Raw genomic sequence first — 267,716 nt, forward strand, 5'->3', positions numbered from 1 at the left:
AAGCCCATGATTGTGTACAAGGGAGGAACGTCCAGAGAAGGAGGTCAGTCCGCTCCAGCTGAGACTCGACTCTTCCAGGTGCGCGCCAACTCTGCAGGACACACACGAGCTGTAGAGGTAAGAGGAAACGTCTCATTCATTACCTGAATTTAATCATTCCTCGATTATTTTATTTTTTTCTTCTCTCTTTTGCAAAGCAGTTTCTAACAGATTTCTGAATTATTTGTGTTCTAGTCTAATAAATGTGTTAAGCGCTGTCCATTAACAATGAACTAACAATTAGAGGTTTTAAAGGAAAGCAGAAGCACATGATACTTGAAGTTTTTTTTAAGTATTCAGTAAACGGTTTAAGGGTATTTAAGAGGAAAAGGAAAAAAAATTGCATAGTAAGAATGGAAAACACCGATGTCCTTTCCTTTAAAATATCCTCTCGAGTTGTTGTTAGAGGGCATAAAATGTCAAATAAAGCATTATGCTAGCATGAATATTGGTAAAAATGAAAAACCACCAACACTTAAAAAGGTCACCGTACAACAGCTCCTCATGATAACTTGCAATATCTCTGTTTCTATGCAGCTTGACGCACAGGCATCCAACCTAAACTCCAATGATGCTTTTATTCTGGTGACCCCCGGCGGCTCCTTCCTGTGGGTGGGAGTGGGTGCCAGCGACACAGAGAAGCAGGGAGCTCAGCAGCTGTGTGACATCCTGGGTGTGTCTGTCTCAGAGCTGTCCGAGGGAGGAGAGAGCGGTGAGGAAACAGGATAAACACAGCTACCTCCACTATCATTTTCTCTCCTTTATTTTATTTTTTTGCTGCATTTAAGTCAAGCTGAAACCCAACAGCTGTTAACAAACTCAGAGCTGTGTCTGTGTCAGCTACAACGTGTGGTCTGGCTGTTAAAATAGCGCTTTAATGCGAGGCTAAATAGCTCCCTTTTTGTATTTTGGCTAAGCGCTTATGTTCATCCATATTGAAACAAAGCAGACTTGATTGCATCACCCCTTCTGATGTTGTCAGAAGTCTTGTTATTTGCTTTCCAAGCTCAAGAAGAAGAAACTCCCTGCTAACAGTTTCACATATAAAAACACCTCAGGCTACAACATAACAGATTCAATTTTTCATAAACACCCTACTTTTGAGGACTGGCCTCGGCTGGGGCCTCGCAAAAGACAAACGAGAAATTCACCATTTTATTTCTGATGGTGGAAAAGATTTTCTATTCAAAATTGATGCTGTACTGTGCAGGTATCTGCTGTTTCACAGACGCTGGTTGCAAATTTACATTTACACTTTGTTTTATTTTGCTTTATTTTACCCTTAAAGGTGCTCTAACAATAATTTTGTATATTAAAAATTGATTAAATAGCTGTATAGCTGGAAGGGCAACAATAATTGTAACAAAAACTACACAATATTGCAAACACCTCAGCAGGTCCATTAAGCTTTTAGCTCCTGGTTTGTTTCATTCTTTATATATGTTTACAGGTATTATATATTTTTTTTCTCTATGGCAGGTGATGCAACAGCACTGACATTTTCAGTGCTCTTATCTTTCCTTTAAACCACTGCTCACTTCACGAAAACCACTAGTTTCCACATGGGCAAAATAAAATGAATAAATAGCAAAATAAGGTTGCCCAAGTAAAGTCTATGTGTGGGGAAACACTGCAAGTGCACTCACCAGACACTTTATTAGGTACACCTATTCAACTGGTTGTTAATGCAGATATTTAATCAACCAATCACCCGACAGCAACTCAGTGCATAAAGGCATGAAAGCATGGTCAAGATGACGTGTTGGAATTTGAAGCGAGCGCCAGGATTGGGGAGAAATGGGATTTAAGTGCCAGACTGGCTGATCTGAAATTTTCAGAACACATGCACATTTTCCCACATGCACATCTCTACAGTCAACAAATAGAGAATAGGGGGAAAAAAATTCCATTGAGGAGCAGTTCTCAAATGCCTCGCTGTTGTCAGAAGAGAATAACCAGGCTGATTTGAGCTGATAGGAAGGCAACAGTAACTGACATAACCACTCGTCAAAATCAAGTTATGCAGAATCCCAATACAGATGTGGAGTTGACAGTTGTTTTAGTGTAGAAATATTACTTTAGGCTAATTTTATGCCAAACTGACAACATTTTCTAACGGAAGGTTTATGCAGCAAGAAATCAAGCTTCTTTTACATTTGTTATGCCCCCTAGTTCAATTCATGGGTTGTTATATATTTCATCAGAATGTGTGTCTTGTTTCTGTTGTCAAGTGTGTGGCCCTTCATTTAATGAATCTAAGTCAGTCTGGCCCTTTGCAGTTCTTAATAAACATACAGACAAGAATTTAGCAGTAGAATGACACATATTTTTCTCAGGATTTTGTACAAACCAAAAGGGAAAACGGAAAGGGTCTTTCATCAAACTGAAGCATAAATATAATGTATCTTTTCTCTTGGATACATGTAGGCAGCTGCTGTAACGACTTTATTATAGTGGGTGCGTTTTGCTTATCCCGCTACCTCTCAGTGCAAATAGAGGAATTAGTCCGGCTTCAGTGTGATGACAGTGAAATCACTGGAACATCTGTCTACTAACAGATACTTCTAGCAGTGACCTCAGTTAAAAATAGTGATAACCTGATAATGTAAACCAAGCATTTTGTTTTCTTCCCCATTAGACAGAACCAGGCTTACTTCCAGGTTTTATGCTAAACTAAAAACCTGATCTGGCTTTATACCAACAAAAAAGGAACAGATTTACCCAACTGTCAAACTATTGTTTTGCCCTCTTACAAATTCTGATGGTTGTGATAGCTTGAAGTGTTTCTGTCGTTTTACAGATCAGTTCTGGGAGGCTCTGGGTGGAAAGACCGAGTATCGTACCTCCACTAGACTCAAGGACAAGATGGATGCTCATCCACCCCGTCTCTTTGCTTGCTCCAATAAGACTGGAAACTTTATAGTACGTTTTCCTCTCCTGCTGAATTTGTTTTGTCCTGTTCTGACACGAGTTTTCAAGTCTTGGTATTGCATAAGCATGTGCAGGATGTCAAGAATATTTCAAAGTACCTGCTGAAAACAGTGCACTGTCTTTATTTATTTGTCTTTACGTGTACATGAAAATAAAGCCCCGTTAAATCTGTCTTCTCCTTCTCAGATTGAGGAGGTACCAGGTGAGATCACCCAAGATGACCTTGCCACTGATGATGTCATGATCTTGGACACCTGGGAGCAGGTAAAAAACAAGCTGACTGCCTTTGCTGTACTATTTGCATTCAGAGGAGAATCAGTGCCCACAAAAAGAGCAAACTCAACAATAAACCTTTATTTATTTACTTATTTATTTATTTTTAGGTGTTTGTCTGGATTGGAAATGAGGCCCAAGAAGAGGAGAAGACTGAAGCTATGGCATCTGGTGAGCAAATATGAGGAGAAAGAACAATGCCATGTGGAATAGGAGACAAGAAATACCGCTGGGACAATCGCAAATTAACTAACACAACATCAATCATTAGATCAAAAAATTAAAACTTAATCAAAAAACAGAATGTATTTATTTAAAAGACATCATAATTACTGATACATACATTAACAGCAAAGTGCTCCATAACTAGAGCAGCAGTGTCACCAAGAGTCAAAGCACAAAGCATTTTCTGCGACCCTTTTAATCCTTGTACTAATTCAAACTCGTCTTCCTCAGCGGTCCGTTACATCGAGACAGATCCGGCCAAGAGAGACCCGAGGACGCCCATCGTCAAAATCAAGCAGAGTTTCGAGCCGCCCACTTTCACTGGCTGGTTCCTGGGCTGGGACTACGACTACTGGACCACTGACCCTCTGGAGCGTGCTATGGCTGAACTGAGCATCTGAGCACTCCCTTATTCCCCACCTCTCTGCCTTGGCCTGTCACCATGCAGCAAGATTTTTTTTTTTAGCTACCCATGTGCCCTTTTCTTCTTTTTTAACGAATCACTGTTTTCTTTCACTTTGTCTCAAATGCTACTGTTGTGCCTTGAAACCAGTGAAATCAACCAGTACAAACAGAGCTTCAACAGATACACAGGCTTTCCTTTAGGATTTGCACTACATATAGCCTCAAACTACGACTCTCATTCAAGGCGATTTTCTCATGTTTGACAATAAAAACTTGTTTACTAGCAAAATATAACACACATAAAAGAAGACAGTTTAAAGTTTGGTTTTCCAGCAATATTACAAAAGCCACTGCCAAGAAAACAGCTTATAAAAAGCAATACAACCAATGCCTTAGAATGATTTCCTTGAGCTTACAGTAAGCTTGTTTTTTAAAGGGTACTGTCTTTATTGATGTTTTTGTACCTTTAGATGTTATATTTATTTTTTAAAATAAGGCCACAGATTCTCACCCAGGAAGCTTGTGTTCTGCTGCAGTGTCTTTTAGTGGAAAACTACTGCTTTGCTTCTTTATTAGCTTGCCTTTCTGTAGCAATTTCTAAGGTTTCCTGTAATCAATTCAATAAACCAAATTAAAATATACCAGCTGTTTCCTGCCTCTGCTTTTACAAACACTTCTCATGCGACCTAAAAGAAATGAAATCAACACAAACATGCTTTCAGATTTATTTCTAGTCATATACACTTAACTCAAAATAAAATCATATCAAATCATACAGCACAAAAGAACGTGCGCTACAAACAACAACAAAGCAAACGCAGTCATTAATCCTGAACAAAACTTCAAAAAGTTATTCATGTGTCTGAGGTTTTCTTACAGAAACATAAATTCATTTAAATTACAATGAAAACTGGTACACTGGACAACAATCAAACAGTCTTTAGAGAACACAGCAGCACAGTGTTGTCTACTGGCTGTGTTACCATATGTATCAATATTCCCTAAATGTCACTATTGTTACCGCAACAGAAACCAAAACTACACGACTTACTAAAGTAAAATCGAACAACCTTTCCCTTTCCTAACAAAGAAATCCTCTGTGTGGCAACAGCAGAACAATAAACTTCACATGGCTGTAGGCATAAATCACTTGTTGGTCAAATAGACCAAACATTTATGTTAAAAGTAGGAAAGCAGAACAACAGATTAAAACAGAACTAAAACGTGTCATTTTCACAATATATAAATTCAAACATGTTTAAATATTTACACCCTGACAGAAAGAATATGCTAAATTATAACAGGGACGTGCATAGAATGTGACGTTAGACTGTAAGATGAATAGACAGCGCTAAGTTAAGACTTTCTAAAGCACACACCCCAGCCAGACCAAACCAAACCACCCCAACCAAAATAAAAGACCAGATACCACACAGCCAGCGGGCACTTTGCTTTAAAATGTTTGTAAAACTCATGTTTAAGCTTCCTGATACTTGGACACTTTCTGAAGCTTTAAATGAACAAACTTGCAAATAAATAATAAATGAACAAATTAATTAATGAATTGGAACAACTTAAAACTAAAACTAAAGAAAACTCAATTAAATAAATAAAACTTCAAGTTAAAGGTTATGCTAAGACTAAAAACTCAAACTATATATTATTATTTATATATATATATTATATAACACATTGAATCAGTGGTCATTTATTGGCAGACACACCAAGATGACTGCGGGGCATTGCCACTGCTGGCTCAAGCTACCCGCTCAGCTGACCGAGCACCTGAGGCAAAGCAAATATTCAACTCCAGCTCAGATGAACACAGAATATGCCAAATTTCAAAGGTTTGTAATAAAGGGTAAATTCTCAAAGAAGGCCTGTGGGCTAGAAGATGGTACCCTAGATTGTGTCACTTTTTTCTTTGATTATAAAGTTGGAAAAAAAGAATAAGAAGTTATAAATTAAACCTATATGAAAATTAGCTGGCTGCTGTCAGATGTAATGACAGTGAGGCAATTAAGTTTATTACACATGTATATGTGCTCAGTGATGCATGCTGGGAGTATGTGCATATGTTTTGGGGTTTCTTTTAGATGCTTTCTCATGTATTGACGAATTTCAGCAAAATCTCCAGTGGAAGCGCGAAAATGATGGTAGAGTTCTTCTCTTCAGCGATGGTGTTCAGGGTCTGAAGGTAGCGCAGCTGCAGGGCTGACGGAGACTCTGCAATCACCAGGGACGCTTCCTTCAACGCCCGCGATGCGCTCATCTCCCCCTCTGCTGCGATCACCTTAAGAGGAGAAACAGGAGGGAAGAGAATGAAAAGAGCTCCTTGATCTCACAGCCCAGTGGAAGAAGCCTCTACACCCACAGTTACAACTATTCTTATTACAAAATCTTGCAGAATTCCTTTTTTCTGGGTTGCGATAGATTTCTTGTTTTATTTGTAAATCTCCTTTAAACCAATTTTTAAAATCTCCAATAACCTATTGTTTAAAAGGATTAGACCAGTATGTAACCTTACAAACTACATAAATCTCCCAATGTTACTTTTTTCTCCTTTTTATGAAACTGTGTAGAAGTGTAGAAAAATAACATCAATCAATAAATGCAAAAGAAGGAAACAGAAAACTAGAAGGCAAAAAGCTGAACGCTATTTGAATCCTTTCAAAATAGGTCAGTGTTTCCCACACATTAGTAAATGAATGGCCAGACAATCCCCTTGATCTTATTTTGAAAGTTCAGATGTTGCTAATTTGCAGCCTCTCGTCTCTCAGATGGTCCTCGAATACATTTCCCTTAAAAGACTTGTGTTTAGACAGCGAATTGGGGGTGTAGAACTGCCTTACCTTGGCTCGGGCCTCGCAGGTGGCCTCAGCCTCAGATGCCATGGCTCTCAGTAGCTGAGGGGGCAGTTTCACATCTTTGATCTCCACCCGCTCCACCTCGATTCCCCAGTCATCTGTGGCATTGTCCAGAGTGACCTGAGGAGACACCCATGCAATGTACCGTTTGTACTACCACATCTGTAAAAATAGAAATAATGTTTAAAAAAACCCAACAACAATAGATTTTATCACAAAGTTTTTAAATGAATGAGAAGGATGTCCCTCATCTTTCAAAGTTTTGCATTTTCCAAAACTGTCCAGCAGATGGAGCTGACAGTGGTGACACGTTTCTCTCACAAAGCAGAGATACAGACGCACATTTTATATTTACACACTGTCACACACTGCATGTCTATTTTTACATTTTATGAGCAAAGTGATTTATGAAAAAGTGTCTTCAGATCAACATTTATATGTTAGGAGACACAACCTGGATAAATATCATTAACACAGTGGTTTTGTTACAGAGAGGAGAGCTATTCTTGTTCTTAATCACGTAAACCCAGAGAATAGGAAAAAATGAAACTTGTACAGCTGTGTTCTGGATACACCACTGTGTTCATATGTACCAATGAAAATTTAATAGCGACAAAAAACTACTGAAATTGCTCAGTGTGTGCTGATATGAAAAGCATTTCATATTTCACTTGGAGAGATGCTCGGTATTTAGTGTTTTTCAATTTGGGCAGTACATTGTGCGTTACAGAGGGTGGATAGCATTGCCTAGTTGGATGGACATTAACCTCCCCTGCATCTAGTGCTATTGGTCATCGTTGATCATACTATGATTATACAACTCTTCTGGGAGTGGAAGCTGTTACAGCTACAATGATTTACCAGTGGGAATTTTTGCCCATTCATCCAGAAGAGCATTTGTAAGGTCAGACACCGATGTTGGACAAGGGGGCATGGCTCACAAACTCCATTCTAGTTCATCCCAGTGGTGTTCAGTGGACTTTCGGTCAGCTTCTTCAACACAAAACTCATCCAACCATTCCTTTGTGCACCTTGCTTTGTATACTAGGGCACAGTATGTAACAAAAAAAGGTCTTTCCCCAGGCTATTCCTACAAAGTTGGAAGCATAGAATTGTCCAAAATGTCTTGTTAAGCTGAAGCAGTAAGATTTCCCGCAAGTGGAAGTAAGAGGCCCAGGCCAAACCCAGCTAAACAATCCAACGGCATTGCTGAATTCAGCGAGTAAGAGGTGTGGTCACAGACATTTGTCCACTTCCTGAAGTACCTCCTGATCACTGTCTCTGTGACTCTGAATTAGAAATAAATATTTAATCATTTACAGCAGCTCAGCACAAACTGGAAGTAAAAGTTTAATGGAAAATATAAATAATTAAATTCTAAAGCAAACTAAAAGCTGGACTCGTCATAGAAACATGGGATTAGCTAAGCTTCTCTCAGTTTACAGCAGTTTGTTAGTTTAACAGTAACACACAGTTCGGGTGACAGCTGCATTATGCACCTGGTAAACAAGGCTCAGAGCAAGATGGCATCTCAAAATGCCTTAACAATGAGCCAATAGAGACAGAAGGACAGAGATGAGGGAATACCTTTTGGATATACCGCATATAACAAATGTGTAAGGTCACACCCTTGGACACACCCTTAGATTGACAGCTCAAAGGCTTATTGGACAATGTTAACGATGTACAAAAAAAAAGTAAATTTTGGAAATATATAAGTATAATTATTTCTTGCATGTTTTTGGGTCACAGTTACAGCTAAGAGAAGAGCTGAAGGAGTTTACCTGCATAAAATGTGCAATGTCTTCACGGTCAGACAGAATCTCTGCCAGGTTCTTGCTACTCAGGACATTCCTCATGGTGGTTTGGGCCAATAGCTGCGTAGCAGCATCGGCGTTACTGACGTTAGCCACGGCCAGAGTAGGATTCTGGACCCGGTAGTAGACCACGCCATCAACACACACTGCCACAGAGTCTCTGGTCAAAACCTGAGAGCAGAACAGTGTTTACACAATACTGTGTAATAAGCTAAAAAACTAAAAATAAAATTACTACGCACAGTTATTATTACATGAGCTGAATTCCTGTGAAAGTGATCTGCTTAATGTAACTGGAAGGGTGCATCTCATACCTTTTGTGGTGGGATGTTAAAGGTGACGGTGCGCATGTCCACATTAATAAAATTGTCAGTGCACGGCAAGACGAAGAACAAGCCTGTGGAATCACAAGAATGCAAATAGTTTCAACAAAGACTAACGCTACGGTAAACACAATAATGAGGAAGCTTCCTCACAAATGTTTGAAAAGACCAGGATGAATGAGATCCTGGCAGGAGGCCAAGTCAAGCTCTCGCTTTATGAGACTGCAGCTGTGCTGACAGCAAGGCAAAGCCGTGGATATTTGCAGCTTTCATTAGCCTGTTTCAAGTCACTATGATTGAATTAGTGCATCAAACAATACTAGTGAAATAGACATGTGCTAGGTGTGCAATCATTTAGCAAACATTAACACCACACCAGATAGAGAGTGGTTGGATGCCATTCCTGTCAGGATATTGTAAATTTAAATGGTGAGATCACAGACATCTGTTCAGGAGGGGCAATGATGATAACAACAGTCTCCCCGTGCCACTTCCACCATGAAATCTGAAGTACTCTCAGTCAGACAAGTAAAAAGGTCCCAGTTGGTCTAATACAGTCTGAAAAACACCTTTGTGATGCACATAAGCATGTTTATCGATAAGCATCTCAGTTTCAGGCAGAATGAAAGATTTTACAGTAAAACTTTCTTTGTGAGCCCGTAGATAGAGAAGCCAAGAGTTGCAGGTTGCAGGTGCTATTATTAATCCCATGCTGTCATAAACTGAAGCCCAGGGCTCTCTGAGGAGCCACGTTTCAGCATTTTGAAAGGACACTGCTTGGTTTTTAGATCTAGTATAACAAGAAATCAAAGATAAAGAGACAGTGAGTTGTGAGGTGTATGCAAATTGTACCTCGTGGGAGTCTGTATTTTTTACTTCTATCCTTCTAACAAATCCGCTGCCATTCAAAACACAAGTTACATAACTGATTGTATGGATAAGGCATTCAGAAAAATATGCTGTAGCACTTGAACAGCTCTGTGGGTGCAGGTTCACTCAGGCCTCACACAGGGGCCTGAGTGAACCTGCACCCATGCCCACTTTGCACAGGAATGTCTTTAGTCTTGTTGCTATAAAGCCTACCAAAAAATCACATTTTAATTTGTAGCAATGACATGCCTTGTGTCATTGTGCCCAACAGCAGGAGGAAAATGCTCTTGTAAAAACAACACAACAGGACCCACTGCCCCCATGCTTCTCTTTGATTCTTCCTATGGTTTTTTTCATGGTTTTAACAACACAAATATTGGACTGTCAATCAGTGTCTCAAAAACTACACTATGGACTGTCACAAAATAGTAAGTAACACACATTTACGCCCCCCAATGAGAAATCCTCAGGATTTACTGGAAGAATTGGCACTACATTTGGTTACCAGATGATGCATGGTAATGTTTCTGTGATCCCCCAAAATGAAGTTGGCTTTTGCGACTTTGAGTCGAGTTGTTTAAAAAAACATTAAGTGGATTTCCATGAAATTTGGTACACGCATTAATATGCCCCGAGAATCAACAGCAATTGCTTCTGTGATTTCATGACTCTTTTTGTCATCTGGTGCCATGATCAGGGTGCGTAATTTGCCCAATACTTTGCTATATGAACAAAATGGATCATACCCCTAATCAGTACTTTCTCCACGCCAGCATTTTAACAACCACACTGTAATGACACTTGGATATACATTATGTAACTTTTGCGCTCCCTTGCAGACTGGTAGAATTAGAGGTTTTTGTAGTAAAGTAACCCCGACCAAACAACTGGCGTGCTCTACAAAACAAAGGGTGAAAAAAAATGTAACTCAACAATACACATCATATATGAAAAATTTATGTTTATGTCAATCAGTCCGATGACTGTGGTCTGCTGTGTGACGATGGGTAAGTTTCCTACACTGTTTGTCCAAATTTAATGCAAGAAAAAAACCCCCCTCCAATTTAAAGCTCAGCTGATAAAGGGTTAATTGAAAACTATCTACTGGAATGCAGGGGCAAAAAATCTAAACTAAATATGCCACTTTCCTAGCCCTGTATACTTTATCACAGTGAATTTCCTCCTTGAGTTTCTGGGTTGCCATAGCAACTGATGTCATTAAGTCTGCCGATAAAAGCAGTAATCAATATTAAATTTATTGACTGCATCAAAAATAACGGACAAGCTAAATCGCTGGTAACAGGACACTGACCAGTGCTTGCTCTCCTCCCGCCCCTTTGAAGCAGCTCTGTATTAACTACAAGTGAGCCACTGAAACACTTAAACAAATGTCCAACAACTGACATTTGCAAAGAAATGTCAGGACATTTGAATGATGATCCATGCAGCCACAGCTGAGCATGAAAAATATATTATCTATGAGTTAAAGACTACTAACATTTCAATAAGGGAACTGTATATTTAGATGACTATTTAAAAAAAAAAAACCACATGATGGTGTAATAAAAAGAGAAAAAGAAATAAAACATGACTTCTTACCTGGTCCTTTGGCTCCTCCTGACAAAAGGCGCCCCAGGCGAAAAATAATAGCTCGCTGGTACTCCTTCACAACCTGTACACAGAGAAAAACAACCCTACTGTCATATATAAGAGTAATTTCTTTTTCTTGCAGGTAGTTATGGAGGAATTCTTATGCATGCTACTTTTAAAAAGCAATGAGTTTTCCTGTAAAGTAAAGATGCATTTTATCTGGGTGAATGGTAAACAACCATGCGTCACCAGCTTTAAAAGCTGTTTCTAAAATAAAACAGATAGCACTGCAATTTAAGTAGCTGACCACAATACACATCCATATGGAGATGGGCAGAGTAATCAGCAGGAGAATGAGGGAGAGCCCAACCAGAATCCTGCCACAAAAGCCAATGTCAGTGTTTGGGTTCTCCAAAGCTGGGGAAAGAAGACAGACAGCATGATTTCAACTGGTTTGTACCAACTATGAGAATATATTAATGCATACTGAATCTTGTATATTTGGACATATCTGCATGTATGTTCTTCTAGATGCTAAGAAATTATATTTTATTTTTTATTTTTTAATTAAGATTAAAATGGAAGGGAAAAATCACAATCTATTTGGCCCTATGTGAAAAAGTAATTGCCCCCTCTCAGCTGAGTTCAAATAGTTGAATCAAGAAATCCCTTAAATAGAACCTGTCTGACAAAGTAGGTAAGCTAAAAGATCTCAAAAAACAATGCAACATGCCAGACTCTAAAGAAAGAAAGTGACTGACATCTATCACTCTGGAAAGTGCTCCAAAGCCATTTCTAAAGCTTTGGTACTCCAGCAAACCATTGTGAAAGACGTTATCCACAAATGGAGAGAACTTAATAAACCTTCCCAGGAAGAGGCTGCTAACCAAATTTACTGAAAGAGCACATCGACGATTCACAAAAGAATATAAAACAACATCTAATGAACAGTGTTCATGAGTCAACAATAAGAAGGAGATAAGCAAAACTAGGATATATGAAAGAGTGCCAAGAAAAAAAACACAATGCTGACATCACAATGTGTGAAACACATGCTGCCAGTCATCCAAACACTTGACTGCAGTACTTGATTCTAAGAGTGGCACAATCAGTTACTAGGTTTAGGTGGCAATTCCCTTTTCACATAGGACAAGTAGGGTTTGGATAGCTTTTCCCCCTTAATACATAAATGGAAACTGCATTTTTCGTTTGCTGTGGTTTTCTTTATCTAATATGAAAATTTGTTGATGACCTGAAACATGTAAGTGTGATATGCAAAACGCAAACAAATTAAGAAATCAGCTCTCTACTTCTGTCAACATCCATTCAACAGACAAAATTAGAAGTCAGAATGCCATGAACGACTTATACTTAACTTACAATACAATGCTTCAGCACCCCCAAAATGAATCAAAGCACCCCCAAAGATTTCTTACTTTTTTGACAATATTTGCTGTTTGTGTGACACACTACTAAAAATATAAAAAGCATACAGTACTTATTTGAGACATAACATTTTAACAACAAAAGTATAGATACCCCCCATCCTCCCAAAATGGTTTGTTCCAGCTCGCCTCTCCCCTACTCTGGCTCTAGCGCCCTTTCTGCCAGAGTGATGGTGGCTGAGACGCAGCGGAGTGGAGGTGTAAGTGCCTGGTTTAAAACAGGACATATTAGCTGCATTTAACCTTCAGTTACTCTTTATATAGTTAGGTAGGAGTCAGGCCATGTTTCTTTTTAGCTGAAATGCATTAAACTCAGGTAACCTGCAGTGTTGAAAACGTGTTTTCCGACTATGTTTGCTACCCTACCTACAATCCGTCCTCGTGTAGTAAAATCAACGACATTTGACCGTCCTGTTACTCCCATTGAAATTTATACAGCCTATTTAAAATCTAAAACTTAAAATTGTCCGTAGCCTACTGTTGTTACCACTGTCCTGTTTGAAATGGAATGAGAGAAGCTGGTTATTTTGTCATATGTATATGTGCCGATATTAAACCCAGGCGCAACATTCAGGTAAAAGTGTAAGAACAAATCAATAAAGGATAATGTTGGATCAGTGTTTCAATATTTATATCTTTTATTAGATGTACATGTGGTTTTGTTATTTGCCTTTTGTTTGAAAGTACACTGAGAGAGGACAGTTTTTATTAGTGATCTTAATAGTATTTTTTCATATTAATGTAATTTTTTAATCTAATTGAATACAATCTATTTGTGTATGATTGTCAGTCCGAAGAGGGAGAGAGGAAAGAGGGGAACGTGAGGAGAAAGTACAACATCAGGAAGAACCAGGTAAGGAAACAGGCAAAACAGAAACTGTTAAACTGCTTGAGAGAGTTCACCAACAATAGTGATTTGCCAACCTCAAGGTGAGGCGACATAGGTTAAAATAAAGGAAAAATTCTGCAGAGCCATAGTAGTATCTGCAGTAAAGATCTTTTCATACATTGTAGACATTGTACCATAGGCAAAGTTGCCTCCAGTTTTATATTTTTTTTTTAATCAATATTTTGTACATTTGTACATTTAAAGGACTCTTCTATTTTTGGAGTGTATTTTTATGTATCTGTATTATATTATACATGCACATTAAAAGTTAATCTCTGTCCAAAAAATGCACTCAGTTTACTTCTTACTCACTATGATCATCATTCATTATTCTCCCGCAGTAATTAAGGTTAGGATATGTATTTTCTTTTTTTTATTCCAATCCATTCTTCTTTTGCAGCATCTAAATAACCTTTATCAGATTTGATGGCTTTGTTACAGATTTTTAAAAACTGTTTTGATTTTCTTTCACAAATGTGGGGATTGTGTTAAAATGTACAAAACAATGATTTCATGTTTTGTGACGAGGACCCAGGCAGAGAGACTTGATGAATTTAAGAATCTTATGATTTAATGATTTAAGAAATTTGCAGACTTGCACTGAGATGGTAAAATTATGATGACTGATAACGGAGATGAAGACAACAGACGATGAGGACAGGGAGGAACAGGGGTTTAAATGCACCAAGGAGACAGTCAGAGGGAGACATTTAAGGATGCCTGGACTGTCAGAGACAGGGAAGAAGTCTCATTGTGACGAGTAAAGTTTATCTTGCCTGGCTGGGCAGCTCTCTGGGTGCTCAGCACCCCCAAAGCTCTGATCCTAGAATCACCCCTGGTGTGAGTGGAACTTAATGGTTTATTATCGGTCAGCTAGCTCGTTTTTTAAGTAACTATCAATAAAAAAAATATGTACTTTTACCAACATTTAATTAGAAATTTCACGCTAATCTAAAAGTAAAACTTTCAGCTAAGTGCTGACTTAAAGAAAAAGCCAAATAACTCGACTGGGCCAATGCTCACTGACTTTGTGAAGCCATCTCTGTCCAGCTATCAGTAAGGTGTAGAAAATTAAGCAGCCGTTACCTAACTGCCGTTCGCGACTTCGAGCTCGTTTCATTTCAGCATCTTCTTTGTCGTCAGCCATAGTACCGGTCAAATAATAAATAACTAACAGTGACAGTAGGAAATGATAGCGATATATTTATCAGATGTCTGTTATTCACTATGAGCGACAGCCAGTTAGTGCGAGGTGACGTTTACCCAAGTTTTTACTTGCAGTTAATCTGACGCAAGGGGGCGTAGCTGAGACCAGCTACCTTCCACGTCCTGGGATATATGAAAGAGTGCCAAGAAAAAAACACAATGCTGAGGCCCGTAACTGTAGAAAACATCGAAAAGACCACCCGGAGAAGAAGAGGACGAGGAAGTGTCATATTCAGTTCACTATTGTTCGTGCTATACAAAAGTCTGGAGTCACTTCACATTTCTTAATGTTTTGCTAATAAATTTTTAAATATATGCGGCAAAACAAACAGCATATAAGTGAACACAGTTTGTACTAATTACTTTGAAAGTCAATATTTGGTGTGACCACAGGCATTCTTCACAGTCTGAACTTTCTTAGGAAAGCTTTCCAGTAATTTCCCTAAGTGGTCTTCAGGAATAGTTTTCCAGGTTTCTTGGACATTCAGAGCTGTCCTTTGGATGTTGACTTCCTTTTTTTAATTTCTCTGTCAAGATGATTCCAGTAATGTTGAGTTCCGGGGAGGCCAATCCATCATCGACTTCCATTGTGAGTTTCTTCTATCCATGTATGTTTTCACTGCACTGGCAATGTGTTTGGGATCACTGTCACACTGAAAAATGAAGGCATTGCATAGTAGATCAAAACCTAAGAGTACTTTTCTGCATTTAATACTATCAATTTTAACAAGATCTCCAAATGCCATAGGCTGAAATGAATTACATCACAGGACCTCTTGTGTTTTACAGATTGATGTAGACGCTCACTATTGCACCTCTTTCCTGACCTCTTTTGTACATGTCAACAGTGATCTGAACCAAAAATTTGAAGTTTGGATTCATCACTCAATAAGACCTGCTAATATTTAGTAGAGTTCTTGTGCAATTTGGCATACCGATGCAATCTTTTCCCTATTGCCCTTCCTTAAGACCTTCAGATTCTGTTTATCTGCTGTAGATAGTATTTTATGCCTGACACTTCTTCTTTTGTCCTCTACTGGTTTAATTTCAAAAGAAAAATTTTAGAGAGTCTGAAAAAACATTGCTTAAAAATTAATAGGAATAAATAAGAAAAAACTACAACAAATTATGGGTCCTTGGAAGCAAAATATAAAGATGTGAGGAGTGGCTCAAGACAAAACTAATTTGATTGATCTGTCCTGACTTTGTCATTCTTATCCCTACTGAAGGCTCATTAAAAGAAACAAAACATGTCAAGTCAAAATGAATGTGTTCAGTTCGATGGGGAGATATTTATACTAGATGTATAAGCATCACCTCTGCTTTGAAACAAAAGAATTCCTCATATTCTAGACTTTCACACAGATCAAAGGAACCCTTGACCACCAAAATCTAATACTTAACTTTTGAATCCAAAGCATATTTGACCCAATATTTATACTGTATTTCCAATATTATACTGTTTGCTTACATTTTGAAGCCTAATATATAGCATTAATGACATCACAATTATGTGCTTGACTTAAAAATGTGCATGTAGGTGTTGGCATCTACATATTTAAAAAAATATTTTGAATATTTAAAAAAAAATGTCAGAACCTTCAAGTGAGACATTGAGCTCAGTGCTTGGAGCTCACATTTTTTATTTAAGATGGTCTGGTACACCAATAGACCTTGACAGACAATTCAACTGCAAATCAGCTTAAAAACATTATGTTGCACCTATGTATGCACCTCCTCATGAGGTTAAAGAAAGATCAGCAAGGTTGACTTTTTATGGCTTCCTCACATACAAAAAATGCAGAGGAAGTAACAGTCTACTCAGTGTGGCAGCTGGAAGCTATTTAAATTAACCTGCTATTTACAGGCTACTGTCGAGGGTTATGCTAACAACTGAAAGAAGCTTCTATTAATAACCCACGCAATGAAATATTTTCAGTGAATTTATGCGACAGCAGTCAGAGATTTCAGTCCACGTTGACATGATAGCATCACACAGTTGCGGCAGACTTGTTGGCTGTGCACGTGAATCTCCTGTTCCATAAAATCCCAGAGATGCTCTATTGTGTTATCCTTCTGAGAACAACCATCAGAAAATGTGTACACTGTGGTTTGAAAGGAACTGACATGGTCAACACCAATACCTAGGCAGGCTGTGGTATCTAAATAATGCTCAATTGATAAAAAGTGGCCCAAAGTCTGCCACACCATTTAAACCACCAGCAGCCTGAATTGTTGATACAAGGCGGGATGGATCCATACTTGTATGCTGTTTACTCCAAGTTCTGATCCAATCCCCCAATTGTTGCAGTAGAAATCGACAGTCATCAAACCAGGCAGCGTTTTCTCAATCTTCTATTTTTTGGACCATTCTCTGTAGCAGTTATCAAGCAGCTAAACAGGTGTACCTGATAAAGGTACACCTGTTTAGCTATTTATAGAGTCCTCCACCTGACATGGTTTAAGTGTTCCAGTGTTTTGGCATTGTTCTTTCATCAATGGAGAACATTTCTGCCAAAGGCACATCTATAAATACCTGATTAGAGCTTCTCCAGTAAGCCTCCTCTCTGCTTGTTACTGTTTCCTCCAAAGGCATTTTAGAAAGTAAGACATGCTTAAAAATGGCACGAGATTGATTTCCAGGTCAAACAAATCAATCATAAAAACCCGTTGAATACTAACCATCAGAGTTGGTCAGTCTCAGTAGGCTGTAGACTTCCTATGTACCAAAAGCCTGTTGCAGGGGCCCAGGTTTGAGTCCTTTCCTGTAAGCTCTGTTGTTCTGTTATAATAATATTAAAAGGCAAAAATAAATCCTAAAAAAACCAAAAACAAAACACAAACAAATAAAAAAAGTCTAGACTGCACAAGCCACCTACAAGCCAAATAATTGGGCAAGATTTTATCCTGATATAATCTGTGGCTGAAAGAATCATTATCTTTATGCAGTTAATCCTGAATTTGGCACTCAAGTTTGCTTACTTTATTTTATTATCTTAATATTCATTTTAACACTGATACACCTACGAGTTCAATAATGAAATGTTGAAGGATGTGAATACATCGAAACTGAGATTTTTTTTCTTTTCTTTTGCTCTAAATCAGAATTAATAATTATCAAAGAAAACGGTATTTTGAGGAAAAATTAATAGGCCACGGTATTTTAAATCCCTTTACAGATCCCTACAGAACATGCACAAATGAAGATAAAGCCATCAGGATTAAATTTTACAGTCAGTAATGAAATACAAAATTGGAGCAGATTTAGAGAGTATAGACCATATGTAGACACCAGTTGACGAAGTGCTAGTGTATTTTTTTTCTTTTGGATCAATCCGTATTTGTAAGCTCCTTCAGTATTAACACCAATCATTTTAGTGACGGAGCTGGTTGTTGAGTTCAGGTGGTGGCATGCACAGAAAACCCAGGCAAAGTACAATTATCCTGGGGAAAACTAAGGGATGGTGGCTGTGCGTGTTGCAGTGGTCTAGAGCTCCACCTCACCTAATCCTCTTTTAATTAGGGTGAGAGAAAATGTGGAACCCCTCCTGGATTAGTCACAGCACATTGACAAAGCACCAAGCTGGGACCAGTGTACAAGACTGGTGGCCAATGTGGCCAGTTAGGTACAGCTAAGACCCTCTCATGTGTGAAAAAATACCCCTCCATCTCCCTGAGGCTACCTGGGCTTTGGGCTTCTTGCAGCTGAAACCAAAGCGCCTTTGGTCTCTGGTGAACTGGGAGGATAAGTTACAGCATATGATTCACTCATTTCCGATCCTTCCCCCATTTTCACTCTCACTTGATAGGCTATTCTATCTGCAGCCAGACTTGCTCCCTATTATCCACCCTTTTTGCTAATCCTACAGGGTACTTTGTCCTCCTCGTTATCTTTCCTCATCCCTAACTATCTCTCTTCATGCTCTATCTGCCCATTTCTCAGTCTCTCCTTTTCTTAGCCAATAATGGAGGTTCAGCCTCATGCTGATGGGGATTAAGGTGAACAAAAGAATCAATTAGGATCCAAATAGTCCACACAAGTACTTGAAGTGTCTAGATAGGGCTGACACTAGCTAGTTTGATGTATCACAGTACAAAGTAATGCGATCAATTATAGATTACAGAGAGCCACACCAGCATCCTGCAGACTTTATCCAAAATGAAAAGTAGCAGGTGTAAATACATGTTTTTTAAAACTTGTCTGGAAATGTTACTTTTGATCGTAGTAGCACTTCTGTTTTCTTCAAATAAAAATAAACAAAAGTATAAGACAAAAGTATAAGACTAGAGACGTTTGGTAAGTGATTTAATAATTGACCACTAGGGGTCATTGAGGTGGTTCCTCATCCACTGTGTCACTATTAGCAGGCAGCCACACAGAGCAGTGAGTGAACTGTTGTGAGAAAAAATGTGCTGGATGTAGATGTGAATGGGCAGATATATGACTACAAAAAACAGCTGGCAACTTGTTACAATAAAAACTGAGGCGTCAAACATAGGCTGGTGCAGCACAAACAGAAACAAACTGAAAGCAGAGCATAGTTTTTCTGAGGCACTGCACAAGAGAATTGCTACAGACCTCATTGTACAGAGGATCCTCTTATTGATATATGGATATTTATGTAGTTTATGCCAATATGTCTCAGGAATAACACTGATAAGCAAATGAAAATGGCTTTGGATTAATAACATGACAAGACAGCAGTCAATATTTTTTCCATAAAGAATAATTTCACTGTCTGATCCAGTCAGAATTAAGTATTTCAACTTGTTTCCAGCCTTTTATATACCCATTGGGGCATCAGTTGTTTTAATGTTTGAATGCAACAGTGATAGACAGTTTCAACATCAACTCAGAATTGCCAGAAACTTCATGACTGAACATAAATGCGTAAATAACAACTTTAATCAGTTGGGATGAAATGAGGACCAGGCATTGAGCTGATAATTCACTCATAGAAAAATCCAGAAAATAAAATCTGATCAACAACCTCTGCAATATTGTGCAAACTGAAATTTAAATATCTTATCCTGTGATGGACTAACCTGCCTCAAGCCCTGTGTCAGCAGGGTAGACTCGAGTTATATGTAGGAGAAGCCAAAAAAAATAATAATAATAAAAATGTGTTTCAAAAATAATTACTATTCTTCATTTTTCTAACCTACTTGTGTACTGTACTCCTCTCATATCACTATAATCCATACATCCACATATATTTTAGTTTTCCAACAAAAACAATCAGCACCTAATAACAATCAAAATGCCAAAGAATATTGGATGGAGGTAATTAAATGCTTCAGCAACTGCTAAGCCACATTTTTCCTTATACTGTCTAAACCAGGGGTGGGCAATCTCAGTCCATGAGGGCCGGTGTCCCTGCAGGTTTTAGATGTGTCCTCGAACCAACACAGCTGATTTAAATGGCTAAATTAGCTCCTCAACATGTCCCGAAGTTCTCCAGAGGCCTGGTAACGAACTAATCATGTGATTCAGGTGTGGTGACCCAAGGTGAGATCTAAAACCTGCAGGGACACCGGCCCTCGTGGACTGAGATTGCCCACCCCTGGTCTAAACTCATGACTGCTTCCTAAAGGTCACCTTGTTTCTTTTATCCAAAAGAAAGCAAAGACTGATGAAATGATGTGAAGCAACCTTGCAACATTCCCATTATAAGATTAAACCATGATGGAGTCATATATTCTTGTCATGACTTGGCAGGCCGCTTCATGTGTGATGTAAATTTTTGACAATGAGTTTATACATCCGTTAAGAAAACTAACAAAGTATGATGTTTAATTTAGAAGCTTTTTTTTAATGCACTCTACATAAGCATCACACAGTCAATGTTGGTGGGCTAAATGGGAACATAAAAGCAGAGATGGCTCAGGCCGAAGCAACGAGGAGCACACTGGACAAACTTCAGTGGACTTCAGCTCTTCCTGCCTTAGACCCGATAACACTGGGTGGCAGTGTGTACCTCTAAACAGGAAAGATTTCACCTCCTGCCTCCAGCAGAGGAGCTCAGTCTGTGAGAGGCACTGAGGTTTGACCACTCTGAAGCTTAACCGAGGCAAAAATATTCCACAAAAGACCTTACCACAGGGTCCGAGTCTCTATGAATTAGTTTTCCTCCCCTTCAAAATACTGGTAAAAAAATTAGAGAGAGATTTTTGTGACATATTATAATTGATATGCTGTACTCAGGGCTGGGCAACACATAATCGATATACAAATATACTCCACTGTACTGTTTAATCAATCTTTTAATCTAAATAATATTAGAAATCTCTAAACTTCTGCATTTCAGACTTATTTACATACAATGTTTGTCTCATTTTATTTTTTCTTTTGTTTACTGGGAGCAGATTGGCATTAGCGGCAAACAAAAATGTTAACATTTTGTACAGACAGCACAGAAACTAATTTCCAATGCAGCTTAATCTCTCAAAGACTTGTAGTGAGCTCTTCCATATAAGCAGTGCATTATTCTCTGAGCCGGAGGGGATTTATCAACTCTGCATGGAAGAGCAAGTAGGGTCAATTATAAAATCACACTATATGTTTTTTCCTCTTCTTTTTTGGGGGGACGGGGGGAAGGGGTCTGTATATAGTTCCAAAGAATCAAATGCAATATGATAAAAAAGGAAAATCTATTTACTTTTGTATATGTAATACCAGATTATCCTGGAAAAGTCTGCAAATAAGCCTCGAACACACGAGTTTACTCCAAAAGTTGACAGCGAAGATGGAGGTCACAGAGGTCACGGTGAAGATAAGCTGAGAACTTGTAAATCTTGTCAATCTGTTTTCAAATTACTGCAGTAACAGCATGCGAGGTGTTGTTTCCGTGTATTATGGTAATGTAATAGTTGAGGCAGGCCTTGGTCTGCAGCTCCTGTTTGTTCGCAGGTACTGCGCTTGCTGCGTTTGGCATTCTGCTCCACTTCTCCCACTGAAATGAGTTCTCTCTCTCTCCCTCTAAACTTACAGAGGATGCGGCGCCCACACAGCTGTTCTCCCCTGAGCTGGCGTACATAAAACATAAAAGGCGAGCCTATATGAAAAATGCACAGAGCGCTGGAATATAATGTGCTTGATACCCTGCTGCTGTCGGGCAGGAGAGAGATAAAGAGAGAGGCCTGCCCTGGATAGATTCCTTTTCTGCAGAATTCGTTTGACTGCAGGCTTGGATGGATGCCTGTGCAAACATTTACTCACCACGCTCAATCCATGGATCACATTACAAAGATTGATTGTTCACTTGCCTCTCACCCTCCACTGTTTCATTGGACAATGTGAAATCAAATGGGATTTTTTATTATTTTTTTTGAAAGAGGAGTATCTGAGGGGTAGAGTTGTTATGCACAGAATAAGTGCTTCTCGGGGAGATGTGAAACGGGTGCGTGTGTTTTCGAGCAAATTCCTCCCATTGTTCTTGTGTATTCCAGATGAATTGAAATACTGAGTGCCAGACAGTGAAAACAAATCAAAATGATTGTTCGAGTTGAAAGAGTGGCACATGGCACCTTGTTTCTCTTCCTCATGTCACCATGTAAATTAGCTGAGCTGCCGTGTGAACCTGTAAGGCAATTAATTTGTGACACGCAGGTGATTCGCTACCTACCGCTGCGTGATTGCAAAGTTCACAAAAAGTGAAATTATAGACGGGGAGCACTGGAATTGCACGCGCACTCTTTGGAGAATTTGTAGTCCAATTAAAGCTCAGCGCACAGACACTGCATCGGTGTGGTCGTGCCAAACCATAATCATCATTTCAAGCTATTGCCAAATATTGACTCAGTTGTTTTTAGGGGCCTCTGGGTACTGTATCAAAAAGCCTAACTAAGAAAACAATTGTCCAGGAGGCAGGGAGCAAGGAGTGGAAACTCATAACGACATAATCTGAAAATGACTCTGGTCCCTCGGTGCGCTACAGAGAACCAGATCGAAACAGACATTACTCTCAGTTCAAGGTGACCCGCAGCTTTTACCCCAGTGTTTTCCAACCAACTACACCAGCCAAAGCGAATCAGACAGATATAAGATGTGATTCAGTGCGGCACGCACACGTGCTCCCCCGGTGTTTTAATCAATAGAAAAGTGAAAGCAGGTAAAAATGAGCACAGACACGGCGGGAGATTCTTAGTGTTGCTGTGTCAAACCTGCTCGAGTGAAAGGAAACAGCCGAGAACAGGTGGTTTGACCCCAGAGATGAAAGGTCAGGACACAGGACACTGGTCTCTCTCCTCAGCTAACCTGCTTTCAAAATAACCAAACTGATCCCGGAGACCCAGTGCTACAGCAGATTAGCCCCCCTCTGCTGCGTCTTGTCCTCTCCTGCCAACACGTCCACACTCTCGTTTCCATTTCCCTTCGGTGTCTTCCTCCTATCATCATTTCCCTACCCTCCCTCCCTCCTCTCTCTCGCCCCCTCACATCGTTAGCATTTAGATAGTTGAGAGCAGAGGAGCTTGGGTAATAGGCTTTTCCCTTCCCTCCATCCCTCTTTCTCCTCTTGCTCAAATCAGCTGAAGTAAGAGGGATTAAATCAAAAGAACAACAATGATGATGAGAGCAACTGCGAGGGAGAGAAAGGGAGAATCAGGGGATGGTGGGGGCGGTGGTGCATAACGCTTGATCGGGTGTGAGCTCATTAACCCGGGCCTTGACAGAACTGATGTTAGAGGTGATTGGAGATTATCACATTTAGGAGATACTTCATCCCCTTATCTCTCTCTGCTCCGCCCCGCTCTACTCCCCCCCCCACCCTCCTGCTCCTCCTCGCCCTTCTTTTTCCTTCCACCGTGGCTCTCTTTCTCTCAATTTCATCCAGGTCAGTTGTCCGTGGCTCGATTCTCCTGGGTGCAGGGAAGGCAGGTGGGGCTCGCAGATACCATCGACACCGGTTCCTGTGTCTGCTTGATCTCCTAATTCTGCTTCATTTAAACTTCATCAACTGTTCCACTGGACCGGAAGCGGAGAAGAATGAAAACAGGTTGTGTGGAAACAGCTTTCTCTCCCTAGCTCCTCTTTTGTTGTTCGATCTGATATGATATCCCCAAAGCTGCTGCAGCAGCCCCTACCAACACCCCCACCCCTACACACAAAAACACACACTCACACACTTCACCTCCCCTCCTGAAAGGCACGCTTTCCACTGCAAAAAATGTCCGGGCTTGTTACATGCATACTTACTGTCAGTGAGTCTTAAAAGTTAAAAAGATACTTGATTTTCATTATTTCAGATTTGTATTATGCCTCATGAAGGCTCTTTCTAGCCTTAGATGTATTCTATTGCTTTGGAATTAAAGACTAGATACTTAAAAATCTACCATATGGGGGTCTTTATGTTTAACAGAGTGACATTTTTCAAAGACAAGATGCCATTAGTTCTATTATCTCATTCGCATGAAGTTATCTGGTGAATTGAATTTGACCACAGGTGCAGATGATTTTTCCCTCTGGGTTAGGACTGTCAGCTGGGGTAAGCTCTAAACCCAAATCCACACAACCATAGTTGGAAACTGATTGATGGATTGATAATTAATGGTGTATGCAACTTTATCTGAGACGGCATCATATTAGGTGCTCAAAGTTAAGACAATGCACCTGTTTAGATGTTTAATTCTGAACTGATTAAATGACCCTTTAATTGGGGGGAAAAAAGAAGCAAATTTTCTTACAGTGTAAATTAAATATTTTTGGACTTTTACATTTTAGTCAGGGATCTAATCATAAATCTTTGTACTTTATTAAACCAGGAATTAATTAATTAAAACAAATTGCTAGTTTAGTTATTTTTTTAAATTCTTGAAACAAAAACATGTTTTAAAAGATAATTTGGACAAACTGAATCTCATTCTCATTAGTTTGTCCACCACTAATAGAAGAAAATCCAACTTCATGTGTTTCTTGACCTATGTAACATCTTTTTTGATGATGTCATTCAATACAGTCTCATTTTTGTGACGTCAAATAGTGCAATTTTTTTCAGTCAACTCACTGGCATCACACAGAACTTGGATCCATTGGCATTACTGGACAGTCTTTATTAATGGTATACTGGGTCTTCGTGCAGTCTTTAAGTTCATCTGTTGGGAACTGGGGAACTCTTATTCTTATTTTTTATACTTCCACTTATACTTTTTTTTATACTTATACATTTTTATACCAAATTCTGTGTTTTGCTTGCCCCTTGCAAAGAGATGGGTGGGTCTTCTGTGTTCATTAGAGATGTCCACTCTCTTTGACATCACAGCGAGCCCAGATTAAAGAAAACTGTTAAAACAGAGTATTTCGAGTAGTCTGAAGCCTGACTTTTTGACTCAACCACAAAACGGTGGTCTAAGGTCATATACAGGAGATCCAGAGTTTAAGGGTTAGAAAACACTGTGTTTTTTTGTTTTCTTGCAGTGTGTTTCTACTGCAAGCTCATAAACTCAGACACACACACACACACACACACAAATTGGGAAAAGTCACTAATCCTGCTGGCCCTGAACGCTGTGCATTCCCCTCCCTCCTCCTTTCACACTGGGAAATTTAGCATGCCCTCTCGGCTGAGGCAGAAAATGAGATTACTGTATTTAAATGACTATGGTAATGGTGAGCATGCTGCCGGGCCCCTGTAGGATAAGGGATTTCTACTACGCTCATTGTTAGCAGTTTTGCAAAGTGCCATCGTCCTGCTCCAGCTCACAATGGGAATGTCATTTAAAAGACATTTCTCTTTCTTTCTCGCACCGCCCCACCCCTCCCCACACACACACCTTTGCTTCTTTTCATGCCCCGCTGTTCCACCATCAGCCCCATGTAGCAGTCCCCAGGAAGGCCGGTCTCTGAGCATGTGTGTGCGTGTCAGCGTTCCCGATCCACCAGTCCAGACACAAGGTGAATATTCTTCATTCAAAGACGCACTAGAGTGATTGGACACGGTCAGTCTGTTTTGGAAGACATAATCCAATCCATGTTTGTAATGAAGTGTGCTCTCTAAGGACCAACGCCATGCGTGTGCTGTGGACGCAGAGACCAGGTGGCCAGTAGGTCAAGTGTTTCATGTACCTGCATGACTTTTAAAAGTGAGGATTTCTTCTGCTTCCTGAGGATGAAGGAGTTTGGTGTACACAAAAAACAGTAATGGATGTAAACCACAAAACTTTGTAACTAGATAAACGGACAGTAAACAATAAATTTGATGTATTTTACTTTTTACTTGGGATAATCAAAAACTCATAAAACTCACTGATCAAGAAAAATAATGATTATAGTCATATATTTAACTTTTATACCAGCTGTAATCACTGAAAAAATGAGCTTTTGTTAATGCTCTCGCTTTAGTTTGATAAAATATTTTTGGATTTTTGATCAAATAAAATTGAAACAATTTAAGAGTCTGTGATGAGCACTACTTTACATAAATTTTACACCAAGGATGTCAAACATACAACCATACATTTTCACATTTTTCATCAGTTATAATATTTTTTTCACTTTGGTGAAACGAGGAGGATTTACAGCTAATAAAAATGTGATCAAATATCACAAAGATTGTGCATCCATCCATTCTCTTCCACTTGGACCATTTCCACGCTGCTATCTAAATTATAAATAAATATTCTAGACGCATTTTATCTAGAACATTCTAGATAAAATTTATTTCTGTTACTACACAAGTAAAATGACATATGGCCGACCGAAAACAAGTGCATGACAGGATTAGGAAAGGATGAACACATTAGCGGGTTTGATAGGCATCTTGTAGATCTTTGGTGAGCTTGTGTCATGTTCAGCGGCCACACACCACAATTGTGTGGTTTCATGTTAAACGGCTGCCATTGTGAACACTGAGGTCATGTCTTTTCTGAGAACTTCAGGGGTTTTCTTTGGTTATTTCACAGGCGGGCTGGGCTCGGGGAGAACATTTGCACTACAGTCTTGGCCATGGCCCTGTTCCATATCAGTGATCACTGAGCACAGGCCGCTGATCCAAGCTAATTGTGGAAATTATCCATGTGCTCCTTATGGAGTAACAGCGAGGGCTCTAACAAGGAAGGGGGGCTATCCATAAAGAAAAAAGATGAGAATAACACCGACACAGAGGGGGACACTGGAGAGAGGGCTGCACAGAGATGGAGTGAAGGAAAGAAAGAGAAATGTGCTCATAGGAACCAATGGACACCGACTGTGAGCTGTGATGTTCCTCTGCGTCACAGAGCACTTCATCTTAGGTGGGTTTTTCTCCAGGTCCCCTCCACTTCCATCCGGCCCCCCTGCCACCAACCATCCCCATCCCTTGTCCCTCTCTGCCTCCAGGGCTCCCTGCTGCAAGCCTGATCTATTGGTTCTCAGCAGCGTGCCGAGCGATAAATCATGGGAATGGGGGACGGCGATGATTAGGTTGTGGAGTGCAGAGATGGAGGGAGAAGCGAAAAGAGAGGACGGATGGACTGGAGGAGGAGGAGGAAGAGGGGTGTAGGTGGGCCCAGCAGCCTTGTGTACAGCAGACAGGTTACTGATGGTGTTTGTTTCTCACAGGCCTGTACCTGTGCAGGGGGCAGATTCTCCTGGGTGTTACATAAAGGAGCTATGGGTCTGCCGGGGCTCCGTCGCAGCTTCAAGAACACATAAACTGAGCTGGAATTACCCAGGCGATGAGATATATATGGGCACAGTAGCATTGCTTATTCTGGCCAAGCCCATTATATCAGCCCTGCTGCTGAGACGAAGAGGAGGTGGAGGAGGTAGAAGCGGCAAGGGATTGAGATGAGCCCTTGGGAGCAGAAAATGTAGATTAATACTGTTGCATATTTTAGCACAATTAAAACTTCATTTGTCTAAATGTGTGGACTTTAGCCTCATTTAAGCCTTGGTGGCTTAGTAGTTTTTTAAAGGGAGAAATTAAGACATTGACCAGGAGGCATTTGCAGCTCATCAGAAATAAAAACAACACTTTCTTTTTTTTTGTTCTGTGACATTTTAAAAATGGATGGTTACACCTTATTTTGCCCAACTGCAGGAAACTGAGCTCCCTGTCAATTATTGATACCCCCCGCCTGCAAATCTGATTATATAAACACTGAGAGGAATGTCGATGAGATTTGTCTGGAACTTGAGCAAAACTTGAGTTTATTGCCTCATTGACAGAGATTTGCCAGTCAAGCACCCTTTAGCCTGTCACCTTTTCCCAGGTATCAAATCCCCCTCATGCCGCCATGTCTCAGGCAGAAGAGGAGTTGGAAAACACAAACACGAGCAGGGATAATAATGAACAAGATTGTGTGTGCATGTGTGTGCGAGTGACTGGGAGCGGGATGTGCCACAACAAGCCCCCCTCAAATTGTACAACCCGATTTTACTGCTCGCCCATTTAATGGCTGTTCTCTGTTACTGTATGTTTCATCAGCGGCGCAGGGTGGCAGGTGGGAGGGATCCTGCCTTTGGAGGAGCGGAGAGGGGCTTTGTTTGCTTTAGTTTACACGCTCGCTCGTTGTTTGTTGCATGTTGGTGCGCCAGCTCTGTGCCGTCAGCCTCGCTATCATCACGTCTGACAGCTTCGCGGCCATGTTTTGAAGGGAGAGGAGGAATTAGAAAATAGGGATGTGTGGGAAAAAAGGAAGAAAGGATCCAGGTGTTGTGGTTTAACCTCACCTGCCAAGATCTTACAAACTGTTTTTTCTTTTTGGATCGCTGGTTTGAGGTTCAGAATGAGGGTACAGAAGGCACTTTCAGAGCTAATGTGGGTGATTCTCTTCTTTTTCCTGGGTGCATGAGGAGAGGAGGAGGAGTGGGGGGGTGGCCAGGATTACAGAGATGATCCTGCCATTCATCCTAGCTCTAAACAGAGCCCCGTCTTCCCTCCCCAAACCCTGCTAATTCCCTTTTGATGAGGCGTGCTAAATAAATCCTATTTCCACGCCTTTATTCCCCACCGACTCCTGGAGCGTAGATCAGGGACGCAGATTTTAGGGGCTTCTGCCGCCGTTTGGGACCCACAATGGAGCCCGTCTGCATGGCAGCCCACTTCGTCCAGTCAGCCTCATTATGATTTCACCCCAACACATGCCCAGTGGCCCACAAACATACACAAACACAGACACAAGCAGACTGACACATTTACACATATAGCTCCACAGAAATACGTCATGATGGCTTTGTGCAATTGCTAGGACAAATGCCGGACATCATGTCATGTACTTCAAATTTGTTGTTGGAGTGTAAAAAGATACTCCAGGTGACTCTGTGTGTGTGTGTGTGTGTGTTTGTGTGTATATGTGTGTACTGTACATCTCCCTCCTGTCCTGTCGGCCCTTCCACTCTCACATGCTGAGCCTCTGCGCTCGGTTATGACGCTAACAAGCTCCTCCGTCTCTCCGGCTCTGTCTACACCGGGGCCCTGTTATTAATGGGGACCAGCTGGGAGTGGTGAAGGTACATGCACAGCCAGACAAAGCCCCATATATAATCATAAAGTCATAACAAACGACCTGATGTAAATGAGGATGGGGGTGTTCCGAGGGAGGCTCGGTTTGGAGAGAATAGGGCCACGGAAGCTGGGGTGCAGCAAATGAAGAGTGGAGGGTGTCATCTGACATCAAATTGGCCAGTGCCCTCTCGGCTGGCTGGCAAAGACTGACCTACCTGACCTTTGACCTCACCCTGGACGTGGCAGACTGTGGGTCAAGCCTTAAGAGAGGCGTTGAGTACCTCTCCGACGGCTCATTTCTCTGTTGATGGGGCAGTTACCCTGAGAAGAACACTGCCTCCGTTCGTGTCCAGGCAAACAAAAGACAGCTTCCTGGACTCTCCACCGATAGCTTGGCCTCCTTGACATATGGCACTGCTAAGTGTGCACTTCACTGGCTTGTAGAGTCATGGACAATTTCTTTATTTTGAGGTGTAGCGATCATTACTATGTTATGTTACAGGCGATGAGAAGATGAGCCTGCTCATCTGCAGTGTGCCTCTGCACTGGTGAGGCTTACGCAGACACATGCTTCCAATTAGCTGGGCTTCTTCATGTAAATGCTTCATAAATTATCCTCCCTGCCCCGGGATTAGGTACTCATAAAGAGAGTTAGCATCTCAATAAACAGCAAAGATTGTGTATAGAGAGCAAATTAGTGGGACGGAGGGAGGGTAAAGAAAGACATATGAACTGGCACCAGGTGGGGTTAAACTATGATCTACTGAACTGTACCAAATTGCATGTGACTGTGGTCTATCAAGGCAATTTAAAGGGCGACATGGTAACTCCTACCTTGCAACCCCTTTATTCTGTCTTTTAGGGGTTGCACAGTGACCTGCTGGTCAAAGATACTGACTTAGAAAAATGACAGACTCCAGTATAGTCTATATGCATTCCTAGCGTGGATCAAGAAATCTGTTTTATTGATGTTACATTATAGGAGTACATCTGTCCCCAAATATGCACACCATGCAGCACTAAATGTGTGTATCTATGGTGATAATACACCTAAAGATAAATGACATAATTCTTAATGTTTACATTTTGACAAGTTCATGTTTAATGACAGAAATTATTAAAATAATACTTATATATTAGTGAAGTCAATGAAGGCTTAAAGCTGCAATCTTTCTAATAAACAGCAGGGGGCGACTCCTCTGGTTTTTAAAAGAAGTCCAAATCTTACTATAATGCATAAAACCTGTCTGTATGTCCACAAACTCCTCCTACGCAATCAGGAGTTGAGCAACTAAACTCGGCACACAGGTATATCTTTGCCAGCACATGCTACGACATCATCATCTTGCCTAGCAACCACCTACCAACAGGTTAAAACGACTCATTTGTAATGTTTATACACCTGTTACACTTTATAAAACGATCATTTCATGTTAACGACAGCCGCATGCAATTTATGTCCAAAAAATTTTAATATTATGTTGTTATCTTTATTTCATATTATGATCTCATCCTATTGATTAGCAACCACCTACCAACAGAGTAAAGTGATATTCATATAGCAGAGCAGGGCATGAGTATGGGCCTGTACTACTATATTAAATTTCTTGGAGAAAATGATCCAAGACTGGACTTCAGTCAGTGGGTGTCATTGCCGTGGCTATGTCTCTCTTTTATGCAGATTCTATGTATATTAGTCAGAACGCAAAAAACAGATGTGATTTTGCTTTCTGCCAGAAATCTGCCAGAGCTTGCAACTTTTGGGGGGAGTGTATTTTGTATAGATGATGAAAGCCAAGTGGTTAGGGTGCATACCAACTGGTTCCACATTCAGTTCCCAGGACCTTTACTTAATTTAAACATCATGGTCTCTCCATTCAGATATTGTTTGTCTGATAGAGGACGAGGGCAATAAACAAATATAAGAAAAGCAGTTGTAAGGGGAACCGCCGGCTGCAAGAGTGAGTTATGCAATCATTTAATCATTGCCACTGGATACTGGTAAGAACATGTAGCGAAGAGCTAATTCCTAAAAGAATAATTTATTTTTCTTATGTATTGTGAAATATTAAATGGACTGTACCCAATTTATTCAGTGTGATTCAATTCAATTTTATTTATATAGCGCCTAATCAGAAGAACCCCAACAATCAGATGACTCCCTATGATCAAGCACTTGGAGACAGAGAGAAGGAAAACCTCTCTTATAACAGGAAATAACCTCGGGCAGAAAACGTGATGTAGCCGTTAAATTAATGTACTTTTCAAATAAAATAATATGAGCACAAAATCAAGTCTACATTTCTAGACTGCAAATACTCCATACAGTGTGAGAAAATTACATAAAATGCTGATTTTATTTTGCCAACTGTTTTTAAATTTACAGTGATGTCACACCGGGAGAAGCAAAAGCCACTTCTCACAGGCAGAAATGAGTGAGTGTTTGGCATTTTTTTCAAATAATAATAAAAAATGACTGCTCTCAGGTGAGTAACACAGTGAGACTCCACTTTTAGGACTTTCCCTCACTTAAACTGCAAAACCAGAACTTCTCCTAAATGGCACCGGCTGGCTTGGACGTACGTGATAGGATGATCTGATAAAGCAACGTGCCTCTGCTCAGGCTAACAGATAATAGCAGGGGTATTATGGGAATTAGATCGTTTGGTTTGTGCAAAGGTGCGGGGTGTGCGAGGGGCTTTTGAATTCTGCCGGGCACATAAAGCGTCTGTAAACACAAAGCACAAAGACGCCTTAACGTGCTAAACCTCAGGCCACACTGGCCATACAATGGACTGTCATATTGAATTGGCCCAGAGCTGTGGGAGAGAGGCTGGTTAAGAAGACGCAGGGTGGGAGTTAAGCTGAGAAAGAGAGCCCAGTGTGACAGACACTTGTCCATGTAACAGCACTGCAGAAACTCACACCGGGCTCTCAACAACACTCTGCTTTACTGTCGATCACCAAGACACTCAGCAACACCGCCTGTCACCTATGCATGTAATATAAATGCAACCTCACTTTTTCTCTGTGATATATATCAACCAGCTCAGAGGAGCAGACAGAGACTGGCACACATGCGCACACACTCTCACACACGCTCACTTTTGAATACAGCACCACACAGACAGTCAATAACAGAATGGGGTGTGAGATTAAGCCTAAGCCCACCTTCTTTTCATGTGGCAGAGCAGCCGCTGCCCCGAGATCTGGCACCAGATGGCGCTGTGCCGGTTGGTGCCAGGAGATAATCGGGACAGATCGGGCTGCATTACTACCCATTATCTTCTAATTATTCTTGTGTGGAGCGCTGATCCTGCCGTTTGTGTAAGTGGATGGCACAGAGAGCCTGTCGCCCCCGGCAGCACGAAAATCCTCCCTACTTCCCTCACTCCCTCTGGGGAGGGAAGGCAAGATCAGCCAGGGGATGGGAAGGAAGAAGGAGCTGCTGGGTAAGGAAGCCAACCTGAGATAGGAGAGATGCGCCTTTGTGAGATCAAACATAGGCACCGGTTTTCATAAGGTCACACCAGTGATGTCAGAGTGAGGAGATCCTAGTGACCTTTGACCTTTGTGCCGGTCTCACATAAAGCATCATTGTATTCCTAGATGAGCATCTTTCTTCTGTGATGACTCTATAAAAGCACGATAAGGATACAGTTCATGTCTCCCATGCGCCGTTTGTACTGCGCCTTTGTGGAAACAGGCCCCAACCCCCTCTACCCCAAAGGATAGCGCTAACTGCGCAGAGGCATATGGCTTACCATGTGCTGGGTCCCACATGCACACTCTTAAGCGCGATTCTACCCAGAACATCTTCGCTTAATTATCAGCATTTTGTTCAGCATCCTCCTATTTTGCATATTAATATCCGTCAGCTCAGTATGCAATATGAGGAGATGAAGGCTTAGGCTACGCTAAAGTACAGCCGTAAACACAGGCTTCACCGAGCAAGAATATACATGTTCAGTTGCATCAACTCCTACAGGGTCCAAGATGATGTGTTTGTTTTCAATACCTTTTAACCAGGTCTCGAGTGTGCCGTGTGTGCGTATGTATACGTTTGTCACAATCTTGAAGCGACATACGAGCTCTGTGCGTGGTTTTATTTGCAACCATCATGACCGACACAACATGCTTACCCACCAAGATGCACGTTTGCTTGCTCTCACGCGGCGTATGGTACCCATCTTTCCGACTGACGTGTAATAAAACACGGCGTGGCATTGTTGATCAATCTCGCCAGCCCACGGGCCGCACAGCGAGGGCATGTACATGCAAATGAGAATAGCTAAATGCCACTGAGGGGGTGGAAGAGGGAGGCAATCACTTCAGCTGACAAACAGCACAGGAAGGGGGAGATGCTAGTGAGACGGGGAGGAGGAGGGGACGGGGGGGGGGGGACTTGATATCCAGGGGGAAATTTTTAATGCAAGGTGATCCAAGAGAAATAAAGACAGCGAGCTTAATTACAGGAGGCACTGCGAGAGATTAGTTCATCATCACCACAGTTTAAAAGTACAGGTTAAAGAGAAGGAGCACAGCAACTACCACGCTGATAATTTAACTGAGTAAAAAAAAAAAAAAAGTTCTCTATGTTTCTGCGTGTGTGGCAGTGGAAAAACCAGAGGGCTCTGATTAAAATGTAAGAGAGGCTTCGGCTAAGACCTGAACCATTCTCCGCCAAGCAGGGGTCAGGTCAACTGATCTGGGGGCCACTTGGGCAAATCCCAAACACAAACACAGCAGAAGAAAAGCACAGAAAGCACGCAGAGGCTAGCGGTAAAAAGAATGATAGAACTCGTCCATGGGAAGATGAACAGCCAGGGAGATCATGAAGGGGGGAGCTGATTAACCAGCTTTTAGATCTCTGGGAAATATCCGAAGGATTGTGCCTCCAGCTCCACAAATCCTGACCCTTAACGTTGAATCTATCAACCCTGGGAGCCCCTGTGCAACAATGAGAAGTCTATAAGCTGGTCCAAGCTGCTCCATTGACGGTTCATTAAGTGACAATGAGGACAGATAACTACTTCATTGCTGCATTGATTCTCTTTACTCTTAGTGAGAGCTTTTATCTTACGTCAGCCCAGCTTTGAAGGAGAGGGCATTCCTCCTTAACGCTAAGCCTCATTCGAAAAAGCAAGCAGCAGAGACTGAAGCAGATGTTATTCTCCTCACACATGTGGACGCTTTAGCTGTCAAACATGCATGAGCAATCTGTCTTTCATCTACCTATGACGATGAAATGACTGGGACTATACAAAGAGGAGAGAAATGGAGGGAAGTTCAATATTAAACCTCGAGCCCAGGGCATCATCCCACTTCAGAAGGCCTGTCCCTGATCAAAGATGGAGCAGTAGGTCAAAGATCAGAGAGCAGCTGGGTGGAAGAGAAATAGACAGTCCTGTAAATGAAGCCTGCAGGTTTGATCCCCCTAGTAGCCAGCATGCCAGCACCTGTTAACGAATGCTTTTTGAGTGTCTCTGACATGCTGAGCCAACAGTCGCTTGCCTACTGTTGTCGAGCATCTGTAGTTTTTGTGGCTGACTCTGGTCATCAGCCTCACTGACTGATTACCATTTGTAGCTAAACTGCACAACAGTAAATATATATTTAGAGATCACTGAATATGAGAGTTATACTTATTTCAGCCTACCATTAAAGAAGAAGTGTAATTGGCTAATTTCTGAACCACAAAAAAAGAAGAGAAAAGCACAAGGTAGTTATATTTTTTATAGCTCTAACAACAGTAAAATCCTCTGACTTTCTCATGGTGAAAATTACTCTCACTTCCAGTGGGTGGCTAGTGATGACAAGTGATTTGTCTTGAAATACTGCAGCACAGGATGCCAGTGTCTAGACATTCAGTGCAAGAGTGTTCGGATTAGCGGTTCAGCTTATCAATTAAGCGATTTCCTCCTTGCAGTTCAGTTTTTCCCCTTTTCTGCCTCTGCTGAAAACCAGTTTTCCATCACCAAGTAAAGTTGAGAAAACCTGTGCCAGTGGCAACTTTTTTTTCCAAATGCAGATGTTCTGCAATTTGTAATTCAAATTTATGACAAGATTTTTTAATCAGAGAAAAGCTCAGTGTTTTTTCCCTTCTCTTTCCACTCTTTAGACTTTTGGTGTATCCAGCAGCTTTAAGTGCAGAAGAGAAGAGCAAATTCATCAATTTGTCTTTTTAGGGAATAGCTGCTTAAGGGTATATCCACACTAACATGTTTTCATGCTTGGGCCAACCATGAGGTCGAATTATTACTGAAACTAACTGACCAGTGCACATAGTCATGGCAGTGAAAATCATGTGAGTCATTGCAAAGCAAATATAGCAACATATTACAGCAGAAACAGAAGCATTATCCATCACCAGAGGAAGCTGTGGTAATTAGAAGAGTACTGATGCAAAAGGTGTGTAAGTCTACCTGAAATGTTTCAACTGAACTTTTGTATATCAGTGATTCTGCATCACTGTTTCCAGCAGATTGCATTTTTAGCCGTCCAGACTCAAACAAACCTGCAGTTTTTTTAAACAAAATGTGGTCAATAACATTTCCAACAATCACAATTTCTGGGCTTCTAAAGTGGCAGAGTAGTGAGGTGTAAAAATAGTAAAAGTTATGTGTTTAAAAACCAAATGTGTCAGTTTGGCTGTACCCCAAGGACAACTTGGTTTTCAGTGGCTTAAGTACTGCCCAAAAATATCTCCTACCTATTCAATAACCTGGTCTGGGTAACTTTTTTTTATTGGTTTTTAAAAGATCATTTATCAGAACCAACACATGAATACTCATGAATAGCTGCTTCTCCTGTTCCCTCTACCTATAATTGTTATTTAATCATGTTTGAGTCAGTGGTGCCTGCTAGTGAGCTGGTAATGAACCAAATGTGTTGCAGCACCCAGTAAATGTACCAATAAAATATGCATATTAGTCTTCGAACTAAGTGATTATTATAGTTGTTCATTACCATCTAAAAAGATAGCTTTCCTAAAATTGCACAGAAGGGTTTCCATGAAAAATCCATGTTGTGGTGGTGGCAGTGGTGAGATTGGAGTTTAGGTCTTAAAAGTTTATTTTACTCAGTGTTTACTGTTGTTTTCACTCATAGTTTGGTTAGGTAGCAAAGCTACTTGGATAGAATTTGAGAAAGATGATGGTTTAGATTAAAATACATCAATTTAGTGCGTAACCGGTACCGGCAGACATTACTGTAGCAAGAGGTGCAGATCGGGCGGCTCCGTGGAAACTTCTTTCCAATCTCCATCGGACTGTTGAACAGCACAGAAACAGATCCTATTCTGTAGGTTATTACACATCACTAATCAGTCAACAAAAATTTCAGTGCAATCAACATTTCTTTTGTGCAATAGTTAAGTCTTTTTTTATTTGTGTTTTAAATTTGTACCATTGCTTCTGTATTTATTTATTTATTTATTCATTCCACATGTCTCTTTTTAATCTTTGTACTGACGTTTCTTTTATATGTTTTTATGCTCATGCTCGTGCAACATCATTTCATTCTGCATTGCATCCTTGAGGTAGTGCTGAATGACAGTGACAATAAAATTAATCTTGAATCTTAACCACATGTTCATTTTCTAGGTCACTTCAAGATTCAAATGCTTTTTTGAATATTCTTCTTCTTGGAGCCATTATCACATTGTTCTCAACCCCAGCTCGGCACCACACAAGGGTGTATTTGCTTTTAGTGGAGGTGGAAACTTCCTGCAAGGTTTTGTGTTCTCTCTCAAGATTGGGGTTCAAGAGAACAGCAGGGTCATTTTCACAACAAGAAGTCTCCCTTTTTTCTTTTCTTCTTCTATTGTTATTTTCCTTTCTAGGCTGTGAGTGTCACTCAGCAGTGAGTTATGACCCGTGTGACGGTAATCAAAGTGAATGGAAGAGTGAGCCAGGTGGTAATTGTGTATTATTCAACTTACCAGGAGAGCACGCCACGCCGCTTTAGCCTGTTGATCGCTTATGTATAATTTAACGCAATCTGTGCATGCATTATGAATGAACGGGGTTTGCGAAGTGGCAATTAATGCCTCGGAGCTCGTAGCGTGCACATTGACTGTCTTTAGCCTATTTTCACTTTGCTCATTTCACTTCTGTTGTTGCTTTTAACCCCACTCCTTCTCTTTCACTTCCTTCTCTCTTCCTCTTCTGTTCCCCAACCTCGGCTGTCTCCCTCTTTCTCTGGGAGTCAACTTTATAAAGGAGTGTGACTGAGAGTGAGTGAGTGAGCACTCTGGAGGCAGTCAATACCTTATCAACTCCTGCCGAACGCTGACACCTTGACGTCCTTGACAGCAAATTATTACTTTTTCATGACGCAACCAGGTGCAATTACAGCAACATCTTTGCGCTGTATCCTGCTGCTCCTGCAACTGTCAAAAGGCGTTCCTGGTGGGATCCTGGAGGAGCTGAGACATCAGTCTCTCAGTCCCTCCCAGATCTTGCAAAGACAGACTGACAGACAGCAATTGGGGGGACCAAGTGCAAAGTGAAAAGAGAGGGAGCCATTCAAGCATGCCCAAAGATTCAGTAAATAGTTGCATTCTACTCGAATTCCTTTTCTGGGAACACTCAGCGGTTTGTTTAGAGGGATGTTGACTGACAGTGAGAGTGTGGCAGAGTTTTGTTGTTGTTGTAGGTGCAGGTGAGCGAGCTAGCTGCTGCAGCTGCTAGCAGCCCAGTAAACAACCGTGTTTGTAATGTCATCACACGCTCCTCGCTTTCAGCACTTCACACCGTAAACCCTGTAGGCTTGATTATAAAGTTTAACCACACTTTAACGCACAACAACACTGAGGAAAAAAACAGCAGGTAAACCTCAATTAAGACTTCAGAGTGTCACTTTCTCCCCGTAGCGCTGCAGCAGAAGAAGAGAACACAAAGAGCCCACAAGCCTGTGATGCCACCCCTGTGAATATGGGGATGCTGGGTGGTGGGGGAGAAACTTTGCCATCCTGGAGGTAGATGTTGCCTCATGTCTCTTTGTGTGTTTGGTGTGTCCCCCCGGTTGGGAGCATAGTGGGTAGACATGAGGGCTGCGGTGGCAAGACTGTGAATGTGTGTGTTTGTCTACCTGTCTGTGTGAGCATGTGTGTGTGTGTGTGTGGTTTTTTTAAAAGAAGGACAAGTAAGAGGAAGAGAAGAAACCATGAAGGCGCTACAGAGACACCTGAGTGGCTCGTCTTTCATCCCAGACTCATCATCTACTGATCCTCACCCCTTTCTCCTTCCTTCCTCCCCCACTCAGCCAATTTCTTCAGTTTCCCTTTAACAGGCCATGAGCCTCACAGACATTTTTTTTCTTCATTTTTTTTTAAAAGCACACATACAGACCTGACTTATGTAGGTAATGACACCTCAGTGAGCTATTGGTTTTTCCTCGGCCTTCTGTGTGTTTTTTCTTTCCTCCTGTCACCCTCCCTCTCCCCACCTTTCTTCAAGCATTGCCTTCCCTCGCTTTCTCTCCTTTACTCCCGCAAGGCCTCTTGCGCCCCCCCACCAATCCCCTCCTCCCTCTTTCTCTCTCTCTCTTTTTTCCTGTAGTGTCAGACACAGATTTATTCTGCTTGTGATGCGTGTAGAGTAGAGGAGTGTGAGTGAGCAGGGAAGGGGTGGAGTAGGGTCAGCAGAGGGGGAGGTGTGTGTGTACAATAAGAGATAAGATCATGGCTCCCCAGGGGCTTGTTTGGCCCTGTACCCGATCCATCAAACACTCGCTCCAAGTGCCAAGGTCAACTCTAATGAGCATTTTCTGGGGTCTTATTCTCAGCACCGAGCGGCCCCCAACTCACGCACGCACACACATTCGCGCGACCCGCGTGTGCGCACATGCTTTCTAAGCACACCTTGGACATACCTGCTTAGCTGTAGGATGGATGTTTGTGACAGGAAATATAGCATGCTTGCATGCATCCCAACAGGTATTTTACACAGAAATCAGGCATCCCTGCAGGAGAGCAGGTGCACAAGGGAGCGGGGAAGGGATGAGGAATCCATGTCTGGTGTGAACTGTGGCAGGTGCATCCAACTTCAGTATTTTTTCCCAATACGTCTGTAGCATCAGGCATCAAAACTGTCAAGTATAGGAAGAGGACACTGGATGATTGTTCGCATTCTTGTTTACTTCTTTTACTTGTTTTACTCACGTAAAGGTCTTCAATGGATGCCTGCGCAAAGACATCATCCACCTTCCTTAACATTGTTTTTTTAAATTTTATTAGTAACTCTAAGATTATAAACAAAACATCTGATTCCACACTGACTTTCATTTGTTTGGTCAAATAGATGCTATATGATGACACAGAATTAAATATTCAAATTAAAAAAAAATGTTCTCAATCTATGGCACTGAAACTTAGTCATTATATTGGCACCAGTACTGAAAAAACTTAAAATAAAGCCCATACCTCTAGTCCAATCATCTCATCTGCTATGACTTTTCAGATGTGGTGCCTAGAAATAGCCTCACACTCATTTGCTCAACTGTTTCCCTTACTTTCTGCATCCCCAGGTTGTCTGCGCACTTGGAAAAAATAAAAAATGGTCCACTGCGCCAGGCAGGTGGGCTTTTAGTAGAAAGAGTCCCTCATCATCCCCTCATCACGTGCTGATGTGCCAAAAGTTGTTAGGGTTTGAAGGCTCGTGGAGTGTGGGTGTGCGGCGGAGCATGTGGAGCATACTAATGAAGCAATAAAAGTCACGGTGGGAGGGGTGAGGGTGGGGGTTGGAGGCATGTTGGAGGGGAAGGTAGTGGCGAGTGGAGAATTGGGAGTCGCTGACAGGAGGTGTGATAATTGAGATGTTGCGACCCCACATATTACCTGCATATTGGCCAAATTAGGAAGCAGGGAGTTTAAGGACGGGACAGAGAGCTGGAGACCCCCCACAGTGATCCACCTTGTGTGTGTGTGTGTGTGTGTGTGTGTGTGCGTATGTGCAAAAGTAGAAGAGTGTCTGACATTTTTTTTAGTAACTTCTGGTTAGTTAGTATGAAAAAAGTATTTGAGTTTGAGTTTGTAGTCATGGAATTAAAATGTAAGCTAGGCTAATTAGATGTGCTGTCATGGTATAAGAGCACTGATGACAACTGTGATATTTTAAAAATGAAATATTGACATAATGTTAATATTCCAGTGGGAACAGCTATCGGGTTGAATTTGCACAGTTAGAGATGTGCACAAATTTTGTGAGTGTAATTAATTTGCCAGCAAAGGTAAAAGCGAATTTTTCATAATTTTTCATAAAAGTGATTTGAAGTTGGAAAAAATAATTCAGAAAAACTGAGAAGTTTTTCTGTACTTTTGAGGGTTTTTCTCTTGGAAAATCTTCTAAAATACATATATGTTTCCTCATTAACTATTAAATAATGTTTATTTAACATACTGGAAACAGCTTGTTGATTAAAGACAGCAATAAAAGATAACACAGTTTCTTTTGAGTATACAATTCGTCTTCCAATTTAAAGCTATATGACCACATCAAAGTGCTCCTCAGACCATCTAAGAGGCATGTTAATTAACTTCAAGATGTCCTAAAACTACTAATAAATATATTACAATGTAAGGCCAAAAACAACAACATCTAATAAAACAGAATAAGAATACTTTTTGGTGGTTAGGACCATTGTTGGGACAAAATGATTACGTAGGTCTCTGGAAAGCCATAATAGGAATGTTCGAACTTCTCTGACATTACAAGATAATGATGAAATAACTAAAATAGTTTGCAGGAGCCAACGTAATCCGTCTCCTGGTGAAGCACACCATTTCAGGTACTTTAACAGGTTTCTGCAGCATCTTGTCAAGCACTGGGTTTTAATTACTTGTGCATATGCTCATTTGTGTGTGTCTCTCTGTGGAGGGGGTTGTCCTGAGTGACAATCATGATGTGATTCATGGAAGAAGCACGGCCTCTTCAGCAACCCCATTTCCCCACACGGAGGGAGAAGGCCAAGGGCCCGACCCGCCTGTGTGTTCCCTGGCGGGACAGGGGGTAGGGGTGTGAACCTGGACCTTCTGCCTCTCCTGAAGGTGCAGGAGCTGGAGGCGAATGTCTCCACCGGCTCTCCACCAGCTTGTGTGTGTCTCCCTGTGGCAGCTGCAGGAGACCCCCTGCCCAATGCGAACCCACCAATATACCATCACTCAGGAGGAGACTACATGACAGATTAACATTGAACTATGACACAAATACATGTGGAAAACCAGCCTCTCTGACTACTACTGGCACATGTTTGGCTGCTGGAATGCACTAATCCCTGGTTCCACTTGCACAGAAGTGAAACTTTTCTGCTTTTCTCTGCGTTAGATCAATGTAAATGTGCACTTTTTGAACAAAACAAGCTATTTGAAGACATCGCCTCAGGCTCCGGCAAATTTACATGAGCATTTTTTAAACTTTGTATGGAACTTCTTGGGCTTTGCACTTAATGGGCAAAAAATAGGGGGGATAATTATTATTGCACTAGTTTGGGAAGTGTTACAGGTGACTCAGTCAAAATAGAAAAGAAAGGTGTTTAAATAATATTTGTCATTACTTAGTAAAAACCTATTTTCAATTAATTGTTTTAGGATGTACATTAAATAATACATTAGATTTGTTACTTATCTCTACTTTGAGTGACATGATTGCATTTTTTTCTGCCTAGCGCATGTAGGAACAAAACATGTAGACTGGCTGTGTCTATAGTTAGAAGGCATTTGCTGTTTAAAAACACCTATGGAGGCTTACAAATCAAATGTAGGCAGAACTGGCTGCATGTCAGCTAATATGGAACAACATGAAATAGAGATAACATTAGATCTAAAGTTTGTGTATAAATGAGCACCATGAAGTCAATTACAAGAAATGACCATTTTAAGCAAGAAGGTGTAGTGCTAACGCAGATGTTAGCAAGTTTGGTTAGCAAGGGGCAGACGGTTTGGGTAAGGAACATAGAAATTTTTTTTCAAATAAGAGAGAGCAAGAGAGACTCTAATGACCAAAACTGGAGCACAGATTCCTTAAAAAGGTTTATTTTTATTTTTTGCAATTTACTAACAACACAAAGTTGAAAATTCCAGTTTGGTGCCTGGAATTTGCATAACATTTTCACCCTCACTAACCCCTGAGTATTGCATAGCATTAAGCCTTAATATAGCTTCAAAGTTAGTAGGAATACAAAGACGTTTTTTAAAAAAAATATCAGGCTGTAAACATGCTTATTTCTGCTATAAAGTTAGGCATTTTTTCTTATTTTGGACATGCCCCAAATTGTACAACTATTGGCTGGACATCTCTAAACGTTTTTCTGATATATACAATTGCACATTAGAGCCGGACCCAATAACTGCATTGTTTGGATCGTCCTCTTCCCTTTTACACCTCAGCCCTGCTGCACAAACTACAGTTTTATTCGGAATGGTAATTGCTAAGAAAATTATCTTGACTCTTTGGAAGTCTGACACTGTATCTCAATTCAAAATGTGGCTAACAGAACTGACTGCTCTACTGCACATGGAGAGGATTAGGTATACACTAGAGGACAAACTTAGTAAGTTCTTTGATGTGTGGCAACCTTTTTTAGATCATGTATTAAAACAAAGTTCTCTTTGATCGATCGCAAACTCAGTCTACCACCCTAGCGTTTTACTTCTGTTTATTGCCAGTGTTGAAGTAGTATTTTTGTTGCTGCAGTGTAATCTTTTGCCTTATTTGTGTGTTTTTGCCCTTGCTGTTGTGTTGTCTGATTATTTTTTTCCCTTATATCAAAAATCTTAATAAACATACTTAAAAAAAAAAAAAGTTAGGCATTTTAACATGCTATTGGAGCCAGCCCCAAGTGGCCATTTGAGGAACGACAATTTTTGACACATCAGTGTTGGGTGTATTTTTCAGCCCATGCTCATTAAGTTGATTATCTTTGTTTCTTTTTCTCTGACATATTGGACTAAAAAGATTTGTTTTGACAAGATTTTACATCCAATAAGGTTGCTTAATGCAAAGTCATTGCCTGCACTGTATTTGGTTTGCTACTGTCGTGTTGTGTATCCTCAAAAAGACAACTCCTACACATTCTCATCATTTACGCCACAAATTATTGAAAGGAAGTAATCAGATTACTGCTTTTGCACAAAAAATACCTAGTCTGGCTTAGGGGAAAATCTTTTTTTTATGAGTTACAGTTATCACTTACAAGATGGCAGGATTGTGGTTTAAAGAAATTTAGAGAATCTGAAACTTACTGCTAAAAGATAATGTGAAACAAACTGTGTTCAGATACACTTTGATGACCCAACCATCTGCCTGCATCTCCTCCTCCCAGTAAAATTTTATGGTTCTGTAACAACATCCTCATAATTCTGCATTTGCTATTGTTGACGCTCAGAAATATGTCTGCCCTGTTATTTATGACTCATCACTATAACACACAAACACCTGGGAGGATTAACAACCAACTAAAGTGGTGATTAAAACAAAATATCAACAAAAGCACTAACAGACAGAGCTCCTTAAACTTATGCGTCATGGTTTAGGTCCACTCTCTGGGTTAAAGGCTGGGGAAAGTTGGCCCTTGCCTGAAAGAGCTGGCATTGCTCATGAGGGACAGCTATGATGAATGGTCGTAGGCCCTCGTCCTCCACCTCCCCAAACCCCTCTTCATTGGCTCCTCACTCACCTCTCTGCCTCTTGGCAACATCCCTCCATCGCCTCTTATCCTCTGACCAGATGTGTTCATTGAACTCTGTCAAGAATAATAAAACACTGGCTTCAAGAGGCATGCACACCGAGCCAGCGGAGCAGGACGGGAGGGTAAGCTGCATAGTCAGATGCATGTGTGGACATGCAATGATGAAAGCTAATAGATCCAAATGAGGCATCCTAATTATTATAACAATCAATAGTGCAATGGTGTGATGCTAATGAGAAACACAACATACTGAAATTGTATTAAATGGTCATGTAATCACATTTGGATGTAATTTAACTTAAACATACCACGAAGACAACATTTCCTCTTCTTACCACATTTCTCTGTTAAACAAACTTCTCCACTCAAAACTGCCAAGAAAGGAGTGCTTCACTTAGCCACTTTGATAATAAATTAGCAAAATTTGATGATTACCAACAGATTAAGGTCATTACTTTGCTAGAAGAAAAAAAGAAAAATGGCTAAAATTGTGCAAACAAGTGAACGCGTGACCTGGTGTTTGCTGAACATGTCAGCATCGTGGACATTAAGCTGTCGCTGATGTCTGTGACATTTGATTTCACAGGAGAAGGAAAGTTTATGATGGTTTCCTCTAGTTGTGTGAGTCTCATTCGACAGAGTGTAGCAGAAAAAATGTCAAACACTGCTCATCCTGTACTGAACTCAAGTCCATTGATGGACGAATAAGATGAAGAGAAACTGGGAAGGATGAAGGAGGAGGAGAAACTGTTTTTTTTTTTTTTGTGGCTCTGATGTTGCTGCTCAGGAAGCCCTCCTGGGACAGAATCAAAACCCTGCCTCTCCTGATACCCTCTCACCACAGGCGCCCGGTGACCACTCGCCCCCAGAGAGTGAGTTGGGATGAGAGAGAGGACGAGCAGAGGTGGCAAAGATGGAGGAAGGGCGAGCAGCACATTGATGGCTAGAGTGATGATTTCCTTCACACACAAATGCTCCCACTCATCCTCGCAACTCCACCCACCTCCCCATGGCCCTGGCCCTGCAGGCAACACATACACACATGCACTATACCTCACACACACACACACACACACACACATACACACACACACACACACACACACACACCATGGTTAGGCCTCCAATTAAATCAAAAGTGGTTTGTTTTTATTGGTCTTTTGCGCTGACAAGTGGGCTATCATTCTGACGGCTCTACCTGTCAGTGAGCAGCTGAAAATCCTCCGTTGACAATGCCCAATGCTTCCAATTAGGGGAGAATCAGACTCCTGGCGCGCTAGCCATCTTTCCTCCCACCCCCCCTACCCACCCCAGGCCCACCTTCCCTCCCTCTTTTCTTCTCCACTCGATCCCCTACCATTCCCCTCTTTCCTTCTCACTCTCCTTCGTAATATCTCCCTCCTCCTACTTTCCTCTTTCTCTCCAGGAGAAGGGGGTCTGTCTCCGCTGCAAATTACAGACACAAAACGAAGGTGGTGGCGGTGCAGGCGCTGGGAGCTGCCGGTCCAGGGCCCTGTCAGCATTAATGAGACGATGAAGGTTTATTTCGCCCGCATGCATGTGCTAAATTCTTTCTTGTGTGACAGCTGACTGGGAAATGTGAGTGTTAACCTTATAAAAGATTCAGCGGGTTCTCATTATTTTCTGTCAACTCCAGTACCTGATGGCGTTAAGGTGCATCATTTGCATCCCTGACTGGTCCGAGGTGCAGCACCAGCACCAGAGCAAGCTTTTTTTTGTTTCCTCCCCCCCCGCCCACCCTCCCCTTTTTTAAACACTGTTTGTTTGTTTAAAGGAGTCATCTTTTTACATACATCCTCCTCGAAAGTTGCGCTTTACTCGATGTTCCGAAACGATAGAGATGCCAAAGTTTATTCAAAGGCGACACACGTTTTTACAAAACATATTTAGATACATATTTAACATGTCTGCTCAATTGAGTGAGTAAATAAAATGTACCACAATGTTTCCTCTTTTTCCTCCTCCTTGCAAAACGATGGAAAGCTGAGAAGGCCCAGCAGGCATTATTAGTAGTAAAGCTTATGGACAGGAATCCAGTAATGCACAGTGGGGGTGGGGGTTAAAATAAAGCACATATCTGCAGATAGATTATTAACACTGACAAGTCAGTATGGACTATTATGATGAAACTGCACTTGGTGTCAGTTTATCATGTCTCAGGCTCTGTGTAAACCCACTGAAGCTTCTGCACAAAAGACTGATCAGTATAAAATATTTACATCCATACTGGCCTTGAATAATCTGAATTAAATTGAACTGTACAGCTGTCACTCCAGCCAGAGAAAAAACAGTCTACACTTCACTAAAATAGCCCAAGGGTGCCAATTTTGTTTTCTAAGTGGAAGGCTGTTTAATGTGGGTCAATTATAAAGTATTATTTAACCAGGTGAGTACTGCGGAGACAGGCAGCAACTGACCATTCAGTGTCCATTTCCTGAAAACATCCCTGTTTCCTTCCTTTAACATGGATCAATAACATCCTCCTACAAAGTCAGTGTGTGTGTGTGTGTGTGGCAGAAAAAGATAGCGAAAAAGGGAACGTGTGTGTTTGTTTGTGTATCAACACCAGGTTAACAGTTGCACTGGCCCTCAAATTCTGACCACTTCCTGAAGGGAAAAAAAACTCTACTTGACCACAGGGACACTTGTTCAAAACCAGCAGAAGCATGAGCCAAATCATTTCACTACACTACACACACAAGCACACACACACTTACAGTTACAGTCTATCTCCACTGTCTTCTGCCAAAAAACACATACTCCAGGATTTAGAAACTTAACCAAAAGCCTAAAATGTTAAATTTAAACTCAAAAACATATTTTATTTTAAAACCAAGATGCTCATGTAGTCGATATTGGTGGTTTATTTGATCCAAAAATGATTTAATGAGGGAAAAAAGAGACATAAAATACCTCCTGTTTCCAGTGTTTTTCCAGTTTTATACTGATCTAAATGAATTAAGACACTTAAACATAAAATGTCGGCAAACTTGTAATTTTTTAATGATTATTTTTAAAGTCATATTTAAAATAATTAAGAATTACAATAGAGTTATACATAACCAGTTTGTAATTCTTAAATAATATATATATATATATATATATATATATATATATATATATGTATATATATTGATATAAGTATTGGCAATAAAGACACTTTATATAGTGTATATGATGTAAAATATTATTTTTTGCACATATGGACTGATTTTTTACCCCCAGTTTTTATTATTATCATTATTATTTTAACTAATTAATGAAATTGTTGATTTATTTGTTACCTACAAATTTGTTGTTGTTTTTTTAAAGGAGCTTTGGTTCCATGTGTAAATATTAATTTTAAATGTAATTATTATGTTTTTCCCTACATTATGGGTCAAAAAACAAAAACACAATAATGAGCAACTCAAATTAAATTAAACATAAGAGGACTTTGGGGGTGTTTAAAGAAACAAACAGGAATAATTAAAGCTTCTCCAAGTTTTAAAGGCCATATGATGATCCCAAGCAGGAAGAAGTCGATTTAATCACCTTATTATTAATTCACAACAACATCGGTGGAGCCTGTGGATGCATAGCACGGTAAGAATAAAGAGGGGAAGTTTAAAAAAAAATGCGAGAAAGCACCAAACCACTGCTCCTTTCATGCACAAGCAGAGGAGAAAGAAACAGCTAAGTCAGGGTGGGTGTGTTGCCTTATATCTGTGTTGTCCCCGCCTCATATGTGACAGCTTGCAGCCGTGATGGGACCCCATGGGAGCGGGGAGCGGATTCACTAACCTGCCGGTGTCTGAGACCGACGCGCGCCTCCAATCTGGTGGTCACATGGGGTGGAGGATGAGGGGGAGGAGAAGGGGGTGTGGGTGTCGGTGATGATGGGAGGGGGGTTAGTTAGATTATTAGGGGCTGTCGAGGCCGTCGCGCGGGGCAAACTGTTGTGCAGGATGGAGCTCAAGGCGCGCACACAATGGCATTTCACGCGTGTTAGGGTGAAAAGTGCGCACAATGGCACTTGACGCGACTTGAAGTTTTGGCGTCACGCTGCTCGGACTATTGTGCATAATTACCAGCGACAATGAGATCGTTGTCATGCTCTAAATGATAACTGTTCACCCGCGAGACCAAGAAAAGAAAAGCAACTTTTAGTATGTTTTTCTATTTTTAGCCTTTATAATATATATATATATATATATACATACATACATACATACATATATATATAAATGATGGACTGATGATTGTAAAGTTGCAACTTAAGGTAAATGGAAAAAAAAAAAACAAAAAATAAAAAAAAATAAAATCATTTTTTAAAAAACACAAAAAGGCCCACTTGAATTGAATTGAATTGAATAAATAAATAAATAGGACTGTGTTTATAAAAATGCAAACAATAATTTTAATAACTTTAATAATGACTTATTATTATTATTAATAATAATAATAATGATAATAATAACAATAATGTTGGCATTGCTCTAGACTAATAGTGCAATCTCAAAACCCGCCAAACGCTGTAATCGATGTTAAACCTGATAATCCTACAAATAAATAAAACTAACTAAAAGTAAAATTAGTGAGAGTAACAAAAAACCTCTAAATCGTTGAAGGGAAGAAAACTGTATAAATGGAATCTGTGGAGGTGGGAAACAAATCCAGTCAAAGAAAAGGAGTCGAGAAGAAAAACAGCGAGCCGCCCCACATAATAACCCCATTATAAGCCTCATCAATGATGTAATGAAAGCAAACAGTGTGAAAATTGCCTGTAAACAGTTGGATCTGAGTCTCCTGATGAATTCAGTGTCTCTTTTATCAAAGTGAGGATGAGCCAGGATGGGGGAGTCAGGGTGGGCGGCAGAGAGAGAGAGGGAGAGGGAGCGAGAGCGAGAGAGAGTGGGCGTGTGGGGAGGTCCACTTCTAGCTCCCCTCAACCAATGAAGGCTTGTCACAGGGGACTCACGTGGACGAGGCGCTCTTAAAACCTAGCTCCTGACTTTTCCTCAAGTTCAATTTTTTGGGATTCCCTCCCACCCCGACCACATCTCGTCCCTTTACTTGCCAGATGTGACTGTTTAACCCAGTTTATCGCAGCTTTTTTTTATTTTTGCTTTTGCGTTGCGCATCCCATCGTCCCGCGTCCTCCGCTTCTTCCTCTTTTGCTGCTCTCCTTTCCTGCAGCAGCTCTCGGACGCTTCTCTCTCACACTCTACTGGGTTTCTTTTTTAAAAGATTTATTTATTTTTTTAAGGTTTGTCCGACCCCCTTGAAGGAATGCGAGCAGTTTGCCTCTGTCGCCCGCAAAGCCACATGACCAGCTGCCCTGAAAACTGTCCCCTGGTCCCGTCTCAGGGTTGACGCGCCTGTCCCTGTCCATGGTGCTGAAAGGCTTTTTCCCGAAGACGCCGTTGAGCTGCGGCTGCTGCTCCACAAATCCTCCGTATTTCTGGGTATTTTCGGGTTCTGCAGGTGAGATGTCAGCAGTGATCGCTTCATCTACCCGGAGAGGCTTCTGAACTCAAAACAGAAGGAGCTGATCCTGAAGGAAGCCAAACGAATCGATTGTGACTCCTACGGTTGATTTCAGAGAGACTCCCCCCTCTCTCGCGCGCTCTCTTTCTCTTTTATTTTTTTTTTTAGACTTTTCCGAAAGACGAACATTGGAATCATGGACCATTCGTGTAACTCATCTTAGCGTGGAAATATCTGGCCTAAAAATAACGACCAGACGGCTGGGGGGGTTGGGGGACTGGAAGTAGCGGGTGAATTATCTTCATTTGTAGCATATCCAAAATATTTGTGTTGATGCCGGAAAGAGGTCACTTCTATTCTGGACCAGCTGAGACTAAAACAACCCCTTCTGCCCTAAAATAAAAACTTGTCCTGAATACCAAATGTCAGTTTGAGGAGGCCTCATCAAGACAATGGAGGCGTCCGCCAATGGGTCCAGTTTTGGCATCGACTCTCTGCTGTCCCACAGGCCTGGGAGTCCGGTGTCCAAAGGGGACAGTCTGGTGGGAGAGTGCCGCTCCCCTCTGGAGTTCAGCCCCAGATCAGACGTGGAGAGCGGCTGTTCGTCGCCTCCGTCGCCGAGAAGGGAGTGCGTGGACGAGGTAGCCCAGAGGCAAGGTCACGGCGTCGGCCTACCACCGCACCTGCAGCACGCGCAGATATCTGCTGGGTCGCAGCAGAGGACCGTGACCTCGTCGTTTCTCATCAGAGATATTCTCGCGGACTGTAAGCCTCTGGCTGCCTGCGCTCCTTACTCCAGCAATGGACAGCCGACTCAGGAGGCGGGGAGGCTGGCCTCGAAGATCGCGGACGACTTTATGGAGAAAATCCACAGCAACTCATCGTCAGACAGTGAATATAAAGGTAAGGGTGACACACTGCCTGCCTACTCTACAGAGGAGAATGGAGGCAAGCCTGATGTACGTCATAATACATATTTGACTCATGCAAAACAAACAAACAAACAAACAAACAAAACAACATCACAAAAAACTTTTGGTAGTTAAAAATTCCACTGAATGAGTTTCATTTTAAATTTTGCATACGATAGTCATAAATAAAATAAAAGGGTCATGTAAAGGTCTGGCACAAAATGTGTAGGCTAGTGCAATGTGGAAGAAAATAGAGCATAAAGTTGGAACAACAACAGATCAGCTTTTCAAAATAAAGGCTAATTTGGATATTTTGGAGTGTTGACTGGTGATTAAAAATAATATAAATGTTCCGTTTTTAACGTCTTAAATTATTTCCTGATAATTCAATCTTTTTACTATAAAAACAAAAATTTAGGCATCTATTTTCTAATAAAATATGCAGACACGGGTGATCAATGCAAACATACTGCTCTTATGTGATTAGTAGCAGGTCACCGGAAGCCAACGATAAGCAAAATATCGACGTGAAATTCTCTGGTGCTGAGTCGCGCTTGGTTACCTCTGGATGGTGACAGACCAGAGCCTTTTATCAAGTTATTATAAATAAAAAACAAAACAAAAACGGCTGCCTGCCTGTACACGCAAACACGCGTGGTCCGCTTCAAGCTCTGCGTTAAGCAAAATATCCGGAAAGCATCTGTTGATGTCAGTGAGGCACGAATGGTAGAGATGACAGGGTCGCCTCCAGATAAATGCCATCAAGGGCCTCTCTGTTTCCAATCATGTCAGCCATAACAGACGTGCCACCTCCACTGACAGTTTAATGAAGCAGTGCCTGGAAAGAACTCCACCGCTGTGGGCTACAACAGGAAATACACGACAAAATCACACTTAATACACCTACAAATTATTATTATTATCATTATTATTATTATTATTATTATTATTAGTAGTAGTAGTAGTAGTAGTATGTTTTCTCGCAAGCTATTCATTTAAATGTAAAGTCACCGATTTCTTCAACATTTTCCGCCCGTGCGCTCACGTGCATCACAGAGTAGATGGAGACACTTCACCGACGCGCTGATTGATTGAGGAAGCCGCGGGTCCCACGCGCGGCTCCCGCCACGGTAACTTTGATTTCCACGAATCCGCCTCCTGTAATATATCAGGGATTTGATGCAATTTGTCCCCGGCGCTAATCAGATTTGTTACCGCGCCCGGCCGCCCAGCTCTTGATTTCCACTCATTTCCACGGTCCTGTGAAGTTTCTCCGGTCGCGGTTGAAAGGCTCGTCCTTTCCCTTGTGGCTCAATTAGGCGGATTATTGTGTTTCTTGAGACGACTCAACTATTCAAGTACCAAGATCTCTCGCCTCACTCGCTTCTATTGTTTTCTTCTTCTTTTTCTATTTTATTTTATTTAATTTTTTTTTTTTTTACTATCAGAGAATTAACTATAAGGACTGCATATCAATGCTCGTCCTGACACGACATCACGCGTACAAAGAACAAAGGCTGTGGGTCTGCTGACAGGAAAATATCAGATTGGAAGTGTGAATATTGGAATAGCTTTTCATAACAATTTAAGGCCAAATCAAACAGCTCCATAAGCCTTTAGGCGCAGTTTCCAGTGGCGTGATTTCACTCGAAAATGACAGCTCTATTAAAACGCAGATAAAACTCATCGCTGGTTAAAAAATAAATTAAAAAATATTTTAACATTAGAATTTTTTTTTAAATTGATTTCTTTATATCTGCAGATTAAACGGTGTACTTTGGTGCCCGCAGAAAGTGATTTTGTGTTCATTTAAAAATGAAACTTTAACTTTTAAATGAAACTATATATATATATATATATATATATCATTTTATTTCCAATTAAAATTTCCAAAATAAGTTTTGTTTTTGGGTTTTTTTTTTACACAAAAAAAGAAAAATGTTGACAAATCCTTAAAGTCAAATTTAATTTTGTATTTTTGTGGTTTTCGTCTTCAAATCCTACATCAAGTAAGCGCAACGTAACAGGTCAAACCATTTATTCTGTTTGTGTTTACTGATAGTTGTTTGCCCTGTAGGACAGTCATGCGCAGATTTATTAGCCTCCTCTTCTTGTGCAGTCTGCACGCAAAAAAAGATCTACTGTGTGCTGTGGGAGAGGCCTTAACTTGACTGGTTTCACTCTATTTCTGTCCACCAGTGAAAGAGGAGGGGGACAGAGAGATCTCAAGCAGCAGAGACAGCCCTCAGGTCCGGCTGAAGAAGCCCAGGAAGGCCCGGACAGCCTTCACAGACCACCAGCTGGCCCAACTGGAGCGCAGCTTCGAGCGGCAGAAGTACCTGAGCGTCCAGGACCGCATGGAACTGGCGGCCTCCCTCAACCTCACCGACACGCAGGTCAAGACCTGGTACCAGAACCGGAGGTAAAGACGCTGCTGCTGTTTTCTAAAAGGGAGGGGGTGGGGGTTAATCTCGTTTCTCACGGCCGGCTCATGACCCGGGGACGCCATGTTTTCCAACTGAAGGTGGCAAGATTTCACCTCATATCTGAGTGACTGCGGGACGGCAACGAACCATTAACTTCGATTATTGATCAGCCTGCCTTTTTCTATTAATTGAGTTATTGTGTGGTCCATAAAATGTTAGAATAACTTTAAATATATCTGACATCTGATCCCAAATCATAAAAACAGCATTCACGTTTAAAGTAGAGGAACAAATTGCTTTTTTCTTTTTCTTTTTCTTTTTTTTGGTTGTTCTTATTATTATTATTAGATAATAATTTCAGCTCTAACTTTTACATCTACGGAAGCACTTACTGACTGGCAACACTTCTGTGGATTATTATTTATCTGTGGATAAATCTGTGGATTTAGTATTTTATATGCTCTTAAGAAAAAAATTAAAAGGGCATCACATAATGGAGACATGTCACGTGACCTCAAAAATATATTTTTTATATCAGCTTTTCAAATAAATTATCAACGCTGCACAAGCTGCACAGGAAACAAATGTGAAATAAATAAAAATAGTTTTAGGTTCAGATAACTTTATTTATCTGCAGTCTGTCTCTGAGGCAGCTAAATGACATAAATAAATATAAAAACAACACTTTGGACTATGAATAATGTATCATTGCATGTGTGCATATTAATAATTCAAACAAACTACTATATCTACTCAATTATCTTTAGTATGAATTATTCACCTGCATGGAGTGCACACTGGCAACCTAACAGACACCGCTGGGTGTGAATACATGGCAGGTTGGAGATTTTAGTGATTTTAGAAAGAAAAAAAAACTCACTTGAATGTTAATTGGATTTCAGGTAAACAGATGGGAGATATTTTGGTGTGTCAAACACAAGACACGTATTTAGATATACATATGCTCCACACAAAAAAAGAAGCTAAAACCTAAAAACATATTTTATCTCTTCCAGGACAAAGTGGAAGAGGCAGACGGCGGTAGGACTCGAGCTTCTGGCCGAAGCTGGAAACTACTCCGCCCTGCAAAGAATGTTCCCGTCCCCGTACTTCTACCCGCAGAGCCTGGTGTCCAACCTGGACCCCGGAGCTGCCCTCTATCTGTACAGAGGCCCATCGGCGCCCCCGCCGGCCCTGCAGAGACCCCTGGTTCCTCGGATCCTGCTCCACGGCCTGCAGGGGGCCAGCGAGCCGCCACCTCCTCCGCCTCCCCTGCCTCCTATGAGCGGCGTGCTTCCCCGGCCAGCTCAGCAGCGGTGAGCGGGCCCCTGCAGATATTATTCTTCCTTTTTTAGTTGTTTTTGTTTTTGTTTTTCCTTCGCCGATCCTGGCAGCTTGGGACTCGTTAGAATAAACGACACAAAGACAGAAAGAGTTAAAAAAAAAAAAAAAAAAAACCCGAAGAAAACTAAGACTAAAACAAACTGTTCGGCCTTTAAATGGTGAAAACTGATCCACGATGAACCCAGACGGACGGACCTTTGTGACTGAGACCCCCCGCTGCCTGTATGGAAGTTTTTTTCCTTTTCTTTCTGTCTTTGGGGGCAGGAACTTTATTTATAACTTATTTATTTTTCAATATGAATCAAAGCATCTAAGTTATGTATTTATTTGAACCCAGTTACAGTATTCAGTGTTTTTCCCAAAAAACAGACAAACTGCAATTGTCGGTGGCACTTTGACCTTCAGTTCAATGCTAATTAGACGTTTATTATTATTATTATTATTGTTATAAAAGCGCAAACGAACAACCACCCCTGTAATTTGAATAATAGGTTATTTGAAGATCTAACGGAACAATGAAGGGATTTTCTTTCCATTTTCTTTGATTTTCTAGGTTGTCATTGATTTTTCTTTACACGTGAAGCCGTCATGAACCTGTAAATAAGAATATTTTGCATTTTAACCGAAAAGACTGATTTTAAAAGAAAACTTCTCTTTTTTCCCGTTTGTTTGATCTGTTAGTGCGTCTCTTTCAGACCACGGTGATCCAGTATAACATAATAGGCTAGATTAGCCATCAGAAATTATACAGAAAAAAAAATTAAAAAAAAAAAATTAAAACATATTGTCTGAGAAAGGATGGACTACCTGCCCGGACCCACGTGTAGGCACATATACAGGAGAGATATGGAAAGAAATAAATCTATAAAAGTCTTTTTCTTGTTCTTAGTTGAAGTTTTTAGCTGAGTACAATTGTCAAGTAATTTATTTAAAAGCTGTTTGATCCCCGCAGAGGGGAAGGCAATCACCTCAGTGATTATTCATTTTGTATTCTTTTCGATAAATGATTGGACTCGGGTCCGCATACAGGTGTAACCGCCTGTTGATTTGCTATAGATGTATTTGAACATTGTGGATTACTTATGTTACTTCATATGAAACCCGTGATAACCCTTAATTGTTAATACTCTCCTTTGGTGAAAAAAAATGTATATTGCAGATATCAAACTTGTGGAGTGGTTCTCGTATATCTCCTGGATCGTTTTTAATTATATATTTTTTAATTATTATTATTATTATTATTATTAAAATTTTCGTTCCTCTAGCTTTCCCCCAAATTATCTCCCCAATTTCGTGAAGTTCTTTTTTTCTTTTTCTTCTTCTTTTTTCTGGTGAAATTCACAGCAAAAGTTGGACAGAAAAAAAGGGGGGATTTGATGTAAAAGAGAATTACTTTTATAAATGTGGAAATAAAAGTCTTTCATTTAATCAAGTGGCTGCTTGAGTGTGTGACGGGAGGGCTTTTCAGGTGGAATCAACACGTGGACGCGGGGCATCACGCAGAAGAAGCTACACGAGGTGGACAAAAACAGGAGCAACACTTGGTGCAGTCTGATGCAACCGACAGGAAACCAACGATAGCTCGAAGCTCTGATTTTTTGGGGGATCGTGTTGTGCTGAATTAGCTACTTTGGGGGGGGGGGGTTAAAAAAAAACATTATTATCCGCTTACATAGCAAAAAGTATATTTAGACAAATACAGCTTATTTAAAAAGCAAAAAAATCATTTTGAGTATTTTGATTTTTTTTAATTTGGCTTTTTTTTTTTTTTTTTTTTAAACGAAAATAGAAATCTGGATATTAGCAAATTAATCATAGCAGAAGAAGAATTTTGTGTGAGCAGTATGAAAGTATGAGCAGAATCCTGTTTGATGTTTAGTGAAACGTCAGTGGGATTTATTAAAAAGACATTTTAAGAAATGTCAGTGTTATTGAGCAAAAGTTGAGGAGATGCATCCTGCTGCTTTAAATCACTTTACAGGAAGAAGTTATAGGAAATAATAAGATTTTTATTTTATTTTATTTTTTTGCCGGTTTCCTAAAACTGTCTCCCTCCTCTGTTTGGTTTGGTGGTGTTGATTTTAATTAATGGAAAGGTGGGCAGTTGTCACTTTTTCTAATCTTTGCAAAAAGAACAGACGTCTCTGGAAATGTTAGTGCAGTTTTTTCCACTTAATATTATTAGAAGTTGCGCTCATCGGGTGTTGTTTCGTTTCCTTTTTTGACAGCAAAGGGCTTTACAGATAATTAAACAAAAGGAGCAAGAGCGCATGCGGAAAGTGCACACACACACACACACACACACACACACACACGCACGCACACACACACACACGCACACACGCACACACACACACACACGCACACACACATTCAAAAGTGCAATCAAAGATCAATTCCAGCTAATGTCTTTAAAGGAGGGCCAACAAAGCAGAAGGGTGTTCTGTCCAAAATGGAGCCCCTGTCTCCTGCCATCCTCCCTCCCTTCCTCCCTGTCTTTCTCTCTCTCATTCCCACTTTTCTAAATTAACAGCAGCTACTCCAATTCGTTTTCCATAAACAATGCAGGAGATGAAATATTAATGTCATGTGCGCAATTGTTTAAGTGCCTTAAATGATCCCCATTTGGAAATTGATTGTTTCCATCCTTCTTTTTTCCTTGAGGGTGCTGGATGCGCGCTCCTCTGCCAAACGGCTCCAACAGCTGGTGACCGGGCTGGAGCTGACTGCAGACCGGGGATCAGCGTGGGGACAGCTGGTCAGCGGCTCCACCACAACTACCACCACAACCCCTCCCTTCATCCTTACAAATTTCACCCAGCCACCCATGCACCAACCCCACTCTCATCCTCCCAGTCTGTGTGGACCCAAGTTATTCGGCCATGGCGCTTTGGGGGTTAAAGGAGTTCAGGCTGACGGACAAGACTTGGCATGTAGGATGTTAACGATTAGACAAAAGACTTTAATAGGTTTTAATTGAAAGTCGATAATGGGTTTGATAGCCAGCTCCCCCTGCTGTCCTCCACGCAAGGCACCTGTTATCTGGGGGCTCCACTTAGTGGCTGACCATGCCGTGAAATATCAGACTGACGGCCCGATAACTTGCGCTTTCATGATGCGTAAAATTGCATTAAAAATACAGTTAGCCGGCCCGGCGGGTTTTGACGATTGGGAAGGTGAAGAGAAGGAGAAAAAAAAATCACCTCCCAACTTGCCAAAAGATCATTATAGTCCCATCACAAGGATCCGTGACCGATTCAGTTAACAACGAGCCATTTTTTGAAAAAAAAAAGAAGAAAAAAAAAGGGGGGGGGGGGGGGGGTATACTTGCAAAGTGCACAGCTGATTATATAAGCAAAAGCCCCCGTGTGTCTCGTTGGATGACTCGGAGATTTTTTGTTCTATTCTTTGCATGTGAAAGGCTGGTGGTAAATCCCCCGGCTCTTACCGTGGATTGTCCCGGGCTCAGGGTTAATGAAGTGCGGATGGAGTCTCGTTGAGCTCCCGATTGACAAAAAAAAAGAAAAAGAAAAAAAAAAGGTTTAAACCCAAAGGATCAGTGACTCTGCTTAATCCCACGGACTCCACTAATAATATTAATTCAAAAGAAAAAAAAATAAACAAAAGAAACCATCAACCTTTTGATGAAATTAAGAGACAATCAAAGCGTAATTTGCATTATGCTCGGGGTGTGAAAGCTTTTATATTTCCTTTTATTTCTTTCAGTGGACCAATGAGGCACATGTGCAGCTTGCAGTAAGACTGTTGCGATGCACTGCCAGCGATTTGTTTTTTTTTTAAAGAAAAAAAAATCCGCGAGGGAAGATGAAAAATAGATCAATTAAAATGTTCAAGAAACGCATGGCCTAATTTGCCGTGTTTCCCCCCCTCGAACAATAGCCATAAAAGAAAATCTCTAATTTTACACTTTCGTGCGCACAAGCGAAATGTGCTTTCATTTGGGCCATTATATCTGCGCTTAGTCAGATAAGAATATATATCAATTTATTCCCACATCCCTAAAGCCTCCATCCCACATGCTATGTGCATTTAGGTCATTTTGGAATAACGTTTGAAGCCATCATAGCACACAAGTGTTTCAAAACAAAGCAAAATCGCTTTATTACACACAGATCCTCATGTGTGTAATAATCCAAACACAGTGTTTGACTTTGGTTGTTAAAAACAAAGAAAGTTAAAGATTTTTCTGCCAGTTTTTCCACAAAGGGTGGTGTTTTAAACCTGTTCTTTGTAACATAAAAGAGAAATTAGAAATCTAAAAATATATATTTGTATCTCTCCAAAAACATTGCAAACTAGTTTATTATATAAAAATATAAAAGACTCGTAATGCTTTAGTCTTCACGGCAAAAATATAAATGAACCAAAGCTGGATGCAGGGATCTTTTATGTGTGTTGCTTGAGTATAAAAAGCAAGCAAAAAGAGGCACACTTTAGCCTGAGCTAGTCCTCGCTTCCATACAGAGTCACTCACGACTTCATTCACTCCACTAAAATTTCCTTTGGCCCAATAGCTGAAGAGAAAAGAAAGGTTATCTTTAAAATGAATCTGACTCAGCAATGAACAGAGAAGCTTAAAAAGGTGAAGAACATGATGAAGTATCAGCAAGTGTAAAGACGGCGTGAGAACGAGTCAAAGGAGAGCAGCAGCCTCCCAGTTAGAGATCCGCTCCTTGCCTGGAGGTACAGAGGGCCGTGAGGAGGAATGAAAGCCTCGTGGAGTGGAGGGGAGATAACCCCACTAATCATTTCCCCAATATGACGGCGGAGAACTACAAACTTGGGTCAGGGGCGCGGGGATTGACATCCCAATCTCAGCAAATAATGAAAGCTTTCCTCTCGGATCACAAGGAGGGTTAGGGAGGAAGACAGGAGAGAAGAGGAGAGGAGAACTGGGGGATCGACTCAGTGAAGACGCACACACAGTCTACAGTTGAAACATCTAATTTCTGTATTTTTTCCACTGGACTGCAGAGGAGAAAGAATATCTCACACATGCCAATATGTTGACTGAAACTGGCATATGTTGTAGTTTTAGGACGATACATTCTGGCATCGTTAAAACCACCAAGAACTTCAGTACTACTGATTAAAAACTGACTAAAAGTGTATTTAAAAAACCTTCCTTCTCTATTTTTTTTCACTAAAATTGGACGAAGCTTAGAAAATAAGTTAAAGATACAGAAATTTATTAATCCAGCAATAGGCTAATATCAGCCAGTTAGCATACAGGATGATGTTTAATGTTGCGAAGCATCAATTTCGCAATCATTATACACCAGGAACTCCAAATCTCGTCTTCCAAATATAGTATGAAAAAAGGGTGAGAGGCTATTCAGATGTCCTTGCTTCCTTGTTAAAAAAAAGAGAGATAAATAACAACAAAGCTGTATCTACATTAGGTATCAGCTAAATTGTCATTTTAAACATTGTCATTGGTATCAGCCCAAAATTTCAGTCGTTAAAGCAACAGTAATGCAAACATTTTGGATCGTGTTATTTGAGTTAGGTCAGCAAAAGTTTCTTATTAATTAGTCTGGTGAAGGCTACCTAGCTTTCTAGCTAGCTATTAGTCCTAAAGTATGGTAATCAAAACGCAGGCTAATGTTTTACTAAAGTACTGTTGGTAAGAGATCAATAAATGGCCTTGTTTCCACCATTATTATTATAGCCAAATTACCATTATTTGATAGTGTTACATATCCTTCACTGGTTAGTCAGCAAAACAAACAAAAAACAAAACAAAAAGGTCGCTAACACGCAAAAAACGGTTTCAGTGTGATGTACGAAAAAAAATTACAATCCTGATATTTTTAACTAAGCTTAGAACTAAAGAGCCTTTTACGAAAAAGCACCAAAAAAATGTTGTTTGGCCTTTTCAATGTTTAATCTTTTATCTCCTTTGAACAGGACAACTTCCCACAACCTCTGGATGTTCTTGGGTTAAACATCCTGATCCTTAAGACCGATTAACAATGGCATGATGGCAGTTTCATGGATGCTGTAGTTTTTTTCTGTGTTCACAAAGTAATTTTAGCTAAAGTTTATGTAACTCATAAAAGCTTTCAAATAGTTTTTGAAAAGTCATCTTTTCTTTTTTAGATTATGGAAACACCGACAATAATGCGACTCGTTTCATTCACAAAGACCAATGAAAGAAGCGCTAAATCAGAGCTCACTGGGTAACAAAGGCTAGTGGAACAAAGGCAAGCCTGGGCATGGAGTCAACTCTTTCTAGCAGCTTTTAAATAAGCAGGATTAAATGAATTAACGGTAATGTTGGGTTCTATTTATTTCCTCTTGTCAGTGTCTGCCAATTGAAAATATTACAGGAAATTTCTCCCATATCTTCAACTCTGAACAGTTTTCACCACACAGAGCTTTGTCTGAGTCGACACCTGAATCTGAATCTTTGGTTTTTAATTGTACACAAATAATCAATGGAAACTAGTTTCAAAATATGTTAAGCCTGTTGTCCTCTTAAAAGACAGATTCATTAGTTCATGACACACCCCAGTAATAATAATAGCTAGCATTAACTTTATAGAGCTAGCTATTATTATTATTATTATTATTGTTGTTATTGTTATTATTATTATTAATATTATTTTCTGATAAATGAAAATGTTTGTAAACTCCTGATGCCAATTATGTTTCAGTTTATATTCCCAAAAAATATGACGTAGATAACAAAAAAACAAAACAAAAGCAGCTTTTTTAAAAACAATTTGTTCTATCAGTGTGAGACATTTCTTAAATGACAGTTTTTTTGTTTTATTTTATTTTTTAATGTTTAACAAACTGTCCTGAAACCAGGGCAACTCAAGTTTTAGAATATATTTCTCCTTGAAGGGACTTCCACTTTTCCCATACAGTGTTTAAAGCTGTGTTGTTCTCAGCAGGGGTTGGTGTAAGCCGCACTACTATCAGATGACGCCGATTATCCAATCAATACCTTGTTATGTCAGGCTTTGTCACCTGCCACACTGCCCTCTCTGCAACCAGTCCAGTCAAACAACATGGCAAAAGGAAAAAAAAAAAAAACAGCCCGAGGCCCTGACCCCCAACGGTCAGCCAGCGCTACAAATGCCTCTGGGACCAACAGTGAGTAAATCTTACACTGTTCAGTCTAGACAAAGACATTTGAGAAAATGGGAAATAAATACATAAATAAAAAAATAAATCGGCACAAATTATTGGTGGTCTTTTTATTTTTCAGCCTTGACATGTTACACATCTGCAGGAAAACACAAAATTCAAGAAAAACGGATGCAGACAAATAAGAAATGCACTTGCCAGACAAGAGGAGACATTTGCCATTTTCATATTTGTAAACTGGGAAGTTTCACGGTTCTGATTAGGTGGCAAAAATGTAATCACAACAGGTCAGACCTTTAAAAATGTATTTTTTCCTCTATCTAACAACCAAGGTCAGCAATCTCATAATAAAGCCGGTCCTTCACATTCTGGAAAAGCAGCCTTTCTTTTCCCTCTTCAGCACAGCATAAATGTACTTATACATGTGGAAGAATGTGCACACTGTGGTTTGATTTGAAAGAGGGCTCAATCAGAGGGAACAGGCAGTTTCTTGCACACCCCAGTGGATCCTCGGGGTCACTGTCCGGGGCCACAGGGAGGCCTCTCACCTCATAAACATAAAGGGAGGAGAGGCCATCAATAAGAGATGAGGAGTGGTATACATGTATTTTTCAGTGCTGCTTCTGTGTGATGTCTGGCAGCTCTCTCACACTCTGTCTCCTGGTGGAGGGCAGAGAGCAGAGCAAGACCACGCATTTTTTTTTTTTTTTTTTTTGAATTAGGCCTTCCTCACTCCCTGTCTGCGTGTCGAGGTGAGGACAAAGAAGTGGGCAAGCGAAGGGTGGAGGCAAAAAAAAGCCCCCCAAAAAAGTAGTATGTCGCTGGATAACAGGTTGCCACCTTTGCCAGCGGGCTGATTGCTGTTTGTCGGTGTGCATTAGTGAAACGAGGGAGTGTTCTGTGGGGAGTTTGGAAACAGGGTTAATAGGAAAAATTCAGTCATCATGATCAAGTGTCTCACCTACAGGGCTTCTGTCACTAAGTCTTTAAAGATGCATTATAAAAATCACTGATCTGATACTGTTCGACCATCCAAATATATATAATGATGATGTGTGCCTAAAGCTAAAGCTCTTCACACAAGTAAAGTTAAAATTTTCATTTTTCTTACAGATTGGCAAAAAATATCTGTCACGATATTCAGTATATTCAAATTGCTGCAAAGATAATCAGTTGATCTCATAATAAAACAGAGAAAAGCAACAAAATTAAATCTACATCTAAGAGAACTAAATATGGCAAGCATGACCGTTTACAAGCTGGTATAGATCAGCTGATTTTTCTTCATAGACTTTAGTCAGATTGACTCAAGTCTTGGCTGTGGATAAATTATGGGAAAGTTGCAGATGCGTCAAGGGAGCAACGGCGTGGTTTCAGTCAGGAATGGAAGTGATTGATGTTGCTTGCAGCCTACAGGGGAGTGAGCGAGCGAGCGAGCACACGACAATCGATTCGATCAGCGATGGCGGGCAGGAATACCAGCACAGCCTCGGTTTGATTTGCATGTGAAAAGATCTCACACATTTATTGTCATTATCAAAAGGCAGGCAGCTGTTAGGCTACTAATACAAGACTACCAGCACCGTCGCATTAGTGTTCAGCTCTGTTCAACTGAGAGTAAACAAATTAACATCCATTTTATATCAGAGTTCACTAAACTTGAAAATACCCGGATGCTGTTTAAAAAAACACTGAACAAAAGAACACAGAAAACATACCAAATGTATCATTTTAAGAAAAATAATATTGAATTTGATGGCACTAACTCTTCTCAAAAAAGCTGGGACCAAACATGTTTAACATTGTATATGTGGTAATAGATGCAGTCTAGCATTGTCTTGCTGAAATATGCAAATCCTTTCCTGTAAAAGACTCCAGCTGGATAAGAAAGCCTCTATGTACCTTTCAGCAATGTTTGTGCCTTTCCAGATGTGCAAGGTGCCAGTTTCGTAGGCACTAATGTACCCCCCATGCCATCAAAGATGCACCTGGATTGTCTCTCTCCTTTTTTAGTCCACAGAAGCCAGTGTCCATGTTTTCCAAAAATGAAATTCAAAGTTCAATTTCTCTGACCACAGAACAGTTTTCTTCATTGTCCATTTTAAATGAGCTTTGGCACAGAGAACACAGCAGCCTTTCTTGATCATATTCACATATGTCTTCGTCTTTGTACGATCGAGCTTCAACCTGCATTTGTGGATGTCACAGGAACAATGCAGTGCTGACTAAAGGCCCTTGGATCACAGGGATCCTTGTTCTTTGCGCACAGAGATTTCTTCAGATTCTTGGAATCTTTTGATGCTATTATGTAGATTATGAGATATTAAAGTTTTCACAATTTTAAGCTGTACCACAAACGCCTAAAATGCTCTTTTTATAGCCAATCATGTTATTGATCTGTTGTCAATGAACTTAATTAGTTGCTAAATCTTTCTCTAATTGTTTCATTGTAGTATTTACTTTTCCAGCCTTTTGTTCCTCCCGTCCCAGCAGCGTGCTTCCGCCATCAAATTTAATACAAGCTAATATTATCCAAGAAATATTAACATGTGTCAGTTTAAACATTTGATGTGTTTTCTGTCTTCTATTTTGAAAAATTATGGGCTTATGAGATTTGCAAATCACTGCATTCTGTTTTTACGCAGCAAAAGATTCTTTTCCAATCATATAAAATGACTTTCTAAGTAGTTGGAATCAGTGAGGATTTGAAACCCACATGTTATTTTTCTTGGGTTAATTTAGTAGTATTTATGTATGCATGATGTCAGCTGTCCATAAACAACATATTCGTGTATATATGTACCCACACACACATAAAAACAAGAGGTCAATATTTTACTGTGTTTGTTTCCACTTGTCTGCACACACACAGAATTTATGTGTATCTCACGCGCTCATGGAGGGTGTCAGGTGTGTCCGTCTTGGGGTCACTGATGTTGGAGAATCAGTCAAGAGTGGACGGGTCGGGGACTTAAAGGGGAGCCAAAAAGCCCCTAATTGGACAAGTGAGACCGGTGGCGCCGATGTTGATGACGGGGAAGACAATCTACCTCAGTGACCACTCCTTGACATGCCATTTGCCTCTGAGGACCCCCAGGGCTGGCCAAGCACCTGCCCGACAGAGCCATAACTCCAGGCCACAGCGAGGACCTCGGGCTAACAAGCCAATAAGGCAAGAGTGGTGGAGTGAGAGATAGAGAGTCAAGAAAGACAGCCAAGAGGAGTAAAGCAAAAGTAGGGATAGGCCGAGAAGTCAAGAGGAGACACTTTTCTGCTGTAGAAACTTTATTCTCTGAATCACGCAGAAGCCGGAGATCTCACACTGCCGAGAGAATGGCTTTAATCGCAAAAGAAGCGCCGTGGTTTCCCTGCCTTGCTCTCGATCGTAATGTGCATTTCATCATCAGACAAACTGACACCGATATATTTACATGGAGAAGGAACAGCAGAGGAATTTGGAGGCATCTTGCCTGGGAGATCAGAGGCCCGGTTTATAGCACGGAGGCAGCACAAACAAACAACAGCAAAGGCCCCTAGCTCTGCACACACACTCATAAACACAGACACCCACAGACACCCACACCTGTATACACCTGAGTGGGGGGAAAACACACTCTCCTATTTTGAAGTTTGTCTGGAGTGGCAAGCTGAATAAAGCATGTGAAGCGCGATGCCAGGTAGGAGAGAAAACTAGCTTCAAACGGTTATCAATACAATTGGCTGTGCCAGGCGCAGCAGTTTAACCTCTTTAGCAAGCTGGGTGTCTGCTAACTGGATGTGACGCTTTCACTGGAAGGCGCCTTCTGTGGTGTCGTCTTCACAAAGACTCACAGGGGCCTGATGGGTACTGAGAGTCCCAGTTTAACTGCGCAGCGCCGTGTCCCTTTGACAGTCCCCGAACTCAACCATAATAACATCCCAAGAAAACACAACAAATTCTCCCACTTGGCTGAGAATAAACAATATAAAAAACACCCCAACAAGTTATGATGTGCAGCGGAAATTTGCAAAACAGTAAATAGTGATTCAAGTGCTTCTCACAACAGATGTCTCAAGTTAGCCTGTTTATGGGAATCAACTTTTCCTGACAGCTCTCATAACACTTTTTTTTTTTTACCTAAGAATATCAGCATCCGCAGTAAAGGACAAATACTGTGAGCCATACAAAATAATTCCAACATATTTGTAAACACTGACATGAGTACAAAGATAAACAGGCTCCCCATAAAAATCCATCACATCAAACATTTTTCTCCACAGCTGTGCAGCATAATTTATACCCTGGCTCCATCGCGCTTGTTGGAGATTTTTTAAATAGATGATGCGACTATTTACAGTGAAACTACTCACAAATATGTGATTTAAGCATATTTAAAGGTTGAGCAATTATCAGCTGCCCGCTGATCAAACCCCCTCATATAATAGTCTCAACGTATGTCGCCTATCCTGAGGTGTGAAGACGAGGAAGCAGGAATAAAATAAATTCACAAGAAGCTCGGAGGTTGCCAGAGCGGGGAGGAAAAAGGGCAGGGGAGCAGCCTGCCAAGGATGTGGCGGAGGCGTTGGGGATTGCAGCTGGCGTGCAGTCAGGCTGGCTGGGTGCGGCAGCAGCCCCTGCACCCCTTGATCCTGCGCAGAGGCAGGTTTCAGCAGACCCGAGGGTGCCAAGACGCCGCCATCCAAACCTGGAGCCATCATTCTCCACATGGACTCACAAAAAAAGAAAAAACAGGAAAAAATGCACAGAGAGCACACATGTCTGCAATATGTGTATGCATGCCACCACACACGCACACACACCTCTGACAGGCCGTACACAGATGTTCCAGTGATAACTATGACAATGTCAACACATACTGCTGCCTAACTCACATCCTGAGTCATAATGAACTAGGGGCATCGAGCCTCCATTTCTTCTTCTGGGCTTCTCTGACAATTTGTAGACTGCTTCTGGCTCCAGGTTGCTTCCTGACCCCCAGGAGCAGAAAGAGGAGACAAGGCAGAAATGGGGAAGAGGCTCAGACAATAATAGCAACAGAGCGTATATATACACACATATATATATATAGGAGAACCTGATCGGGATGAAGAGATGTGTCACTCTGTAACCGGGCTCACCGTTTTAACGCCACATTGGCGTGTGACCTCAAAGAGCTGCTGTCCCCTTCAGTTAGGACGGGGAGAGGATTAGCAGCCGGGGAGGCAAGGAGTGGGGAGATGGCTCACGCAGATAGAGTAATTGGCATGGCTAACGGAGTATTAAAGAAAGGGGAGGTTGAGTTATAAGATGCGGCGAAGGAAAGGCGAGGAGTCAGCAGGGGGTGGGAAAGATAGACCCGCTGATATGAGGACCCAGGCAAAGCCAGCACAGTGTGGCGAGGAGGCCGATATACAAACACCACAGAGGAGTAACTATAGCTTACCTGCACCAACCTGCTGAGGATCCTACGAGAAAGTGAGATGCACGTTAGATGCACCAGAATTTTCTTAAGAAGTGACATTGTGAAAAAGAGTGATTCTGGCACTTTTAAGCTCTTTGGTTAACAAAAACTATCAAAGAAAACTGGACAGAAATCTGATCTGCATTTGCAATCCAGGCCTTCCATCTTTCCAGATGCACAGTATCCAAGGATACAGAAAGCTTGTTGTTGCTGCTTGATGTTGGAAAAGATTTGTTTATTAATGGTCTTGATTTCAGCTCTGAATCTGCAGTTTTGAATTTTTATCCCTTTGAAAAATATATATGTATATGAGAGAATTTGAGCCCTTTAAAGCCTGAACCATGAAGTAATCGCCAGAAAATTCTAATTAAAAAAATAAATAAATTGAGTGTTTAGTGAGTCTTCTGATAAAGTTAAAAACAAATCAGTTAAATTGTAATATGCACATGTGAGTTTTGATTTGCATCATATTTGCTGGAGCAGGCAAATATGATTCCCTAGTTTTGAAGATATGTCATTTCTCTTGAATGTAATGATACCAAACTACTTGGTTCTCAATGGTTCTCAATACACTTAATAAACATAAGGTCAAGATTTCTGGATGGGGTGAATTTTTCCAACAGATTTTTTGGCATTTTGATTGCTTATTGTGAACTCAAAACTGGGCAACTCAAACTAAAGCCAATGTGTGTTTTTGACATTGGTGTCAACTGTCCCTTTGAACATTTACAGCGAAAACCAGTGCTGGAGGCTATTGAAGCATGACCCGAGATGAAAGACAAAGAACTGAACTCTGATGTTACTTTAGATCTGGAGCTACGGGGTGAAATGCTGTGAAATGGCGTCTTAAAAACCAATCTAAACAACAAAACTGTGTGTCGCTTTGCTGCTGCTCATCTCCATTACAGCGGGCCTCAACCACAATTACCAACAGGGGAGCGCTGCGAGCCCTCGACGCTGAGAAAAGCCGGTTTGACAGCTCTACTAAATGAGATGGAAGGGATGACGAGAAGAGGGAAAGCCATGAACTGTGCGGGTCCTAGTGTCTGCGTACACACAGTTAAATCAACTGCTGGCTTTTATTTTGGATGCTTTTATCACTTTGGATTGCTCACCTGAGCTCCCCTCAAAGCTATTAATTCTAAGCCACAAAGTTTACTGCCAGTGCCTGGCCTCACATTTCTGCCTCTGCTAAAAGAGGAGAGGGTAGAGGAGAGGAAAAAAGAAAAGGCAAAGAGTAACTTATTGTTTTTATATGAGATCTATTCCCCTGGTGTTCTGGTCAATAATGACTTGATATATCAGTGACTACCTTGCTATTTGCACTGTTTTCGGTGTGTTTTCCCTGCCTGTGATTGAGCGAAGCTATTTTCACGCGTGGAGAGAGGTGGTTGAGGACCAGGGAGGCTAACGTCTGTTTGATCAAAGTTTATGTGAAATTTCCCGGGGCCGCCGGGGAGCCGCTGTTTATGAACTGTAATAAAAAGAGTCATTTTGACGGCGTGACCCCGGTGCACAGGCGAATGGGGGAGGAGGTGGGGCGGTGGGGGTGCTGGCGGGATGGGTGGAGAGAAGAATTTGGTTATGTCTCTGTTTGCAAGGAGGAGGTGCTCTCACAGGTCTTGATGAAACAGAGGAAAAGGAGGTAGGGGAAATGGAAAGAGGAGCACACGGTGAGGAAGGAAAGTACAAGAGGGTTGCGGCGTTTTTTACGAAGCGAGGGTTGAAATGACAAAATGAGCTCCTGCAGAGGACGTGAGAGAGAGTGATGAAAAAGGACGGAGAGCGGGCAGAAAAGGTGGAAACAGAAAGAAGGATGGAGGGAAGGAAGGATGTGCCCTCCCATGTTGTCCTAGCAGCCAGCCAGCAGCTCTTAATGAAACACTTTGGTTCAGTTCCTGATTCATCTCGCGCAGCACGATCAGCTTTGTCCTCACCAATCCTCCCCCCATCTGAATTTAATGCATCGTAAATGAGAAATTAGGATGCACACACTTTTGCTGACGACTCTCAAACAAGAGGACAAAAGAGAGGGAAACGAATTATGCGTGACGTTCTCACGTAGCGCTCAAACATGTTACAGGAAGATGGCAGTCGATAAATGGGTATAAATAGTAACCTTTGAGAAAATCAAATAGCGTTGACCTTTTGCTAAATCGATAGAGTAATCCTCTGTGCTTTCTGTGCTGCCTGCGGAGATGCTTGAACAGTATCACACTTTTTAATGAAGAGATGATCAGCCTCCGGGTTGAAAAGCTTACAGCTGGACTTGGACAGATGCTCTCCAAAAGCATACTAAATGATAGGTTAACGTCACATCAGCTATTCCTCACGCAGGATGAAAGCAAATCTTAATTTATCCCCCTCCCGTGTGACTGCTCATAAAAATCAGAGCAACTGCACGGCTGCCATTTACCTTAACTGTTGCAAAACACGCATGAAAATTCAGCGAAAGAAATGAGATCACTCGATACCCCCTACCATCTTACCATTTATGTTCAGCGGATTTAAAATATTTAGCAGCGGATTCAATAAAACACTAACAGACAGCACCTTACAGTGCCACTCTGCACCGATTCTCTAAATAAACCTTCCCGGGTCAGTGGAACTGCAGGAGAAATCACTGGATGATCCAGGGAAGCTTTGCTGTGACAACACTCCTGTCTAGTTCCTGTCTGAGATTTATCAGAGGTTTCACAAAATCAATGCAGCGCACTGTAAGAAAGATCACAGCAAACACTAGAGACCCATCAGCGGTAATAGCCATCTCAACACGTAAGGGGGGGAGAAAAAATACATCTGTCAGAAGCGGTGAATTGCAGAAAACACACGAGACAATGAGTTGAAATGTACAACATGTCATATTACAAGGCTTCTCTCCATTATTAAGGTCTTAAATGTGTGTGTGTGTGTCTGTTTCTGAGTGTGTGTGTGTGTGGGGGGGGGGGGATCCTGGATGTAAGTCCTTGTATAAGATTGTGTATTTTCATCTATATGTTGCGAATCCATGATTCAAATTTGTGTCTTGGACTTCCTGCCAGCCCAAACACAAGCACAAACATCCATCACGCAGCACACCTATGGGTCTGTGGCTGCATGCCACACTCACCCACACCCACTCCCACACACACACGCATGCACACACACATGCACAGACAGGCAGAGGATTATTGAGGTAGTATCAAACAGGAATAATAAAGCAGGTTCTTAAGATTTTAATAAGAATAAAATGAAACAGTAACCACCAAGGGGGCAGCAGGGTTAATCCCTTCTATATTACTGAAAATTAAAAAAGGATAAAAACAGACAGGAGGGCAGAGCTGGTGCCGGAGGAGAGAGAGAGAAGAGCGAGAGAGGCAGTGAGCGACGAAGAAGAAGTAGAGGAGGAAGAGATGATATGAATAGTGGTCGTCTGCTATCCAAAGTAGAGCCCGTTAAAAGGGATTGAAATTAACAAGAGGGTCTAAAATAGCACAAGTGGGCTTATAATTTCTCTATTATTCTCTGACACACACACACACACACACACACACACACACACACACACACACGCACACACACACAAAGATGACACTGTTTGACTGTGTTTAGACTTGATGAAAGCTCGGTTCATTCCCTATGCGTTGTAACATCCGTGTCAGTTCAGCAGCATATTTCCAATGTCAAAGCACGTGCGCCGGCAGCAGATGGCATGAAACAGTTGGCAAGAGTGAGCGAGCGTGAATATCTGTTTACTAATAACCCTTTAATTACTTCAGATGGGCAATGGGATCAAACATCCAGACCCACACAGGAATTAGCCTTAAATGAGACTGGACTGGAAATCTAGGCTAACCCCTTATGTTGCCATAAAGACCTTTGCTGTGAAAACCGGCGCTTAGAAAAACCTTTATTGACGGAAAGTAGATGAAGATTGAAAATTCTCTTTTCCACTTACTGGGCTTTATTTATAATCAAACATAGCAGATGCTGCAATATAAATTTAAGTGGCGGGTAGAGTAGAAACTGATAAATCATTTAATTTATAAAATGTCAGAAAATGGTGAAAATTTGCCATCACAACTTTTCAGAACCCCAGGTGGTGTCATTCTTTCTTTTCCCTTCCTTTCAGCTAAACTAACAATGAAAAATCCAAATAAAATTCATCTGTTGATTATTTTTCTAATTAACCGAGTAAATGTTTGTAAAACTGCTAAAAATGTGTAGCAAACTTTCCTGAAGGCCAAGCTGGCATCTTAAAAACTCTGACAAACTGACAAGTTTGACCAAGTAAACTTAAATTTTCTCTTTACAGGGACATAACCATGTTTTCATTTGTCAGTGAAAGGTATGTTCATTATATTTCTGTCACAAATTTGAGAGCTATTGCTTTGTCTCACTCGCTGGTTATGGCTATCTGTTTGGCTTTAGAATAAAATTGTGGTTTGTGCTAAAATCCACTTCTTTACAAAGTTAACCCTGCATTCTATAAAAATTACACTTATCTCTGAGCTTAAGTGAGCTTCCAAGATGTCCTTTAAGCCTCCATATGTGCTGAGTAGGGAGTGGGACACCAAAGGACAACTTTTGCGAATCTGTGAGACGACAGCAGCTTTGACAAAACGGCAGTATTCGACACCCTGGGAACTGAAACAGGCTGGTACATCAGCTGTTTATTGTTAAATATAAACAATGATAAAGAATCCTTATTGTGCACTGGAGCGATGGAAAGCATCCTAACTGGAAACATCACAAACACCAAAACAGCTCTGCAGCGGGTAATCAAAGCTTCCTAGGACAGCTTTGTTCCTCAGGCTATGAGACTAACAAATTTATTCCATAACATTCACTGCTAATAGTTTTCTATGACTAAATTATTGAATCATTTTATTTATGTCTATATTTTGGTTAATAGCATAGAAGATGAACAAATCTGCATTGGCAACTACATCTGCCTCATGTTGCATAATTAAAATGAATCCTAAATATCTACTTATTGTGATATATGTAATGAATAGTGCAGGAAAATAAGTTGTGTAGCTAGCCAACATTACCAGCTCAGCCCAGGAACGAGGCCATTAATGTTTACATCCTGTTATGCTTTCATGAGCACAAGCCTCAAAGAAAGTGTGCAGCTGCTTTCTTTTGCACAGCTATTTAGCACAAGTAAAACAGTTCATATTACTAGAGGTTTGTGGATATTTTGGGTCCAAATGCATGAAAAGCTTTTTTTAAACATATTTTTGGGGGGGACATTGTAAACAAACGAAGCAAAAGAGCATTTGGTTTTATGCAAAAGAAGCAGATATCTCTAGTTATTATCTCCAGAACTGACAGGTGATTTAGACTTCTATGTTAAATCTACTCCTCTAAAACCCTACACCACAATCCAACATGCACCTGTCTGGAAATGTAACTGCACATGGCATCAGCACTGCTTATTGGCTCATTTAGTACTACTGATTCCTCTTATGCATTTCCAGTAACTCTATCGCCAACGTTTTTGAACATATCAGAGGGAGAATAACAATCATTGCCTCAAAATAAAGAATAATAATCATAGCCTCCACATGAGGAGTCACATAGAAATTGTTGAAGGTACCAGAATCGATGTGAGTGAATGCATGTCATGGAAGAAGTTGAAGGACAAATACATTTACCTCTGAAAAAAAAGCAAACAATCAAAGCATGTGAATCTAGGAAGGGAAAATCGCCCTAGAATTGTATTAGTTTCTGTCTTTACTGGCTTTACTGGCACCCCAAATAACATTCAGACATGACTCCAAGGTAATTAAAACCATGCTCAAGCATGATTGTTTGCAACATCATCAGCCACTGATGTAGAAAATATCCATGTGGGTATTTTCGTGTATATTTTCTGCACTTATCAGCTGAAAAATAAACCTGTTCCTACTCTTTGGGAGTCACGCGTTGTAATGGCACCACCGTTTCCAAACTACAAAGTTGCAAATTTGCCGGACCAAATTTCTCTAACCTCGGCAGAGAGGTGGTGCATGGAAAAAGGCAGAAATTATTAAATTTTGGTGCACATCTGAATCTCTTTCATTATGTTGCAAAATAGAGCACTGGCCTTGGCTGGGGTGTGCTATCCGGGCGCCTTTACTGATTGCCAACATGTACGCAAGTCTGAATATGTTAACTATTTCCTACAAACATCTCTTCACTATAATTGGCACAAAGTAGCACATTAAAAAGTGTTTATCGTTTCGTCTGAGAACGGGCTCCGTCTGGAACACGGAGGCCCTTTTAATATTTTGTACACTTAATGCATATGCCACAGCTCATATGCTGCGTACAGAGTGTTATGAGGGTGCACCCACGGAGAAAATCCCTGCTATGTGTAAATGTCATGAAAAATTCCTTCATCTGCCAGAATAACCTTCATCATTTTGTTCCACTGAACCCACCTCACAGGCAAATGTGTTACAAAGATGCGAGGCGTCTCCGTTGCCTGCAACTCGTTCTTCCGTTACGCCTTTCATTATGTGAACTGGGAGGTGAATACTGTTCACCGGCTGCCCTTTTCTGGTGCCAGCGCACTGAGAAAGCATACATTTTAATGACGGGACCTTTACTTTTAAATAACAGTGAAGAGAATAAATTGCTGTTCAAAAGGAGATAAAACTCTTGGCATTGTGGGATTGCAGAGGAATGGGCAGCTGTGTGGCAGGGACCCCTATGCTGAGACCATCCTGTATAAATTAGGATATAAATAGCCTCATCTAGTGCAGTATTACCATGGGTGTGCTTGAGTGTTCAAGCACATGCTTAATATATGCGTGTAGGTGTGTGTTTGTGTGCGTGTGCACCATCATGAGGAAAGCAAAGAGAAAAAGAGCATGCATATGTCCATAGAGCAATCTGGTTGCATGACGATTGAGTGTTCGGGCGCGTGTGCTCGCACACACTCTCGGCAGTGTGCTGGGGAAGCCTAAATCCTGCTCAAGTGAAAGGCAAACAGTGGTGGCAGTGCGTGGTTATTGTATTTTCTTTGCTTGGATCCCAGTAAAGACCCCCAGGCCTGCGCTGCCTGCCTGTCACTGCGGCCATCCTGCCATCGGCGGCCAGCTTCGCTCTGCAGCCAGAGCCCTGGCGCAGGCCCCACAAGGAAATTAAAAGGGGATTAGGGCTGGCTGACACTTTGTGGCCGATTACTCATTTATTTTTTGTGTGTGAGAAGCGCGGGTTGGCGGGGTGGGGTTGAGTCTTGACTTGGCTGGGAAGAGCTGGGTGGGGCCTGGGGATGGGATACTCAAAGGTAACGCTGCTAGCCAAGTGTTATAATTTACAAATGCACTAACTTCAGCATCCATCAGGATAGAGCGGTTGGGCATTTTCAGATTTTCTACACTATTCCCAAAAATATCCCCGGGTTTTGGAATCAAATTTTCACTGCCTAATAAAACAAAACAATAAGCATCAATTACAGAAGAAAAACGATGAAAAGGCTGATGTCATGTCTTCAAAGAATAAGTGAAAAATGTTTTTTAAAAATCTAAATAGAATTGATAATAGATTGAGTCTTAAGGGAAATGCATTTCTGTTACTATGACTCCAATCATCAGCTAAGTGAAAGTAGCTCCAGCAAAGCACTGTTAATAAAAATGTTACTTGAGTTAAACAATTAACAGCAAAAGAGTTATTGATCATCTTTGGGAGCATCTTTTTATTTCAGAATCCTCCCAGACATCATCAAAACTGTCCCGGGATTTAAATATAACAAATATGTTATAGAAAGCAGCTAAAGCCTAACTACTGGCATGGGAAATTAAGTAAGCTATAAAAAAAAATCTTACCCCTATTTATTAATAATCAAATAAAAAGGGCACTTTGAACAGTGAGGTAACAGTATTACAGAGAGAAACCAAACAGAAAACATAGTGTGGGAAAATTGCATTCAGACGTTCACTCTATTTAAATATTTTGTTACCTCGCAACTATGAACTTAGCTGATCTTACAAGTCATGAATCATCTCACTGTTATGAAATTTGGCTTTGTCCTTTATTTGACCACTCTGGTGCCTGATCCTGGCATTAAGTATGCTTAGCAGCAAGTCCCCCTTTGATTCTGATGTGCATCCGGCAGCTCAGGTTTACTGCCTCTTTGTGTTAGAACTCAATATCACCGCTGCAGGGAAAAACAAACTGTACAGATGCCAGTGTTTGGTCTGCTAATTAGCAGTTTGTATTAGTAATTAATAGGCATTACCAGTCAACCGGGCTCCTGCTCGGCAGCCTGTGAAGAAGATCCAGGCAGCGCAATCCCCCTGCAGCGCCACGGCTTCATGGCCCAAGGAGAAATTTCAACAATGTAGTCGCTCTTAAGTCTGACTGCAGACGGAAGAATGTAGCACGAAGCCTAAACAGCCTTCAAGCTGAAGCCGGGTTTTTAACCTCAGTGCTTGCTGTGGTCTGTTTACTATAGCACCAGTTATTGAAAACTGTAATAGTTGAATAGCAATATTTTCTTTGATCAGGAAATCAAACTGTTGCTTCTCTTGTGTTGATGTCACTGTGTTCTTTTGTTAAAAAGAAAAGGCATATTTAAAAAAAAGCAAAAACATTCAGATTATTAAGCTAAGGTTTAAAAAGTCAGCACAGAATTTGTGTTTTTGCTCTATATTGCTATTTCTAATTATACTCAGTCCCAAACGAAGCTTGGAAATCAGGCTGCACTGCAGACACATTTTTCAGTTTACGACCATGCTTTTGTAATATAAGTGCGTGTCTTTATCAGAACAGAAGAAGCTTTTAAGCTATATAGTAATCTGTCCACCAGTGATTTGGATCATTGACGACCTGCGAGGTGAAGCAAGGTGTGGAGGGGTGGCAGAGTTATCAATTATCCAGAGCGCAGTGGCACTCTGGCTTCCTCCAGATCTGGTGTTAAATTAAGTTGTCAGCGCTGTCTCTCTGATTTCCCCCATCACATAAGCAGACGGTGATAGCGCGTGACGGCCGCTTGCCGGAGCTCCTCTCCGGCTGCCGCTCCGCATCTCGCCTGCAATTCATCAGTTTCTGAGCACACTGGCCCAGCCCGAAGCCTCCACGCCAGCACACGCCGCGTTGCATCAGAGCCAGCCAGCCCACTAAGCACCATGGCAGAGGAAAAAAAGGATCGGATCACCTTCCAAAAACCCACCGTAGAGGACGGGGTGCAGTGGACTTTTGCCCCCGTGTCTGAAGCTGGAGTGGACTTGGTGCAGTGTTTGAACTTGAGATGTGTTTGTGTGGGTGTGCTGTTGTGTTTGTGCAGCAACACAAGAAAAAGAGCATGGAGGAGAAAAGTGCTGTAAACAGTCGAAGGGCATCATCTTGGGAACTGCAGCACACAATACAGCCTCTGGCCCTGCTGTCCTGTAGGGGCAAGGCCTCAGGTGAGGGCAGAGAGTATGGGACACCAAGCAGGGAGGCTTGGCACATGGGCACTAGCCACCAGCTCCCTCCCAGCACACTACAGAGTTGAAGGGCACCAGAACATCCAGTCACAAAAGGGAATGAGAGGCAAAGAGAGGAGGAGACAGAAGAAGGACAACCAGGTGACAGAAATAATGGATAACTGTAAAGCAGCGGGGTGCTAAGCTCTCACTGCTTAAGTATTTATTTCCGATGAATAGTAATGACGGCACACTTACAAAGCACTTGTTTAGTATGGAGAGGGCCCGAGAGGGGCGACGATAGCTCCTGCGCTTCTTTTACAGGGCCGGCATGCTCTGAGGCGAGCGCAGAGAGTTGCCAAACCCTGCCCAGCCTTCCACCTCCCATCTGCATTCAAAAACACTTGCCGTCCCTTTACACTGTCTCTGCCTCAGCGCTGAATAAAACATTAAACACCATTCTGAGATATTAACCTACTTATTTAAAAAAAAGTCAGTGATTTATGTCGATTTGGTTGGCTTTCAATGCTGCCCAGCTGTCACCGCCGAGCCTGTAACCTAAATTATACAGCGATGCTCTTTCACTCCAGTTAAGGGAATAAGCAGTCCTTTAACACTTCAAAAGGCCTGACTGTGCTAACTCTGAGTTGTTGTTTTATTTTTTTCTGCACTTCTCAAGTTCAGTAATTATTCAATCTGGGTGATAATGAGCGCCTATTTGACCTTGTGGATAAAGAATATCTTCTTTTATCTCTATGCTTCATGTTTTCCAGGCTAATTTAAGAAAACAGTGCTTAATCTTTCACCAAAAGCAGCAAAACACTGGGCTTCAGCACCGCAGCGGGAGGACCCCTCCGGTTAATAAGCAGCATCCAGGCCCCGGTGTATAACTGGCAACGGGTTCGGCGGCCATGGATCAAACAGTCATAACCTCCTGTTCCAAAGATAAGCTGCAATCAGATCTGTGGGGGATCTTTAACCAGAGAGGAGAGTGTGTTTGTGTGAAAAAGAGGCAGAACAGACGGGGGAAGTGAGCATGAAAAAGAACGAGAGGGTGGGAGGAGTGTGTTTATATGCGAGTGTGTGTGGGGTTCACAGGGAATATGGCAGCGTGCTCATCGGTGACGTGCCTGAACGGAACCCGGAGGGGGGCGCGGACTGAGCCCCTGCGCTTAATTGGGCACTCAAATGTTACCAGGTCCCTTCCCAAACGACTTGGAGGTGACACATGGCCAAGAGTAGGAGTGGAGCGGAGCTTGTGGAGAGAGGAAATGGAGCAGAGGGTTTAGCACCTCCCGCCGCCAAGTATTTTTTCTCTCCCTTTGGGTTTTTTGCTCAGGATGGCGGACTGCGGGACTGATAGTGCATTTGGCCTCTCGCTGTGCCAAAGATGACAGAGCAAAATTAACCCCTCAGTGGTGGGGACAGGATAGAAATTCGGAGAGTTTTACGTTCAGTTTTGCAGTCGTCTTAAAGTGAATGTGTTGCAGGGATGCGTGCATTTGATCTTATGATTGCTTCTGCAAACAACCAATGGCCACCCTAAAACAGAAATAGCCTCTTTGAGAATGGTTTATTTTATCACGTGCAAAAGCGAAACGCACGCTAAAGCGTTCATCTAAAAAAAAAAAGAAGACTTCAAACACGTACTACAGCAATATGGAAGCAAATTCATCCTTTTTTTCAGTTCATCAAAGCCTCTACCAGCTAATCCCTTTCTTATATAAATAGCTCTTTTGGTGGAGAGGGTAGCTGCCGCATAGAGCTCTAACCCTTCTGTCCCTGAAGCTACAGCCAGGATAAGCTGTGTGTTGGATTGGCACATCGGGCTGCCTGGGGCCTGCTGCTGCGCTGGCCGCCAGTACAGATGGAGGGCAGGGCTGGGCAATGCCAGCTTGTCAGTCGGATTAAAACGACTCATTTATTCACTGAAGTATCGTGCAAAGCGACCGGGCCAAAGCAGGGTGAGGCAAAAGGGGGAGAGGAGGGTCGAACAGTGGCAAGATGAGGGCAGCTTGAATATGAGGAAGGGTCCTCCGCTCTCCTGCCCTCAGTCCTCCCGCCCCGCCTCACCCCTATCTCCTGCCATTTTGCCGGTTACTTATCTTTCTGGGGCTGCCAGAAGCCATTACCGCAGTGTACGGAAGGTGGACGGCAGGGTGGCATCTCCTAGTGCCCGGGTGACAGATTGCCGCTCGGCATCGGTGGCGAAAAAGGAGTGGGGTGGAAAGTGATTGGCTCTGATGGTCAGGAAGTGGGCACTGAGGACTGGAGAAGGAGGTGTAGAAGGAGTGCAGAGCGTTAAGGAAGAGGATGACAAGACCTGGCTGCGCGACCTTTCGTATCGCACGAGTTATCTAAAGGGGCAGAGGCCCTGCTTTTAAGAGCATGCTTGGCAGTGGTGGCCGCCGTGGTGGTTGCGGGCCGAACACGGATGCCAGGGCAAGAAGAGGTGGCCCTGATGCTGACTTCTCTGGTTGTGCCCAAGACCCTGCTGTCCCTGAAAAACCTCCGCGAGGATAAGTAGAGGACGAATGGCAATGCCTGCAGATCCATCCAAGATAGTTCACTGTTGACGGGCTCACCTCTGCAACTTCAGGGTTGCTGCCAACATCGATCTTAGAGTCCTCAAAGTCACGAAGTATTCTGGGGGAAGGATGTCAGACTTTGACCCAAAAGAGAGATAACACCCTTAAACCAGGAAAGAGTGGTGAAGAATTTAGGGCCATAATAACATTTTAAAATAATAATAGTTATGATAAAACTTTACAAGTCACAAAAGAAAAAAAATAACACAGTAGTTAAGACCTGCACCTTTCAGATGACACGCTTAGGTCACTGACAGGCCAGTGCTCTGTGTGTGTGTGTGTGTGTGTGTGTGTGTGTGTGTGTGGGTGTGTGTGTGTCAAGGGGGGGGCGAGGCTTGGAAGGGTTTTATCGGGTCTAATTACTCCCGATAGCTGTAATTTACAGGTTGACAGCAGGGAGAAATCGCCAAGATTCACACTTCTGTGGGTCAGCATCTGTCGCCATTACTGCGTGGTGCACGCAGCCGGCCAGTCGGTGAGCAGGAAGAAACAGTAAACAACAAACGCCGTGTGACAGATTAGCAGCGCGGGCTAAAGGACCTTCCACTGACACATCATTTCTCTCGCTCCGAGAGTCTGTTTCGCAGCAGCTGTCACCAATAAAATGGAAAAGCAGGAGATGGGGAGGGGAGGGGAGGCGGCGGCAGCGGAGGTGGCTTTTGTTCCAGATCCAGAGAGGTGGGAGGTGGAAGGAGAAGAAGGAGGATGAAGAAGGGGTGTAGGAGGGGAGAGGTGGAAGAAAATGGAGGTGGGAGGGAGTGTTAGCAAAAGTGACCCGTTTTAAAAGTCAGGCCTCACTTTTTAATGGAGTATTAGCAGGAAAACCAGGCCAGGGCAACGTCAAGCTGCATTTTTCCGCTGACTGTAATTACCCCAGCTATTTCTCTCTTTTTAGGTCTGCAGTACAAATTGCCAGTGTCACCCTGAAGAGGTAATTTTAGTTCAGTTTGCATCAGTTTGTGAGGTACAGTCAGCAAGGAGCACAAAGTTGTTCCAGAGGGTAAGCATTATCTCAGAACATCTTGTATGTGAACACTTTTGTAGAAACTGCAGCACTGCAGTCCGGTCCGACTCACTTTCCTCCAACCTCCCATCCCACGTGGCTCTCCTACCCCTGGTCCCATGCAGTTCAGAGAGGAGCCAGGTCAGTCCAGTGCCAGAGAGGGCTGGTGGACTACATTGCTCTCCCCCTGTCTACCTCATTGCCTAAACACAGCCCTATCTGGCCAGCTCCTGATCGCAGAGCTAGCACTGTGTATATCCTGGCAAACCAGTTTTTCCTTGACCTCCAACTAGAGGACATTCTGCAAGTTGCTGGCTTGTTAACTGGAAAGGTTTTGTTGATCATCTCTTCAGCAAAATCATGAGGACTTCTCAAAGTAGTTAGAAAGCAGGAAGTCTGGCTGAAAGCTGTATAAATATAAAGCTGTGCCCACATATATGTGCTCATATGTGCTTCTCTTGCATGTATTCTGTTTTTCAAATTAATGCCTGAGGATTTACAGTATGCTTCTGCCTCTGAAGCAGTTGTGACTCCATCCCCATCAGCTAACACATCCATAATCCTTGATGGTTGTGCACTGATCACACAGGTCTGGCCCTGTCCTGTTTAATATCTAACGGCAGACTGCCTGGTGACTACGCGTGCCAACCTCCAGAGCCCCCAGTTCTTCTCACAAGTGCCATATGGGCAGCCCAGCCTTGTTCCATTAGCGGGGCCCAAGCAGAGGCAAGAGCAGGCCTGGACCCCAGCCTTACTGGCCTTCCCCTGGCACTGCCACAGGGCATGTCATCCCACTGCCAGCTGCCCGCACTAGGTCAGAGGATGCAACAGCCACTGCCTACCTGAGTCTGGCAGAAGCCAGCTGCTGGCCGAGTCACACAATGCATCAATGTGGAGCAAAGGTCATCAAAGCCTTTCCTCCACACTGTGGGACATGGGGATAAATAACAAAAACAAAATAAATTTAGAATCAGCTAATGGTCAAATTGCAATTCCAAAAACTGGTGTCACATTGGCTGAGAAATTCACAATCGGTGTATTTTACTTCATCTGCACAAGTTACAAATTTGAAATCTAATGAATTGTAATGAAAGCAATGAAAATGGTTACTTGACCCTCTCTGTGTTTTTACATGATTACCAGGCACTTTCACCTCATGTATTTGTGAAATGGGTTAAAATGTTGGGTGCACAGACATGAGAGGCATGAGAGGTTCTTCTGTGAAGACGTGCGAAGGAAAGCAGGAAGGAGGGAGGCAGAGGCAGATGGAGGGTGCGACATCCAGTGCATCACATGGGAATGTCAGTGTGTGCCTCAGCAGCCTGTACCTGCCACAGGACCCGGGGCCTTTTTTTAATTAATCATCATACAGGATGAATAATTTAGCCATTATCACTGGGAATAAATAGTAAGGCTGCTTTTCCTCTTAAACTCCATCCATTTGGTTATCGTCTTTTCCTTAATAACCTATAGTTAGGGCCTGGCCCCAGGTTAATACACCCTATAACTAATAGAGACTGAAATAAGTTGTGAAATAGACACAGACATTGCAGTCTTGTCGATAAAAGCTAATTTACTTCTACACTGCAATGCAAATAATGTGAAACTGGTCAGTGGGAACACACTTTGATAGGATTTTAGTTTTAAGTGCTATATTAAGTCCCGCCAACAAAAGAAAGCATGCGATGTCCTACTAGCTCTAGGTCTCATCCTATGAAAAGATGCACACGATCAGCTAACATTAAAACCATCTAAACAGCTCAGGCCTCTCCAGAGGTTGCCCCATCTTGGATTGAGCGTGTTCTTTTACAATACTTGCCCTACTTGACTGGATTGAGATCTGTGAATTTTCGAGGTCCTATCCAATGCCTTAGGCTTATTATCGTGATCCTCACATTGTTCTGAACAGTTTTTGTTGTGGTGGTGTACACTTTCACTGCTGGCACAGCAGGGTGCTTTGCCCTGGGGGGGGGGGGGGTGTACAAGGCCTACAGTGGCTTTTAGGTGGGTGGTGTGTGTCAGCAAACTGGAGGGCACAGTGGTTCCCACAAGAACATTGCATTGGAAAGGAATCAATGTATCCTGTTGATGCAACATGGGAAATGAAGTTCATTGTCCATGTGCGGTGGTGTTAAAATATAAAGGCTGTATTTTTCTGCAATTACTGAAAATACAATCATAGCGGGCTTCCAAAACTAACAACACTGAAAGTCAAGCATTATTTTCTTCTTCCTTCTTTAGCTGCTCCCTTTAGGGGTTGCCACAGGGGATCATCTGCCTCCATCTCACCGCTAGCTTCCTCTTTTGTCACATGAAGCCTCTGCATGTCCTCCTTCACTACATCCATGCACCTCCTCTGAGGTCTTCTTCTTTTCCTCTTGTTTGGCAGCTCCATCTTCTGTCCACTATCGCTCCTCTGAACATGCCAAAACCATCTCAGCCTAGCAGCTGTCTCTTTTTTACAAACTTGAGCTGTCAGTATGATACACTCATTTCTAATCTTGTCAGTTCTGGTCACAATGAAAAACTTAGCATCTTCAGCTCTGCATCCTATCTTTTTGTTAGTGCCACCATCTCCAAACTATATATCAAAGCAGGTCTCACTACCATCTTATAGACCTTCCCTTTCACTCTTGCTGCTATCCTTCTCTTGCAAACCACCCCTGAAAATCATCTCCACCCACTCCACCCTGTCTGCACTCTCTTCTTCATATCCCTTGTGCACTGTCTGTTGCTTTGGATGGTTAACCCTATTTTAAACTTATCCACCACCTCTGCTCCTTGCAGCTTCACTCTCACTCACACACACGTAGTCTGTCTTTCTTCTGCTGACTTTCATTCCTCTTCTCTCCATAGCATACCTCCACCTCTTCAGGGTGTCTTCCACTCTACCTAGTCTCACTACAGATCACAATGCCATCTGCAAACATCACAGTCCACAGAGACTGTTTTACAGCCACAGGACCTGGGCACTTTGAGTCAAACATGAACTCCTCTGTGTACCAAGTCATTTGAAAGTCGAATGTGAGCCTGTCTGTCTGCATCAAATCTACATCAGACTGACTAAAAAAACTAAAAGAATTTAGGTGTTGCAATGGCTCAGTCTGGCAAGTCCAGAAATCGTGTGTTGGGACCTTAAATGAGCTGTGCATAAATGAATACCCACAGATCTCAAAGAAATGATGCAATGTTGTAAAGTAGAGTGGGCTAAAATTCCACTGTGATGATGTGAGAGAAGTCATAAAGAAAACAATCGGTGCATGTTATTTCTGTTAAAGTTGGTTCTACAAGCTGTTGAATCATGGGCTGTGTTTAGATTGTTTTTACAGGACTGTTTCGATGTTTTTCACATTACTGTAAGTGATCATTTCTAAATTACTCCTTGCTTTCCTCCTCTGCACAAAGTCAAAACATGCCAATAAAGATACATCTGTGGACAATATAAGGCCAATAAAACATTGTTTGGGTTTAATAGAAAACACAGAAGGCATTGTTCTGCATGTGTTCAATAGAGTCTTCACAGTATAATAAGATGAAGGCCTAAGGCCAAAGCCTCAGAATTAAATCAACTATCATTGAGTTTGTAATATTGACACTTGTAATTTTTCTACAGAAAAAAATGTTCAAGAAAAACCAAAGAAAAAGCAAGTCTGATCAAAAGCTTAGCATAGGCAGCAATTAAGCTAGCTAGGTAGCTACTTACCCACCGAGTTGAGCCATAGCCTTTAGCTTTACCCCTTCTTCTTCAAACTTTTGGCTAGAAGACATCATGTAGAATACCTAGTTAATAAAATCCTACATACGCATTTTTTTTTCTAAATGCTTTCAGCCAGTCAAAAAAGTGCATCGTCTACTGACTGTCGAAAGTATTTTACTTATTGCGGGGATGCTACATAATAAGAAAATAAGTACATTTCAATCCAATCCAATCAAGTATGAAGTCAGAGAAAAGAAAAACTTTATAACCAAATAAATATTAAAAGGTGGTTCAGACCAAACCTCCCCTAATATAACCTAATAATTCTTATATGAGGATTTCTCAAGGAGGTTGTTTCAGAACAAATGGCTTAGCAATGTCAGAGGCTATCACAAGACATTAACAGATTATTCTCAAATCTAACCTGCAAATTTGGCCCACATTTCATTTCTTCTCATTGAAATTATGGCAACTCCTGCTAGGTAATGCTTTAAGGTAGTGCTTGGATCAATAAGTCCTCTCATAATTTAGTCAGGAAAGTCTGAGCCATGCATCATTTACACAGCGTGCAGCAATGCATAGAAGGCATACTACAAAACCTGCAGTACTTTATATACATATGTGTGCAGCATTTTATATGTTCACCAGCAAATGAAAGGTTAGTTCAAAGTATAACTGCAACATTTTTTCTTTTAAATAGCTTGGGTTTCTCTCTAATATCAGTTAATAGATTGGAAACTAGAGAAAACTACAATTCAGAATTACTCAAAATTAGACAACAACTTACATTATCCTGAATTTGATCTTAATTTGATGTTAGGATAATTTAAAATTATCCTAACATCAACTGGGGGGTGAAGCTGAGGGGAATATCAAAATTGCAAATATTGCACATCACGATTATTTTTTTTAAACCCTCAAATTAGAAGCTTTTAAAGCCACCTAGCATCCAGTGTCATGCATGCAGCAGCCTTGTGTTAATTTGATTTTTATTATATTATATATGTTAAGGAAATTGGAGAAAAGTGTGTCCAAAGTGTGACAAGTCCATTTGGAGGAGGCAGAGTCATGGTTTGGGGTATGTTTTCTGCATCAGCAGTTAGGGCTTCTTCTACAGTTACACTGCAAGCTAAACAGTGATACTTATCATAAGCTCCTTTACATATCTCTGCTTTGAAACTGATAATCTTAAAAATAATGAAAACACTAATGCAGTGTCCGGATCTAACCTTAACTGTAAGATCGCATAGTCATCTCAAAAAATGTTCTCTAAACTAACAGTACACTTCTCATTTAAGTTAATTATTTTGTGATAAAGAATATTTCTAAGTTAAAAACACACACACTTGAATTACACCCCTATAGGCATCATTTTAAACTGGACTAAGTAAGAGATTCAAAAGACACCAAATTCTTATTTCATGCATTCACAACCTTTATATGTTTGGTTTGCCAGAAACCTAAGTATAGTTTCTTTACTTTAAAGAACAAAGAATTTGGACATCTAGTATCATTTTAACCATCATCACTGTTTTGTTCGGGGTTGGTTAAAACAGTTCACAGCATGTACCATTGTTCGTGCACTGAAACCTCTGATGCTGAAATCCTATCGCCTTGACCTTTAACAAAAGACTGAGCATCCCTGAGGGGAGCTAAATAAAAGGGCACCACTGTGTTTTCTACTGATGCCACTGATATGATATCAATGGTTTTTCGGTAAGGGGGGGATTTGCTGTTGCTTTTTTTTGGTATATGAAGGCCCACATTGCTAAATAGAGGCTGTCAGGGTGCATAAAGTGTCGAAAAGAGACTTCCTCATCCCTTCTTGCCCCAAGGACAGTAAGGAGGGCAGCAGAGGAGCACTGATTGGGAACAACACCTGTCAGGTGAGGCTTTCGCAGTTGACGGCGCAGAAAGAGTGCCAGGTCGACCGCTATGACTGCTAATCTGTGACGTGGCAACCTGCCGGGCTCTGCCAGTCTCCAGAGAGAGAGCTAGAGAGCGCCAGGAGCCCCAGCGTTGAGGCTTTTCTGGGGCTACAATCCTGCTAATGTCTCCCCGAACAGAATGAACCACGCTGACATGCTCTAAATACATTTCATTATCATCATCATGATTATATCACTAATTGTGTGTGCTTGGTAATGTGCTGCAGCAGCCTCCTCCAGGGAGGTGTGTGAAAGACTGAATGATTAAAACATGTATGATGAACCATGCATCAAAACGTCCCTGCGGGCCTCTTCGCAAGATACATGTAAGCAGCTCCACTGACACTCTGAGCCAGCAAACAGCAGAGGATGTGATCTACTGAGGGTTGAAAGGCCGGGGAGAAACCTGCAGGCAATAACAAGACAGCAGGTGGATATTAGAGATGCAGAGGATTGACCTGAGCTGACCCATCCACATCCTTAAACCCACACTACCTAACCTATATACCTTAAGACATGGGTCCAGAGCAGCCTAAATAATTCCACCACCACACAACGAGTGAAGCAGAGGCTTAGGTTCAAATCATGGCTGGGCTTCTTTGGCCTGTGCTTGGCAATGTTTCCATCCTTATATGTGGTTGACAGGAGTGGATAAAGTTTTTGTGACAGCATTTGATGAATGTTTAATCCAACATTCATACATCGAGGGCTGGGACTGGGTCCCCAGTCAAAACCCACCAAAGACACACAGCAGGTGTGTAAAATATTCATTCACTACACGCTTCATTAAGAATGAAACATATCATGGTCCCCGTTCATTTATTCATTTCGATTATCGAAACAAAAGACAGAAAAATGAGAGATTAAAACATGGTGGGCGCGCTATTCTGTATTTGTCTCACAGATTTGTAACGATTTGTTTTGTGACAAATAACTCTGTCTGTTGAAATCCTGCTGTCATCTTGCTGAGAGTCAGGCAGCTACTGCGAGAGAAGCTTTCATGTGAGGGGCTGTAACAAATCACTGTCTGTCTGGGACTATCCAGCTCTGCATCCGATTGCAGCAGCTTGACCTTTGACCGGTCCAGGAGTGGCCAGTGACTCATCACACACGGCGTGCTGATACATACCTGAGCCATCAACCAAGAAAGGGACAGTTGTCATATTTTTATTAATTAATGGCAATTAATGATCTCTCCTGGTGACAAATCACCGCACGCAGACAAATGAAGTGACTAATGCCGTGCCTGTCAGTGCTCGGACTAGCTGAATGAATATGTCACTGTGGAGTGCCAGCGCTATTTCAACATATCCTTTTTAGAATGAATGTGTCACACACATGACAAAATTTCCCCATGGAGATCATTAAAGTTTCATCTAATCTAATCTAATTAGTTCAAGTCCTGACAAACTGCCCAAGGCTGCAAGTCAACAGCGAGCCTACACAGAACAGACAAAAATATATATATCCAAATTAGAAATTTAAATATTCCTTATAAAGCGCTGTTACAGTGGTACTGAAGATGTGGTGACAGCATGCCAGCCATCACTACACTGCTATTATTTATTTATTTAGTTTTGACGAGGTTAAAAATCAAAATTTGCAATCTTTTACATATAGTTGTGCTGCGGTTTCACATCTATTTTAGATGAAGCTGTGTCTGCTCTGAGGCAACATTTTCATTTTTTTTTCTTGCTTGATACTGTAATGAGAAGCTCAGCCTGTTTAGCATACATTATCTTAATGTAAGTCTGTGTATCGTCTAAATATGACTGAAGATATTTAGATGGGTTTTGAAGTGACTTACTGTTTCCTGTCAGCTCAAAGTTGTCTGTCCATTCTGACCTCTGACATCAATAATACATTTTCACCCAGAGAACTTCAGCTCACTGGATAGTTTCGCTTTTTATTTTGAGCATTCTCCAAAATCCCTGAAAATGTTTGTATAGAAAAATCCCAACAGATCAGCAGTTTCTGAAATACTCAGACCAGCTTTTCAGGCACCAACATCCATGCCTCTCTCAAAGTAATTGAACTTTTTTAAAATTTTGATGTCAGCTTGAACTTCCAGGTCATCTTGAGTGTGTCTACATGCTTAAATGTACTGGTTTTTGTGTTTGTAAGCAGTTGAACAGATATACCTAAGAAAGTGGCCAATGAATGTGTATTGGACAAGTAAGAGACAATTTTGCAATTCTTGAGCCCTCTTAATGCCTTCAAGTCAAAGATTCTTACAGTCTTTGCAGAGATTAAGTGTATCATGGTCAAAGAAAGCTCCCTGTGTAAGTTTAATAACATGTATTGATCTGGTATAACATGACAGGTCACAGCTTGCACCCAATAACATGTCTTTACTTTGCAACAAGAGTCCCTTTAACTCCCTTTTTAAGCAATTACAGTTTCACTTAAGCTTGAAAAAAATTATTATTAACTGTACAAGCCAGACAGTTGACTTTTATTTATAATTAAGGACAATGTGGCAAAATATGAAAGGGATTAATGGACATTTTCTTGTTAACTGCAAATAATAAAAAGAATGCATATAAAAGTCATATAAAGTTTTTAAAATTTTCGATGCTTTAATTTATTAGAAGTGTTCTAAAGTATTATGGAAAGGTATGTTTCTTAAAAAATTCATACATTTTCTATACAGTGAAATGGTGTGTTTCTGCAATTTTGTCATGTGAAATTGTTTTTTTTGTTAATGTTGCCGAGTTTTTTTATTATTTATTTCTTTTCATCATTATTATTATTGTTATTATTATTATTATTATTATTATGTTGAATGTGTGCTAAATGGCTTGATTAAAGTCAATTTTATTGTCGTCGGAGGAAGCTCCTCGTTTTTCTCCTCCCGCGCTTGTGTGACGTCACTTCCGCCGCCCAGAAAACATGGCGGCTGCCAGTCCCTGTGATTCGGCGCACACCCTGCCCAAAAATGTAGTCATCAAGACTGAGCCAGAAACGGAGGATGTATCTGTCAAGCGGGACCCCGTCATTCCTCTCATTGCCCCGGTCAGCGGACTCCAGCCTCTCTCGTGGTCGCAGGACCATCGCCTGGCTGTGTGCACATCCAGCTCCCTGGCGGTGATGGAGCTGGTGTGCGACGTCCACAGCAACAAACAGGACCTAACGCTGCACAGGACTTCAATCCCCGTCCCAGCCGAGGAATACAAACTGCGGGTAAGCGACCGCATACAGTCACCTGTTACCTGCTAACACCAACACTTTATAAGAGGGAAATATCAGAACCCATGCAGCTCTGTAGCTTTAGCTTACTGAGCTGCTGTGGTGTTTACAAGTCACGTGCTCCACTGTTTTGATTGGGAAACAATAACTTATTCTGCGGAAAGCTCGCCTTTTATTTATTTATTTATTTTTTTACATTTCAGTTTAGTTCGGGCTAGTTTAGTTTTTGTTTGGTAACAGAAAATATAGGAGTACAGAGTGGGGAACTGTGGTGCTGCATGAGGAAGTCAGGAGTAGCAGAGAAGTATGTGGGGGTGGTGCAGGACATGCACGAGGGATCTGCTCTGAGCCCCTTCTTGTTTACAGTGGTGATGGACAGGTTGATTGATGATGTCGGTCAGGAGTCTCTGTGGACTGTGATGTTTGCGATGACACTGTGAGTAAAGAGCAAGTGGAAGAGAGCCTGGAGAGGTGGAGGTATGCTGTGGAGCAAAGAGGAAGAAAGACATAATTCATGTGTGAGTGAGAGAGAGACGGGTGTAACTGTGAAGCTGCAAGGAGCAGAGATAGTGAAGGTCAAGATGTTTACATAAATAGGGTCACCATCCAAAGGAGAGTGCACAGAGGGGTGAGTGGAGTGTTAGGCGGCATATGCAATAGAAGGGTAGCAACAAAAATGAAAGGGAAGTTTTAACAGATGTTAGTGAGACCTGCTATGATGTATCGTTTGGAGATGGCACTGACAAAACTACATGATGCAGAGCTGGAGGTGGAGTAACCAGAAGTCAACATAAGAAATAAATACATCAGGGGGACAGCGACAAGGTTGAGGTTTGGTCATGTGCAGGGGAGAGATATATATATGGATATAAAAGATGATGCAGAAGGAAAACAGGAAGAGTTAACTGTAACTGCCTCAAACCATGTTAACCAAGGTTAATAGCTACTCTTATAGCTATACTAAATACACTGCAAGACAGTCATTCATTAACCAAGGAACAAGAGAAAGAGTATAACTGCTAAACAGTTGACCTTAAGAGCAACTAGCCTTGAAACTCTTCAGGAGCTTCACAATATTGTCACATTATAAAACAGAAAAATATTTTCTTGCTGGGATGTTTTATCTTAGGTTGAATTTTTTAACCAGCTGCTTTAAGCCCTGCTTTTCCACCGTGTAACTACTCCTCCTGTCATGTAGGGTACAGCTAGCAAGCTCACATCTGTACACTTATGTCTACTAATCAAGGCAGACTAAATGAGTTGTTTAATTGCTGTTTCTAAACGAGTTTTTCAAACATTGCTTCATATTCACACAGGAAGTGGGTAATAAATAAACTCCTAGGTTCTTCCCTCAGTCTCCCTCGTGTCTCCTCTTGCGATCAGAGCTTTACATACAGTTGGGCCCTTAGGTTTTTGTGGTTTGCACCCTGTATTAAACCCTTTGTGTTTGCATTCATGAATGCGTCTCTTGAGTTTAGACTTTCACAATGGCAAGCGAATGTTCTTGACTCGGCTAAATGCTGGTTTTTCTAGACCTTGGAAATAATTTTGTCGTCTTGAACTTCATGGTGTCATCTTTGGTCTTTTTGTGTTTCTGAGTTGGGCAGTGCATTCTTTCTTTTTAAGAATATACCAAGTTTTTGATTTAGATTTGGCCACTACTGAAGTTTTTTTTGTATCTCTGCTAGGTTTGTTTTGTTTTTCAACCTAGTAATACTTTAACTTGCATGGGCACCTCTGAACAGCAGAACTCCATATCCTTGATTTGCTTAATTTGTTATGAAATAACAAAGGAACAGGTCTCCCCTGGCCATGAAACTGCTTGCCAATGACATGAAACTGTGATTTGGGCGACAGTGCTTAAAAATGGCTGTACTCTAAACAGTTAATGCAGCATTTTTGTGAAACCCCTTTAAATGAAGGTGTATGAAGTATGCACTTTGGTCACATTACAGGCCTGAAGCACAAAAATGGCTTGTAACACATTCCCAAATGTTTCAGTCTGCAGAAGCAAAACAAAGTAAAACCCTGACTCAGTTACAGATTGCATTGTGTGTTCAACTTATTGACCCCATTAGCTTTGTGCAAGACCTTTCAGAGCATGTGATTCATCACTGCTCATAAATTATTAAAGTCATTGCCTCAGTTAATAAATAACATATAAATAGGTGATCACAAACTGATATGTGTTACTCTTGTAACAGTGTTGATGTTTGTTTTCTCATTAAACAAATTGTGTACACATGTCTCAGAAAGTGAGCCAAGCTAATATTCACTTGTGTGCTATTAGTTTGGCAGTGGTGAATGTTTCTGTATTTTCATTATTTACTAAAGCGAAGGGAAGATAATCAAAGTGATAGAATACAAATGCTGATTTTAAACAAACAAAAAAACGAGAGAAACAATTTTGTTGCGGTAAATTTGTCTCTTCGCAGCTGCTCTTGTGTATAAACATGAGTGCTTTTAGGTTTCGTCTCCAAAAATCCACTTGGCAGATACATTGTTGGACCTAGCTGAATTTTATAATCCTCTAGGCACGGTGGCAGACAGGCAAAGTTGGTTTCCAGCTGTCAGTGGCTGATATGAATAACTGCTTTTTAATAGGAGGTACTGAGCTGGGAGCTGTAGACTGTGGCTCACAAAGCATGGCTTGTTTTTTTTAGAGGCCATGATACTGTCTGTATAATAGTACAGCCACCCAGGAGGCTGTTTTCTGTGGTGAAGCTGAGCCATGATGTTCACCATTTACCTAAAATTAACCCGGAATAAAAAAAAGAGATAACAAAATGTAGATATCTCTAATTTATTCATTGCAGTCTGTTTGGTTATACTGTGCCTATCCTGTTTGTCCGGTTTGTTGACATAAAACTTTTTCTAGGTTTTACTCGCTGTAGAGCAGCAATAATTAGGTGGTTATTTCATTAGATGAAGAACAGAAAATGGATCATCAATGCTTTGGTAACAGTTTTAGTCTTTTCTGTGGAAATAAGTGGAAATACCACTTATTAAACTAAAACCTGATGATGATTTTGTTGCTTAACAGAAGAAATAAAGGATAGCTAAAAAGAGATAATTACAGCTAATTAGATGTAGTGCTTCTAATGCTTTTTTAACATCTAGCAGTGCATACTGACATTTAGATGTGCTCATAGAAACATCATATATATAAGTGCATTTATATGTGAGATAAATGCACACTTTAAATTGTTTTCAAAAATACTGTTTATATGGTGCTTCTCTGTAAATCTTTGCAACATTGCAACATTTCTAAGGACTTGGTAGGTCTTGAGTTGAAGCTACTGACGTTACTTCTGTTCTGCTCTCACTTTGCATATTTTTCTTGCATATATTGCAAAGTATTCTGCTTTTTTGGATGTTGTTGAAGTTGCTCCTTTTTTCTGTACTTAATCATCATCAGAGGCTGACACGTGGCTCTTGTGCTGTTGTTGTAGGTGCATAGGAATGTAAACATGTGCCATCACTATGTCACTGACACCAAGATATGATACTTTTATATCACGGGAAAATTTTATATCTGCATTATAGCAGATGCTATGATGTGGCACGTTCCTTGTAGCCTTAGCACGTCTGGCATAAAGAACCAGTTTTCTGCCTGTAGCAGGGTGTTGTTGCAGTGGCCCTCCAAGCTGAGACAGCCTGTAAGAAAACAAAAGAGGAAGGGCTGGGGCATGTTGGCTTGATGATATAAAATATCATAGTAAAGTCAATACAAAAGTGCTTTTAACTGGCATTATTTTCAGTGGTCAGCAGGGGTCAACCCCTCTGTATAATGTTTGTATAGGAGTCTATGGGAAAATCAGCTCTCTTGTTCCTTACTTTTCTGACCTAAGTTAATACTTTGCTGTTTGATTTTATGGGTCAAGTCATGGGGATTAAAAGATCAAATTAATTTAGGCAATTATGGTCATTGTTGGAGTCAGCGGGATTATCCAGGGTATGCTCATTGGATGTCCACTCTGCTGGTCCACCCTCAGTCCTCACATTGGGTCAAAGCACCAAAAATGGCAGTAGTGTAAACACACAGCTTTTCAAATCGATACAGGTGTATCCGTTTGAAGTGTTGGTGGTTTATCAAATAAAATATTTCTGCACATGAAATTAAGAACAAACTTGACTTTTTAATCCTTAAAATATATATTTTTTTGTGTCTTTTAAGGTGGGGCCATCAGTAGAGCTGTCTGAAGCAATGGTAAAGTTCGCTACACATCCAGATCCTACAGTAAGGCAAGCATTTTTGGCCGACAGGGTGATCAACCCATCAGTAGGCGTGCACAAAGGAATAAAGTACGCCAGCTGGTCTCCGTTGGGTTGTGACTCGAGTGGACGCTGCTTGCTCGCTTGCCTAACACTTGACCACAGACTTACCATTCATAACAGCCACAAGCGTCTTGAGTGGAACATGCTAGTTGATCTTACTAAAAAGTACAGCGAGAGGCTAAAAGAGCGGAATTATGCCAGAAAGGATGACAAGCTGCCGCAGACTAACCTGCAGGACTTTGATGAGCTGCAGCGGCGTTTCCGTATGCAGACGCCTCTGAGAATGGAGTGGTCGAGTATTTACACAATTAAACAGGTTCAGCCGGACAACACGGGCGTAGACTTAGAGATGGTCCTCCTCGCTGTCTTGATGGAAAACGGCGACCTCGTCTTGTGGAAGTTTGTGTTGCCTTTTACGGAAGGGGCAGATGTCACGTTTTATGACATCATCGAATCAGGCGTGACCAGACCAAGTGACTTAGCGTGGTGGGAGTATGAAAACGCAGATCGTCGCATGAGCGGCCTGATCGTCGGCAGTGAGGTGGGACCCGTCAAGATCATGCCGGTCAGCCTGTCGGGAGTGAAGGGGTACTTCACCCTCCGACACCCCGTCATCCTGTGGAAGGAGTGCGATGAGATCGCTGTTGAAAACATCAAATGTGTCCCGATGATCCACCCGATCCATAAATCCAGCTGCAGCCTCATCGTTGCATCACGTGGCTGCTACGTCTTTTGGTGTTTACTTGTGATTTCCCCAGCTGGACTAAATGTACACAACTCTCACGTGGCTGGGCTGCACTCCCTTCCTGTAGTCTCCCTAGCGGTCAGTCAACAAGGTGTCGCGGTGTACACTTGTTCCACAGACGGGTGGATTAAAAAGCTGACGCCAACTTTTACAGAGAGCACTTTAATATTTAAGCAGGAGGAAATGATGCGACCAGAGAACCTCACGGGGAGGAGGATACACGGGATTGCAGTGAGCCGCAACGGAGCATATATTGCACTTGTCAGCACGCAAGGTATGGTCGATGGCTATCATCCAGTTAACAGGACTTACCAGGTTCACTTTGTGACCTTAAAAACTCCAGAAGCCGCAGGAGCGTTGTTGCTCAGGTCCCCTACGCAGAACTTGTATAAAATGGCCGACCTGCTCGACCTGGTGAGGTGGCAGATTTTGAAAAACAAGGCCATCCCTGCATCACTGCAGGACGAGCTCGATCAGAAGATCCGGGAAGCGGACTCGCCTTACTTGTGGCGGTTCAAGCTCTTTTTGGTGCGAATACTTCACCAGTCACTGCAGTCACCTAACACAGAAAACAACTGGAAACCTGCAAAAGAGGGAAGCAAGGTGTTCATAAGAGATGAGGAAGAGGAGGAGGATGGAGAAGACAAAGAAGATGCTGTGAAAGAGGAAGGCGAGCCCGGAGGAGAAAAACTGGAGAAGGAGGAGAATCAGGAGGAGCAAAGGGCAGAGGTACAGGCTTGGATGAACACCGTAGAGACTCACTTGATGAGAGAAAACATGAAGAAGGTGTTGGGGGTGGTGTACCTCAATACCTGGCTAGCAGAGAACATTAGCATACCCACCTGTGGCCTGGTGGAGTATCTCTCTAAAGACACCAACGACAGAGCATCAGAGGTAATTACTCACGTGTTATTTTTTCTACTTAAGAAACCACTGCACTTTTGGTTAGGTTTTCCTGAATACAGCGCTGTGAAAAGTATTTGAAACGCTTAAATGTTTCAGATCATTTAAAAAATGCTAGTAGTAGTCAAAGGACAGAGTTTTTACATGATAATTTAAATAGAACCTGTAGTTTATAGAAACAAATTCAATGACATCTGTCACTCTGGACAGTGTTACAAAACCATTTCTAAGGCTTTGGGGACTCCAGTGAACCACGGTGAGAACAATTGTCCACAAATGAGGAAAATTTGGAACAGTAGTAAACCTTCCCAGGAGTGGCCGGCCTACTAAAACATTTCATCAAAGACTCATCCAGGAAGTCACAAAAGAACCTAGAACAGCATCTAAAGAACTGCAGACCCCAATTGCTTCAGTTGTTGCTTCATGACCTAGAAAATCCAATCCAAGCCCCTAAATCCAATTGAGGTGCTTTGGCATGCCCATAAACAGGTCACCCTAGCTTGAAAACCCTTCAGTGCGGGTCGATTACAAAGAATAGTTGGCTAAGAATTCACAAAACTCATTACCAGTTTTCGTCTTGATGCATGCTCAATCATCCAGGTAAGTAAATTTCCAAAAGTTGATTCTGTTCATCTGGACGTAGCGTTTTCATTGGGAGAAACATTTCGTCACTCATCCAAGTGACTTCTTCAGTCTCAGGCTACGTCCACACTAACGCGGTTTTGTTTGAAGACTCAGTGTTTTCTCTACCTTTTGGCCTCCCGTCCACTCTGAGACGGCGTTTTCCCCGAAAACGCAGCGTTTTTATGCGTCGCAGTGTCGACAGCGAAAACGGAGACTTTGGAAAACGATGACGCATGTTAGTCATATGATGCAGTCATGTGACCAATTAAACAAAGATGGAGGAGGGCATTATACAGCAGTTGTTTTGTTTGCTCTCAATTTTGACAGCCCTATTAAAGATTAATATCAGTCTGTACATGCTTCAGATAGCTTTTCTTCGAATTCTTTAATTCTCACTCGCTTTTGCAACTTTGTACTATTGTGTTACTCGCAGCAACAACTCCACCTCATTGTTAGTCCATTTAAAAAACTCGGTGCTTTTCCTCGACATTTTGCCGCAACGTTTCAAAGAGCCGGAAAGTAAATAAACGGCAGACAGAAATGAGGCAGGCCGAATCGTCTTGCGTTTCACGCATGCGCAGTACTGGAACGTAAGCGTTTTTGGCCATTTCAATGTGGACGCACAACTCTGTGAAAACGACTGAAAATGATAGTGTGGACGCGGAGCGTTTGCAGACGAAAACGCCATTTTGAAATCTATCCGGGCTAGTGTGGACGTAGCCTCAGTTGACTGCAGGTTTCCTCAATTTTATAAACAGTACATTTGCATAATGACTGAAACCAGCCCATTACCAGTTATTGCAAATGTTTGATTGGAGTTGCAATGGTTGCCAAGGGTGGCGCAACCAGGTAAGTTTAGGGGGCTACTTTTTCCATACAGGACCAAGAGGGTTTGGAAACTTTCTAACTTTTACTTGTTAGATGTAAGGCTGCAGTGGAAGAAACTGTTCTTGTGCTGCCTTCTTTGCCTCCGCTATACAAGTTGGGAATGAATGCATGGGTTGCTTTCATTTAGACCCTTTGGTCCTGCATGCTTTGTCCTTCAGGTCCTGATTGGCCACATCAAGAATAAGATGAACAAGCAGACGTTCTCGGAGCGCTGCAGCCTGTGTCAGGATGTGCTGCCCTTCACAGACCACAAACAAACTATGTGTAAAAATGGACACATGTGGCTCAGGTATGCAGAAAATTCTTGAACAACTTTAAAAACTTAAAACGTCTAAGGATGGTTGTTTTTCTTAGCTTTAGCCTGACAGGATGAGTAGGTGCACCGTTGGTTCAGACGCCACAGCTGAGCCTGAGCGTCGGGACATGAATTGAATCTTAATGCCGAACGCCTTCTTTGACGGTTTATTTATCTTCTCGGAGCAGTAATCAAGGCTCCTTCCTTCTGATATTTTACCCATGCAGCACTCTCATCGTCTCATAAATATCGTCTGTCAAACATTTCTCCTGCCTGCTCTCTAGCTTGAACGTGGTGCCTCTGGTGGGGCACCGAGGGGAAATCTGTGCCCGTCAGCTGCACCTCAGCACTGTTTCTGCTCTACTTTTATAATGTGTATATGTGTGTGTGTGACTGTCCCTGGCAGCCAGCTCTCTAATGTATTTCTTTCGGTCTCCTCCAGGTGTGCGTTGTCATACCAGGCCTGCCAGACGCTGACGTTCAGACGGTGCCTCCTGCTGGATAGCATCGCCAGACTGCCAGAGCCTGAGGGTAAGCGCCACTTTCCATCTCCCTCCACCTCCATTTCACAGTCGCGCTCTCGATCAGCCGTCTCCTCCTGTCACCTTCAACATCAGCCTCTGCCGCTCAGATCAATGCTCGACATGTTGGATGACTGAACCACACAAACATAATACTTATTAACTGTGACTGATTGCAGAAATTAGCACAGCGTCTTTTCTTTCTTTTTAGCCACTGTGCTTTTGTATTTTCTTATAAGGCAAGAGTTGAGTTACTGGTCACAAAGCTCAGTCTTGTCACTTTCTTGGCTAGGACTTGAAATGTGTAGCTGGGGAATTCTGAATGCTGGAGCGGGAGTAAGCGATCTGTGCATGACTTCATTAAGGTCGGTCAGCGCAGTGGGAGGGTAGAAATGTGCACTGACATGCAGTGCAACAATGCAATTAACAGAATGGGTGACTACTTTTTTTTCTTTTTGCTTGTGAATTACTGAAAGGGTTAATGCTTTGATACTCAGGGGAGAAAAAAGCAGAACTATCCGAGGTTCCAGTGAGGAAGAGAGACGTTGGTCCTGATTTCTTAAGTAAACAATAACCTGGATTAGAAAAACCTGTGTTTTTTTTTTTTTTCCGCGCTAGTTGAAAGCTGATTTCCACTGCCATGTGTACAGTTAGATGGATTTCTAATCAGCCTGTTCGCAACAGACTGTAAACAGAAACACAGGTGTGACAGCAGAGCTGCGGGATGAAAGAGGAGATGAATGCGTTACATACATCATTACTATATAATGCATGTAAACATGTTTTCTGATTGCCTTTATATCTGAAATAATGATTGCATTCTGTTTCCTCATAAAAGTCTTAAAGGAAAGAATTAAGTTTACAAAAGCCTTAAGTATTGTCTCGAGCCCGCATTCGACTGTGCAGGCAAGCCAGCAAAGGTTTTTGTATCAGTCTGGGGGTGTCCCAGTGACATTGCTGACTGCTGCTCACTCATTAGGTACGAGCTCTACATCGATCCTCATAAGGAGTCATTACAGTACACAATTGTAACATTAGAATTTAGGATTTAAATATACTGCTCAAACATAGGGGAATTGTACTGTATGCTAACAAATAATTGTTTTCTTTATAATTTTTTTCCTCATACCATACGTTCCTCATACCTTCTTTATATTTTGACAATTACAGTAATAATTTGCATTCTTTTAACGGTCTTAAAAAGCCTGAAACGCAGAAAGCCTCGGTGAGTCTGTGTAACGTTTATTGCATCTAAGTAATCTGATTATCAGACGTTTACTATTTACTCAAACTGATTAAGAAGATTTCTGTCTGTGGTCATTTTGTCCAGTATTTCAGTTTCTTTAATTGGATTTGGGGAAAGTATGATTTGCTTCACATTAAATGTAGGAAACCCTCTTACATATTTATGTTTAGATATATTTGTAAGTTAGAGATCTTTGCTCTGCATTAGTTTTACAGTACATGTCTCTATGACATGTAATGTACATATCATCATAATAGCATATAAATGGGTGGAGGTAAGCTCGATAATGATACAAATGAGAAAAAAATATATTATTCTACATAAACACAGAAGTGGGAAAAGAGCAGGCTCTGTGGGTCCTGCAGGGGGAAAAAATGATCTCAGGTCTTTATCAAACCTGCCTGAGGGGCAGCTCTGCTGGTCATCCCAGCCTATCTGAGCTAATGAATGACAGGTCTGTGCAGTTGTGGCATCTGTCAAAATCAGCATCACCCCCCACTTGTCTAAAGATATCTTCAAGATGTTTGCCTTCTTTATAGTTCCTATTTTACTACTGTTATTATTATTATTATCACAGCAGCTTCCATTTGTAATGAAACCCCTTTTATACATGAAATTCTTAAAAACAATTTAGCAGCGCTATGTCTGACAGCAAAAGACAAAAAACCTACATTAATATTAAATATATAGCGATAGCATTAAATAATTAGAGATAAACAAATCAGCCATGTTGCCATCTTGAATATGCCCGAGACACTGCAGGGATTCAAACCCAGGATCTCATGTGTAGCAGACAGGAGGCCGTTTCTCCAGCTGAGCCACAGCACATCATGTCTGTGAGATTTAACTTTAGTCGTGGCTGTTTCCGGATCACAAAGAAGAATTTTCTCTTCCCCTAAGTCCCGCCTCACTGATGGAGTTCAAAACCTCACATATGTGAGATAATGCACTTTCACAGTAAACTTCCTAATTTAGTCATTCCTTATCTCTCACATACTTCATTAGAAAGCCCTGTTCTGTACTTCTACGTCAATAGCACCCAAAGAATAAAATAAGAAAGAGCTAAGTTGAGACTTTTATTTATTTCCTTCTTTACTTTTATTTCATGTAACTCAAGGATTCAAACATGAGGTTAAAATGTAGTTTTTTCAGTATTGTCCAGTGGGATAAATACAATTTTTAACCCGTTTTATTCATTGTGGGTTAATTTACTCAAGCATAGATGTTTTTGTTTAACCAGTGGTCAGAAACTCTGACAAATGTTATAGATGTTTTAGAAAAGTAAGCCGTTTCCTTCGCATTACTTCTGAAAAAAGTTGGAAGACAATGCAGACTGACCATTGCTTACACTTGTAGCAAGAAGCAGGAGAGAAGCATGCTCTCATTACAGGAAGTGCTTAGTTTGTCAGACCAGTGTGTGCAAGGGGCGGCTCACTTAATTGTGGTGTGTCGTGAAAACTTTAGGGCTGAGCTTGTTAATATTTCATCAATATTTTTCCCACCTGAATTTTTCTTTTTGGTACTTTGGTATTAGACTATGCATGCACGCTAACAATGAATTGTAATGTATTTTAATTAATGTAAATGACACTGAATAACAACTGTAAATGTGCAGGATAAAGCTTTAGCTTAATGTATGTGTACTTTTATATGACATATTAGAATAGGCCGGCCTTCCAGTACCACTAATGAAGACTCAACAAAACACAAATAAAAATGTACAGTTCACAAACAATAGTGATCATACCCCAGTTTTGAATGCTCAGCATATAAAAATGGTTATTACATAATTATTAAATATGTTTGCGTTCCATTGCAATCCATTTTTACTGTATCTCATCACCTACTTCTCCCCATCTTTTGATATCAAACCTTTTCTTTCTTTGTCTGAACTACAGTCCGTGTCTCGAGGGCACGACACGTTACCTTGGCTGTTCCAGCTCAAACCGCGCTTGTATACTTACTTACTAAAAATGTTTATTATTTAGCCACATCCTTTTCTTAGGAATGGTGTGCACTATTGATTGTCCCACTTTTATTGCTTTAGTGGACAAGAACATTATCGATTTTTGTGTTTTCTTATATAGAGAAAAGGGGTGTGGCACTATGGAGATTGCAAATAACGAGAGTACGACTGTGTTTGTAGAACGATCCTGTAACATATGCATGGCAGTGAGAACAAATTGGCCAGTGTGCACATTTAATGAATCCAGTGGTAAGTTTGCACATGCCCTTATTTTGTGCACAAATGTATACTCGTAGTGCTAAATGAGGCCATATTTTTTTTGGGGGGGGGGCTTAAATTGTACTCCTGTCACCCTTCAAAGTCTCTGATATTAACATATACATAACCACATTAAATGATTTTGTTGTTAGTAATCTTGAGTACAAACAGAAGTTGTTTTGTTTCCCCGCAGATCCAGAGTGGATAAAGAAGATACTGCAGGCACCCTGCACGCTCTGCGACTCGCCGATGATCTAGAGCTAAACGATCATTAAAACCTCAGGGCTTCCCTGCGACCTTCAGAGCTCGCCGCTCTGACGCCGGGTCCAATCTTGTCAGACATCACTGCTATTTTTTTTCTTAATTTGATATATTTTGTCCATGTTTTTATTACTTTATATTGGTATGTTAAAAGAGCAAATAAAAAGCTTTGAATATTTGTTGAAACTCTTATTTCACTCCAGTTACAAAGTGTGCAGTGTGTGCTTCCTGCCTCTAAAGTTTTTAAATTAATATTTTACCGAGGTAAAACATTTTGGAGTCAAACTTTACACATTTTCTGTATTTTTCACCCCTCATCTAAAGCGAATTCCCACTCAGAGCAGTGTTTGGACAGAGATGCTCAGAAACAAAGTTTAAAATGTGGTTATATGTGGAGGTTTTTATTATTCAGTAGGACTTCAGGGCGCCATAAATAAGCTCCCTCATTTTCCTCATGTTGACTCTATTTCCAAACCTTTGGTGTAGTTTTTATTGCAAGTAAGTGGAACTTACTCTGCGAGTCCTATTTTAGTGAGGTTTTTTCTTCTTCTCCTCTTTTTTTTTTTTTTTTTTTTTTTTTGAGTGCAACAAATAATACACTCTGAATAATACATACTCTGGAAGAAACTCAACATACCTACTTTAATTGGCACTGTAAAACAATTTCCAAGCTCTGGGAGGAGGAGGAGGAGATGGAGGGTGGTGGTGCTCAGTCATTCTCTCAGATGAGGACTTCCGCTAATGTAAACGTAGAAGAGAAGAAGCGCCGAGGCAGATGAGATGAGCAAGAGGCAGGAAGAAAGCAAAAAGTGCTTAAAAACCCAGCGCGTCCCTCCCACGGGAGCCCGTTCTAATGAGATTCAGCAGTAATGAGGGACAGAACATGGCGCCAGATGTGATTCTAATTCTAATCAAGGAGGTAGGGTGGAGGTGATGGAGACGGGGGGGTGTTGGGATAGAGAGCATATTGTTAAATACAATTAACCCTTTTTTTCATATTTGGAGAGAACAAGGGCTGTAGGGTGGGGTTACAGGCTCAGCAGCGTGTTATCTGGCCCTCCTCCTTGTTGTGGAGACATGGAGGTCGGCTGCTGGTGATCAAAGAGGAAGCTGGACCTGAGAGACTGGGCCGGCAGCAGAGCCTCTTCTCCACTGCGGCCTTACATCTCCAGGTCCGACAGGGGTGGGGTTGGAGCTGCCCTTCCTCTGGTGTCACCAGAGATGATAGCCTGCCCCTGGGCGAGGAGAGAGGAGGCAGCTCTGCTCCAAACTCTCAGGAGCTCATGAAAGGAAAGCTTTTTACTTTATTTTTCTAAGCCCATATTTCTCAGTTCAGTGGTGGCATTTATTGGCCCAAGACTCAGAAGATTCAGCACATCGGTAGAAAAAAGGAGTGTCTCCTGTTTTGCTTGAAATTGAATTGCTTATCACATTATCCTGTGCAGTGCTGCAGGAGATGCCCTGGACCATTGTATGATTAGTTTGCTTTTAAGCTGCATAAGGCAGTCCTTTTTTAAATGAACAGTGCCAAGGCTAATGAAGAACACAACTAGAACTCTCTTTAACTTCTGATGTGGCTTCTACAGTACTCCTCTTGAGGTCCACAAAGGTGTAAATGTTATTCCCGTGCTTTTACCCACAGATTTCCTTCCCTCGCCTCTGCTCTGTCCCAAAAAAGTATAAGAACAGTCTTAAAAGTTTCTAAATTGATTAAACGAACGTGTCTGTAGACTACACGGCCGTCAGAGTGCAAAAATGACTACTGAGAAAATATATAAATGTAATGATATTTTACTGTGAAGTTTTCTTCTGAAATTTGAAAGAAATCCTGCAGACCATGTGGATGCAGCTTATTTTTTATTTATTTTATAACCAAAAATTACAAAGCTCTCAATAAGGATTGCTCAGTTTTGACTGGTTTTAAACAAGTCCATTTATTAGTCTTTTTCTGGCCCTTTTATCTACATCTTGTCTTCTTCATCAGTTTGTTTCAAACCATTGTTTATTTCCCTGTGATGTCCTTTGTGATTTGTTTGTTTTTTAAATGTCAGACAAACATAAAAGACACACTGTGTGTTTTTACACTTTTTTGATGTAAGGTATGATGCGAGTTGCACCACTCAGCGTGATACGGCATTCCCCGGTGGAACTGATAAGCGCACTTTCCAACTTTTAAGCAACATGTAAAAAAACACGTGAAAGAAAAAGTTATATTATTCATTCCAAGTGGAGCTTTGTGCTTTTCCACATTTTTTGTTATATTAAACATTTTCTGAAGAGTCAAGGAATTATGAGCCAAAAGCCCAGACTTCAGACTGCTCTATATGCTCAATTTCAAGCTGTTTTTTCTCCTCTTGCCCCACTATGATGTCAGTCAGAGGGAATATTCTCACTATGGACATTTCAGATACAACACTTAAGCCCCACCCACCTCTTAGGATTATGGTTATCCAGGGTGCGATCACAGACTAATGACCCTTTAATTAAGTTAGCCAATGAGCTTGCAACATGCTTGGATTCACAGTATGGTTTGAAATAGCAAAGGTGGTGGCCGTGAGAACATTCAGCTCAAGGTTTCAGGAGACTTCATTTACCATTAGGTGGCGTCACAGTGACTAGTTTTATAGTCTTCTATATAAGCTGTAGTTTTCATAGTTGATCAACTGAGGGGCTGTGCCAAGGCTCAGTGGAAGGTGTATTCAAAGGTAATTTTGAATTTTGTATAATCCAAATCTGGCCTAAGTAGTCCAAAAATAAGAATTTGGAGCAGAGGACAAAAATTTGCTCCTATATTTGCACAGCTGCTGTCCTTTTTAGTGTCTCTTTTCACACTGCAGTAAGAATAGGATGGCAACCTCCAACTGACCAGGAAAAGCAGTGGTTGGAGAGTGATTGCATTACTTTTTTTTTTTTTGCTGTCTCCATCAATTAAAGAAAAAGAGAAATATGAGTTGTTAAGGTTTATGTTAATAGCTATTAGGTTTATCAAAAACAGTTAGCAGACTGACTCTGTCTTATTGCTATATTGACGCACTAAGTTGGTTTAAAGACCACAATTGACTGCAAGAGGTTGCAGACATGGTTCCTGTCGTTAAAATGATCATTTTAGAGGTAAGAATTTGCAAGCTGATTGCAAAGTTGCAATGATTTTGGTTGTACTGCAGTCTGTAGTGTTTTCCCCTAGTGTGACTGTAGCCTAAGTTAAAGTAACTCAAAGCCTCGTATTTAGCTTTTCATTAGATCCAACTGTGGTAGGTTTGCAGTATGCGGTGCCTTCTTGGCAGTCAGGTTTCTTTTTATCAGCCTGGGGATTTGTTGCTTGTTGTCGTGTTTGTCAAGTGCAAGTGGCTCCTCAGGTTGTAATGTTCCTGTCACTGATAGGTGGAGACCAGCGCTGTTAGAGGTTAGCTGTGTTTGGTTGATCCTCCTCCTGCTTTAATATAATAATCCGTCAAAGAGCATCTCCACTAGTAATTACCTGCTTCCCCTCCCTTTCTCTCCCAGTGTCTTTGCTCTCAAGACTTCAAACAGGGGATTTTTCTCTTTGCATACAATATTTATATCCTTTATGTCAGTGGCTGGAAGGCATAAAACATTCATGGCACCTTTTCACACCTTAATTTCATGTGATATTCCTTTTGTTTTGTTTAGAATAGATTTCCAACATGAGTCACAGTGTATTCTCGAGAGAGTATCGATTTGTTTTGTTGCTTCAGAATACTCCAATTTAAACCGCAGAACATGGCAGCTACTTTACTGCCTTAGACATGTGACTGCATCGCCTATTGGGATCACAACACTGTGTCTGTTGATGATTTTTTTAACATTTTTTTCAGGAGGAGTTGATGATAGGGTTGGGCAGTATTAAAGTGTCGATTTTTCTGTAGTATTAATCCAAGACTGCATTATTGTAATGCAAGGAAGCACCTTGATGTCCATCAGAATAGTACAAGAAAAAAAAAACATTTTTCTTCATTTGCTGTACATTGCAAGTACATTGTAACATTGATTTTGTTTATTTTGGTTTAGTCCGCATCAGCATGCTTTGGTGGTTCTTCGGTGATATGTAGAGCTTTGTTGTAGCTGTGTACTGCACTGGGGCCAGGGCCAAAAATGTGGAACAAGTTATAATGTTGGTTACTCTTATTGTTTTATTTATTTTGGCCTGTTAGCTTATGCTTACCTCAAATGTCGGACCAGTAAGTGATGTCCCACTTGACTTGACCGCATTCCATTAGTACAAGTAACAAAAACACGTTTTGTTTTTTCCCTGACTAAGAAGGTAGAGCTATTTAAAACACCTCTGCACCACATTCACTGATGGAGCCTGGTGAGTGTTCACAGACACTGTAGTAAGACTTGGAAGTTTTACTACAATTTATGCTCACTGCTGCCATGTTGGATTAAGAAGTCAGGGATGGTGGTTGGTGTGACTTTCTGAATGGAAAGAACAACTCGGGAGGAAAGTATTTCATCTGAAAATTCCATCTTAGAACTTGGGATTTCCAACTTCCCACTTCAAATGGAAGACAGAAAACTTATTTCCTGTGAAGAAAAAACAAGTGTTAAAAACAATGAAAACTGTTCCCTGTAGCCACATTGGCTACATTGTAGTTCTTGTTCTTCATTCCGTATTAACAGCATCAGGCAGTGTACTGTTGGCTCTTTGGTTGGTGAGCTCCCTAGTAGGGTTGTACTAATCGAGATCGATGATGATCAGAGTGACTGGGGACAACTTCCCGGGCAAAATTTTCCCAGTAATGCATTAATGCAGTGATATAACAATTGTAGCCCATGACCTGTAGTTTGCCTGTAGTTTGCATGGAAGACACCGACTTGTCTACAAACACTTTCTAAGTACTGGCAGTGTCACTGACTGATCTTTAGGCCTGTGTGACTGGGGGCTTTTCCCACAGACTGACATCAACCTCCATCAACCATTAGCCAACCATTTGTGGACTACAATTTTTTCTTTATTGACTGATGGAAGCCAGATAGTCATGGACCGATTTCTATGCCTCTGTGACTATTCACTTAACCCTGAATTGTCAAACAAGTTAATATTAGTGGTAACATGACTGCAAAACCTCTAAAATATATTTTTGAGGGAGCCAAATGTCCAAATGCCACAGGCCTAGCAACATTTTTTTTTCCAGTTGACTAAGTCTCTTTATGTTCTTTTGAACATAAAGAGACTTATTTGTTACATTTTTTTTTTTTTTGGTATAGTTTTTCTCTGTGTGTGTTTTTGTTTTCCATTCAAATCCAGCGTGAGCTGCTGTGTTTGCCTGGTAATCACTGTAAACCAAATGTACTTCCTCTACCACTTCTCCAGCCAGCTTATAGAAGGGCACTATGAAGAGTGAAGTAAAGACAAGTAAGCCACTTTATACATAAAACAAACTGAACAACAAGCAAAACTATAAAGCTAAAAAAAAAGGAAGGCAAGTGTGACTTAATACTGTTTTATCTGTTCAGCTGATATCTACCCACTTACATTCATTAATTATGGTAGGCTAAATTATGCATCATTGTAGGTGAACAAAGCTTTCCTGCAGGTGTGTTCTTTCTCTTGGTGTCCATTTGTCTGCTCCACTGTCACCAGCTCTAGTGAGAAAGCTGTTTTGAGCCACACGTTGTGCATTATGTCGCATGGATAACGCTACCTTAATGGATGCATTTTAATTACTCCCCCAACCCCATCCCAGTGCTGATTTTATTGGTGATCACAGAGGGAGACAACAGGACAACTGGACTATGGAACAGATTACCCAACACTACTGCATGCCAAGTATGCCTAGGGTTTGTGTAGGTCCTATTCTCATAATCCCTCTTTCTCCATGTGTGACAGTGAATCAAACTTCAAATATTCATAATTAAATTCACTCCTTTGATTGGCCAGCCCCATCTGACAAATCTTCCTTCCCTTTTCTTCTATATTTACTTTATTTACATTCAGACAGGAAGCAGATAGTCCCTGAGCTGTGAAATAAACATGGCTGTCTATAGAGTTTGGGCCCAGAAATACATCACAATAAACACTTTGGCACAGCAACAATCCAGAGCTGCATCTGACTCCCTTACACCCCCATGAGGCTCTCCTCTCTTCTGTTTCTAAAGTCTTATAAACTGAGCCGCATCCCCCCCAAACTTGTCAGTGCTAATGAAGTCAGTATGCAAGGTTGTCTTCTGCTTTCTCCGAGCTGATGGAGTGAACACGGCTGTCTAACTGGTTGTCTAACTACCCCCCACGCACTCCCTGGGGAAGCTGGAGGGGGGAAGAACGCAAGCAGGGAGGGCAGTGACCCGAGACCAGCCGTGAGGCTGTGTGAGGAGGATAGAGGGGGGAGGTTGCATGTCCATCATTAGAGTCACTATTTGTTCGAGGCTTTGAGAGCACCGAAGTGGAACTAATACTGAACAGCAGAACGGACACGGAGAGGGAGGGACACTTTTTACTGCTACATTAATTAAGCTCATTCTCAACATGTTCCCCATCTCCTCTTGTTCTGCAGTAATTAAGTGGAGGGGCTGCATTGAGTGTGTGGTTGGTTTAACCTTTTCTGACGGTTAGCGCAACATCTCCCGCTTTCAGAGGTCAGAAGTGACTGGAACATTACATTTGATCTAAAGAGCTGTGCTTTTTTTTTTTTACCTTGACTATTTCATGTTCAGAACTCAGTGATATATTAATGTAGCGTATGCAAAACCCAGAGTTGTCTGTGAATTGACACTCCCTAAATTATTACTGAGTGAAGCCGAACCAAGGTTTGGATTACAAACTGCACGGGCAAAGCAGAATACCTGGGCCATACAAAGACTTCAGTTTTACTGTGCAGCAATCAGTTTTTAGGGATATCATCTTGTAGCTGGGATCTAAATTTAAGTCTAAATTTTAGGAGAACAGTATTTCATCATCTGGTACAATTTACAACCTAAGCTAAGAAACTTTACTTTATTTTGTCCATCCATTAACAATATTTGGGAAATGGCTTCCCGACCCAAAGTTCAATTTCATTACGACATAGTCATTTAATGTTTATAGTAATTATGATGGGTGGATGGGTGGGTAAGCAAAATACTGGACTATTTTGCTTACATGGGAATATTAAGAAATTCGAGGTTTTTATACCAGTCAAAGATTAGCAAAATAAATACAAAATTGCACTTTAAATGATAATTTCATTTATTAAGGGAAAACAGCTAGCCAAACCTAACTGGTCCTATGTATGTTTCACTAGCCCCACCCAGGCCTGATTACTGCCAGACCTGCTGAATCAAGAAATCACTTAAAGAGAATCTGTCTGAAAAAGTAAAGTAGGCACAAAAAAAGCAATGTGTTAAGTCACAATCTGAAGAAACTCAAGAACAACTGAGAAACAAAGTCATTGACATGTATCACTCTGGAAAGGGTTACAAAGCCATTTCTAAGAGTTACTCCAGTGAAAGTCATTTTCCACAAATAGAGAAGACTTGGTAAACCTTCCCAGGAGTGCCCAGTCTACCATGAAAGACAAAGACTCATCCAGGAGGTCACAAAAACCCCAGATCAAACCCGAACCGCAGGCCTCTCTTGCCTCGGCTAAAGTCAGTGTTCATGATTTAACAATAAGGAAGAGACTGGGCAAAAATGGCATCCATGGGAGAGTTCATAGGTGAAAACCACTGCAGACTAAAAATATTAAAAGGCTCCTCTCATGTTTGCCAAGAAACGTCTTCATGATTCCTAAAAGTTTAGGGAAAATATTCTGCGGACCTACGAGAGCAAAGCTGAACTTTTTGGAAGGATTGAGACCTCATATATCTGGTGTTAAAAAACTAACAGCATTTCATAAAGAGCAGTCAAACATGGTGGTGGTAGTGTGATGGTCTGGGGCTGCTCTGTTGCTTCAGGGCCTGGAGGACCTGCCATAATTGATGGAGCCTTGAATTCTGCTCTCTACCAGAAAATCTAAAGGGTTCAAACTTGCTTGATGATCTGAAACATGTAAGTGTGACAAATGTGCACAAATAAGAAATCACAGCACTGTCAAGGTTCAGATCACGGGATATTCAATTTCACAGCAGTATCTTTTTGTTACACTCCTTTCCTAATAAATACTATCTCTTAAGATCGTGTTAAGCGTTTGATGAATTACATAATTAGTTATTGTTCAGACTCGTCAAAACCCCTCGGAGTGTGACTGTTCTCCTATCTATGCTAAGCAAGCAAAACTCGATTTACAAAACCAAGTCATGGGCAAATTCAGAGACAATATGACAATATTAATAAGCTACACAAAGCTGAGGACATAAAAGATTTCAGCTATTATGTCTAATATTATGTATACTAATACAAGTTGGTGATGCCAGTTAATGCTGGTTTTGCTGTTATATAAAAATACAGTTCATTAATTAATTTATTTTGCCTTTTCAGTGTTTTGTTTTGGGGTTTGTTTGTTTGGTTTTTTTTAGCTTTTTGTGCTTCTTGTGAATGTATGAATAATTAACCTCTTTAAAATTTGCTAAAATAAAAGGAAAGAAAAGATTTTAATATATCACAACCAGTAGGCACATGCAGCCAGTCGTGAGGGGCCAGAAGACACCGTTTCTTTAAGGGGCTACAAGCTGAAAAGATTAGGAATTACTGGTTTCTTTGTTTTATAGATTTTGACTATGGATGTCTTATCATCTACCAGTAATTTGCAGCGCTGAAGAATGGGTTCCTTTGATACTTGAATGGATTTTTCTGCTATAAATTATACATGCTATACAATTCTAATTCAGAACTGATTGCTATATTTACACAAAGGATCTGAGTACATTCCAGTTTAATGAGATCCATGTGATATGGCTTTGGGTGTGATTGATGGGTAGTTGTTTCTTTTTCTTTCTTTCTTTTTTGCCTTAAAATGCTGTATTTTCTTACTTAGTTTCAGATCACAGCGATAAGTGAACAAAAAGCTCTCCTGGCTCCGCACGAGCGTGTTTCTGCAGATCATAAGTGAAACATCCTGTTCAGCAGGCCTGCAAGACATCACGTAGTGTTCGTCACTGCAGCGGATGACGGATGTCTGTCTCCATCAGCGCTGGCACCGTGAAGTGACAGCTCTCTGTAACGGTGACAAGTCAGGTTCCAGCGGAGACAGATTGCCTTCAGGTGGCTTCATTTTCAAAATCTCACCAAGAATGTGAAGCACTTAACTTTCCTTTTGATGGCTGAAGGGCTCTCGGCGCCTTTTCTTTTTCAGATTTAAGCGGGAAAAGAACGTGTGGGGGGGTGAATGGCTCATTTGAGAGTTTGCTTTAATATCTGTCTTTCAGAGATCAGAGGGTGTCATATTCGCACACCTCATATTTCCTAGCATCTATCACAGGCTATGTAAAATTCCCTTAAAAGTGCATTATGCAATATAATAGCAGGTTTGGGTGACATTTAGCTGCCAAGGGGAGGAAGGCTAGTTACAGACCTATTGCCTTTTACAAAAAGAATTTCATCACACAGCCAATCTTTTGGGAATTTCTCTGGTTTGTCTTGCGATTGCAGCTGATGACAAAAATTAGACATGAACTTTATGCCTTTCCCAAAGACAAATATGTGTCTTCAACAAGCTTTTGGGAAGGATTTTCGTAATAGCTCCAGTGACTTGCAGTTGAAATACTATTTGACTAGTTGATCTTGATAATTTCTGTGTGCCTGCATGGGAGTGGGAAATGATTTCAGGGCCTGGTTATACTGAATTTTAAATAAGTATTTTTGTTTTTTGTGTGTTTTTTTAAAAAAAAAAAAAGAAAATACCGGTAATAACTATGTGCAAAACCATTAGAATGAATATTTATGCAGCTTGTTATGAAATATTCATTAAGTTGATACAAAAAAAGAACAGCAAGTGAGAATGGGGAGGGAGATTGTGTTTACTTGTGTGTATTTGTGTGTAAAATGAGGGCAGCAGGGCCCTCATCACCTATTGCACAGGAGTACTGACAAAACCCCCGGATTGAATATCCGACATCTCTTAACACAAGCGGCAGCAGCATCTTCCCTCTTGTTTTTTCTTCTTTTTTTCCCCCTCGTCTATCTCTCCCTCTTTCTCCTTCCCTCTACCTGAGGTGATACGAGTCCCTCCGTTCATCCGATCCCCGCAGCTCCCTCTCTTTCTCCACCTTTCATTCCCTCACTTCCCCTTCGTTCCATCTACCCAAATTAAGAAATTAATGAGGGATAGGTTCTTTACCAACTGCCCCCGCAATGTTTACCACTGATGAAATTATAATGTAGGCCCTGCTGTATTATTTATAAGCCAATTAGGGGAAGTGTTACTTGATTTGATGGGGAGCCGACACACAGAGTACATTTAACTAATGGAGACCAAGAGAGTAAAGGGAAGGAGGGGAGGGAGGACAGCTGAGGCGGACTATTCCGTACGATGCTCTAGGATTACGTGGCTAATTGCCCTGCTTTATCTGTCTGTCACGGATAGCCATGCATATTTTAGCGTTCCCAAAGACTTTGATTGTTTGCACTCGTGTTGGGGCTGTAACAAGTAGAGCAGAGGCCAGAGTGGAGTGTAGTTAAAAACTGGCAGCAGGGGAGGCAGAGACAGGGGGGCGATGGAATAGAAGGGGGGGGACCGTGCACAAAACTCACACACTGTGACAGGTGGAGGAAGAGTTTTGACAAGAAGCAAAGGGCTGTTGAGGTGGGAAAATCTAACGGGGGGGGGAGTCTAAACCGTTTGTTGAGAGGCTGCAATTAGACGGCAGCACAAACAGTAAGTAATTTCACTTATTGTAGCCTGAAGGCAAGCGCGACTTGTTGACTTTCTCTGCATGTTATTAAAAAATTATTTCAAATTGTGCTTCCGGATTTGTGGCTCATTTGCACAGTTTGTCAAAGCAGTGACATCTAAAGAGAGAACATGGGACCAAAAAACCCCCCAAAACATCGGATTGCACCAGCAGCTGGAGACTGGAGGCTAAAATCAAAAAAACAAATTTACAAATATGGTGGTTGAACAAATTGATTAGTTGATTAAACAATTAGTGAAGGAAAAATGAAGAAAAGGCATAGCTCAAATGTTAAAGTCTTGGCGGGCTGGATTAATGATATCTAATCCACATATAAACCTACAGTGGAAATATTAAAACAAACTCCAGGCTGTAAATATTCTACAAAACAATAGCTATGACTGATCCTTGAGCTGTCTGTTCACTGTTGGTTGCATCTAGCAGAGTAATTTGTTGATTTTTTTACAATTTTAAATTTATTTGCACCCTACTGGGCACGCCAGAGGCCAAGACCCCCTGGTACTGCACTTGACTCGCATCCTGGAGGAACCTGCAACAACCCCTGCAGCGGCGCTTCGAGGACCAACTCTGACTGATGAGCTTATTGAAAGTTGATCAGACACTTATGCTAAGAAGGGGAAACTGGAGCAAAGGCATCCTTAATTATCTGATGAGGGGAAGCTTATCTGAACGGCTTCTTTTTCTCTCCTCTTTTATCCTAACGGATCACATGGCAGATCTTTACATAACAAAAGAGTTACCTGGCTGGCCCACTTCACTGAAAACTCCACCCTGGTCCAGAGACGCTCTGCGTGTCTGCATGCGTGAGTCCAAGTTCTGGTCCGAGGGTGATCCACAATAAGTCCTGGCTTTACGTTACATAAGGCGACACACTCTGGAGTTGTTCTTTTCCTGAGATATTGTGCAATAACGATTTCAGGCTTGAGCATATTGGAACATTTATGGGTCTTCTCCCTGCAATGAGTGTGTAATTAATTCACGATTAAAAGTATTAGTGCAGGCTTTGTGTGGTGATTTATTTAAAGGCTGGTACTAATGCTGGCTCCGTTTCCTCCTTTAGGAGATGGGTAATAAGATCCGATGCCAGGCCTTCTTTTTGCATCCCTCTTCACACACACGCACACACACACACACACACACATCCTGTATTAGTGTGTCTCGTCGATTAAAAGCCCACACATAGGCACAGGAGTGCTGTCACCACCACCATCACAGTCACCATGTTAACTTATTCATCCCTGTTAAAGCCCATGTAACTGGATAGCTGTTAATTAATATAGCTGTCGGGTAAATGGTTGCCGCCGGACCATTGCCACCATCCATCAGTAACATAATCTCGGGGTTGTTTTCATGCCAGGCCTCGGGCTCAATTAAGATAATGCTATGCAAACGAGGTCTCTCGCCATTAGCCTCATCACTGAGGGGCCGTTAATGGCATAATTGGGGCACTCCAAAGAACAATTAACGTAGCACCTCTTCACCACCTATGAGATTAGCAATAATCTGCAAGCATGACTGAGGAGTCACGAGTTGTGACCGCCGAGCGTCGAGTCGTGGCTGCAGACTGACCCAGGAGGTCCAACAGGAGCAGGTGGAGAATGCAGAAATGAGAGTTGCAGCCAGCACTGCAGGCCTGTGACTGATGAGCTGTAATTAGCATAAAGTGCTGAAATCACACAGAGATATATTTGTTTTTGTAACAGTAAACGATTGAAACTAAAAACAAACTTTTATGCTTAGGTTTTTTTGCTGTCTAATAAAATCTGTGTCATACCGTGTGTGCATGTGTGTCTAAACAAAGACGTATCAGTAATTTAGCTCATCTGTCTGCAGGGGAGAGAAGTGGAGGGTGTGGCTAGTCAGAATATGGTTAAACTAACAAGAACTAGTTTGAGTCAATTTTCAACCGCATTGTGATCAGTGTTTCTGTGGCTTATGACACTCTCTGATCTCACTGCCACTCTCTTGCCTCTTTTTAAATTAAGGTATTGACCTTATAAAAGTACTTTTTGGGATTTGAGTCTCTACTGCATTGGTAGAGGATCATGTCTCTTCATCATGCTTCAGTGCTGTGTCTCTGAATAAAAAAAAAGTCTAATTGTCATTCTACACCCTTGAGTCTTTTAATAGCACAATTTATTTATAGCACATCTTTAGCTAGGCTTTTGAAAAGTCTAACTAGTTAATATCTCGTGATGAGGATGAACTAAAACCTGGTTGTGTGAAATATCACTCAATTAAAGAGTCATAAGGTAATGTGTTAAAATGTCAAAGTGCCATCTTTTCGTTTTCCCACTGAGTCTGTTTAGAAACAATGTAAAGGAATAAGAATCAGTGCTGTAGCTAGTAATTCGTTTAAGTGTTGCAACTCATATATATGCTCATTTATTTCATGAATGAAGCACTGCTTTTTTAAACGCATCAGCAAACAAGTGCCAAAGAATGGACTACATCAAGGATCCCATGTGGTTTAATAAGGGGACGTATAAACATGAACAAGTGAGCGAATGACGCTGTAGTTACTACAAGATGATGTCACAATGCCAAGTCAGACATGTTGGCATTTGTCATATATTATCAGTAAACATTAGTGTTGGAATTGTTACTATTATTAAACAAACAAAAGCAAAACATAAGATATTATTTTGCTTATTAATCCCAAAGAAAATATCTTGTTATACAAGTTGTTACATTACTTTAACGCCATTTACCAGATTAACAATATCAACCTAAGAAGGAAGACATGAAGTTTTTTCTTTGAGTGTTTAAGGGTTAACGCTTAACTGGCAATAAAGTTAAACTCCAGGCCAAAGAGCACTAAAGAGGAAAATATTGTGGCCAAAGCAATTACACTTTAAGAATTGATATAAGTAAAAACTGAGGCTGTGCCTGTGATCGTTGGGTCCTCAGGTGGCAATGCATCAAAAACAGGCATGATTTTGTCATGGAAATCACTGCATGTGTTCAGGAACACTTCCAAAAATCACTGTGAACACAGTTCACTGTGTCATCCACAAATGCTGGTTTAAACTCTATCATACAAAGAAGAAGCCACGTGATTCATGGGCCAAAGCTCATTGTAAACTATGGCAAAGTGGGTACTCCTTTTCCAAATGTCCAGCAACTGGTCTCCAAAGTTTTCATATGTTTCCAGACTGCTGTGAAACGAAAAACGAAAATGCCACACAGTGGTAAACATGCTCTCTTCTGAAATATGTTGCTTGAGAATGAGCTGATAATTTTCCCAAAATGTTACCAGCTGAAACACTAAGTATGGTTTCTATTTTCTACTGTGAATAAAATTAAGCTTTATGAGATTCGAGATCATAGCATTCTGTTTTTATTTACATTTTACACAGTATCCCAACTTTTTTTGGAACTAGGGTTGAAAACGTTTGGGTTAAAACTGAACAACAATTGTTTGAAATATGTTTTAGATGTCTAAATTGTGTGGTAAATTAATTGCTGTCTTTTTAAATACATTTGGCTAATGTTTAGTTACGTCTAGTTACATTTTGACCTCAAAGTCTGCAAATTGTAAAGAGATTACTGAGGGGCTGGATGTAAAATGCAAGGGGTTTTGAATAGGGGTGATGGGGTAGAGGTGGCAGTAGTTTGACACTGGTTCTGGAGGGGGGTGGAGACAGGAGGCTGGTGCTGGCAGAAAATTGTAGTTGTGGTGAAGGTCAGTGAGGAAGGAGGGGGTCTGTTTTTCAGGACAGCAGTGACATGGCAAAGAATGCAGTGACTATTATTTGTACTGCTCACTTTGGTTGTTGTTCTGGAAACATTGTCAAACTCCTTCAAAACTTTGCACCAAAATTGAGCATCTGAATAAATTTCAGGTGGGAGATTGACAATAAAAGTTACCGTTCGAGTTGTTAACAAGGTGAAAAAAGTTTGGAGACAGCCCTGCAGCTCTATTTGATTAATTTTTGACTGGTGGAATTCAAGTTTTCTTCAGACTTCAATTAATTCACAAATAAATATATTCATAAATCTTTGCTGCTTTGGAACGGTCCCTGTTTTTTTCTCATTGTTTATTGTTTCCTCTTCAATTCAGCAAGAAACAAAAGTACGCCCTATTGAATTTATGCACAATTGACCAAGAATCCAACAGCTGCAGATTGTTTCTTTATTTTCTATAAAATACAGCACTGATGTTCTGCTTTGCTTGACATCAGACAGAAATGTCTAGATGGAAATGGAGCAGCTGGAATGGGATGCCAACCAATTTTTGTTTGGGTGGAGACTCAATTTTGCCCACCTGATAAAAATCAGTTATCTTGGTGAAGTGGATGGATTTATAGCAGGGGTTCAAACTTAAGGCTCAGAGGCATTCATTTTGAACTTCTAACTCCATTTTCATCGCCTTTTTCCAGCTTTTCCTGCCATTCATAGTGTGCTAAAGTAATGGATAAACATTCACTGGTTTTCATAATTTACTATAGAAATTTCAATTTTTTTTATAGTGGGTCCACAGTAAAAAGTTTTTTTTTTCTGTGAGCTAACAAGAACTTAACCAGCAAAATTTTCTTTCTGTAATTTTACACATTTATTCCTTATAGTTTAAGCACAAAGAGTCATGCTGACAGATTTATTTCATTCAATAGACCACAGTTGTTCCATTATTTAGAAAATAATAATAGTGTAGTTAACCTTCTTTCCTCTGAAAGAGTCCACTTAAGGGCAAAGTGGGCTGTACGTGGCCCATGATGTGAAATAAGCTTGACAACCCTGATCAAAAGGATTGGACCCAAGAAATGTTTCATCTGTTGTTGTCAGCACATGAAACTGAATTTCAAGCCTAATTTTTTGTATGTTTTTTTGGCAAAAAGTCAGATATTTGCTCATTTTCTGCACTTAAGCAACGGAGGAGGAGGTTTTCTTTTCCTCGTTAAGTACTGGAGGTGTTTTAGCTGTCAGTCACTCAACGCCCATGTGTAACAGCCTTTACCTCCAGAATTTTGTACCCTTAAAATGACTGCAATTCAGCATTTTAAGGTTTAAGACTTAATTTATCAAATATTTAAAAAACAAAATTAAGACTAAGTACAAGATTATGAAAACAGAAAACAACAGGCAAACTTTCTTATCCCTCAGACTGTGAACCTGCCACCAAAATTTGTAAATTTCCAGGACACTTTCTGTGAGCTCAGTCACATTCCCACACATTTTCTTTCACAGCAGGTTTGTTATTGATTTGCAGGTTTTTTCTCTCTTCAGCGGGAGAGACAAAAGCCACATCTCTGCAATACTGAGGCCCTTCCCATCTGTTGTCTGCTCACACCTCCACTTTGCTACATGACTCTCTCTCTCAAACACACACACACACACACACACACACACACGCACGCTAACACCATAGGCGGGCTTCAACTCTAGCACTAGCTATAATGATTCCTCTGACACACATTGGGGCACATCATTCCACAGCACAGCACAGCTTTGCAGCTCAAGGCCCCTAAACCTCCCTCACACTTCTCACTAGCAAGATGTTTTGTGTTTGCGTGTGTGAGTGAGTGTGTGTGCGTGTGTGTTTATGGCCATGGGGCTGAGCAGTGAGCGGCTCCTTGGGAATTTTAAGAGTCAAGCCCCCCTAAATCTTCTTGTTTCAACTTTAGAAAATCAATAGGATAAATATCCTGTTTGCCCCTCTTGTCCTTAGCTGCCCACCTCCAGCTCGCTCTGGTTACTGGAGCGGAGAATCTCGCTCTCACCTCAGGCTATGTTTAAAATAATCCTTGGTTTTTGAGCTCTGAATGGCCAAGGATCTCAGGTGCAGCTTTTTTTTCTTAACGGTGAACAAGAGGGAGCATCGTGTTAACATATGCTATCAGAGAGCGCCACTGGCTAAGTCCTCCAATCGACCTGCTCCGTATGTGATTAGGTTAGTGAAGCTGAGCCCGGCCCAGACACAGATCGAAGAGGGTACACTCTCAATATGGATGTGATCCGCGCCTGCCGTGGCCACATCCAGCTGCTTCTATTGATTTTATTTTCTTTTTTTTTTGTCCTCAATTATATAATAGAAGCTCTGTTCTGGATTTAAACTTAAATCACATAGTTTGGTGAGCGAGCGTGTCTCTGTTTCGTAAAAAAAAGGCATTTTCACTCATATGAAATGGGAATTTTATTGACTGCATTTGGCAGCCCCTCTGGAGGCATTTGCGTGGCTACAGTGTGAATGTGTAGCACAAAAGTGTATGTCTGCTTTTTTTTAAGTGTTCCAGGTGATTGAACTAAAGACAAGGAGGCACTGACACAAAACTTTGAGTGTGCAGTTCAGCAGGCCACAACTCAAGCTCTCAGAAATCTGTTTTGAAAAGCCCCTGGATTAGTTCTCCCAGTACACAGCTGACTCTTCTAATTGGAAGACATCCACTTTTTTAGCCATTTGATCCATCGGCAACTTTGCTGGAATACATCCGTAAATTCTCTATCCTCCCAGGCATGTCAATATTGACAGGAGAATGCAGGAGTGAGTGAAAACACAACAAGACACTTACTGCTGTTTCACAGACAAAGACTATTAAACTCAAACACCTTTGTAAAGGTCAGTCCCGTCCAAGAATCATCCAAAAGCTGTTAATACATACAAGGATCTACCGATAGGGGAAGGTGATTAATATTCCAGTTCAACTAAAATCAGTTAAAGGAATTCTTGTGGTCAAAATACACTGAAATGACTGGATTGGTGTGGCATTAATTTGGCCTACCTTGGAAGAGCATGAACATTGCCGAATCTTTGGAGTGTATTTTAGTATAATCGAAAGCAGAACAAGGAAAAACAGTAACATATATACTTAACAAGTATTAGACAAACTGTCATGGATCTGGTACAGATGTTCATGTAACCTCCCCTCAGCCCAAACCGGTTGCGGCAGATGGCCGCCCCTCCCTGAGCCTGGTTCTGTTAAAAGGGAGTTTTTCTCTCCCACTGTCGCCAAAGTGCTTGCTCATAGGGGATCATCTGATTGTTGGGGTTTTCTCTGTTTGCTCTGTATTATTGTAGGTTCTTTACCTTAATTTTCCTAATATAGAGCGCCTTGAGGCAACTGTTGTGATTTGGTGCTATATAAATAAAACTGAATTGAACTGAACCTCAGGATGAATAGTTCCAAGCAGCTCTGCTCTGGTCAGGTCTATCTTTAAACTTGGATCACAACACATCTATGGATTTTTGTTTTAGCGACTAACAATTTATACTAATGAGCAAATACTTGAGTTCAGGTTAATACTGCACCTGCTTAGCATGGGCATGTGTTCTGTGTAAGCATAAACTCTATAGGTTGATTCACCAGTGGGCCTACATACAGCCCCATGGTGCCACTGGCACAGCAGTAAGGCATGTTTGGTAAAACCCTGCAGGTAATTCTGCTCATGATAAGGAAAAATCATCAAAGTCAATAAATCATCAATCCTTCTAGCCACATTATAGTGCAATGCATTTCATTGCTGTAACACCTCATCATCAATTTCATAAAGACTCCTTTCATCGCTGAGTGGCATGACTGTCACGACTGTCACTGTAAACCAAAGTATTTCATGCCCTATAGACCTGGTAAATCAACCCATCGTGCTCCACTCATGAAGCACAAACATCAACCTAATTTCAGGAGACATGTCCTTCCTGCAAATGAGAGCACCGTCATTATCACCAAGTGCCATCAGACACCCGGAGGAGGACGATGCAGAGGCCGTGGCCGAGAATGGCGGAAGAGTTCAGCTTGGTGGGAGGGAGGGTAACCTAAGCCTCAGATGCTAATCTTGCTACGCTTGAGCATTTTGGGGGATAATTGTAGCCTTGGCTGAGCTCAGGTGATGATGCTAGTGATGTACTGGAGTTGCCATGTTGTACTTGGCAGTTTGCTCTTCTTCCCCTCACCTATCCTTCTCCATTCGCTTGGTCTTAGACTCTTTTCCCTTTCTATATTTCCCCATCCTCCCTCTATATGAATATTCCCTAGAATATCAGACAAACCCACAGTAATCGGCAGTGGGGAAGGGTCGTGGGCGTAACTTTAGCTGGAGTAATGAGGCCTAATCCCCTGCTGACTGGGGCCTGTTTAAACAGCTCCTGGCTGAGCCACCCGATAATGGAGTAATTAACCCTGCCGCCCTCTTCTGCCCAGAAGTTCCGGTCCTCCACCACGTACACTCCCCTCATATTCCATTCCAGTTGCATTCCTGGTCTGTCATTGTTCTGAATGGGATATAGTGGAAGATGGGAATTGATGGAAAAACATCAAACTGGCACTGATGGCGAATAAGCTTCAAGCTGAGCGAAGAGTAATGCAAAGCCACCCTTCTCATTGTCTTTGCAGTGATCTGTCTTCACGTGACGAAGCAACACCGCAAAGTACTGTGTGAAGAAACAGTAATGGGAACAGTTCAAGGTTCAAGGGTCATTATAAGCTCCGTGAATTACTCCAGGCACACAGAGTGTTCAGGTGCGAAACGTATCTCTTTCCATTGATCAGATTTCCAGACAATCATACACGGCAGATTCCTTGTATTTGCTTTCGGTGGGCTCACGAAAAACAATCACCACAATCAAACAGCATACACTATACACAGGCATCCCATCAAGACATGAGGAAAAGCCTTGTGTGTTCATGTCCTGGCTCTTGCCGTCTCCAGCCGGCTTAATGCGGAGAGGCGCTGAAGCGTTTGAAGTAAGCAGCCACCACACATTATGCCAGATGAAATGCTATCATGCGTGGTGGCTGAATGGTTTGTGTCATTAAGAGAATAAGGCAAACAGGGAGCCGAGTGTGCTCAGAACCTGCCTGCTCGCACGCCTTTCTGAGGGGAAGGCAAGATTAAGGGGATGTTCAGAGGCTCTCGTCTGTCAAGACTTCAAAGATGCCATCGACACTCCTTGTTTCTGCCGACGCAGCGACCAAATCGCACACACTCTGCTGCCTCTGTGGCTGTCAAAGCTCCTCTGACATCCCCTTTATCAGGTATACAGGCTTTAATCCAGACACAGATAAATAAATCAACACACAGGGGTCTCGCTCTTTTCAGCGCCTCCTGGTGGCAGGGTATTTGCACAGCCTGCAAAATATAAAGAAGGCATTAGCTGTCTGTTGGGGACTACAAAGAAGGGCCAATTACATGGTACAGAAAAGGATAATTAATGTGCTATTTTCAAATACAGGGAAGACAATGAAAGAAGTGAATTAACCATTAAGCATTGTATGTTTTTTTTTCTCCTGGCAATCACGTCAGAAGTCTCAGGGCAGATAACAAGCAGTGGCATCAAGGCGTACTCTTGCTGAATTGGGCTCATCTCCTCCTGCAAGCCTGAAATGAATTTCAAAGTCTATCTCTCAGTTTCTACAAACAGAAAAATATGTTGCTTTCCACCTTTTTTTTCCGGAGCAGAGATTCGTTTTGACACCCAGCGCAACATCTGGAGCAGACAGATGAGAGGGAAAACAGAGAAGCTTGAATTAGAGTTGACATGTCGACATGCAGGCAGACATGGCGCACATCAGAGTCAGCCGCGTGCTGGTGTGTCTGGATGGACACATCAGTCTGTTTGGATATTGGCGTATACCGAGTGCAAAAAACCACAGCTGCGCAGGGCTGTGGGAAGCAATCTGAGATACTGACAATGAAATAAATACAGAGGAACAAACCAAAGAAAGAGCAGTGTGTATCCAATATAAATGATTTAACTCGCAGAGAACTTCCCGGAAAGGAGGAAAGGGAAAAACACATGCAAGGAAAAGGCAGTGTTGTACCTGTCTTGGTGCATTTCCGTTGGTTCTTTTCATTTTGTTTTAACAGTGAAAGTGAGGCAGACAGAGATCACCACAACAGAAATATGATGTCTGAACTGAGAAGAGAGATCTGTTGCTCTATTGTTCTGTTTGTTTGTTTTGAAGACCAGTCTGGCAGCAGAAAGCGCATCCCTTTCAGAATACAAAAGATGCCTTAGAGGCAACATAAGTGAAGTTTTATGCTGATGACTGACTGTTTGACAAACATCGGGGGTGAAACTACAACTCTCTTCAGCGAGGAAAAAGGAAGAAGGTTCAGGGAAAAAAATAATAATAACAGGGGTACCTGGGTAATGTGTAAAAGAGAAAGAGAAAAAAGGGGTTTAAAAATGAGGGAGTGAGAGGACAAAAAAACTAATTTATATCCTATAAGAGGAATGTGAGGCACCCAGGGAGGCCCTGTAAGTTGTGAAAAATTAAAGGAGACGGATTCAAACTGTCCAATTTCCACATCAAACAAACCCCAGGCTCCATGCTCCTGGAGAGGCTGCCTCATATCCAACACATAGCCTCAGAAAAAGGTGCCCCCCCCCACCCCTCGTCTTCTCCTTCTTCCCCCTCCTCTTCATCCCCTCCATGAGTCCACCACTGCAGCCGCCTCATTTTTTTTTGTATTTTATTTATTTATTTATTTTTTACTGGTACTCTCCATTTCCTCAATAACCCCGCTCTCTAATTCCCCTAAGCACTGTACTGGTTACACTAGCCACTGTCTTTCCCCTGCCTAATTATACCCTTGTGAGTCTATTAATCAACTTGTGAATTATTTAAGAAGGAGAGCTCTTCTGTCTGTAACTGGCTTTGACACTGTCAAGGGGAGACGGAGAAGAGAAAGGCAGAGGGTAGGTGGTGGGGGAGGCTAAAGCAAAGGGGGAGGAATATTAGGAAGGAGAGGAGGGAGGTGGTAGGTGGGTGGATGGATGGATGGATGGAAGGGAGGAGAGAAAGAAATGTAATGAAAAGAAAAGGGAGATGGAACCAGGGGCTTCTTGAATATGTCCCTCGAGGACTGGGCTGCCTGTGCACAGTGCGCTGCACCCAGACGATCAAAATTCTCCCTGTTTGTTTTTTGGTGTGTTTTTTTTTTTTTTGTCGTTGTTGTTGTTTTTTTCCTTCCCACCCTCTATTTTCATGCATAAGTTTTCATGATAAACAGGAAATTCATGAATATATGGAGTGATACAGTGGAAGGAGGTGGGGGGCAGAGGGGTGAGGTGAAGGAAGAAAAAGAGGAGTGAACAGTCAAATCCAAAGAGTGAGGCGAGACTTGGGGAGGATTATGTAGACAGAAGGAGTACGCACGCACGCACACACACAAGCAGTTGCAGTCACATACATTTGCACACGTACAAACACACACAACTTTGCATTGGCAAACCAGGGTCCATCCGCTGTTTGACAGGAGGCAGCGTCTCCCCAGAGCAGCAGGTATGCGTGGCAATGGTGATGATGGTTGTGGTTGTTAGCGTGCCGGAGTATGTCCTCTTCCTACTCCCCTGGTCCCTGCTGCTGCAGCCGCTCCTTATCAGTCGGGAGGAGCGGCCGACCCTTCTAATGACTCCCATCGACACCGACACCGCCATAAGCAGTCGGAGAAGAAAGAAACAAGCGTTAAAGTGAGATCATTATTATTTTCAAAATGTTTTGTGCTTGCCGTTGGACCCCTTGGCACATCGCACGCTGCCCATGGAATCGCAATGAACTCGAGTCTGAGGAGTGCTTTAAGAGGCCGAAGAAAAGAAGTTCACTTCAAAGACAGCATGCCAGTTTAAAAGGACATTTCACCCAAAGTGCAAAAAAAGAAAGATATATCTTCTCTCCTGCCTTTAGTAGTATCTATAAAAATATAATTTTTTGGCCAAGTTTTGAGCTATATGCCTGCCAGGAGGTGAATGGAATTTTACTTATGGTGGTCAAAGCATTGAAAGATCATATTTAAAAGCACTATATCTGGATTTTCCTTTAGTGGATGAGTACTCTATGATCCAGAGTAACACTTTCTAAAAAAATGGAGTGCAAGTTAACAACTGAATTGATATAAAAGTTTGGAAACCTTGTTCACATGTACATAGATATTTTTAAAAGCTGCATTGTGTCCAGGGTTTGAGCAACAAAGTCCTGGGTTCGAATTCACTATCTGGCCAGGGCCTTTTTTTGTGGAGTTTGCATGTCCTCCCTGGGTACTCCAACTTCCTCCCACAACCCAGAGACATGCAGTTAGTGGGGTTAGGTTACTTGGTACTTAAATTGCCCATAGGTGTGACTGAGAGTGGGAATGGTTGCCTGTTTCTTTGCATTAGCTTTGCAACAGGCTGTTGCCCTATGGCAGCTGGGATACACTCCGCTTCCCCCCCCCATGGCTCTGAATTACACTCAATCGGTTAGATGAATCCAGATACAAGATCCAAGTATTGCATTACTTCAGGAGTACCCAAACAATATTTTATTTAAATCATCTGTGTCTGAGAAATTTACAACTTGGATGCTTCGGTACAACATGCAGTGTGCAACAGTGACATTAATAAATGGATTGTGTACTCACAGAGGGCAAAAGGTTGAATTTTGTTCAGCAGCAGCAGAATGATCTCTAACTAATTCAAGGCAATCAGTAGGAGAAAACATTATTAGATCTACTGTCAAATGGCAGTGACAGTGCTAAAAGAGGCATATTTCTTCTGAGGTATTGATGTTATATGTGTTGTGCCATTGTTTGGTATTTATCAAGAATTTTTTATTAAATGTTTGGATGGAGACGCAACAAGATATAAAGGGATGTAAAACACAGCCATTGTTTCTCGCAGGTGCAAAACTTTTCAGGTTTGATTGAGGCCAATGTTTCCCCATCAAAATGTACAAACTACACAGAGTATGCAGATAGTGCATGGTGTACTACAGGAAATTATATGAACATAGGTATCTTGATTGCAAAAATTGAGGAAATATTATCTATACTGGATGCATTTTAGTCTGATACCAATACACCTGACTTACATCAATCCTAAAGAATATTCTGAATTTCTTTTGACTGAACCTTAATAATGATATGAACCATTTTTCTCTTCTCTGTTGTCGCTCGGTGGTGTTATGTGGATGATCCAAAGCACCAGTGTTTCCTAGAAAAAGATATTTAAAAAAAAAAGAATGATTTTTTTTCTAAATCTTGTAACCACGAATAAAATCCCACTCACTTTCACTGCAGTGGAGTAGAGGCAGAAATCTCAGGATGTACAACTGAAAACTTTGGCAAATAAAACCAACACTATTTTCACGGCTAGAAACCACAATATGCAAGTGACATTTTTTTGACATATTTATTGAGCAACTGAGCCTGTGGGCTGCACGGCTGTGTGTTTTCAGAAAGAGTGTGCCCACTTTGTGTGAATTGGCAAGTGTGTGTGTGTGTGTGAGTAGCACATCTCATTAGGCCCAAGCAGTGCTGTTGTCTGCAAGGGTACGTAAGTCCACATCGCTCCGTCTCTGTGGGATGTTTATTAAATTAATAAAAAGTTGCTCAAGGCGAGCTGTACCAGGGAATGCCCAGGGCTCGGCCGTGATTGGCACTCTCCGCCGCCTCGCGTTTTCTCAAGGGTCCGCCTGCGTTTGCTTTAACTAACTGGCCGTGACTGAGGAGAGCGGGCTGACATAAAGCTCCTCTCTTCTCCCTCCTCCTCTTCTTCTTCCTATCTGTCTCCCCCCTCATCTGAATGGGTCCTGTTCGCTTTGGATTGGGTGTTACAGGAAACTAGTGAAACCTCCAGCTTTATCTTGTTTTTAGAGCAATCTGCTGTTTAGCTAATTAAATTTAAAATTATTAGTTAAATAGAGTATTTGACCAAGTAGATTCTGTATGGAAAATGATACAAATATGTATAACTTGCAGAAGAGCTCATGAAATCTGTAAATCGTGCTTTCTTTTATTATAATGACACTTTCTATGTTTATTGGTTGTTCTGTCTTCTTGAGGTGATGCTTTTTTTAAAGTCTAAACATCACTTTTAGAGCATTTCCATATCTTTCCCTCATCTTACCTCAATTTTGAAGATTTTATGCCCGGTGATGTGATGTTAACACCCAGTTCTTCTTTACATAACTCAGCGAGACAGCTGTGAAAATGCCTATAGAAAAAAAATAAAAGAGCAGAGGTCACAAAGAGGAAACAATATTTATATCGACAGAGAATCGTCAGACTCAGAGACTCCTGTGGGAAAGATGAGCCTTGTTTGTTGGAGGAAAAAGAAAAAAAAAGGAAAGAGTCATTATACAACCATTTCTCACTTCACACAAACACTTTATTTAGACTACCGGTATTATGTTCCAATTAAACTCAAAAGAAAAGTCTGGCATTTCAAACTCTTCAGAGAATCTGCATATTGCCTTTCAGGAAAAAAAAAACAAAGAACAAAAAAAACACAAAGGAAAAAATTAAAATATATTATCATCTTTTAAAATCCTTTTAAAAATAAACAAGACAAACACAAACAAAACACAACAAAAAAGCCCCACTCTGTCTCTTTCACTTTCTATCTCTCCGTCTATCTGGCTCTTTCCAGCTCGGCTGGGCGACTCTCTGAGGAGGAGGAGGAGGAAGCTGAGAGAACTCATTTGCATATAAACTGTGAGAGGCAGGGATTGTCATCGGCGGCACATTAGACGCAAGGAGAGCGAAGGGAGAGGATTTTCATGTGCAAATTTCAGCCTCGCCAACTCTGTGCATTATTATTTCATCAGCGCCTAAGAAGGAAACCCATCCGATCCCCAAACCCCACCATCATCCCCATGGACGCCTCAAGATTCAGACCAAATCCCCCCCCTCCGCTCCGGTTGCACCACTTCCCCAGAACGCCCCACTGCTGAGTAGCTGTTTACACTGGGGGTCCACAACACAGGAGGAGTCAATCTGCCTCTGAGACAGGCGTGAGATCAGATAAGAGGGAGCTGCAGGAAGAATGAGCACACATACACCAATTGTGACCAGCAATATTGGTGTTCCCTTGCATTAATTGCTTGTAAACTGCGAGGCTGGAGGCTTGCTGGCTTTCAAGTTTAAAAAGGAGATTACAGCCAATTAGCAAGTCCTCTGAAAGCACTTTACTGCCTGGGGAATAGCAGCTGATCCCTAATATGGGACAGCTGTGAGCAACAAAAGAACAGTCGCAGTCCTGCTTCTGAAAACACACTTGCAAGAGGAGCACTTTCAAAAACACACACGCATTGTATGTGTTCACATACAATCTCACATGCAAATAAAAGACAACCTGATTGATAACAATGGCTGCAAAGAAGTGCCATTATGGGCATGAAAAATGAATGAATGTGAGGCATGCAAACAGGCACGGAGTCGCGCACACATTCCCAAAAGTGACAAAACGGGAGCAGGCAGGGAGGTAAATATGTTTTAAAAGGTGAGAGGAAAACGTTTGTGGGTTGGGGAACGTATTTCATCCTTTTAAATCAATTTGTCAGGTTCTTCTCGGAGCCGCGTTACCAAAAGAGCCGAGTGTTTCCCTGTAAACTGCCATCTTTAATTTCTTTGTCTGACATGCTCCACTGTACCACGACACACCAGAGACCGAGCGTGAGGTGAGCAAAAGGTTCAAAGCCCAGATGGGAGCAGAGCCTGTGTACCCCTGAGCACCGTGGATTACCTCATTCACTCTCATGTCAAACAGTAGGTAGGAAGAGGAGGAACACAAGTCAAAAGATCTCCACAGGCTCGGTAATCTACGATGATTTATGCCGAGCCCCACGACTCAAACATTACGAGTCAAGCTCGCTGATTCCCTTCTTCCTCTTTATCTTTTCTCTCCGTGTTTCATTCCACTTTCTGCCTGTTTTCTGCCTGTGTACCTTTCTGTCACGTTCGCTCTGCACCTGCACATCCTCAGCTACACCCCGCCGCTGCCGCCCTGCCATCTTCTTCTGCCTTCTCTCCCGTCCCTGCACGCACATTAGCGAAAACAGCTGTCTGCCAGCTATTGTCACTTCAGGTAATGAGACTCTTAGGTTTCACAAAAAACAGTTTGTGAAATCTAAATGTCGAGGTTCACAGTCCTAAAAATGTGTTTTTGTTCAACAGTTAAATCGATTCTGGTGCTTCGACCTGACACCAGCCTTAAGTTGTGGATTTAAGGCTGTTAACAACCCTGATAGGTCGCCAAAATTAGAAGCTATTGCTACTGGTTATTGTGATTATTGGGACAGATACCTGAACCTGTACCGATATCACAGTTTAATGCTAACAGTTTCATTACATTACTATTCTCCTTTTGCCAAAACTGGAGCACAGTCAAACCCTCTAAGATCAAGTTTGTCCTCTTCTGGTGCTAAAAGAGGAGGATAAAAAAGACATGTGTGCTCTGACATGTAATGACATGTTGCAGCGATACATAAACACGTGCTCAGTTCATCAAATTAAGCCTCGCAGGAGTTTGAGCCTATATCAGCATAACAAAGGGGTAGGTGAGAGTTACCTAATTCAGCCCCAACTATAAGCTATACGCTTTATCAAAACTGAAAGTTTTGAGTCTAATCTTAAAATTAGAGATGGCATCATTCTCCTGATTCCAAACTAGGACTTGGTTCCACAAGAAAGGGATCTGAAAGCCGAAGTGAATCTCCAAGTGAATCCATAGCTTCACAGAGCTTAACAGATCTCTTCAGTCTTGCACCAGGACTTTGATAACAGATATTTGGGGTTCAGTGGTTTCCAGGGTGAGGCTTCCTTCAGTCAAACTTGTTCTGAGAGGATCAGAGAATTGATCGCATTGAGATCAGGGCAGTTTGGAGGCCATGTCAATGGCTTGGCCTCTTCTCAGCAGACTGGACATTTTAATTTTAGTTAGGCTTAAACACAAAAAAACCACTTTGGTAATCTTTAGAAAAAGATCACGGTTTGGGTAAAAATGCAACAGTTATTATGTCTTTTAAAACATTGTTTTCCTTGGTTGGTGACACCTCCCTGCTCATCATACACAGAATCTATGCTTCTTACAAAAAATATATTTCCTATTACTCACAAATCTGTACTTACTGACACAGAAACGTAACAACTTGTTTATTAACACCAAAAGATAAATTGCTTTTTTGTGGGTATTTCACAAAATGCTGTGACACTGGGCTGAAAATGTTCCCCAAAGCATTCCTGACAATTATTTGTTGGCGAAGACCTTTGCTGTTGGACCGTACCATTGCTGTCAGAGTATGTGTTCCCCTGCAACAATATTTAGGTGTGTGATTTGTGTCAAAGTAACATCCAACTCAATGCTCAGACTTTTTTTTCCCTAGTAAAACACCTGTTGGTCTGATTGGTGTATACTTCAGAGTCTTGTTATTATGGCTTTCTGTTTTTTCCTCTCTCTTTCTCTGTACTCGCACCTCATATTGCTTCTCCTCTAACTGATAACATGATCGTTGTTTTCTGCCTTGTCTGTTTTGGTGCGCTGCAATAAAGTATATTTATCAAGGTGGATAAATATAAAAAAAGAGAGTAAACAATCAACTGGCTCAAATAACTTGTCATTGTTGACTTTTTGCATCCACAGGGTGTCCATTTGTGTGGGTAAAGCACATTAACATGATGTCAGTGATCAAATATCATTATTTTGTATTATATCATTATATAAAGAGGGGTTTTTTGAGACACAGTTGGATTCCAGGTTTTCAAATCTCTGCGCTTCTAAGCATTTTAAGAAACGCCCAATTTATATCCACTAAATAAAATGTAGAGACAAAGCAGCACATTTTATTTCCAATCATATACTCCACTCAACTGCTGCTTAATTCTGTATGCCAATCATCTTTTAAGACTGGGTGTCCCGTGCTCTCGCTGTGCTCAGGGGAGTATTTGTTTATAGCATGACCCTGTCTGTAAAGTCAACAGCTGTTTCCAGTCGGGCTTATTCGCGACACCACCATCCTTCAACATGATGGGTTTTGCCTTTTAACGCATCGCAGTTAACCACATCCTAATTAGAACTAATGACTTCCTTGTTAAAGACCTCTGCAGCTAATTGGCATACTGAACTGCAAGCAGAGAGAAAACCACTAGGAGGTGAGGAATTTAAAAAAATAATATGTAAGTTGTAAAACGAGGGAGGCTGACCAGAGAACGCTGCTAACCTTCTTATCAAACTGCATTTTTAATTAGAGATAATCAATATTCAAGGCAACAGATTTAACACAGTTTATATATCCATCATGGATCATAAATACTTAATGATTAAAAAAAAAAAAAAAATCTGAAACCCCAACACTCCCAAATTTTTATTCCCCAAGTTTATGGCAATCTGGCAAATCAGATATGATTAATTATAAATTGAACTATTACAGCACGCTTCAGAACCTCACGTTCACAAATTGCATCCACAACTGGGGTTGAACATGAATTTGCTCTCCTGGTATTTCTGCAGCTCGTATGCAAAGTCGCTGTGTCTGATTCGCATGCAGGGTCTGTTCTGCACCCTGTAGTTTCATTTAGATCAAAAAGACTCAAATAGACACAGAATCACAGGATATCCAGAATATCTGATCATCCCCCCATCACACCTCACCTTGCCTCTGAGAATCTGAGCAGCTACCGAGACAATCTCATTAAATCGGAGATGTAAGAACCGGAGGGAGAAATATACAACAGTAATACTCCTTGCTGTTGAGTTCGCTGTAAGATACAGTGAATCCTAAGTGCTTCAGCAACCCTCCATGTTGGACCGTTCAGGGAAGCAGTGGACATAAGTGGAAGCTTTGACAGTCACACCACATTAGTGCAGTAACTGTAAAAAGGCCTTTCTGGGATTTGTTCCCTAAAAATACTCTCACACCACTGGAAGCTGAAGTCTCTCTGGAGCCTTATTTGAAGCCTCGCAGCCTGAGGACAAGGCAGGCAGAAAAATAAATAAAAATAATAAAACATGCCCTCAAACAGCTCCTATTACATACACAACATGGCAAACAGTGGAAAACAATAGAGTTATTTCAGTGCAGAAAAAAGCAGGACAGAGAGCAATGGCATCTTGGGGCAGAGGGCTGCAGGGCTGGGTGGGGGCCGCTCGGGTGGAGGTGGTAGGAGGGGTGCTCTAATGGGCTTGGGGAGGCTGCCGAGCCCTGCTGGAGGCCCACAGGAGGCCTTAGCCTGTGGTCTTGCCTTGGGCAGGCCTGCCATAGCAGCAGTCAGGTGGGCTGACAGACTGAGGGAGAAAAGGCCCTCCCCATGTGGCCTGCCATCACTCCCACAGCCCCCTCCCCTTTTCCTCCCTCTGCACAGATGTTCAGGGTTTGGGGAGCAACAAGCTGCACACAAACAAACAAAGACGGGGATTTAACATCTCCAAGTTGCATCTGAGTGATATCTTTCAGTGGATTGCTCTAATTGAGTCTCTGTGGTAGCTTTTAATTTCGGCATGTGTCGACCTCTCTGCTGCAAGATTAAAAGTTAAATGTTTGCTCATGCAACATGAAGGAGCCCGAAGTTTGAGGGTTATTAATTAATGGTCATTTACAGGCATGAATTAAACATTAACACAAGTCTGACATGTTGGCACGTGTTAGTACAAAGTTTAGATTTGTGGAGTGTGTCTAAAGTAGATGAAAGCGGCAGCAAAATCAATCTGCTCGTCAACACATATAAGTCTTTTCTCAATGGTCCGCTCTGGACTTGCTCGGTACTTATATAGCTGACCTTTGGCCCAATAGCTCTCTGAAGCCCCATCTATACAGCCCGCTGTAGGAGGTAAAGATCAGGGCTGCCCAGCTTGGACGCACCCCTCCTGACCAGTGAGATGTGTGAAGCCTCTGGCATGACTCTCAGCATGGGAAAAGTGCAGCTTTATCACCACTGCTCAAACATTCATCACACAAACCTCTCTTGCAGCACGCTCCAAAGGGAGACAATAACGCCTCCATCAATTCCCATCTGAAGCCGCCGATTTCGGCTAAAGGTGGCACAGAGGCAACTTCAAAGTTCTGGGATACTCAAAGAAGAAAAAGGAGAAGCGAGGAGGGACAGTCGAGGAGGAGCATCTCTTTCCAGTCAGGAGGGAGGTCATTATCAGGCCATGTTTACGCCGGTACAGAGCACACTCATGCGTGCTGCTGTTTTAACATTTGAAATACAGTACTGCAGCCATCACTTCAGGCAAAATAGTTTATGTTCCTATGTCTGTGTGCGTGTGTCTGTGTGAGTGTTGTACAAAAACTCCACCGAGGCGCCACTTTAAAAGGTATTTGCATTATTTCTGCATAGAAAGGTGAAGGTCAGTGTTTCCCCAGCCAATCGCAGCATCTCAGCATAAACAGCAGAATAATACTTTAGAAAGTACGGCACCAGGAGACTAGACGGCAAAAATGTCAGATTTAACGAGTCATTTGGTTTGTTTTCAGCTTTTTTTTTTAAACACCCACCCCCCACCCCCATATTATAGGCCATATTAAGGCCTATAATATTTTTCTGCTGACAGCAAATAGTTGATATGAATGCACTCAAGCAAAGGAGGGTAAAAGGCTCTCACCTGAATGGTAATAAATATCTGCTTCTAAAACTGAGTCTGAGGTAAAAAGGGGACGTGGACTAATGAATCCCATCACAATGCATTTACTGAAAAAGCAACAAGTAGCATTAATTGTCTCGTTGAAGGCGCATAGCATATTTGATCAATTCTTGATCTGAAAAGCATCTTTAATGCTTAATGGCTGTTAAAAATATATGACTGAAATACAGCAATTTTATAAAATAGAAGATCCAGAAAATTCTTTACAGCATTTTTACTGTAAGGGTGGCAGAAACAAAATCGACACAGCACGGTATCGCGATATTTTGTGATGTGATATCATATCAATATAGTGACACCAAATATTGAAATTATTACATTATATAAATAAAACTACTGTGGGAATACTATGAATAATGGGGCTCATATTGCCTGGTAGGAAGAAATCTCTCTGCAAACAGTCACAATCTGTTAAACTTGAACTGACTGCAATCAATCTAAGAGAGAATGTTAAAGGTTTACAAATAATTGTTATCTAATTTATAAATGCAGAATAACTGCTCACGTTTCAATCAGTTTGAATAAGTGTTTGAGGGGACTCGAATCAGCTGGCTGGCAGCTAGTTCTATTCTGGTTATTAGTTATTATTAATCCTCCACAACATGTTTTTTGTCCTGTCTTTCTTGCTTCATACTTAACCAGTTGAAGCAGATGGCTGCCCCTCCCTCAGCCTCGTTGTGTTGGTGGTTTCTTCCTGTTAAAAGGGAGTTTTTCCTTCACACCTTCTCACTGTTATGCTCAAGTTATGCTCAAAGAGGATCATTTGATTTGCGGGGTTTCTCTCTAATATTGTAGTGTCTTAGAATATAAAGCACCTCACAACTGTTGTTGTGATTTGGCACTATATAAATAAATTGAATTGAATTGATTATAGTTCTATAGAACATGAATGTTGCTAATTGCAAATGTAATAGTTAAATGTGCAGTTCTGTTAAATGTGAATTTCTTTCTTTGCAGCAATAGATATCTTTAACAATTTATCACAGTTTGTTTCTGTATTATCTGAACCAGATTGTGTGTAATTGCCAACTTGACCCCATTCAATCACAGACTGACAGAAGACTGATAACAAATTGGCTTCTTCTCCTGCTTTTGTCTGTGCTGGTCAACAGGTCTGTCTGACGTGGCCATCGTGTTTAAATAAAGCAGGCTTCTCTCTTAATGTTAGTGTTAGCGCCCATGTTGCGACTGCTTGATCAGTTCAGTACAGTGTGGGCACAGAGCACAAACACTTTGGTTGTGCCGATGAAACTGAACTCAATTTTTTTAAAGAATGAAGAACAGTTAAGAACAATGGAAATTGCAGTTATTTCTGTGGCAGAGCTGTTTACAGACCTGCTGCGCCGCTCACTGTCTCTACAAACCAGTTAACCCATAATTCATTAACATAAAGTGTGACTGAAAATAGCAAAACAAAGTCAAACTATGCCATATCAGTGATGTCAAGTGAAGTATGATAACATATTTGAATTGGAAATCTGGCAAAGTGATGATAACAACCTTGTGCACTCGCTCGGAAGGCGAGAAGAGGGTTAAGCGAACAAAGCCTTGAAAAAGAGTCCAATTCTCCAGCTCCTGCCCCAATCCTCGCAGTTACCCCCACAAAGTACACAAGAAAAAAGAAAATAGTATCATGCATATCATTCATTAGCAGCAAATAAAAGAAATTCTCTCTAATAGTGCCCCCAAATCCCTGAGCTCCCAGCACCACGGCGCAGGGAACTAAGGAAATGGGGGAGAGAGATGCAAAAGGAAGCCGTCTCCCTCAAGTGCTTGTTAGGCCCAAATTATTATGGCGATGAATAATTTTAAAAATAAATAAGAAAATAAATAAATAAAAAAAGGAACATTTATAGATCTAAGTATTATCAGAGGAGCCGCGGGTCTGTTGCCAAGCTCTCTGGGCCCGTTTGAAATCCGCCTTTGTTTTTCACTTTGATCTTTAACTGCTAACCTATCCATTGACTTCACCTGAATCCCCCACCCGTCAGCGCTTCTTCACCCACTTCCTCCTGTTAAACTTTTCTCCTACGAGGCGCAGCACTGCCCGCACTAAGTGGCAATCATGATCGCATCATCCTCATCATCCTTGTCATTAAATTTCTGTTCTTCCACAACAATAATTAACATACTGCACAGGGAGCAAGATTAGGCAGAGAGAGAGATGCTGTGGTAAATGAATATAGAGCAACACAGAGCAAAGAGTGGAGGGAAGGAAGCCATGTTGGAGAAAAAAAAAAGACAGAAAGGAGATGAGAGAACACTGAGACCAGCTCGAAGACTCGGCTTTCTCTCCTCCTATCACAGTTTCTCTGATTTGCATTCTTTTTTCGCTCCTTGCTTTCATTTATTTTCCTCTTGGTTTCTCTGCTTACTGTTTATCTTTTCTTTTCTTGTTTGTTCACTCTGCCTATCTTTTATATTTCTTCTCATCTACTTCCCTCTGACTTTCTTCCTCCTCCTCTGGTCACTTCTTCCTTCTTCTCATTTCTGGTTTCTGCTTTTCTGCCATGCTTTACATTCCCATTTGGTTCCTCTTGTTTTATCTCATCCTTTCCTTCACTTACCCCTCCTTCCTTCTTATGTTTTTGTGTCTTTTCTCATTTTCTTCTCCTCTTTCATTTCAGATTTTTCATTTCCTTTTCTCTTTCACCCATGTTCTACTTGTATCACCTTCATTTCATTTCCCTTATTTCTTACTTCTTCTTTTTACACTTCCCTCCTCAGTATCTTCTTTCCTTTGCCATCCTCTTGCTTCTTTTTCTTTAATCTAATCCCTTTTCCTCCTTCCTCGCATTTCATTTTCTCTCATATATGTTTTCCCCCCCGCTATGAGTCCCTCTGGTATCCCTTTTCATAATTTCTTCCTCTTTTTCTTATTTTACTTTCAACTTAATTCCTTTTATCTCATTTCCTGCCACCTTGCTTCCTCACTTCTCACTATAAAATCTCCTCTTACCTATTTGTATCATCATTTCTTCTTTTCAAACATCATTACCTGTTTCCTGTCTTTTTTACCCATCGTCCTTTACATGCTTTTCCATGCCCACACCCTTTGTCTCATTTCCTTCTCTTTACCTTCATAAGTTTGTCTTTTTTAAAATCTACTTTGCTGTTCTCATTTTCTCATGAACCCACTTTTCCATTCTCACTGTTTCTCTTTTTCTCATTTAATTTTATTAATTTCTTCTGCTCTAATTTACTTTCCTTTTTCCTCTCATGTTCTCATTTCTGCTCTTTCTTTCTTCCCAGTTCTCTAATTTCTTCCTCTTTCGCCCTTCCCCCAAAACTTCCTTTAACTGCATTTCCTTCTTTTCTCCTAGCATTTCCTCTAATTTCCTTTCTCTCTTTCCCTCACATTGACTTGACCTCCTGCACTGATGTTTCTTCTAATTTCAACTTTGTTTCCTCTTTTCTCAGTTCATATGTTTTTTAACCATCTCCTCTACTTTTCTTCCTTTTTTCTTTTACAGTCTTTTTCACTCTTCCCTTCCTATCTCCCCCTTCTCCCTAATTCCTCCATTTTTATTATCTTCTTCTTGTCTCATTTATTTTCTTTTCCTTTTTTGCTTTTTATGTCCTTCCTTCTGCTCCATTCTCATCTTCCTCCTGAGCGTTTCAGACTTTCAGTGAAGCAGCATCTCAGCCCTGTGGTCTGTGCCTGGCCTCTGATTCATATTATAATGAGACGTAGCCCAACATCCCATTTTCACTGTACTCTTCCCCACCTCCTTCCCTGGCTCTCATGTTTTCCCTGGTACCCAACGTCACCCCCCACTCTCCCCACTTTGCTCCCCAGGTCCCCGAGTGGCTCGCTCGATTCCGTTTCATCACACATCAAACGGGCCCAACGCGATCCACGCAGGGAGGACCCAGGGACCCGAACATCTGCACGGGGAGGCATGTGTTGTGTGGTACTCCAGCGTCCGAGGGGCTGGAGGGGGGGAGGACACGCAGTGCTACGAGCAGATGTCACTGGGAGCTGAGCAGCAGGCTGGGGGGATGCCGCAGGGAAAGAGAGACATAGCGAGGGACCCACCCCTGCAGCCCTGCCTGGGGAAGGGGGAGAGAGGAGATAAACCTGAGTTTCTCCAAACACTCCACCTTTGCTCTGCTCTCCTCTCCTCACCTTGCAGCTCAACACCCCCTCCTGCTCCCCATTTTGACAGTACATTTAGGTAATTAGTCACCTCGGCACTAATAACCTAATCATTGCTTGTCTGGGTGTGTTTTCGCTCCATTTCAAAGTCTGTGTCCTCCACGGGCTCTCCCCAGAGTCCTGGTGTGGAGGTGGAGGGGCAAAGGAGGCGTACAATTACCTTTGTCTGGTTACTCCCCATGGCACAGAGAGAGCCAATGCTCTGATCCCAACCAAAGCAAGGGCCCCTTTTAATGGAGAGAGAGAGCCTGCTCTTTGGAAAGGGTCAAGATTGCTCTCACATCCATTAACACCGAAGCTATTTCATCACTGCCTTGTTCTGGCAGGCGGGAGCTGTAGGGGACTGTGATCAGCCTCAGTCGAGCACAGACGCTGACATTTCCCCAGTTAGTGAAAGTGGCAATCCGGAGCTTCTGCTGTCAATGAGTCATCAAAGGGCTTGTTTGAGAACAGCTGTTGACGTCAGTGCACTGCCACAAGCGTTAACCCTTGTTGAGATATGAAGTTGTTTTTTTTCCCCGTCTGCATGCATGGGCATCATACAGGCAGATCTCTAAGTTCACAGTTAATCTGCCATCAAGCAGGCAGCGTCTTCTGACAGCTCGAGCGGCACGGTGAATATTAAAAACTTGATTTTTGCAGGTGTCTGGTGTTTATTACAAGTATACTTTGCTCAACTGCCCAACATTTTCCAAAATATACTTTAAAATTTTGTTGTTTTTGTTTTTTTGCAGGGGTTTTTGTGCCAGGAAGGTATTAAATTTCTTTTATTTCAGAGCTTTGAAATCCTCCAGTAGTAATGCGTTGTTTTCGAACTACTTCACTGTCTCACATACAGCTGCAGTCACTGTTCAGAACTGAAAAGTTGTTTCTCCAATTTTAGTGTGTTCGTGCGTTTTTAAAGCCAGAATGTGGAAACAACACGGACGCTACATATAAAATTTGTTGAATTTTAATACTCAGAGTGTTTACAAAACATGCTGGAAGCTGAGTTTCCAGTATAAGGAGTAATAATAAAAACACAGCTGTACCTTACCTGCAATTTTTCCACCATTCTATGATTTGATTTGACAAATTTATTTTCATTCACCGTGTTTTGGTGTAGGACATCAACAAGTTGCCAAAATTGTATCTGTTTTTTTTTTAAATACAACTTGAGGAAGAGTTCACGTGAATTTTCCCAGTTGGAAATTAATTTTTTACGTTATTCCAACACTGCATGAATGCACAATGAGATTTAGACACACAGGGTACAAAAATATAGATTTGACTGCTGTGACTTAACTGTGGGTTTGTATTAGGCCAATATGATGAGTATGATAATGCACTTATATTACATTTACAACGTAGTTTAGCAGAGGGAGAATTTTTTGATTATCATTCAATTTAAAGTATATCTGAAGCTGCGTTTAGTTTTGCAAACATCTTAGCACAAACTACAGTAATGCACAGATGAAAAGGTTGAGAAATAAACAACAGAAATAGTCACAGTGAGTTTATGTAAGAAGCAGTAAAAGAGCTAAGAAACTTCCTAGATTTTCAATCTGTATTTGCTTTTCAATTTGGAATATTTTTCAAATCTCCACAGTTTAGACTCGTGTCCTGTAAGCACAAAAAAAATCTGCTTATCGTTGCTCTGAAATCAGCCTCCTTCATTCCTTATAGTGTCGTGGTTTTGGTTTTGGATCTCCAGCTGTGCTCACTGCGACAGCCGTCATGTCACCCTCTTTATTATTCAAGTTTCTTGGAGCAAACAGCTGTTTTGCATGGCAGATTGAATCAGAGCTTGTCATGACTCTTTTACTTACTCTGGTGATGGATAGAAGGACTAAATTCTTGCATTGTGGCACAGTTAAAAAAAAGAAAAAAGAAAAGAAAAGAAGCTGATGTTGTAACCCCTCAGTACGCGGATGACGAATTGCAAAAGACTGTAGTTTTTAAGTGTGCTGTGGAGGTTGTTAGAGTGAGATTTTCACAGTGTACATTTATACTTGTATATAAATTAAGTTTCACAATGAATAAAACATCTAAACTTCACATGCATAGACTTTTAGCTATAGAGGCAAACGTCAAAAGCAGAGAGCAACAAAATTAATCGTTGCAGCCACTAACAATATTCTTGTACGTAACAAACTCCTTCGAATGGCTTTCACAAGGAAACGCGTGGTAGACAGGCTTTATTAGACGGAGCTGAATGCATTGCTTTGGCTTGATGGCGAAGTCGATGTGCTTTATCACAGTCTGGGTAATGAGAGATAACTTCCCTGCTTCTGCAGGAATCGAGTCCGGCACCACAACCCCCATGCATTTTTTATCAGCTGCAATTACTCAGAGCTTGTTGATATTTCCCATTCGTTTCATTTGGGAAAATTTGCATCTGATAACCAGAGGCCTGCTGTAGGGCTAAGCGAACTGTGCTGCAGTAAATTATAGGTCTCAGACTGTCCAACAACAAACCGGAGGATTTGCTAATGGCCACTCTGCAGAAGAGGTCATCTGCAGAGAGTTCTTCCTTTTTAGATGTACTGTGCACATTCATTCTCCTGGCAGTTTAGTCAAAACCTGTGAATAGTATGCATAGTGCTTTTCAATATTCTTCATTTGGATCATTCTCCCCCTCCTCACACGAGGTTGCACGTAAATGATGAAACAGTCTGCGATTTATGACCTCGCTCAAGGTGTAAAGGCGTAAGGTATCACCTGACTACCAAAAATGCTCAAACTGCTTTAACCAAGACGAGCTTTGCTTCATTTCTCCAGCTGCACTCTATAAGTAGCAAAAATTACCTAGATCTAGGCCCAGCATCCTCAAAGTGGTTGCATGTTGTGGAGCCCTCAAACACGGCAAGGAAAAAAAACTACAGTGTGGTACTTTTCATTTGTCTACAATTCATTTGATACAAAGATAAAGCACCACAGAGCAAGACTGAGGGAGTCTTCGGTTTCAACTCTTCTGTTCTACCAGACTAAATTTCTACAACAGTGACAAACACCACCATGTTCAGTGTGTGCGTTTTTCTTGTGTAGTCTTCAGTTACATGCTGACTCTCAAAATCGCCACTCGATAATCAAAACTTTTGGTTCTTGGCCTAGGCCTGGAGTTTTTAGAAAACTGGCTTTATTTTAAACGATTAAACTATAAATAATTTGGTGTCTCTTAATTGGACTGCCCTCATCCATACCTTGTCAGGTGCAGACAGTTAGCAAGGCAACACTGTAAATTCATGCACTGCCACTGCAAGGCAATGAGGGGTTGTCCTCACAATTAAATTACTGGGCAGCTGCAACATGGTACAAATAAAAATGGACAAAAATTAGATTGCCAGAAAATACATAATTGAGACACATTCCAAAAGTCATTGCACGATGAAGAAATCTATGATGGCTGGGTCAAAATATGTGATTATAGAGCATTTAATATATGCAGACTATGACAGGTGGCCACAAGCCTAAAGATGTCAGCCACTGCCCCAGAGTAATAAAAGAAAAGAATCACCGCATGATGTTGCTTTTGTATTGTCGGTTTCTCCGGCGTACAGCGCTTTCTTTAATCAACTCTAATTAGCAGCAGTTCTTTTCGATTAATGCCGCAGACCTGAGGTAGAGATGAAGCTTTGAATATCAGTATCTCCCTGACAGGACGGGGAAGATGAGAGCTGATTGACAGGCAGCCTTCTACCCTGATCAAGGTGAGGAGACCAGGGTGGCTGCTTCCTGTTGTCTTGGATTTCTTGTAATTGACAGGTGCAGAGAGACGTTCGGGGGTCCTCGTGGAGCTCTTTGCCGTTTATGCAGATTAACACGTCACAAGTACAAATGAATAAATAAGCCGGTAAGCGCGAATCAGGCATTTAGCCTGAGGGGACGCCATCATTAACAGATTAAACAAAGTGACTAATCACAAAAACAATCCGCTTCAGAAGTGGAGAAAGTCAAAAGACGGCAAAGTTTGGGGGTAAAAAGCTAAGCAACCTTAATTATTCAGCTATTGGCAAACAAAAGATATGAATACATAATAAACAGAGTGCTGACAGATAATAGATTTTTTTAACAGATAATTTTGATGAAAGAGAATTTGCTTGCTTATCTGCATTTCTTCCATAGCACACAGAAGAATTGGATGTTTATAATGAAGGAAGTTCATAATTCAAGCCAAAAATGATCTTCGAGGGCGGGATCACACGGATGGCTTAAATTCTTAAAGCAGTCAGGCAGTGTGGGCATCCGAGGCAGAGGCCTCATGGGAATGCTTTAGGTCAGTGTGAAGAAAATGGTGGGATAACAGATGATGAACAAACGAGACCCACGCAGGGTGTACTGACACTAAAAAGAAAATCCTGCATCCTTTGAAGCCCAAATGAGCTGACGTGAGGTCCACATATTCCACACACACACCCATGGGCACTGCTCATGAACTGAATCCTTAAGAATCAACCAGAAATCAGATTTTTTTTTCATGGTGTTTTATACATATATAAAACTCAGACGACCAGAGCGGCCGTAACCTCAAATTCAACTCCATTCCTGGAAACAACTCAGCTGTAAACACATCACTGCTTGTAAATTGGCCTAAAAGCGCTCCTGGTTTCTAGACTTCCCTTCACGCGCAGCGGACACCAGCCTACTTTGACCTTCACACCGAGCCATGGCCCAAAACCTCAGCTATTGATTTTTCTAACTATCTGTTTACTCCTCGTCTGCACACTTTCCCAGCTGCTTGGAGAGCATCGTTTGCCCCGAGGCGATCAGCAGGGCTCAGCTTGTTCCAGTCTTTGATCATCGTTCACCCAGCGGATTAACATATGCACACTCTCTTCCTCCCTTTGTCGCTGAGCTTGATAATAAATCTACGGCCTTCCTCTATCTCTCTCTCCCTCTCTCTCGCTCCAATATAGGACGAGCCATGAATCAATCAGCCTCGCTTTACGCCTCGTGTCCGACATGGATGCAAATCACAGAAGGATCTACGGGTAAAGCTCTGCTTATTAAAACCCGATGCCTGACTCATTACAACCCGCTCGCGCATGTGCGTGTCTCCGAGATGAACAGCAGGTAACACTCATGAAATACAGCAACTCCGGTGGAGATAGAGGAGATAGAACACAGACGGACAAGATTAACTGATTTCTAAGACTATTATCTCAACAGAGGCCAAAACTAAGCCTAACCCACTTTGCCAAACCAAAAAGAGAATGGGAAGCTAATGAAGTTAATTACTGAGTCATTGTGGGAGGTTACAGCCTCGTCTAAGAGGCTTAATCTGAGGGAAACTGCAGTGCAGAGGCTCGAGTTCATACCTGCCCTCGCTGTGCAGTAAGTGTACTAATTAAGGTTGGTTTGAGCGTACAACCATCCCAGTTAGCTCACTTAAAGGGCCAGGGCTTCTGGGGTTTGGAACAACACTCTTAAGGACTCTGCAAGTAGGACACTGAGCAAATGTGTGCGAGACCAAGCGGGAAGAAGAGAAAGTGTGCGTATTTCCAGGTAGACGGGTGACTTTTTTCTTAAAAAGCAACCCATGTGGTTTCTCTAATGGCCACTGTTGAGGCACACCCTCACTCCCCGTTGCCTTTCTTATTTATTACGACCTAATTATATCAGTGTGTCAGCTAACACAACCAGCTCCTTGCCCTAAATGCCGCAATGCTCTTGTGACTGAGCTCGTACTTGCAGACCTTATGTTTCTGAGCTGTGTACCATTTAACCATGGCTTCTCAAGGCTCACAGGGTTGTTTAGCCTGCTCTTTTTTTTGCACCCCCACTCTGCCCATCAAGAATGCAACGGACAAGGCAGAGGACCACATGTGGCGAATGAAAATACAGTAACAACATGAGCTCAGGACTGGCAGGAGGAGGAAGAGGAGGAGGAGGAGGAGAAGGAGTGGGTCTGGACGAGTTCCCCTCCTCATCATCAGCATGTCGGCCTGAGCAGGCCTGCGAGGTGCCATAGCTGGGGCCCTATTAAAAAAAAGAGGAGGGAAAAAAAAAAACGAAGCCCAGCTAGCTGGAAAAGATCCGTCCTCTCACCTCGGAAAACAACAACCCCACTCGCTCCGACAGTGAGACAATCAGCCGTGAGCTGCTCAGGGTGAGGCGGCAGGTGACCCGGCGTGCCAAGATGAGGCCGGTTCCACACACTGATGAGCGCTTTCACAGACATCAAACGGGAGTGCCGCAGACCTCCCCACGACCTGCCTGTGCTGCCTTGTCTCCTGCTCTCTGCTTTTATTTGAGGTTGATACGGGCAGACGGATTGGCAAATATCGATCACGGCGCTCTCGGTAAAATTCTCCCTTCAGGTCTGAGAGGTGATTACAGGCCTTGGACCCAGCTGATGCAGCCTGTGTGCGTGTATGTGTGGACATTTAGGTTTTCTCCTACCCCGCCTCTCAGACAGGCTGAGGAGAGCAGCCCCATATTCTTTGGTTCGAATGTCTCCAATCATCTGCAGAAGAGAGACATCTTTAAAAAACACCCAGACAGACGGGCGGGTGGGCAGGCAGGCACACTGTACAACACAGAAAATAGGTTATAAAGCACGGAGAATAATGCATGTGAATCTCAATCATCGAAATTCAAATGATTTGGAAGCATCCCCAACCAGCCCTCCTCTCCTTGTCTGCCTTCTGTCGAGGCCTCAGAGCTCACCAATCGGATCGGAGGGAAACAGGCTGCAGATTCAGAGGGTTTGCATTAGGAATGGCCCGTTATTAATTAAGCTCGTGGAGAAGAGTTTTTTGACAGCGGCTCCCGAGGCGGCGAGCGGTGTGGATCTTGGCGCTGACCTGGCCCAGCAGGGGAAGGAGCTGTGTCTTTGAGGTGGTGGTGGCGGTGGTGGAGGGGAGTAGACGGGGGCTAGAATAGGTGGTAGGCGGGAGAGAAAGAGGAGGAAGGTGGCGGATGAGGGGTGGGGGTTGGGGGGCTGGCTTCATGCCGACAGCCAGGCCTGCCACGTCTGCGTGCCCGCTTTGAAGTGTCACCTTGAGGGAAGAGCCGATGGCCGGGAAGCCGGGAGGGCGGGAGCCGCGGAGAGGAGTGGCACGGTTGGCATTGCCAGACACGGCGCTTTAATATTGCATGGGCTCCCGTCCATCTCTGTACACACTCAGGACATTCCTTCTGCTTGATTTAGTTTGAAAGTAGATCTTTGTTTTTTTTGTTTTTTTTTCCTCCCTCTCCTTTCCCCTCCTCTCTCGCCATGCTGTGGCTCAACACCTGTGCTTGTTTTGTGCTCATTCCTGCCTGAACAAATGTCAAGCTCTGCAGTCAGAGGAACTTTAACAACTCCTTGCATTATGAAAGTTGACAGCGTTGCATTTGGCCTGCTGAGTGACATAAAGTCTGTGCAATAATATGTATTATAGTGCAATAAACATTCTGTCGATCAAAAGCTAATATGTTGACAGAAATATTGATGTTTTCTTTTTTCATAAAACACACGCATACACACACACACACCAAAAAAAATCTGTTAGTACAGTGAAAATGAAACCAATGTGTTTCCAGTGCTGAAGATATGTTGTTGAAACTTTAAGATCAATATACAATTAAAAGAAGATGTGCAAACATTTTATACTTTCTGGTCTCCAAGACACTTGCCAGCCCTTAAACTCTTGGATGCTGAGAAAATTTAAACTTGGCAAAAAAAATCTTTAGTAAGAAGCATTTCACACTTAGCTTTTGTTTCAGTATAAAACCAAAGAAACTGGCAGATCGATACTCCCATACCTTAGTGGCCAACTTTCTCCACAGTCTTACCAAATAAAGGAAAAAAAGGAACTCTCACTCCAAATTTGCTAATTTCTAATGCTGCTTTTATCACTTCCTCCAGTGCCATCCTCCCTTTATGAAAACCAAACCATACCGCTGGGGACTCAACTTAAACTTTTATTACTTCTCTCCCATCATCACTGTGCTCGCCTGACCTGCTGCCAGCGCAGTTACAGAACACGGCGGAGAATTAAACATGGCGTTAGTTTGAGAAGATGCATAAGAGGGAAGTTTATCAACAGAGGCTGCAAGAAGGAGGTGTTTTGAAGTGAGGAAAAGCGCATTTAAAAAAACACTCACGCTGCACGCACTTTCTACCCACTTTAACAACCGTCCCAGTTCACAAATAGTAGTTTTAACTCCCCTGATTAGCACTGACATCTGCAGCCTTTCATCTCTCCCTCCATCTTGTTTTTTTAATCAGATTAACCCAAACGGGCATCCTTTAATGGCCTCTTTTTTAGGAAAGCTGAAAGAGGAGAGATAATTAAAATAATTAAACCGCTGGGACCGGTCTGTGCACGCTCATCTCCGGCTCTTTTCTTTTCTTCTTGCCTTTAAGTTTTGATTCCGCCTTGCTTACCGATTCAAGCAGCACAGAAAAAGAGAGGGAGAGAGAGAAAGACTCATCATCCTCACTTAATTGCATTAAGTTGACTCTCGGAGGTCCAATTTTTCCCTCCAAAACCAACAGCCAATGTAGGATCTGATCTTTAGGTGCATGTCAGCCTTCTAAATGTGGAAGCGGTGGGGGGAGGAGGCCACACTTCTAAACAGTCTTTATGGAGCATATTTATTTAGTCAGTGAGTGTATTTTGCATAAGGCCAAAGATAAAAAAAAAAAAGAAAAAAGGAGGGCGGGAGTATCCTCTTTAATGATTATTTATTCATGGACTTTTAAGCTTTTAATGAGGACAAATGAAGGCGTTTTTCAGAGTGTCAGTATGTAGTATGCTTACCAAAAATATTCTTGTTTAGCATTTTCTTTTGCACTGTGTGTCCGCGAGGAATAAACACTAACATTTAAATATAACTAGGAGTTTGGAGCAATCAGTTTATCTTGATCTCGCATACAAACATCAAATCTCCCGCAAGTTTTGATCAAATTCTGTAATGATGACGCCGATGATGCTGATTATGATTTAACAGTTTACAGCGTTCCTTGTAACTGGAGCTAAATCTCATTGATATCCGCTACAACAACAAAAAAACAAAAAAAAAGAACTGAAATTATAGGAGTCTGGGTGTTTTTCAGAATAAGAGTTTTTTCATTTATTTCCAATTAAAACACCCATGACAACGTTATCAATCAACAGTCTTGGGATTGAACTGTTTTACATCAGCTATTCACGCCTGTGTAAGTTATTCCCCTTCATGCAAACACACGTCATACACTGGTATATTGTAGCTTCCAAGCTGACAGCCCAAAGGGAAAAAAGTAGGCTATACTGCACCATCTGAGTTATATTCTACATTATAGGTGTACATATCTTGAATATTATAATTACACGTCTTCAGATGAATTCAAACTTCCTGTCAGAAAGAATCTAATGAATTCTTGCATGAGGATTTTACTGAGAGCAACAGCCCTGACATCTTCCTCGGAGTGCAGCCCCAAACTTTACACAAGCTTCGATGTCTTTTTCCCCTCTCATACACTTTCACTTCATTCAGATCATTTTCACAGGGCTTCATTTCAAGTTTGCACCAAAAAAAAAGGAAGAATCCCTTTGCTGGAAATACTTAAGATTTATATTTAAATTTTCATGGAATCTTTGAGAACATTGAGGAGCAATTTCACATTTGCACTGACATCTAATTTCTCAAGTAGAGTCTGAAAGCACAAATTGCCAAGGATTCCCTATGTGCCCAATTATCCTGCATCAATTTCCTTGACCCTGCGGAACGCTGGTAAATTAATCATATCACTTTTTCCCCCCCTTCTTCTTTTTTTTTCTCTTTTTTCAGGACTCTCTCTCGTGCAATACATATGCACACGTTTGATAAACTAATCATACTTGGTCGGTTGTATTCAGAAAAAAAAAAATTAATTCTCTGAAGCAGGATGAGAGTCAGCAGTCAGGCCCAGAGAATTGGGAACTGATGCAATATGCAAAGTCACATACATAAACATGCAATCCACAAGCAGAAAAAATACAACGCAAAATGACAAAAAAAAAAACCTATTCATTTTTGTATTAGTAAAAACTCAATTGTATTTATTAATCAATAAATCATTGTGTCTAGTTTTCTGTATGCAGTATTTATAGACAGTAGATGATGGTAGAAGTATTAAAGAAAATAATTAATGTGAAGAGTCATTGGCAATATTACCAATACTTTTATATAAATAAATATACACATATTTTTATGTTTATACCCACACTTTAACAGCACCATTAACAGCCTAAGGATCTAAAACATCTACGGTGATTACCTGTATAACAACGTATTTACCAGGCTGCCTTACCTGTTGATCCCACAGACTATGGTTGATCCTAACATGGCTGCAGAGTCTGACGTCAGTTTTTGGAGGAACAGTGTCCTCTAGTGGAAGCAACACAACAAACACAAGAGTACAAGTAAATAAAAAAAAAAAAGAGGGCCGTGGAAAAACAACAACAAAAAACACTGATCTCAGAAATGTACTCATCTTTTGGGAAAACAAATGTTCTTCTCAAATGTCAAACGGCTAGGAAAAAATATATTTTTTAAGGTATTAAACAAAATCTAATGGGATCGGGTACAGATGATACACAAGGTTCTTAAAAATCTCTTTACTGTGCATTGTCTAATTTCTTCTGACTGCAGAGCTTTTACTTTTGTTTCATTTTTTAGTTGTTTATTTCCCCACTCACGTTTTTATATAAAAATTCTACCACCTATTGTCTAGATTTTTGTTGTTCTGTATGTAACTTAAACACAAAAAAAGGGCAATACAAAACCTTTTAATCATGTAATACACACTTGAAATCTTCAAAAAAAACAGGCAAAAACAGCACTGACAGTTAGACCAGTTGTTAATAATGCTGAGAAAACTAGATTAAAATACTATCACGTAAGTAAATAAAACTCTAGGTTTAAAGAACTTAAAACTTTGTTTTGGTTAAGATGCTGGTATGTAAAAGATGAAGATTTTCTTTTAATTTGTCTGAAACTGGACAAAATGATATTTGCATGGGGCGGGAGGAGTGGGAGTCTTTCTGTTTATTTGTTGTTGTTGTTTTTTAGAATTTTGACTCTAATTTCAGAATTATGAAAAATCTGACATTCTGAGAAAAAAAAAAGTCAGAATTCTGACATTATTAAAGAGATTTTGGCCCTGATCCTCTTCCTCTTCCATAAAAGTCATCTCATTGCTACTAGCTATGTTATTAAATGATGCGACAGAGCCAGGGAGCATTAGCTTATCTTATAGACTGGTATGGAAAGCCATCCTAGATGTCGCTCTTTTCTCCAGTAGATTAGGATTTTTGTTGGGGTATTTGTCCAAATAGTTGGAATAGAGGCCATACTAGGTCAAGCTGGGCCCAAAAGTCCTAACTAGTCAATTTGTGGACGCACTAGAAAATAATTTTACATAGTATTTGCTATAATTGCCCAAGCTCGTAACTTTGAGGCTTACTATTTAACTAGTTAGCCGTAAAACATTCCCACGTGACATTAAGGACAGACCCCTACCCCCATTTACTCCTCATTAATCCTTAAAAGAGTTTCTAGTAGGTGGACTTACCTTTACTCTCGACAAACCCCTTTCCCTCCCTGCTAGCAGTCTTAGCTTAACTAAGCTAATCTAATGTTATCCTAGCCCAGGGGTCTGCAACCTTTTACACCCAAAGAGCCATTTGGACCCGGTTTCCACGCAAAAGAAAACACTGGGAGCCGCAAATACTTTTTGACATCTAAAATGAGGATAACACTGTATATATTGTTTTTTATCTTTATGCTTTGTGTGAACAACTAAGGTGTGCTGCTTATGAAATCCATGAAGTGCTACAGAGAAAATTAAATTATATTTATGTAATCAACACATTTTGAACTCTTAAAGAAATATAACAAAAGGAAAGACACCCAGCTGAACTAAAATGATCCATGTAGCAAACAAAAACTGTTGTCAGCCGCCACCCTTATATCGCCTTTGGGCTGTTGGAGCCTTGACCTGACTCTTAAAAAATAATTGGAAAAAAGCACTATGCTGCTGAAAGATGAAAAATAGATATTTGCAAAATTCTGCCTAATTATGTATTTTACCTGGTTAATGCGTGCGGCGGGGCGTGGTTTGCGGCGCCGCTGCAGGGGAGGCGGACGCACCTGAGCGACACCCGCAATCACGCCTCGCTGCCTTTACGTCTGAGCTATCTGTGCTGTGTTGGTGGTGTATGTCGGGCTGTGAGCTGAAAAGCTACAGCCGGCTGTATGCGTACAGCAACCGTGTGTGAAAAGAAAAGTGCCCAATAAAGAGATGCTCAAAAGCATGTTCATGGAAACATCGTCGGGTCTGCCGTGATGTGTTTACAATGGGACTTCTGCTCCTGAACCTCTGCGCACAGAGTCCGCAAATCGGGGCTGTACGAAGTCAGTTTACGCAGGACTGTAAGCTGTCATCTGTCAGGCGTGAACGGTGTTTGTCTTTAACATAGTTCACGGTGGAGAACAGCTGCTGACATAATGTGGATCCGAAGATCCATAATTGGCCTACCTGGGGTTGAAAGTCTCGATAAATGCACGGCGTTTCGGCGGGTACACCGGCTTCCGCGAGTGTGACTCTTATTTTGAGCGATGAAAAAATAATAGAATATAATTTTATTTTTATATTTCAATATCACAATAATCTTCCAATTTAGAACTCCGAGTTAAAAAGAACTAACATAAATAAAATACACTTCAGCTAAATGCTTCTAATTTATTTGCCCAAACCAGGCGGAGCCGCAGTATAAGGACTAAAGAGCCGCAGGTTGCCGACCCCTGTCCTAGCCATATTATCAACTAAACTTTAACGGCTATTTATGGAAACTTGTTTCTGCTGACACTACGTATCTTGAAATTTTTAAATTCCGAGTTATTTTGACTTTTTGCTTTTAATTCAGTTTAACTTCAAGAGTGAATTTTCTCATTTCAATTTCGTTCGTTCTGTTTTAAAGGTGTTTTTAAATATTGTTCTATGGAGGACATATGTCAGAGGTAAGAATAAAAAAAAAAATCTGTACAGGTATTACAATTAAAACGTGGAACTTTATAAAAGCAGTGACTCAGACTTGGAGCCGTTCAAAGTCTGAATAAACATGTATATCTCCTCCGCTTTTATTTTAGTTTTACAAGTTCACAATGTTGTTTGTCTTTTGTTAGTTAACTAAAATTGGGGGTTTTTTTCATCTAGTTCTAGTTTTTAAGTTTACGTTAACTACTATAATACCAGTTCTGAGTAAGTCAACCATTCCAGATAACTTTTCAACTTACTCAATTTAAAATTTATTAAGTCACAATTTAAAGAACTTGAACTTAAAATTTCTAGTAGCTTAACTGAGGAGTGGAAGCTTATTTGTCTACTTCAATTCGACTGGGAGGTCACTTCCTAAATTAATGATATTGTCAATGAAGATCAAGAAACTAAAATTCAGTCAGAGCTGAAAGTAAAATATTAACCCATTTGGTTTTGTCCAAAGATTAAGCTCACAATGACCAGACAAAAAAAAAAAAAAAAAAAAAAACGAGGAAAGCTCAGAACTGTAGTGCAAAACATTGAAGACGATCTTTATTGTTCACAGTTAAACACAAGCCACTGCTTTACGAACTTCCTTTTTTGCCATTTTGTCCCAGATTCTCCAGCTCCGGTGAGAGTCCTGATTTCTTCCTTCAGTTTGTGCTGATTGTACCTTCTGTCTTGGTTTCTTCTGTCTTGGTTTGCTGTAGATACTACCGTTGGCATTTAAAGTGGATTGTTGAACATGCTTTAGATAGCGAGGCAGAAGGAAAAAAACAGCAGGTGTTCCTGGTGGACAACAGGATTTAGATGGACTACCACAGCCAGAGTTTACTTCTAATACTTCCAAAGGAGAACAGGTAACTCCATGTTTATCAGACCTGCAGAAAGGAAAACCCATCGGACAGGATGCGTCTGTTTTCCAGCGGAGTGAACAAGCTGAGAAACAACACTTGTTTAGAGATGACTGAGTCAGCCAGAATGCAAATATATTGCTTGGCACTTTCAAAGAAATTGTATTGAACTGAATGTTGTGATTTTGTTTATAACCTGGGCTTGTGCAACCTGTCAGGTCTGATTCAATTTTAGTTCATGTACCCCAAAATTAAAAAGGAAAAAAAAAAAAAAGGGGGGGGGGGGGGGGGGGGGCGAGAAAATGTAGCATTTATAAAAATTCATAAAAATGTTACCAGTTTCCAAATCTCATTCACTCACTTTCCTTTTTTGTGGAAATAATCATTTTTGTGTGACCGCAGCACCTACACTTAAACATTTGGAAACAAAACCAATTTTCCTTTTAACAAAAATGTAAAGCTTTGTCGGAAAGGTTCTGCTTAAACACAAGAACAATAAAGTGTGGGTTCAAAATGTCACTAGAACAAACCAAAAACTCAAGCGAACTTATATTCGAACTTTGATTAGAAGTGATAACTGATGAAAAATAAACAGTGTTTTCGTTTTTTAGAATTGCCACCATTTAAATAGAAAAAAAGAAAATGTTTCAAACAAAAAGAAGAAAAAGTGAGTAAGCTGTCAGTTCACCCAAAATTCAGGTTTTCTGACTTGTGCCTTCAGTTACAGTCAAAGAGACAGTTTCTGCCTTCTCAGCTAATGCAATAGTGATGAGTGGAATTTTGCTCACAGCTTTTAAACATGATCTCTAAATATTTCAACAACAAACCGTCTGTGTTACTGTGGATAGCCACACCACCTCAATAGAAAGTAGCTCCAATTTAGGTGAACTGACTTTCTAAAAAGTAAATAGTCAAGGTGTCCTGTGTAGGGAGCTTCATGATTCTTTATCACTTTTATCAACTTCCTGTCAGTGAATCTTTCAGCACCTTTGTTTTGTCAAGCATAGCGTGCTCACTGGTAACATGCTGACATTGCTTGTATCACATTATCAAAATTCTTCAGGGAAATAAAGCATTATGAAAAAAAACAAAAAACAAAAACAATCATAAGTAGAAGAACTTGGGGTGAAAATCCTGTTGTCCACCCAGAGTGACACTTAGGGAATGGGACAAATAACACTGAATTCCAAAGAGTTGCTGACATGTTCCTCTTGTCGATTTTGTAGCTCTTCTCCGTCATTAAATTTCAGTCTCCCTTCATCTGCTCTTCATCCCGGCTCAGTCCTATGTCCCTAACTGTGCTCATGATGGGTTTCGTTATAGTCCATGATCTTAAGCTGCTGCTGCCGGGGGCGACTTGACCCTACCTGAACCCTCCCACCACCAGGCCCGGCCCCTGCCTTTCTGCAGAGACTTTCCTGCCTGGATGCCCTCTGCTGCTTCGGCTCAGAGACGGGCTCCTTGGTGGGCACAGTGAGAGGAGTAACAGGGGGAGGGGGAGGGATGGGCGAAGGTGCGGGGCTGACTGGGGCAATATAACTTGGGCTTATCGACTCCACGCACAGCTCAGTCTTCAGGCCGTGGGCGAGGCCAGCGAGGCGAGGAGGTGGCTGGTCCTCGTCACACTGGCTCTCACTCTTGTTGCGGAACAGCTCACGTGCCCTCATGCCCAGGAAGCTCTTGGCACTGGGGTAGGAGCCCACGGTGAGTGGTGTGTCTGAGGCGGCCAGGGGAGTAAGCGGGCTGGCATGGGGGCAGGACAGGGAGGGCTCCACAAGCAGGGGTGGGGCAAGTTCCTGACTGCCGTTGATGGAGTTTGCCGTCGACTTGGAAGAGTTGCTCGCCTTTGGTTGCCCTGGCGATAAAGTGCTGCCATTGCCATGAGGGGAGTCATGTGGTGGTCTGCTGTCTGTGTCCTCGTTGGTGTGAATGTTACTTGGTCCATCTGGCACGATGCCACTGTGAGGGGGGGAAGAAAAAAAATAATTTCAGAGTGGACCAAATAGCTGAAGTTCTTTTTTTTTGTAAAACAAACAAACAAACAAAAAAAAAAAGAAAGAAAAAAAAGAAAAGAAACAGTGAAACATACATTTTCCATTTTTTTCCTCCTCCAGGTTATTTATGAAGAAATTAGACAACTGACATTTTTTCCCCTTACAACTAAAGATTTGCATTGTTAAAAAGCCTATGAACCATCTATGATCTGCACAATAATAGAAGTTATCTATGAAATACTTTGCTATCCATCCATTTGTGTCTGAACCAAAGTGTCAGTCTCTAGTTTTCAGCTATGTGGTTTTAGCACTAAAAAGAATATTATATAATTTGTAATGTACTAATAATAAGATTTCACCAAACTGAGTGTTGGTGGATTTGCACACACTCTTACGGGTGCTTTATTATATGCCTTTTTTTTTTTTTTTTTTAACTCTGTCACACACTCACACGCTGATGGATGCATTAGAGGCAACTCAGGGCTCAGTGTATTGCCCAAGGATACTTTGACATGCAGGCCAGAGGAGGCAAGGACTGAAACACTGACTTTACTTTTGTATGATAAAAAGTAACATGACAACTCCACCCTGACCTGGAGTCACAAGGCATGTGTGGGTCATCTCTGCCCTCTGGTGGTGAGCTGGAGGTGGTGCTGGCTGGAGCCTCCATCTCTACTCTGCTGTAGAGCTGCAGGAGTTCGGTCTGCAGCAGCTGAGTGATTCTCCTCTGAGCCTGATACCTGCTGTCTGAGGCCTGCAGCTCAGCCCTTCAAAGAAAAGAGAGAAGACACAGGTTCAATGTAGGAAAAGACAAACATGGAGAGAGAATATGAAACCAAATTGGGGGGAGCCAAATGTTTTATTTGTAGGAAAAATGATCTTGCCTACTTGCACAACTAGTTTATGATCCGTACTAAAGTAGCGATCCATCTTCTCACACAAAGATTACGAGAAACGCTAATTTTCAAGTTACGCAATGCTGCTTCAAGTTATACAGAAAAGAGTTACATTAAATTCTCTTTTTGTTTGAATCCTGGTGCTCACTTTGCTTGACATTTTACGTCCTCGAGGAACTTCTTTTGCTCTGCGATAAGGTGTTCCTTCTTGGAGAGAAGCGTCTCCAGCTCGGCGACTCTCTGCTGCGCCGCCTCGAGTTTCTGACCCTGAACCAGCAGACTCTGCCGTAGAGTCTCCACCTCCTTTCCATAAGACACCTGCAGCATCTGGGCCTCCTGGGTGGTGGGTCACAACACAAGAAAAATGCATGAAAATGTGAACAAAATACAGATTAACATTTGCTGCGAGCCTTACTACAAATCTGTCATATTCTACAAGGTAAGTTATCTGCAAATTAACAATAAGTGGTACATAAGCACAGTCATGTCTTTGTTTCAAAGCATTATGATTAGCTGACTGACTGCCTGTGACTTCATTCACCAGAGTTCATAATGCCATGAAGTTGAAAATGCTTCACTGGGAGAGTTTTGTTTCACACCCAACAAACCCAATTAGTGTCCATTTTCACTTCAGTACGTCATCTCTGCTGTTCCCTGCAAACACACACACGAACCTTCTTCCACAGTACCTTTGTGTTATTGGCGTCTGCGTGCTGTAATTCCTGCATGGACAGCTTATGTGCCTCCCCGAGGAGCAGCAGCTGCTTGTTCAGGAAGCTCATCTGCTGCTGGGTGCTCTCGCTGTTGCTCAGCTGAAGGACAAATGAGACAAACAATGATGATGGAGGGCAAATTAGCAATTATGCTACGAATACCCTGTTCGAAAGAATTTGAGAAAAGCAGTCCTTAATGATCTGACTCTGATAAACGTCCAACGAGGTGCGGCAAAAAGTCATGCGATATTTCAGTATACAAAGAAATCCAAAAGATTTCAACTTTGTTTAAATGTGTCACACTTTACAGCCATTCTGTGAAATGGTCCTAAGAAATTACTTCCCAGGTCATGATATTAAACCATATGGGCATGGTCTTGAAGAATATCTTGACTGCCTAATAAGTGAGAAATTTAAGGAATAATACAGAATATGGTGAGGCATCTTTTGCCTCTGCCAACTTGTACTTAACCTGAATATCGTGAACAAGGACCATATATACGACCCTATGGATGCTGTCTGATCTGAAATGAATAGACGCCTCCCTGCTCGTCAGGATTTCGGTTCAGTCTGGGTCAGAGCAGGGAAACAGACTTCAGACCAATCCCAGGAGGCAGAAAAAACACTCAGACCCCCTGTGTCGCTGACCCAAAAATAAAGAGGGTGAGACAATATCTCCAAGGCAACAGCCCTGGGACAATCTGCATGTTTTGTTGGAGCTCCCCAAGTCTGACCCAGCTGTCTGCAAGCCTGCTCATGGTACTGCACAGTTCTTCAATTTAGAGGAGAGGCAAGCACATAGAAAAAGAGAGTAAAAACACAACCTGACTGTGTTAGGAAGTTAGTGAAGTCTCACCAGTGGTCATATAGGTCTGTTGGCAAAGACATGTTAATGTCCCTGAAGTTGAAAACTTGCTCTGACAGAGAATGATAGATATGATATTAAGGATATCAGAGCTTGACTTAAAAACAACCAGGTCAGGAACATACCACTGGATTAGAACTTCCTATAGCAAAAGGTATAGGAAGTCTTAATATGAAAGGCAATCAAAGACTCTGGGGGGTGCATCTGCAGCAGCTTTAAGTGCAGCTGCTACTTGTAGATTCCTCACCACAGGCTTGAAGCTGGCTTAGAAAGTTAACCACTTCTCTCTCTAACTGACTCAACTTTCATTTCAACCTGTGGTGACTTCTACCGCTCAGATGCCAGACAGCAATTTTTGAGTCAAGGAATCAGTTTTCAATCTGGTAAGGCGCACAATGAGAAGCATTATTGTTGTCTTCCACCTTCTCATGTTGGTGCACCCAGAATTTGTCTCCCAAGGTTAACCTGCGAGTCCTACTGCCTAAAGACAAGCATCCAGTTTTTAACTACCTGAACCTTTGTACAGAAGCACAACCCTGAACTGAAACCAAGTTTAAATTCGGCAAGTCTTACAGAAAGAGTTACAGTGTGCTGTAATCACACCACGTACAGCATAGAGACACGTTCCTTTTTTCTATAACAAGTGGCAAAGCCACCCATCAACCACCAGGTGGAGGTTACTGCACTAGTAATGTAGCTACAAAGGTAGAATGTCAAACTACCAAAACAGACCAACAAAAGCCGAAGATCTGACTGTGGTTTGAAATGATCTCACACTCTGTACTTCTTTACCTTGACAGTCATCTGATTCAGGAGGTGACCAGTGTGACAAACTTTGTTGTTGGCCCTTTGAAGCTCGGCTTCCAGTTCATCCATCTTCTTCTGATACTCCTGCAGCTTGCTCTGAACATGCAGGACAGATTTAGATGAATACCAAACTCTAATGTATACCGTATGGAAATGTTAGCACATCATAATATAAGAGTGAACGTGCATGTGTACCTGGAGCTCCTGGTTCTTGGTGTAGTAGTCGTCTCGGCCCTGCTGCAGCTGTCTGATCTGACTGTGCAGCCTGGTCACCACCGTCTCCCGGTCCTCCCACAGCTGCCTGTATCGCTGCTGCTCCACTTGCAAGCTCTCCCTTAGAGATAGGATGTCCACACTCTGCAGGTTCAGCTGGTCCTTCTACACACACACACACACACACACACACACACACACACACACACACACACACACACACACACACACACACACACGATAAGCACAGAATTTTCTAAACCAGAAACTCAGACTGAACTGTTTTTGAATGATTTACAAAAATACTGGCACACGTCTCAATACAACCTCCTAGTAGACACACCTATGGTAACATATGTCGCCTGGTTCTCAAGTTAATGCATTCAGAAGAAACTTTACTCTGACCCCAACATCAAGGTCACGGAGCTTTGAACTCCAAGATTGCTATCAGATGCACCTGTGGTATCAATTTGAAGTTCCTACATTGCCTCGTTTTCAAGTTACCAAATTAACAAACTCTGTTGTCCATGCTGCCCGGCTGCTTGCCAGTGGAGTGGGCAGAGGGGTAAAAAGTTATTCTTTTGGTTGATTGCGACATGAATGTGACACTACTTTGTTTACATTTGATTACTGGAGGCAAAACAGCCTTTGTGACTTCTTTGTAACCGTTATTTGCTGGAAACTAATCTGTCTGCAAACAAAACTTCCGTTACATTTTCATTGGTATGTATGCAGATGACCCTCAGCTGATTAGACAGCTGGTATTATGAAATGCCCGAACACCTCAGTGATTACTGAATGTCGCTGAAGAATTTAGATGAGCTTTGTCCCTTTCTTATCGTTCCAAATGAAAATAAGCTGTTGAATCAGTGCACATCTAGTGTATAAGATAGCTACATCGCCTTTTGTACATTTTCAACACTGTGTTTGAAAGTGTTCAATCTGTGATAATGAGCACTTGCAAACTTGCCATAGCGTTGTTCTGCTCCTCCAGTGCGGTGGCATTGATGATGCGTCGGAGGAGGCGTCGGTTGCGGACGGCGTGTTGCTCCCTCTTGTAGCGCTCGTACAGCAGCTGGTTGTGCAGCAGGAGCAGCTGGCTGCGCAGCGTGTGAAGCTCATCCAGCGGAGCTGAGCCTGAGGAAGCCCAGGTAATAATAATGTAATTAACACACACACGACTAATTAATGGAGTTAATTATTATTAGAGTGTGAAACACAAGATGAGCACAGGTAATGCAATGAGAATTTACCAGAAGAAAATTGTATCTATAAATAGTCAGTTTTAATTTCAATGAGGCTGAGTTTAGGTACAAAATTATATTCTGTAATCGATTGCTTTTCCTAACTTTGCTGATCACTCACACACAGTGGTATATTAAACAGCACTTAAAATAGCAAACACCTTTTAGAAATGATTTCAGGTGTGCCGTTTAGTAAGGAAATGTGAACTTTTCTTTCTTATTTTCAAATCAAGATTGGCATTTGTTTACATCATGATAACAGAACAAACATTTGATCACTAAAGGCTGAAGCAAAAGTAACTAGTACTATGGTCTGGTTGGCAGTTTGATGAATTAGCTGATGTCATTACCAGTTATTTACATCATAAATATGATATACATTACAAATATTTAAAATTATGTCAAATAATAATAAAAATCTAGGAAATGCCCAGTCTAATTTTGAATACACGGTTTTGCTTATCAAAAAATAATAGACTAATTTAGTGAGTACGTGCTGGAAAGTTTGATCCAGGACCTTTACAGTCATCCAAGGGCTCCATGCCCATCAGCCACAAGTGAAGAGTGGAGTTTTGTTTTAGATGCAATTGAAAAGACATGACTCCTATCAGTCAGCCAGGGGAGATTATCAAATTCCAGAGTTGTAATTATAGGTTGGCAGAGTTTTATTTGTTTTTCCTTTTTATGAACTGCAGCTGGAGAAAATTAGATTTGTGCGCTTTAGCATAAACAAAGGCAGAGAAGACATCTTAACTTGAAATTCTGCACGTAACAGGTTCTGCATGACCGAGAGAACTTTTATTTTGATAGTTTTTAATCATATTTTCTGTCCACCTTGGTATCATTTCAAAATACTGCAAATGTCTTAGGACCTTGCGGCCAACCTTAGTCATGCGTATTATTTATATACTGCTCCATCTGCAGTGTTGATAATGGCTACTTTCATCTGTGTACAATGCTGTTCTGAGTGATGTGAAGGATTTACCTCCAAAGTGTGTCCAGTCAGCTGACTTACTTGGCAAAGGTAATCTGTTAAAGAAGAGAATTTGGGGGTGGGGGGTGGGGGACACGACAAAAAACAGGTCAGGTCAGTAACATGAGCAGTTTTTGTCATATTGTACTCTTAATCTGCCCTTTTTGTACTCTAAAAAAACAAAAAAACAAACCCATGTAGTCACTGGTAAAAGCAAACGTTAGCACAGGTTAATGGCCTTTGCACACCGGATGCAAATAAACCGATCTGACCAATCAGACCACTGTATTTGACAGCAAGTGTGCTTTAGCTCAAAAAGTGCACTTGTACTGAATATACAATAATACAGAAATGACTCATTTTTTGTGATGAAAGTCAGTGTCAGAGGAAGCATCTGGATGCACCTCCCATCTTTCTAGCAGAACATTCAGTGTTTTTGCAAACCAGATCACACCAGACTCTAAGAGCCTACTCTGTGGGCTCAGTCTTGGGACTTATTTTCTTTCACAAATGCTGAAGTGACAAGACACAACAGCTGGCTTGGCTTTGTCCAACAGTATCAAAATCTACCTAGCAGAGTCTAGAATTCACTAAATGTCAAGATATATCAAGACTGTTTATAGGAGGTTAAAAAAAAACATGTAATGGGTGTTATATTCTTTGCCACGGGCAGTAACTTCCTTGAGTCTTGTTGTCACTGTGAGTTTATTAGGGCACCTGTCATGGCCTTTTTTTAGCTTCCTGTTTCCCAGTGCTTAATGTCTTTTGGCAACACTTGCTGAAGAAAGCAATTTGGCCAAAATTAACCCATAAAAATATTTCACAATAAAACAAAATTTATAGAAGAATATTTTGCTTATCATATATTTTACTTGTCGATACAAAAAATTGGAAATATTGAGATTATGCTCCTACAATTTTCCCATACGTTGCCCATATTTCCTCCCCTTACAGGTGACCACATCGCAGTAAAAATGGCATGCTTGTAACTTGTCTTATTTCTCTCTCTGCCTTAATGTTGACATGTGTGTGTGCCAACTTCATTCTCTCCATCTGCCTATATTAACACAGATAAAATCTAAATATGGCAGTAGCAAGCAACTAAAATTGAATGCAGTCTAAATGATCTGTGCTCATTCCTGGCTTTGCTGACACCGTTTGTGCTGTTGTATTATTGGCACTGTGGACAAGCCAGCTGCGTGTATGTGTGTGTGTGTGTGTGTGTGTGTGAGAGAGAGAGAGAGAAAGAAAAGAAGGGGGAGGTGGATTTCGAACAATGTCATGCTTGTTCTAAACTGGGTGTTTTCCTTTGGAACTGCGGTAATAGACTGGAAACAACCCAGAAACGCTCTGAACATTGAAAAGCACATCAAAACAGACTCATGAGGTTCTTCAGTGTGATCAAGATGAGTGGCTGACTCACAACAAAGAAGTTAAAGAATGAATACCTAAACCACCGCAACATACGTACGTGTACTTCAGTATTTTCATACTGAAAGTTGATATTTAATAACTTTAATTTTCTTTGAAACTGTACCCATATAGCAGAATTTGTATCACACTCACTAAAGCTAATCAGGAAAGGCACAGAGCTTTTCTGTGCAACTAAAACTAGAACTGAAAATACAGTTTCGGCGCATCTAACCTCATGGCATGCGTTTCATGTCATCCTAGTTGTCGGTGGGATTGTTATGTACTTACAACAATGTTGAAAAAAAGGTTTCTGCATGCTTTTCAAAAGTTAATTTAAGATGTTTGACAGCAGAACAGTAATAACTTGAGCAATGCACACTGATTATCTATTAAAATTAAATGTCTTCACATGTTCTGATTTAGGAATCATCAACCTGAAAATGCCACAAATGTTGTGGTTTGTGCAAAGGACCCACAAACCCTCTTCTAAATACTTAATAATGTTGTGGGTGTTTCATTACGCCCAACATAACCAGCTTGCGGTCCACGTGGCACTGATGATTAGGTAACAGTGGAAATGAAAGACTCCATTGGCACCTTATTTTTCTAAACAATTTGAACCTTATATTGGACTCAACTGCCTAAATGTTATTTTTTAAGTTTAATTTTTTTCCAGAACATTTAGAAATCACCTCAAATATGAACAATTGGAACCTCGTGTCCTTGCTACTTGCATTTCCCATCCGTCACCTTCTAATTCTCATTTCACCTCTTCTAAACAGCCTGTAATAGAAAACAATGCCGACTACATGTAGTAATGCATGTCTGATATGGTCAAAGTATTAAGACATTTAAAATTTATGATCTCTCACAAGTACTTAAGACTTTTAAAATATTTTATGGCTTGAAAATCAATTTAAATACTGGAAAGAGCTGAGCAGATCCTGTAGGAGTTGGAGATAAGAAATACTCAAATACAGGGACTTAGACTTTTTACCCAAGGGGCTAATCTGATAGATTACTGGCTGCTGCGTTTGTAATAGCATTGTGAGGAAACTAGATGCAGTTGCTGCCTTTACACATGACATTTTTAGAAGAAATATTTTTGGCAAATCAAACCATTTCTGGTCTGGCTATAGCACATCAGATGTATCTGAGGCTGGGTCATGACCAATTCTAGTCTTTTCATGCACAACAGAACATTTTAAACTATTAAAATACACTGTTGCTAATGTTTCCAAATAAGCTACAATCTATAGAATCTGTAGTGTGTGCAGAAGCTGTAGCAGCTGTGTCTACACAGGATGTGTGCAGGCACAGGATGGAGTGCAGGTCACCTGTGTTTTAGACCACAATCACTGTAGTTATGAGTGTTAAAATGATGCAGCCTTAAAAGTCTCTCACCTCTTGAGAACTTTGTCGTGGGCGTCACTTCCCTGCTGAACAAGGCGATCCAGCACCTCCAGTGGTGAAGCAGACACTACCCCTTCCTCCTCTCCATCCTCCAACCCCTCTTCCCGCTGTAAAAATCTCTCCATGGTGGCCTTGTGCACCACCTCTGACGTCTTCTGGTGCACAAAGAGTGAAGCTGCCCTCGGCAAGGCCAGATCAAAAAATGACTCATAGGGAACCGGGGCTGGCGTCTTGCTGCACGGACTCGGGGAAAACATCCCAAACTTAGTCACTTCATCATCCGGGACAGAGGGGCTTTGGTGCAGGTGGTGCTCAATAGGAGTAAAACATGTGTGAAAGGAGCATGACTGCTCCAGGCCAACAGCTGAATTCCTTCCTCCTCCTGCTCCTCCTCCTCTTTCACTGCCAACAGTGCTGCTACACACGGTGTTCTCCGCTTTATCTGGTGTTGATACAGCATGATGGGTGTCCAGGACGGGGCCTCCAGGCTGGGTGCTGGAGCGGGTCTTGTCTCGTGTCTGACAACCAGTCAGCGTTTCAGTGGTGTGATAGAAAGGGGAGTCAAAGCCCCTGACACCCGACAGCTCCAGCTTTTCTTCAGTGAGCTTCCATAGCTCCTCTGTGATGGCAGCTGCAGTAGAAACAACATTGTTATGGAGTTAAGGAGACAATGACATTCAGAATATACATGCAGGTTTAAATATTTCTGCAATCACAAAACGAGTGCCCAATTTTTTTTTGTATTTTTTTGTATTTTTTTAAGAAGGAATGAATGTTTACATCTAAGCACCTAGCTTTAGAAACAGAGCTTGTGCCATTTGGCAGATGCTTCTGTTAAAAGTGGTGTTCGCAGCACTGCAAGTGCATTTATTTTTAGTACAAGTGGCTCAAGTGGGATTTAAACCAGTAACTATGCAGAGAAAGCTCAACATACAGGGGAATAAACAGAGATGTGTTGGCATCCTGGATGTTTAGTTCATGAGCTGAGAATTGTCCAACTTAACTAGGGGAATCCGTTTACATAATCAGAATGTTGATTTAATTAAAAACAGACCATCCTACTGACTCACTGTTCTCATATATGTGTTATCCAATTTTATTAAGGTGTCTGTTCTGAAAAATCAAATTACTTTGCTTTAAAGCATGCAACTAGTTTAAGGGAAAATCTATTGGGCTAGGAAGTACAGTTTCCTTAACTTTCATTTCATTTCTTTTTGAGAGGCAGTGTAGGCCATCTCTAGTCGTATGACAACTGGGATAGGCTCTAGTCAAACATGGTTGTGGTAGTGTGATAGCCTGGGGCTGCTTTGCTGCTTCAGGACTTAGACACTGTAATTAATGGAACCATGAATTCTGCTCTCTACCAGAAAATCGTGAGCGAGAATGTTGGCCATCAGTTTGCGCCCTGAAGCTCAAGCTGGGCTGTGAAGCAGGATGATGATGATCCAAAACACACCAGCAAGCCTACCTCTGAATGGCTTTAAAAAAAAGGCAGCAAAACAAAGGTTTTGGAGAGGCCTAGTCAAAATCTGGACTTGAATCTGATTAAGGTCATGCCAAAGCATCTCAAACAGGCCTTAAAATAAAGGTGGGCCTCTCCAGAGATGTGAAAGTTACTACAAATGCTCGACTGCAATTCTTACTGCCAGGGTGGCAAAACCACTTATTACTTTAAGCAATTTAAAAACTGAATTTTACATTTACTTTTTTGATCTTTGTCTAATATAAAAATTTGATGATTTGAAACATTTAAGGGGGACAAATATGAAAAAAAAACCCCAAACAAACCAAGAGCTCTGCAGGTGTAATATTAAAGAGAAAAGGAGAAAACTGCTACACTAAAAGCCTCTCAGGATTATCAATAGGAAAGATTGATAATGGCAGGCATATCCAACAATAGCTTTGATGGCTCCAGTGTTTGCCAGTAGCAACCACTAAACAGAAAAGCCATATGACATTGAGAATTTTCAAATGTAGGTCTTGTGCCAGAATCACCAGTTCATACAGCTCTATTGTCAGAAATCTAATGAATATGTGCCTGTGAATGCTGCTCAGATCCAATGTTTGAATAAAAAATGGCTAGCATGAATTTATTCAACATCCTGCTAGCATTTTGTGTGCATTTATAATTCAATAAGAAGAATGAGAGTAGCAGGTAGACTGCCTTTAACGCCATGTGAATGACTTGGGAAACTATAGACTTCTTTTTTGTTAAAAAATATTTATTTTGAGGTTAAGAGTACAGCAACATTTTCTTGGGTTGACTTCAGTCCTTGTGGCTTGAATCTGCTGACAATGTACATAAATGTGTTTCTGCAAGAAAGAAACTCACCCTCTTCCTTCTCTTTTTCTTTCTCTGTTCTCAGCTGCAGCTCCAACTCCTGTTTCTTCATGAAAACTGAAAGCTCTGTCAGAGTCATGGAGATGTTCTCTGCAGCCCCTGCATCTGATGACAAAAAACATGCCACATGTTTGCATATGGTATCAAAAATGAAAGGAAAAAAAAGGAGAAATACTTTTACCCGAAAGTTGAGAAATTAACTATTAAACCTCTATAAACAGTAAAGCAGAAATCACACACGTTTTAGGTAATTTCAAGTAGAAGTGTGCACTTCACTGAGATTACAAATGTTTATGCTGTTGTAAAATATTCAGCATTTTAAAATTAGGCAGAACGGAGTCTTGCCCACAGGAGTGGACCATTAGATCAAATTACAGCTATGCGTCAACTGCTTCATCTGGAGCTCCATCTGAAATGTATTTCAGTCAGACTGGTTTTCTATTGGATCATTCTGGATATAATCCAAAAAGTGATGGCCTGTGAAGACTACTGTAAAATGAATGATAATAAATCATATCAATGACACCGATCACGTCTAACCTTTGCTTGTGGCCAGTTCTGAACTCTTCTCAAGCTCTTTTACTGGGTCTTGTCTCACCAGTGTGGGCTTTGTGCCTTCCCCATGTCTCCGATCCTGAAAAGCGACACACAGTTAACAGTCTCATTAGAGACAGTTTTCAGGATACATCAGTGGTTTGTTCCAGCTCTTCTTTCCCAGTGTAATTCTTAATAAATCTTAAATAAAGTTATAATTTTTCCCTCATTAAACATAATTACTCAAATCATATTGCCTCTTGCTGTTTTCATGTAAGGCACGTTGAATTGTTCACCATATTAGTCATATATTTTTCAGATTCTTAAGTGATTAAAAAAATAAAAACAGCATAGTGTATTGAATAATCACAGTCTGCCCACTGTCAATAACCTTTTGTAATTCTAGCATGCAAAGTGATTGGCAGCATTTCTAAAATCTGCATCTTGTGGACATTTTCAGGATAGAGTTGAGAGAGCATACTTTTCTTGGTGGACTGGACTGTACTGTGTTGGCTGGTAAGGAGATTACAGGAAAGTCATCTGATAAGGTGGGAGGTGGAGAAGAAGTGGCTGGAGTGCTGGAGGCAGGCGTTCCTTTTCCTCCTGCTCGAATCAAAAACAATCAGCAGTCACCAGAAAAGACACGACAGGACGTCACGTCAGAAAACGCTACGGTACGTACAGCATGATGTAGCCTGTACCTGATGTGCAGTGGAAGCGGGTGGGAAGATGTGAGGCACTGTGGGAGAGCTCCAAGTTGGGCGACATGCCCCTTGAGGAAGGGGGTGTAGTCATGCCACACAATGAGGAGGGGCTCCACAGAGGGTCTTTCCCACCACAGGAGGAATTTAATTCACAGGAGTTCTGCAAAGAAGAGAGTCATTATTACTGTAATATAATAAAATTTGGGAAACACATTGGTCTATAGATGATATGCTGTTATATCTTAGTAAACAAAATTATTAGATCATTCTCTGTCATATATGGTGATTTGGCGCCCTCTTGTTATAAGCTATAAAGTGGGAAATAAAACTTCCTGATGCGTTTCATCGCCCACACAGAGAGGGACACAGACCACCTGTGTATCACAATCAGCTTTATGAAAGACTGGCAGTGCTACATTAATTGAGGGCAATATAAAATTGCACTTCTGGAGGAAGCTTGACTATCCTCAATTTGCAGGAGCATTTCATGCCCACTTGCCTGGATACCTGAGTGGACCTTCTCAAAACTTACAGGTTATTTATTATTCTAGAATTTAAAATCCATCTTAATTGGCTGAGGTTTCTTATTCTGTTAATGCATTGAAAGAATTAATTTACTGTCAGATGGTAGCTTGAATGAACTAGAAAACATTGAATAGTGGCTGAATAGTGGAACAGGTGGATGTGGGTGAAGCAAGCCAAGTATAAAATGGCGGCTCTCACGTGTTTTCCAGATTATCCATCCGTCACAGTCGTGGGAGAGAAAAATTCTCAGACAGACCCCAGGGGGCAGAAAAACACCCAGACCCCTCCTTCATGCAGCTGGTCCGATAATAAAAAGGGAGACAGCATCTCCAAGGCAACAAACCCTTTGCAGTCCTTACGGAGTGGTGGCAGGATAAGCATAGGGGCATAGGGGCATAGGGGCATGAACTTGACTCTGCCCGCCAGCTGATTTTAGGGACTCAAAAACACTTTTTCTTTGCATTTTTCAAAAATATGGAGGACAGCTATTGTTCTTTTTGAACTCATTCGTAGGGCTTTCTGGACAAACAATCGCCTAACTCTGTCTGACAGGTGCTATATGGGGTGTAAACATGACCCTGTGTACAACAGCCAGCATCAAGCAGAAGCTTAACAACAACGTGCTCTGGCACTACCCTCTGATCATCAATTACTGACAAACCCTGTGTCCTAAACCAACAATTATGACAGATTTTGATCGAATTATGGATGATCTTACCTGCCGTCTGGAGGTCTGTGGGCTGCGGTACGAGGATTGTGTCCCTGAGAAGGGGGGCAAGGACAGGGGTGGGGGTAGAGGCTGTCGTGGAGTTGAAAATGGGGTTGAAGAAGTGCTTCCTGTTGTCAAGAAGACAAATGGTATGAACAAGCCACTAATGGATCCAGCCAGCAACTCTCAGTCTGCTCTTAGGACACCACTGTTCCGGTGTTCTTTAAAAACTGCTCCAAGTAATGCTTCAAAGTAATACTTCAAATAATAAAATCACTACTATGTTCTAACCTGAGCTATGGTTCTTGATGCAGATGCAAAAATGCAACATGCAATGTCTATTATTATTCTTACTCATATCAGTATTGTTTCATATGCACAACTGACCATAGCTGCTGTGGAGGTCTGGGTAGGGGCTGGAAGTGCAGTCCTGTGGTCGCAGGTGGATTTGGGGGTAAAAGTTCTCAGGCATGGTGGCATAGCCCTCCTCGCAGGAAGCCTCCTTGGGGTCTAGAGACACTTTGGCACATTCAATGACGATATCATGGATTTCATACTTTTTCCACCTATAGAAAAGCAGAGCACTGTTAGGCAAAGTCCTGCTGCAAATACAGAAAAATAAAGAAATAAAATTTGTCTTACCTGGTGGGGTCAAGCTCATGATCCTTGGTTCCCGTCACCAATTCTGGATGAATACGAACGTGTTCAAGCATCGGCTGAAAGTTGGACACAAATTTAACATCCATCATCACTTTGCTACCAACTCTGATGAAGAGCAACAAATCACTGCATCTGAAGTAATATGCTTACCTTGACTACTTCCTCAAAGGTTTCCATGTTCTCCTTCATGCTGTAATGGGAGCGCAGGTAGGACACAAAATTGCAAGGGTACATGCCATAGAGACGGTGGAAGAGGGAATAGACGCTGGCGTGTAGGTGGATTAGGTAAACCTCTGAAACATGGCCTTAAAGTGGGGAAAAAGGGTTAGAGAGACAAAAACCTAAGCTTGCTCAGCGCCTTTAAACACCCCTTTACCTCCTACACAACTGGATCAAGACCCTTAAAAATGAACTACAAAACATTCACAAAGCCGACAACATATTTTTGAGACATGACAGGAAGTTCCTACCTGGATTTTTCAGGTTCCACGATGCCAAACGGCCAAAGATGTCAAAATACTCCCACAGGTGTTGTTTCCCAGCTTGAGGGATCATGGGCAGCAGAGTGATCAGCACCAGCACTCCAGTGATAAGCACAACTACATCTGTATCCGTCTGCCATGATATCGAGGTGAAAGTATTTAGGTTTAGGGCACACAAAAGACATTACATAGGACAATCAAAAATCTCAGGCTCAGCATATTAGCATACCATTTGTTGACAAGCTCTAGTAGAGCTAAGGCGGATTTTGTGAGGTTTGGGGATGGGGATGTTGTAGCTATTAAAAGTAATACAAGCCAAAGTACAATACACACTGAATTCTTAGCCTATACTCTGTAAGTGATGTTGTATTTAATGATGTTGTGCCTCATGATTTTTAATGCAGACATTTAAATACTTGCTATTAACAGCTCAAAGATGTGTGTATATGAACAAAATCCAGGTAAGTAACTGCTTTGAAAGCAGAAAACTAAACAATGTACTGCTTTGTGTGCTCACTAGAATTAAATCCATTCTAAAAGCAGCTTGGATGAAAAACTTCGGATCCGCATCCATCCACACACGACTCTGTGCCTTTACAAGATTTCTTTGTTCATCGAGTCGTATCTGGGTCGTTACCTTTAGGCATTTGAGCAGTGAGAGTAGCAGAGGGTATCGAGCAATCTTGTGGATCCAGGACGGCTGCTTGCGGACTACATGGCCGAGCAGAGTGAGGGTGGGCAGCCGGCAGGCCTGTTTGGTCATACAGTCATTCATCTTATCTAGAAGGTGCTGTGACAGAAGGACATTAGGGTCAGGGTAGCAAACACAATCAGTATTCAGCACAGGCAGTTATTCTCCTTTTTAAAGCATGTTGAAACTAATCTGTGACAATATAAGGTGTAACTTTATACAGGACCATAATGACCAATCAATACATAGAGTCTAATGTTTCTATAAGTAGTGCTTTTCTTTTTTTTTTCTTACCCTAAAAAGTACCACGTCACAAGCAAGCTACAACAAACAAACTCCACCTCACCTTATCATGTGGTTCTCTGACAGATGACAGGATATGCACAGCCTGGGCGGAGTTGGTTTCTAAATAGTAGTCCACCAGCGTGTTTAGCAGCATGGACCCACGTTCTTCAAGGAAAACAGGAAGGAGATTTTGAACAAATATGCAGTGAGGTAAGTTAAACCAGATGATAAAGCAAGCATTATTAAAAGAATGAGATGCAATCTGCACAGAATGGCCAATTTATCAATGTTCAGTGGTTTCCCCACACACAGATTTTACTTTTATGGGCCACTGATACCAAAGTACATTTTGTATGTATTATTTTATCCATCTGAAAAGATGATGCAATTGCTCAAGTAGCAGTATCACTGCTAACCAGCTAGCTTCCTGTCTCCTACTTCCTTACAGTCAGGTTGACTAGGTTATCTTTGTCATGGTCATATAGCCTTCAGCTGCCTCACAAACTCAACCTCCACGTTCCTGGACTACAGTTAGCAATGGTAGTCCATATTCTAGTCTAATGGCCAATTTCTGCTTAAGCTGGAAATCTATGTTGCAAATTACACATTGAGTCGACATAGCCTGGTACGACTGGAACTGGTGTTAAAGGTTACATCGCAGGGTTAAGAGGGGTTTCCGGTTATGACGTAAGTTAACCAAGGCTGCAGAGCAGAACAAGGACTACCATTGCTAGGTGCAACTTAAGAGAGTGGATCAGAGTTTGTGAACAGAACGAGAAACCCACTGAAGAAACACAAGTATGCATATAATTTTTATTTTATTCATTCTGTTAAGTTGTGGTGACATCACAGAGAGAGAGAGAAAGAAAGCTGTGCCCAGAATAAACTTTGCTGACACATAACAAGCCAAGTGCCTACCAGTGCTGAGCTGCTCATTGATAAGGCCTCTGATCTCTTCTAGCTGGTGGAGGTCAGAGGTCTCCAAGAGTGGGAGGAGGTCCCCCACATTTGGCTGCTCCCTGGCCATGGTGGTGGCAGTGCTGGACGTGGAGGCAGCGTCTCTGTCACGGCGTCCGTCCCCACTTGCCTGGAGGACTCCCGGGGCCCACCCACCAATACAGTCTCCAGGCACCTCTACAATGCACCAAGATCAAATCAAAAACATTTCCAAGAATTTGTTTAAGCTCTGATCCAGGATTACTGCTTGTGTGACAATATCAACTGTGTAATGGGAAGCAGGGTTTGCAGTAAAGAGAATTCTCTTAAATGGGGAGAAAAAAAAAGTTCACTCTGAATGAGTGGACTTCTCTTTTGTGATACCCACTCAGAGACAAGATCTCTGATTTGACTAACATAATGGCCTTGTCATGGTATCCTATCAGGGAGGGAGGTGTGAATGACAGACAATGCAGCCATATTTCCATGTAATTTCAAGATGTAAGCAATGAATACAATGTCTTTGCTGTAAAGACACACAGTGGTCCTTAAGTCTCTCAATCATCCCACAGATGAGGCCAAATTAGGCCTTTTAGAGGGCCACATAAAGCAAAATCAATTATTTTTCTGTTATTTCTGATCATTTGTGAAACATAATTGTGTTAGTGTTGAGTTTATGAAGCCAAATTAACATGTTATCAAAAAGTGCAACACCAGAAGGCATAGAGGAATCCCCTATTAGAGCTAGTCAGTCTAAAATTCCTCTAAGCAGGAAAAACCCCGACTTCACAATGTCTGCTTAGTATCCAATAAACTGGTGAGGATGGTGGAACTGTCACCAGCCTTATATTTCCTTCTGAAGTTCTAACTGGCTGCTATTGTGTCAATGTTTTCACACAATAGCAGCCAGTTAGAAAGAAGATGGCTTAAAGGGAGGGTGTCCCTAAAGGGAAAGAATATAAAACCGTGGTTACGGTTGACGCGGTGCTCAGAGCTTGTGCAAACTGTGACGTCAACATCAACCAGTAACCATTTATACTCAAGCCTGAGGCATGCTGGACTCCTTACAGTCTTCTCCTAAACAACTAAAGAATCACCACATCAGTGCTCACAAAAGAAAAAAGAAGAAACAGAGAAATTATTGAGGTTTTCTACAGAATGCCCATGTGTTCCAACCTGGAAACTCAGGCCATGCCAGAGTTCACCCCCAGGTTTAACACCACTTTTGAGGAGCCACCATTTGTAAGGGTCAAAGGCAAGAATACACTGCCAGTTCATGAGGATGAAGTAGTGGTAGCACCAAAGCCAGTATAAGATAAATAAGGACCACTCTGGGCTATGCATCATGGGTCCAAGAATAAAAGCATGGAACTGAAAGTCAGTATAAGAGATCCCTATTGTATAAGATATCTGAAGAGATTAATAAGGTTGAATTAACAGTTTGATAACATTTTGAAAACTTGCATGTACTATAGTTTCAATTACAGCAATAACTTGGTAATCGTTTGAAAACGGCAAAAAATGGCACACAAACAAACCAAACACTTGATGATAAGATGTGGCTGAATGCTCAAAGAAATGACAGAGTTAATGTTATTTTTCAATTATATTATATTAAACAAACCGACTGTTTTCCCCTGCAGACATTTTAACTTTGTCACAGCAGAGAATGCAGAGTTTTTACCATTAATCAAACGTCCAAGGAAGTCGTGACAATTTGACAATGGAGCCAATTCATAATGTTACTTAAACCCATGCTTTTTCCTACAGTGACAAGGCAAAAATGTGGAACAAGCCTATACATTTTGTTTTTTGAAGTAAGAAAATTTAATCTTTTCCTCAGGGAAGCACAAGCTCAGCAGGCTATAACCGATTTTCCATCAAAGTCCTGAACCACACGCAGCTTTATTGACACAAACACACATAAACCACCTCGCTTGTCAAACATACTGTGGGACAAATAAAGAAAAGGTCAGAGAACGGACTTGGAGCGGATTAAGCAGTGTCGATGCATCCAACTATGTGACCTGCTGCTAATCTGACCTCAAGAAGACAAGAGAATCCTTTCAAATCCTTCCTGTTTACTATCTGAGCTTTAAGTGAGAAGTTCATTCAATTTATATTGCATATACACAAGTATGTGCTTTGACAAAACAAAAAAACAAAACAAAAAACATAAATACAACGGGGCCTAATGTGTTTACCATTTTAGGGGATAAGTCTGTTTAGGTTGTCTGTAATGCGTTTAGGCTAGACGCTGAGTCAGCTGTTCGAAATAAAGGAGGCCAGGGAATCCTCGCAAATCTTCATCTGAGAAACGGGCATTAATAATACTGATAGACAGGCCATTAGCATCAGGGTGTCTGCACCCAGCAGCTTCTTCCCCAAAAGGAGTAATGAATCAGCACCAGAGATCTAATTTAAGCTATTAAACCACAACCCCTAACAAGTTAGAAAATGATGAGACTCTCGTTTGTTTTTGGTAGCTCACAGGGTGTAAACTATTGGTGCAAAATATTGAATCTTTCAACATGGAGTCACATGCTACTAAAACCAAGATAACAGGAGCTTATCTGGAGAAAATAAATGAATCGATACCCAGTGTATTTCCACTGAAGTCATGTGTCACTGCCCCTCTGGATGGAAACGTAACAATATTAGTCGCTCCAGGATGCTCCTATTCAAAACAAATAAAAAACGGGACCATAAACATTCGCACATGTTCCTGTTTGTTCACTCGCAGGACAAGTCACAGCCCAGTTTTCTTCTTTCTTTCTTTTTTTAAAATCAATTAACTGCTGAGTCACGGGGGTTGAGAATTGGGGTGTGGAAATGAAGAGAGTCTTGCAGGGACAGGTCAGTGGTGTAAACAAGAGTTAGCCTCAGTGTGATCTCAGGCAGCTTGGGAATGCTCAGGAGCACACAAAGAAGCTTTATGCAGCCCGAGCACTTCCATGTACACACTGAAAATTACTTTTGGCCGAGCGCGAGCAGTTAGCAGTAGCCTTCTATTCTCCTGCGTGAATATTTAAAAGCCCCATCATAAAGAAGGACATTTGCCTTCTTTATGATGGGGCTATATGGTCCATTTGAATACGTTTTTAAATCAGACACAGTTTGCAGAAGTTTACTGGACTGAGCAAAGATACAACTAACTTTCTATTCCTGAGCTATCTAATGGTTGGAAAATAATAAAAAATGGCCCATCAAGTCTTCCCAGAGCTAAAATTGCTTCTTTTGTTTAACAAACAAACCATCCCACACCATATTAAATCTTACATGAACTTTTAAATCGGTGTACATCTATTCTTATCATTTTCTTACCGTCTGGTATTTTTTTTAATATAAATCATCCAAAAAAACAGCAAAAATGTCTGTCACAATTTACAAGAGTCTGATGTTTAATGAGAAAACAGTATTATGGTTAAGAAAATGATTAATTACTATAAATCTAATTAATTGTGTTGGACTAATTGATTAAATAATGGTAGATAAAATAGAAAAGCAGCAGGTCTCCACAAGCAAGTATGAAACTGAATGAACTGAAAAGACTCCACATTTAAAGTATTTATATATAACATACATATATATACACATACATAATTAATTCAGACTTGTTTTGCACACCTACATAAACTGTCTTTAGGTAATGCTGTAAGAATGAGATCTGGATGTTGTACAACGTTATCCTTCCTTCAGAAGCTAAGGCTACACTTACTAATATACTGTGTTGGGGTAGGTGAGGGGTACTGTCTGGGTAGTGTACATGTGAGGCCGAACACATGACACCCACTTGCTCGCTGTAAATTTACCAGACAATTATCAGCACTACTGGATTTGTAACACTGTCAAATGTCCTCTTAGCTAAGCTGGACATTTGGGGCAGAGTCTTGAGGAGTTTAGTGCCACACAACTAATGAAAATTAAATCTCTTTCCTTCACAACAACATCCTGAAAGAAAGAAAACACCTCAAACACTTGAAAACAAACTCTAAACAGTTATGATTGGGTGGCTGTCATTTCAAAATTCCCAGAACCAGAAATCCAAACAGGCAGTATGAGGCCATGTCGGTGGCTGGGAGCTTGTGGTAAACTGCATTAATCTGAAAACAGTCAGTATTCCCTGGAAATAGCTCGGACCTTTTCTCACCATAACAGAGGGCAGCCTTGGTGCCTAACTTAAGTGCTGCTGCACAGTATTCCCATTTTTTTAATGACATAAGTTATGTGCAAAAAAATAAATAAATAATAATAATGATAATTTAAATACAAATTCTGCATAGATAACCAAACCAGGAAATTCTGCAAACCTGGCCATAAGTGTTACTGACTTTAGTTATAGCCATTTATTTTTTTCCATCTCATGCATGCTGCTGACCTGAAAATCTCAGGTCAGCTGGATGCATGGGATGTGGTTCACTTCATATTGCCTGGGAAATAATGAGTATATCACACATTAATCTTATCTCCTGGGCACCAGTCTGACCAGCTGTCTAAGGACATCTATCAACAGCTCAGCACTGAGCTGTTGATAGTGTTGCTCCTAATTCATTGAGAGCTTATATTAAAAACAAATACCTACAGAGGACCGGTTCAACTTGGGACGCTGCCATTTCTGGAGAGACATGAAGCTTATGTCTTTACGCATTTATGTCAAGACTGTGAGCATGCACAGAAAGAATGCAGGTTAAATCACACATGGTCTAAAATATTTGTGAAAAGGTTTAAACACCCCTGTGAAACCAGTCTGCGCCCATTTATTCTGAACATGGTGTTAGGGTGGCTTACAAATGAAAATAAATGACACAGATGAATAAACATGAATGGATTCTAAAGAAGTAAAGTGTCACATATAAACATTTATCCCTTCGGGCAATGTGTTAGGTTAGTGTTTATATATAATGCAAAGGCCCAGCTACCAGTGCTGGAATTTTAACAGCTTAGCCAATGTGACAGGCAGAAATGAGAGCTCGAGGGGGTCAAAGTGTGAAACTAGTGACCCATTTTGTCTCTGGAGTGATGGAAAAAGCTCAGGCGTTGACAAGCCAGCGAAAAACAACGGGATATTAATGACTGGTGTGACAATAGGAAAAAGCTGCTGAGGTAAATTTGGGTAAACTGCTGGCTGCAAATGAGCGCTGCAGAAAGGAGCAGCAGATCTGTCACAGGGATGAATAGCGAAGCGTGAAAAAGCAAATAAAAATACACAAAGGCCGTGAGGACTGGATAAATACTGACATGGAAGAGGAGAGCCGTGCAGAGCCCGGACAGGCCGAGATCTGGGGCTGAAAAACAGCAGAGCTCCCCGCTGTATGTGGACTGACCAGAGGCTGCTGCTTGTCGTAAACAACTCGCAGAGAACAATGGGCAGGGTTGGGTTGACTTTATCCGATTATAAAACTATGCAGACGTCTCCTCTCTGGCAAACTGAGCACTGCTTTTTAATAAATAAACAACAAAAACCAGATAAAACCAGGACGAAACGCTTAAAGCCTTAACATCTACCCATCACAGGTCTCCCCAAAAACAAGTCAGTCCCACCGCTGAGAGCTAACGTTAGCTGGGAGCTGCGACCCACACTCGGCGGACAATTCACTCTGTCAGCCGCATTCAACCAGCTGAGAAACAAGCAAAACTAATCGCTTTCACCAAAACGTAACTTGTGCGTTGAAATTCGTAGTGAGAAAAACAGACGAGATGTAAAAAAAATCGGACCTGTTTACCTGTTAGAGTAGCTGCACTCCACAGGGCGCCGCCATCTTGAACAGCTCACAGCCCATCCCACCACAATGTGCCTCCGCTGTCAGCCTGCATGCAAAAATAATCCCAGGCGTTAGAGCACTGCGCGTCATAACCGCAACTTTTACCACTCGAAATCAAATTACATCTGGGAAAAAAAAAAAAAAAAGCTCTAACTCTCTACCTTTAGTATTAGCATTTACAGACGTATCTCGGAATAAATAAATATATAATGTATGTAAACATATATATTTATCTATATTTTCAAAGATAAATAAAGCTTATAATATTTTTCAATCACCCAACTGGTGGAAGAATGAAGCCTGCATGCAGAGGGTGATATTAGATATTTTTTTCATTATTATTAAATCAGGTGGCAGTAGTTAGTAGAAATATGGAAGCTCATTCATGCCATAAAAAGAAAACCAAAATTGATAAATAATTAAAAACATAAAAAATAAAAGATAAAAAAAGATAAATAAATAAATACTGATGAAAATCTACCATGAAATACAATTATTTTTCTTTAATCTGAATAATTAAGTCAAATGTATGAGGAAGGTTTTTTTCTTTGTTTGTTTGTTTTTTAATTTATACATTTAATTATATGCCTTTAATCGATAATAGCAAATAATGATGGGTGGCGGCCCCTCAAACACCCAAGAGACACCTAGCCTATTTTTATTAGAGAAAGGAAATACAATTTATACTTTCTGTTTGAAAAAGCAAAATGCAACCAACTACTTTGATTTCAATTAATAAATTGTCACCTATCAATGAATAAAAAAAATGTTTAACATCCATTTTTATTGATTTATTTCTGAAATAAGCTAATGCTATAAAAGTTTGTGTTCACCATTCCTCTTATAGTGACTTACCCTTATTTATATGAACTGCTCCAGGTCTTTTCTTTTTCCCTATATTTGAAGTATTTTATTTCTTAATGAGGATTTTATTGTGAAACATTAGTACGAACATGTGTTCAACAAATGTACAATAATATGTGGCTATGAAATTAATTATTTGGCATGTTAATTTGTGTGCTATTCTATCACAGCACAGTCTGAGAGATCTGAGCAGAGAGATGTTAGAAGCGTGTAGTGTGTGACAAACATGGCTGAGATAAGGTTGTGAGATATATGACTTAATATTAATAGTCTAATATCTGATCATGTGGTTAGAAACAAGCAATAACATAGCATGCAAATACACATCAGGACGGCCCAGTAATTGAACACATGCCTGCACACCACTGGTCAAAGCTATACTGCACACAAACTCATGTATAGCTGTGATAATATTTAATTAAACTGGAACTGTGACTTCAGTTAGAAGATTGCTGGAAGATTTTCAAGTTTCCTTCAGCAGTGTGCCAACAATACACTGTAGTTCTGTGTAAAAAGACATAGGCTACAGTTCAGGAGCAGGGATGTCAAACTTATTTTACATTGTGGGCCACATACAGCCCACTTTGATCTTAAGTGGGTCAGACCAGTTTCACTGACAAGTTTAACCACATAATTAACTCCTGAGATATTTTAATATAACAAAGTGCATTTTCAACAATACATCTCAGTTTTTCTACATGATAAAACAGTGCTGCTTTTGGCTTAAATTTTAAGAAATTAATGTGAAGAAATGCAAGTAAATTTTTGTTTTTGTTGTTTTTATTGTGAACCCACCGTAAAAAAATTTATGTTCAGTAGGCCAGACTGAAATCGTTGGCTGGGCAATTTTGGCTCCCCAGCCTTATGTTTGACACCCCTGGTTTAGGGTCTCTGCTGCTGAAGCATCAGTTGCAATCTTGAATGACCCTTATCTCGCTTCTCAGTCATTCCCAGTGTGTTGTCTCCTGTGAAGTGTGTCAATTCAATCTTTGCTAAAATATCAAGTTGAGTAATCTCCCAGATAGGAAGTCCAAAATATTAGCTGCGAAATAACAAGGCTTCATATTCTTGTTCTTCTTCTTTTTTTTTTCAAATTAAATAGATTAGTCCAGACTTATCTTGAGTTTGATCCAGAAATCAGAGAATGTGTTTTAAGCTCAGCTTTTTTAACTTCTCTCTTTAGATTTTAATTCAGAATTCATTGTTCAAAACCAGCTGCAGATTTGAATGATATAAAATTCCTTCATAACCATCACAATTCTTAAGTGTTCGGTGGCTGTAGCTCAGAAGGTAGCGCAGGTCATCTACTGATCAGAAGGTTACTGGTTTGATCCCTGGCTCCTCCAGTCTGCATGCCAAGTATCCTCAGGCAAGATACTCACCCCAAATTGCTCTCTGATGCGTTCATCGGAATATCTTAAAGCTTACAGATATAGTCTCCACTGTATTAATCTAATGGATCTACGTTTGATCTAACGGCTCGAACATACAGAAAAGTGTTAAGTAGCCTGTCTCACTGTGTGATCCCCTACAACTGAAGCCCACAGAAATTTTTTACTCTGACCTACTAGATGGCAGCATAAGACTGACAAACAAGATCTCTATGAATTTATGCCATATGACATGCCATCCAGAGGCCATGGCACTATTTCGACAGTCATGAATTATTTTTGATGTCTAATCCCATATCTACATATAGGTTGAGAGACCTACAAACGTTTTTCAGCCATCAGCACTCCTGTATAATGCAGGATGCAATACTCATTGCAAGTATCGCTTTAGAAAAAACATTCTTTGGTTATTTTACGATAGCTGAAACGAGCTCCACCGAATTAATGAGGAATTACAGAAGTAGTTTAAAATGTATCAGCAGATCAGAAAAGTGCTGTGGGCCCAAGCCATTCAGTGTTATAAAAACACCATGCACAGTGCTTCACTTGTTCCATGTTTTGTTATGTTACAGCTTTATTCCAAAAGGGATTTAATTACTTTGTTTCATCTCAAAATTCTCTCCCTTTTCATGTATATAATTCTTCACAGCTTTTTCTCAATACTTTGTTGATTCACTTTTACAGCACCTTATAGCTTCAAGTCTTTTGAAGTATGATGCTAGAAGCTTGGCACACCTATTTCTGAGTTCTTTGCAAAACTTTTCAAGCTCCATCAATTGGACAGGGAGCATCAGTGCACAGCTGTTTTCAGATCTTTCCAGAGATATTCAGGTTCAAGTTTGGGCTCTGGCTCGGCCACTCAAGAACATTCACAGAGTGGTCCCAAAACCACTCCATTGTTATCTTGGCTGTGTGCTTTCGTTTGAGCCTGACTTGTCTCCCAGTTCCTGGTGCTGAAAAACTTTGCCTCAGCATGATGCAGCCATCACCATGCTTCCCTGTAGGGATGGTATTGCAATGGTGATGAGCAGTGTCTGGTTTTCTCCAGAAACGATGCTTGACATTCATGCCAAAGAGTTCAATCTTTATCTCAGATCAGAAAATTTTGTTTCTCATAGTCTGAGAGTTAAGCCCTTCAGGTGGCAAACTTTTGGAAAACTCCAGATGGGCCTTTTACTGAGGAGTGACTTGCGTCTACTCTACCATACAATTGTGATTGGTGGTGTCATGGTACTGGGTCTGTGACCCAGTGTTTTGCGTTTGTTGGTAAATTTAAATTCTTTGGTTATTGTTATTCATGGTTTTGTTTCTCTTTATTGTTTTCTGCTTGTGTTATATTCTTAGTTCCTAGGATTTAGGTTTCTGTTACTTTGCCTACCCAGTGTTCCACATCTAGTCACTCTTCTCTCCATGTTCCCTCTATCTCCCCAGTCAGTCATGTCCCTATGTCTAAGTGTCAAGTTGGCATCTTTGTGATTTTCTCCCTTTTCCCGTTTTATTTTGATAGTCCTTGTCCTGTGTACATCTAGTTTTACTTCCCCTTGTCTCATTATATCTATCTAAGCCGGGCATACACTGTGCGATTTTTGGCCCATTTTGAGACGATTTTTCAGTCGTGCGACCGTTTTGGGGATCGGCCCGAGTTTTGCCTTAATCATGTGTCGTGCATCGTGTAGTATACATGGGGTAACAAGAAGCGATTAACACCTCACGACCAGCTCACGATCAGCAATTGTATAGTCGCAAGAAAATCAAAATTGTTTGAAATCCTGGTCGCCGCTTGTGAGGGTATCGCACTGTTGAAGCAGTGTAACGAGTTGATTTAACGCAACCTGCCACACTGCGCACGCGCAAACACAGAAACGGAAGTGAAAAAGACAGAGTAGCATGGCAGTGCAGCGTGTGATCTGGACACAAGCGATGGAGGCACAACTTATAGAACTTTGGCAAGCTCATCCAAGCCTTTTCGATGTGGCTTATCACAACAGCAACAACAGTGAAAAGAGTTGGATGGACATTGCTGCTAAATTACAGGTGCCTGGTCAATGTTTTTCATTAGCAATTTAGCAAAGTTGATTGCAAAGTTGGTGGTGTGTGTTTGTGTGAGTGAAAGACAGAGAGGGAGAGAGAGGGAGAGCGAGAGACAGAGACTGTCACGGCTAAAGGGGTGAGCCGTGTGGAGGGGGCAAAACTGAATACACTGACATAAGACATGGACCTTCAAAGTAAAACAGGAAACAAGAAACAATTCACAAAGACGCAGACTTGACACTGAACTAAACCTACACTAAACACGAGGGCACGACACAAAACCTAAGAACAAAACCCTAAACCAGAATAAACTGAAACATAGAATTATAATAATAATCAACAAAGCATAATAAGAGAGTCAGAATACAAACCATAATACAGAAAAATATAAGAAACTGAAAATGCTGGGTCAAAATGACCAAGAACTGTAACAGAGACAGATTTTGTGTTATAAGCTTCATGTTATCACTTCATGTTATCACACATGGTGTGAGCACTCAGGTCGCATCAGAGCATCGGGCCGTATAGTGTGAGACCATTTATCGTGACCTACAAACTTCTAACCCCTGTGATTCAATCGTACAGTTTGAGCAGGAGCTAAATAATGCGACTGAAAAAAAAAAAAAAAAAAAAAAAAAAAAATCGCACAGTGCATGCCCAGCTTTAGTCCCAGCTGTGTTTCCCTCCTGTTTCCCATTCCCTCGTTACTTCCTTGTGTATTTAAGCCCTGTGTTTTCCTTTGCCCTTTGTTGCGTCGTACCTCCTCATGTGCTCAAGTCTCTCTGTGTTCCTGGTTTCTATCACTTCTTATTCCGTCCTCCTCGTGTTTCAGTTTCCAGTTTCCTAGTGTTTAGGTTCTTAGTTTTCATGTTCAGGGTTTTGGTTTGTTTTTTGTGAGTTTATCTTTATGGAGCAGTTTTCCCAGTGAATAAAGCTGCCGTTCCAAGTTTACCTATTCCTGTTTGAGTCCCGTATTTGGCTCCACTTCCTGCATGCCACAGCACAGCCATGACAGAACGATGCAACCACAAAATGGACAGAGCAGGCTCTGTGAGGGAGCGCCGCTAGCCCTTTGATGGGACTCATTTGGCTTTAGGTGGACCTCGAAGCCTGTGTCTCAACTGCGTTTTCCTCACCTCATTCTCCAGGGATCAGAGTGGGCGGTTTCTCTCGGTCATCGGCAATTGCTCCTCTGATCTCCAGCTCACCCTTTTCTCAATGTGGGAATGACATTCCTGCAGAAGGTGCCTGCAGTGTAAAAAGGATGGCATGGCGGAACACACTAAACTCACGCCACTGCAGTCCTTTGCCCTGTTTTTGGGGCTGACCCGTTTGGAGCTGCAAAAACGGCCCACCTCCTCAGCGCAGCTTAACTCGTGGGAGGTTCTGCTTCCCAGCCCGCTAGAGGTTCCACTACCCATCAGCTGGACTCATCTGCAGCCCAGGTGCTCATCACCACAGCAGGAGCGCAGGGGCGCTGGTGGAGCAGTAGACGTTAAGCAGTAGTTTTGGGGGTAATTGGGCCTGACGCAGCTTCCTGAGGAAGTACAGCCTTTGTTGTGCTTTTCCTACCTGGTGGGAAATGTTTTTGGACCAGGTAAGGTCGGCCCAGATATGGACCCCGAGGAACTTAAAGCTCTTTGTACCCTTTGTAATTCTTCCCCATCGATGCAGAGGGGTGAGTGTCCAGATCACTTTGTTCTTCTGAAGTCAATTACCATCTCCTTGGTCTTAGCTGTGTTCAGATGTAGGTTGTTGTCACACCATCGCTTCAGATGCTGAACCTTCTCTTGAAAGGCTGAATCATTGTTCTACTATACTCGATCAGTCCTATGACAGTGATGTCATCAGCAAATTTTATAATGGTGCTACTGGTGTTAAATTTAGAACAGTCATGGGTAAAAGGTGAGTATAAGAGGGGACTGAGGACACACCCCTATAGAACGCCTACATTCAGAATGATGGTGGAAGAGATGTGCTCTCCTATTGTAACGTTCTGGGGTCTGTCACTCAGGAAGTCCAATATGCACGTGCACAATGAGCTGCTGAGTCCCAAGTTGCTTAGCTTTTTAACCAGTTTGTGGGGTTGACATCCCAGCTAGTGAGTAACACATAGGTAAGGTTTGATTAACTTGGCAATCGTTAGCTGATTAGATTTCTTTTTTTAGGGTACAGTAAAAGCAAACTAAAGGGAGATCCCACAAGTGATGAAAGGTAAAGAAAATCACATGCCAGGCTCCAGTGCATTTGTCTTCACCAAAGAACTAACCTTAGTGTCCTTCCTCCCTGACAAAGCTTCAAAAAAAGGTTTTCCTGCTCCTATCATCCATGCACGTGCAACCAAGCATAGGACCAACTTGCAAGGCTGGAGTGATTAAATTTTACAACTAAACAAAGGGAGGTGTCAATATTTTTGAACAGTTGCACGCTCACTATGGCTATGGAAGAAAAACAAAGAGATGGCCCCTTTGCGTGTTCTATGGCGAGATCAATGCTGGTGTGATAAACTTGTGGCTCATTCACAATCAGAATGCGATGAAGAGAGGTGACAACCAAATGCAGAGGAGGCCTTTATGCAGGCTTTGGCACTGGCACTTATCAAACCATGGACAGAGCAGAGGCTCCCCTCTTCAAATCTGTCAACTCAGAGTCCTGATCTGTTGCATGCTTGACATCCCCTCCCCTGGCACTCTTGCAGGTGCGGCAGGATCAGTGGCAGCAGAAAGCAGTAGTCCCTTTGTCAGGTGTGCTGACTGTCCCGCAGGCTTGGACAGGAAGACACGACACAGGTGCCATGTCTGCCATCAACCAGTGTGTCCACACATTACTACCCTGCATCAACTGATTGCATGTAAGGAGTAGGTAAGTAAGAGTGGTCCTTTGCATGTTATCCTTATTTGGTGCAGTGGTTATGAATAAATATCACAAAGGTGATTTCCAAGGGAATTGATATGGTGAAAAAAATATTTTAGTCAACTGGTCATTTTTACCCACTCAAAAAATGCCATTTTTGTTTCTCTCTCCTGCAGCTGTGTGTGTGTCAAGGAGACTGTGCCTTCACCAGGGAAGTCTCAATTGTCCCAGGTATAGGTGTACCAAACACCAAGTTTCCAGTGTCATTATATTTTTTGTTCTCGAATTCCTAATTTTTCAGCCACCTGAGTCCACCCCAGGCGCCCTGCCACCAAGGAGTTGTTTAACTAATTTAGTGACCTCACCCCTGGAGCGAGTCGTCCCCCCCATCCTCAGACTCTGCTTCCTCTACAGAGGATGTGCCAGTAGAATTAAGGAGGTCCTCAAAGTATTCCTTCCACCGCCCGACAATGTTTTCAGTCAAAATCAGCAGCGCTCCGCGTACACTATACACAGTGTGAGCACCGCTTTCCCCTCCTGAGTTGCCTGACAGTTTGCCAGAATCTCTTCATGGCAGTCCAAAAGTCTTTTTCCATTGCCTCTCTGAACTCCTGCCACACTTGAATTTTTGCTTTAGCCACTGCCCAAGCCACATTCCGATTTGGCTGTCGGCACCTATCGGCTGCCTCCAAAGTCCCACAGGCTAACCAAGCCTGATAGGACTCCTTCAGCCTGATGGTTCCCTTCACTTTTGGTGTCCACCATCTAGTTCGGGGGTTACCACCATTACAGGCACCAACCACCTTGTGGTTGCAGCTCAGTGAAGCAGCTTCAGCAATGGAGGTGTTGAACATGATGCATTCACACAGAATGTTCCCAGTCTTCCTCAGAATGCTGTTGTGGCTCTACCAGGGCCTCTGCCAGGAGTTCTCAGTGCACGCTCACTATATGTTTAGGCGCCCCAGGTCTGTCTAGCATCCTTACCACCCACCACCAGATGGTGACCAGTTTAAAGCTCAGCACGACTTTTCACCCGAGTGTCCATTTTTGATCTGACAATACAAAATTGATCATTGACCTGTGGCCTAGAGTGTCCTGGTGTCATGTGCAATTATGGACATCCTTATGTACGAACATGGTGTTCTTTATGGACAAACTCTGGTTTGCACAGAAGTCCAACAACAGAACACCACTTGACTGGTTCAGATGTGGCAGGCCATTCCTCCCAATCACACCCCTCCAGGTCTCACTGTCATTGCTCACATAAGCCTTGAAGTCTGCAAGTTGGACAACTGAGTCTCCAGGTGAATGATCCTTAAGCACCCTGCCCAGGGACTCTAAGAAGGCCAGGTACTCTGAACTTTTGTACGGCGCATAGGTGCAGACGATAGTCCCACAGTGCCTATGGGCACAAGGAACAAACCCTCTCGTCCACTGGGAAAACCCCCCAGTGTACAGGCAGCAAGCCAAAGGGATACCCACCCCAGCCCTCCACCTCTCACCAAGGGCAACTCCAGAATGAGACAGAGTCCAGCACCTCTCCAGGACACTGGTTCCAGAGCCCAAGCCATGTGTTGAGGTGAGCATATCTAGCCAGTACTTCTCAAGCTCATGCACTAACTCGGGCTCCTTCCCCACAATAGAGGTGACATTTCATGTCCCAATTACTAGTTTTGGTAGCCAGGGATCGTTCTGCCAGGGTCTCCACCCGTGGCCGCTGCCCAACACACATTGCACCCGACCCCTACGACGCCTCCTGCAGCCACTAAGGCCCAGGGTTTTTTTTTGGTGTGTTTTGTTTTTGTGTACAAAAGTTATGGGGGCTGGACTAGACTTAACAAAAATCGTGCCTTTTATTGTGGCTGATAACCAAACCTGAACAAAACAGGAAAACCAAACTAAACGAGGACCTAATCATGAAAAGTCTAAACCAGGAACACAGAGACACATGAGAGGGTTAACAGGCGCACCAACAAAGGACTGAGGAAGACAGAAACAATATATACACTGTGGGGTGACAAGGAAAGTAGAAAAACATGGAAAGACAGCAGAAACAGAGACGTAATGAGACGGGAAGCAAATACACATAGAGGGCACAGCAGACTCTCACAGGAGACACAGGGATGAGACAAAAGTAGCCTAACTGACAAGAAATCATAAACCACAATACAAACTCAGAGACATATAAAGAACTAAACTCAAGACAAAACCATATAAACTTGAACTTAAATCATCTTCATAATGCAATGGAAAGAATCATGAATCCAAGAACAAACTCAAAATACTGGGTCAACAACCCAGCATCATCACACTGGAGGTCACAGTTGTGATGCCATTTTCTTTCTATCTGTAATGTTGGTTTGTCAACAGCAAAGGTAACTTAATCTGTCAACACAGATAAGTCTCACCTCACAAAATAAAAGTCAATATGAAGCCATCATATTAGTCTAAATTTTAGGGTGTCATTTTCTCAATATTAGTGGATAACTGAATTCAGCTACAACATATCACTACAACACTGGAATGTGTCATGCAAGTCTCTATGAATATACAGGCAAATTAATCATTATTGTTATTTCTCTTTATTAAAACTCAGATATTTTTAGTAATTTCAACCAATAGCTCCTAATCCACACAGTATTTATAAATGTACAAGAGGTTCCTGATTTCTATACAAGACTAACATCTTAAATTTTAGTTTTTTCTTGATGAAGTGTTTGCATTTTTTAAAAAAGTCACTGTATAATTAAAAATTATAAAAGCTTGTAAACTTTTACACTTTAGGTGCTGGACAACTTGGCTCCTTTCCAAGGTGAAAACTTCAAGCAACCACAAGCAGCAGTTGTTATCTAAAGAGCTTTCCTTGTTTATAATAGGGGTGAGTTTCGATAATCGATTTTCTGATTAAAATCGATTTTAGCTTGAATAAAGCGATATCAATTCATTAAATCCTGAATTGATTTTTAAATATAAATGTATTTTACCAGAAATACCAAAATCTCAGGTTAAACCTCACAAAACTATTTCAACAACCACCAAACAGCTAAAACAGTAAATGAGAGCAGGTAAACTGATTTCACACAAAGATGTAAACAGAAGCGCGGACCCGACGCACCAGACGCATCTGTGAGATGTCAGCTTTCTCACCCGATGGCACGTACACAGACACGCCATTGTGGCTGAAAGCCGGCAGCTCACAGATTCTGAAGCTGCAGGTTTTCACTGAACCAGCAGCAAAAGAAGATCCAAACTACACTTCATGTTTAATAAACATCATCATGATTCCCCTCTTACTTTTGCTGTTTTGCTTCCACCACAATAAAAAAAAAAAAAAAAAAAAATCACACTTCCTGCACAGCTCTTTCTGTCTCTCAGTGTATTTCAAGAACAGTTTCCCATCTCAAATCTCTGTTTTCTGGGCTTGGGGTTCTGGGGGTGCTCCACCTCCGTGCTGGGGCTCTGGCTGGGCCTTGGGGGCTTTGGTCCTAGTTGATGTGTCGCCGAGGTTGTGGGCGGGTGGGCGCAGGGGGCCTCTGGTGCATCGGCCAAAATGGGGGGCTGTTCAACTGGCAGGGATGTTGTTTCATCCTTGCAGAAGTTCACTCTGCAGGTGGGGGAGAGACATAGGAGAGGTGGAGAATAAACTTAACCTGGGTGTCTATTGTCTTGTATAGTCTGGGGGAGGATTGAATGATGGGGTGGGTACAGTTTCCTCTGCGGTGGGGTCGGGTGGGCTGCCCCGGGTCCTGTGGGGCTCGGCGGTGCGGCTGCTGTGGGCCCCGGTCTGGATGGGCCTGGGCCCCCTTGCCTTGTTGGGTTCCAGGGGGCGGGGGTGCCTACTGGGGTCAGTGGGGGAGCTGGCCCCAGGGAGGGGCTTCTTGCCCCTCCCTTCCTTTCCTCCCCCATCCCTGACCGCCTCCCTCTTCCCGCTCTACCACACCCACCTACACAAGCAGGGCCTTGGGGTGCAGGTGTGTCACCAGGGTGCAGGGGAGACATCCCCCCCCGTCCCCTTCTGGCCACCTGTGCCTCAATTTTATTCCACAACTTAGACATCCACATTACTCACACTCTCATAACACATACATATAGGGCCTTGGGGGTGGGCACGTTACACGGCATTCAGAGGACAGTCTGTGTATTCAACATCACCTCTGGCGCCGGTGCCCACCTCTCAATTCTAAATGCATGTAGACATTGAGGGTTCTCGGGAGGGGCCATGCTGACACCTGCTGCTCTCTGGCAGCAGCACCATGCCCTCCCATGTTTTAATTGCACTTTAGAACAACACACATCAGCACTACACATGAGCGGGAGGAGGGAGGTATGGGGTCTTCACATACCTCTTTGTTAGCCATCGGGGTGGAGGGGCTGGGAGGAGGTGTTGGCCATCCGATTGGGGTCTGGGAAGTGGGGCCTCCCTGCTGCTGCGGAGCCGGGGGCGCTCTGCTTGCCTCCATCCCGGGGAAAAGGGTAACATCTCCTGGGTCTAGGTGCGGTTTCCCCCTCTGGGGGCGAGGGTACCTGGACCTGGAGTATAAAGTATGTTTGGGGAGTATGATTGTGTGTACAATGTCCATTTGTGTCTGTCTTTACGTTGGGTGAGTGCTGAGTATTTGTATATGTGTGCATGAGGTTGGGAATGCACATTTGTGTCTGTGTGTGCCTGTTTGTCTGTGTCTATATGTCAGGTCGGATCTTACACTCCACCTCTCTGGGAACATCTCAGGCCCTCCAAAGTATGGAGAAACCTTTTGAATACAGCGCGCTCATCCACACAGGTGTGCACACGGGTGTTCACTGTTCATAGACACAAACTACATCTTTCTTGGCTGCTACCTCAAAGCACATTGTGCGCTGTCGGTCCTGTGTGCTGCACAACAACTTTCAATATTTAGTATTTACTGTTATTTACACTTAGCTAGATTAATGCAGTGGTGTTGTGTTTATTATGCTGCACTCTTTTTTTTGTTTGTTTTCTCTTTTTTTCTTTCAACAGGTGATCCAGGATATTTTTTTTCTTTTTGAGTGCCCTTTCTCACTGTCCCTCTTCCCCTCTATTTTTCTTTTCCTTCATCTTTCTTTCTCCCTTTCCTATCCCCTAGTCCCGTCCATAAAAAATGAAAATAAAATGAATAATAACAACAAAGGTCGATCGAATGGACCAATGCTGTCTGTTGTGTTTTTTCCCCTTTGTGAATATGCAGAACATAATTGCAACTTCAACAGGGAAATTAGAATTGCTATCAGATTTACTTCCCTAATCAAAAGCAGGGACACAGGGAATCTGACTGTTATACAGGTTAGCAGAAAATTCAGATCATTTACTCAAATAAAAGTATCAAAAGAAATTTAAAAAAAATACTCTGTAACAAGAATTAAATGCATTTAAAATCTTACTTAAATACCAGTTCAAAAGTACTGGGTGTCAGCAGGCAGTCACGGCACAGAGCTAAAATACAGCATCCCAGGTTTGAGTCTGTGTCTTTTACTTTCTATTCAGCTGCTATTCAGTTGCTTTGTATTTAACTTATTGGCAATTTAATTTGTTATTCTTTTTACAATTGTAACACCAGTCCCACGTTCTATTGAGAGGGGCCCTGGGTTCCTGTTGTTACTTTCCTATTGATACTCCCTTTTTAATGCTTATGGTACAAAATATGCAATAAAACTACACTGTATAGAAATAAATCACACACAAGCAAGTCAATTATAAAGTTAACTCCACTTTAGTAAATGATTAATTAACGACACAGAAGAAAATAAGTAAAATTAATAAAGTTTGTTAAACAATGTAATGTATCTACTTTAACAGAAACAAAATAATCAAACAATATTGTGGGCCCACACACACTCTCACCGACACACACAGACCTCAAGTGCTACAGTCTTTCTGCTAGCAAACCCCTCGTTGCAGGCCTGAGTCGTGGCTCGGGTGCGTTGGGACCTAAAACAATATGGTCGCTTCACTTGTTGCCAAGCAGTAAAATAAAAAGCACGTGCAAACAGTACTCACACCTCCAGGCAGTTCAAGGGGATAGCAGGGGAAACTGGGTCAAGGATACCAGCAGGCCACGGCAGCAGCACTCACAGTCGTCCTCGCCACGTGCTCCCACCTGAACATATACCTTCAGCACACCAGCAGAAGGGACTTCTCCGACACGCCAGCAAGACGTCCGTCTCCTCCTACTCACAGTAGGGTACAACAGATTTTCACTCCAGTTAACTATCCGTCAACCCGAAAATACGTCCGTCGGCCCTCTATGAACTCTGCGTTCACTCGACACTGTTCAGCTCTCGTCTCACTCGCTTCCTGCAGAGTGCACACGGCTCCCCACTTGCGCCCACCCCCTCTACCTGAGACTACTTCAGGGTTCACTGGAGCTGTAGTACATATCAATACCATATCAAAAATAATGACATAAACCTCAAAACACAAATACAAAGGTTGTGCATTTAACTGACACACATCACATACCTTACAGGCAATTATATACATTCTTGAACACATTAAACATTTGCAATTAACCATGAACACCAATGAACTATTTAAATAAATGAGCTACTTATATAGCCAGGGCTACACCATAAAGTGCTTTGATCCTGTCTGTATGTTTTATGGAGTCCACTCATTAACGTCCCCCACAACTCGTTTGCTGTGGTAAAGCATAGTATGCCAAGGAATTTTTTAGATCAATACTAGAACATAAAAATGCAATTTTTGGTTATGTGTTTGTTAGCCTACATTCAAATTCACAGTTGTAAACTTGGTTTGTTTCAGTGACCATACAAGATTATTATCTGTGCACCAATTACTCCCTTCCATGGTTCTCTAGCTCAACTGAACACAGCTGTTCCCACTAAGTTACCTGTAATGAGTATAAAGACAGAAAAGTACATATATGGGGTCATTTTGGTTTTATTTTATTTTTAAATATCAGTATTCATCAAGGCAATGATTTGATTAAAACTGAGCTCAGCAGGGTTTTTTGAAGTTGCACTTTAATAGATGCTTGCCTTGGTGTATAGAATAATTTAATATTTTTGTTAATTGAAAGCTGTTCAGCAGACTTTCCAAATTGTTAAATTAAAAGCAAGATATACTTTTGCTTACTCTGGTTCCTCCAGTTGTTTAACTCTTCAATATGGATTTTATTTCATGCTTGCTCATTTTTTGGAAGGCAGAAGTCTTGAGTCATCCATTAAGGTCATGAGACTTTATTTGTATATTCATGTCTCCTCAATGATGAAGTCATGCTACCTGGATGCTTTTTGTTGAACTGTAGTTTTTGCAGCTTCTTCAGATGAGACGGGTTCATTTTTTTTGTTTTTGGAATAACTCTGGGCAAAGACGCATGTCTCTATTGGGGACTGGGAACTACAGTTAAAATCAGATTCTTATCTACTTCCATTATCACATCAAAGCTTTACCAGAACATATGGGCTTCAGCTCATCTTCACATTTTGGCCTGAATGACTAGAATTTTCCTTTCACCATGAAACATTGCGGCAGGAAAATATAAACATAGTGAACATTTTTTTTTTGTCATGCATGCATCAACATAGATTAACGAGTCAAAAACATTCACTTCAGCTGTCCAAAAATCTGTAGATGCTTGGTTGGAATCAGCGCCGTAGCTCCGCAAACGCACATAACGCACACTGCGTAGGGCACCAAATGGCCGGTAGGGCACCAAAAAAATCAGGGTCGTAAAAAAAAAAAGTAAACCATATTAATACTATAAATATCATATGCATTAATATGGTTAAACAATACAAAAGCAACATAAAACAATTTTCCCGAGAAAAGGGGTGAATCTGCTTTGTGCCCTGTCTCCAGTCTCCTCCTGGTGCCCCCCCCCCCACTCCCAGTGGTCTGTTCTATAATGCCTCAATTCGGTATTGGTAAACACCTGTTTGAACATGGCCTCGAAACGGCAACAGGAGTCGGGAGCGGAGAAAAGAAAGAAGAAGAGGAAGCGTGATGAAACTCAGGCGTCGCTTGCCGGTAAGGCAATGTTTAAATAATAACAATAAAAAAAGTTCATTATTGTAGCCCTTGCTTGCACGCTCATGTCCGTCAACTCTGTGATAGCTCCTGTTAGCAGTGTTCATACTGTGTTAACAAATGTTGCAAATGATTGATGTTGGGTAGTTTGTTTACGTTGTGGATATGAATATAGAATGGACTACTAAAAGCAACTCATCATGGTCACTCAATTGACGGTTTTCAGATAACGTTAGCAATCGTGAGACTAGCATTTCCCTCCTCAGGTTGCTAGCTGGCTAACGTCATGCATGCTACTGATTAACCTTAACTTTGGGATAGGTCAGTGATGCAGTCAAGTATTATTATCAGATTAGACAAGATTACTTTGTATGTTGCTGCATTTCAGGATATCTATAAAGACGCATATCTTATTTATGCGGCATAAATAAGATATAGGTTTCATATTACAGTGTAATATGAAACCTATATCTTCCAGTAATATAGATTTCCTACTTGCGCATTTATATCAAATTATGTACAGCATGTTTATATTGCCATTTGCCATTATGAAAATCTATACATGTAAAATATAGTTAGTAATTTTTAAATGTACCAGTGACTTACTTAATTTATTAGTCTTATAATGCAATTTTTCGTAGGCCTACTGTAGATTCAAAATTGTATTTCTGTAAAATCCCTGAATATTTTCTCTTGTATGCAGGGTCAATGCTTAAATATGTTCAAGGAGGATCTCAAGGACAGGATGAACCATCCAGTAGTAGTGCCATCCCTGGACATCAACCACCAGCCATTGTAGACCCTGCAACAATCCCTAGCCAAGAAGAACAAGAACCATCAACCACCAGTTCAGGTACAGTTCCATACACAAGTACCACTGAGAGTCCTGTCACTGAGAGACTATCAGAAAGTGACACTGTGGAGACATGTGTGCCCCCTTCAACCGATCCTGCTCTTTGGCCAGCTCACATTGTAGATGCTGATCGTGTTGAAATTGTGCGGAGAGGTCCTTTTAATGTCAGCTCTGATTTTAATTTTCCAAAGGGGCCTGAGTATTTATTTGTAACAGTATTTTTAACCTCCTTTAACCTTATTTATTTGTTTAACTGTCATGTTTGTTGTTATTTAATTAAACAAATTCCACTGAGAAATTCAAAAGTATTAATGTTTTTTTTTTTTTTTTTTAAGTGGCGGGGGGGGCACCATAAAGCATTTGTGCTTAGGGCACCCAAATGGCTAGCAACGGCCCTGGTTGGAATTTATAACATGTTTGGAGACAGATTTTTGTAAATTTCAGTGCAATGGTCAAAGTGTTCATGCAGCGTTTGGCAGCAGCTAAAAGCAGCCAAACAGAATTGTTCGTTAATCACATGTGTTTTACCAATGTGATGTTCAAACTATTATATAGAATTTAGTGACTGCTGAAGTTTAAAAGCATGGTAAGCCTTAGCTGATGCCGCATTTTCATTGCACATTTCTCAAAGACCCATTTATTTACATCCAAGACAAAGGTCCAAAGTAAGAGTTTACATTAAATAAAATGCAGTTGTCTACTTTAGTACAACTCACCACCATTTTAATGTCTCAGTCAAGAAATTGTTTGCCTCACTAATGGGCAGCACCTGTAGCTGATTTGCTTCCACCCCTTATATACTTAAGGAGCCCCATAGCTGGAGGTCCAAAACAAATGGATCCTGCATAAAGCAGCAATGTTTCTCCAGCTCACTAAACTAAACTAAACACACAAGCATAATTGACCAAACACCTGCATTTGATATGAACCTTTGAACTTTTAAAGTTTTCTCCAGTGAATTGAAATCACTTAATTTTTTTATGGTAATGTTTGTCAAGTGCACTAAACTTGGATCGCATTTAAGAGCCAAACTATCACATATTGATGCTTAGTTGGTTATTAAAACATGACACTGAACAAAATAATCATATTTTAATCGGTTTTAGATTGTGACTCTTCATGGGACAGCAGCACTTCCGCACTAAAATGTTTAAATAGATATTTCCTGTAGATGTTTTTGATTCCAGCTGGAAATAAAATGAACACATTTCAAAATTTGAGATGTTCTGTTATATTTCTAATTCATATTATTTCCTAAAAGGCTTATCCTAATAAAATCCCCTCGTTTTACTTATTCCCTGCAGTTTAGGGAAAACATTTTAGTGGTTACAGTCACAAATCCCTGAATCGGCTGGAACTGCATTAAATAAAGAATGGTAAATGGCCTGTATTTGTATAGCGCTTTAGTCCCTAAGGACCCAAAGCGCTTTACACATCCAGTCATCCACCCATTCACACACTGGTGATGGCAAGCTACATTGTAGCCACAGCCACCCTGGGGCGCACTGACAGAGGCAAGGCTGCCGGACACTGGCGCCACCGGGCCCTCTGACCACCACCATTAGGCAACGGGTGAAGCGTCTTGCCCAAGGACACAATGACCGAGACTATCCAAGCTGGGGCTCGAACCGGCAATCTTCCGATTACAAAGCGAGCTCCCAACTCTTGAGCCACGATCGCCCCATTGAGTCAAAAGAAAAAAGAATGAATAGAGAAAATATATCATACTGCATGCATTGACATGAAAAAGGAAAAAGAAAATTCTATTATCTGGCAAAGTCCAAATTCGAAACTTGGCATGTTGGAGGTACATATTGTGATTTTTTTTTTAAATGATCCATTAGGAGACAAATGTTTTCAAAAGTAAATTTTGACTCAGCCCCGTGACTCATGAATTTTCCCGCAATGCCTCAGGTATGTTTGTTTGTCCTTCTTTTCTTTGTTGTTTCTAACGGGCAAGCCTCATTTTTTATCATTGTGATCCAGATATGGACTGAGAATAATGTTTTATAAGGGTTTATCACAACTATATTCCTCTGAGAGGTCAGCAACATCTAATCTAGCTGAAAGACAGTAGTTAATGACACAAGTTTTGAATAGATTAGCCTTAAATCTTTTGTATCTTGTTGGACTATGAATAAAGACATTATCAGTCAAATTTGAATTTTTTCACATCCTTGTCAGGACAATGAAAAACAGAAATGATTGTGTTGCACAAGCAGTCATCTCCTAACTTCTGACTATGCTTCCCGTAGTTCTTTTGTGTAGAATCCTGAAAATTATTCTACACATTATACACAGTTATGTAATGGCAAAAAGATAATTGTTTTTATTCCCCTCTGAGCCTTGTGTGCTTAGTGTAACTGTATATAAGCTGATGCTCGCATCAGAGTCCGACTTCCCTGCAAATCGGGGACAGGGGAATCAGTATCAGTGTCCTGATTTTACAGGATGAACGAGGGAGTAATCTGCACCACACAAAAGTTTAATGAAAGATGGTTTTTGGTGACAAGGGTTACAAACATCAAAAAACTGATTAATTTCAGAGACAGAGCAACACCTTTCAGATGTCCCATGGTTTTTTTTTAAACCCCTCTGGCACATTATTCATGTATTTGTCAACTGTGGTGGCTGGAAGTGGAAAAACGAGTTCCTTCACTTGTTTTTAAGCTATATATGTTGGTTGGAAAGCTCCTCCAGGCCTCTCTGTAACATCAATATCAGGAATAAAACATTTGAGCATTAAAAAAAAACCTTCAGTCCATCTTTGAATACATGCATATACATACACATATAGGGTGATTTTTAAAGTCTTGTCACTTTTCTCTGATTGAAGTCACCTCAAAGACTAGACAAACAGGTGCCTGTCGCCTTGGTGATGAGCCTATGCAAGTGTGGTGGGATCGCAGGCAACCCACGTGACTGTTTCCAGGTCTCACTTTATTCTTATCACTTTAGGCTCTGTGGGTGATTTTGTAACGGTGGATCTAAAACTCTGGCAGCTTATATTTATTGAGTGGCCGATCAATATTGGCGGTCTTGGTTAAAAAATTGTACCAAAATTAAGAGTTCTTTGTTTTTGTGTTTTTTCTATACAGATTATTTTTTGGCAGCCAGTTGAAATAAGCCTAAAAAGGTAATTATATCACTCTCCGTGCTTTATTCACAAACATGTTATCTGGAAAAAAGACCACGGTGTCCTTTGATGTAACTGTTTTTAGGACCCTTTGTTTTCCTAAGCAAATTTCCACAATTTGAAGCCGGCAAGAGTCAGATTTCCATGAAAATCAGTGAGGGGTGGAGTCAACAAAAGGTAGGCTACAACTGTCACTACCGTCACTGTCACTTCACACTGCTTTCCTTTATCGACACCAGCGCATCTCTTCTCCGCGGATCAACTTCAACAGATAGGATTTTTATTTTTCTTGGAAAAGGACAAGAAACTACATTTAACAGTGAGTAGCTGCTTCCAAACTCTGAACGGATTTTTCACCGACTTTAAACATTTAGTCCGAGATTTTTTTCATTTTTATTTTTTAGAATTACGACAAAGAATTTGTACATGTCGGAGTTGCTACAATTTGCACGAAAGATGTTGGATTTACTACAGGTGAACTCAGAGTTTTAACAGTTTTTGACTACTTCGTGCATTAAAAAACAAAAAGCAAAACAAAAAAACAAAACAATGCATTTAATATGTTTCTGGTTTTCAGCAGTATCATTATGCCGAGATGTTTCATGGTGAAGATCAGAAAGTTTTTCAGGCGAATGACAACCATTCAAGACGAAAATGAGCCGGTATTTTCAGGTAAGGTTTGAAAAAAAAAAAAAAGATTTTAGAGATTGTAAAACTATATGAGAAATACAGCGGTTAAAATAATCAGAGTAGATTATAAACGTGTTTAATCAGGGAGGTTTTTTTTAGTATGTTTTTTGTTTTTTAAATCTTCCAACCATCCATTTTTTTTTTTTTTTTCTCCTCATGGGATATTTAATTAGTCTATAATCACTCAGACATTTGACGTTCGATTTTAAATTTATTACGGATTTATAGTAATCAGAAGGGGCAGTCTGCCTCTTGTTGTTTTGCGGAGGAGGAGGCAAAGCTTGAATCCTGCTTACTTTAATTAGTACTATTATTACTTTAATTATTATTATTGAGTAACGGAGATTGTGGAATTACAGGGATTATTTTACATAACCATCATCTTATCATTGCATTAATTATCATTTCATCAAAGTGTTTATTGAAGTTGCTGGCATTATGTTATAATTTATATTATAGGGGTTATCATAATCAAATATTAACATGTTTATTACAGGTGCAGTATAACTACTTTAAAATGATTGAGTTAAATATATATATATATATCATAACTCATATGCTGAGTATATTGTTACAGTAAAAAAGTAGCTGAGCAAAGGCCTGAATGTATTCAGCTTCTTGTTGCATTTGAGTTTGCCTAGTTACAGGTGACGGAAGGATGTCCAGCCCATGGTGACCTCAAAGGCCTTAGATCATCACCATATTCTTAAGAGTATGCCACAAGGAGGAACCTCTATGTTGCAGTTAATTCTTAAAATACATGAATGTTCTGTACATGCAAATTATGTGCTTGTAAACGCAAGAAGGGGCGTTACAATACCCTGATGTTATAAAAGCAATCTAGAGTGTATTTTGGGTAGAGATGTACAACTGTTCTGCAGTTTGCACCTCTCCACGCTGCGTGCATTCATTAAAATCAATTGTTTGAACCACCTCTTCTGGACTATCATTGTTTTACTCTCATCCTCAATTTCGAACCCGTAACATTTGGTGCATTGGCCGAGGGTTGAGGGAGAAAAGGTGGAGGTTGAGACTGAGAGGGTCCAAGGTGCTCAAACAGGCAGACACGAGTCAGTGGTCGAAGTGAGTGGACATAAGCCGGCTTATTCAAAGGTAAGGCACTACCTGTTGAATTATTTCCAAACAGTGCTGAATTGGTTCTGACAAAATTGAAAGTCTACTCACTGAAAATTACTGGTAAGGGTCTGTTTTGATTTTGGTGAAAATCTCATGAGAATTGAAGTTGAAGTAATGATAATGTAAGGTTAAGTGACAGTACTGATTAAAGGAAAAGCAGTTGGACTGCTATGAGGATTTAAATGCAGTTGGACTGCTAAGGAAAGAGAATTTAAAGTAGTTGGACTACTGAATTTAGGAAATAGGTCATTTGAAATCTGTATATGGTCATACAGTTATAATTGAATACAAAGCTGGGCTTGGGCATCAATAAAGTGGGTTGGTGGTTTCATAGGATGTCTTTAAAACGTAATTAAATTCATGTAGAACGGAACTGTGGAAAGTTCTAGGAAGTGCATCGCTCAGAGGTAACGCTTGCCGGAGTCAGGGACGCTTAGACTCCGTCCTCTATGAGGGATAGTCAGTTGGTCACTGTGGAGCTTGGGGCACTCCAGAATAACTAGTGGTTGGACCACTTTACCGTTTGGAACGGTTTATGCACTTTTTTGGGTAGTAAAGGTTGGACCTTGGGCGTTGGACGCTTTTAAATTGACTTAGGAACTTTAGCAATTAGACCAGACACAGGTTGGACCTGATACTGGGTCACTGATTATCAAAAACTTGGAGTTTGTCCCTTGGAGGGTTAATTCAAATTTTGTCTAAATTATGTAGGTTGTGCAATTTAAGGCCTTGTAAATATTATTTAATTTATCAGACGTCTCTGTGTTATAATTTTTATGTTTGTATATAGGCTCTGTCTGCCACGGGCACTGCAGCAGGCTGTTTATTTTGAGAGTGTGTCTGTGTCTATGTAAATGAGATGCCTGTGACTTATTTAGAGTGACATTTCCTGTTTACGAATGAGTGGCTAATGACTGACTGCAGAGCCAGGGTTAAGGACGACTTCAATCTGTGTTTTAAGGGAAGAAATGCAGTTTATGTTTATTATATTTGTGTGACTGTGGTTGATTATGATAAGTATTTCATGATAACTGTAGAATATGAGTATGGGGTTTGCTTGACACGTGTCTGTACTAGGTAAAACTGTGTAAGACTGATAGGAAGTTTATAGAGACTGCTACACATGGCTGATGCCTGTATTTAAGACGCTGGAGTTGTTTATTACAATATTGTAAGTAAAGTTTTATTTCTTGCCATGACTGTATGACTTTTGCGGGGTTTTGAGATAGGATACATAAACTGTTGATACTTAAGACCGTTACCTGGGTTCTGAGAAGTGAAATTGAATTTGAGATAATTTAATTAATAAAGATGTCTGTAAGCGATGTGTGTTTTGGGGTGTCGAAGTAAGATGTTTTAGGATTTTTAGATGGGTTCTGTTTCAGTTTGAGATAATATATACAGTTACATTTTCTGTGTGTGTGTTGTTGAGTGACAACATGCGCAGTTTAAATTGGGCGCTGTTCCTTCCTCTTTTTAGTTTCAAAACACAAAGGCTGTTAGATTAAAAATTACTGTGAGTAACGGTTTGACTTTTGACTAGGGAAATAATATGCTTACTTTTGGGTCTATGAAGATAATGGACCTTGACTGATGTTATGAGAGGTTGAGTTTATTTTTCTGTTTAAAAACACATAAGTATATGCACTTAGTACACCCACTCAAGAAATTATTGTGTGACTGATGCTACAAAACTGACCTAAAGAATGGTGATGTGTGAAAGAGCGCTATTAAAATGTGTGTGTCTGGGACAGGAAATGCATGCCCATAAAAGGAACTGAGTGTGTACAGAAAGAACACAGAGAGATAGAGGAGTTAACTCTAGGCACATGAAGCAAATGAAGCCTTTAAGAAAAATGCATATATTACTAATTATATGGTTTAGTGTGTCAATACAGGTGGGCGTCTTTCAACTTTGCAACCTTGAGTTCAGCAGCAGAAAAGTAGATTAAAAGAATTGGGAGAATAAGCCAGTCTTTGGCTCGAAATTGTGCAGCTTGAGCTCTCACTTTGTCCTTCACCCCGAGAAGACACGTAAAGGACAGTCAATTTTCTGATGAAGACCGATAGAACATCGTGGACGTCAAGAAGTAACGGAAGCTAAAAGACAGTGCAGGCGAAAGCAGTAACACTGACAACGACTGATGAGTCCAGCAGCATGGAAGAAAGCACGTGATGCAACATGCATGCGGGTGAAGAACAGCGTGATATGTCTGCTTGAAGGCACTGACTGTCATATTTGCCAAGCTTGGAGCAATCTTGGAAGAAAAGACTGAAAAGATGGATGCAGAAGAAAACACAGCAAATGAAAATAAGACTGAAGGAAGAGGAAATACTGAAAGATCAAAACAGAGAAGAAACACACTGTGTTTGCTGGGGCTCTGAAGCCCGAACAGGACACTGTGAATGAAAAAGGACCAGTGAGAGATGAAGCTGGACGAGTTTGACTGCGAGAAGATAGGAGATGATTGGATTGAAATTGAACCCTGAACTCGGGATAGTTTAGGGATGTCCACCATATCACAACAAAGAGGTAAACAATACAAAAGGTAAAGATAATCAAAATAACTGACAATTATATTAATGAATAGAAAACACACATATACCAATTGTTACATGTGAGATTATTTTTGAAACGAATCAGAAGTGAGATAGTTTGAATCTAGAGCTCAGTGAAAAGATGCATAAATTAAATATGAATACATGAAAATGCAATAAATACATAAGGATGCAATGAAGAAAACAGCTTACACTGCATTTACATGACCACATAACGCAAGGAAGAACACGCTTACATACATGGCATAATTGGTATTTTTGACTAGAAAAAGAGAAGTGGGTCGTTTAGGCGTCCGTGATAATAATGAAAATGTTTTAGTTTGTTATTTTTAGGGGCAAGCAGATCTGGACCAATTCTCCAGATCCAGGAGTCGGATGAAACTACAGGTTAACATGAATGGATATGTTAAGGCAAGTTTCTGGTTGAATTGTTTACAGTGTCCAGGAACCTGACCGCAAGCCCTAACTGGTGGTGGAAGACCAGCAGGGCTGTGATTTAAGGTGGGGAAATAAAATTTGGGTTAGTGATTGGGGGACGGAGAAAACTGACTCTTTAACTGGAGAATGGGAAAGTGTCTGTGAGACTGTGAAGCCATATATGCAAAATAGCACACACAAACATACGCAATGAAGATCGGCTTGCTACTTGTATGAGTGATAGAATGGTGTGAATGTTGAATAAACTGATTAAACTAGTCTAAAAGGGTGACTTAGCAGTGCTTTTGCACTGAGTGATCAAAACAAGTGATTAGTATAGAAAGAAAATGAAAATAATTGAATAGTGGCATGAGGTTTAAAAAAGTATTTCTTTTGCCAAGTTAAATTGTTGAGATATGGCTGAGTATGGAAAAAGTTTGAGAGCTTGTGTGAATGTGGACAGAGGAGCTTGCTGTGTGTGTGTGATTGAGGCCTTAAAGGAGGGGTAGATTGTTCAGAGGTGCAAATTTGATTAGGAGGTTTATAAATTAGTGTTGACACATTGTTGTAAGATCTTAGGCTGAATCTGAGTATGGTAAAGTGCCTAAAGGGGGATATTGTTGTGTACGAAACGGTGCAGCTTTTGGCGAGGTTTTCAGTGTGTCGAACGGGTGAAATTTCAGATTGTTGAAGATTTTTGAGGTTGTTGTTTTATTTTTAATAGAGGGAGTTTTGATAAACATGGACATGTCTAAAAGGGCCCATAGTTTCTATAACAGTGCACTTAGAAAAAACCTGTCAGGTGATTTTGTTTTGTGTTTTGATGAGCTAATAATCAGCTCTCTTTTTCTCATTTTTGTTCTAAGCAGGCCTGCAAAAGAGTGGATAACAGCGCTGAAAATTCTCGGTGACCTTCTCCAGATTACAATAGGCAGAGGAGAAGGCTAACTCTCTGTCTAAAAGGATTGCCGCGAGCCAATCCAGTCCAAAAGCAGAAAGAACTATTTTCTTAAAAACAAAGTAAAACAAATAAATGAGTTGATGTTGCTGAGAGTGAAGACTGAATATTTGCGAGATAGTCTCCACTGTCAGCAATACCTGATGGTAATGCGTGTGAGTGAATGTGTGGGAATGGACAGGTGAATGGACGGACCAGGCAGACCATAGGTTGGACCGACTGGACACTGACAAAAGACTGGACTAAGGTTGGACACATGACTGATAATTGTTCTGTTTTAACTTTTCTGTTATAACACAGGTTGGATCATAAGTGGAGAAACTGAGTATAAAAGGTGATGTTCTGGTTAACACACAGGTTTTTGTTTCTAGGACGTTTCAAGGATGCAGGCTGTGGATGGAGCCAAGAAAGGATTTGACATGATGATTAATTTGATTTCATTCCTTAAATACAGGTTTGAAGCTCCGGAGCATTTATACATAATATGATAGGACTAAACTCTTCTTTTAATTCCCTAACCTGAGTGAAGGATTTTGAGTTTGTAACACATGAGATGTGTCACAAAAAGGGGGGTGTTAATATATGCGATTAGCTACATGAAATGTGTTCTTTTAGGGTTACTAAGCAAATGTCTACGTGACCTTTACCTAATAACCTTTGTGATGATAAACTTGTTTACCGACTTGCTCTCTTGTAGAACATACAGACTTAGAAAAGGGGAACTTCAGCTTTGAGTTTTGAGAATAACTCTGTTAAGTTGACAGGAAACACGTCGAGACAGCAATATAGGGCAAATATGTTTGAGCTTGTAATTAAATGTGGGGCTTGAAAAGAGGAAGCAAATTTGGTACAGGACGTACTTGAGATGATCAGACGAGAGAAGGAGAAGGTCAGGAATAGTTTAAACTAAGATTGAGAAAGTAAATGGGGTAAAAGGGGGTGTAGCTTCAGGGCAGCTCACAGCCCGGCGTAAACGCAAGGTGCTGTCACACAGCTTAAGTTATTTGGGTGATTTATTTTATGACAAAATAATAAGGAAATATTGAAAATATACAACACGTTGAGAAGATCTCTTTTGTTATATGCCTCTCTGGAGCTTCTCTCCTGATGCTCTCAGCCAGACTGAAAAACAGGAAGCTTTAGTGCACAAGGCATATTAATAAATATAGACACAAAAAGAGGAACTCCCCATATAAACAACGTTCAAAATGTGTGAAGTATAAAGTACCGAAATAACACTATATAGGTCACAGTTGATGATTCTAATGTTAGAGAGCTCTTGCAACTGGCGTCTGAGCTGTGCAGAGGTCGATGTTGGTCATAACAGTGATGTCTCTATTTACAGGTTGAGTTCATTTTATACACAATGCATAACTGTGCTTGTTTAGAGTTGATGTTCCGTCCAAAAGGGTTTTAAGCTTCACTGGTGAGAGTGTCCAGGTGATACATGTTGAGGGAAGATGAGAACATAGCAGGTGAATTGCATGCACGCTTACAAACACACATGATTTAAATATAGGCCAGGCCAAAGGCCTGGACTTGATGCAGCTTTCAACTTTACAGCTCCTAACTTGCGGGAATGGCGGGGAGTGTAATGAATGAATGCAAAACATGCTTACAGACACAAACATGACAGGGGTTTATTTTACAGGGTAAAGGTGGACCACAGGTTGCTTTGTTTCTGCTTAGCAACTACTGAGGTAAAAGGTGTTAAAGATAAATATGCAATAAGTGAACAGGAAATGTGTGAAGGTGAGTCGGGTGAAATAAAATGTCGTAGATAATGGAAACTTGTTTAACTGGCATTAACAGTAACCTTTGCATGTTATGTATATGCTTGAAGCCAAAGGAGGCATAAATCCAGATAGAAAACTTTGAAGTGTGCTTTTTAGCGGAGATTTAGGCTGACATGGGGATGGTGTGTATTTTACTTGGGTTGTGTTTAATAAGACTAAAAGCGTTGCTCACACACATAAAGAGTATTGAGATTAAATAAAGTTAATATAATGGATAGAGCCCAGAACAGGATAATACATAAGTAAAATCAAATGTAATGTTTGATTTCACTTTTATTGGGAAACAATCAGGCTAGAAATGTGAGTAACCTATGTTTAAACTGTGTATTGAACTCTCCAAATACATTAAAACTGTGCAACTCTCCGTGGTCCATGCAATCAAGCAACTGTTATATATCTGCATTAAACTAGCCAACATAGACTCACCACCACATGATGTTGCCCTGCAGCGGGGGCAGAAAATCATTTGCAAACCAGGGATCTTAGGTTGATTATTATATTCTTACTTATGTACACACACACACACAGAAGGGAAAAATTTCAAAACAAAACAAAAAATAACTTCGCTTAACCTGTCAAGCGCAGGAGCAAAATAAAAATGTCTTTGGGCTCTGTTAAAATTTCTTTAGTAAAAGTGTAAAAGGCCAAACCTAGGAAGTTCGGCAAACAGGAAAGTTCCTCGAGTATCAGGAGTTAATAGTCAGGAAACATTTCTCACATTAACGCCTTATATCTGAAAAATGATTGACTGATAGATGTAGATTGACATACAAGTGCACATACATACACATGTGAATTTAGACATTAAAAGTGTAGAGGCATGTACACACAGATTGGCAAACCGGTACAGAGTCTAACTGAAGAGCTTAACAAAGCAGACGTGGCAGTAGGGTTTGTGATTTTGCCTGATATGATATTGTGAACTAACTTTGAATAATGACAGGAACCTGAGATGAACACAGTAAGTTAGTAAGGTATAGCAGAGAAAGGTTGTTTGTTTTCTATCCCTTACAGGAGAAGATTTCCACTAGAGAGAGACCCAGAAGAGGAGCGGAGATTACCTAAGCATGAAGTGTTTTCAAGTGGGGGCTGGTGTTTAGTACTAGACCACCTAGAGGACAGGAGGTTATTGTCTGATTTGCTGAGTCAGGGGACAGCTAGAGAGGGTCAGAGCGAAGGTAGTGGACCTGGGAATGGTGGAAGACGTCAAGAGAGGGAATTGTGGAATTACAGGGATTATTTTACATAACCATCATCTTATTATTGCATTAATTATCATTTCATCAAAGTGTTTATTGAAGTTGCTGGCATTATGTTATAATTTATATTATAGGGGTTATCATAATCAAATATTAACATGTTTATTACAGGTGCAGTATAACTACTTTAAAATGATTGAGTTAAATATATATATATATATCATAACTCATATGCTGAGTATATTGTTACAGTAAAAAAGTAGCTGAGCAAAGGCCTGAATGTATTCAGCTTCTTGTTGCATTTGAGTTTGCCTAGTTACAGGTGACGGAAGGATGTCCAGCCCATGGTGACCTCAAAGGCCTTAGATCATCACCATATTCTTAAGAGTATGCCACAAGGAGGAACCTCTATGTTGCAGTTAATTCTTAAAATACATGAATGTTCTGTACATGCAAATTATGTGCTTGTAAACGCAAGAAGGGGCGTTACAATACCCTGATGTTATAAAAGCAATCTAGAGTGTATTTTGGGTAGAGATGTACAACTGTTCTGCAGTTTGCACCTCTCCACGCTGCGTGCATTCATTAAAATCAATTGTTTGAACCACCTCTTCTGGACTATCATTGTTTTACTCTCATCCTCAATTTCGAACCCGTAACAAGATCTTCTCTCTTTTTTTTCTCTCTGTGTCTGTAGCCTCAGACAACCAGCCGCTCAGAAAACACTGTTCCCCAACTTCAAGTGACTATAGTTGTGTTGTCTGTCAAAAGGTAAAGACCATGCATGCATGCATGTGTCAAGAAGCAAGAGAAAAAAAATACATCCATATTTACTTTTCAGTGCACCTGTCCTTTGTGTACAAACCTGAAGTGTATCCAATTTAATGAGAAAAAAAGCTGTCTATTTTAAACTGTCAGTGTCTCATATTCTTCCACTGATGGACTTACTCTGTTTTAGGTTTACTCAACCGTTCATGGACTTGAGGTCCACAGCAGAAGGTCTCACAAAAGAAAGAAGCCCTTTGTCTGCATACTGTGCAATAAATCTTTTGGTCATGTTGTCAGCTTGAGACAGCATATGAACATCCACTCAAAGGTAAATCAGCCAATATCAGTGGAAACAGAATTTTCCATTAATTATCTTGCCCCAAATTCTTCAATTTCCATAATGCACCCCTCTTTATTTTATTCACTTTGCCTGTTAAACAAACAGCTTTGATTTCTGCAGCATAACACAGCTATGAGCAGTACTTCTTACTACTACTAACATTTCCTTAACTTTACAGTTGACTTTACAGTTATGCTTGAATATTTAACACTAAATGCGATCATATGCAATTCTTTGATAAATGGGCAAACTTCACTTTTGTAATGAAGCTCTTTTTTCTGATTACAGGAAAAAAGATTTGAGTGCGAGGTCTGTAGCAAAACTTTTAATCGTTCCTTTGCACTCAAAAGACATCTGATAATCCATTCGGACATCAGGCCTTACCCCTGCCAGTACTGTAACAAGAGGTTTCATCGGAGGTCTGATATGAAGAAGCACACACGCGTTCACACTGGTAAATATCTTAACTATTCCACAGCTTATGAACATTAATGTGATGATGGGATGAAATGAAACCTTTATATGATTCACATCAGCTTTGTTTAATGCAGCAGGGGATTCCAACAGGAATAAAACTGCTGATGAATCAGAAAAAGAACAAGTATCCTGTTCATTTGCAATTTAATTGTTTTTCTTGCTTCCGAGTTCTGTAAGAGAAAAATCTATGTATTTGTTGACAGTATTTTTTAAAAACCTGTGCAGTGGCCTGATTCCTGTTTGTTATTTTTCATTGGAAAAATATTCTGCATTATTTTAGCAACCTTGATTTTGCAGAAGCAGTGAAAAGGGAACTGTAACTCTTTTATACATATTTTACTTCATTTTTTTTTTATCTGTACATTTGTGTTTTTATTTTTCTAGGTGAAAAGCCTCACAAATGTGAAATTTGTGGCAATGCTTTCAGCCAAAGCTCCAACCTGATCACACATCAGTGGTCACACTCAGGCTTCAAACCTTACCACTGTGACATTTGTCCAAAGGGTTTCCAACGTAAGATGGCTCTGCAAAGGCACCACAAGCGCCAGCATGGCGTAAACTCAGCTGAGTTTCCCTGTATTTTTACTGTACCGTATTTTATTGTATTTGTTCATATTGTGGTTTATGATTATCTTCAAAACTACTTCAACACTTCCATCACCATCCTCATCAGGTACTCTGGTCAGAATGAGAATGATTTCATTTCTAAGGGTTTTCGGCCGTTTTGTGAGGCGAACTATGCATCTCCCATGTACTGTTTGTTTATTCCCACCCAAGATTATACCTTGTTTATCTTCTTAATTATGTACCTGATGCTCATACACTGACCACTGAGGTTAGTAACTCAAAACAGTTCTGGTTACTGTCATGGTTTGTGTTTTGAATTTTCTTGTGTTTTGGTATCTGTTATGTATTAGTATGATTATTATTTTTCATTTAACTGGTTAGTTCTGAGTTTATTCTTATTACCTCGCTGAGTTTACTTATGATCAGTTTAGTTATTTGTTTATTAGGTTCCCTTGAGTCTTTGTTCTCTGTGCCCCTCTCTGTGTCTCTGTTTGTGTACGTTTGTTCCATGCCTCTCCTGTCTGTTTTGTCCTCTGTATGTTGCTCCATAGTTATGTCCGCATCTCATCTCCCATTGTCACTTCCTTGTTCCCTTGTTAAGTCAGAGTGTCTTAGTCTGCCTTTTTCCTGTTTTATTTTGACAGTCTCGTGGTCGATGTTCAGCATGTTTAGTTTTGCCTTCCCTGTGGCGTCAGATTCATTTGTATCAGCTGTGTTCCCCCTGTGTTTCCACTTCCCCTGATCACCTACTGTCTGTATATATTGTGTGAGTTTCCCCCCAACCGTTGCCATCGCGGGTGCTTTCCCCCGTGGCTCTCCTGTGTCCCTCCCGTGTTTCCAGTGTTTCTCTAATGTTCTGGGTTTTGTCTTTTTTTTAGTTTCTCCAGTTCAGGCAATCCTCTGTTAGTTTGTTATTTATGTTTCTTCCCCATTGGCTATATCTGCCTAAATAAACGGCACGCTTTCAGTTAATTCCCGTCTTTGTCTTTTGTGGCCTTCATTTGGGTCCTCACATAGAATAGAATAGAATTCAACTTTATTGTCATTGCACATGTCACAAGTACAAGGCAATGAAATTCAGTTTGCATCCATCCAGAAGTGCTTTAGCAATAATATAGATATATTACAAAATATAGATCTATTATAGATGTGTTACAATGTACACAGTATGAAGGTATGTTATGAATATACTATAACTATAAGTATGTACAGGCTATAACTGTAGTGAGTGTGCAAACGATGTACAGGCTATGAACAAGTATACGTATGGTTATAAATATGAAAAGCAATAGCAGATTATAAATATATAATTGCGAGTATTAATAAACAGTGTAGAACTATAATTATTGTCTTGTACAGTATGATTGTCTGTACAGCATTTACAGTAGTGCAGTTGAGATCAGTGAGATATATGGATAAATTATACAGTAGTTATATAAAGTGCCAGTAGTTGTAAGTGGTGATTCAGTCCATGTTATTATTGTGTGTATGAGGGTACAGTCGGCCATTTGTTTGTTTTTGTCCATTGTGTGTATGCTCAGTTATAAAAGAATAATACATAAAAGAATCCACATGATCTGCCTCACATACTGTAACAGATTAACTCATTCATAGTCATTTTTACATGACAGCAAATTAAATGTCACTGCTGGAATGACCTGACCGAGTAGACTAAAACTACCCAGTCAGGGCATGATGTTTATTACAATCACTGTAAAAATCTTGGCATTTCTTCATTTCTTCATTATTTATTAATCTGTCCTGTGACTGGATGTGATGTAGTGCAAAAGGTGACTGGATGTTTGTATCTATAGTATGCAGTGTGTACAACACCAGTTCCAAAAAAGCTGTAATCCTGTGTAAATGTGAATAAACAGAATGCAAATCTCATACGCCCATATTTTATTTATATCAGAACACTGAAATCATATTAAATGTTATTTCATGAAAATATATTTTAACATTTTGAACTTGATGGCAGCAGTATGTTTCAAAAAGAAGTTGGGACAGGGCAACAAAAGGCCAGAAAAGAAAGAGATACTAAAAAGTGAGGCTTTGCAATTATTCAGGTAAACTGGCAGCAGATCTGAGACATGACTACAAACTTTCTCAGAAGTAAAGATGGACAAACATTCACCAAAAAATAAACCAAAAAAACACATCTACAAATTGTGGAACAGCTGGGAAGACTTTGACTATCTCCGCATCTACAGCACAGAATATAAGACACAGTAAATAATAAAGGATAAGAAAATCTGGAGAAATCTCTTGGACATGCTTGGCATCAGCTCGATTTAAAATAGTTATTCATGGAAATGAATAACTATCAACAGCGAAAGGTACAGAAATGTTTTAGAGCAACAAATGTTTCCATCTATACAGCAATTTTGTAGGGAAGGACCTTTATATTTAAACAAGATAATATTAAAGCACATACTGCATCTATTCTAACAGCACAGAATTATTAGCAGCAGAGTCTGGCTGCTGAACTGGCCTGCCAGCACTGCAGACCTTTCACTGATTGAAAATATTTGGATTGCTGAGCAGATAGGTTTCTAGAATGGAACAACAGATGTGTATAAATTGGTCTCCTCAGCTCTCAGGTGTTAACGGACTATTTTTTATTGGAGAGGGGATGCTTCACAGTGGTAAACATGGCCCTGTCCTAACTTTTTTGAGAGGTGTTGATGCCATCAATTTCAAAAATACATTTTTCTTTAAAACATTTATACATTTTCTATGTTCTGTTGTGAATAAAATGCATGAATAAAATGGTTTGTGAGATTTTCATACTTCTATTATTATTGTTATTATTATTATTGAGTTTGTTTTATACAATGAAGTCTACTCCAAACTTTTTACTGATGTATTAAATTGAATAAAATGATATAAACACACAACAAAACAAAATCAGTAAAACTTACACATTTAAAAATAAATGTTCAATTTAATCTGTTATGCATACAAACTAACACATTCCCATTAACATCCGAATAAAAATAAGTGATCCTCTTTGAAGATGCACACGTTATCCACAAGATGGCGCACTCGCATTTCTCGCCCTTCACAAAACGTTTTCTCCCTCCTTCCTTTAATCTGATCACAGTTATGCGATTTAATAAGCTGATATTTTCATTTCAACCAGAAAAAACCCCAAATCTCTCACATTATAGGTCTCCTGTCATTCGGACCTCCTCTAAAACAGACTGCCGGGAAATCTGTCATACCCGAATAAAGACAAGCTTCGATAAAAGTACACGAAAAGAGTCAACACGGTTAATCTCCCGGACTGGTTTGGTGTGTGTATCTTTGGAGGTCCTACAATCTCATATGATCTTTTAGCCGTTTAAATCTTGCACGCAATCATACATCTTTACTGCAAGTAAATCCTGTAAATCAAACACGGAGCGATGAAAATATTTATTTATTAAATTAATTATTTTTGTATGTCAAATTCCAGCTTATATTTATTAATTTTAAGCTTTTTTCATTTAACTAAATTTGGTTTTGCTTTGCTGGCGACAGTCGAAGTCTAAAAGCCTTTTAAAAAAAGAAAAAAATAATAATTCGCGTAGCATATCACTATATTGGTCTTTTGCCTGTAAACCTACTGCACATATATTTTACCTTTAGTTCCGGCATTTTTTTTTTCTTTTTTTTGTCCTGCGAGTACTGTGTGCTTTGTATAACTGTTCCCAAGGCCCTGTGTTTTTCTAAGCAAATTTCCACCTGCCGTTTGGCCTTTTCATTGGCTAAAACCACAGTCAGATTCCGCTGCGAGATTGAAAATCAGGGAGGGGGGATGAGCGGGAGGTATAAGCCTGATGGGTTTACACTGCTTTTCAGAGACTTTTGGAATCGACGCATCTCTCCTCTGAAACTTGTTTTTCTTCGAGAAAAAAAGGAAATATTAACTGGGTTATTTTTTTCCCCCGCTTGCGTTTGTTTTCGTCTCTAGAAGCTGCGAGGAGCTACAAAATCAGCGGGGGGACATTTTATTTTTTATTTTTTCCTAATCTTCGCGGATTTTTAACGGTATGAAATAATTAGACGCACTGAAATCATTTCATGTGAAGCTTTGAGATCATTAAAATTCAAATAAGAGGAGAATCTCCGGGAGTTTAAGTGTATTTATTTATTGTTATACTCTTGACGTTGACGTAAAAGCCTACGTAAAAGCTTCGATCACCTTTTTAAAAAAATTATTTTTAATTATTATACTTTTCCGGTCTAGGATCACCATGCCTCTGTCATTTATGGTAAGAAGCAAAAAGTTCACTTCCTACAGGCCAAAAAATTTCGATGAAGATGACTCGGAGGCCTCCGCAACATCTGGTAAGTCTTTAAAAAAAGAAGTGAGTTGATCTGAATAGGTGAAGAAGGGGCCCTATTAAAATAATAAAATGAAATTACTGCAGCAGGGTGTAACTGCTTTTTATCGCAACCCCGAATCTCCTTCCCGTCTTAAACAAATTTTTATTTGTTTTGCAAATTTAAAAAAAAAAAGAAGTTATTTGTAGCTTTTTCTTATTAAAGAAAATACCTAACTGAACAAAAGAAGATATTAATTTAGAATTACTTTCTCTCTAATCAACCGAACTTCACTTTGTTGTGGATTTGCAGAAATCCCACCAGCCGTTCAGACCACAGACATTTTAGACAGGCCTAAGTCAGAGAGGCAATCTTCCCCTGAAGACGCCCGCTTACTTACTAAGGAGGAACCGGAGCTTGAATGTCCCTTACCGCTTCACCCAGAGCCAAGCAGACCTCTCATGACTCAGACACAGCCGTACTACCTGCCAGGTAAGTTTAAAAACTTGCCAACTGGAAGTCAAAAGACTAGGCTGGAATAGAGACTGCATATCAGAGGTGGAAGTAGACTTGGCCAATTAGTTTTGGAAAGAATTTTAAAGCTTCAAAGTTGGCATTTTGACCACAGTTTGAGGTTTATTTATTTATTTATTTTTAAAGATTTGCATATTCGAATGAAAAAGGGTTAAAAGTTATTGCCAAAGGCTGAGTAGCTAACTAACAAAACGCTAATTTCACTCACAAAACCTGAAGTACAAACTCTTTGGTCTGTACCACATGGTTATCAATCAGATTATTAATCAGACTGCTGTAACTGAAGAGTGTAACTGCTATTCATAAGCTGGACCTTGTTTTTGTATTATTTTGACTCTGACATAATATTTTGTTTGATGTGTTTTGAGGTTATTTGATTTTTGTTTTGTAACATTGTAATGGTGTGCAGTCTTGGCCAGGTCTCCTCTGAAAAGGATTTACTCTTAAGGGATAAATAAAAGTTTTTTTAAAAAGAAAAAAGATTGTTCCATTAATGAGCATGAAAAGGCACTAACATCACAAAAGCTACAGCTGTCTCTGTGTCAGGACAGCAGTCCAGTTAACCCCAGTATATAGGTGAATGCACTGTAAAAATATTCAGCTCCATTGTCAGCATATATTTTTAATATCAGTTGTTAAACATGATTTTCATGTTAGGAGGTATCCAGCACTTCCACCTTGGCTTTGTTTTTCATGTGTAGAAGTTTCTGTTTGCACTGGCATTCCACTTAATTTTGCATTACATGTTATCCAAATAAGTAACAGATATGTACATCTTTAATGTACAGGATCCTTTTTGGTTTCAAGAAAAATAATATAAAGAAAAATAGTAATATTTTATGCTTTCATGCTGAAATAGAGTTGTATAGCCTTATGCTTACATCTACGAGATTGAGGGGAAAAAATGACATGGGTGTGATTTAACCGATATAAAGCAATACATTTTTAGGCTGGATTGGCCCTTTCTTGTCTTACAGTGGTTTGCTTCACTGCCAACTATTTTCTAATTACTTAAATTTTCAAAGGTTAACTGAAAACAAAAGCTTTTTAACTTCTGCCACCTAAAAGAATCCAACATATGTGTACTGTTGTTACGTGGCAGCCATGTCATCTAATGCATGCTTTTAGAGACTATTGGTCTAGTCACAGTTAAAATCATTAGAACTCGCTGAATTTCAAACTATTTTCAAGCCGTTTTAAACTATTTCCAATGAACCCTCCGCAGCTCAGTCTTCATAAACCCTGAACCATCCCACTGAAAATGTTGTGCTACTGGGAAAAACACCCCTGACTCAAACTTTTTAAAAAAGCATCTATAACAAAGATACGATATGCTTTTTTTTATCTCTTATGTGTGCACCCTTTAGAGCCTCACTTGGCTGACTTCCAACCTTATGGCTCACAGTCGCCTTATGCCTGGGAGACGTTGTCTCCTTCCTACAAGCTTCGTCAGATGAGCTTCAGCCCCACAGTGCTGCAGCACGCCAGTAACCTGTACAGCACCAACATCAACCGTAGTCCTCAGCCTCAGCAGCCGCTAGACTGCAGCACTCACTACTCGCCTTCTTCGAACACCTATCACTGTATCACCTGTGACAAGGTAGGTACCACAGCTTAGGCCAAGATCAAAGGTTTAAAACTGGTTGTGCCGCTCGCGAAGCAGTTATGTCAGGTGCAGTCATATTTCACGGCTTTCACTTTGTCAGACTCCACTGACGAGTGCAATTATGGGCAAACTGTGTTCTAGGTATTTTCAACTTCCCATGGACTGGAGGTTCATGTCAGAAGGTCTCACAGTGGAATGAGGCCGTTTGGCTGCAGCATCTGCAGAAAAACGTTTGGTCATGCTGTCAGCCTGGAGCAGCACATGAACGTCCACTCTCAGGTATGTTGACGAAGCAGGAATTATTTCAGGGTTAAGAGAGTTCAGGGACTTGAATATGCAGAGGACAACACATCTTGGCCTTTAAATCTTTAGTGTGGATTAGGCTTCAATTTTTTACTCTACTTGTCTGATATGCTGACAGCTTTCAAGATTCATGCTTACATTTAGTGAACACAACTATAGTTCCTATCTGTGAAATGCTCTTGATCATTTAAAGTAGGAACAATGAAGGAAATGTGAACATATACATTTCCTTTATTACATTTTTTCCCATCAAAAGGTCACAAAAATCTACTAAAATTATTGGAATGAACTTTTAAAGACAATTTTTTCTGACATTTATTCACTAACTAATTATTGTGCCTCACTTTTTTTTGTCTTTGTCCTTGATCAGGAAAAAAGTTTCGAGTGCAAGATGTGCGGCAAATCCTTCAAGCGTTCATCCACGCTCTCGACACACCTGCTTATCCACTCCGACACCAGGCCTTACCCCTGCCAGTACTGTGGCAAGAGATTTCATCAGAAATCTGATATGAAAAAGCACACCTACATACACACTGGTAAATGTCTTAACGTTTTCACAGTTTATGACCATCAATGTCACCCTGCATATGATCCGTCTTCAGCAATCACCTGCTTTCCAGGTCAAGCATGTAGGAACTACAGTATTTCTAGGAGTAATATAAGTGCTGATAAATCAGAAAAAGAAGCTTAAACAAATATCCGGTTGATTTGCATATCTGGGTTTCCTCTTCACAGAGCTCTGTAAAAGGAACTGTAGTTTATATTTGTTGCCAGTATGTCTCTGACAAATCTGAACAATGGCCTGATTCTTCTCTCATGGTTTTAATGCAAACATTATCTGTATGACGAAAACGCTTGGCACCATTTTTGGTAATGTTGGAAAACCTGATTTTACTGAAGTGGTGAAAATAAAACTATAACAGTTTTATACAAATCACTTGAAAATTGTCCAAGTTTTGATTGTGCAGATCAGGGGTGTCAAGCATAAGGCCCAGGGGCCAGAGTTGGCCTGGCAAAGACTCCAGTCTGGCCCATTTGACAGCTTTGGGAAATATGTATAAGGGCATAGATTTTGGATTTGGGGAGTTGTGGGGAGGGAGCTACCAGAACTTTTTTTCTGTAATTTTAAACCTTTTTTTAATTGTACTGACAGATTTCCTTCATTCACCCCAGCAGCATTTCTTTCTCATGTAGAAAAACTGAGATGTATTGTGGACATTGTGCTTCTTTTTCTCCTGTAAAATGCCTTAAAAAACCGACAGAAAGGGGAGTTTCACTGGTCCGATCCACTTAAGATCAAAGCTGGCTGTATGTGGCCCATGATGTAAAATGAGTTTGACATCCCTGGTGTAGATTTCTTACTGCATGTGTCCTTCTGTGTGTTTTATTTTCTTTTTGTAGGTGAAAAACCTCACAAATGCCAAGTTTGTGGCAAAGCTTTCAGCCAAAGCTCCAACCTGATCACACACAGCCGGAAACACACAGGATTTAAGCCCTTCGGGTGTGACATTTGTTCAAAGGGCTTCCAACGCAAGGTTGATCTGCGCAGGCACCACGAGAGCCAGCATGGCATAAACTGAAGAGGAAGTATTTTCTTTCTTCTTCTTGTTGTTTTTTAACCTGTGTGATAAATAATATTTAACAATAAGCTGACACTGGGGGAAGCTGTAGCTCAACTGGTAGAGCATTTTGTTAACATATCACAAGGTTGAGGGCTCAGCCCTTGACCCCTTCAAATGCTGAGGTGTCCTTGAGGAAGATCCTCTTGGCCTACAAGCACCTTGCACGGCAGCTGTGTGTGACTGTGAATGGGCACATGAGAAACACATTATGAAGTGCTTAGTAGAACCCAGTTAATGTTAAAAGGCAATATATAAGTTACATTGAAAGAAATCTTTCAAGATATGAATGAATGTTTATTCTGATGCACTTTTCATTGTGTTGTTGCAGTGTTGTACATGTCCAATAAATATTGAAGCGATCTTAAATGTCTGCGGTCGTTGTTTTCGAATAAGGCAAAATATAATACTTAGTCCTTTGTCACCCCACGGTAAAATACACATATGGTGTGATGAACATTGTAAACAGACTTTCCCTCCCTGACTGGTTTATTCTGCTTTTCATAGTTAGAAACACATACAGGATGAAACTGTGACTCAGGCCCCAGGTGGAAATCTCTCGCAAGACTAGATATAGTGTGTAGTGGAGTTATCCTGCATTCAAATAACACCCAGAACATTATGCAAATCCAAGCGCAGGGAGCCATTCGTTCTAGAGAGTCGACTAGAAAGCAGCTAAAGGAAAGTTAGAAGCAAATACATCGTCCGGGTTGATGTTCAAGAGCAAAAAAGAGCTCTGTAATCTCAGTAAAAATCAGAATAACACAAACCGTCTGCCCGGCCATACTGTATGTTTTCCCTACACACCTTTAAATGGCCTTTGCAGTGCATTCAGCCTAATGGGATACAGGGATTAATAAAAGGTTGTTGAAAAGGTACCGATTACTTACTCAGCCCTAACCACACCCAGGCAGCCTGTTGGATTTACTTCAACAAACAAATGGCGATTCTAACGAAGACACGCCGCCCTCCTCAAACACCAAACCTGTTAGGTTTAAGCTGCTAAATGCAAATCAGATCTTCACCTGCTCTGTTTAAATCTGACAAGAACTAGAAGAAGCACTGTGAACATTTAGTTGAAGCTCCCACCCACCCCCACCTTCCCTGCCATGCTGTGATGTAAACATGATGATATCAGTTTTTCAGGTAAGTCGATCTTTACATCTCTACTGGTGTGTAACAATGAATAGTTTCTGTTGTTCAGCGCATGCATCTATATCCAGAATGCATGGGCCTAAAAGACTGTGAAAAAATGAACAGCTGGCACGCTGCAAGACTCCAATCTTACGGTTTTTCCACTATGCAAACTGCAACAATTCACATCTGTTCTCCAATTTTCATTGATATTAAAAATGTTGTGCATTACATATTTTTGTTATTATATATACGTCTGAGTTTACCAACCTCAGTGGCCCGCATACAGCAGCTCTCTACTGTACAGTTAAAGAACTAGATGGCTTGTAGATAAATAGATATATAAAAAAAAGTATAAAAACGTACATTATAAATTCAAGAGCAAGTGTGTATTCAGCTGTGTTAGTGCTGCAGAAATCAGTGTTTGTGAAGGGACGAGTAGAAACATGAGGGCTTACTGTCAGGCAAACAAATCTGAGGTCTCTATGCAAAATTTGTTGATATTACAGTAGGGTCTGTTGTTATCCTCTGCAACAGTTAGACTTACTGGTGCTGCAGCTTGTGGGTGTGAGGAGACTGAGCAAATCAAAATCCTGCCCAGGTAAACCAACAGAAGGAGAAGGAGAGGATCATCTTGGGTGGAACCGAGCAAACAGGACATGGGTCCTGAAAGAGGAGGGGTGGTGCTGCCTGGGGAAGCCTGGGGGAAAACCGGAGAACATGAAGGTAGCATGCATGCCTGCATGTGTCTGCAACAATCCCACACGGAAGCAGAGGCATACAAAACCTTAATTAAGGGGAGTAATTTTGATTTTCTAACACAATTGCCAGACATAGCAGCTGTGTTAAAGTTGTGTGTGTGACGAAAGTGGGAGCCACAGTTAATTTGTATATCTTGTTGCCCAAGGTGCAGTATCCTCAAAGTTGTAAATCTACTAAACAGGAAACAGTCAGAAATACTCTCACAAAACAAAATTTTTTAGAAACTGTATGTAAAGATATGCAAAATCCCTGCACGTTTGCATGGAGTGCAGAACAGTGAAATATTTTGAGTGTACTTATTTGATGTGTCTCAGATGTCTGTAAAATGGCTTCAAGTTTCTGTCTGACCGGTGGTGTCAAATGTCAGAATCATACACCAGAAACAGTCTCAGCACAGGCAGCCACAGTTATCTGCCAAATCTGATCCATCCAGCAAATAACCAAACCAACAAATTAAAAAAAAAAATCAAGACTAAAACATTAGCTCTTTGTGTTATGAACAACACACCCTAATCCACATGCAGGTACTGAGTGTGTCTCGATCTCACAGACACAAGCAACAGGCGAGGTGATAGAGCACCGCGCTGAATTTGTCTTGCAAATTTGATCTATGCAAATGAGTCTCAGCCAGTACATTGGAAACTCTGCAGGATGAAGGCCTGAGGCATCAATGACATATTCATGGAAGACAGAGCGGGAGTTCCCCTAGTGGTGTGTCTTTCCCTGTAAGATCAAAGGACTCTCACTGGTCTCTCAGTCATTACTGTTGTAATATACCAGTATCCAAACAAAAGTTATCCCACAAGACGCATCTCCAGCTTGCTCTAGCTGGGACAGTTGATCCCAGAAGAAAGGGATAGACTTTTTTTTTCCTTTTTTCCTTTTCTTTTTTAAGCTTTATGGCTGACATCCCTTCCCTGTTCCTCTTGTTATTTAACGTGATGACATTCCTGGTGATTCACAGATTTAGGATTGAAGTGACTTGTCTCACAGATTTAATGTAACAATTTAAGAAGATAGCTTTCCTGCCTTTTTAGCTCTTTGTTTTTCATAAGATCATGCCGAAATTACCCTGAACAAGAGTGGTTTTATTAGTTTCAGTTTAATGACACCAGATCTCTCACCATCATGACTGTACTATTCAATTATGGCTGTTAAGGTTGTGTCTATTAGGCAAAATAGGACATAATGTGTGACAGCCAATGTGGTGTAAAGCATTAAAATATAATAACCATGAATGTATTACTATGCACTCAAAATTTTGGTATAAACACTTCTTTTAGGTGGATTTCTGAACCGGTTCATAAATAACTCAGGCTACTCGGAGGTGTAAAATATATATAGCCTGCAAGTGTTAAAATACAAGCCATAAAATATATTTAAAAAAAACACAAGGAAGCTAGACGTTTGTTGTCTCTGTGGAGTCAGGCTTGTGTGACATGCCAACGATCCATCATCGGCAAACAGAAAAAACCAAATACAAAACAAACTGTCAGCAGATTTCCTCTGTAAGACTGGACTGGGGGCAGATGCCTCACGATCACAACCACTGCTGTCACACAACGTCGGGGTGTGATACTATTTGATTGCCAGTGGCACAGTGTTGTGGTCCTGCCTTCCTCTAGATAAGTGCAGGGATGACGTGTACAAACGGACACACCTACAAAATGTTCCACAAGAGTCATGACAAAAACAAAAAAACAGATTAGCATGTTTGAGGGAGCTTCTCGTCTTTTTTAGAGGCAGAAACAACGTACAATAATTATAAGGAGAGCTTCAGCACTGCAATATTTCTAAGTTTAGTTTAGGAATGGTAACCTTTATTGGCTCTTCAGCTCCTTAACTGACCTTTTTAAGTACAGGCAGGTAATAAAATATTATTTTGATGTGGAAGATTCTTTCACTGCATTGTCTTTCCACCAAAATAAAAACAAAATTGTAAGCAATGATAAGTATTAATACTTGCTGGGATGTCCTTGTTGGCCAGCAGTCTTGGATGTAAACCATGTAGTTATATTTTCCTGCCAAAACTATCTGATAAAGCCAAACAGACAACACAGTAAAAGGTTCTTTGTACAAAACAAGTGGCATTGGTTAGTAATTAATAATAATTAATAGTAATTAATAATAATAAATAATTGGCTTATTTTCCAGTAGAAGATCTTGAGATGATTTTAAAAGCAGATACAGCTTAATCTCCAAAGGCTGATTCTGTTCACATGGACGTAGCGTTTTCAGTGGGAGAAACGTTTCATCGCTCATCCAAGTGACTTCTTCATGAACAGAATCAACCTTTGGAGATTTACTTACCTGGATGATTGAGAATGCATCAAGACGATACAGCTTAATGTTATTTTAGTCTAATGCTGTGGGCCAGTCTGTTGGTCTTTCGCGTCACAAATAAAAACAAGAAATTCAAACAAATAAATAAAAAAACATATAAGGTGTTTAGCCGTGGCTAATAAGGGTCTTAAAGTCTCTTGAATCTATCTTCTTCAACAGTGATATTTTCCCACTTGTTGTTCTGATGATGGTGACAGAGAGCTCCTTAAAGCTTGGTCCAAAATATTTGCCCAGCAGTTCAACTGGGTTGAGAACTGGTGACTTTTCAAGCCTTTCAGAGGTGCTTGTGGTCCTTGGAAGGACCATTATATGCTGGAAAAAAGCGTTGCCATCTGGATAGAAGCATTTTATCAGAGGATAACGTGATCATTCAAAACTACCTGATTTGTAGTTGAACAAGTAGGACAAAACCATACCAGAAAATGTGGCTTAAGAAACACAACAGAGCCATCGAATGACCTCACCGTGAGATCCTACAGGTTCAGGTTATATCTCCAACTTGTCGTCAGTCTCTAGGAATATTGCAGGCATAGTCCCCAGAGGATGAAGCCTGCTGTGGTACTGTAAGAAACACTAATGAATCACTACAGTAGGCTCCTGCACACGTGACTGCACATATTCTAGATGATGAAGCACACTGGTCTTGCCAGAGTACTGTGTCGAACTTACCAGTGACCATACTTTTGTTCTATGAATACATACATCCAGCGCCGTAGCTCCGCAAACGCACATAACGCACACTGCGTAGGGCACCAAATGGCCGGTAGGGCACCAAAAAAATCAGGGTCGTAAAAAAAAAAAGTAAACCATATTAATACTATAAATATCATATGCATTAATATGGTTAAACAATACAAAAGCAACATAAAACAATTTTCCCGAGAAAAGGGGTGAATCTGCTTTGTGCCCTGTCTCCAGTCTCCTCCTGGTGCCCCCCCCCCCACTCCCAGTGGTCTGTTCTATAATGCCTCAATTCGGTATTGGTAAACACCTGTTTGAACATGGCCTCGAAACGGCAACAGGAGTCGGGAGCGGAGAAAAGAAAGAAGAAGAGGAAGCGTGATGAAACTCAGGCGTCGCTTGCCGGTAAGGCAATGTTTAAATAATAACAATAAAAAAAGTTCATTATTGTAGCCCTTGCTTGCACGCTCATGTCCGTCAACTCTGTGATAGCTCCTGTTAGCAGTGTTCATACTGTGTTAACAAATGTTGCAAATGATTGATGTTGGGTAGTTTGTTTACGTTGTGGATATGAATATAGAATGGACTACTAAAAGCAACTCATCATGGTCACTCAATTGACGGTTTTCAGATAACGTTAGCAATCGTGAGACTAGCATTTCCCTCCTCAGGTTGCTAGCTGGCTAACGTCATGCATGCTACTGATTAACCTTAACTTTGGGATAGGTCAGTGATGCAGTCAAGTATTATTATCAGATTAGACAAGATTACTTTGTATGTTGCTGCATTTCAGGATATCTATAAAGACGCATATCTTATTTATGCGGCATAAATAAGATATAGGTTTCATATTACAGTGTAATATGAAACCTATATCTTCCAGTAATATAGATTTCCTACTTGCGCATTTATATCAAATTATGTACAGCATGTTTATATTGCCATTTGCCATTATGAAAATCTATACATGTAAAATATAGTTAGTAATTTTTAAATGTACCAGTGACTTACTTAATTTATTAGTCTTATAATGCAATTTTTCGTAGGCCTACTGTAGATTCAAAATTGTATTTCTGTAAAATCCCTGAATATTTTCTCTTGTATGCAGGGTCAATGCTTAAATATGTTCAAGGAGGATCTCAAGGACAGGATGAACCATCCAGTAGTAGTGCCATCCCTGGACATCAACCACCAGCCATTGTAGACCCTGCAACAATCCCTAGCCAAGAAGAACAAGAACCATCAACCACCAGTTCAGGTACAGTTCCATACACAAGTACCACTGAGAGTCCTGTCACTGAGAGACTATCAGAAAGTGACACTGTGGAGACATGTGTGCCCCCTTCAACCGATCCTGCTCTTTGGCCAGCTCACATTGTAGATGCTGATCGTGTTGAAATTGTGCGGAGAGGTCCTTTTAATGTCAGCTCTGATTTTAATTTTCCAAAGGGGCCTGAGTATTTATTTGTAACAGTATTTTTAACCTCCTTTAACCTTATTTATTTGTTTAACTGTCATGTTTGTTGTTATTTAATTAAACAAATTCCACTGAGAAATTCAAAAGTATTAATGTTTTTTTTTTTTTTTTTAAGTGGCGGGGGGGGCACCATAAAGCATTTGTGCTTAGGGCACCCAAATGGCTAGCAACGGCCCTGCATACATCATATACATATATACATCAAATGAAAGAGCAGAAAGTTTGAATTTTAACCTAGTGATAATCAGTGATGGGAATAACGGCGTTACAAGTAACGGCGTTACTAACGGCGTTACTTTTTTCAGTAACGAGTAATCTAACTAATTACTATTCCTATCGTTACAACGCCGTTACAGTTACTAACAAGGAAACGCGGTCCGTTACTATTTTTCAACAAACAGACGGTTGAAGCTGTGTTCAGCTTACCGCATCTTATATCAGCTGCAGGAAGTAGCTGTAAGTAATCTGGACGCTACAGCTTTAAGCAGCTGCGCGCTCCCGCGGACGGTAATCACGAGCACTGTCTAGCACAACACCTGGAGCTCAGATGGTACAATCGCATGAGTGCTGCTGTTTGACTGAGGAAGAATAAAGTAGTCGTGGTAAGTCAATCACATGACCACTTAAAGACAAAGCAACAAGGTGCCAGTTTATAAATTGTGTTGATAGGCCACGTAAAACCAGAGTCATGATAAACAATATATACGCGGCGTTTTTTCCTCAATAGTTTCGCCACCTTAGCGCTAGCAAGCACTCTCTGCTTATGAGCAAAAAAACAAAACAAAAAAAGTTTTAGGAGTGACGGCGAGAGAGAGAGAGAGAGAGCAGGAAAAGAGAGAGAGCGAGTTTTGAAATGTGAGATTTGTGACGTTTAGCGTGTTTGGAGTGTGTAGTTAATGTGTTGTCTTGTGTAGTTAGTGTGTAGTGTTGTGTTTTGTGTTGTGTGTCAGAACAATGAGGCGACTGCTGTCTCCAGGTAGAAACAGAGGTGATACACCTGCTGCTGTCAGGCCTGCAGGTATCAGGCTGTGATGTTCTCCTTTATAGTGGACAGAAATGATTTTTTTGGAGCGGCACAAATAATTTGTGGCATCTTATTGAAGGACAGCTGATTGTTCTGTAAATAGTTTGAAATGGTTATTTAAAAAAAGGGTAAAAGTAAATGGCTGCAAATAAATTTGTTGTTTGCAAAACTTGTGCATAGGATTTTAAAATTGACAATTAATATTTGCATTTGAAGTTATGAAATATGATTCATTAAAGATGTTTGTGGTTGTTACAGTAAAAATATAACTTTTTCTACTCTGATTTTATGTTTTTTGTCTGATTTTAGATCAATTCTGGTTGTACAGTATGTCAAAATGGGAACATAACTGTAAATTCAGGCACGTGAGGTTGCGCTAAAAAGAATGATACCAAAAAAGGCAAAGTAAATAGTTTTTAAAGGTAAAATGTGGAGAGAAAATCAAGAGTAGTAAAAAAATGGCCAATTACACCCTGGACCCCAGGGGGTTAAACGTTCTTTGTTTTTTTTTTTTTAAGTAACGCAATAGTTACTTTTCTAAGTAATTAATTACTTTTAGAATATTGTAACTCAGTTACTAACTCAGTTACTTTTTTGAAGAAGTAACTAGTAACTATAATTGAATTACTTTTTCAAAGTAACTTGCCCAACACTGGTGATAATGTGAAAACACTGATTGCTGGAATATTTGATCATTGCCAGGAATAGTGTTACATTTTCAGCCACTAGGAGAGAGAATCTGTCTTTGTCTCAGGGCCCTCACAGACATTAAGCTTCCTGTTGTTAAATGTTAAATATTATCCCATGTTTTTAGAGCAAACCCTAACTCTAACTCTTTCCCCGTGCCTGGAATGGAAAACGAATATGTGAACGAGTTGCCACAATGGCCTCTTGTATAAAGCAAACACAGAGATTTGCATTATGCCCTGCACACAGTTGGAGCTCACAGGCCTCTGTGAGTATGGGATCTTCCCTATTTATGCTATAAAACTCTGGGGAATATTGGGCAACTCCCTAGAGGGATTGAAAGTTTGATTTCACTGAAATGTGATAATAGCACTAAATTAACCGTTAATCATTAGGCACACAAAATCACAAAAAAGTGACTAAATCAAATAATACAGGGAAATAAATTCCTTCATATCTTTACCTGGTCATGCAACATGTAACAGAAGGTCACAGCAGGTCATTGATTTATTTTAGGGTCTTTTCAGCATTAATAAGCATCTAGAAAACATGCAAAAGACACTTTTTAAATGAACTAGAGAGCAGTAAAAGAAATCACTGATACTAATCTTGTGCTTTACATACAGAAAATGATTGCGCTTTTGTAGGTGTGGCCTGAAGTTCACATAACACATCCAAATATGACCATAAATACAGATTTCCTTTACAGCTGATAAACCGCCAGCTGCTGAGAAGAGTTGACAGGAGAAGGGATGTGCTGAGTGAGAAGTCAGAATGAGTGGGAGGAAAGGAGGGGTGAAATCTGTGGGCAGCAGACTCTTCCAGAGTGAACTGAGCTGTGGAGGCCGACTGATAACCTTATCATGGTCTCCCCACGCTGTAACGGCTGGAACAGGCCAGCAGCAAGACAGGGAGGAGTGCAGAGGCCCTCAAGCGAGATACCACCAAGAGCTGGTTGGATATCCAGTGACGATGACCCCCCTAGAGAAAAAAAGGGATGGCAGAAAGACTAAAAAATCTTCACTTCACCACAGCACACAACAGATTGTCAGTCAGAGTCTTGTGTGTCTTCTGTCCCCTCCTCTTTATCATGAAACAATGAGCCACATTAGCATCTACTGGGACAGGACACTAGGACATTAGGAAACGTACATGCAGGCATTACTAACAGCATCATTAAAGCCTTTCTTCTGTTCATGTCATCCAGTATGTAAGCACTTTATAGAGTCATGGTTAATGATTATGATTACAGCTCTGCTTTATCTGCTCCACCAAGGCAAAATGTCTACCATAAAGGAGAAAGTGATAATCAGTTTTATCTCTGTGTTTCCAGTATATGTCTTCCTGTAATGGAAGCATGCAGAGTAACCAACAGTTTGATCATTTATACTGTATAGTTGCAGAATACCTATGCATGTAATTAAAAAATAAATAAATAAATAAAACTGCTACAACTGATGACTGTTAAAATCTTGTGTTAAGCCTTGGACTCGCTTAAAAAGCAAAAGAAGACAAACAAGAATCAAAGTAAACACAGTGTCACTATAGACACACACATATTTACTTTGGTAAACAGAAAACTGTTGAGCCTGCTCTCTTCTCTGAGGGGGTGACAGTCAGTTTGCATTTTGGGGAGGGACAGAGACCACTCCTCTTTGCCTCTGGCAACTGTGGTTCTGTCTTTCTGAACAACTGTACGTTCATCAACTGTTAAAATATCAGATTGTATCAGATTTTTAATGCTGTACAAAAAATAATGTTCCTTCAGTCAGACTGAGAAGATTCAAAAAGATGGTTACTTGTGTTAGCTTTGATGTTGTCTAGCAACACACCGCCATCGTGAGGGCAAAAGTAGTACAGCAGCAATCTATTTTTCTAGTAACTACTATATACTCAGTGGCCAGACTGATTCATTCTGATAGGAAGGCAGCAGTTACCCAAAGAACCACTAGTTACAACCATGGTCAGCAGAAGAGCATCCCTAAACACATAACACCAGATGGGCCACAGCAGCAGAAGACCACACAGAGCGTCACTCCTGTCAGCTAAGAACAGGAATCTGAAGCTACAGTTTGCACGAGCTCACCAAAACCAGACAATAGAAGATTGTAAAAATGTTGTCCGGTCTAGGTAGCATCAGAATTTGATCTTAACAACATGAACCCTTGGGTCATCCCAATTCCATCTGGCAGGGTGGTGGTACAGTGATGTGGGGACACACTTTGGGCCCATTTGTACCAAATGAGCATTATTTAAACCCCCAGCCTACCTGAGTATTGTTGCTGACCACGTCCATGCCTTTATGAGCCGTTATAGCTATCTTCTGATGGCTGCTTCAAGCAGGATAAAACACCATGTCACAAAACTCAAATCATTTGCAATCTGGTTTCCTAAACATTAAAATGGCTTCCACAGTCACCAGATCTTAACCCAGTAGTGCACCTTGGGGATGGAACAGGGTTAGAGATAGAAGCAAGATTAGGCAAAAAGGATCCAGCTGCTACTAACAAGATGTGTAACAGGTGTCAGATGAATGTAAATTCCCTGGGACAAATGTTTTCTTCCCTGTTATGCAACCATAATTTATAATCACTTAGTTTTTGCACATTTCAAACTGCATATCATAATAGGCTAATAGAGTTGTACTTTATCTCTTCTGCCAGGTAAAAAAAAAAAAGTCCACTGTGAAAGAGACCTCAGAACTACAGGAAGAAGCCGTAATCAGGTTTATCTCTGTGTCTTCCAGTAGCTGACTTTTCCCTGTACTCCCTCTGTCATGGAAGCTCTCTGTGACTTTCTGTAGTCTGTATTGGCCACTTCTACTTCATTCTTTAAAGTAAAAATATTTTACTAAAATGTGACAAAGTAATTTATCAAATTAAATTGGAAAAAGAAATCATCTTATGCTTTATCACAAATGAACATTATAGGAAAAAGTAAAAGTAAGATGATCATATGATAAGTCTTAAAAAAATATTGACTCCCCTAAAGGTATGACAAAAAGAAGAAAAACAAGAATCTATGTAAACAGAGTGTCACAGCAAACCCTCCCATCCCCTCGGAGTAGAAAGCAGTCTCAACAGTTTGCAGTTTGTGGGGTACGGGACAGAAAGACAGTGACGGCAGTGAATCTCTCTGACAAATCAAAGATACATTTAGTGAGTGTATAAGTACCCAGTGTTTAATACAATTTAAAAATACATAGACTTTACATTATGTTAAAGCAACAAAGAAGATCTGCACATCACCATCATGAGGCCAAAAGTTGTACAGGAAGGTGCATTTTTTTAACAGTGCCTATAAAAAAATAATGTGAGCATAAGAACCTACAATCAAGTATTTTCTAGTATTATTCTTTCTGCACAGTGAATGAAAAAGAAATATTTCAAATAAAAGTCCCTATTAAGGGATAAACAAAATAAACATATTACATGTTAATAGCATATATATAGTCTATAGTATGTATAGTATATTATGTATAACATACAGAGACCAATTATTAATGCTAAACTAAAGGGGAATCAAAATACATGAGTGAATCCAGCTCTGGAGAGCCTGAAGCATTGCTCCATTCTGGCTGCCTTTTGCACTTTGTTTTTACTGTGATGTAAAGTACTATATTCTACCAAAACATATAAATGTATTTTAACAAAGAAGGTGGAAAAGAAAGATGGAAAACTCTGAAAAAAGAAAGTTGTATTTGTTTCTCTCAAAAGATGACATTCTTTTGTCATGATTTGAGAGAAAAGCAAGAATCAAAGTAAATACGGCGTCACACTAGACAGTTATTGCCTAACCCTCCTGCCCCACACACACACACACACACACACACACACACACACACGGACACACACACACAAAACCGTTAAGTCTGTAGTCTTCCCTGAGGGGATGACAGCCAGTTTACAGTTTATGAATGAAGACTCTGTGACAACACTGGGCCTCTCTTTATGACTGTCTCGGGTTTAAATGAATAATACACGTTTTCAGTTGTGATGAAAATAACTTCATCGCTTGTTCTGTTTAATTTTGATATTCACCATTATATATAACAAAATATATTCAATAAGAAAAGCACACTACTGTGTGAAAGCACACCTACATATAATAATTTTCATATTGTTATTTTTTGCGTGACCCAGATGCTAACAACAGGCAAGACGTCTTTTAAATAATAACTTCAACGGGTGAAAACCATTTAGAGCATAAAAGATGAAAACCTTTAATCATACCCCCTGCAAGAGGCTGAAAAAAAGTTTGTATTTGTTGTTGTTATGGGATTTTAAGTTGTTTAAAATTCATTTATAAGTACACACCACTAACCGCATTGTGAAGTTTGCAGACGACACAACTGTGGTTGGTCTCATCACTGACAATGACGAGTCTGCCTATAGAATGGAAGTGGAGCAGCTTGAAGTGTGGTGTAGATCCCACAAGCTCACCATCAATGTGGACAAAACAAAAGAGATGGTGATCGATTTCATAAAGTCTGGCAGAGATCACCACACAGACCTCATCATAGATGGTGCTGCTGTCGAGAGGGTCAGCAGTGTTAAGTTCCTGGGTGTACACCTTGCTGATGACCTGTCCTTCTCCATTAACACCACAGCAGTTATCAAAAAAGCACAAAGCGTCTCTACTCCCTCAGGAGACTCAGAAAAGCAGGACTTTTCACACTTCACCTCACACCATTGAAAACATCCTGACACAAAGTTTTACATCTTGGTTTGGCAATTGCAAGTCCTATGGGAAGCGTCAACTCAATAGGATTGTTAAGACTACCAGGAGGATTGTTGGTGCCCCTCTCTCGTCTCTGGAGGAGATCTACAAACAGCGCTGCATACGCAGAGCTATCTCCATCCATCATCAGAGACCCCCACCACCCCTCGCATGGCCTGTTGTCCCTCCTGCCGTCTGGCAAGAGGTACAGGAGCATCAGCTGCAGAACCACCAGGATGCTGGAAGGGTTCTTTGCACAAGCCGTGAGACTGATAAACGGACTGTGTCCCCTCCCCACCCACTCAGCTATTCACACAGCTACACTGTGAGGTCCACAAACAGACTGTAATGCCCCCTATCTACACACGCACGCACACACACACACACATACAATATACTCCCCAGATACACAAACTACCAAATTTAACCATTCCTTTCTGTGAAAGGACTGCTGCTACCTACCCGAATGATTGTGACTTGAGTTTGTTTTAGAACTTAGATTTTATACTATTTATCCATACCCATTGTTGCAATTTATTACTGCCTTTTTACTGCTCTTTTTAAGCTTATTCTTTTTCAACTGTATTGTTTATTACACTGTAGAGGCTAGTGAGAAACAGTATTTCGTTTTTCTCTGGGTTACACCATACGAAATGACAATAAACGTCTTGAGTCTTGAGTCCTGATTTTGAAAGGCTACCGGAACGTGATGTGTGCTGAAATGTTTCCGCCCGGAGTTATTTTGGACTTGAACCCATGCTCGTACAGCGGTTGGTGCAGGAGTTAGATGTGTTTTCTTTCGTGTTCTTTTTGGCTAAAGTAGTTGGTTGACTACATTACTCTTAATTGTCGCCAGCCAAGGAGTCAGTATGGCGGATGTGAGGGACGCGAAGCTGGATTTTACTCTCAAAGAGCTGACGTTTTCCCATCCCGCCAAACACGAGGATGTCCCGGGCAGCTCGTCCACCGTGGAGCTCCAGGACAACAAGTTGGTGTGTGTGGAGTATCCGGGGGTCTTCAGCAGCGCAGACAGGATGCTGGCCACTCTGGGTAGTGAACAAAAAGTAACAAAAGTAAGCGGAACATAGCTGGGACACAGATCAGTCTCGGGCTTTTTATTTTGAAAACCATTGTGCCGTTTATGTCGGCTAATGAGCGCATAGAAAATATATTTTCAGTCTTTTAAACATTGTAACTTAAATACATCGCTTTATTGGATGTATCACTTTATTTACTTGGTATTTTAAACTTATCAGTTACAGTCTTTCAGCATTTTGTAATTCAAGTGGTCTGTGAGGAAAACCGGGATCTTTTCAGGCTTTGGATCAGCGCTGTAAAACGCATTTTAGGCTGGGGCCCCCATACAGTTCCAGTTTAAAATCAAGCTGGCCACACCTCCCTATAATTTACTCATTCTATATTAAATGTAAAGACGTAAACGTGTATCCTGAAAACCTCCATATTTTCACATGTAATGAGCCATCTACACCTTGATAGTACAGGGCTGGACCCCCCTTTCAGAACTGCCTTAATAGTTTGTGCCATACATTAAACACGCTGCTGGATATAGTCCTCAGAGATTTTGGTCCATCTTAGTATGATAGCATCACACAGTTGCAGATTTGTCAGCGTCACATTCATGATGCAAATCTCCTGTTGCACCACATGCAAAGGTGCTCTTTTGGATTGACATCTGCTTACTGTAGAGCCCATTTCAGTGCAGTGAAACCAATTTTAGATGATCTTTGAGCTTTGTGACATGGACCTTCACATCAGAATCTTGCCGGTGACAGTTTTCCAGTCATCTGTTGTTCAATTTCTGTGACACTGTGTGAACCGTAACCTCAATTTCCTGTTCTTTTCCTGTTTTTTAGATGGTAGTAGTGGCACCAGGTGTGGTCTTCTGCTCCCATAGCTCATTTGCAGCAGAGTTCGATGCGTTTTGCATTCATTGATGCTCTTCTGCAAAACGTGGTTGTAATGAGCGGCTGTTTGAATTACTGTTTGAGTTGCTGCCATGTGATTGGCTGATTAGATGTTGCAATAATGAGCAGTTGAACACGTATCCAACAGAGTGACCAGTCAGTATATGTGCATGCATATAAAAAAAAAACAAAGTACAAAAAAAAAAAAAAAAGGAGCCTATTTTTCAACTCCACCAAAATTTGCCAGTCATCAGAAGGTATTATTCCCTGTTAAATGAGTTTGATGCCTTAATGACTGAACCATTAACAAAACAGATGAAGGGCAGCCTGAGATATTTTAAGAAGAAAAAAGATCCATTGCAACAATGTGTCTGAGCTTTTCCTCATTCACTACATCTGCTGTCCTTACATGACCATCAGAACCTACGGATCACAGTGGAAAGGCAAAAACTGTAACACCAGTTGTTTTTTTCCATCTTTATGAATATAACAACAACATTTTAACATTTTTAACCTTCCAGATAAAAGAGCTGTCATCAAGGGAGGAAGGACAGTCGTAAATCGTTACCCAAACAATTAGCACAAATTATTAGAATTATTTTGCCTTTTACCTTCTTTAGCTCCAATCCGTTGAAGACTTTCTCATGAGCGCCCTCTCCTGCAACCTGGCTTAATTACAGCCAGGTGCACTGGCTCCCATAGATTGTGTCAGACAGTATAAAGGTTGAAACAGAGAAATTTAAATGCTGTGCTCCACTGAGATACACAAATAACAAGTTGGTATTTAAATTTCTTTGAAGTTTAAATATTTTATAGAACATATGAAACATACATTCATGCCCTTGGTTTAACTGTGTGGGATTGGAGGGGAGAGCTGTTTTATTTAAAATGTATTGACTATTTTTTTCTGTCTTTTTGCATGTTAAATTGTGTTTTTTGTGGGTAATTAACAGATACTCAAATCTTTCTCACTTTTGTGGTTAATACCTGTACCTGTATTTCCCATTAATCCCACAGACCTATGCCAACCCCAGCAAGCGTCTCGAGCTGCGTTACCGACCCCAAGACCCTTTCTGTCACTCACTGTACGGAAACCGCGTCGCATCAGGCAACCTCCTCCTCAGAGTGCGACGGCGGGTGCGAAAAAATGACCCCAAGGATGCTGAAATCCACATGGACATGCTCGGAGTCATTGGAACCACATACAAATTCACGGGTGCGTCTCTCAGTTATCCACCTGTAGCATAATAAACTGTTAATTTTGTTAGCCTTTGGTCCTCTTTCAATGTTTGGTTTCACTTTTTTAAGAATCTCCAATATTTATTCGTTCCTCATACAGTTTATACGTAATTTAGTTATTATGATCTTACAGATCTGGCATCTTGATCATGTTAAAAGTGAGAATTTAACCTCCTAAGACCCGAACTCTTCCACGGCATGCATTTTTAATTTCTCTTTGATATTTGGGCTGATTGGGACCTGATGAATGTAAACACAAAGAGTTATTTTCTACCTGATTTTTAAAAGAGAGCCATATATGAGGATATTCGTTTAAAATTTCGATAGAACAGTAGCAGTATAATGTCCTCGTAAGATGTCTGTGAAGGTTCTCAGTCATCCAGGTCATCGTAGTCAAAGGAGTTTGCAAAGAAAAGCGTCTGGACTTCTTTAAGTTGCTTGAAGACGTTTCACCTCTCATCCGAGAAGCTTCTTCAGTTCTAAGGTCAAATGGCCGAGAGTCCCAGATTTAAACCCAGTGGGAGTATCCCCCCAAAGAGGGACAAAGGACCCCCTGGTGATCCTCTAATCACATGCGCCAAGGTGTGAAAGCGGGTGTGGGACCTAATCAGCCAGGGTTTCGGGTGAGCCCATTGTGAAACCTGGCCCCACCTTGTCATGTGAATTCCTGAGGTCAGATGGCCCAGGATGTGAGTGGGCGTTAAGGCGTCTGGGGAGGGAACTCAAAACTGGATTATAGATGGCAGACAGTTGGTGTCGTAAACCACCGCCTCTGTTCAAAGATGGTCGCTCACAGTGGACATAGATGGCCTCTTTCACTCCTCTTTCAAACCATCTGTCCTCTCTGTCCAAAATGTGAACATTGGCATCCTCGAAAGAGTGACCTTTATCCTTAAGATGCAGATGGACTGCTGAGTCTTGTCCTGTGGAGGTGGCTCTTCTATGTTGTGCCATGCGCTTGTGAAGTGGCTGTTTGGTCTCTCCAATGTAGAGGTCTGGGCATTCCTCGCTGCACTGTACAGCATACACCACGTTGTTAAGTCTGTGTTTAGGAGTTTTGTCTTTCGGGTGAACCAGTTTGTGTCTGAGTGTGTTGCTGGGTCTGAAGTACACTGGGATGTCGTGCTTGGAGAAAACTCTCCTGAGTTTCTCTGATACACCGGCTACATAAGGGATGACAACGTTGTTGCGTCTGTCTTTCTTATCCTCCCTCGCTGGTGTCTGATCTTCGGACTTAAAGAAGTCCAGACGCTTTTCTTTGCAAACTCCTTTGACAATGTCCTCGTAAGTGGATATCAGGCCCTTGTAGAACAAAATTAAGTATTTTGGCCTAATAACCCAAAATGTGATGTCCACATATGTGGATGCCAGGTCCTAGGAGGTTAAACAATCAAAGGAAATCCAGTTTGACTGATGCTGCACATGTTTACTACAGTGCCCTCCAGTGGCCAAATGGCAGATTTATTTATTTATTCTTTTTGTTTTAGACAACTTAGAAAGATTGCTTCAGACATCAAATCTTGTGCCAGCACATGAAACAAGGAGATGAAATATGAAGATTATCGGTGCAATTTATTGGTTGCAGAAATTATTATTATTTTCTTTCAATGAAATTCAGTAATGGGGGGGTCACATCAGTGGGAATTATATTTCATATTGTCTTGACACAGGGACCCTCCCATGATCTTACCAAACATCATATTAACTTGTTTTAGGCAGTGGTTTTCATATTTCTGGCATGCCACACTTCTGAAACCGAAAAATGTTCATGCCCTCAATCCCTTTGTCTTTGTCAATTCAGCATGGCAGTACTTTCTGTCACAGGGTGGTTTGATCTCAGACAGAAGATGACAGCGTATCAGAAAAAGTACAAATAATGCCAGTGACAATGTTTGTTCTGATGTTTGCTGTTTGCAGGGCTGGCAGACTTCCAGTGCCTCGCTGTGCATTCAGAAGGTGGAAAACATACGTCTTTGTATGACAAAATCATACTCCGCAAACCCGAGAGTCAAGAGTTCTTTGAGCAGCCCATGCCTTACTTTCTCCCCCCACCCATCTTCTCACGCCTCGACAGTCCCGTGGATTATTTCTATCGGCCTGACGTCCATCTAAAGTTAGTAAACCACTGTAAACCCCCAAACAGCAATATTGGGAAGCCTGTATCGATCTTTAGTTTCAGTGTGATACCTATAATATTTCACTTCTTTTTTTGTGTTTGTAGCCAAATGCTAGGTGACAGTAAGAATTTCATTGGTTTAAATCGTGCTGGCCGGCCCCACAACGCCATTTTTGTCAGCTTCACTGATCCCATCGTGCCTGCAGAGTGCCTCGAGGCAGCTAAAGTGACCTGGAAGCGAATCTGCATGAATGAGTGTGACAAGCGGGGTGAGGAACAGCTGAAAAAGGTGTGTCCAGCACTCAGCCACACTCTGATTCCAAGGGTCACTAGTTGATAAGCGCAGGAACTGAGAGGAGATTGCACAGCTGTATTTACATCTCCTCGGACACTTTGAAAACTCTGTCTTGTTGTGCTTTTTGGCTCACAATCTGCATCTACTGGTATTTTTGTTCGTTTTCCAGCAGCTGATTTCAGTAGCGCAGCTGAACCAACAATAATCAGCAGTTTTCTCTCCAAAATAGCAAAATGTTACAAGGCTATCTTTTATATAATGTTACATAAATATTGCTTTCCTTCATGTTTGGTTATTATCTAATCTCAAAATATTTTGAACCTAGATGTTTGAGAGCCGGCCCATCTGGTCACGGAACGCAGTCAAAGCCAACATCAACCTCCACCCTGATAAACTGAAGCTGCTGCTGCCCGTCTATGCCTACTACATGGTGAGGTTATCACCAGTTTCACTCAGGTGTTTTGAAATGTTGAAATTTTAATAAAAAAAAATCAGCTGTACTTACTCAGTCTACCCTAAAATCTTAGAAATGTCTGTGTTTGCTTCCACTTTAATCAAACACAAAGTGATATTGTCATGAATAAGAATGTACACTTATACAACAAAAAATATAACCTATTGATATTTACTGCATAGCAATAAGCAGAATTTATATTTGTAGGGTGAATCTGCTTTTAACCTTAGAGGTAATTTAGCTATAATAGTTTACTTTAAATTTCCCTATTTAGCTAAAAGTTTAGCCATTGATTTAAGGCTATGACTTATTTAATATGATATTGAATAAGTAATATCCATGCACTATACAGCATTCAATCAAGTCAAAGCCTAAAACGCCACAAGTCTTAAAAAATAAACGCTCAAAAGTAATAAAGGTCTACTACAGGGTGGGCCATTTATATGGATACACCGTAATAACATGGGAATGGTTGGTGATATTAAAGTCCTGTTTGTGGCACATTAGTATATGTGAGGGGGCAAACTCCTCAAGATGGGTGGTGACCATGGTGGCCATTTAGGAGTCGGCCATCTTGGATACAACTTTTGTTTTTTCAATAGGAAGAGGGCCATGTGACACATCAAACTTATTGGTAATGTCACAAGAAAAACAATGGTGTGCTTGGTTTCAATGTAACTTCATTCTTTCATGAGTTATTTACAAGTTTCTGACCACTTATAAAATGTGTTCAATGTGCTGCCCATTGTGTTGGATTGTCAATGCAACCCTCTTCTCCCACTCTTCACACACTGATAGCAACACTGCAGGAGAAATGCCAGCACAGGCATCCAGTATCCGTAGTTTCAGGTGCTGCACATCTCGTATCTTCACACCATAGACAATTGCCTTCAGATGACCCCAAAGATAAAAGTCTAAGGGGGTCAGATCGGGAGACCTTGGGGGCCATTCAACTGGCCCACGACGACCAATCCACTTTCCAGGAAACTGTTCATCTAGGAATGCTCAGACCTGGCACCCATAATGTGGTGGTGCACCATCTTGCTGGAAAAACTCAGGGAACGTGCCAGCTTCAGTGCATAAAGAGGGAAACGCATCATCATGTAGCAATTTCAAATATCCAGTGGCCTTGAGGTTTCCATTGATGAAGAATGGACCCACTATCGTTGTTCCCCATATACCACACCAAACCATCACTTTTGTTGTTCCAACAGTCTTGGAGGGATCCATCCAATGTGGGTTAGTGTCAGACCAATAGCGTGGTTTTGTTTGTTAACTTCACCATTCACATAAAAGTTTGCCTCATCACTGAACAAAATCTTCTGCGTGAACTGAGGGTCCTGTTCCAATTTTTGTTTTGCCCATTCTGCAAATTCTGTGCGCCGATCTGGGTCATCCTCGTTGAGATGCTGCAGTAGCTGGAGTCTGTAAGGGTGCCATTTGTGAGTAGCTAATATCCTCCGAAGGGATGTTCGACTAATGCCACTCTCCAGTGACATGCGGCGAGTGCTACGCTGTGGGCTCTTGCTGAATGAAGCTAGGACAACCACTGATGTTTCTTCATTAGTGACAGTTTTCTTGCGTCCACATTTTGGCAAATCCAACACTGAACCAGTTTCACGAAACTTAGCAAGCAGTTTGCTAACTGTAGCATGGGAGATGGGTGGTCTCGTAGGGTGTCTTGCATTGAAATCTGCTGCAATGACCCGGTTACTGCGTTCACCAGATATCAACACAATTTCGATCCGCTCCTCACGTGTTAACCTCTTCGACATGTCAATGTCTGTGAACAAAGAGAAACTTGTAAATAACTCATGAAAGAATAAAGTTACGTTGAAACCAAGCACACCATTGTTTTTCTTGTGACATTACCAATAAGTTTGATGTGTCACATGGCCCTCTTCCTATTGAAAAAACAAAAGTTGTACCCAAGATGGCCGACTTCTAAATGGCCACCATGGTCACCACCCATCTTGAGGAGTTTGCCCCCTCACATATACTAATGTGGCACAAACAGGACTTTAATATCACCAACCATTCCCATGTTATTACGGTGTATCCATATAAATGGCCCACCCTGTAGATTACATGCTTTTGTTGACATTATTATGTCCATCTGCTGGACGAGAGACTTGTGCAGTCTGTCCTTTCCTGTAAAAAGAGATTAACATAGGTAGACTTTTTGTATGTAGGTGACAGGGCCGTGGAGAAGCCTGTGGGTGAAGCTCGGCTATGATCCCCGAAAGACCCCAGAGGCCAAAAAATATCAGATGCTGGATTTCAGGATCCGTTGTAGCTCCAAGCACGGTGAGAGCAGAATTTCTCCGTTTTTCTTTTTTCTGCATTTAACATCAGCGTTAGTGTTTCAAAAGGGCAAAAAACAAACTTGAGCAATTTAGTCATTTTGCAAAATCAGCTAGTTTGTTTTGATGAGCATTTTTGCTTTCATTTGTTCCCATTTTTAGGCTACTTGCTATCCAACATACCAATAAAAGCCAAGAGAAGCTCCCTGAACTACAGTCTCCCAAACACATTAAACAAGTTGGGTAAGTGTTTTAGAGGTATGGAGGATAATGCACACAAGTATTATTTGTGAGCCTATCAGAGCCTCTGATTTGCACATATATTCACACAAAAGGGAGAGCAGTGAGTGAACTGTATGAGTTGTCAAGACTCAAGTGCTTTAAAAGTAACCTAGTTACTAAGTTAGTAAATGAAGTCATTGCTCAATTCAGTGTTGTGCTGTACTTTTTTTATCAGCACCCCAGCCAGCTAGTGTGATGGATCTTCCCACTCAGGAGGGTCCCAGCAGCAGTCGAGATCCAGCTCCAGTCACGTACCAGCTGAAGGTCAGTGACCATTATCAGAGCAAACATGCTAAATGTTTTAAACACACACACCTTCTATATTTATAATATCAGGCTTAAAAAAAAATCTTTTCGATAACACTTAGGCTTGATGAGTTGCGCTGTTGGGGGACTTCCCATGATGTACTCAGTCCTTCTCCTTCATTCCCCTCATTTTACTCCTTGTGTTTTTATAAGCCTCTATTGATAGTCAGTAGGTTTTGTCTGCTCTCCCAAAGGTTGTGTTTGGTGCTGCTTGTCGATTGTTTTTTATAGGGCTGCTCGATTATGGCAAAAATGATAATTACGATTATTTTCACTGAAACTGAGATCTTGATTATTTGACGATATTTATTTAACAATAACAATTTCTTGTATAATGGCTTTAAAGATTGTCAAAAAATAATATAAAATAGTGTGCAAATACTAATAACAGTGCAAATGTTTGTAATATAAAAAAATAAATGAAAAATGTAAAGATCTATGCTTAGTGAACTTCAAAATACTGCACAATATTTATGCATACAAATAACCAAACATCAAGGCAAGATGTGTAGCCACACAATGCACAATTGCATCAAACTGACATTGAGGTATGTCAACTAAAGTTGCTGCTCCTTTTATTGTTTGATCGTATGTCACTTTGTGAGCGGTCTTCAAATGATTGAATAAATTTGTAGTGTTGCTCTGTGGTGCAGCTACGACACCGTAGCAAAGTTTACACACTATGTCTACTTGATCCACGTCTGACTGCGCGAACCCGTAATGTTTCCACACTACTGAAGTCGTTCTACCTCTCTTTTCAACCAACAGCATTCTCTCTTCAGCAGCCATCATCCTCTCCTCTCCAAATAACTTCTGCTTAGCTTTCCGAGCTTCCCTCGGGTCCTCTTAATTGTTGTGACGCATGTTCGAATTGCAGAGAGGTGCGCTCGTTTTACCACACAGAGCAGCGCGAGAGTAAAGCAGGAGGGAGGTGCTAATAATCGACTCAGTCGTTTTTAATGATCGTTGACAGCCCAGATTGTAATTTAGATTATAATTCGATTAATTGAGCAGCCCTAGTTTTTTATATGTTCATATTTTCCGTTATATTTTTCCCCATCCAGTCAGAGCCTTGAACCTAGTTTTTCTGCCGTGTCTTCCTGTTAAAACAAACCTCTTGCAGGACGGGGAGGGGATTTTTGATTTTGAAATTCTCTCTATTTTTGTGTCTTTAGAATATAAAGCACCGTGAGGTGACCATTGTTGTAAACTGGGGCTTTGTAAATATAACTAAATTGAACCCAACTTGTATTGAAGCTCTCCTACTTCATGGGACCCTGAGTATTCTAGAAACATGCTTAAAAAAGAATATATGATGGGATGAATTTCATGATTATATGGCCAGAGTTTACAGTATTGCGCAAAAGTCTTGAGTCTTAAGCCACGCCCTATTTCTTTACATTTTGCTTGAAATACATATAATATTTAAAGACTGAAACAGCTCTGGGGAGGCCAGTCCATGACATGATTTTCTATCCAGGTATTCTTTTACTGCTTTGGTAGCGTGCCGGGGATAATGCTGAAAAGCGAACTGCTGTCAGTTGGATACTTTCCAGATCCCATTGCATGTTGGATTAAAATCTAAACACGCATCTCTGTGGTTATAATTCAATCAGTGCATTTCACCACTGGCTGATGTAAAGGAAATGAGGGGTGGATCAAAACTTTAGCCCAGTGCTGTGTATTCTGTTTATTTATTGAAATCCCCCCCCCCCCATTTTCAGCACATTGACATTTCTGTAGCATGATAGTGAAAAAGGCTGAAGCTACAGAGGCATTTAATGCCAGTTTAAATGCAAGCTGTCTTCCAAAAAAGTAATGGAGAAGCTGTCCGTGTCCTCTGTTTCATCTCTACAGGAATCATCCTACATTTTCAGAGAGGGCATGCTGCCTCCTCACAGACAAATGTTTTACCAGGTCTGTGATTTGGATGTGGAAAGGTAATACACAGTAATGTAATCTGTCATCATTTTTCATCTAAATAAAGTTGATCAAACTGATGTCTGGGTTTCCTTTCACCTAACTCCTTAAAATGTTGTTATCTAAAGATTCTCAAAGAGTAGATTTAACTGGTTTTCATATATATTTTTTGTGTACTCACATGTGCGGGCTGTTTCTGTTTTCGGTGGGATGAGAGAAGATAGCAAGATGTGCTAATGTTAATAGGGAGAAAACATGAAAGTATGACTCTTGCTTTCTGTGAAATTATTTTTTATGAATACAGCAACAATGAATAAGATTTTATTAAATAATTTAGAAATTATTTTAAAGTATCCAGTCTAGCATTTCAATTATCTGGTGGATTTATCAAATATGTCGCGGCTCCATTAGAATGACTAATGAAAGTGTTTGCCATTTTGCAGCATCCAAAAGGAGATCGAGCAGAACAACGGCAACGAGCAGCACTGTGACGAGCGTGACGGCTGGTGTGTCGTCGGCACCACAGACAAGCTGAGGGACATGATCTCAGCCATGATCAAGGCGGTGATCAGAGCGCAGAAGCCAGGTATGGAAAAAGTTGTGACCATCTGTCACACTTCATATCCTGATCAGGCTGATCAGCTGGTTACAGATATTATACAGAGACTCCTAGTTTCAAGATAAATCCTAAAGATCGATAGCAATCCTACTAACTTGATGTGTTAATATTTGTGACCTTTACAAAACAGTTAAATGGCTAGGAAAATTAGTCTAAAGGTCTGTACAGCTGTTTTGTTTGTATTTAAGACTGTCAGCTGGGTGCTTGACAGTTAACTTGGCACTAAATATGAATAAAGTGTGAAGCTTTCCGCCTTGGAAGGCCGGCAGCTACTCCAGTTACATAGGCTAGTTTTAAGTGAAAGAGTGTGAACAACAACTGGATGGACTGAACTTAAAATGTTCAGAGATTCACATTTCCAGGTGATCCCAGAGCTCAACTGGCGGTCCAACTGAGGCACCTTTGCTGGGCACCATCCTCTTTCTGTCACTACCCAATATCTGCAAAATGCCAACAATAAATCTTTAAAAAAAACATCCATGTTTCAAGCAAAATTGATTTTAGCAGCTCTTGTTGTCCATTAACGTTTTCTTTGATAGTAGGTCAACTTTTTATGTTTTTGGTGCCATGATTGAAGTCAGAATTCCTGCAGAAACATTGATGCCCTGCGTTGTTCTAATAGAAAAATGCTAACATGCTACCCTAAAAATAGGCCTGTTTATTTGTGCACTAACATTTTGAAGCACTGATTATGGATTATCATGACAAACCAAAACTCGTAGACAAAACTTAACACTGACTATTTTCAGTATTTGAAGTAACTGAGTCCTGAACAAGACCACCTGGGACTCACAGGTGTGTTTACTTTTTATTTTTGGTTTTGGCTTTTTGTTCTTTTACCTGAATTTTCTGTTTCTCCTTCAGCGTTGCCAGAATTACCCAAAAGACGAAGACGTAAAGGCCAAAGCGTAAAAGATGTTTATGCAGAGGAGGAGGAAGATGAAGTAGGGGAGGATGAGAATAGGGAGGATGAAGAGGAGGATGAGGAAGACGAATTTCAGCCATCTGAAGGAAGTGAAAATGAGATGGAGACTGAAATTTTAGATTACATGTAACACAATAAAACTACGTGTTGACATGAATTTGACTGTTAATCTGTTGTATCATCAGTTTCTTTAAAAATGTGACCAGTTCAGTTGAATGTAAATAAAGAAATTATGTTCTTTTAAAGGTTTGTTTAACAGTTGTGTTCTCTTTGCTGTTAATGCAGAGAAACCTTTTGTGTTTGCGTTTAAATTGACATTTTTGTTAGTTACAGTATAAGTGGAGTTCACCATGGACACAAATAAAGGTTCAGTTTTTCTGACCAAATAACTTTCATAACCAACATTAAAAATTGCCAGATGCCATGTCCTGTTGTCGTGGTCTTCCTCCTGTAGGCGTATTAATTTAAAAAAAAAAAATGATAACAAAGGAACTAACAAATAGGTAATTACTTAAAATTAGCAACAAACTACTACAAATTGACATGATAGCATTACGCAGTTGCTGGTGAATTTTCGACTGTAAGGCCTGAAATTAAGAAATTGAGACTCAAACCAAACAACATTTTTCCAGTCTCCTGTTTAAGTTTTGTTTTTTGTTTTTTTTGTTTTTGTTTTTTTTTTTAACTGAATAACGCACTCAGAATGTACATGAATAAAATATTTAGAGTGTTCAATTTGAACTATGAACTGCAAAACACTGAACAACAACATGAACTTTGGTCCTGTACTTGTACTGTTTGTGTGGATCTCTTTTTTCTAAATATGTTCAGGTGCTTTGGGCAAATGGTGGAGCTCTAAAAAGCAGTTTCTCTTAAGCTGTAGTCAAAGGCACTGCTGACACTTCAAATCAAATAAATGTGAGAAGGCTGACACTCCTATTTGTTACAGCCAAGAAAAGAAGCTCAATTCAGTTCCTTTCTGTTCCAGTGAAACTCCCAGTGTTTGCTGATGGACAGTAAGTGGGGCTCGGGTCTAGACACTCAGCTTGAGGAATTAGTGAAGAGTTTTAGGACAGGGCGGGCGTTTTGGCACCACTCTCATGGCTTTGAGCCATCCAAGCAAAGTGCCGTTTAGGAGCTGGTTCTGATGACTTCATCTCCCGCTCCTAGAAATAAACTCTTTTAGCAGCAACTATCACAATCAGGTCATACATAGGACATGATTTTTTTTCGGCGTTAGATTTTGTGCAATTTGATGTCAATCGTGTGCCACAGACTTTACATGATTTACATGATTCAGCTAATTCTTGTCCTGAAAGAGAAACTTACAAATACATATGCATGAGACCAGCCACCAAAATATCTTTGTTCACAACTTTGAGTCACAAAACTTACACTGTGCCTTTTTAGTAAATCCAGCAGTTTTCCAATGTCAAAAGATGGTTTTGTGGTGCTTCTGCTGTCAGTTCGTGTGGCCCTGAATGTTCCTTTTTTAAAATTCTAACCTTTGAAATGAAGGAATGTTTGGCTCTTTGGTTCTTGTTTATACGACCAATGCTGAAAAAAGGGGGGGTTGAACACGTTATGGTGAAGTCACATGCATGTTTTGTAGTCTATCTTCTGTACAGTTAAGGAGATACTAGTGTAAGGCTGTTCTTTTCCTTTGCAATTCTCCTGCCCACTTTTCCTTTCCAAGGCAAGTGGTTAGGGGTTAAAGGTTAAGGCAGGACATAGTCTGAGTATCAGATGATAAGTAAGGAAAAACATATATATTGTGTCATGGTATTCCTCTTTTAACCCAGTAACTGTTTTTGAAGTTATTGAACACACACAGCTTCGGCGCCTTGTGAGCTCATCACTGGACCCACTTCAGTTTGCCTACCAGCCTGGCATTGGAGCGGATGATGCCGTCATTCACCTCATGCACCGTTCCCTCGCTCACCTGGAGACCGCTGGGAGCACTGTGAGAATCATGTTCTTTGATTTCTCCAGTGCCTTTAACACCATTCTTCCGTCGGTTCTGAAGGACAAGCTGGAGAACTCAGGAGTGGACCATCACCTCACTACCTGGATTTTGGACTACCTCACCGACCGACCGCAGTATGTGAGGACTCAGGGCTGTGTGTCGGACAGGGTCGTCTGCAGTACGGGGGCCCCACAGGGAACGGTTCTGGCTCCGTTCCTCTTCACCATCTACACTGCAGACTTCTCCCACAACTCCACCCAGTGCTTCCTGCAGAAGTTCTCTGATGACTCTGCAATAGTCGGCCTCATCATTGATGGGGATGACAAGGAGTACAGAGGACTGACTCAGGACTTTGTGGACTGGTGCCAGCTGAACTACCTCCAGATCAATGCCAGTAAAACCAAGGAGCTGGTGGTAGACTTCCGCAGGCACAAACATCCTCCACTGCAACCACTGAACATCCAAGGTATGGACATTGAGACTGTGGACAGCTACAGGTACCTTGGTGTTCATCTGAACAACAAACTGGACTGGACTCATAACTCAGACGCCCTCTACAGGAAAGGGCAGAGCAGGCTGTACCTGCTGCGGAGACTCAGGTCGTTTGGAGTGGAGGGCCCACTCCTGAAGACCTTCTATGACTCTGTGGTGGCCTCAGCCATCTTTTATGGTGTGGTCTGCTGGGGAGGCAGCATCTCTGCTGGGGACAGGAAGAGACTGAACAGGCTGATCCGAAGGGCCAGCTCTGTTCTAGGATGCCCTCTGGACCCAGTGGAGGTGGTGAGTGACAGGAGAATGGGGGCTAAGCTGTCATCCCTGTTGGACAACATCTCCCACCCTATGCATGAGACTGTGACAGCACTGAGCAGCTCCTTCAGTGGGAGACTGCGGCACCCACGGTGTGGGACGGAGAGATTTCGCAGGTCTTTCCTCCCCACTGCTGTCAGACTCCACAATAAAGCATTTAACTGATCAATCACACACATCCACAAATGTGCAATAACACAATGTGCAATAATCTTTCTGGCAACCGTTGTATTTTTCACTCTGTTGTATATAACATTTGTATTCTATTTTTATCCTATTGTATATTTTACTCTATTTATTCTACTGTATATATTATTCTATTTTTATTCTATTCTGTACAGTTGTGTACTGTATTTATTCTTTTTTATTTTTTTTATTCTAATTGTCCTTCATAACTTTTGCACTGTCCACTTCCTGCTGTGACAAAACAAATTTCCCACGTGTGGGACTAATAAAGGTTATCTTATCTTATCTTATCTATTTAAACTAAATAAAAGCCTAACACAAAAATGGTGGCATCTGCACCTCCAGATATTTTTTAGATGTAGAGAAAACCTGCAAGTTAAATAGAAGAAGTGCAGAACATAAAATAAAAAAAGCCAATTTTTCTTCTTTCTTTTTTTTCCAAGAAAGATTTTAATGACACCAGTTAACTCCATGAGCTAATTTTCATGAGTATGTATCGGAATTAGTTTCTCTGCTGACTGAGAATAAAAGTATTTGTGCTCCTTGTTTATCATTTGTAGTAATCTTGTACTTTTATAAATAATTATAAATAGTTTACCTACTTACTAGAGCAGACATTGAAAGAGATGTCTCATGATAACTACCCATGTCAATTTATTTTAGTCGATTTTGTTTTTCTGGTTAAATGTGGGCAAGTTTTTGGGAAGATGGAGTGTATACAAGGTGGTTAAATATTATTCAACAGTGAGAAAACCAGGGCCACGGACTGCACGTCGGTCAGATGTTGTGCAACGTTGGTTCCTTTATAAAAGTCTGGCTGACAATCAAGGAAATTCTGACAGCTTGATCATGATGCTGAAGCTGGGGATTTTGTTTGCTGTTGCTGTTTTTCTGGAGACGGCCTCTGCGGCCTCTGTAAGTATCACATAAAATGTGTATTTTTCATGTTTACAAACTTTCTTTTGGATATCTCTAAAGGTTTCACTGTACAGAATATGTTTCAAGTTCAGTTGTGCACTGATAATTCAGCTGTGACTGCATGATTACAAAATGTGCAGTGTTTGTTACACTGAGTGTTCAAATTGATATACGGTGGCTTGCAAAAGTATTCGGCCCCCTTGAACTTTCCCACATTTTGTCACATTACAGCCACAAACATGAATCAATTTTATTGGAATTCCAGGTGAAAGACCAATACAAAGTGGTGTACACGTGAGAAGTGGAACGAAAATCATACATGATTCCAAACATTTTTTACAAATAAATAACTGCAAAGTTGGGTGTGCGTAATTATTCAGCCCCCTTTGGTCTGAGTGCAGTCAGTTGCCCATAGACATTGCCTGATGAGTGCTAATAACTAAATAGAGTGCACCTGTGTGTAATCTAATGTCAGTACAAATACAGGCCCATGGTGACTCTGGACGAGCTGCAGAGATCTACAGCTCAGGTGGGGGAATCTGTCCATAGGACAACTATTAGTCGTGCACTGCACAAAGTTGACCTTTATGGAAGAGTGGCAAGAAGAAAGCCATTGTTAACAGAAAACCATAAGAAGTCCCGTTTGCAGTTTGCCACAAGCCATGTGGGGGACACAGCAAACATGTGGAAGAAGGTGCTCTGGTCAGATGAGACCAAAATGGAACTTTTTGGCCAAAATGCAAAACGCTATGTGTGGCGGAAAACTAACACTGCACATCACTCTGAACACACCATCCCCACTGTCAAATATGGTGGTGGCAGCATCATGCTCTGGGGGCGCTTGTCTTCAGCAGGGACAGGGAAGCTGGTCAGAGTTGATGGGAAGATGGATGGAGCCAAATACAGGGCAATCTTGGAAGAAAACCTCTTGGAGTCTGCAAAAGACTTGAGACTGGGGCGGAGGTTCACCTTCCAGCAGGACAACGACCCTAAACATAAAGCCAGGGCAACAATGGAATGGTTTAAAACAAAACATATCCATGTGTTAGAATGGCCCAGTCAAAGTCCAGATCTAAATCCAATCGAGAATCTGTGGCAAGATCTGAAAACTGCTGTTCACAAACGCTGTCCATGTAATCTGACTGAGCTGGAGCTGTTTTGCAAAGAAGAATGGGCAAGGATTTCAGTCTGTAGATGTGCAAAGCTGGTAGAGACATACCCTAAAAGACTGGCAGCTGTAATTGCAGCAAAAGGTGGTTCTACAAAGTATTGACTCAGGGGGCTGAATAATTACACACACCCCACTTTGCAGTTATTTATTTGTAAAAAATGTTTGGAATCATGTATGATTTTCGTTCCACTTCTCACGTGTACACCACTTTGTATTGGTCTTTCATGTGGAGTTCCAATAAAATTGATTCATGTTTGTGGCTGTAATGTGACAAAATGTGGGAAAGTTCAAGGGGGCCAAATACTTTTGCAAGCCACTGTATATTGTGCTCAATTTCATCAGTGTGGTAAAATACCCAAACATCCATCTTTTTTTATAGCTCACATATTTAGTCCATTTGTTGCCTTAATCTCTGTAGCTTGGTGTGGTGCAGACTGAGGGAGGGATGGTTGAGGGTGAAACAATTAGTCTTGGATTATCCCGTTCCATGGACATCTTCAAGGGAATTCCCTTTGCTGACATTCCTGGAAGGTTTGAGAAACCAAAGCGTCACCCTGGTTGGGGAGGTGGGTGGACTGCGTTTTTCACTAGATTTTACCTATTTAGCAATTATGTTTGAAACTCACAGAAGCTTTTTCTGCACATTTCCTTTTAAATATGTTTTATCTTCTGCTTGCAAAGCGAAATAAGCATCAGCTCTGTGTGAAGTAAATGTAATATTAACATACTTGATGCTTCATGCTAATATTAAATGATAACACACTGCTCTTTTAATGTGTGTTTCTGGTCAGGTGTTCTAAAGGCCACACAGTACAGCGATGAGTGCCTTCAGCTGAACTCTTTCCAGAATAGCTACGTAGGCAGTGAGGACTGTCTGTACCTTAACATTTGGGTTCCTCATGGCAGTTCAGGTAAAGACAGAAGCCAAAAGTGTTTGTATATTAAATTAGACCAGTGCTAACTGTCTTCATCCCTCTAGTATCTTCTGGTCTCCCTGTCATGGTTTGGATCTATGGAGGAGGCTTCATGATTGGAGGCTCCATGGGGCCTTACTACCTGGATAACTACATGTACTATGGGAAGGAGATAGCAGACAGAGGAAATGTTATTGTAGTGACACTTGGGTACCGTGTGGGACCTATGGGCTTCATGAGCACTGGAGACTCTGATTTACCTGGTAGGTACACACATCTTACAGAGCCTGGTACATGCTGGACTGCCAATACAGAAATACTTCCATTTAAATAGTGATTCTTTACACAAAATTGATTATATTTAATCCCCAGGAAACTACGGTTTGTGGGATCAACAGGCCGCCATCGCCTGGGTGCACAGAAACATCCGTTCATTTGGAGGTGACCCTGACAACATCACCATCTTTGGAGAATCTGCAGGTGGAGTTAGTGTTAGCTTCCAGGTGAGAGTATTTGCTCTTTTTCTGACCATCTATCCATAGATGGAACTCACTTCAAAGCAGATGGTAAAATGTGTATTTCTCCTGACATTCCACCCACAGACTCTCACTCCCCACAATAAAGGGATCATCAGGAGAGCCATCTCCCAGAGTGGGGTGGCGCTTTGCCCCTGGGCACTCAACAGAAACCCTCGTAGGTTTGCTGAGGAGGTACATAGCAGCTTCTTTACATATAACCCCTTTTTTTTTTTTTTTTTTTTTTGATCAAATAGGAAATAATAATACAAACATATGCATAGAACATGAACAATGGGGGTAATTACAGATAATTTGTACCCACTCCGCAGGTTGCTCGGAAGGTCAACTGCCCAACTGATAGCAGAATGGCTTCCTGTCTGAAGATGACTGATCCTGGGACCCTAACAAAGGCAGGAACTGTGAATTTGCTCAGTTCACCTGATCGTAAGGTCTACGTTCCACAAAACCTAATTTGCATTCTCATTTTAGACGTGATGAAAACAGTTCTGCTTAACTTACCCACCAAATTATATTCATACTAATTATGGCACAATTTCTGGCATGTATATAATGATTTTTGATTGTCTGCATATCTTAGAGCCCCTTGTGTTGAACCTGGAGATAGCCCCTGTGATCGATGGGGACTTCTTGCCGGACGATCCTTCCAACTTGTTCCACAATGCAGCTGAAATTGACTACATTGCTGGAGTCAACAACATGGACGGGCATATGTTCACCAATTTTGATGTTCCATCAGTCAACCTTGATCTGGTGGTCACCCCTACGTGAGTTTGAGTGGTTTGATCAGCTTGGAATTGCATCATGAAACAATTTCAAACAAGTTACACATCGCAAAACAGTAAAAAAAAAAACATGATTTCGTGGCAGTAAGGAATTTTATCAGTTCTCAGTGGAAAATACTCTTTCTGATTGCAGTAATGATGTGAGGAGGCTTTTGGCTGCCTTAACAAAGGAGAAGGGTGAGTCTGGCCTGAACAATGCCTACTCCACGTATACCTCAAATTGGGGAAGTTTTCCCACCTGGGATACCATCAAGAAAACCATCGTTGATATTGAAACAGACTACATTTTCCTGGTTCCTACACAGGCTGCCCTTTATCTTCATGCTGACCATGCCACGTGAGAATCTGACCTTGAAATACAGATGTCACAGTTTATCTAATTAATTACTTAAGAGATAAAAATACATATTTTTTTTTTTAGCAGTGGTGGAGTTATCGTCACATTGCTGTTGCTGTTCTTTTTTGTCTCATCAAAGAACTGGGCGCACCTACTCCTACCTCTTCTCTGAGCCCAACCTTCTGGGCGGTCCTTTATTGCCCTACCCAAGCTGGATGGGAGCTGACCACGCTGACGACCTGCAGTACGTGTTCGGAAAGCCCTTCAGCTCACCACTTCTATACTGGCCAAGCCATCGCCGTGTCTCTGACTACTTGATCTCCTACTGGACCAACTTTGCCAAAACTGGGTATAACTCTGCAGACACAAAAGATTTTTGTGTCAAAGAAATCGAACAACTGAATCACTTATTGTAATACAAATTAAAAACACATCAGTGATGTTTTCAATTTCTCTGATCAACAGAGATCCTAACAACGGAGATTCAGCCGTGCCTGCTACCTGGCCAACGTTCACCAGAAGTGGTGAAAAGTTCCTGGAGATCAATTCTGACATGAACCAGAACTACATAAGGCAGGAAATGAGGCTGCGTTATGTGCATTTCTGGACCAGCATCCTGCCCAGCCTTCCCACAGTTACCTCTGAATAAGGGGCATGTGCTTTCCACTGTGGACATGTGCAGACATGTAGATCTAAATAAAGTATCAATATCAGTGCTAGTTCATGAAAAATAAACATATCAGAGAAAATATGGTTGTCTTAGTTTTATTTGATCAACTTTCAGGGGTTTCTATAATGTTTTCATCTTATCTATTTTAATTCTTTTTATTTGATTATATTATCCCTCTGTTCAGCACTTTGCCAGACACTTGATGTGCTTTAAATGTGCTATATAAATAAAGATGACTTGACTTTTGAATTTGCACCTGAAGCTCTAAATATGTAGAGATACCAGGGCTAGCAAGCTAATGATAGCTTCATAACTTGCAAAGTTAGTTTAAGCATCCTTAGCTCAAAGGCCAGTTCAGTTCAATTCAAGATCTTTATTAATACAACAATATACACAGTATACAGGGTATCGAAATGCCATTTCACCCAAAGCCCCCCATGGTGCATTTATAAGAATATCAAAATATATCTACAATGGTTATAAAACTAGAAATTACAAATAATAACTCACAAAATTTAAATAAAATTAAAAAGATAAAAAGCCCCTAATACTAACCATATGTATGTAAGATGAACAAGGACAGGACAAGAGACAATACAGCTCAGAGTGCTTTTAACACTCTGGGTTAAATTTTCTACGGTTCCTCATATTTTTCTCTTAAAAAGTGAAAAGATTTTGCAAAAATATTGTACAAAGAAGTAAAGTTCCTTTTTGTGTGTGTTTAGTGATTTTGTGGGCCCTGATACCGATCATGTCACCTCCTAATGCCCACATTCATAATGGGTATCTAACTCAGCAAATTTGGCCACCTCATCCTTAAAAGATAACTCACCTGTTATTATGTCATGAAGGGAGACAGTGATTTGACTTGTGAAAGAAATGTGTCAGCTAGTAGGATTTTATTTTTCTCCTTCAGTGTTGGCAATATTACCCAAGACAGCAAAGACATAAAGGTCAAAGTTTCTCCAGTGAAAGATGAGTGTGCAGAAAAGAGAGAGGACGAAGATGAGTATGAAAATGAAGAAGATGAAGAGGAGAATGAGGGAAATAATTTTCCACCATTTGAAAGAAATGAAAATGAGATGGAGGCTGAAATCGTAGATTCCATGCAACACCTTAAAACCATTTTGTTGACATTATGTTAATAGTTTGCATTGTTTATTTAAAATGTGACCAATTTATTTAAACGTAAGTAAAAACATTTTTAAAAGCTTTTTGTTTTTCTGTTATTGTGTAGCAATAAACTCATTGGCCACTTTATTAGGTATGCTACACCTTCCTTGTATTGGGTTTGGCGCCCTTTTGCCTTCAGAGCAGCCTGAATCCTTTGCTACATAGATTCAACAAGATGCTGGAAACATTCCTCAGAGAATTTGATCGATATTGGCATGATAGCTTCATACAGTTGCTGTAGATTTGTTAGCATCGAATGCATGATGCACATCTCTTATTCTACCACATCCCAAAGGTGCTCAACTGGATTTAGGTTTGGTTTTTGTGGAGGCCATTTAAGCACATTGGACTGGTTGTCATGTTCAAGAAACCAATTTGAGATGATCTGAGTTCTGTGGCATGATGTATTATCCTGCTTGAAGCATCTTGCCAAAGATGGGAAAACAGTTGTCATGAAGGAATTGGCATGGTTAGTTTCAATATTCAGATAACCTGTGGCATTTAAACGATGCTCAGTTGGTATTAATGGGTCCAAAGTGTGCCAAAAAACATTGCCCACATCATTATATTACCGCCAGTAGTTTGAACTGTTGCTTCAAGACAGAGAAACTCCAAGTAGTTGCTTCAGTTACTTTTGCCTTCCCTTTAGCTTGAAGAAGTTTAGCCACCTCCTTTGACGTTTGACATCAGCAAGCTTTTTGTGCCCAGAGAACTGCTGCTCACTTGTCATTTTCTCATTTTCAGACCATTCTAGGCCTGGAGGCGACAATAATAATAGATTGGATTTCATATAGCGCTTTTCAAGGCACCCAAAGCACAGCAATGCCACTATTCATTCACTCACTGGTGGAGGCAAGCTACTATTGTAGCCACAGCTGCCCTGGGGAAGACTGACAGAGGCGAGGCTGCCATATCGCGCCATCGGCCCCTCTGGCCAACACCAGTAGGCAGTAGGGTAAAGTGTCTTGCCCAAGGACACAACGACCAGGACCCAGGGATCGAACCGGCGACCTTCCGGTTGCAGATACAATTCCCAACCTCCTGAGCCACGGTCGCCCCCAAAGATAATAAAGATATTTACAGTTCAGTTTTGAAGCATTCAAAACATAATGGTTAACTTTTCAGATTGGCTAGAGCAGTGTGACTGTGGGCACAGTCTGACAGCTGTATAAACTTAATATAGGATGGTTTCCTGATAAATAGTGGAAAAAACAGGAGAAAACTCAAAATCACAAATGAAAGATTAACCACTTGCAAATCTTACGAAGGCTTATACAGGACTGTTTTGTTTGTTTGTTTTCTTTGTTTGTATGTTTGTTTGTTTTTAAAAACATTCTCTCTTTTTGAAGTAAACTCATTAAATTAAAAATATTAAAAGCCAAGTACAATACTAGTAGCCTTCTTTGCATGTCCAGAACTTCTGTGCAGAGTTTTGTACAGAGAAAACCTGCAAAGGAGACAAATAGAAAAAAAAAAGTACCGAAATTAAAATAAACACTGGCCGTTTTTCACTTAACCTTAGTTAGGATGTCATTACTTGTCTCCATGAAATATTTTAAAAAGAGCTATAGTCATTCTTACACAAGTTCACTCCATTAGCCAATTTTGATAAACATTTGGCTTAATTAGTCTCTCTGGTCACTGAGTCTAAAACCACTTATTTTCCTTCTCGAAAATGTGGAAATTAATGATATACTGAGATCCATGCGAAATATTCAGAAAGGTGTAATGTACACAAGGTGATTAAATATTATATAACTGTGAGAAAAGCAGGCCCACAAACTTCACGCTGGTCAGATGTTGTCCAGGGGAGGAGTACTCTTTATAAAAGTCAGGGTGATAGTCAGTGCCATTCTGCCAGTTACTCATGATGCTGAAGCTGGGGATTTTGTTTGCCGTTGCTTTGTTTCTAGAGACGGCCTCTGCGGCCTCTGTAAGTGTTACACAAAATATGTATTTTTCATGTTTACAGAATCTTTGTCCTTTTGCTGTGCAAAGAGAATTAAGCTACAAATGTGGGAACATTTATTCCCAGATGTGTGATTACAAAAGTGCCAAATTCTACAAATCTAAATATTTTGTGCTAAATTTCATCAATGTGGTAAAGAAAATTACTAAAGCTTAATGTTTTCAATAGTTAACATTTATTCCCTTATTCTCATTGTGCTTTATCTCTTTAGCTTGGAGTGGTGCAGACCGAGGGAGGGAAGGTTGAGGGAAAATCGATTAGTCTCGGATCAGGCCGATCCATGGATATCTTCTTGGGGGTTCCCTTTGCTGATGCTCCTGGAACATTTGAGAAACCAAGGCCTCACCGTGGTTGGGATGGTAGGTAGACCAAATGACTTTCTCATCAGTCTTTAGCTCTGAAACTCACAGCAGCCTTTTCTACATGTCTCCTGTTAACTTTAATCAGTCAATAGAAAATTACTTCTACTACTCACAAACACAGGCAAGCTAAGGCCTGCACTGTGTGAACTAATGTGTTATAATGTATCCTGATATTTTTTCAAATGTAATATTCAACTCTTTTAATGTGTGTTTCTGGTCAGGTATTCTACAGGCCAAAGACTACAAGCCCAGATGCCTTCAGTTGACTGTTTTGATGAATGACTACATCGGCAGTACAGACTGTCTCTACCTTAACATCTGGGTTCCTCATGGCAGCTCAGGTAAAAACAGAAATGCACAAAAGTTGATTCATGTATTTTTTAACATAAATTAGACAAAGATTAAATTTAAATAACTTTGTCCTCTAGTATCTGCAGGTCTCCCTGTCATGGTTTGGATCTATGGAGGAGCCTTCCTGGTTGGAGGCTCCATGGGTGCAAACTTCCTGGATAATTACCTGTACAGCGGACAGGAGATTGCAGACAGAGGAAATGTTATTGTTGTGACGGTGGGGTACCGTGTGGGAACACTGGGCTTCCTGAGCAGTGGAGGCTCTGACTTGCCTGGTAAGACACACACTTTTTAGAGCCTGTTACATGCTGGGCGGTAAAAGATAAAAATACTTCCATTAAACCAGTGATTCTTCTCATGAGCTGAAATATATTTGATCCTCAGGAAACTACGGTTTGTGGGATCAGCAGGCTGCCATCGCTTGGGTACACAGAAACATCCGCTCATTTGGAGGCGACCCTGGCAACATCACTGTCTTTGGGGAATCTGCAGGTGGAGCTAGTGTTAGCTTCCAGGTGAAAATACATTTTCACAGATATCTTAATGTATTTATACACGCATATATCAAAATCTTTGATTGTTAGAACCAGAAGTGACCATATTTGGACAAGACTATAGAGTTTTGAGCTATAAACTCACACTAGCAACTCAGTTTGCAAGAAACTGAAGAACAGAATTCCTGCACAAACTGTTTGCTAAAATAAAAACACTGAAAGCAGTACAGCAACATCAGTCAACAGATCAAATTTAGTAATTTCAATTGAGGTGACACTTACAGCAGACCTAGACCTGGTTCTCACCCATCTGCTACAGTGGTTACAATTGTTGGCTTGCTCTTTGCTACTGGAAACCATAAAGTTGTTGCACCAGACATGCTTCAAACTATGTATTCTTCCTAACCTTCCACCCACAGACTCTCACTCCCCACAATAAAGGGATCATCAGGAGAGCCATCTCCCAGAGTGGAGTGGCACTTTGCCCCTGGGGAATCAACAGGAACCCTCGCAAGTTCGCTGAGGAGGTATATAGCAGCTTCTCTGGATAGAATCACACTTTTGGAACAAATAAAAGGAATTCAAAATCGGTGCATACAGCTTTAACAATGGCCCATAATTATTAATTTTTACCCACTCTGCAGGTTGCTCAGAAGGTCAACTGCCCAACTGATAACAGAATGGCTGCCTGTTTGAAGATGGCTGATCCTGGAGCCCTAACACTGGCAGGCCCTCTCGATGTTTCCGCTTCACCCGATAGTAAGGATTACATTCCTAACAGCCTACTTTACATTGTCATTTTAGACACGATGAAAGCTTTTCTGACAAGATTACTCACAAAGTTCAATGGGATACAAGCAAATCCAACAGTTTAAACTATATGCTGGCTAACACAGTATATATAAAACAAAGTTTGTTCTGCATATAGTACATGTTCTAATTGTCTGCATTTCTCAGACCCCATTGTCTTCAACCTGGTCCTGTCTCCTGTGATTGATGGGGACTTCTTGCCGGACGATCCTTCCCACTTGTTCCACAATGCAGCTGAAATTGATTACATTGCTGGAGTCAATGACATGGACGGGCATATTTTCACTGCTTTAGATGTTCCATCAATCAACTCTGATCTGGTTGACACCCCTATGTGAGTTTGAGCCATTTGATCAGTTGAAACAACAACAATGCCAACATGGATGTAACACTATATCAAACCTTAGGTGACAGTAAGGTGTTTTGTCAGACCTTAATCCTCACTTTCTGATTTCAGTGACGATGTGAGGAGGCTCTTGGGAGCGTACACAAAGGAGAAGGGCGCAGTTGGTCTGAACAATGCCTACTCCACCTATACTTCAAACTGGGGAAGCAATCCCAGCCAGGAGACCATCAAGAAAACCATTGTGGGAGTAGGAACGGACTACATCTTCCTGGTTCCTACACAGGCTGCCCTTTATCTACATGCTGACCATGCCACGTGAGAATATTATGTTGCGATACAGATGTCACAGTTTGATGAGATAATAGTGGTCTCAGGAAAATTTCATTCATATAAATAATTACAGAAATGAAACTCCAATTGTTTTTGTCAGTGGTATAGTTATTGTCACATCAATGTTTTTTTTACCCCTCTCATTAAAGAACTGGGCGCACCTACTCCTACCTCTTCTCTGAGCCCAACCGTCTGGGCGGTCCTTTATTGCCCTACCCAAGCTGGATGGGAGCTGACCACGCCGATGACCTGCAGTACGTGTTTGGAAAGCCCTTCAGCACACCACTTGGATACTGGGACAACCATCGCCGTGTTTCCGGCGCCATGATCTCCTACTGGACCAATTTTGCCAAAACTGGGTATAATTCTATAAACACAAACGACTGTCAGAGTATCACAGAAACCATGCAACTAAATCAAGTATTGAAATATAAATTAAGCTGCTGTATTTATGTTTTACTTTTTTCTGTTTATGTCCACAGAGATCCCAATAACGGAGGCTCAAGCGTGCCTGTTAACTGGCCAAAGTTCACCAGAAGTGCACCACAGTTCATAGAGATCAATTCTGACATGAACAACAACTACGTGCAACAGAAAATGAGGATGCCTTACGTGAATTTCTGGACCAGGATCCTGCCCAGCCTTCCCACAGTTGTTTCAGAATAAGCAGCATGTGCTGTCACCTGTGGACATGTGTACACAAGTATTGCATCACTAGCTCATAAAAAATAAATCAGTCGCAGACAAAAATACTAATCTGTTGGGTTTATTTGATCATGTGTTTGGATTTATAGTATGACCATCTGAAGCTCTAAATATAGGATCTCAGCTTATACACTGATCAGCACTTCTGCATAAGATTTTCGAGCAAACCATGCTGACAACCTGCAGTGGGTGTTCGGAAAGCCCTTCAGCTCACCACTTGTATACTGGCCAATCCATTCCCATTTCTCTGACTACTTGATCTCCTACTGGACCGATTTTGCCAAAACTGGGTATAACTGCAGACACAATAGATAGGAGTGTCACAGAAATCCATCAACTGAATCAGTTATTGTAATATAAATGAAAAACACACCAGTAACGTTTTCATTTTTTGGTTATGTTAACAGAGATACCAACAAGTGGTGACATGTTCCTGGAGATCAATTCTGACATGAACCAGAACTACATAAGGCAGGAAATGAGGCTGTGTTATGTGCATTTCTGGACCAGCATCCTGCCCAGCCTTCCCACAGTGGGATCTGAAGAAGGAGCATGTGCTATCCACTGTGGACATGTGCAGACATGTTGATCTAAAGTATCAGTATCAGTGCTAGTTCATGAAAATTAGCATAGCAGAGACAAATATGGTTGTCTTAGTTTTATTTGATCTATTTGAATTTACACCTGAAGCTCTAAATATATATATGTGGAGATGTCAGGGCTAGCAAGCTAATGATAGCTTCATACCTAACAAACTAAAAGCCAACTCCTCTGATGTTTGACATCAACAAAGCATTTTTTACTCAGAGAACTGCTGCTCACTGCTCATTTTCTCATTTTCAGACCATGCCCTTTGAACCCTAGAGATGATTGTGAGGGAAACTCCCAGTAGATCAGCAGTTTCTGAAATACACAGACTAGCACCAACAACCAAGTCACATTCAAAGTCACTTAAATTGTTTTCCTTTGCCATTTGGGGGCTCAGCAGGTCATCTGGACCATGTTTACATCCCCAAATGCAGTAGTTGCTGTCATGTGATTGGCTGACTAGATATGTGGCAGGTGAGTGTCATGCACATGCAGACACTGTTGCTGTATATGCATGGACCCATGTCTGTATAGGTGTATAGATTATATCACAGATAAAATCAGTAGCCATGGAAAAGTACATAAGAGATAACACTGACTGGGCAAATTTGCACTTTATAGTAGAAATAGTTATTAATTGTAGGCTAAAATAAAGGTATTTACAGTTCAGTTTTGAAGCATTCAAAACATAATGGTTAACTTTTCAGATTGGCTAGAGGAGTGTGACTCTGTGCACAGTCTGACAGCTGTGTAAACTCAATAGAGGATGGTTTCCTGATAAATAGTTGGGAAAAAAGGGGGAAAACTCAAAATCACACGTGAAAGATTCATCACTTGCACGTCTTACGAAGGCTCTGGTCAGGACTGTAACACAATTTCTGTCTGTTTTGTTTGTTTGTGTGTTTTTTAAACCAGCTCTCTATTTTTGAAGTAATTCACTAAATTAAAAAATTTAATGCCAAACACAATACTAGTAGCCTTCTTTGCATGTCCAGAATCAGTCTGTCATTATTTGTCTGCGTGAAATATTTCAAAATACATCCTGACCTGTGGCCATTCTTACACATTAGCCAACTTACATGAACATTTGGCTAAATTTGTCTCTCTGGTCACTGAGTCTAAAACCACTTATTTTCCTTCTCAAAAATATGGAAATTAATGATATAATGATATGATGCACAGGAAGTATTTGGGAAGGTGTAATGTACACAAGGTGGTTAAATATTATGTAACTGTGAGAAAAGCAGGCCCACGAACTTCACACCGGTCAGATGTTGTCCAGGGGAGGAGTCCTCTTTATAAAAGTCAGGGTGATAGTCAGTGCCATTCTGCCAGTTACTCATGATGCTGAAGCTGGGGATTTTGTTTGCCGTTGCTTTGTTTCTAGAGACGGCCTCTGCGGCCTCTGTAAGTGTTACACAAAATATGTATTTTTCATGTTTACAGAATCTTTGTCATTTTGCTGTGCAAAGAGAATTAAGCTACAAATGTGGGAACATTTATTCCCAGATGTGTGATTACAAAAGTGCCAAATTCTACAAATCTAAATATTTTGTGCTAAATTTCATCAATGTGGTAAAGAAAATTACTAAAGCTTAATGTTTTCAATAGTTAACATTTATTCCCTTATTCTCATTGTGCGCTATCTCTTTAGCTTGGTGTGGTGCAGACCGAGGGAGGGAAGGTTGAGGGAAAATCGATTAGTCTCGGATCAGGCCGATCCATGGATATCTTCTTGGGGGTTCCCTTTGCTGATGCTCCTGGAACATTTGAGAAACCAAGGCCTCACCGTGGTTGGGATGGTAGGTAGACCAAATGACTTTCTCATCAGTCTTTAGCTCTGAAACTCACAGCAGCCTTTTCTACATGTCTCCTGTTAACTTTAATCAGTCAATAGAAAATTACTTCTAATACTTGCAGAGGTAGGCAAGCTAAGACCTGCACTGTGTGAACTAATGTGTTATAATATATCCTGATAATTTTTCAGATGTAATATTCAACTCTTTCAATGTGTGTTTCTGGTCAGGTATTCTACAGGCCAAAGACTACAAGCCCAGATGCCTTCAGGTGAACCTTTTGATGAATGACTACATCGGCAGTACAGACTGTCTCTACCTTAACATCTGGGTTCCTCATGGCAGCTCAGGTAAAAACAGAAATGCACAAAGTTTTATTTTAGTGCTGGGCAATGATTAAAATTTTTAATTGTGATCGCATGTATTGCATGATTCTCTGCGATGACACGCAGGAAAAGGCCGCAGGTCGGACTCAAACCCAGGTCTACTGCTTTCCAGGCACACACCTGCTCACCCACTGAGCTAAACCGGCACCCATAGCCCTGCTATATGAGAAGTGCACATCTCATATAGCAGATGTGCTATATGAGTTAGCAACGTTGCTGTCAGTTAGCAACGTCTTTATAAATATGTTGATTTATTTCAATCTACCAGCAGAAACATTTTTTCTGTTGTCAGGGAGATGTTCAACATCATTTACTGTCAAAGGACTTTTATTCTGTGAAGTCTGTTTGTTCTGGATTTCCAGTGGAGAATCTCAGTCAAAAAACCCCCCTAAAACACACCTTCAGTTATCTAGATTGAGCTGACAAAATTAACTGCATTTATCTATTCCTCTAACTTGAAATTTTCTTACTCTTCGGCACCAAGCCAGATGTCTCTCTTCTGTTTTTGCTGCAGTCAGAGCATGCAAATGCAGCTCCCACTGTTCATCAGTATAATGTACTGCAACTCTCAGGTAATTATGGTTACCTAGCGACATCCACTAGATTCCAGAGGGAGCAACAGCTAGTGCACATTATAACAGCGTTGCTTTCATAGTGCTCTCCTTTTTATACAGCTTGTGAATTCTGGTGTGTCTTGAGGGAGGCTCATACATGCCATCATTTGTTGCAATTCTAAGACCGTTCCTCAGACCGACATCTTCCACAATAATAATCGACTTGCAGTTTGTAGCTAACCACTTTGCTATGGCGATTGTTAGCTTCTCCTGCTTTTGTTTAACTATACTTCTCCTACAAGCTGCATCCAACGTAGTCTGCCGACCCTCCTGCCACTGTTTGTTTGAGTGGGTGGTTTGCTGGCATCAAGTGATACTTTAGACTTGTAATACAGTGGTCCCTCATTTATCGTGCGAGTTACGTTGTAAAAATAACCCGCGATAGGTGAAATCCACGAAGTAGTCAGCTTTATTTTTTACGGTTATTATAGATGTTTTAAGGGTGTAAAACCCCTCACTACACACTTTATACACTTTTCTCAGACAGAAATGAACATTTTCAAACTTTTCTCTCTTGTTTAAACACTCTCAAAGTTCAAACCTTCGTAGAAAAATAAGTCCAGTATTATAGAATGAAACGAAAGATCAAACCCTGTTTATTGTGCCTTATAATCCGGTGTGCCTTATGGTCCGAAAAATACAGTAACTTCTACCTTCCTTTAGCATGTCCTGAAGTCCAACTTTTTATGCGGTGGTTAGCATCTTCCTCTGCCTTTTGGCTTTTGCCTTTAACGGTGCAAAAGGTTTTGTCAACACTATTGTGTTTGTTGGGGAGATAACTTACAAACATATAGTGCAGCACTTAAGAGTCACACTGCTAGCGATCGAAGATTTATGTTAATTTGACAAGCTGAATACATTCTGTACTGTACAGGAGACACGGCATGAGATTGATTGACAATGGTCTACAGTCAATGAGGATGCAGAATACAATGCGCTGGGGGAAAAAAAGCACGCAAAATTGCACACAAACAAAAAAAATCCACAAAACAGCGAGGCTGTGAAAGGTGAACTGCGTTATAGCGAGAGACCACTGTACTCCGATGTTAAGAAAACTCAACTTTGCAACTCTTACAAATAACATTAGTTCTATCAATGCTGCCCTGCAGTACTATCAAGCCCACCATAAATGATCTCACTGGTTGAGATGCGTAACGTAACCCATTTCAAGCCTGCACAGATCAACATCCCATTCCTCCTGTGACCCGTGGCTTTTTATGTTCCAAGGCAGTTAGCATGGCCCTTCAGAATAAAATAATTGTCGTTATTAATCAATGAATGCGTTGATGTGATAATAACGCATTAACTTGCCCAGGCCTACGTTATTTGTTTATTTTTTAATGTAAATTAGACAAAGACTAAATTTCACTAACTTTGTCCTCTAGTATCTGCAGGTCTCCCTGTCATGGTTTGGATCTATGGAGGAGGCTTCCTGGTTGGAGGCTCCATGGGTGCAAACTTCCTGGATAATTACCTGTACAGCGGACAGGAGATTGCAGACAGAGGAAATGTTATTGTTGTGACGGTGGGGTACCGTGTGGGAACACTGGGCTTCCTGAGCAGTGGAGACTCTGGCTTGCCTGGTAAGTTACACACACTTTACAGAGTCTGGTACAGGCTAGGCTGCCATTTATAAAAATACTTCCATTAAAGCAGTGATTCTTCTCATGAGCTGAAATATATTTGATCCTCAGGAAACTACGGTTTGTGGGATCAGCAGGCTGCCATCGCTTGGGTACACAGAAACATCCGCTCATTTGGAGGCGACCCTGGCAACATCACTGTCTTTGGGGAATCTGCAGGTGGAGCTAGTGTTAGCTTCCAGGTGAAAATACATTTCCACTAACGCAGATAAATCCTCCCCCTTTCAATTACAACGTGGAATGAGACAGGGGGATCCCCTCTCACCGCTTCTTTTTGATATAGCTCTGGAGCCCCTTGCCATTAACATAAGAAACCACCCTGGTATACAGGGAGTTAAATTTGGGAATGTTGAAATTCTTGTTAATATGTATGCAGATGATTTACTGATCTGCCTTTCTGAACCAGAAATTTCATTCCCTAATCTTTTAAATTGCATTAAACACTTTGGGAAATTATCAGGATATATGATCAATTGGGACAAATCTGAATTTATGCCAATAACAGATAATCTATGCCCAAAGTTTCTCAGCTCACTCCCATTCAAATTAGTGACTACATCTTTTACCTATCTTGGCCTTGAGATCTCTAAAAATCCCAAACTCCTCTATAAATTGAATTTCTTGGAAATGCTGGACAAGCTCAAAGACGATATTAGAAAATGGAAACTGCTTCCTCTGTCTTTGATCGGTTGAATAAATGCAATTAGAATGGTGTCTTTGCCACGATTTTTATATCTTTTTCAAAACCTTCGCCACTTAAATTTTTTAAGCAGCTTGATTCATTGATTCTTTCATTCATTTGGACAGGAAAACCCCCTCAGATATCCAAGGCTCATCTTCAAAAAAATACTTCCAGCGGGGGGGTTGGGTCTCCCTGTGTTTAGACATTATTACTGGGCAGCAAATTCAAGAGCTCTATTGCACTGGCAGTGGGGTTCGCCTACTGATTATTGTTATGATAATCAGTAGGTCTTACTGTTTTCTAACACGGGTTCTTCTAATAATTCTATCAGTCGTAATTTTGTTGTTAAACACTCCTTAAAGATATTAAGTCAAATTAGGAAATCTCTTAAACTACCTGACTTTTCAGTAAGAATGCCAATAATACATAACTACTTGTTTAAACCAGGTAAAATGGATAGGGTGTTTTTAGAATAGGGGGAAACGGGATTGAAATGCATTGAGGACTTAGATGACAAAAATTACAAAAATTTAAAAATTACCTGATCATAATTCATGCCTCACGCTCCGCGTGAATTTTCTTATTTTATTTTACTCTTTAGTTAGTTAATATTGTTATAATTTTTTCTTCTTCTTTTTCTTTTTTCATGCTTATAAGTTCACAAATGCTAAATGTATTTATTGTCCTCAGTTGAATCTGTATAAGCATGCTGTGTTTAATTTAAAAGCAAAAAAGAAAATATTTTTAAAAAAAAAAAGAAAATACATTTCCACAGATATCCATATGTATATATACACACATATATCAAAATCTTTGGTTGTTAGAACCAGTGACCATATTTGGACAAGACTATAGAGTTTTGAGCTATAAATTCACACTAGCAACTTAGTTTGCAAGAAACTGAAGAACAGAATTCCTGCACAAACTGTTTGCTAAAATAAAAACACTGAACGCAATTCAGCAACATCACAGTCAACAAATCAAATTTAGTAATTTATATTATTTGAAGTGGCACTTATAGCTAGGGATGGGTATCGTTTAGATTTTATCCGATACCAGTACCAAACCGGTACTTTTGAAAAGGTGCCGGTGCTTAAACGGTGCTCAAACCGGTGCTTAAAGAATGAAGAACACACACTTTGTCCAAAAACCTCTCATGTTTAGTTGTTTTTTTTGTAAAAAGATAACTATGTTAGCCTTTTCTGCAGCTATAGGGCATATATGGTATCACTCTTGGCTGGAAGCTGTGCTTAAACAATGGAAAAAAACACAAACTTTGTCCAAAAACCTCTCATGTTTAGTTGTTTTTTTTGTAAAAAGATAACTATGTTAGCCTTTTCTGCAGCTATAGGGCATATATGGCATCACTCTTGGCTGGAAGCAGTGCTTAAACAATGGAAAAAAACACAAACTTTGTCCAAAAACCTCTCATGTTTAGCTGTTTCCCACTTTTTCTTTGGTCATTTTAACCTTTTTGGCCAGGGTGAAGGGAGTATCTGCCATCAAACAAGAAGACAGCCGCATGTAACTACGACGGTGTTTGCTAGTTCACCTTACATGCATAAATTTAATAACATGGTTAGCCTACTCAACGTAAAGTACACACAAACAACATTAAGCTACTCACCCAGAGAAGAACGGCTGCTGCTGCCATCATCATCCGTCATCATTTCTGCTACACTGGCAGGGCTAGGGGCCAGGACTCTCCTCTTCGGGTTCTTGGGGGATGTTGCTAACTCCGGGTTTGATAACAGGCACCACACCCGCAGTAGATGTGCACGGTGTGAGGTCTCGCAGCAAGCTATCAAACACGGCGCATTTCTCGGCTTTTAAAAAGACGCTATGCGTCGCCAGGTGTTTCATCAGATTCGAGGAGTTACCTCCTTTGCACAGTATCACCTTAAAGCACTTGTTGCAGGCTGCTGAGTTTGCATCTTTTGCTGTGAAGTACAGCCAGACTTTTGACCGTTTCGCCTTGGGCATTTTTAATCTGTAGCTCTGCTCTAAAAGAACGTACGTAATAAAGAAATAAAGCACCGAAATGTGCGCTGCTTTTCGGTCTGGTTACTACCGTTTATGTCAGAACCATACCGGTACCCATCCCTACTTACAGCAGACCTAGACCTGATTCTCACCCATCTGCTACAGTGGTTTGCTTGCTATTTGCTATTGGAAACCATAAAGTTCTTGCACAAGATCAAACTATGTATTCTTCCTAACCTTCCACCCACAGACTCTCACTCCCCACAATAAAGGGATCATCAGGAGAGCCATCTCCCAGAGTGGAGTGGCACTTTGCCCCTGGGGAATCAACAGGAACCCTCGCAAGTTCGCTGAGGAGGTATATAGCAGCTTCTCTGGATAGAATCACACTTTTGGAACAAATAAAAGGAATTCAAAATCTGTGCATACAGCTTTAACAATGGCCCATAATTATTAATTTTTACCCACTCTGCAGGTTGCTCAGAAGGTCAACTGCCCAACTGATAACAGAATGGCTGCCTGTTTGAAGATGACTGATCCTGGAGCCCTAACACTGGCAGGCACTATCAGTTTGTCCGGTTCACCCGATAGTAAGGATTACATTCCTAACAGCCTACTGTACATTCTCATTTTAGACACGATGAAAGCTTTTCTGACAAGATTACTCACAAAGTTCAATGGGATACAAGCAAATCCAACAGTTTAAACTATATGCTGGCTAACACAGTATATATAAAACAAAGTTTGTTCTGCATATAGTACATGTTCTAATTGTCTGCATTTCTCAGACCCCATTGTCTTCAACCTGGTCCTGTCTCCTGTGATTGATGGGGACTTCTTGCCGGACGATCCTTCCCACTTGTTCCACAATGCAGCTGAAATTGATTACATTGCTGGAGTCAATGACATGGACGGGCATATTTTCACTGCTTTAGATGTTCCATCAATCAACTCTGATCTGGTTGACACCCCTATGTGAGTTTGAGCCATTTGATCAGTTGAAACAACAACAATGCCAACATGGATGTAACACTATATCAAACCTTAGGTGACAGTAAGGTGTTTTGTCAGACCTTAATCCTCACTTTCTGATTTCAGTGACGATGTGAGGAGGCTCTTGGGAGCATACACAAAGGAGAAGGGCGCAGTTGGTCTGAACAATGCCTACTCCACCTATACTTCAAACTGGGGAAGCAATCCCAGCCAGGAGACCATCAAGAAAACCATTGTGGGAGTAGGAACGGACTACATCTTCCTGGTTCCTACACAGGCTGCCCTTTATCTACATGCTGACCATGCCACGTGAGAATATTATGTTGCGATACAGATGTCACAGTTTGATGAGATAATAGTGGTCTCAGGAAAATTTCATTCATATAAATAATTACAGAAATGAAACTCCAATTGTTTTTGTCAGTGGTATAGTTATTGTCACATCAATGTTTTTTTTACCCCTCTTATTAAAGAACTGGGCGCACCTACTCCTACCTCTTCTCTGAGCCCAACCGTATGGGCGGTCTTATCATGCCCTACCCAAGCTGGATGGGAGCTGACCACGCTGACGACCTGCAGTATGTGTTCGGAAAGCCTTTCACCACACCACTTGGATACTGGCCAAGCCATCGCCGTGTCTCCGGCGCCATGATCTCCTACTGGACCAACTTTGCCAAAACTGGGTATAATTCTGTAGACACAAAAGATTGTCAGAGTATCACAGAAACCAAACAACTAAATCAAGTATTGAAATATAAATTAAGCTGCTGTATTTATTTTTTACTTTTTTCTGTTTATGTCCACAGAGATCCCAATAACGGGGGCTCAAGCGTGCCTGTTAACTGGCCAACATTCACCAGAAGTGCACCACAGTTCCTGGAGATCCATTCTGATATGAACAACAACTATGTGCAACAGAAAATGAGGATGCCTTATGTAAATTTCTGGACCAGGATCCTGCCCAGCCTTCCCACAGTTGTTTCAGAATAAGCAGCATGTGCTGTCACCTGTGGATATGTGTACACAAGTATTGCATCACTAGCTCATAAAAAATAAATCAATAGCAGACAAAAATACTAATCTGTTGGGTTTATTTGATCATGTGTTTGGATTTACAATATGACCAGGGGTGCACATAAGTGGTCCGCAGGTGCGCATCCAAAATAAAAGACGCGCACCAGATACGAAGTTGCAACGCGCGTTTGCGTACATAAGATTTTCTGGAGGAGGACAGACATTTCTTTAGAACTCTTAAAGATGTCGATGAAGCAAGCTCCTTTACGGAATTACTTTGGTGTTCCTCCACCTCCAAAGAAATGTCAGAAGGAGTGCGAACCGCAAAAGAAGCGCGTATTCTTGGAAAAGTGGTTGCAGGAGGTGAGCTGGCTTCAAACAAATGATGAACGCACAGAGATTTGATGCAGAATATGCAGTGAAAATCCCACTCTAGCAGACAAAAACAGTGGTTATCGTTCCCACCAAGTTGTACTCGAGCATACACACTATATCACTCTCTCGCTCTGTCTCTCTCTCACACAGACACACACTGTATAAATGCAAAAATTGTATAGTGCAGGAATAATCAACAGTATTAACTGTATCATTCCGGTGCCATGAACAGCAATCTCAAACGGAAGTCGGGTGAAGTCCATTAACTACAGGTCTTCACTGTGGTCACTATACCAAACCAGCACACTAATGAATAAAATTCCTCATTCAATAATTTTCTAATGGACCAGCTTCTCGATATATCCTACATACATCAGTCCTTCCAAAAAACACAAACTATTGTTGAATCTGAATGTCATCTTTCTGGCTTTGCACTCAGCAAAGTAACTGACAACATTACTCAAGTCCAAATTTCTAGTGGTATGTTATCTTGCACTCTTTTGTCCTGTATGTAAATGTGGTTTATAACTGCGCCAACAAACTACTTCATGATCCATTCACCAAAAAACGAATTGTTTCATAGTTGATGTCAAGAGGTTCATTGGGATTTTCCACAAATGACAGTGTTAGACAGACAGTTAGGAAGTACATATCATATACTTCCCAGCATGCCCCAAACCATTAAAGCTAGGGGTGTATGGCGTTATTTTTGTGCCACTATTCTGAGCGCATGTAAAAAGAATTTGCAGGTGCAAGTGTTGCATTTTGAGGAGAAATTTATTTTGAGCGAAGAAAAGCTAAATTTGAGTGAACAAAATTCATTGCTGCGTGCAAAAAATGTATTTCGTTGTTTGCTATTATCCATACACACACACAATAGCAGCCCCTCTCGCTCAGTTTTTGCATTTGCGCTTGCTCACAATGTGTTGCTTGCGCTCTCAACATTTCTGCCCATGCGCGCTCAACTCTTTCTGTACACCGTTATATTTGTGCCACAAAACCAGCCAATCACAGACTTGGATGCAAAAAAAATCTGATTGGCTGTTTTCGTCTCCAATCAGCTCGAAATGACCAAATGCAATATCCCAGAATCCATTTCGTCCAAAACTCAAACGAGGCAGTGGCGGAGGAACGCAGAGTGGCGGAATTTGAAATATTACTCTTTCTGGGTCACAAAATAAACTTTTAAGATATTTTCATGCGAGAATGGTGCTGTGTAAACTTCAAATATCTGCTCAGTTTATCAAGACATCACATATTTGCAAAAGTGCTCTAACGTTGTTACTGTTTTGAAGAAACAGTGACAATAAATTTAAAAATAGCTTTATTTACCTGCATGGCTCAAGGACAGTTGCCAGCTTTTGGAGTTTCATCAGCTCTAATGGACTTAAAATGACTAGCTTGTGCTTTTGTTTGTCTAAAGTAGCAAAAACAGCCTCTTGATTCTTTAGTAGACGAGAAACCATATCCAGCGTTGAATTCCACTGTGTGGAAACATCCTGTATGAGTGGCTCTTTCTGTTACCCCAGTCTGTTTGCCCCTGGTGTCATTCAAAGTATAAACACCATATACAGTTTACACAAGACAAATTTATTTCTTATATGTATGTTATGTATTTTAAATGTCATAAACCAGATGTGACAAGTGATAATAATAACAACTGTACTACATTAAACCTATTTAATGATCTATTTAATATGAACAAGCCCCTAAAAAAGGCAGTGATCACTGTCGGCCTCTCAGTTTTTATTACCACTGTTTATTTTAAAGCTCAGTTTTTAAAACCTTACGATGTAACTATAGCCCAGCCCATGCGGCAGTATATTAATGACTAACCTCGTATTGTGGATGGATTGCCTCAGTTGTTCTCCTGACTGAAGTTTGGTCCCTTTACACCATCCCGACATGCGATTGCATTTGTCCCTGACCATCGGGAACCCTCGCGTTAACTTTTATCGAGTGGAAAAAAGTTAGTGTTCATCCTCCATCCTCTGTCTTCATTTATATCGGAAATGACAGCAGAGCTGTAGGTTTTTAATTTTTCAGAAATCCCTCAATCAGAACATCGTACATTATTTAAACTTACATTTTTTGGGAAATACTTCCTGCGTACCACTAGAGTGAGCCCACATACCACCAGTGGTAGCGTACCACAGTTTAAGAACCACGGATCCAGAGCAATCCATTTTGCAAGAGAATTTGTAAGATTGTCCAATGTTGACTTGCTAATTTTGGTCCTAAAGTCAGTCATTTCATCAAGTTTGGGCTGCTGACAATTTTTGTTGGTATTTGAACTGGGACTGCTAGCGCTAACAGGTCCCACAGTTTCTGTGCTCGCTGCAACATGTTTTGCATTTAGATGGTACCGTAAGGTTGAAGTGCTTCTGCGGTATGCAAACAAAACCATGCTTTTATCAAGGGTTCGGTCGGGTAGTCTTTTGAAATGAAATTTGCCTCTGATCAGTCCTAGCAACGCACTTTCTTCTGATTCTTTGAAGCTCTGATGTGTGCATCAGTGTAATCGGTATACCGTGCATTGAGTTCCCCTTTGCTTGGAATGCAATTAAATGCGTTATTTTTTTAACGCATTATTTTTTTTAACGACACATTATTTTTTTCAAATTAATTAATTGCAATTAACACGTTAATTTCCCACCCCTGATTAAAACATTTCAGAAAAGGCACCTATTTTCAACTGTGCCAGATTATCCAATTGGCATTTTGAACACATGCCCAAGGGACACTGCAAAAGTTGGGGGCCCAGCCAAGAGACAAATGGGAAAAAAGACTAAAATTGTATGATCTCAAATATTAGATCTTGAAACCATATTATCAAACCATATTTTTTTTTCTTTTGGGTATAACAGTTACATAATTGGTAAAATATACTATTCTGTGTTTTACCTCTCCCTTTCTCTCCTACTCTACTGATAACTATTGGTCTCTCCCAGAGTCAGTGACCTAGTGGATACGGTACTTCCAGAATGAATGAAACAGGCATGACAGGAAAACAAAAAAAATGGTAATGCGTAGCGTATTTTTCGTACCATAAGGCACACCAGATTATAAGGCGCATTAAGCGAAATATAACAGTCAGATAAGTCAAACTTTACTCAACTCATTCTTCTTGCTTCCTCCACTTTCGTACTACTGATTCATTAATGTTGAATTCTCTTGCAGCTGCTCTATTCCCCTGTTGTTGCAGTATATTAATGACTAACCTCGTATTGTGGATGGATTATCTCAGTTTTTCTCCTGACTGAAGTTTGGTCCGTTTACAGCATCTTACCATGCTACTGCATTTGTCCCTAACTATCGGGAACCCTTGGAACTTGAAAAAAGTTAGCGTTCATCCTCCAGCTTTACTGTTTAGCTGGGTCACTAGCGATCACCTAGCCTAGCACATCATTGCATACCAGCTAGACCAACTTCAGTAACCCTACAAACATCACTGGTGTTTAGTTTTCTGTCTTCATTTATGTTGGAAGTGATATCAGAGCTGTACGTTTTAATTTTTTCCAAAATCTCTCAGTCAGAACATGGTATTTCATGTTTAGGTGGAAACTAGCGAGCTAACTTCCTGCTAACTTCTAACTCTGTTAAATTTAATAAATTCTATTTTCATGCCTGGCCTGTTAAACTTAATTGTTACACCTGGTAAAGCAGCAACGCTTATCATTTTATTAAAGGTGAAAATATTTAGATGGTTTTTAACTCTCAGTGATGCCGCAGTGTTCGTTTGACTTTGGGACCTGAAGCACACAAAGTTTTGGACCCAGATTACTCCGCGAGGCTCCTAACTGCGATAGCCGTAATGTTCCGTAGTGGTGTGCGATACTGCATATTTTGGTATTGAGCCGATACAAAGTAAATACGGGCCTGTACCGCCGATACCAATACCGATACTTTTCAATAAATAAGGTGGATACATCATTGAATTGCTAAATCTCAATTAATTTTCATGACCTTCAGTGTTTTTTGTGTTTCCTTTTTTATTATTAAATAGTTAAAACAAAGGACATATTTAGGACAAAGTTTATAATTAAATAGAAAATGCTTTATTATTGTGGCGTGGAGTGGCCTGCGATGCCACTGCAGGTGAGATATTCTCACCTGCACAGCATCTACAATCACGCCTCGCCGGCTCAAAACCTGTTTGAACTCCACTGAGAGCTAAAACTCAGCAGAGGTTTCAAAGCTGTCTGCCGGTGATTGGATATCAGCCGCTGATAAAGTGGGTTTGCCTATAAAGTGCTCTGTAGGGAAACAAGCTCCAGCAGCTCTGCGCTCAGGAAACAAACCATATTTACTTATCTGGTGCAGAATAATGCGCCAACATTCCATTATATTGAGCACCGGCTTCCCAGTTAAACTGTGAATATCACCAGGTAATGTGGGCGTGTAACCTGAATTAACAGCAGGTGTTAAACAGCTGACAGGTGAGCAGGTATGCAGGTAAACTGAGGGCCTGTTGAGCTGATCGCTGGTGTCCTGAGAAAAAGCTCTTAAGCTTGTTATTTATGTTACAGAGACACAAGACCAGGCGGAAAGAGACAATCGTTCGGTGAAAATGAGAATCTGCGAATGCAACATGTGGAACACGCAGAGTGGAATTTGTAAACAAACCGGTTAACGTATATTTAAAAAAACAGTTCAGATGGAATACCGGGGCTGTGAGCTCGGCACACTTTGTCAGCAGAGCTAGCAATATCTCCAAAAACATCGGAGCACTTATGCAAACATGTTCTATGTTGACAAACTGACCAGACGTGAAGATTACGCCACTACGTTCGTGGCTAAAACAATTTTAAAAGTGTAGTTGGTGACAGAAAAATGGGGTATTTTAAAACTTTAGGCCACCACTATTGTTGCCTGTGATTTGAAATGCATTCTGGGATACCTGGCTGCCCCAAGTCCACACCAGCAATCGATTATCTCGACCTGTCTTGACTTACTTTACAAGGCAACCAATCAGATATTAGAGAAACTGCAGCGACAGCGTTAACCCCGCCCCCTGAGTTTGATGGGTGAGGCTGACAGATAAAATTATTTCAGGGTGAGAGCTAAATGGGACAATAGTGCCAAAATGAATTAAATAAATACATCATTAAATAATTAATAATAATAATTAATTAAATGTGTCATAAATATTTATTTAATTAATTATTTCCAATTTTAATTAATTATTGCCACATGTAATTAATTATTTAGTGGTGTATTTAATTAATTCGTTATGTCAGTCCTGGCATTCCATACGGATTATAAGGCGCACTGTCGATATTTGAGAAAATGAAGGGACTTTAAGTGTGCCTTATAGTGCGGAAAATATGCTATATGCCATTTTTTGCTCAACAAATTCAGGATGAAAACATTGCTGTAAACTTTTAAGTTATTGATACATTCAGTATGGTAACACACAAGCTTACCCA

At 40.9% G+C, this 267,716-nt stretch overlaps 11 protein-coding genes and 3 long non-coding RNA genes across 27 annotated transcripts in view; 11 read left to right on the forward strand and 3 right to left on the reverse strand.

The window, feature by feature from the left end:
- The window catches only part of gsna (gelsolin a), a 21,014-nt gene extending 16,500 nt beyond the window's left edge, over positions 1 to 4,514 (forward strand). For all 4 annotated transcript variants that reach the window (XM_005470403.4, XM_003440100.5, XM_025909115.1 and 1 more), the window contains 6 exons: positions 1 to 117; positions 577 to 751; positions 2,840 to 2,961; positions 3,157 to 3,234; positions 3,354 to 3,414; positions 3,700 to 4,514. The exon at positions 1 to 117 is cut by the window's left edge and continues 54 nt beyond it. In XM_005470403.4, coding sequence (XP_005470460.1) covers positions 1 to 117; positions 577 to 751; positions 2,840 to 2,961; positions 3,157 to 3,234; positions 3,354 to 3,414; positions 3,700 to 3,869 — 723 coding nt within the window. In that variant the 3' untranslated portion in view covers positions 3,870 to 4,514. The remainder of the gene's footprint in view (positions 118 to 576; positions 752 to 2,839; positions 2,962 to 3,156; positions 3,235 to 3,353; positions 3,415 to 3,699) is intronic.
- Positions 4,515 to 4,584: 70 nt separating this feature from the next.
- Positions 4,585 to 14,980, reverse strand: LOC100705034 (erythrocyte band 7 integral membrane protein). Its single transcript, XM_003440232.4, has 7 exons — positions 14,761 to 14,980; positions 11,648 to 11,757; positions 11,350 to 11,422; positions 8,872 to 8,954; positions 8,525 to 8,728; positions 6,726 to 6,860; positions 4,585 to 6,166 (listed from the first exon to the last, which is right to left on the reverse strand). Exons 1-7 carry the CDS (start codon positions 14,819 to 14,821, stop codon positions 5,978 to 5,980), a joined length of 855 nt encoding a protein of 284 aa, XP_003440280.1. The 5' UTR covers positions 14,822 to 14,980; the 3' UTR covers positions 4,585 to 5,977.
- Positions 14,981 to 48,972: 33,992 nt separating this feature from the next.
- On the forward strand, positions 48,973 to 55,590 carry barhl1b (BarH-like homeobox 1b). Its single transcript, XM_003440099.5, has 3 exons — positions 48,973 to 50,384; positions 52,592 to 52,814; positions 53,835 to 55,590. Exons 1-3 carry the CDS (start codon positions 49,934 to 49,936, stop codon positions 54,136 to 54,138), a joined length of 978 nt encoding a protein of 325 aa, XP_003440147.1. The 5' UTR covers positions 48,973 to 49,933; the 3' UTR covers positions 54,139 to 55,590.
- Positions 55,591 to 88,165: 32,575 nt separating this feature from the next.
- On the forward strand, positions 88,166 to 100,667 carry gtf3c4 (general transcription factor IIIC, polypeptide 4). The gene is made up of 5 exons (XM_003440231.5): positions 88,166 to 88,498; positions 92,682 to 94,421; positions 96,101 to 96,231; positions 96,680 to 96,768; positions 100,422 to 100,667. The coding sequence occupies exons 1-5, from the start codon at positions 88,208 to 88,210 to the stop codon at positions 100,484 to 100,486; spliced, it is 2,316 nt and encodes a 771-aa protein (XP_003440279.1). The 5' UTR covers positions 88,166 to 88,207; the 3' UTR covers positions 100,487 to 100,667.
- Positions 88,659 to 147,351, reverse strand: LOC102080363 (uncharacterized). Of its 5 annotated transcripts, XR_001223917.2 has the most exons (5): positions 147,275 to 147,351; positions 146,012 to 146,088; positions 125,100 to 125,186; positions 101,127 to 101,227; positions 96,782 to 96,892 (listed from the first exon to the last, which is right to left on the reverse strand). It is a non-coding gene; the product is annotated as an uncharacterized LOC102080363 (long non-coding RNA). The 5 variants fall into 5 exon arrangements; XR_003220833.1 differs by lacking the exons at positions 96,782 to 96,892; positions 101,127 to 101,227 and adding an exon at positions 88,659 to 88,986; XR_003220834.1 differs by lacking the exons at positions 96,782 to 96,892; positions 101,127 to 101,227 and adding an exon at positions 120,585 to 120,698.
- Positions 147,352 to 149,266: 1,915 nt separating this feature from the next.
- Positions 149,267 to 173,807, reverse strand: tsc1b (TSC complex subunit 1b). Its single transcript, XM_003440230.5, has 22 exons — positions 173,717 to 173,807; positions 167,976 to 168,191; positions 167,119 to 167,222; positions 166,719 to 166,871; positions 166,070 to 166,214; positions 165,750 to 165,904; positions 165,582 to 165,655; positions 165,327 to 165,505; positions 164,949 to 165,067; positions 163,703 to 163,865; positions 163,483 to 163,604; positions 163,008 to 163,101; positions 162,459 to 162,572; positions 160,118 to 160,757; positions 157,313 to 157,356; positions 156,054 to 156,220; positions 155,066 to 155,248; positions 154,856 to 154,966; positions 153,175 to 153,297; positions 152,634 to 152,821; positions 152,183 to 152,356; positions 149,267 to 151,554 (listed from the first exon to the last, which is right to left on the reverse strand). The coding sequence occupies exons 2-22, from the start codon at positions 168,082 to 168,084 to the stop codon at positions 150,888 to 150,890; spliced, it is 3,828 nt and encodes a 1,275-aa protein (XP_003440278.1). The 5' UTR covers positions 168,085 to 168,191; positions 173,717 to 173,807; the 3' UTR covers positions 149,267 to 150,887.
- A 14,717-nt stretch (positions 173,808 to 188,524) lies between these two features.
- Positions 188,525 to 189,758, forward strand: LOC112847338 (uncharacterized). Its single transcript, XR_003220835.1, has 2 exons — positions 188,525 to 188,902; positions 189,606 to 189,758. It is a non-coding gene; the product is annotated as an uncharacterized LOC112847338 (long non-coding RNA).
- Positions 189,759 to 192,400: 2,642 nt separating this feature from the next.
- LOC100704226 (zinc finger protein Gfi-1b) lies at positions 192,401 to 204,753 on the forward strand. Of its 7 annotated transcripts, none has more exons than XM_025908503.1 (8): positions 192,401 to 192,891; positions 192,977 to 193,210; positions 193,296 to 193,365; positions 193,472 to 193,563; positions 202,345 to 202,418; positions 202,606 to 202,743; positions 203,044 to 203,209; positions 203,617 to 204,753. In XM_025908503.1, exons 2-8 carry the CDS (start codon positions 193,036 to 193,038, stop codon positions 204,057 to 204,059), a joined length of 1,158 nt encoding a protein of 385 aa, XP_025764288.1. In that variant the 5' UTR covers positions 192,401 to 192,891; positions 192,977 to 193,035; the 3' UTR covers positions 204,060 to 204,753. The 7 variants fall into 7 exon arrangements, with proteins under 7 accessions (XP_025764288.1, XP_025764289.1, XP_019209946.1 ...); XM_025908504.1 differs by having other exon boundaries at positions 192,996 to 193,210; XM_019354401.2 differs by lacking the exon at positions 193,296 to 193,365 and having other exon boundaries at positions 193,469 to 193,563.
- A 2,852-nt stretch (positions 204,754 to 207,605) lies between these two features.
- Positions 207,606 to 212,541, forward strand: LOC100703955 (zinc finger protein Gfi-1b). The gene is made up of 7 exons (XM_003440228.5): positions 207,606 to 207,834; positions 208,034 to 208,134; positions 208,423 to 208,602; positions 210,012 to 210,244; positions 210,392 to 210,529; positions 210,924 to 211,089; positions 211,955 to 212,541. The coding sequence occupies exons 2-7, from the start codon at positions 208,041 to 208,043 to the stop codon at positions 212,131 to 212,133; spliced, it is 990 nt and encodes a 329-aa protein (XP_003440276.1). The 5' UTR covers positions 207,606 to 207,834; positions 208,034 to 208,040; the 3' UTR covers positions 212,134 to 212,541.
- Positions 212,542 to 217,116: 4,575 nt separating this feature from the next.
- On the forward strand, positions 217,117 to 218,353 carry LOC109199073 (uncharacterized). Its single transcript, XR_002059571.2, has 2 exons — positions 217,117 to 217,497; positions 218,201 to 218,353. It is a non-coding gene; the product is annotated as an uncharacterized LOC109199073 (long non-coding RNA).
- A 7,362-nt stretch (positions 218,354 to 225,715) lies between these two features.
- On the forward strand, positions 225,716 to 237,807 carry gtf3c5 (general transcription factor IIIC, polypeptide 5). The gene is made up of 11 exons (XM_005470407.4): positions 225,716 to 226,072; positions 227,942 to 228,140; positions 230,081 to 230,276; positions 230,385 to 230,568; positions 230,900 to 231,004; positions 233,221 to 233,335; positions 233,494 to 233,574; positions 233,789 to 233,877; positions 235,777 to 235,859; positions 236,283 to 236,425; positions 237,323 to 237,807. Exons 1-11 carry the CDS (start codon positions 225,869 to 225,871, stop codon positions 237,511 to 237,513), a joined length of 1,590 nt encoding a protein of 529 aa, XP_005470464.1. The 5' UTR covers positions 225,716 to 225,868; the 3' UTR covers positions 237,514 to 237,807.
- A 3,293-nt stretch (positions 237,808 to 241,100) lies between these two features.
- Positions 241,101 to 245,754, forward strand: cel.2 (carboxyl ester lipase, tandem duplicate 2). The gene is made up of 11 exons (XM_019354416.2): positions 241,101 to 241,257; positions 242,850 to 242,997; positions 243,223 to 243,342; positions 243,411 to 243,608; positions 243,718 to 243,848; positions 243,948 to 244,055; positions 244,193 to 244,307; positions 244,462 to 244,648; positions 244,800 to 245,003; positions 245,143 to 245,352; positions 245,469 to 245,754. Exons 1-11 carry the CDS (start codon positions 241,192 to 241,194, stop codon positions 245,650 to 245,652), a joined length of 1,671 nt encoding a protein of 556 aa, XP_019209961.1. The 5' UTR covers positions 241,101 to 241,191; the 3' UTR covers positions 245,653 to 245,754.
- Positions 245,755 to 248,628: 2,874 nt separating this feature from the next.
- Positions 248,629 to 252,264, forward strand: LOC109199076 (bile salt-activated lipase). The gene is made up of 11 exons (XM_019354414.2): positions 248,629 to 248,779; positions 249,027 to 249,174; positions 249,399 to 249,518; positions 249,606 to 249,803; positions 249,913 to 250,043; positions 250,442 to 250,549; positions 250,667 to 250,781; positions 250,980 to 251,166; positions 251,290 to 251,493; positions 251,658 to 251,867; positions 251,991 to 252,264. Exons 1-11 carry the CDS (start codon positions 248,714 to 248,716, stop codon positions 252,172 to 252,174), a joined length of 1,671 nt encoding a protein of 556 aa, XP_019209959.1. The 5' UTR covers positions 248,629 to 248,713; the 3' UTR covers positions 252,175 to 252,264.
- A 1,784-nt stretch (positions 252,265 to 254,048) lies between these two features.
- LOC109199077 (bile salt-activated lipase-like) lies at positions 254,049 to 261,974 on the forward strand. Its single transcript, XM_019354415.2, has 11 exons — positions 254,049 to 254,208; positions 254,456 to 254,603; positions 254,828 to 254,947; positions 256,983 to 257,180; positions 257,292 to 257,422; positions 260,156 to 260,263; positions 260,381 to 260,495; positions 260,694 to 260,880; positions 261,004 to 261,207; positions 261,372 to 261,581; positions 261,705 to 261,974. Exons 1-11 carry the CDS (start codon positions 254,143 to 254,145, stop codon positions 261,886 to 261,888), a joined length of 1,671 nt encoding a protein of 556 aa, XP_019209960.1. The 5' UTR covers positions 254,049 to 254,142; the 3' UTR covers positions 261,889 to 261,974.
- Positions 261,975 to 267,716: the final 5,742 nt, after the last annotated feature.

Source organism: Oreochromis niloticus, linkage group LG7, assembly GCF_001858045.2.
Source record: "Oreochromis niloticus isolate F11D_XX linkage group LG7, O_niloticus_UMD_NMBU, whole genome shotgun sequence".
NCBI classification, from domain to species: Eukaryota; Metazoa; Chordata; class Actinopteri; order Cichliformes; family Cichlidae; genus Oreochromis; species Oreochromis niloticus.

What these genes read in the sequence shown, in the direction of transcription:
- gtf3c4 (XM_003440231.5), top strand. Translation starts at nt 88,208, where the DNA reads ATGGCGGCTGCCAGTCCCTGTGATTCGGCGCACACCCTGCCCAAAAAT. An exon ending in AATGGACACATGTGGCTCAG is followed by an intron (nt 96,232 to 96,679) that starts GTATGCAGAAAA and finishes GGTCTCCTCCAG; the next exon opens with GTGTGCGTTGTCATACCAGG. An exon ending in CAGACTGCCAGAGCCTGAGG is followed by an intron (nt 96,769 to 100,421) that starts GTAAGCGCCACT and finishes GTTTCCCCGCAG; the next exon opens with ATCCAGAGTGGATAAAGAAG.
- LOC100705034 (XM_003440232.4), bottom strand. Translation starts at nt 14,821, where the DNA reads ATGGCTGACGACAAAGAAGATGCTGAAATGAAACGAGCTCGAAGTCGC. An exon ending in AAGTCGCGAACGGCAGTTAG is followed by an intron (nt 11,758 to 14,760) that starts GTAACGGCTGCT and finishes TTCTTTCCCCAG; the next exon opens with CTTTGGAGAACCCAAACACT. An exon ending in CCATATGGATGTGTATTGTG is followed by an intron (nt 11,423 to 11,647) that starts GTCAGCTACTTA and finishes CTCTGTGTACAG; the next exon opens with GTTGTGAAGGAGTACCAGCG.
- tsc1b (XM_003440230.5), bottom strand. Translation starts at nt 168,084, where the DNA reads ATGGCCAGGGAGCAGCCAAATGTGGGGGACCTCCTCCCACTCTTGGAG. An exon ending in CCTTTGAGGAAGTAGTCAAG is followed by an intron (nt 165,656 to 165,749) that starts GTAAGCATATTA and finishes TCCAACTTTCAG; the next exon opens with CCGATGCTTGAACACGTTCG. An exon ending in CACGACAAAGTTCTCAAGAG is followed by an intron (nt 157,357 to 160,117) that starts GTGAGAGACTTT and finishes CTTCTTTAACAG; the next exon opens with ATTACCTTTGCCAAGTAAGT.
- barhl1b (XM_003440099.5), top strand. Translation starts at nt 49,934, where the DNA reads ATGGAGGCGTCCGCCAATGGGTCCAGTTTTGGCATCGACTCTCTGCTG. An exon ending in GTCAGACAGTGAATATAAAG is followed by an intron (nt 50,385 to 52,591) that starts GTAAGGGTGACA and finishes TCTGTCCACCAG; the next exon opens with TGAAAGAGGAGGGGGACAGA. An exon ending in ACCTGGTACCAGAACCGGAG is followed by an intron (nt 52,815 to 53,834) that starts GTAAAGACGCTG and finishes TATCTCTTCCAG; the next exon opens with GACAAAGTGGAAGAGGCAGA.
- gtf3c5 (XM_005470407.4), top strand. Translation starts at nt 225,869, where the DNA reads ATGGCGGATGTGAGGGACGCGAAGCTGGATTTTACTCTCAAAGAGCTG. An exon ending in AACCACATACAAATTCACGG is followed by an intron (nt 228,141 to 230,080) that starts GTGCGTCTCTCA and finishes TGCTGTTTGCAG; the next exon opens with GGCTGGCAGACTTCCAGTGC. An exon ending in CGGCCTGACGTCCATCTAAA is followed by an intron (nt 230,277 to 230,384) that starts GTTAGTAAACCA and finishes TTGTGTTTGTAG; the next exon opens with CCAAATGCTAGGTGACAGTA.
- LOC109199076 (XM_019354414.2), top strand. Translation starts at nt 248,714, where the DNA reads ATGATGCTGAAGCTGGGGATTTTGTTTGCCGTTGCTTTGTTTCTAGAG. An exon ending in CTCGCAAGTTCGCTGAGGAG is followed by an intron (nt 250,550 to 250,666) that starts GTATATAGCAGC and finishes CCCACTCTGCAG; the next exon opens with GTTGCTCAGAAGGTCAACTG. An exon ending in TGTTTCCGCTTCACCCGATA is followed by an intron (nt 250,782 to 250,979) that starts GTAAGGATTACA and finishes TGCATTTCTCAG; the next exon opens with ACCCCATTGTCTTCAACCTG.
- cel.2 (XM_019354416.2), top strand. Translation starts at nt 241,192, where the DNA reads ATGATGCTGAAGCTGGGGATTTTGTTTGCTGTTGCTGTTTTTCTGGAG. An exon ending in GCGTCACCCTGGTTGGGGAG is followed by an intron (nt 242,998 to 243,222) that starts GTGGGTGGACTG and finishes GTTTCTGGTCAG; the next exon opens with GTGTTCTAAAGGCCACACAG. An exon ending in GGTTCCTCATGGCAGTTCAG is followed by an intron (nt 243,343 to 243,410) that starts GTAAAGACAGAA and finishes TCATCCCTCTAG; the next exon opens with TATCTTCTGGTCTCCCTGTC.
- LOC100704226 (XM_025908503.1), top strand. Translation starts at nt 193,036, where the DNA reads ATGAAAATCAGTGAGGGGTGGAGTCAACAAAAGGTAGGCTACAACTGT. An exon ending in AAATGAGCCGGTATTTTCAG is followed by an intron (nt 193,564 to 202,344) that starts GTAAGGTTTGAA and finishes CTGTGTCTGTAG; the next exon opens with CCTCAGACAACCAGCCGCTC. An exon ending in GTTGTGTTGTCTGTCAAAAG is followed by an intron (nt 202,419 to 202,605) that starts GTAAAGACCATG and finishes ACTCTGTTTTAG; the next exon opens with GTTTACTCAACCGTTCATGG.
- LOC109199077 (XM_019354415.2), top strand. Translation starts at nt 254,143, where the DNA reads ATGATGCTGAAGCTGGGGATTTTGTTTGCCGTTGCTTTGTTTCTAGAG. An exon ending in GGTTCCTCATGGCAGCTCAG is followed by an intron (nt 254,948 to 256,982) that starts GTAAAAACAGAA and finishes TTTGTCCTCTAG; the next exon opens with TATCTGCAGGTCTCCCTGTC. An exon ending in TGGAGACTCTGGCTTGCCTG is followed by an intron (nt 257,181 to 257,291) that starts GTAAGTTACACA and finishes TTTGATCCTCAG; the next exon opens with GAAACTACGGTTTGTGGGAT.
- LOC100703955 (XM_003440228.5), top strand. Translation starts at nt 208,041, where the DNA reads ATGCCTCTGTCATTTATGGTAAGAAGCAAAAAGTTCACTTCCTACAGG. An exon ending in GGAGGCCTCCGCAACATCTG is followed by an intron (nt 208,135 to 208,422) that starts GTAAGTCTTTAA and finishes GTGGATTTGCAG; the next exon opens with AAATCCCACCAGCCGTTCAG. An exon ending in ACATGAACGTCCACTCTCAG is followed by an intron (nt 210,530 to 210,923) that starts GTATGTTGACGA and finishes GTCCTTGATCAG; the next exon opens with GAAAAAAGTTTCGAGTGCAA.